Source organism: Poecilia reticulata, chromosome 2 (assembly GCF_904066995.2).
Source record: "Poecilia reticulata chromosome 2, P_reticulata-male-v2, whole genome shotgun sequence".
Classification (NCBI taxonomy): domain Eukaryota; kingdom Metazoa; phylum Chordata; class Actinopteri; order Cyprinodontiformes; family Poeciliidae; genus Poecilia; species Poecilia reticulata.
Window position 1 is genome coordinate 35,266,579 of NC_088831.1, and position 281,217 is coordinate 35,547,795.

The window sequence follows — 281,217 nt, forward strand, 5'->3', positions numbered from 1 at the left end:
TTTTTAGCCTTCTACATATTCTCATGGACTTGTATTCGCTCATCAGCTGGAAATATTGCCCCACCCCTAAATTTGATCAATGCTAAATTTAACATGAAAAAGTTCTATAGATTACTGATTGGAGCCAATCGAAACATTTGAATACGTAAGTGAATTGTTTCTTTTTAAAGTAAGCAATAGAGAAGCCAGGTTTCTTCCTGTTGAAGTTTGAAATGAGAAAGAAAAACAGGTTTAACTTTCCATTATCCTCTGAAAACTTTAGGGGGAGGAAAAAAAAAACATAACTACAAGCCTTATCACCAAAGGAGACAACAGCTCTTATAAGCACAAACACACAAACAAGCACACGCAGTCCCAGGGATAAACTGAGTGTGCTCCCCTCATAATGCCCTGAAGTTGTTATCTTAAAGTGGCATCCTGGAGCTTGGGGTAGGGAAGCTGCGTGACTTGTGGAGCAGATTTAGAGAGTCAACAAATGTTGTGTTGCACAGCAGCATGCTCACACACAAACAGTGAGCTCAGAAACACAGGTGAACCCAAAAGACTCGGGACATAAAGTTTATTGCAAGTGCTGGTACAGAGAGATGCATAAACAGTCACATAGACACACATAAATATCCTCACACATAGCCATGAGTCGTACATTTTAATTACTGTGCCATAATTAAAAGATTCTCCTGAGATTACATGTTTTTATCAGTTTGGCTTTTTATCTTTTCTCCAGCAGGAAAATGACTATGAGCTAGTCGGATTAAATTCATAAATACATATATCCTTTTTTAAATAAGGTTGTTTGTATGCGTGCGTGTGTGTGTGTGTGTGTGTGTGTGTGTGTGTGTGTGTGTGTGTGTGTGTGTGTGCGTGTGCGCGCGTGTAAGTGTGTGTGCGTTTTAACTTACTTGTGCTTGTTTACCTCCAGTTATTCTGACAACATCCTCAAGGATGGAGGCCAAAAACTGTCAACATTTAAAAAAATAATACAGAAAAAAATTGTTGCAGTGTAGTAAACAATTTGCAAAAAATGCACAAAAAAAGATAAAAAAGAAGAGGTTATAAAATTTAACAATATTTTTTTAAGATGTTTCTTATTTCCTTAATTATTTTATATTTAAGACTTTTAATTCTGTACAGTTTTCCCTCCACTTGTGCTAAATCTTTCTTTCTCTAAAATTATTTGATGTTTTGTTTGTTGAAATCTTGTTCATTATTTCTATTTATTTTCACCTATTTATTCTTAGATTAATTCGGAATAATAGCATACACCTAACTTAAAAATAATACAAACATTTATTTATGTGACATTGTATAGTGTAATCATTGTTTAAAGCCCTTTATATCTTGGGGCGTATTTTGTTCCCATTTCTTTATTTCTGTATTTAACCGTAATATTGGCAGGTTTGGTCCTTCATAATAAAGTATCAAGGGAGAATAAAATCCCACCTTTGGGATCACAGTTATCTGCACCTTATACCACCATTCTGTTTTGTGTTGTATATGTGTGGAGATGGGGAGACGTCTTTTGTCAGATTCGAGGTGGATAAGAGAAGTAAAAAGGTTGTCCCCTGTTCTCTTTTCTCTTTAGAGCTCTCCAGGTTCCTAGAAGCATCCATAAAACCCACTCAGGTTGAACACTAGCCTAGCACAATAATAGCCTCATGAGATGAAGCAGTAAATAGAACTGAAAAGTAGAGTGGGAGAGGACAAATGTATGCACAGTTCTCTGCTGAAGTGGAAAACGTTGACCTGGGTCTAAATCATTGAAGAAAAGTGGGGGGAACTTACTTAAAGGAAGAGTCTCTCCCATTCCGCCTCTGATTTTCAAGAATTTTCAAGGAGAATCGCTGCAGAGAGGTGGCACATAAAGTACTTCTGCTTCCCCTGTCATAAAAAACATTCCCCCTCGCAGAGATATTAAAAGCAGAAGAAAAACTGTGCACATTTCTAATGTTCCGTTTTGCTTTAAAATGCAAAACAGTAAGGATGCCACCCAGGGAAATTCTATCAACTTTCAATGGGATTAAGTGGAAACAAACTTGAAAAAATTGTGATACAATAATGATTAAATTAAAATTCAAACAAATACTCAATGCTGTTTACTATTTATCATTTTCCTCCCAGAATCCACCCTCCATGTAATTTTCTATTCCAATATTTTACCCAAAACCTTTTCTTTGCCTTATCTGGTTTCTGTTGCAGAATTTCTTGCTAAGCCTACAGCAGTGAATTAAAAAAAGGTTCATTGACGAGGATACACCTAGTTATGGTACTGAGGTTTTTTTTTTTCCCTTCTAGATAAGAAAGTAACTTTTATAACTGAAAATATTCATATTTCATAAAGATATTTTTGAGCAAATGAGAAGGCTTTTCGTTCAGCTTTCCCATCAATAAAGAAAAAAATAAAAAACATTATTTGAAAACTGCATTTTGCAGTTACTCGGTGTCTTTTTGCGGCATTTAATTGCAATCTGAAACATGCAAGTGTGGACCAGAGGAAAAAAGGCAGAAAGATCTGTAAAGGATGAGAGCTTTTTCACCAAAGTGTTGTCTTATGCTTCCAAATGGTGAAAATCTTAGAGTAAGAACTTTTTGAAGTGAGTGTATAACTGTGACAAAAAGAGCTGTAAATTTAGGGTTGAAAATGATTATGTCGTACTGTCGTCCCATGGTGTTCGAGCACAAGGTACAAGTTGACCACCATGAAATAATGTCGGCAACATTATACTTCCACAGTCATTTATTTCCCTTAATTAAGCAGATTCTGTATGTGTCCACACGGATTTGAGATCAGTTTTAACTTCTAGCTCTCTGAAGTCTGATTAATTCGCAGCTCAGAGTAAAAAAGAAATAGTAGAATGTATTACAGGGCAGAGTGCGAATGACTGAGAAAAAATACGAGTTAAACAAAAATGATCAGTGGTAAGGTAGTCATTTGAAGGAAAAAATCTTTTAGTAATGATGGTTTTAGACAGCCTATAATGATCTTTTCTCAGCTGCAAAAGGCAGTGGTTGATATAATGGAAACTCATTTTGTCATGGCTTTTTTCTGCAAAAATAAAAGACATTTTGGTATCAACGCATGTAAAAAGAAACCATGTTATTAAACACTCGTGAGAAATCTAAAAATGCCTATCAGATTCAGTCTTTCCATTCACAACCGGTGTCGCTCAATACATTTTGTAAAGGGTGCTGCGCCACGTCTGAGTTGGAGCACAATGAGGGGCGACGTTTTGAGAGAAAAGGACGATGCAGCGAACAAAACTGACTCACAAAGTAGAGTGGCAGCGAAATTCAAGATCCCACCCCACCTCTATTGTGGAGAAGATTCATTAAGTCATGTCCATTTTCACAAAGAACACAACACAAAGACAGCTGTGTGAGGAACAGCACAGAATGAGGATCAGACGCTGCCTCGGTGTTGCATGATAAGAATTGGTAATATAGAAATTATTTGATCTTTTCAGTAGCATCGGCAGAGCAGTGTGAAATTCTGATGGGACCTCATCTATTAAAATAGGATTATGCTTGTTAATTGACAGTAACAGGATATGAAATCTCACGATATTGATACGTCACCATATTTCTCATCAAAGTGCGTCTCGTGAAGGAAACTCTTGGTAATTTTTTTTTTTAATCCAAGCTATTATTAAGAATCTGGACATGAAGATAAGTGCTTTGAAATTTACCACGAAGTAGTTCTGGAGTTGTTTTACTGATGTAGAGGAAGTGAATTCAGACAGATTTCTCTTTTGGCTTTCCAATATCACAAACTCTGCTGGAACTAAATCTGGTTAACCTCCTCTTACTTATAAACATGTCTTTCTGATTTTCCACATTAATCACATTCATAGTATGCAACGTGTCCTTTTGTCTCACAGCAGGATTGAACCTGCTGTTTGGCCACATACTCTCTGTCTGGAGTCGGCATGTTTCCTCTTTGTTTGCATGTCAAAAGATGTGGGTGGTGGTTTATTATAAATTGGCCGTCGGTGTGAGCGTGCAAGGCTCTCTGTCTCTTTGCATTAGCCCTGTGTACCTCACCTCTCACCCAATGTCTGCTGGGACATGGTGCAGCCCTCGGGGTTCTTTGGGACTGAAGCGGATATCGCTAATGGAGAGTGACACAATAACAGGCAGAGAAGGAAGGTGTAAATTTAAAACAAAAGCTACAATCTCCTTTGAAAAGTTAATGTATTTTTAATCCCTTTTTTTCGTCCACAGTGGGAGATGCTTGCTGATTTTGCAGAGGCAACATTAGCTTAGCATTATTTAGTAATCTGGAACTCCAAGAGAGGAGGTTACAGAATAAATCAAGTCATACACACTTGAACTCTTTCTTGATCACTGTGTTCCTGTCAGTGATGTATTCTGGTATCGCCTTCACCCTGCGTATGGCAGTCAGACTGCTTTTACTTGCCGTTTCACAAGTGTTGATCAAGCTGTCTCAGAACAGGGTTTAACTCCATGACTTTAAGAGTCTCTTGAAGACTTTGGAGAAGATTTTCCTGAACACTTATAGCCTGCACTTACAGGTAGGTATTTACTTACCCACTCTGCTCAATTCTCATTATATCGTCATCCTTGGGGGTGCTATGGACCTTACCACACGGGCCGCGTTTCATTGGCTAATGCCCATTTTACGTCACAGCAGCTACCACGTGCGTGACCGTCTCACAAACACAAGCTACAGTAGTAAACACATGCTAATGTACATTGTGGACTAGCAGAGCGACAGAAAGGTTTTGCGTCAGGACTCGAAAAAGAATGGTTCTCCACCGTCAGTGGGGTATCTGTACAGGCGATGTCAGGTATCCTGATTGTATTTGTGGAACTAAAATTCACAGATTTCCAAAATCTGAAACGGAAAGCCTTGCTTGGATCAAAGCTTGTGCACGACCGCATTTGCAGCTCAACTGTCGTAGGATCAATAAGAACAAAGTGTCTGCTGGCGTAAGTATTATTGCTTTGCTTTCTTTGTGTTTAGTGAATGAAAAAAAAATCAATAATGAACACATCCATTATGAAAACCTTTTAGCCAAGTACAGCATAATGGCAGTACTGATACAACTTCTACATCCTGAAGTCTGTCTGTTACAGCTTAACGTTAGCTGAACAGATCAATATGCAATGTGTACCGTATCTGACATACATTAAAGATTTTATTTGACCTGAAAAGGCTTTTTACTAAACTATAATTGTGTTAGCCACGCTAGCACCGAGTACAGTGTATAAGGCCTAGGCACACTCAAACATTTGCCAAAAAAAATCACTGGTTTCAAAGGTAACCCTAAAAACCACGAATGCCCGACTTACCCAGCCTTACAAGAACAATAGCCATCAGTGATCTTGTCCACAGCTATATTTATGCCGAGGGTCTGAGGATCTGCTGTTTTGCTCATCGACCAGTAGCATTTCGCTGTGACTAAATGTTGGAGGCATCGTGTGGCTAAAACACCTTGATGTCGTCCAAAAAAGATGACATTAACTTGTTGGCTCCCCTGTCCATTGTGGTGGCTGATATTATGTGAAAATCCGGCAGAAATGCAAAATTAATCGACTCAGAAATACTCTGCAGAGTCAGTCGAAATGAAAGACCCCATGTTTACATATAAACTAAGCTCCGCGAGGCTTTGTTTGTGAGACATGCAGCCACGTGGGATTTTAGAGGGCGTTTCTGGGCGGAGCTTGGTAAGGTCCATTGCAATTCATTCTGAAGACACAGAGTTGTGCCTCACAAAAAGATTATTTAATATAAGCAAAATACGGTACATTTTAAATGTAATTCGTCCAAGATAATCCTTTGATGTCTGAGGATTTATTTTGTTTTTTTTATTGTACAATTGTGCTTTCCCCAGGATTATGATGGAGATAAATGAGCACAAGCCGAGGTATGCATGTGATTGAATAATGATATTTCCTTCTCTAATCATTATTTTAAAGTTGTGGTGGGTGGTGAACGGAGGCAGGGCTGAAACGTCTTAAAATATTACTAACTTCTTCTGCAGCCTGCTTACACAGGTTTCTTGAAGAAGATAGACAGAATATTAGGAAAACCTTTGATAATGTTGCCTGGCAACAGGAGTGACTTTGGCTCTTCCCTAATCCAAACTCTATCCCAAAGTATATCCTTGAGATTATTTCTCATTCAGCCGTAATACTTTGTCAGTTAAAGTTGGCATGAAGGTGTTGGGATTTTCTCATTTGTATTTTCTTCCCACCAATTTTCTCTGTATAATAAATGGATATTTTATGTGAGCACATAAACCTGTCGTCTTCACATTTTATTCTAAACAAATGGAATAAAATGATAAAACCTATCCATTACTTAAAGATGTACCATCCAGTCGTTTCTATTTCACCTTTGTTTTCACGTTTGTTTAGCTTTTTGTCAAACAATTGTTTTTTTGCAGTAAAACTCAAAGCAGGGGTTGAAGGCCGTTTCTTTTCACTTGTGTTAAGATGTGTATTGCACAACTATGATAATGGTAAACCACAGTTGTAAACTGTAAATAATTGGACCACTTCATGGAAGACAGGTAGTTTGCAAAATGACGTTGCTGTATTTTGTCTATCTTCTTTACAGCAAACAAGATTGGAGCTTATTATGTTATAAAGGTCACCTTTTTCTCACTTTTACACTGGCGATACAATTTACATTAATACATTTTCTTTGAAACAACTGAAGACAGCATTTTATATATGCTTAAATTTGTATGCTTACAAATAACAAAATTTTTTTTTCACATTCACGTAGTAATTTTGAATCATTTTAGAAACAGCTGCTCGTCTCAGCCAGGACAAAGACAACACTGCATCTCAAAGGAAACTGTATGCATTTTAAAAACAAATATAGATTTTTTTTTTTCCTTCTTTACACACTGGCCCTTTATTGTACTACACACACGGTAGCATCATTTTTCTTCATCTCTCATGTCTCTTTGTGACCCAGAACGGCATCATAGATTTTTCCAGTGAGGCGGTGCTGGATGTTGGTGAAGCCGCTGGCAGCCAGCAGGGCAGCATACTGAGCACCTGTCCTCTCTCTGCCCTCCGTCTGCACCAGCATGTTCAGGGAGTAGAGCTGTGCCGTCAGTGGACCAGACCCGTCTTCATTTAGCAGCGCCTCCACCAGCAGCACGGCACCTCCTGCATCTCAAACAACAAAAATATGCTTATTTAATGGGTCATGATCAGGTTTAATTTTGCCACTTCTACTGAATATCTTCATGCTGCTGTTTGTTCAGTAATAAAGGTTCTCTAATTAATTCTGATCTAATCAACTCCGTTTACTCTTTTAGGTGCGTTCTTAATCTAATTGTTTAGAAGGAGCATCAGAATAAAGGGAGGTGACTAGAAAAACATGCCACGATTTTAGATTTGTTTTCATTTATTTATTACAAATCAAATGTCTTTTTAATGTTTTTGATTATTGATGTTGCTAAACTATTAATATGGGTAAATTTAGAGGATGAGATCATGATCTTGACTCACAATTTACCACTGATCACTCGTATAAATCAACTAAACGATGGTGCTTGGCTGTTTTAATAGAAATAACTCCTTAATGCAATGTGCTGTTTAGACAAAGAATATACCTGTTCTTTTTTTATCTACTGTCTCTCCCCTCCTTTATGCACCATTCCCTTATTTTGTCTAATTTTTGTCTGCAGTCTGACTTTGATCAAAGCCAGAAGGACAGGCTTTTCTGGGATCAGCTGCATTATGGGGTACAATCTGCAATCTCATTTCTCGCAAAAGAAGAAGAAGAAAAAAAAAACACTCATCCCTTTCACACCCAGACACACACACAGACCTGGTTTACAGGCCTTATAGATTCTGCAGAGGAGCTCTATGCAGCGCTCGTCTGTCCAGTCATGGAGGATTCTGGCAAGAATATAGAGATCTGCGACTGGCAGAGAGTCCTTGAAGAAATCACCTTTAGAAAGAGACACAAACACTTCATATTTATCGAAAGCTGAATGAATATATAATATTTTCATGCATGGTGTGAGATTTGCATGCATGGTGGTTATAGAAAAGCAACAATTCCAACAAGTTCTCCCTCAGACTCCTCCAGGTAACACTGCAGTGACATTGATGCTGGTCATATCAGAATCAGCAGTAGAGGGATGGGTGCAATATTTAGTGTGAGCAGTTTGTTAAAGAGGGTGATGCTGAGGACTCAAACTGGGCTGCCCTAAGTGGTTCACAGGCTTCACTTTTATCAGATTTAATTATTTTGTGTAATTATTAATTCTGTTGACAAGCCTGCATAATACTGATGTGACTTGATTAGTGATTTACATGCTTAAATATAATTGCTGCAAATTGGTTGATGTCTGCTGTAATTTAATTGTTCTAAATGCTTTTGACCCAGATTGATTAAGTCAAATTTCCGCCCTCTATCCAACATTCACTTGTAGTTGATTTCTCTTCTGCGTGCAGCTTGCTTAGAGAGTCTATCATTTCCTTTCAGTACTTCTTGCGATGTCTATTTTTATTTAAATTCATGACGTTGAAATAAAATAAATTTAGAGGCCTCATGCAGCAGCACCCGTCACATGGCTGCGTGAACAGCAGGACAGGAAGGGATTGACTTTCTCCTCAGGTTTTTGAGGTAATCTGCTGCTGAGACTTTCAGCTGCTGCTGCAGTGGAGGAGCAACGAAACAAAGAAAGTGTGAGGCACAAATTGATAGTTTTGTACACAATGATTTCACTCTTAACAGAAGTCAGTCAAGAGGATAATGAGGTTAATAGCTGCCAATATCAATGATGTCTTTTTGTGTTTTAAGCTACGGTCGTACTCAATTTTTAACTTTGGGGAGCGAGGTTTGAATAAGAAGTGATGGGTTATGACTATATTGCGTAAAAGAGAGAATAGTTTTCCGTTGCAATTACTCTTATGTAAAATATATGGCCAGGTTATTTCTAAATATATTAGCTGGAGTTTGCATTCATTCTATGCAAAGTAACGGCTTAAAACGAGAGGCTCCAGTGCAGCTTTCATCACTGACATTCAAAACTTTTTTTCCTCAGTAGTTCTGCATGATGTATTCAGTTCCCTTCAGCACAAAAGAGATCAGTGCTGCAGCTGTTTTTGTCAAGATGTTCTGCCCTTTCACAGAGTCCCTGTTTGAGTGAAAGCAAACATGCATGATCAGACCTTTCCCCGTATATTACATTAATAATAACAGTAAATACAATTCTAAATGATTTGTCCGGGTGTTTTATGCTAGCCGGTTTATTTCGTTTTTTAATTTTCTCATGGTTGTTTATGAATGATAGATGAAGCAAAGACATGCAGAGTAGAGGCATCTTTAAACTCTCTGACCATCCTATGGGTAACTGAACACCAGAAATGAATCTAACTTTTATGACTGAAGATTTTGTCAATTATGTAACTGAAATAGAGTCAACATTGTATTAAAGGGTAACATGGTGGTGGTTTGACTTTCTCGTGACCAAATTTATTGATCTAAATTTATTTGGAAAATGATTTATATTATAGTTTAGGAGGAAGACATGCAGCAAAGGTCGACTGGGCCGGGACTCGAACCCTCAACAGCCGCATCAAGGACCGAGGCCACCTTATGTATGTCGCACACTATACTCGAGTGGATCGCTCAAAATTTAAGGACACAAAATATATATTTTTGATGATATCCTCATTTATTAGACCCCGCCTTCACAAGCTCACTTAAGGCTTGATCGCATTCTATTTGAACAGAAAAACAATGGCATATGCCTCCGTCTTATAAATTAAACATTTATCTTAATTCTGTATTAATTCACTTTCACCGTCCTGATGTGTGCAAGGTGCTTGATTACATCTAATGAGTGTAAGAATGCTTATCTGCGCTACATTTAACCACAAAAGGTCAAATAAATCAGTCAAAGATGAATCAATAGCAAATATAACAGGCTTTATAGAGATTTGAAAAACCAACATCTCTTCTGTGTGTCTGTGTTGTCACTTATGAATGTTGCACTTAGAGCAGAATTGTAATGATGTTACCCTCACGGAAGCTGATCCTCTGGTCAGCCTCGGTGACAAAGTGTTCCCCTGACACACGTACTACCTTGGGGAGGTCAAAGATTGTCACAGTGCATTCTGGGTAGGCCAACGTGCACTGCTTGGCTAATGCTCCACTGCAGCCTGAAGAGAAGGATAGAATTGCATTTAGTTACGGAACAGTAAACAAATAGCCTTCATTGAAAACAAAGTGGATCTTCACTACGCACAAACCTGCTTTCAGCTCACCATTACACAAGGGCTTGTGATGCTTTCAGGTACACCACATTATTTATAATCTTGATTTGTATTCATTTTGCTGCTTTGGGGAGGAGGTTTATGTAACATTAATACTTTAATTCCAGAGACAGATTAACATAATGTAGAAGGAAGAGGCTACTCTATGTAACATAAGTAGATGTTTGGAGTAAATTTGTATTTTTAAACTGATGCTAATCGCATTTCTTTTTTTTTTTTTCAAGGTTTTGTTGGCTCTAGTGGCCTTTGGCAGGAATTGAGCCTGCAACCACCGGCATGAGGACTAAGGCCTCAATACATGGGTTGTGCTTTGCCCCTGCGCCACCACAGCACCCTGCTAATAGCATTTAATTGTTTGCCCTTAATCTGAAACGTATAATTTTTAAGTCTATTTTGATTGCCATGTTAGTGTCATGCACAACAGTCCCCTCAGGGTTTGGTCATGTTTGAAAGTAGCAACGTGAGCTTGGAAAGGAAAGATATAATCAGTGAAGACATGTAAAGCAAGTTAAAACCAATATTAAAATTAGCCAAATGAGATTTGATTTTGTAAAAGTTAGCCTTGACTGAGAACATTGGTTTAAAAATGGCTAAAAAAATAGCATAGAAAGAAAGAAAGAAAAAAAAGAATCCTTAGCCCTTTTTCTTTTTTTAAGAAATCTACGTTTCTTATTAGCTTTCAAAACAAAGCTTTAGGTTAGAAACTTTTGCAAGCCTGGGAGCACCATCCCAGTTGTGAAGCATTGGAGTAAGGTAATTTTATTTATACAGCACATTTTCAGCAATCGTGTTGTGGGGCTGTTTGGCTGCCGGAGGAACTGGTGCACTTCATAAAATAAATATCACCACAAGGACAGAAAATTATGTGGAAATAGTGTTGCAAGTTCTAAAGACAAATAAATCTCACTAATTACACATCAACAGAAGTTTCATAATACAAAGCAACAGGTGTTTTTGTGAGATTTATCAAATCTACTAAGGGTTAAATGCACAGCTGAACCTTGTTAGAAGCACAGTGCCAGTGGACAGTTTGCTACGTACCATGATCTCATGTGGAGAGGTTTTTGTGTTGAGAAAGAGAAAATTAAAGACAAGTTTTATGCAAACATTTAGTGAAACTGATGTTGGATTGTCACAGTAATGACACAGAGATCATGCTCTATGTGACAAGGACCTTCACCAAATAGAAGCATCTTTATTCTGTCCTGAACTTCTATCTTTCCTGCAAAATATCATATTAGAACGACTTGAAGAAAAAAAAAAAAGGTTGAAGGTGTTGCCTTCATTTGTTCTTTTAAAACCTAAAGTTCACACTTACTGGTATTATCTCTAATTCAGCAGCAGTATTGGCATAATTGTTGCCGTCAACCATTTTGTTTTATTTTGAGTTTTTAGGTTGTTCTACATGAGAACCAAAACCAAACTAAGGCCTTCTTAAGATGCCCAAGGCCAGTTGGGAGAGATGAGGGAATGACTTCATGCAGATTATAGATGATAAAACCTCAGAGTTGTTTATCATGATCGAGCCTGTTTTCTAAGTAGCACTTTTTAAAAAAATTATAATTTCTTTCATTTGATTTAAATACATTTTATTGAGGAAGTTGATCCTTGAGTTAGATCTGATTCGGAAATATAAGTACATATACAGTAAATGTAAATATAGCAAAAAAAACAAATAAATAAAAAAGGAAGTAGCTGGTTCATATTAGCTCATGCAACACCATAACCAAAACCTACACTACAATTTGAGAGCAGTGCACAGAACTTAAAGGAAAAATGAATAAGTACAACACTATTTCACAGTAAAAAAAAAAAAAAAACACAGCATAGTCTGACATATCTCCATCATATTCTCCTGCATCAGCTATATTTTCTTCCAGGAAGTCCTCTCTGTACCACATGCATCTACCACATAATGCATGGTACATGCATTATGTATCACATAATGCATGTACCACATGTGGTACATGCATTAATCTGCATGCACCACATGCAGATTAATGCAGTCTGGGCTGCATTAATAAGCCCAGACTGCATATCACTCTGCCACTAATTTACCAGTTGTCATTCATTGAGCCACTTAAATACTAACTACTGCACAACAGGGGCTCTGAGGTTGAACAATCACCCTGTCACATGCTCAGACCTTAACTCTCATTTTTCCACTTCTACAGCTGGAAACCTCAATGGGTGACATTTCACTTCCTGTACAAAATGTCCAAGCTCCAACAGAAGTCACTATATTCAATGTGATTTTTTTTTTCTAATTATGATTTATGAGTGATTGTAAAGTTGCACGCTACTTGTGCTTGATATGCAAGTTCCATGGAGGTAAATCTTGGAGGTTACACAAGTGGGATTTGGAAACGGAAGTGAGCAGCACACACACACACACACACGCACGCGCACACACACACACACACACACACACACACACACACACACGCACGCACGATCATAAGAGAAAACAGAAATATAATGTGAAAATGGGATTCTTTCAGTTAGATGCTTTAGCAGCATTATTTAAATTCTCCACGCCTTACAAAGAAAGGTGAATGCAAAATAGACAATGTAAGAAAAAGTGGAAGACAACAATAGAGTCAGAGACTGGAGGGGGGGGAGAAAAGAGAAAGCCTGAGTGTCGCAGTGAGACGCAATACAGCTTCAAAGGATGTCACTTTGACAAACCTATGAAACCCAGTCAGATGAGCCACTGTGTGTTTGTCTGTGTGCGTGTGTGTGTGTGTGTGTGTGCATACACGGCGAGATTTCCTCCCAGCTATCCTCTAACATGACCTGCTTCCACCATATCAGCTCTGCCTTTTCTGCACACAGAGATGCTAGGTAGCTCTCACATCAAACAGGGGTCAGCACAGGAGGAGAATCAAAGAGCCACGATGAAGAGAGAAATCAGACACACAGCACACTGTTTGGCTAACCCGGGCCGGCAGTCTCAAAGAGTCACATCCAACACTGTCTGGTTTTCATCTTTATCTCGTAGCTAGATTTAGCCTTTGCTCATATGCAGGATTGAACTGTTCCTGATTTAGTTACAACTAAATATTTGTATTTGTTTTATTTGTTTTATAATAATTCCCCTACCAGAGCTGAGGATCTCATCAGTTCCTCTGGAGGTACTGTGGGTATCTTGTTCTGATTATTGCTTTTCTTTGCCTGGCCTCTGAGTTTAGGTGGATGGACATGTTTTGGTTGGTTTGCTGTTGTGCTATACACTTAAGAGTATCATTTTACAACCCGACTCTTATTTAAACCGCTCCAGAAATCATCCCTGACTCAAGGGAGGTGAATATTTTTATTTTAGTCACAGTATCTTGGAAAATGTATTGAAAATGTTCCAAGGAATCAATCCAAACTTATTCTGTTGTGACTCACAAGTGCACTTCACTGATTTCTCTGCAGAGAGGCCATGAGAAATAAATTCAAACAGAGAAAAAAAAATCCTTTCAACCTTGGGCACTTCTCGCTGCATATGATCATTCCACCATGGACGCATGGATGCCATATTCACCGCAGAGAGTCAATCATCGGCCGGGTCTAGCAGACAAAGAGACGAGTCTTGAGCAGCAGGTGCGCACGGATTCAACAGATGCTATGTGAGAGACGCGATGGCCTATATGGGACACTGCAGTGCTGCCCTTCACCCTCCTGATGCTCAGATGCTCACACTTTTTGGATATGCAGCTTCATGCATAAGCATGAACAGACAACCTCATGCGAAGAAAGTCACACAGGAGCCGGAAAAGACCAGGATCGATGCGAGGTGCCTTTTGTGGCTCCACAGCTCCCCTGTGTGGTCAGCTGAGGTAGCACATGCTACACGTGGCCCACCTGTGGACAATTTCAGACTCCAGAAATGGCATGAGCGGGAGGTGAGACATCTTCATCACAAAGGGACTCTTGTGTGGATTGTTATTCGTGTTAATGCTGAACCATAGGCCATATTTGAGTAAGTGAACAAAGCTGCATATTAAACATTCACAACTGGAGACATTTGTTCTGAAATACCTATATTTTTCTTTTACACCTTTTATGATCCTGTCTGAACATGACTGGAGTCAATGTTCATCTGTTAAATTCACTTGAAATAAAAAGAATGGAATAAAAAGGAAAAGCCCATTATCTTTTTTCACAAAGGCTATTCTCAGTTTCATAACATCCTTCATTCTTCAACTGTGCCTCTGCAGCTCATTAGAAGCTTTTGCCTCCATCATTTATGTCATGTCTGTTTAATCTTTGCTCTCCCAGCACTTTTTCATCTTTGTGCCATTTGCTTGTCATGTAAAGCAACTCTTAAAAGACGCTTTTAGAGATAAATCTGACTTGACAAAGGAGCAGAGACAAGTGAACAAAGCCCTCCATTTTACTTAACAATCAAGTTTCATTTCACTAAGAGCTGTGGTTCATGTAATTGGTCCAAAGTTCTCCTCTGATAATGAAGGAATAAAATCTGATGCTGTATCTGAATAAACTATCAATGAACAATGTGAAGTGTAATTGATTTTATCATTTTCTGGGGAGAAATGAAAATGCAATAATTTTCCTCAAGGTTTTATTCTTGAAGAAAATTCAAGAATATGTTAAATCTCAGAATTTAACATATTCAAAAGCCAGCAAATCTTTAAATACTGAACTATAAAATATAAATAGAACAGAACTGACCTTTCTATTGTCCTCAATGGGCTTTTTAAAACAACTTCTCCAAAGCTTTTGAGTCTCAGCCACAAAAAAAAAAAAAAAAAAAAAACAGGAAGTACTTCCATATATAAACGATGACATCAAATCTGTGTTAGCCCCAATCACATGTTACTTTCTCTGCCTTTAGACAGATACTGGATTGTTTTCTCCATTTTCTTTTCAACAACAACATGATAAATGGATATATGGTGGCTTGCCGGCAACAGCAGAGAGCAAATGAAGTTTGTGAGCATAATGTGCATTGTGTAAAAATATCTTCTTTTATACCAGGTTTTTTTTTTTATATGTCGAGGAGTTTTAGCCAAGATCTCTCTGAAAGATACCAGAATATTTTTGTTTTTGAATTGTAGTTTCTTTCACAAGCATCCCTGTTCTTGAGCTTGAGAGTCCATCAGGTGGACATTGAATTGTCTTATGGTAACTTTTTGTCAATTCTCACCTGTTTGTTGCCTTGTGCTTCCTTTGTTCTTACTATTAAAATGCATTACTGGTATAAAGTTTTCCCGGGAGTTTAGTCAGGTTGCAGAAACATTTGAATTGCAGCTCTAAAAGGAGAACACTGGAACTAACTAATTTATATTTTGCCTTAACAAGTGATCCTCGCCAACTAAATAATTTAGTTATAATGCTTAATATTGATGAAGCTTTTGGGCTCATTTGGTAGCAAACTTCTTGCTTGTTAAAACCACTGGATGAATAGTGAGTTGGCTTTAATTTCTGCTGACAAAAAAACAAGCAATGGTAATTTCAGGTCTGGTTTGGGTTAAAATAAGGACAATGGCATAAATAAAACAAAATACCTATTCATGGTTCAGTATTCACAGATTCACCTATTTAGATTTAAAACTACTCGCAAAAAACTTTTCACAAATTTTAAAAAAATATTTGAAATAGAATGCAGTTTCAGAAGCTTAAATACTTAAGCACAATGCTACTTACACTATTCACCTCTGTACAGGAAAGGTGGGAATGAACTCATTTAATATTCAAATACAAAATCAGTGTTCCCATTCAACTGTTTCACAGGAATAAACGTAAGCTTCCTCTGAGATATTTTGAGGTAGAGGAAAACCTTGCTAAAAGCTGTCTTTCCTTTACCAGGCTACTCATTCAGCAGAAACAAAACACTATGTATATTGTTCTTTTATCTTGTTGTTTACCTTTTGCAAAACATACAATATTCCATGTTCAAAGAGAGTGCAACAGAGAACTTTCACACAATAGAGTACCTTTAAACTCATATTTATCCTAATAAGGTTGATATTGTTGCCATCATAACATCTTGGGTTCATTTATCAAATCCAGCCTTTACTTTAGATTTTATCAGTCAGAATCATTATTTTCCAGTTACAAACTGATGTGGTTGGAAATGTCTCCAGAGACTAAACAGATTTTGTTTACAGCTTGGAGCGTACAAGAAGTTCATTCCCAGTGGTTTATTCTTAGATGGCAAAACTGGCCGTTTCATCCACAGACATATGTGGGAATAGTTTGTTTCAACTGGAAAAGCCAGGAAAACTTACCTCCCAGGTCACAGATGACCTTAAAAGGCGTAAGATCGAAGGCCGTGACCACGTCTCTGCCACAGATGTTCCAGATGGAGTTCATCAAGTGCATGAATTTCACCATTTCCTCATCAGACCTGAACAGACAACCACAAAGAGAGAAAAGTTATTTTTATTAGTCCTTTTTTTCTCTCATGTCTCCCTTCATGGAAGCATAAGCCTCTTTATCATCTTCTCTAAACTGTCACCCAAGGGCTGAAGTGCAAACAGACGCACATTCCTCATTTAGAAAGTTTCTCCCAGCGGCCGCTCTAGTGTGTGTGCGCGTGTGTGTGCATGTGTGTGTGTGTGTGTCTGTGTGAGGCAGACAGGGTGCGGCAGAACAGAAGAGCCTGTGGTGAGTGCTGCTGCTCTGAGAAATCTCCACCTCATCAAGCAGCACCACAATGAGGCCCCCACACACACACACACTCACATACACATCCTCTTTCTTCTGTGATGCTGCTTTCCACTCATCCAAACTTCTCTAGCAAAGTACTCATCCATCTAATACTCAAAGCAACTTTGTATGACACAATGACATCCAGAAGAAGTTGGGCCATTGTTGGCCTCAGACTCTGACGGCAGATGATGTGAAAAGACAAAAAAAAAGACTCTGAGGCCAAACAGAAGACTGTCATCTATAATCTGAAAGCATCAAGGGCAAAAGATCCTATAAGCCCTGCAACGACAATTTCAAGAATAACGCAGTACAGTAAAAAAATAAATAAAAATTTGCCTTCTATGACAACCAATCTAAGTTTTTGTGAGATAGCCTTGTTACCTGATAATTATTTGTATACTATAGCTTATTAGAATTTATAACTGATTGATTCTGTTTACAGTTTTCAACATCCATTCACTCATTCATTGGAAATGCCTTTTTTATTTTATTATTTTCAATGCTGAATTACACTAAAACTGAAGTTTATTCATTTCAACCCACATATTATTTGCTTAGTACTCTATGATATGTTTTCTTTTTTTCAACCACTCTGTGGCCACCCTGAAATTACACATTTTGGTCATTTTAAGAATTTTTTTGGATTTGTTCACAATATTGAAAGACTTTGAAAGCATCTCAGTGTCTTTTCATCTACAGATGAGGAGAAGGTTATCTGTCCCACCTTTTCAGATCAATACTCCTCTGCAGATGAATCCTCATGAGTTAAAAATTAGGGGGAAAAAAATCAGGATATACATTTTAAGAAAAAATAAATACGTATAAAGTACTTTTGTTGTTTGGAAATCCTCCTTTTTTTATTTTAAAAATTGCTCTCAATTTTAGGAAAATAGCAAAAGGTTAAATAACATTTCTCAGAATTTCCGCTGACTGTACCTTAAATTTAGATTTTCATATTTTGAACATCTTTTCCAATTAGGTAAAAATCTCCACAAATATTAAAAAGTTGTACTAAAGTCTTATGTAAATGCTGTATCTTTATGAATTCCACATCCTTTGCCTGGTTTCTTCTCCCCTTTCCGACTCCTACCCGATTCCTCAAGGTTAAGAAGTGGAGCTGAAAAAAGGGCCTTGGCTGTAAATTATTCAGGTGCAGTACATGACTGGTTAAATGGAGACGGGTAAACAGGAGTCTGAGTCATCCAGCCAGCTTCCAATCCTCCTGCTCCCGCTGTAGAGAGAACGCGTTGAATGACTTCAGCATTTGTTTTCCCTTGCTAATTTCTCCGCCGTATTCACAGGGGAAATCAGCAGGAGCCAACAAATGCTTCTCCGTATCAAATCAGCTGAGCACAGGTGCTGAGACTGTTCTTTGTTCGGCAAATTAATTTCGACGCATTGATGCTGATTTGCAAATGCATCTGAACGCTGTCATGCTACAGTTTGTTTGCATGGTTCACGGCTGGGTTATTCTTGCTCTGCATTCATCTAAAGCAGCGATGCAGCTTCTATTAAAGTTGTCAGCTGCTTTCGGAATGTGGGGATGACTAAAAGGATTTCCATCTGCAAGAAACAAAAACCAACGTCTACTTCAGGAGTCTAAACAAACAGCAGCAGGAAAAAAGGGAAAGCCAAACAGGGCTCCAATTCTCATTCCTAAAAGGTTTAGAAAACAAAATAAGAAAAACAATATTTCTATTTTCAGACTTTGTCCATCCATCAGTTTCTCCAGTTGTTTCAGGTTTGATGAAAAGTACTGCCCAGGAAAAAAAATGGCTGCTAGGAAGTGTATAAAGTACAATTATAATGTGGTTTTCACAAATGTTTATAAGCTTAAGACTGAGTAATTCATAACAGCAGACAGTGTAATATTTTAGTCCCTCTGACGTAGAATGATATTGAAACCTGAGGTGCATTTAAGGCCCACGTTGGTGAGAAGAAGGAGGTTTTTGTGCTTTATTCCTCTGCTTGTCTCACTCTGGATGAATTCTCGACCTCTGGATCTGCTGGTGTTAATGTAACAGGCCCTCAGGCGGCCTGATCAAAATCTTTTAGCTACCAAATCGTGTTGTGTGTGTGATGACCCCTGAAAATTGCTGACCAGCAGATCAGTGATGCGTTAAAACTGTGGGCACTGGATGCTATAAACACATCAGACCTCTAGGATAATGGTATCTTTTTTTTTCTCGTCTCTCTAGCTCTGGCTTTCTTACCTCACTGGTCATGCCCTCTCACTGTTTCCCACTTTCTCATTTAATTTCACATTTCCTGCATCTCAATGAATCCAACAAGTCCGATTTTTTTCTAGGGAAATCGCTGGATGTTGGAAATGGGCTTAAAGCAAACAGAAGGTGACAGAATGTAAAATGAGACAGTTCATCTGTTTGATTTGTATGTTTGTTCAGCTGAACTCTCAACACCAAGAAAGCTTTTTACCTGTACAGAGCTTGAAACAGGTCCTTTGAGCTGACTCCAAAAGCCTTTTCATACTGATTTCTTCCCTCTCTGAGAAAATGCAAAGCAAAACAAAATGTGAATCAATAACAGGTAGCCAAAAAAAAGACATTTGTATCATCTGTCATGGTATTGTTTTTTTTTTTTAATCTTTTTTTTCTCTCTCAGACTTCACTGGTCAGCCACAGTGAGGGAGCTGCTGGCTGCTGGCTCTCAGAACATCAAAAGACAGAGTTCAAACAGGAGAAGGTGACTCAAGTCTGCACAGTGTAAGCTGCCAGCTGAACCTGCAACTCTCACAGCTCATCACTGCCCACCTGTGGCTGACTTCATGACATCCACATTGATAAAATGTTCAGTTTTACAAGACGTAACCTTTATTTTTGCTCATAAAAGCACTACAGAGCATTTTCAAAATGTCTCACTTACACCAACCTGAAATCTCAATGTGTTGAATAATGATTTTATTGGATGGACAACACGAAGCAATGTGCAATGAAGTGAAGTCAAATAAAAAAGGATAGATGATGTTTATTTAATTTTAATTATTTTTTTATTTGTTTTTGGGGGGTTATTTTTACAAAAAAACATGAAGAGGGTGGATTTAGGTCTGGACTTTCATTTATCCTAAGTCTCTTCATTCATGCTGCTGCCACAGCTTGTGGCAAATCTGACTTTTAACCATAGCATTCTTCTGGCAGCTGTCCACCAAGGCCAGATTTCTATTGTGTGCTGCTATTACGTGCAGCATTTTTAAAATATCGCCTCACATTGCATTATTTAAACCGGAGGACTAGAGCGAAGTTTCTCTTTGTTTCGGTCCCTGTCCTGATTATTAATTTAGGAAGATTGCTGTATGTTTACCTGCAGTGCTTGAAAATTAACTGTTAATAAAACTGGTTTTAGTTTTTGTTGTACTTGTTTTCTGAGTTCTGTCCGGTTCTTGTTTCTCCTACAGTCACAGCCCCAGCCCTCTAATTCTCCCCATACCAAAGCCTACAAACTCGTTCTTACTCCTAACCCAACACGAGCTGACATTTATGAGGACTCCCAAAAGTGCAACATTTAAAGGCCTGGTATAATTTTTCATATTGGACAGCACATTGCCAAATTATTCATTCTCTGAGAACGTTTATAAGTTAGGTAACTATGACATCAACTCCTGGAAATAGATTTGGAAGTAGCCTGATGGAAATCCAATGAAACAGAACCACAGCGTCCTGCGCACTGACCATAACACTGAGGAGTTCCTGACCTGATATGATTTTTTCTTGTTAGACTTAATGCAAAGCGTAGTTGACATCTTGACTTTTGAGTGCTTGAATGCAATTTTGACAGGCATGCTCCGCTGCACATTAAATATTTACTTGTTGGGGGGGAAAAAAACAAAAAAACATCCAAGCTGCTCATATACAAGCAAATGTTACTCTGTTTACTGACCTAACAGCATCTGTGAGGTAATGCCAGCAGAGGTAGATGGTCCTGGAGCTGTACTGGATGGACTGGCAGAGGGACAAAGGACTGGAACGTGTGAGGAAGACTCTGGACTGTTCTGTGTTGCTATAAAAAACTGAAGAGGAAGGAGAAACATGGAAAAGAATGAATTAATAAAAGATTGCAGGTCGATATGTTGTCCTTTCATTTGTGTTTCAGACAGACACATGACAGATGTAAAATGGAAGTGGATGTAGTTGAGGCAGTTAAAAGTAAATGTCAACTAGACAAAGAAAACCCAAGTTAAAAGTATTTCTGAACTCTAATAGTCTGTGTGGAAGATATAAGAGAATAAAGTCATAAGAAGTTATGTTAAAGGTTTTCCAGAAGCCATGCAGGGGGCAGATCAAATAAGATGCTGTGCTTAGATTGAAAAACAGAACTTTTTGGTATGCATGACAACTCTAAATGTGGTATAAAAATAACACTAGAATTAATTCTGAACATTTCCATCCACTTCACAAAAGGTTGCCAAAGCAATACTATAAAGTTTGTGATTGTAACGTCACATAATGTGTAAAAGTTCAAAACATATGACTACTTCTGTCCATTTATTGTAAATCAACATCAAGCATACACTCAAATGCAAAACCCAAATTTATAGTAAAAAACTCAGAACTAGAACTCACTATGAGTCATTGTTTAGTGTCTCCTGACCTTGCCCGTTGTCCCAGTGTGTGTTGAGAAGCTGCAGGCCTGCGCAGGCAGCCAGCAGCCGCTGCGTCCCGTCCAGACTGGCTCCAACCGTCTGACTGATCTCCTCTGCCGGCAGCGGACGCTCTGCAGCCAGCAACACATCAAACACGCCCAGTTCGCAGGATGTGAACACCGTCTAGGTCAGAGAGGAGAAACAGACAAGACACTGGTGTAATTCATCAATTTCATTTACATCAGGAGAAATAAGGGGACATTGCTAGTTGTATGTGACTTTCTGAAATGTGCTGACAATCTTACATTGTTGACAATCGTGCAAGCTTGCTGTTCAACTATTGTGGAGGTGAAAAGGTCATTTTGTTGGGTTCTGCAGGGGAGTGTTTTCTCTACTTTCTCAGGCTGATGGGATCCAGCTGGTGCTCATCATCTCCAATCAGCAAGGGCCTTAAATAGGAGTGGCTTCCTGGAAGAAGATGCCAGATGGTTCCGCTTCTACAGTGGTACACTCTAGCTCTTAGTGCTGTGTTCCAAGTGTTTTACTTGTTCCTGATGCCTCTTCCATCTCTTCCTTCCTCCTAGAACCAGCTCTGACCTCTCTCTGAGAGTCTGATCCACCTGGACCACCTGATCCTTGCTGTTCTGCTCGGCCTAGCCCCTGGATTCCTCCACAACCACCACCCTGCTGCTGCCTGTCCACCCTGAGTTACCTGCTGGAACTCCTCCACCTGGAAACCCCCTCACTGCCCCAACTGCTGTACCCTCCTCCGCTCATCTGAACCCTCCAACCGTAAGCCTTCACCAGGTCACACCTTCACTCCTGTCATTATTCCTCTGTCTAACCACTCACCCATTTCTCAGTTCCTCCTCTGGCCTGGTTCCTCCCTGCTGCCGCTGGTCTACACCTCTCCATCCTTCCCCCCCATTATTCAATAAATCTGTTAAACTGAGTTTGGTGTCTGTAGTTGTTGCTTGCCTTCGAGTCCTGGTACTTCACATTATGACAGTTATTGTCATGTGATTGCTTAAAATCCGAGGACACAATTTGTGAGATCATGCATGTGTAAAACATTTTCACTTTTTTCTTCCACTTCACAGTTAAATTGTAGTATTTTACAGAGTCCTCAAATAATACCAGTAAGTTGCATTTGTATTGTAACAAAAATGAAAAAACTTCAAGCGATATATATATATATATATATATATATAGCAAATATTTCAGAGCAACATGCATTTAAGATAGTGAGCATTAGTGACAAAATAAATATGAAAATAAAAACCCATTGTGTTCAATCAGTAGTACAAGTAACATAGATACATTACAGCTTAACAAGGTTTTCAAGTTGAGCCATATAATAGTGAGTCTGCACAAGCATTGGACTGAAAACAAGAAAATTATATCTAAAAGTTGCAACATGACTGTTACCTTGGAGATAAGAAAGCCTTCCATGTACTCCAGTATTTTTCTAGGGTACACATCTGTAGCTGGTGTTGTTGGTGCCCCTTTGGTGGGACCTGCATCTGGAAGCTCAGCCATCCCCCCAGGTAGACGGAGTGCTTTATGTCTCTGCAGGTGAGCTGATCTCCACTGTTCAGTCAGCTTGCTAGATGTTTGTAGATGACAGAAGCGGACTGAAAGCAAAGTGCCCACCCTACAGCAGCAGCAGTGAGTAGCAGTGGGCTAAGCTGATTACAGCCAGATAACCCAGATTAGACCATGGGCTCAGTCTGGTAGACAAAGAAACAACTCTGTGAAAACACTGCTCTCTTGTTCATAATCACTCACCCACTGTAGTCACATGCCAAAGCCACTTTTTACTGAGCTTATATAACCCCAAGTGAGACCATGCCGGTGGTCTCACCATGTCTTTAAAAAATATATATGCTCCCCTGAATATGTTTAATAGCAATCCTGCCAAATCGTACTCCCTGACAAATGTTCTATGAATTATTAAGCAAGGCATCCCACTGAGAGCAATGATTAGAGAATATATACATACACACAAAATTATTACTTTTTCACAAAAGAAAGCCAAGAAATACATAAATCTTATTTGGAACTATAGGAAAAAAAGGTAGACTGGTAAGATGAGAACAGACCAGGCCTTTTTGGCCTACATGCAGTGGTGGAGAAAGTACTCAAAAAATTTACTTAAAAGTACAAATGCACAGACAAATATTTGCTCAAGTAAAAGTAAAACTACCACATTAACATTTCCATCCATCCATTTTCTTACACCCTTATCCCTTGGTGGGGTTGGGAGGGTTGCTGGTGCCTATCTCCAGCTAGCATGCCAGGTGAGAGGCATGCTAGCACAGAGACACACAGGACACACAACCATGCACACACACTCACACCTAGGGGCAATTTGGAGAGGCCAATTAACCTAGTCATGTTTTTGGACTGTGGGAGGAAACCGGAGTACCCGGAGAAAACCCACGCATGCACAGGGAGAACATGCAAACTCCATGCAGAAAGACCGGGGCCAGGGATCGAACCCAGAACCTTCTTGCTACAAGGCAACAGCTCTACCAACTGTGCCACTGTGCAGCCCCATTAACATTTGTACTTAAGTAAAAGTAAAAAAGTACTAGCTTTTAAAAATACTTAAGTATTAAAAGTAAAAGTACTTGCTTAATGGATTACCTAATCACTAATATCATTAAGTGAACTGATCGTATTTAATTTTAATAAATTAGAAATGTGCCATTTTAATTAACAATGCCACAAATAAAGCATGTTGTGTTTACTCTGTAACATAGTTTAGACTTAGATATGTGATTCTATGCATCATAATTCCACAGATGGAAACATCTGGTCTCCTATCCTAACACACCATGAATTTCACTTTTTTGCCACTAGTGGCCTTTATTTTGAAAGAAATCCAACAGAAAGGGGAAAGAAGGTGGGTGGGGGAGGACATGGAACCAAGGAGCCACGTAGCAGAGTTGTAGTCAAGACCACCAACCCAAGACCAAGTCAAGACCAGCACAAAAATGACACAAACATTTTTTTGTGTCACTATGTGACACAAAAGAAAATATTTTTACCTATCAAAATTACTTCTCAAATTGATCTGAAAGATTTACCTTCCCATAAAAAAATCTAGATATTAAATACTTAGAGCTGAAATCAATTTAATCAGTAAAGATCCGTCCAGAAGAATCGCATCGTTCCTGAATGTCATATCAATGCAGACTTTGGTACCAGCGTTGTCCCATATTTGCGACACCTCAGTCAAAACCTCCACACAATAATTCAGCTCATGAGTGACAACTGTTTTTCATCGCAGATGCAACATGTGTCTCTGTACAGCTAGCTTAGCTAGCATCACATCCACAGATTTTACCTTTCTTTAAGCTTTCCTTTTAAAGTGACGCTAAAAGTTGGACGAAGTCCCACCGTCTGTGAAAGCGAAGCGCTGCTGATTTTACATGTCGCCATATCAATTTCGACATGTAAAACATGTAGCGACATGTAGAAGCTGTCTAATGGAAGTTGACATTGTCAGAAGCTGACATTAGACAGACAGCTTCTCCCCTCAGAGAAGGAAAAAAACACTGCTTACTTTTGTAACTTGGAAAAAAGAAGACAACACAATTCTATCAACTCCTTAATAGTAGATAATGTTGAAACCAATGACACAAACTTAATATCAACAGAGGTTTTTAAATTCTATAACAACTTGTATACCTCCAAATTTTCAGAACAAAAATCTCTTACCTTTTTTAAAAAAATTGAAACATTTATCCCTAAAATAGAAGATAATTTCAAACAAACTTGTGACAACAATATTACAATAGAAGAACTTGATAAGGCTGTTAATCGCTTATCATTAAACAAAGCACCAGGTCCAGATGGACTCACAGGGAACTTTTATAAACACTTTTGGGAAGACATAAAATCTTTACTACATCAAGTTTTTACAGATATTTTTAAAAATCATACTATACCTACTACAATGAAACAAGGACTTATTATATGTATCCCCAAACCAGACAAGGACCCAAGATTGATTGAGAATAGAAGACCAATTACACTCAGAAATTCAGATTATAAATTACTAACATACATATTTACCATGCGTCTCCAAACAGGAATCTCAAACATTATTGCTGAATCACAGTCTGGCTTCTTAAAAGGAAGATCAATCCACAACAACATTAGACTGGTAAAGGACCTGATTGAATATAGAGACATGATTAAAGATGATGGCTTTATCCTTTTCCTTGACTTTTATAAGGCCTTTGACTCGGTGGAACACCAATTCTTATTCTCAGTTCTTGAGCATCTAGGCTTTGGAGCAAACTTTATTAACTTAATTAAAGACCTATATCAAAACATTAAAAATGAGAAAAACAGCATAAAGTGAAAACTGGATGAAAGGGGAAAGACAGATATTTCAATATTTAATTTCAGATATTTAAAACAAATAAACTCGTCAATAATTATCGGCTGGTGTGACACGTTTACACGGCGGTGTTATGCCCAGAAAAGCCCGCCTGCCCAAATTTGCATCCCCTGTCGCGGGAGCGCGCATCGCTCTAAGCTCTCGCATATTGACGAGGAAACGGATAAAAATATGACCGAAGAGGTAATTTTAAAGATATTTGTAACATTATCACGTTTCCTAACCATGTAATCCCTAATACGGTGGGTTTTATTTCGCAAAGTATTTGAAATAAATACGGTTTTTACACTTTTATTGACACAATGAGTCGAACTTTTTTTCAGTCCGTGTCTGTTGTAAACGTTCTCCGCAAATGGTTTGAAATTCTCTGCTTTGTCTTTTGATATCATAATAGCTCAAAAGCATTACAACAGAGACCCATTATGTAGAACATTTTATATCATGCTTCACTTCTAGTCTGTTAATGTAGGAGGAAATGCAACTTAATTTATGAGCCTGAAAATATTTGCATCCGTCTTGTTGATAGGAAACTTATAGCATTAGCTCAGAGAACAAGTGTCATTACGTAGAAGAGATTAAATCATTTCAGCTCTTTATTTCCCCCAATTAGCACAGGGATGCATGTTTTGGCAATATAGATTTTGAGCCTGCCACAATATGCATCCCTTATCTATTCCCCTCAAATATTATCCTATCGATATAAAACTTATACCAGCAGTTCTTGGAACTACTCAGATTATGTAGAAAAAGTTATTTCACTATTAACTCTTGAATTCTTTAAATTAGCACAGGGATGCGTTTTTGGGCAATATGGATGGCCTGCCAAAATACGCATCCCCTGTCTATTCTCCTTAAATATTATTATAGTGATTTAAAACTTATACCATCAGTTCTTGGAGCTACTCTCATTATGTATAAATAGTTATTTTACTTTTAACTCTTTATTTCTCAAAGTTGGCACAGGGATGCATTTTTGGGCAATATGGATTTCCAGCCTGCTAAAATATGCATCCCTTATAAATTCCCCTCAAATATTATCCTATTGATTTAAAACTTATACCAGCAGTTCTTGGAGCTACTCTCATTATGTAGAAATAGTTATTTTACTTTTAACTCTTTATTTCTCAAAGTTAGCACAGGGATGCATTTTTGGGCAATATGGATCCCAGTGCTAATTTGAAGAATTGAAGAGTTAAGAGTGAAATAACTTTTTCTACATAATTAGAGTAGCTCCAAGAACTGCTCTTATAAGTTTTAAATCAATTGGATAATATTTGAGGGGAATAGAGAGGGGTGCATATTTTGGCAGGCTGGAAATCCATATTGCCCAAAAATGCATCCCTGTGCTAATTTGAAGAATTAGAGAGTTAAGAGTGAAATAACTTTTTCTACATAATGAGAGTAGCTCCAAGAACTGCTCTTATAAGTTTTAAATCAATTGGATAATATTTGAGGGGAATAGAGAGGGGTGCATATTTTGGCAGGCTGGAAATCCATATTGCCCAAAAAAGCATCCCTGTGCTAATTTAAAGAATTCAAGAGTTAATAGTGAAATAATTTATTCTACATAATCTGAGTAGTTCCAAGAACTGCTGGTATATGTTTTATATCGATAGGATAATATTTGAGGGGAATAGATAAGGGATGCATATTGTGGCAGGCTCAAAATCTATATTGCCAAAACATGCATCCCTGTGCTAATTGGGGGAAATAAAGAGCTGAAATGATTTAATCTCTTCTACGTAATGACACTTGTTCTCTGAGCTAATGCTATAAGTTTCCTATCAACAAGACGGATGCAAATATTTTCAGGCTCATAAATTAAGTTGCATTTCCTCCTACATTAACAGACTAGAAGTGAAGCATGATATAAAATGTTCTACATAATGGGTCTCTGTTGTAATGCTTTTGAGCTATTATGATATCAAAAGACAAAGCAGAGAATTTCAAACCATTTGCGGAGAACGTTTACAACAGACACGGACTGAAAAAAAGTTCGACTCATTGTGTCAATAAAAGTGTAAAAACCGTATTTATTTCAAATAATTTGCGAAATAAAACCCACCGTATTAGGGATTACATGGTTAGGAAACGTGATAATGTTACAAATATCTTTAAAATTACCTCTTCGGTCATATTTTTATCCGTTTCCTCGTCAATATGCGAGAGCTTAGAGCGATGCGCGCTCCCGCGACAGGGGATGCAAATTTGGGCAGGCGGGCTTTTCTGGGCATAACACCGGCAATAAAATGGCTAATAAACATTTAATATATGAACTGATTTTCCATAATTTCGCTTATGTAAATAATGTACAGTGTTTTTTGTCTCTAACTGCGTGTGTATCGTGTTTTGTGTGCGGAGGAGCGATAAGAAATGGCAGAGAACAGACTGGAGGTGAGGCAGGCAGTTCTCTTGCCTCACCGCTGGGGGCGCTCATGTTCCCAGATATAGTGACTGCACAACTGCAGAGTAAGACACGGTGAGCTAGCCATGGAGCTAGCCACACAGTAAATAAGTAAAGTACAGCAATATATTTGTTTTCTTCTCTCTTCCGACGCCAACATGAAAGACTACATTTCTAAACTTAAACAGTTTTCTAAAGTGGATTTTTAATTGAAGCAGGAGATAATAACTAAAGGAAAACCAACACCGGAGCTGAAAGTTTTACTTCCAGACAGTTTGATTCTCAAACGGAGTAGAAAAGACATGCCGAGGATAAACTTGGCTTTGGATAAACGGATATTCCTGTGCAGAATTAGCGGCGCATGGATTTCATTGACACGTAAAGGTAAGACAGCAATAAGATGTTTTAGTTTAGTTTTTTTATTTAAATGTGCGTTTTGTGGGCTACAGTTAATGTTTAAATAATTCAGTAAAGTAGAAGCCGATAATCTACCACAGCAATTATTTATTAATAAAACATGAAGCCTAAAACATACAACAACAAACTAAATGTTCTGTTCTGTGTGAAAAATTCTTGAATGTTTTTTGGTGTTAAATCCTAAAACTCAAGTGGCATTGTTGTCAGTTGCTATGGCAACGAGTCTGCGTAGCTTGGAGAATACAGATCAATTTGCTGTGGATCATAGCACGAAATTAATACCTACATTTATATGTTTCACTAAGTTAACGCGGCTATGGATGACACGTAAAAGATTAGTCTTTTACGTTATATATATACGTTATATATATATATATATATATATATATATATATATATATATATATTATATAGGTATGTATATATATATATAATTTCATTTATACATGTCGGATATATATTTCTTTTATTTATATATTTATCTTTTATTATGTTGTGTGTATACATATATTTTTGATAAGAAATAAAAGCATAAATACATATTTTGATAAGAAATATATTATTCTTTATATATTTATTTTATTTTTTACAAATTCTCCATCACCATCCCCAGCCATTCTGCCAGCCTCAGTATCTCTGCTCATGGTTTCCAAGCAGTTTGACTGTCTCTGGTCTGTCTTCTCGTCTCCATCCGCCGCAGTCTTCTCGCCTCCTGCCGCCGCAGTCTTCTCTCCTCCATCCGCCGCAGTCTCCTCGACTCCGTCCGCCGCAGTCTCCTCGTCCCCGTCCGCCGCAGTCTTCTCGCCTCCGTCCGCCGCAGTCTTCTCGCCTCCTGCCGCCGCAGTCTTCTCGCCTCCGTCCGCCGCAGTCTTCTCGTCTCCGTCCGCAGCAGTCTTCTCGTCTCCGTCCGCCGCAGTCTTCTCGTCTCCGTCCGCCGCAGTCTTCTCGCCTCCTGCTGCCGCAGTCTCCTCGCCTCCGTCCGCCGCAGTCTCCTCGTCTCCGTCCGCCGCAGTCTCCTCGACCCCGTCCGCCGCAGTCTTCTCGCCTCTGTCCGCCGCAGTCTCCTCGTCTCCGTCCGCCGCAGTCTCCTCGTCTCCGTCCGCCGCAGTCTCCTCGTCTCCGTCCGCCGCAGTCTCCTCGTCCCCGTCCGCCGCAGTCTTCTCGCCTCCGTCCGCCGCAGTCTTCTCGCCTCCGTCCGCCGCAGTCTTCTCGTCTCCGTCCGCCGCAGTCTTCTCGTCTCCGTCCGCCGCAGTCTTCTCGTCTCCGTCCGCCGCAGTCTTCTCGCCTCCGTCCGCCGCAGTCTTCTCGCCTCCGTCCGCCACAGTCTTCTCGCCTCCGTCCGCCGCAGTCTTCTCGCCTCCTGTCGCCGCAGTCTTCTCGCCTCTGTGCTGCCTGGACTTGGTGTATTTGTCATCGGTCCACTATGTCAACCTCATGACCTTCAAACCGCAATTTATGATGATCTGTCCAAGTCATTCTCCATGGGCTCTGGGAACTTCCTCTACACCCGAGTTTCTCCCTTAGCGACCACCCGAGCTGCATGCTAGTTGGACTGCCAGTATCTATCAGCTGCTTCCAGGGAGTCGGTCCAAAAAGTCCTGATAGTTCTCTATCTTTGGTTTGAGAGCATCCCTCCCTTCTGGTGCCTACGAGCTGATTTTAGGGTTGTCCCCAAAACAGGCACAGAAAATCTTGTGGCCTCATCTCCGATAAGCCGCATTGACAATGGAGTTGGGGGCGATGTTCTATCCACTTTCTCCAAAATGTGTTCAAGTTCTTCCAGAGGTGAAATTTGAAGCTCTGTTTCACAGATGACTCTGCCAGGATCCTCACAACACTTTTGGGCCTCTCTGGTTTGACTGGAAGTTGACTGATGATTGGGGAGGATACCAACCAGGGAGTGGTCAGTGGACAGCTCTGCCTGTCTTCACCCAAGAGTCCAAGACATACAGCCACAGATCAGATGGGAAACAACAAAGTCTACCATAGAACTGTGGCCATAGTGTCCTTGTGCTATGAGCACATATGGACACCTGTATGCTTGAAAAAGGTGTACATTATGGACAGTCCATGACGAGCACAGAAGTCACATAACAGTACACTACTCGGGTTTAGATCAGGGTGGCCGATCCTCTCAACCACAAGCCTCCAGGTCTCACTGTGAGTGCCCATGTGAGTGTTGAAATCCCCCAGCAGAACAAGGAAGTCTCTTGGAGGGACACTCTCCAGCACCCCTCCAACAGCTCCACAAAAGGTGCCCAATGCGAACTGCTACTTGCTGGCTTTTCTCCTTGGTAGGAGATTAGCCAACCTACTGCCTTGCTCACGAAGCCACTTGGAAACACGTGATCTTAAATGTCCGGCATTTCTGCTTTCAGAAGGGACTTCGTCAATGGAAACATCCACTTCTTCAACATCATTGCTTTCATGATGTTGTGGCTCAATTTGAACATGTTCTGAGCTTTCTTCAGAATCCAATTCTTCTGATGTTGAACACTCAGAAATTCTCTCTAAAGGTGGCACGTAATTCTCCAAATTTAAATATCCCCGGATGGATGATCTCCTAAAGGAAATAACCCTCCTGTAATAATTTTTGAAGAATTCAATGTCATCTTCTGTGAGAATTTCTGAAGAAGATGGTTTTTCTGAAGAATGCTCAGAAACTTCTTCAAAATGTGCCACAACATTATCAGCAGCTGTGTCAGAAGAAGGGATTTCCTTTGAGGCGACGTCCGTATCTGCAGCGTCCATGCCATCAAAATGGTCTGCGTAATTCTGAACTCCGTCTTCTGAGTTTCCATCAACAGAAGAAGCCTCTTCTACCAATGGATCCTCATAGACTGGTTCTAAATTTATCGCATCTTCCTGGCCGTCACAGCTCGTTTCAACGGCCAGGTCCATTTTATCAAGGGGAACATCGACACTTGTACAGACATCAGTGTCTGCGTCCCCTGGACAAGTTTCCAAATGGAGTCCACAGATGCTTTCCAAAGCCACAGGATCTTCATCCGTAAAAGTTGCCAAACTTGTCAAGACACCCGAAGTGCCACTAACAAGGTTGGCAGAAGCGTCCATGTCACTTTGGTCTTCATCTGCGTCCTCAGGGCGTGTTTCTAAGTCCAGTTCACATCTGGACACCGTGGCAAGATCCACGGTGTCTTCAGGGGTAAAATCAGGTAAAGGTGTCAATACCCCTGAAGCGGCACTGACAAGGTTGGTGGAAGCGTCCATGTCATCTTTTTCTTCATCTGTGTCCTCAGAGCAAGTGTCCCAATTCATTGCACAGATGGTCTCCAAAGCCACGGCGTCTTCAGGGGTGAAACTTGTTAATCTCGTCACAACACCTGAAATGCCACTGGCGATGTTGGCGGAAACGTCCACGTGGCTTTGGTCCTCTGGAATTAACTCCTCAAACCCAAAATATCTCCACCTGATATCCTCGTCTCGGTCTTCGGCAACTTCTTCTTTATGATGACCAAGAAGTTTCTCCACTCCTTTTGAGGCTAAGTAGCCCATCCCCCAACCGATTGTTAGCATCATTTTGAAAGGGTGTGAAATTCTCTGTACGTGGATCCAAAGGCAGCTGAAGGGCAAACTGAAAATTCTTGTATTCCAAATGATGATAATAATCTTTTGAACCTTTATGACATCATAGATGAGAACATTGGTGGCATGATGATGTCAAACAACCTGTGTCAGGTTCTTGTTTGTTTTAGTTGTTATGGAAACAAGGAGTTATGTGTAAGGTGGGACTACTGTCAATTAAACAATGCATGGTAGACATTTAAATCTGTGAATGCAAGTCAATAAATGTGCATAAATTTAAGTTTTGTATTTGTCCTGTTTTTCAACTCATACATACGTGTAAAAATAAAAGATTTTACCTATGACAATACCCATAAACAAACAAATTAGTACAAGTGTTTATAGGGTATTTTTTCAGAAGTTAAACACATCAGTCACATTTATAAACTGTCTCTAAGCCTCTGCTGGATCTATTTTGAACAGTCACTGAGGAGGATCCCCTTAAACATATCATATCTTGCCTTAATTGCTCGTTTTGTTCATAAGGAAAATATTTAACATCTAGCAATTAAGATTTTTTTTTTTACATTTGAATCAGTGACAAGGATGATGCACCAAGCAGAAGAGCCAAATAATTTTTTATGTTTAATCTCACCTTCTTATTTATTTTTGTACCTTTTCTCATTCTCTAACATCTCAGCCTCTTCACTGTTTGTTTATGAATCGCCCCTTTGCGAGATCTCCTGTTTACTCTTAGCACCGCAGCATAAAGTGACTTGCAGGTTCTGGTTCTGCTCTGCATGCAGAACCAGAACAAAACGAGGAGAAGCAGAATTCAGTTTCTACGCACCACAAATCTGGAACAAACTTCCAGAAAACTGTAAAACAGCTGAAACACTGGGTGCCTTTAAATCTCAACTTGTTTAAGTTGCTTATGGCTAAATTAGGGTTAGAGTGCGGGTTTTGAGGTTTTTGATGTTTTTAATGTTTTTACCTTTACTTTTTATCTATTTATTCATTTCTTTTTATTTCTCTTTCTCACTGTTTACGTTTTAATGATGTAAAGCCCCCCGGAGAGTTCCAGTTGACTGCGTTCAACTAAAAGCCTAGAGTTTGGAGTCTTTGTCAAACTGTGTTTTTGACTAAAGTCCCAAAGGGTTAGAGTCCCAGTTAAACAACGTTTAACTAAAAACCTAGAGGTGGAGTCCTTGTCAAACAGTGTTTTTGACTAAAGTCCCAAAGGGTTAGAGTCCCAGTTAAACAACGTTTAACTAAAAACCTAGAGGTTGGAGTCCTTGTCAAACAGTGTTTTTGACTAAAGTCCCAAAGGGTTAGAGTCCCAGTTAAACAACGTTTAACTAAAAACCTAGAGGTTGGAGTCCTTGTCAAACAGCGTTTTTGACTAAAGTCCCAAAGGGTTAGAGTCCCAGTTAAACAACGTTTAACTAAAAACCTAGAGGTTGGAGTCCTTGTCAAACAGTGTTTTTGACTAAAGTCCCAGAGGGTTAGAGTCCCAGTTAAACAACGTTTAACTGAAGGCCTAAAAGGGGTTTTAATGTTTTTATCGTTTTTAATCTAAATGTCTTTCTCTTTCTCACTGTTTGTTCAATGTCCCATGCTGTTTTTATTTTAATTATATAAAGCACTTTGAAATGCCTTGCTGCTGAAATGTGCAATACAAATAAAATTTGATTGATTGATTGATTGGGAGAAACTTTAATTTTTGAGGGGAAAACATGGAAAGACCGGGTGAATGATCCCAGAGTGGCTTGAAATCCGCCGGATGGAGGATGAGAGGACGCTTCGTCCTGTGGTGGTGACCTCCGGTTGATGAGCTGCCAGTCAGACGTCAGCTCTGACAGCAGAGGATCAGATTTCTGCCTCAGGACGACTTTCTGTGGAAAAACAGGAAGAAAGGGAGAAGCTAGGTTAACATCCACCATGTCCGGCTAACGGTATAAATCTGTACCACAAATTAAACGATGCAGCATAGATACAGGCTGGCATTGGTAAAGGTACAGTGAAAGATTAACAGTAATGTGGTTTATTTGGCCTGTAATTACAGTCATATTTTCACCACGTTATTCAGGCAATTATATATGTCACAGTTTCAAACTAAAAAAAAGTTTGGCTCCAAACTACTTTAGCAAACTAAATATAGTTTAGAAATTAAATATTTAGCTACAAATTAATAATTAGTTTTATGCAAAACATTTATTTAGCTTGCTTATTAATTTTAGTAATATTTAGTTTTCAAATTGAATATTTAGCTTCACACTAAATAACTAGAAAATGAAGTATTTACCTCTAATCTAAATATTTAGTAAGTAAGCCAAATATTTAATTTACAAATTAAATATTCATCTAGGAAACTAAATATTTAGCTAATAGAGGGCAAGCTAAATTTATAGCTTAAAACTAAATATATATAGTTTGCAAGACCAATATTTAGATCAAATTTAAATAGTTAGCAAACTAACCAAAACACTTTCTTAGTTTTCAAGTTTAATAGTTGTGTAATACTGCCTCAGGGCACCACAGCTAGATTTAACATTGATGTTGGAATTCCTCAAGGGTGTCCCATTTCCCCATTTCTCTTTAATTTAGTTGCAGAAATGTTAGCGATCTATCTTAAAAACTGTGAAGACATTGAGAAATTAGATGTTTTCGGTACAGAATTAATCATTAGCCAGTTAGCAGATGACACCACCGTTTTCTTAAAAAATTACAAGCAAGTTCCAATTGTAACTGATAAAATTAAATCCTTTTCAGAGGCTTCAGGTCTAATGTTGAACGTAAAGAAATGTGAGCTTATAGCTATTGATGACACTTCCCTAAAAGAAATATCTAGCATTCCAGTTAAATCTGAAATTAAATACTTGGGTACTGTAATAACCAAAAACCAAGAATCAACCGTAACTAATGAAAAAAAGATCAAAGAATGTAAATCCAGACTAAACTTATGGCTCCAACGAGACCTTTCTATTTTAGGCCGGATTTACTTATCAAAAATGGAAAGTTTATCAAGATTAATTTATTCAACTTGTAGCACTGCTGTCCCAAATAGTTTAACTAAAACTATTAATCAAATGAACATGAACTTTATTTGGAGAAACGGGCCACACTACCTACGGAAAGGTCACATGATCAAAGAAATCAAAGATGGCGGTCTGAAAGTAATTGACTTTGAATGTCTTAACGGTACTCTTAAGATTCTGGATTAAAAATTCTCAACTATTTTGGTATTGTGTCCCTAATTATATTTTTAACAAAATAGGTGGTTTAAAACTTGTACTTCTAGCTGATTTCAATATACATAAATTGCCCATTAAACTATCAGAGTTCCATAAACAAGTATTACTATACTGGAAGATGCTCTATGTACACAACTACTCGCCACACGGCTCTATCATATGGAATAACAGATTCATCCTGCATCGAAACAAATCCTTATTTTACAAAGATTGGATGGAAAAGAATATTTGGTCTATTATACACTTAATGGATGTTAATGGTTGCATGCTAAACTACGTACAATTCTGTGCAAAATATCAATTCTTTCCCCCAAAAGTTGAGTTTATGAAATTATATAATGCCTTACCAAAACAATTTATTAATCAGTTAAAAAATATAATAACATATAATCTGATGACCCCACAACTACCCAATTTATTAATTAATGGAATATCACTCACTGATCCAAAATTCAATAACCACACAATTAGAAACTGTTTAAATGAGACTTTATTCCCTGGGAAAATAAATAAAAATAACATTCTTTCCAAGTTTGATAAAATAACAATTGAAAGGTTGAGAACTCTTTATATTAAACTCCCCATTCAACCAAAAGCTAAAGAAACACATTTTAAAATTTTAAATGCAATTTACCCCTCAAAAGAGCTACTAAGAATTCGCTTTAATATTGATGGCAATAAATGCTCATTTTGTGAAAGTGATGTTGAAACAATAGACCACGTCTTCTATGACTGCAATCACACCAAAATATTTTGGAATTGTTTAGAAAAGTGGATCAAATCAAAAATTGCACTTCCTGAATTTATTTCGAGAGATATGGTAACCTTTGGAGTGTTATTGGAAAACGAAAAAATGGAAATATGTTGTAACCTAATATTTTGTTTGGCCAAATTTTTTATTCATAAACAAAGAATGCTGAGATCATCTCCAATTTTTAAACAGTTTTTATCTGAATTCCAGTTATATTTGAAATCTCTGAAATGTATTGGATCATTTGAAGACCTGACTGAATTATTAATGGAATTGCCCGTCAATCTATCCTAACATATAAATCCCCTTGTTGCTATTTCAGTTATTGTTTCATTAATTTCATTATTATTATTATTGTCATAATGATATGTTATCATTTTTCTCCTTAGCAATCTCTGTATTTTCACTCTGAAATCTGCCTCTATTATGCCTTCTACAGAGTTCCACTGTTATATTTGCCTTTCTTGTTTGTACTTACCTTGTTTAAATAAAGTTAAAAAAAAATAAATAAATAAAAAAGCTTCTCCCCTCAGAGGAAACCACTGCGCATGTCTGGAGCTCCGCGTGTGAGTAAAGGTGGAGCCGATGGGTGACAACAGACACGTAAGTCACGTTATTGCTTGGATTTTACGGCGCCACCTTAAATCCCTGAACTTCACATTTTAACGGACAAAAAGCGCAATGCGACTTGGATGTAACGAGTAACGCGACAGTTTTGTAGAAATGTAGTGAAGTAGAAAGTACAGATACTTACTGTAAAATGTAGAGGAGTAAATGTAGAAAGTACCCATTATTAAATCTACTTAAGTAAAGTACAGATACACGAAAATTGTACTTAAGTACAGTAACGAAGTACTTATACTTCGTTACTTTCTCAGATCTGGCAACTTGTATTTATTGTGTTGAATTTATTCACTTTTAGTAAATGCATGTGCCCAAGTCTTTGGATGTTTTGGCCCACTTATGTTAAAATGAAAGCAAATGTTCTTGTACTTTTCTTTTACCATTTACCTCCTAGTAAAGAAAAACAACTTTCATTGAAGTTTGTCAAATTCAAATCTTTATTATTACCACTTCCAGTGTGTGCAAGACATGTTCAGGGTGAGCCACAAGCACATACAGAACTCTTTTCCATGACAGCAATGTCAACAAAACAAACATCCAGTTTCTTCAAGTTCAGCTGAAAGACCAGTTTAGAAATGTATCTAACACAATGTTTATAGGTCAAAGAAAGAAATCACTTTTCGCTCTGCATTTGTTCATTTTAAATTTCAGAAGGCAGCCACTCATTTTAATCATCTGTTGCTTTTGTAGTGGATTCGTCCCCAGCAAAACTAATGAACTTGTTTTAATTTGGACAAGAACTAAAGTCACCTGAATGAGACTTTTCTAAAAAAAAAAAAAAAATCACTTAAATCTTGTAATGATAAAAGATGCAGAATCTTTCTCTTAAGTGTGACATTCATTGTAGCAGCAGTCTGCATTAGTTTTCTGTTCATTTTAGGCTCACACCATTAAGAAAACGGTCATGCTCTACTTTAACACAAAAGCTGATGTCGGACACATTTTAAAATATAAGCTTGCCATTTCTGAAACATTTTTTTGCAGCAGAGCAGAAGGAAACTTATAATCCACCTGAAGGAGGAAAACATGTAGAGGAAGGAGCCAACTGTATAAACTGATTTAAATAAGAATTTAAAACAGAGTCTTATGAATCCATTGGTTTATTTTCCACAGTTCGGCAATAAGGAAAAAAGAAACACTTGAGAAATTAAATAAAGTGATTTGGAGACCAGTTTCAGCAAAAAAAGAAAGAAAAAAAGAATCTTGTATATAATTTATGTCATTGTCACAGACCAGATTATAATACTCTGCTAGGTTTTCTTAGTTGAAAATTTTGTCAAGAAATCTTAAGCCAACAAAACAAACAGACATGTAAAAAATTAAAAACGGTGAATCAACAACAAAGACTTATTTGAACAGCTGGTAACATTTTGGTGATGAAGTTTCAAGTTTTTCCCTATGAAATTAAACTATTTTCTGTACATATTCTAAGCTCTTGAGCTCCAGCTGAAGCTTGCTGAACTTCAGGCTCGTGCAGAGAAACGGGAGACGTGAGTGAAGCTGCTACGCTGCATTCAGTGTCCTCTGGAGTGGCTCCGACCCCTGCTGTCGCTGTGCCTTTGGTATCGCCGGCTGTGGTGACTGTGGCTCCTGTAGTCCTTACTCCTTCGTCTGCTGTACCTGCGGTGACTACGCCCTTGGCTCCTCCCCCTGCTATGGCTCCTCCCACTGCTGCTTAGGCTCCTCCCCCTGCTGGAGCTCCTGCTGCTACTGCGCCTCCTTCCCCGGTGATGGCCGTCGCTTGTCCTGTGACTCCTCCTTTGCCGGCTCGAGCTCCGCTTCTTCCTACTGGAACTTTGGGGACGCTTCCTTCCCCCTCGACTGTGCGAGCCTCGTTCCCCGCTGTGCGCGCTTCGAACAAACTCTTCCTTCTTTTCATCCCTCCCTCGTCTCTCCTTTGATTGGGTTTTCTCCAGAAGTTCAGATTGCACGAATCTAGACACTTGTTTTTCTTTGCCTTCATCTGTCTTCACCCCATTGACCCGACCCAGGACCCCGAGCATCACATCGCTAAGATCGGGAGCCGCTGCTTTTGCCGGGGGGCCGGCCAGGTCGTGTGGATCTGCAGCCGCTGTGCTTTTCTTGATAAGGTTGCAAAGCAGCCTCTCCCTCAGCTCATTCTCCTTCCGCTGGAGCTCCAGCGCCCGATGCTTCTCCACCTCCACCCGCCGTAGCTCCTGCTCCTGCCTTCGCCGACAGGCCTCCAGCTGCTGGAGACGGGCCAGCTCCTCCTTCTGACGCGCTTGCTCCAGCTTCTCCTGCTCTTTGCGTTCAGCCATCTCCTTCTCCTGCTGCTGCTGCTTCAGGATCTGGGGAAAAAAATCAATCACAAACACAGTGAAATCAGAAACAGGAATGTGAAAGTTTATCATGTGTGAATATTTATGCAAGACGTAAAGCATCACCAAGCTGTTGGCCACAGTAAAACCTTGCAGCTCTAATTGTACTGTGGAACTGCATCCTTAAAGATGAACCTATGTAATAGAGTAGGTCTGAATCAATTAATTAATCATGGTTAATTATCAAAATTATCGTCGGCTAATTTAGTAACCGATTAATTAATCGTTAACTGGAGTTCCAAAAAGAAGACAATTTGATGAAAGAAAAAAACAGAACAGTAATTAAGCCAAAACCTTACAAAAAATATATACATTTTGCTTTTGAGATGAAGAAAATATAATTCTATAAATATGTTCTATTCAGAACATCTCAAGTGGGAGACTTAGCCTCACCTGGTTAACATTCTGTACAAAAAAAAACTATTAAGTACCTTTTTCTATTCAGAAATTAATTAGTTCATCGAAAAAATTGTGAACAGATCAGCCACACACTGTACTGATGCTTAGTCGAGCAGAAAGGGCTGAGCTTTTCACATGTTGATTTTAGAACTATTTTTTAGCCGCAGGCACATCATTGGCTAACAATGATCAAGCGTTCACTAAAGGAATGCTACATTATTATATCTCAGGCAATAAAATATTTATTTTTTTGTATAAAAAAAGGAATTGAATCATTTGTTTATTTGCATTTTTTATGTATTTCTAATATAAAAAAGCTTAAGCGGTTAAATAAAAAATCTGCAGAAGGTGCACCATAAATTGTACTAGATTCCTAGAATAATCGTTACTGCAGCCATACAATACAGCAGTATATAATGTGTCCATTTATTACTCCAGTAGTTCTGAGCATTAAAACATGAACTCTTTGTCCTTTCTAGGGTTAATTACAATGTTCCACACTTCAGCAGCTGCAGTGTAACCATGTGGACAGTAATTGAGAGCTGTGCTGCGTTCATTTAGTACCTTGGCTCGGGCGAGCAGCTCAGCAATGAGCCGTATTGATTCCAGGTTTCGCTGAGCCAGCAGCAGCCTTCTCTCCTCCATGGCGATCTTCACCTGCAGCTTCTTCTGCTCCTGCTCCTGTTGCCTCTTCACCTTCTTCAGATTCCTCCGCTCCTCCTTCTCCCGCAGCTTCTGCTCTCGCTTCCGGATCCTCTCCTCCTTCTTCCTCTCCTTCTCCTCCTCTTCCATTTCCCTCTGTTTCCTGGACAGATGATCAAATGTCTATGTTTTCAATGGAAAATAATCTCAGCTGGAAGTATTTTTTAGCTGTGACTCAAAGGCAAATAAATACACTCACGAACAATAAAACTGCTCTTCATAATAAACGATTTAGAAAAAAAGATTTTCTGTAGTCCTGTCAATGTCAAAAATTGTAAAACAATTTTTACCAGCATCTCTGAAACCGAATAAATAATTTTGTGGGTCTTTTTTTTCCCTTTGGAGTTCTTATTCTTGATGAATTTCCTCATTTATTTCCGTCATACCGCTCTTCCTCCTTCCGCCGTTCCTCCTCTTCTTTCTCCCTTCGTTTCTGTTCCTCCCTCTGTCTCTCCAGCTCCTGCAGCTTCAGCCTCTCCTGGTTTCTTCTCTTGATGGATGTGTCGCTCAGGTGCTTGCTAGTGTCAAATATAACCTAATTAAAAAAAAAAAAAAAAAAAAGAAAACAAGAAAGCTTCATCAGCTAAATCTATTTTCCCAGCTGAAATGCAGCAATGATATCTAAATGCATCTTGCCCAGCTAGTTTATGCTGCTCTTAAATACTTTTACTCAATAATCTATAATCAGTAAGGAGCTACTGTTGGACACAAAGACTAATAAAATCATTAGCAGGGCTCTCCTGCTTTGTCCTCATCCTTCTTTAGATTATGGATTAGAAGACTTGCTTAATCTGATGTTCATTAACTTGGAAATACTGATGATGCAGCTTCACGTCTCATTGCCTTAAAAGGTCTCAAAGCTACTTTGTGCCTGACTAGCACAATCACATTTCTAAACCCCTATTTGGCTGTAATGTTGCTACAGCAATTCAGAAACAGTTTATGGAATGCAAAAAGACAAGAAAGTCACATTTATGACCTTGAAGGAGATTGCTGTTGATGAAAAATACATTCACAATGCTCTCGCTTTCTTAAGGATGACTGAGATGAGGAAGAAAGAGCAAACTAATTGTCAGGATTTGAAATAAGCCATGCAGACAAAATAGCTTACAGAGATTTTTATGATTTAAACCACCAGATGTAGATGTGCCTAAAGATGAAATTCTTTAATATAGAAAGGTGCAAAACTGATTTTAAAAATGCTAACGCCACAATTATCTTTATTTGCTTTAAAAGAAAGTGTCATCCTTGCTTTAATGGCATCTCACACAGTGCGACTTTTGACATAAATGACTGCTAATCGTAAGAAGGGTAAAAATACACCCACTGTTATTCTTATGTTTCAGCTTTTAAAGAAAGATTGTAATCAGCAGCTCAACTGACTACCAAATTATCATTGGATCTCTTCCAGTACCTTAATGTTGCAGGCCACAGCTTTTCCGTCGTCTCCTTTCAGCATCAGCTTCATGCCTCGCAGAGAGTCCATAGCCTTGGTGAAACCGCAGTATTCCTGATACTGAACGTAAGCCTCAAAGTTCAGGTGACCCCCGAAGCTGAAAGTACTGAAGTTCTTGTCCAGCATCTCCTCCCTGTACGGATCCAGCATGGGGATGTCGACATGCCGAACCTAAAAACGACATTGACAGGTATATTGTCTTAATAGAACTTGATAAAATGTTTCATTTGACAATGCTTTTAGTTCAGAACTGAAACGATCTCCACCTTTCCAAACGCCTGGAATACAGCAGTGAGGACCGCTTCAGACGGCCGGTCCGGGAACTGGCTGTTTCTCTGGCTGAACCAGCGACATGGGAGCCCTTCCAAGTGGATGGTATCCGGCCTTTCTCCAGGCAGAGTCTCGTTCATATCCTTGGCGTCACGGAAAAAGGAGTCCCAGTCATGACGTGTGGGGAAATCCATCTTATTTTCTACTGCACGAACCTGAGCAGAGAAAGAGAGGCAGAAACAGACATCAAGAAATACTGGTGTAAGAGCAGCATCATAGCTTCACATGAATTCCAAAAGTGTTAGGAAATATATATTTAAAAAAGGTAGATAGATCAATGGATTGATAAATGAATGGATAAACAGATGAAAGTAAGTTTTGAAATGCCTGTCGTGATTTATGGCAGTGGGCTGCACAGTGGCGCAATTGGTAGAGCTGTTGCCTTGCAGCAAGAAGGTTCTGGGTTCGATTCCCGGTCTTTCTGCATGGAGTTTGCATGTTCTCCCTGTGCATGCGTGGGTTTTCTCCGGGTACTCCGGCTTCCTCCCACAGTCCAAAAACATGACCGTCAGGTTAATTGGCCTCTCCAAATTGTCCCTAGGTGTGTGTGCATGGTTGTGTGTCATGTGTGTCTCTGTGTTGCCTTGCGACAGACTGGCGACCTGTCCATGGTGAACCCCGCCTCTCGCCTGAAACGTAAGCTGGAGATAGGCACCAGCAACCCCTCCCGACCCCACTAAGGGATAGGGTGCAAGAAAATGGATGGATGGATTTAGGGCAGTAAGTAAAGAGATAAAACTTTATTTAGCACTATGAAAGACAGATCACAAAGTGCTGCAAAAGAGTAAAACTAAAAACATTAAACCTCAGTAGCCGTTACTGTGGGTTTAGCAAAATATCACGTTTTCCATTTTTCACTATTGCAAACAGAACATCAGCTTTATGAGCAAATGTAGAGAACACTGAGCAAAAGCAACATAAAAGGCCTTTATTGAGGCAAAAAGTGTCAGCCTTACCTTGAGAACATCAGTAAACCCGCTGAGTTTTATGGTTTTTCCATCCAGACGGGTCAACAGGCTCTTTACCACGGTTTTGTTTTCCACCTCCCCCTCAAAGCGGATGTAGTCCAGGGTGCTCTTGGAGATCCGCAGGGCTGAAAACTGCTCGGGAGCCACCATGGCCTTCACTCTCTCCATCACCTCCCAGTTGGAGATGCTCTTGCCCGGCAGCTTGAGGTGCGGCAGAGCCACGCTGATGGTCATTTTGGCGATGGGCTTCAGGTACAGGTTGTGCTCGGCAGACAGGCACACCGCCTCCGTGGTGTCATGCACGATGGTGGTGGTCATTGCTGCGGACAGCTGCAAATGTTGAGTTTCAGGGTTAAATGCAAAAGGCTCTAAACTACTAAAAAATATATGCAGTTTAACGAGTAAACATGGGTCAAACGCAGAGCAGGAAAATCGAGCGAGCTTCCATTTTTATATCAAATATAAAAACCTAACTTGCCGAACAATATTAGCTAAAATGTAGCGTTAGCTAATCCAAACAAACTCGAGGTTTGAAAATGTAAGCAACTACGTCTCTTATTCGAAAAGTTCATAAAACATTTAAGTATTTAAAAATATTTTTGAGTTAGCTGTGAAGACGGTTAGTGTTTCAACAAAAGGAGTTGGCACTTGCTGACACCGGAGCTAGTTAGCTTCTTTTTTTTTATAGCTAGCTTTAGAACTCTCGGTTTATTTTTATATTACAGTGTATAACGTTAGCTGTAACTATTTAAAAGTACAACCTACCAAACATCAGCTACACTCCTGCTAAAACAGTGGCGATGTTACTGTAATGCAACACGGCGAGCCAAACACCGCAGAACAGAAATCACCCATAGAGACTAAAACACAGCACCAAAATGAATGCAGTGCACTTTAACCTTCCGCCTAAACAACGTCTAACAGCGCTGCCACGGCGACTGCGTTTACGAACAGCGACACCACCTGGTATGGCGCAACAGAAATGGCTAAACATTTACTAGACCGCACATTCTGTCCTCTGTCCTTTGTGTCATGAAGGGGGACAAAAACTACGTTAAAGAAGGAGAAGTGGGTGATGCTGTGACAAATCACAAATTAAAATAATGTAAAATAAAATATAACACATGCAGATTTATTTACGAATTATAGCACTTTTTTTGGAATTTGAGGTATTGCATTTTTTTAGACAGTTCTCTCTGGATTTGGATGCTTTGCAGGTGCTTTTACTTCTTGCTTTTAATTGTTTAATTTCAGACAGTTTTTGATGGCACTGGTTGTTCCTATGTGTAACAATGGCAACAGTCAGGATTTTTTTTATATAGTAGTGAGCTTCTGATAAGAATCTTAAAAGCTCTAACGCTTAATTTCTCTTTGGGATAAAAAGAATTATGTTTTAATTCAAATTTATATTCAGACAACTGACTCAATACTTTTTTCTACATCCTAAAACAGTGTTTTGCCCATTCTTTAATGTAAAAATGCTTAAGCTCAGTCAGACGAGACAGTGAACATCAGTGAACAAATCTTCAAATATTGCTTCTCTTTGTAGGTTTGCAGTTGTGCCATACTTTTTCTAATTTTGGACAGTGGTTTGAACAGTTCTCCAGGAGATGGTCAAAAGACTGTAAGAGTAGTGCGCAGAGTGGATTTTTACGTTTAAAAAAAACCTTCCTTGGCTCAAACTTTTCTCTGGCTTTCTGGTATATGTGTTATATTATGTTGCTCTGTCACATAAAAACCTGATAAAAACAATGATAAAATGTAAAACCGTTTAAGGTGCATGAAGATATTTGAATATCAAAAATATGTTCTTGTGTGTCTCATTATAATTAATCTGAATAATCTTTTTAAATTGTTTTCATGAATCCCTAATTATCTTTTTTACAGCAGTGTAGGTCATGTGACAAACGAAAGCCTAAGTGAGCGTTTGTCTCACTAACGACCATTCACTCATTAAGCTTTGGATAATGTCATGATCACTGTGGTGGCTTGTTCAGCCAAAAACCAGAGAGGAGTGTATGTGCCGGACATGGATTAGTCCTAAAAAACCCGTAGGCAAAAAAGTTGGCACAGTTTCCCTGAAAAGATGGCAGAGGAATTTACATAACAGGCATTACTCCCCTTCAGTGTGTGTATATAGGTCAGTAGCTGCAGTCAGACAGCCTCTCTGTTCTGCCCCAATCAGCAGTCATCATTGAACAGATAGGCTGCCCAGGGATACACTGGATTCCACAGGCTCTTTTTCATGATCCCTGGAAGGCTTTTCTGGATTTGGCGTACAAAAACCAAACAACATCCCTTCAGTCTCATGCTGTTTAAAACAGAATACAGCATTATTTTTAAAAACAGAACAACAGACGGATGTAAACACTCTAAAAAGGCAGAGTAAAAGATTGCTGTGAAAATATCTGCTGCTGTGCAGCTCACAGACAGGAAGCTGTGGATTTACTGTATGTGCAACTCCAAAGCTGACCCAGGGGGTCATCAGATCATCAATTCTTCAGCACCACAACACAAACACAATCAGTGGCAGCCAGCAGTCAAAGCAGATAAAATGGGTCATTCTTTTGGAAATGTAGGGCTTTTCCATGCCACATCTCTGACCACTTGCAGACCATTCCTCTCTCTCAGTCTCCCTATCTGATCTGTACATGGCAAATATCTTATTCAACATTGTTGGCTGTAGTGACAACAACGGAATATGTTTCATAATGACTCCAAACCCGTGTATTAATGTAAACAAATATTGCTTTATTTCACATTTACCAGTCAAACACAAACAGAATGACAGAGTGGCTCTTTAACAATGATCACACATCACTGAAGAACTTCACAGTATATCACCAACAACACTGACAACTATTCACTATTGAAAAAGGAGCGAGCAGCACTTAAAACGTCATGCAGTCGAGAACATATAGTTTATGCATTTCTAAATGAAAAAAAAGACAACAACACAGAGTCCTATGATTTTAGTACAAATGCTACAAAATACAAAGAAAACATTCAAGAAATATGGGTTGCGTCACTGAGCAATTAGGGTTCACATATTTGGGAAACCAATCAGGAGGTTTTCTCAGTGCTACTCATAAATACACAGCAAATAAATACATAATCAATTGCGTAAATGCAAGGTTGCATTGCTAAGGGATAGAAGACGATAGCCCCGTTTCTGTATGAAGCCTCTTACACGAATCACTTATCTGCTCTAGAGCCAGAATCATCTAAATAGTCATTCTGCAAAATTGATTGATTGATTGATTGAACAAGAAGCTGCAAATATGTGGCATAACAGAATTGTAAACTTTGAACATATGAAGAGCTGAAGGTCCAAAAAATATCTCTTAATGGTGACCATTTGTACCCAAAAACTTAAATAGCCATTAAGACACAACTGAAAACGTCACTAAAGAAAAAGGGAACCAATATCAGTGAATGTGAGATACATAATTGTCAGAAGAAAATAGGCAAATTCTGTGCTCTGTGCATTTCCACACTGGAACCATACAGCAATAGCCTTTTCTTTTATTTGTGTTAAAAGAAAAGGAATGTCAATCTCTGTTTGCTTTTTTTTATTTGGTAGAAACTATTACTACTATAATTAACTTAAAGTGAAGATAAATGAGAAAAGTTATATAATCAGATGGATCCAGTGGGATAGAGGTATTATTTAAATTTAAAGACTTAAAACCTGAAACACATTTCAGGTATTTCAGCTTGTCCTAAAAAAAAACCCTAATAACTTCAAAGTGACAAGTGCAAACAAGGTGTCTGTAAAAGGTTGAATATTAAAATCTGCTACGTTAAAAACATTATAGAACTATACAAAAAAAAACTTGAGCACCATCCAGTTACATGGAGTTGGAATGTAGAAACTCCACCCTAAAAATATATTACTTTGAAAACGGAGATATAGTTTTAGAGAATACAGTGGAGTCAATCCAAACGGCTTTTATTTCTCTACATTTTGAGCCGTTTTGAGATAAACCTGCTGGAAAGTAATTTCAGTATAAAATGTCGACTTGTGTGATGCGCCTTAGCTGGTCCTAAACAGTCCTTTAAAAAAAAGGTGAAAAACAAAAACAGTTAGTTTTTAGTTAAAGTATTGCCAAGTGCAATAAAACGCTACATGTTCTGTGCTCTGCCACAATAGTGCTCAACAGAAACCACTGCATTATGAACAAAATTAACTCATTCAAGACAAGATACTTTTATTATTTCTGTTAATTTGTGCAATATAAACAAAAAATATTCTGTCTTATTATTTTGAGATCTGACCTGTCAGATTTTAAATGTAAGTATAAACCTTAGAATGAAGCTCAGTCTGTATTGCTGGTAGAACTTTATCCAAACAGGTTGGACAGTGGTCTGGCTCTCAGAGGACTCCTGGGCAGCTCTTCTCCTCTTCCTACCTCCCCGGTGTCCCTGAAGGAGGCACTGTGGATGATCTGGGCTCGGTGGCGCCCACGATGCAGCCGGGCATTCAGCCGGCTCAGGGATGACTTCCTCTGCAAGCCCCCCTTGGTCTTCTCTGACTCCTCCGACGTCTCTGGCGGTGAGGTCAGCAGTCGCAGTGATTTCAGGTTGCCCTGGAGGACTTTGGGCAACCTCCAGCCTCGCGTTCTGCTGCTGCCACCATTGGCGTTTTCGGTATCTGACTCCGGTCCAGGTGAGGTTACCAACCCCTCCCTTTCTAGGTCAGCAGCCAGCAGAGGGGAGAGGTACTGGATGGCTCGCCTCCCGCTGTAATCCCGAGCTTCAGGGTTTGCTTCATAGTCGGATATCAGCACACGAACCACCTGCCAGTAAAACATCTTCATTAGTCCTTGTAAAAGTATTCCAACCACTTGCCATTTTTTCAAACATTTTCACATCAGAATCCTAAAATTTCAGTGCATGTCAAAGGGATAGACCAACACATATAACTGAACTAGGGAAAAATAGATGCATGTCTTTTTTTTCTTTCCACAAATTAAAAATGATAAATAATGCCATGTATTTGTATTCAGTCAACTTCAATGAAGTCTGGTAACTCCAGAATTCACCCATCTTAGTAAATTGAGTCCACTTCTTTATAACTAATGCTAGAGAAAATTGGTCTCATGAAGACCAAAGAACACATTTGACAGATCAGCCGGAGTTGAGTTCAAAGCAAAGTCATGGTAAAAACAACACCCTCCTGTTGTCCTCGGGTCAAAATGACCAATATTTGTATGTGTTTTCCCTATACACAGAAAATGAGGACAACAGGAGGGTTAAACAACATTTGGACAGTCTTCAAATCCATCATTCAAAATTGTAAAGAGTACAGCCCCAAATGCAGCTTTACCAAGATATGATTGTCCAGCTAGGCCAGGCAAGAAGAAGATTAATCAGAAAATGGCCAAGAGTCACATGGTAACTCTACAGGAAAGATTCGTAGTATCTTAGAGGTGGCAAGAAGAAACCCATTGCTGAAAGAAAGCCATTACAAGTGCTGTTTGGACTTACAAGCCAAGGCACTAATTCTAACTGAGCAGATAGCAGTTGGTAATTATGTGCAGCTGCACTTAGCTACACTAAGGCAGTGCAACACATGATACCCCTCTCCCTGCTACCCACCTGTGTGTGTCCATGCATGGCAGCCAGGTGTAGCGGCGTGTAGCCAGCACTTGATCTTGCGTTCACATTTACAGGGATAGTGTTCTCCTTGGCAAAGTCCAGCAGCTGGGAGAGCAGCTCAGCCTTGCCGTGCTTCGCGGCCCAGTGGAGGCAGGTGAAGCCGGTCACAAAATCTCTTTTGGCAACCAGACTCGGTTCGACAGCCAACAGGGGTTGCAAGCTCTCCCACAGGCCATCTGAAGCGCAGAGCATCCATTCGTGCTCAAGGGGGTCCAGGGTGAGAGAAGAGCTGTCCTCGTCTGTGGCCGAGGAGAGGACAGACGATGAGTCGCCGTCGCTCCGCACAGAGTCTCGGATGCGTGAGCCACGGTTGATCAGAGACCTCCGAACCTGCCACGTACGGGAAGTTCTCTTTAGACGCTTTCATTTCAGACATACAAATACAGTGAATGCAACACCAGTAAAACGTTAACAATATTTCTGCATGTCTCACATGAGGTGAACTACTCATCATCAGCTCTATGAAGTTCCTGCGGCTTCCTTTCGGTGTTTGTATTTCCCCCACAGACTCCAGCCCCTCCAGTGCGCTGTCTTCAGACAGGCAGCTGATCAGCATGGCTCGCTGGGATCCTTTAGACACCCGACGTGTCCCTCTTGCCACATGGTTGTGGGAGCCAGCAGCATGGGCCTGGTCTAGGTCGTGTGTCCCGATAGCTGGCGCAGACTCTCGCCTCCTCCTGTCCCTCAGCCTCACCTCTCCTCCTCCAGCAGTGGTAGGAGTACCTGATTCGGTGCTACCTTGGGCCTGTGCTGCAGGTTGCTCATTGCCATTTGACTGATGGTCATTGTCCAGACAGGTTGAGGTTGATGCTTCTGTAGGATAATCACAATGTGTTATTAAGCTGAGAAAAAAACAATGGCTTGCACACTTTTTTTGTGTGCATTTTGTCACATTACAACCACAACCTCATGCACTTAATTGTGAACTTGTTATTGTAAGTTTACATCTGTACTATATTCTGTTTTGGATGATGTACCGCTGAAAAAAGGAATGCTATATAAAATGAAAGATATATTTGACAGCCTTGAGCATCCTCTTTATGATACAGCAAAGCAACGACAGTGTCTGCAGTCAGAAGCTTCTTCTGTATCGTTGTAGCACAGACTACTACAGGAGATTCTTTAATGTACAAAGTCATCAACAATACTTAATCTCCCTCGGATTAATAATGTATTTTAAATATAACAGAAGAAATTCAAAGCATTTATACTTATCTTCGCTGGACTTTACAAATTAAGTTTAAATATTCAACAATCCAAATGGATTTGTTTGTACTATGTTTTTAGGGACGTCAAGGAAAATTCACACAACACTTTTAAGAATTTTATTTGTGAAACCATAACCTTCCAATTTATATTGTTTGCCCCACATTGTAATGCTCCATCACATTAGATCCCAATGAGAGACGTTTTAGTTTATGGTCATAAATGTAAAAAAGGTACAGTAGTGATATTGCTTTTTCAGCTCATTGAGAATAAATTTAATGAGATTCTTATTCTTTGAATGATTCCTTTAATTTCTTTGCAAGGTTTTTATTGATCGAGAAAATATTAATTCATTTTAAATATTCAACAAATGCTTTACATTTTCCTGAGCTTAGAACAATAATAACTCTAAGTTAAATAAGCAATCACCCAGGCATTTAGAGGTCATGTACAACAAAAATAAATAAATAATAGGCGCATTTAAATAATGTCGCGTCCCCCTCACCTGCTGGTTCTCCGTCCTCATCAGGGTTGCAGTTCACTTGTTTGTTGTCCAGCGTCTCCAGGATGTTCCCGTTGCACTCCGCATCAACGTGGCCGTCTGCGTCCTTACGCATCACCGACTCCTCGCAGCCATCGCCATTTAAGCACACAAATTTCACCCCGTTTTCCACTTCCACGAAAGCCACGCTGTCAACAATGCCGCTCAGCAACTCCCATCCCGCCCCTTCTTTCTGCTGGTCATTACAGCCACAAGGAGCCGTGAAATGATCGATCAGCTCCATCTGTCGGACCCTCCCTCCTTTCTCCAACAGGAACTCGTGCACGGCTTGCATCGTGCACTGCTGGGACGCCATCGTCCTCATGAACGTCTCCGAGTGACCGCAGTTACAAATGGATTAGCGGCATAACAGATTTTCCAAATACACCCATGGTCTTTCTAATTTTGTCGATTCAGCCACAGCGGATGACAGCATCTCCTCCTCCTTCTCATTTCAATTGATAGGACCTGTATGCCAAACTCTGGTCAATAGAGGGCGCGCTTGGACATACATGGAGAACGCTGCGTTTGCGTGCTCAGGCTTCCAGCAAATAGGAAAGTTCTGTCTGCTGTTGCATTTTTTTTTTATTTTTTATATATAAATGCAAAGAAGGGCAGACGGTACATTAGCTTCCTTGCCGAGTAGAAAGAACACCGAACTACGTTCAACTAATTTTGATTAATAATTTTTTGCATACAAAAATAACAAGAAAACATGACAAAAACAAAAAGAAGAGATCAAATTAACAATTTTAACAGGATCAAAGGCCAAAGAGAAAAGTTGAAAAATGGTCAGTTGAAAATTTATTTAAACGCACCTTCAGTCCGAAAATTTACCAAACAGCATGATTGCGCCATTATTATTTTACTATTTTGTTTTAAAACACACACACACACACACACACACACACACACACACACACACACACACACACATTTCGTGAGGTGGGTGTTAAATCTGTTTTCTTGCTTGTTTGTTGTTTTCTTTTTTAAATTCTTTGCTTTTTTATATCAACAATAATATCTATTAAAAAGTTATTTTTGCTATTGTTATTGTCATTGTTCAGCTAACTGTTTTTATATAGACTATTATATATTATTTTCTCAACATCGCACAGGAACAGGGAGCGCCTGGGAAAATTAAGCTGGGCTGTACCACTTTACAAGAAGGGGTGCATGAGTTTGATTTCATAAAGTAATTTCACATTTCTGGCGCATAATTATATTTAGATCTAATTTAAATATCATCTTAAAGTAGATTATAGCAATGAATTGGAAATATTTCAGCAAAGCTGTATTTTATGAAACAACTGTACACACAACAAAACATAATCAAATCCCCTCATTGTTTTGATTGGTCTCGTCTGTCTAGTTGTCGAGTGTAGTCGGTCCTGGAAAAGAATCTGAGGGGTTGAAAAGTTGCTTTGTTTTAGTTTTGTTGAAATAATTGTGAGTTTGCTCAGGCTGTTTAAGTTCTGCTAAAATTATGGCTTCCTCGGACGTAGCTCGACAGCTGGTGAGCATTCATTTACTTTGCGTTTTAAAGATTGTTCTTGACAGTTGAGCAGGGAGTGTCCTGCGGCTATCATTAAGTTAGCTAAAGCTAACATTACAACGTTCCTGAAGTTTTTGAAAGTTCAATGTGATATTGGCCAGTGTAGTTATACTACATTTAAACATATATAGTGTTCATTGAACTATTTATTTATTTTTATTTATTTTATAACAAAGTTGTTGTCGCTTTTTCCTTTTTTTAACAAGGAAAGAGCTAGCTAGTTAGCATAACACTGAATTGTAAGCAAATGGCTAATACTGATGTTCCGAGATATTGACTAATATGCATTTAGTGCGAGGTATTACAGTTAATGATACAAAAATCAACTAAACTTTACATTTGCAAACTTTTTAAAAAGTTATCTTAGTCACCGTGTGTGTATAAGCAGTAGAACTGTGTAAAGGAAGAGTTGTGAATGACATTTGTCATGGAGGAGTCTCAGGCCAAAGACAACTGTTTAAGGAAACCAAAGTTTTCAAGCTGCCAACATTTTGAAATACATTTTATAAACATAAAAATAATATGGTGGATGTTCTCTTATGTTAAAAGGGGTCTTAAAAACTGCAACATACCTTAAATGTAATAAGGTATGCACAAACCTTAATATGACCATTTATGTTCCTGTGACCTGTAATTTATTTCATTTTAACTCTATATGCCTCAAATTAACTAATTTGACTTGAACAACTCAAAATTGTAATGTCTGTGACTTCAAAAATTATTCCACTCTTTACTTTTTTTACTTGATAACATTATCAGTTGATGGGTTGCTGTAGGTTATGTCACATTCAATAATGTTTTGACATCAAACTCTTAAACGCTTTGCTAACTTGCCAGTTTTTAGCGGAATGTATTGATTCTTGTGTTTTTTTTTATATTGTCTTTTGACATTTTGCTGCAAGCCAGAAATGAATTTTCTTTTCATTTACTTAAATGTCAGCGGCAACGCAGTTTGACTTTATGATAACTGTTTTGTTATGTCTTAGAGACATCCATATTAAATATTGATCATCTGATGTAGATTAGATGTTGTACTTGCCTTTTTTGTCTTTTAGTTTTCATATTGTACATTACTAATGGATTTGACAATTATTTAGCTACAAATGACCTTTTTTATATGTCAAGTTTTTATCTTTGGCATTTGTCACAGATGCAAGAGCAGATATGGACTCAAATTGTGACTTTGCAGCAGGCGGCAATTACCAGACTATATGTGTAAATATAATTTTTGAGATGACATAGTTGTATGAGCTTTTTATTGATCTTTTGCTGTGTAATTTTTTTCTTCAGGATAAAGGAGCCCGGCCCTTGTCCCTAGCTGGCCATGTCGGCTTTGACAGTCTCCCAGATCAGCTTGTCAACAAGTCCATCAGTCAGGGCTTCTGCTTCAATATTCTCTGCATCGGTACTTTATCATATTTATCTACTTTAGTCATACATTTACCAGTAATTGTTTAATTTCCAGGGCTGCACAGTGGCGCAGTTGGTAGAGCTGTTGCCTTGCAGCAAGAAGGTTCTGGGTTCGATTCCCGGCCCCGGTCTTTCTGCATGGAGTTTGCATGTTCTCCCTGTGCATGCGTGGGTTTTCTCCGGGTACTCCGGTTTCCTCCCACGGCCCAAAAAAAACATGACTGTCAGGTTAATTGGTCTGTCTAAATTGCCCCTAGGTGTGAGTGTGTGTGTGCATGGTTGTGTGTCCTGTGTGTCTCTGTGTTGCCCTGCGACAGACTGGCGACCTGTCCAGGGTGACCCCGCCTCTCGCCCGAAACGTTAGCTGGAGATGGGCACCAGCAACCCTCCCGACCCCACTAAGGGACAAGGGTGCAAGAAAATGGATGGATGGATGTTTAATTTTCTAATTTAATGATATAAATTGTTGAGAATACATATCATAGTAAAAAAAACAACAATCATCAATTTTAAAAAGTGAAAAATCTTTTTTTTTTTTCTCCAGGTGAGACTGGTATCGGCAAGTCGACACTGATGGACACACTGTTTAACACCAACTTTGAGAACTTTGAGTCGTCCCACTTTGAACCTCAGGTGAAGCTGCGGGCTCAGACCTACGACCTCCAGGAGAGCAACGTCAGGCTCCGTCTCACTGTGGTCAACACCGTCGGCTTTGGGGACCAAATGAACAAACAAGAAAGGTCTGACTAAGAACTGTTTGTAGGTCTCAACTAAGATGTTTGTCACTCAAGGATTATAACTTCACTTAAATGTAATAACAGTAGGATTGAGCTTGTGTATGCAGACTGTCACTGATGTTTGTTGTTTTGTCCTGCAGCTATCAGCCGGTGGTGGATTACATTGATAAACAATTTGAGACTTACCTTCAGGAGGAGCTGAAAATCAAGCGCTCTTTGCACAACTACCATGACTCACGAGTGCATGCCTGCCTGTACTTCATCTCCCCCTCTGGTCATTCGCTCAAATCCCTGGATCTCGTTACAATGAAGAAGCTGGACAGCAAGGTAGGACATAAAGTACAGAAATTGGCTTTAGGGAAAGCTTAATCTTGAGGTTATTTCTGTTAAAGTACAAACCTTACAGTAATTAAGATTGGACATTTCTTTCATTCACCACAGGCAGTAGCTTGGATATGAATTATTGGAAATTAGGCGTTAGAAAGGTTTAAATCTAGAGGAGTCTAGCAGGAGATGTAGTATTATGTTTTTTTATTTCATCCAACTCAAAGCCAAAATGAGAAAATAAGTGTTGCAAAGGAAAGGAGCAACATTTAGAGATACTATCTTTATACTATATTAAATTGGCATCAAAAAAGAATCAAGAACTAAGTTGATCAGCTGGAATTAGTAAATAGAACACAAATTAGGGAATTTAATCAAAAAGGAAAACAAGAGAAAAGAAGACACCCATTATCTAGGAGTGTTGATGGCACACAGAAGTCATGTTTGTTTTGTGTACTTTGGTTTCAGTCACGGTTCGGTACATTCTCCGTTTGCTTCAGTCAAGAGAAGATAATAAAAAGTGATCTGTATAGAACTGACTTGAGATTTACTTTTAAATGAACAAATACAAAAAAAAAACAACACCGTTGTGTTCTGTAGCTAACAAACTGTAAGAAGAGAGTTTGATGCACAGAAAAGCTTAGCCAGTATCCATCCATCCATCCATTTTCTTTCACCCTTGTCCCTCAGTGGGGTCGGGAGGGCTGCTGGTGCCCATCTCCAGCTAACGTTCCGGGCGAGAGGCGGGGTTCACCCTGGACAGGTCGCCAGTCTGTCGCAGGGCAACACAGAGGACACACAACCATACACACACACACTCACACCTAGGGGCAATTTAGAGAGGCCAATTAACCTAACAGTCATGTTTTTGGACTGTGGGAGGAAACCGGAGTACCCGGAGAAAACCCACGCATGCACAGGGAGAACATGCAAACTCCATGCAGAAAGACCGGGGACGGGAATCGAACCCAGAGCCTTCGTGCTGCAAGGCAACAGCTCTACCAACTGCGCCACTGTGCAGCCCCTGCTTAGCCAGTATCTCCAAACAAAATCGATGAAAACAACCAAATTTTATGCGTCTAACATTTTGGACTTTAAATTTTGAATTTTGACAAATAAAATCCAGAAATAAGGTTTAATATCTCATTATCTCATTATATGTCATTATCAGAAAGTCTAAAAATGTAGAACTTTGAAAGTAAATGTATGTAGAAATCTGAAATGTTTTCCAGGAAGTGTTTAGTGCCTAATCTGTGGTCACTCCTGTAAAACCACATCTCAGGCTACAGAGATGGAATGAAGTATTTTTTATCTCCTGTTGCCTAGGGTCTGTTTTTCCAGCAGATTAAATTACACAAACATGTTGCGGTGATTGAAGGCGACCATTAACCAGTGATTGTTTAGCCAGGGGGGCCATAATGAACGCCATCTGAAAAGATGAGAGCATCATATCACCTGTCATTCAGTAATTCATAGTTTCGGCTTCAGAACACTAAGAGCAGGAGGGATAATTAATATTGAAGCTACAGGCGAATGCAGCCTTGTGTTTGTTTTTTTGTTTGTTTTTTTTTTATCCTCTAGTGTTAGTAATAATAGGACAGACAGTTGGTTTTGCTTTAGCAGAAAGTGAGATAGAAATGCATTGATAAACATGAATTAGTTAAACTGTCAGTGAAATAATCTATTTAACTACACGTTTTATATATTTAAAAAAAAAAAGATGATTAGGAGTAATAAAATTCAAAACTCTGGAGGAAAGTAATAAATGAAAAGGCTTTAAATGAAAGCTGAAACAGTTGTTGAACTTGATTTAAGTAAATCCATCTGGAGCCCTGTATTTGTTTTAATCAGTGAGCAGTTTAACAGCAAATTTTCTGGCGAACAAATATTTCCGTCCGTCCGTCCATCCATTTTCTTTCACCCTTGTCCCTCAGTGGGGTCGGGAGGGCTGCTGGTGCCTATCTCCAGCTAACGTTCCGGGCGAGAGGCGGGGTCACCCTGGACAGGTCGCCAGTCTGTCGAATATTTTCTGTAGATAAATAAACCTAAACCTTTTTTTATAAAGATTTAAATTGTAATATAATGCTTCCTGAGGACTTGTGTTGCACCAATGTGCCTCAGAGAAAAGAGGAAATGGTTTCAGAAGAAACTATGCTGTGGTGGTTTTATTGTGTGAATGTTGGGAGAGCTTCACTATCAGCCTTTCTATCCCTCCCCATCCCTCTTTAAGTGGTCAGAAACTTTCCCATGCTCTCGCTCACTCCCCCCCCCTCTCTCCATCTGTGTGTGTGTGTGTGTGTGTGTGTGTGTGTGTGTGTGTGTGTGTGTGTGTGTGTGTGTAGCTACGTCTGTGAGTTTTTGTGTGGTTTCGTTGCTCCGGAGTTGCAGTAACTCTGGATTTGCGTGTGAAAGGAATAGAAAGAGCGAGGGGGAATGCTGGAACCACGTCACGCACACACACTCGAGTTGTCCTTTTGTGTCACTGTACGGATACACACAGAGCCAATTGTTGAGTCTGCTGCAGTGACAGTCAGTCAGTCACTCAGACAGCTGTTGGAACAGATCTAGCATCGTTTTGTTTTCTCTGGGAGCAGTGTGTGTGTTCTGTGTGTGTGTGTGTGTGTGTGTGTGTGTGTGTGTGTGTACGGCTGTGTGGTCTGACCCAGAAGCTCGCCCAGTGGCAGAAACCCATTCCAAGCCCCTCTATGGGACGGTGAGATGACAGAGAGGAATGTGGGGTGATTGAGCGGGTGGACCTGAAATAACATGTAAAACATGGTTTATATTACACACATCTTAAAACAGATTCAGAAAGAAACATGAATTCTTTTTTTTTTAGGTTTTGTTTAAACTCGAGCCATGAATAAGGTAGTTTGTTTGCATGTAGTTAAAGTGGTTTACTTATAAGTTGGATATTAACTCATTACTCATCGCATTGAGATGAGAACATTTAGAACATACTGTGACATTTTTTTCCTTTTATTTATCTATGCCAGGGTTCTGCAGCCTTTTGTAAATGAAAGACAATTTGCCTTCAGTCCAGCTAAATAAGGTGTGTTTAGGGATGCAAACGTCACACAACCACTTGAAATAAGAACAGTTTATAATTTTTGATAAATATCTACTACAGAAAATTTGTTCTTGCATTTAAATAACCATCATTTATGTCTGTCTTTAGATTTTAAAACAAATTAAAAAAAAATACCAACATCTTTTCAATGACATGGGTGAATATTTGTAGAAAATCCTGTACAAAATATTTTTTTTCCTCTATGGTTTATATATTAGAACCAGTAATATCCAAGAGAATATTACTGGTACATTTAGAATCATTCTTTTGTGGATATTTATTGCAATTAGTCTATTGCAATAGAGTAAACTGCTAATGAATTGCTTACCTGCATTTGTTATTAAATCTTCATTTAAATACATTAGCAGGCTCTTTATCACATCTTGCCACTGCAGATGGTCCAAAGAGCCACTTGTGACTCCTGATGCAGTGGGACAGATGAATTTTTCTGAGTTGGGTTTACTTATGACTCCAACAGAGTTTCTATGTAGACAAAACAGAATAAAACTAAATCTGATTTTTTTTTTTTTTTTTTTACAGACCTTTTTTTCTCTTCAGTTTTCTTAAGAACAAAAATCTAATACTCCTCAATAAATTCAGTGGTTTTAACATTATTTAAATGCTATCATTTAACTTTGATTTACTCTGGCTCCCTGATTTTAACCCATAACTGATCAGCATGTTGGACTCTGCTGTGACGTGTTGCTTTGATTCCGATTTCTGTGACGTTTTTTGACTGTCTGGAATGACTTGTTCAGAAATTGTAAATATTGCAAAACATAAAGAAAGTAAGAATATTTTTTGTCGATGTTGTTGCGCTAATCCACAATGGCTCCCTCTCTTGCTTTAGGTGAACATAATTCCAGTCATTGCCAAGGCGGACACTATCAGTAAGAGCGAGCTGCACAAGTTCAAGATCAAAATCATGAGCGAACTGGTCAGCAACGGAGTTCAGATCTACCAGTTCCCGCTTGACGATGAGACCGTGGCAAAGGTCAACACCACTATGAACGTAAGTCAGTACATTTGTGAGTAATTTACCTGGACCCAAATGTTCTTATGCAAGTGTTTTGCAGGTTGCGTTAATTTATTAAGGCACAAGTTTGTTCAGTTTGTTGTTTTCGAATAATTCATTGAATGTATTGCGTTCTTTCAGGGCCATCTCCCATTTGCTGTCGTGGGCAGCACAGAGGAAGTGTGTGTTGGCAATAAGATGGTGAAAGCTCGCCAGTATCCATGGGGCGTTGTTCAAGGTAGAATCAGTGTGGATTTGTATTTCAGCCACAACGACACAAGACTGTGTCATTCCACCCGCGTTCTGTTCTAATCCGGCTCAAACGAAAGTAATTTCATTTTTCTCCTAGTGGAAAACGAGCACCATTGTGACTTTGTGAAACTGAGGGAGATGCTCATTTGTGTAAACATGGAAGACTTGAGGGAGCAAACCCACACACGCCATTATGAGCTTTACCGGCGCTGCAAATTAGAGGAGATGGGATTTAAGGACACGGACCCGGAGTGCAAACCTGTCAGGTGAGCGGCCCACACGCTCCAGAACGCCTCCACCTGCTTGCAGCGGCCGGCTCGTCGATTGAGCCTAAAGTCCAAACACATTTTGTTTTTCACAGTTTACAGCAGACGTATGAGGTCAAGCGTCAGGAGTTCCTGGCTGAGCTGCAGAAGAGGGAGGACGAGATGAGGCAAGTTTTTGTGCAGAGGGTGAAGGAGAAGGAAGCGGAGCTGAAGGAGGCTGAGAGGCAGGTATGTAAAAATACGGTACCTGGCAAAATGTCTTTAATGTTTCGTGACTGCCCATTCATATAATTCCATCTATCTGTTATTTACCTTTTGAGTTTAAGTTGTAACCAAATATTTTGTCATCAATATTACATAAATGTGGGGCTTTTAATGACCCGTTTAGACTGTTTTTGCAGAATCAAATGATTTTTCAATAGGCAACTTTGATAAATAATAGGAAAACATTAGGTCCATAGGCTTAACTTTAATACAGTTTGTCCAGCATGTATATGTATACATACACTCCATTTTGTATTTGTATGAATGTCAAACAAAACAGATTGAGCTGTTTGGAGGAGTCAAGAAGAAAATATGTTACTGTCCAGTACGGAAGTGGTAGCATCATTCTGTTGGGTGTTTTTGCTGCAAGTGATACTGATTCATCGAACAGAGTGGGTGGAGTAAAGAAGGAGGATTACCTTTACTTTGTATAACTTCAGCACAGCTTAAATGCTAAATGGTTGAATCATGGACACAAGTAGTTTCTTCAGAACCGAGTTGTGAAATGAAATGATAAAGAAAGCTGACATGAAGTATGTTGGTCAGCCTGTTTGCAACTCTGTCAAAAATGTCTGGGTTACTTTTAAAAGCTGATTGTGTTTTAGGAAAACAACCAATTCAAAAGACTTGCACAATTTCTGATAATAATGTTTAAACAAAAATCATAACACAAGCCAAACAATGATGCTAGATTGTTTAGATTAAGAAAAAGTGTCATAAGCCGACCGGAAATGTGTTCCTGATGAATCGGCTTATAAAATTAAGCTTCTTTTTGCTTTTTCAATCAAGAACAAAAAAAAACAACAAAAAAACAATTTTACTTTTGTTCCATTTACATATTTCTAATGTTTCTAAAATGTGTATTCTGAAGTTTTTATTGCATTTTAGCTGCAGGGTCGTTTTGAGCAGCTGAAGAGTCGGCATGCGGAGGAGAAAGCAGCTCTCGAGGAGAAGAAGCGTCTTCTGGACAACGACCTGACTTCTTTCGGGAATAGAAAAACTGCGGCTGCGCTGCTTCAGCCCCCGGGCTTCACGGTCAACGGGAAGAAGGACAAGGACCGGAAGAAGTGGGTGAAACTCTTCTGCTTATGCTTTACGGCTCAGCATTCGTCGGCACTTATGGCGAATTTTGAGCTGTTTTTTTTTTTTATCTTAATCCATCTTTTTTATTCTGTCTTTCAGTTCTGGCTTCATGTGAAGACGTAAGGGGTCCGAAGTGCACATCATTATGACCAGTGTAACCAGTGGCCTTTTGTCCACATTCTTTTAAGCCAGTCCACGACACTAATGAGAAAAACACAGCACCCACAGCTGTACCATGTATTAGCTTGAGCTGCCAAAGTTTAAACACAGTTTCCAAAAACCTATGTACACTATCTTCTGAGGTATTTGTAATCTCTTTTAAGTTTCTTCTGGGGGGGTGGGGAGGGGTTGTTTGTATTGTTTTGTTTTTGTATTTATCCTCTTTTTTTTTTTTTTTTTGGCCAGGCTAAATAAAAACCATTTCAAATGCTGTTTACAAATCACTTAGACTGGTACAAAAATTCATTTTTGGTATTTTTTTTCTACTTAAGTTGCTTATTTTCCCTCTTTTGTCCCTTTGTGTCCTTTTCAGACTTTCTAGAGTTCTTCCCTTGTCAGTACGTTAACACTCCAGCTAACAGGTCATTTTTCTTTGTTTTTGATTTTTTTTTTTTTTTATATGTATGCAACAATTTTAATGTAAGCTGGAAACATCATACATGTCTTGCTGAATTAGATTTCCCCATAATCTTTGAAATATGTCTTTAAATAGTTTAAACTTCGATACCTTTTCTCAGATATTTTACTACATTCATCTTTAAAAATGAGGTCAAAGGGCATTCATTATGTTTGTTTGTTTTTTCCTTTGAGTTTTTTGTTTGTCCTCCTGTAGTTGTTTCCAAAGGGAAATGGTTGCTCCTGACTTTTCTCCATTTCTGTGCATTTAGAGATACTAAGATTTTCTGAAACTAGGATTGCTAAAGTTTATTTTTTGATTTGGAATATATTACAGGATCTATTTATGAACATATTTCTTTCACTCCCTTTTTTCACTGCCACAAACAGTGGATTTTTGCTGCAAATCATGAGTAAACTATGCATTATATTGTATCAATGTTAAGGGAGCAAACCTAATAGAAGGAATGCGCTTTTCCTTTTTATCCATATTTTCATTTTACGTTGTACTGTAAATCTAAAACGGAACACTGTGGTGCTGGTTTGACTCACTTTTACTGACACCTTTTCTGACAATTGTACTTACAAATATTAGTGCCTTAAGTGTATGAAACTTAGACGTACACTACCCACACACTGCCACAAACATCAGTTTACTACATTTGTTTTTACGGAGTAAACGGTATTATTTGGAATCTTTTTTGCTTTTTAAATAAATCCTTGTATTTTTGTCATGACGTATTGTGTTTGCCTATTTTTTTCCACCTTGGCAGACGTTTGGGTAAATCTATGCCAACTTTAATTGAGGGTATTAAAAGAAGTAATTTACAACAAAATATATTTGATGTGTGTAGAAATGATTAATGGATCCAACATTCTGGGATGGTATTGTATTTACATACAAGATGTTGAATTATTTACAATGTCTATAAAAAGTGTTCACCCCCTTCTGTGTTTTACCCTTTTTATTGTTTGTACAAAACAGGTATTAGGCTTTTTGACAAATAATTTGCCAAAAAAAGACCCTTGGATTTCAAATCGAAAACTAGTAATTAAAATAAAATAAAATATGTGATTGGACAAATAATCTATTGGGTGTAGGTCTATTCCGGTCTTGAAATCTTTAAAAACAGAAGAGATGATTAGTCCAGAATCCAAAAAGAAATCCATCAATCTGACACTTGACCACAATCCCAACTCAGATCCTAACTTCCATGTCATGTTTTCTTGACAGATGAAACCCAATAAAACCCAATAACGGCACTAAAAGGTCAATGTTTTATCCCAAATCTTACATAAATGTCAGGGGAAAAAAATACTGCAGACATACATAAAATGGAGTCTACAATTGTGTTGGTTTTTGAAATAAAAACAAGATTACTAATCAGTTATATGGTATTTATCCCTAAGGATAAAAAGCATCATTCTGATAGAAAATGAGTTATTTCAAAAGCTGACATGCCCCGCATGTGTCAGGAGGATTCTTGGTTTCCCTTTTGCTGTAAAGGGCTAAAGAAGCTTTCCCTTTCCCACCTCTTCACTTTTTTATAAGCACACACATTTACAGAAGGATTATCTTGTTTTGTGCGTGAGGGTTTTGTAACGCTGCAGTGTCTCACCCTCCGGCTCCGTTGCCCTTCAAATGACTTAAATGCCAGCAAGCAGACAGGTGGACAGACGGGCTTGGCGTAAAAGCTGAGGAACGCTGATTGATTCCCTGCAGGAGCCTGTGGCAACCCCGCTATTATCGTTAGGCAGAGACGAGGACACCCAGAGGAGAGAGAAGCTTTTCTCTGAGCCAAAAGCACAGCAAAGGCCTGTTTGTGAGCAAGAGCGCAAGGTTTATTCCAGGAGAAGGCGAACACTATCTCGGCTCTGCGGAAAATCTAAATTAGCCGCCCGCTCACCTCAAATATAAAATATCTGCGTTGAAAGTCAAAGTTTTTCCTGAATGAGCATAAATCCAGGCGCGCGCGCACACACACACACACACACACACGCACACACACACACACACACACACACACACACACACGCGCACACACACACACACACACACACACACACACACACACACACACACACACACACACACACACACACACACACACGTACCCCCGGCAACCTTTTTGCCAGTCACTCTAAATGCAAATGGAGGTGATGATCGAAGACGGCCTCGACTTGTAGGTAGATGAGGTTGTCATGTCACGAGGGGGGGTTGTGCTGGAGATGCTCTGAAATTGCCAATTTACACACCTCATCCATGTCAGTGTTTGGTTGGAGAAGAAGAAGAGGGGCGCGATAAGACAAGGGGAGGATATAGACGAGAGAAGACGGGAGGGGGGTGGAGGAGAGAGAGGCCAAAACAGGCATCCATCACCGGCATGTCTGCACTGATGAGGACAATAACGCTCTGTGAGACAACTATACCTGCAGCGTTGCTCGTAACGAGCTCACTGTGTGTGGAGATGGTTCTAATTAGAGCAGGAGATGATTCTCAGGATGAATCCTCAGAGGGGCCAAACTCAAACGGCGCAATACAGGTAATGTGTTTGTTTTTATATCAGAGCACACAAATGAGGGTTGCTTCAAATCATACTGCGTTTTAAAGAGCTGCAGGCGGTTAAAATGGCAGCGAAACAAAACAAACACAAGGGGAATAAATGTGAAAACAAAGGCATTTATTGCGAAAAATGCACTTGACATGAAAAAAACAAACAAAAACAATCATATCAACCACGGGTCATCGGTACAAGACGATGTATAATGATCACATGGTAGAAAGCGCTGGACGGTGTCAGTCCAGAGCATGACTGCAATGGCACAAAAGGCCTATAAATATTCTGGACAATATAGAATCATATATCTATATATAATCTTTTTTTTTGTTGTTCTCTCTGTTTCACCCACAGTACCAACAGTTTTCACCACGAGTCAGTCCTGAAGAGGCATGAGTGTCCGTGTTGCACCACGCTTTGTCATAGAGTTTCTTTTTAGTGTAAAGAGCTACATACAGAAGCCTCCGTCCTCCCGCTTTGCATTCACACACACACACACACACACACACGCACACACACACGCACGCACACACGCACGCACACACGCACAGGCTCTCTCAAGTATCTGTAAGAACAAATATGGCGTTTAATACAAAATGGCAGATCGGGAACTCAAGCTTCCTGGTAGATAACTTGACAGCGTCACAAAAAGCGTTTGGGCTCAAAAATGGTTATCAGAAAACCCATTCAGGTTCCCACAACCACAAACACTTCCGTTTCTTATTGGGATTTTTTTTTTTTTTTGTGATACACCGAAGACAAAATCGGACATAATTATGAAGTTGAGGGCTAATGATAAATGTTTTTTTTTACAAATATAAATCAGAAATGTGTTGCAGCTGTAATTATAGCCAACAGTGACTCTACAAGAATAAGGATTCATAGGCTTTTGGCAAATACAAATCAGCAGAATGTGCCATGATACCTTGATCCATCACATCAAATCTCAATAAAATACATTGTTTGAGTTTTCAGGGCTGTGAATAGTGCTCCAAGACAACTGAGTGCTAGTATTGTGCCTCAGTCAATCCAAATAATGCTTACACCTCGAAAGAATGACCCAAATTTTTAATTTCTGAAGCCCTCACTGCAATTTTTCAGCTAGTTCATTTATGCAACCAGGAAGCTGTGAGGCGAATGACAACCTTAGATCACATAATTAAAAATACAAACACACACAAAAACTTTTGAAAAACTGGCGCTTCAAGTTATATCTAAAGTGACCACTGTGCAGTGGTTTTATTCCTGACATTTTGACAGCTGTAAACGTTTTTTTTTCTCCCCCCCCAAAGAAAAGCGACCCCCAAGGGAAATAAAAATAAAACACACACTTCTGAGATTCAATAATCTCCAACACAAATAAGAGGCTGTTTTTTTTTTTGTTCTTTTAAATTGGAAACAATATATATTTGAGTTCTTGAGTCAGCAAGCCCACAAAGAGACAAAGAAAAGCTCACGTGAGACCAGTGCAGAGCTGTTTTGGGATCTGCTGGTTGCTGTAATCGGGCCCAACAAAACAGAGAGGACTACAAATGAACCCGCAGGCTTGCCTTACTGACACTTGTATACAAAGAAGCATGGAAAGAGGGCACTGGTCTGACTAGAATAAACACCATGTATTTGTGTGACATTTGTAGGCACTAAGGTTTGACTGACAGGTTTCAAAGGCCAATGGAGATATGCTAAGTCCGACTTTTCCAAGAACTTATACCCAAAAGTTTCATAGTGACTCCCTCTTTTGCTAATTTCTGGAGATAAATACGCACCTTTTTACTCACTGAACAAAGAAGCCCTAGCGACACTCATACAGATAACAAATTTGAGCTTGCGCAATAAAAAAAACAAAAACACATTAAAGTTAATTTAACAGTGGATAAATTCAATGCCGAATCTAAAAAGTTGAATGCAGTCCGGATACATGCGAGCTGGGACCTGCTGCACACGGGGATGAGCCGGTACCAGGTTCTCACAATACCAAACCTTCAGTAACAATACTGCAATGTTAGCACACAACAAACACGAATGTCTCAACATGGTCGAGTGGCTTTTCTTTGTAACCTAGAAAACAAACGTTCTTACTGCTGTTATTGTAGTATTATTAAAGTAACAGTAAACATATAATACTGTTTATTTATTGAGAATGTCAACTGGACAGAATATGTGTTTTTGAAATCGTGCACTTCATTTAAATTTGCTGGTAAATTAGTCAGGCTATCTGATCAGGCCTTGTGGACTGCTAGTACGCCACTCCTAGCTTACCAAGAGTAAAACAGGGTGCAGCTCTTTGAGTTTCCATACCATGACTGTTCGTGATTCTGGGACAAGAAATATTTCAAGAAATGAAGAATTTGCGTTTCTTGTAAGTGACGGAAAACTGTATGAGTCTGCATTCCTCTGTGCTCCATACAGCCAGAGGAAACTTTGCCCCCTTCAAAGCATTTTCTGGCACCTTATTAACATAGCTTTGCACCAAAGGAACATTTAATATGCTTTAAAAAAAAAAAAGGTTTCTTGTTCTTAAATGATGGCAGGATGGGTTGTAAGAGAGACAGACAGATTTTGGCCTCATGAGCAGTAATGCTGGCAATGCTGTGGTCTGATGGGTTGGAGAAATCACTGAGTCAAACAGGGAAGCGCTCAGACTGTTTGTGCTCCCCATTGTCATGAGAGGTGAATCACGACCGACAGAAAGAGATTCTAGACAGAAGCAGCTGAAATGATCTTCCTGTGATTAAGTGACTAAACTCAAGCTTACAGACAGGGTGAGAAAGTTCTATCAGGACAGACGCTGGTCCTCTGCATTGAAAGCAGTCAGCTCAGGTGGCTTGATTATCGTACCATGATGTCTCCTGGGTGTCTCTGTTTGGAGGTTTTTAAAGACAACCCACTGGGATCTGTAATGGGTCCCCAGAGCACAACCCAAACTCGCTGGACGGACTACGTACCCTACATATTTCCTGGGCTGGAAATGCCTTGGGGTCCCAGGAGGGGCCTGGAGAGTGTCTGTAGGTCCAGAGATGTCTGGATTTCCCTTGTGGACCTGTTACCTGTGCGACCTGATCTTCGCTAAGCGGAATATAATGGATAGATGCGTGAATAAAATTTTATGAACGTTTTTATCCTTTTTGAAAACATTGGCATACCTTGACCATAAACAGCCCACGCCTAGTTGGAAGAAAATAATTTCATCTTAAGAATAATTCTGTTTTCCTCTGAGGATTCCCTGCATGGGAACATCCAGATGAATCATTTTCTTGTGGATTCCAATCAATTATCTTTCATTTAAAAAAAAACTGTTCTTTTAGCTTAGGGGTTTTCTTTGTCTGTGCTGTTTTTGCTTTGTGCTTGCTTTTGCAAGGCTTGTCCATGTCCTGTTGGTTGGTTTCAGCATTTATGAATTTGTTCGATACAAAGTCAGAGCTGTGCTTACATGTGCACCAAACAATTAGCCACAAGCATCACCATCGGCAACATTTAGGTGCACCCAAAATGTTTCACGAATCCTCCACAAACAATAAAAGTCACGTTGTCATGTCTCATGCAGGGTAACAGTAATAAGAATTTAATATTGCGAGAAACTTTACCGTGATTATTATGTGTAGATTTTAACACACAGCTTGTAGGGTATTTTCATTAACTTTATGTGACAAGATAAGAACGCAGGTTTAAGGCTCTTATTGTGAAGATTTGAAGGACGCTGTGTTTTAGTTTACCTGCTCTTTTCTGGAAAAAAAAATACAAATATTCCTCGGAAGGTTTTGGACGAAAAGTTAAAATTAAAATTTTTGGATGTGATGAAGCCTGTAAGCAGTCCTGACAATAATTTAACTGATGTAATACATTTGTTAAATCTGTTTACAAGTGAAACAGATAAATAAGGTGACTAACGATCACATACATATGAGGCTTAAAGTTAACTTACTAGAAATGATCTATAGATAAAGCGAGTGGAAGCAACAGCATAAACGGAGGACTCAAGTTGAAATATGTGCTTTGAAAAAAAATTATAAATAAAAAAAAAATACAACAAAAAAGTCTTTAAAGTTTGGTCAGCTCTACATTTCACAAATAACACACAAAACACTTAAACTATCCTAAAAATGCAGGAAAATGTATATAAAAAACAACAACAGCCAAAGGTCACTTTCTTTCAGCTTTTCTATGCGATGTAAACCAATCTGTTGATCTGGATAGTGTCAGTTAGACCCTTGTGTGCTTGTCAGAGAAAGAGATTTCTACTTGTGCACTTGTCTGATAGCTGTTTGTGCTTCGGCTGAAATTAAAAAAAAATCCAACAATTTGGCTGCTGACCTGTTGTTCACAGTCACAGTCAGAGCTTTGCTGTGCTTTTTCAGGAAGAAAAAGATTAATATGAATAAAACGGAAACTAGACAAGATCCAGGTTCTCCTCTCTTGTGTTGGAACAATGTTGCTGCAGTCAGATTAAAAACGTTACCAGGTTTTCAAGAAAAAGTCTGTTCTATGGATGAATTTCAATAAATTAGAGAATCGTTAATATTACTGAGGTAAAATTCATATTATATGGATTCATGTCAGATAAAATGACATCTAAATTATTTTGTTTCACTTTAATTTCCATTATTATGGCTTAAAACTAATTAAAAAAAAACCTAATTAGGTTTATTAGAAAATTGAATATTACACAAGACCAATGACAGATATTCACTGACACCCTCCACAGGGAGTTAAAGCCACAAAAGCTCCTTCCTAAAGAAAATGAGTGTTCACAGAATGCTTCATCCAAACATCTAAATAGAAAAGGTTGAGTGGAAGGACCTGACCTGAGCTTCATAAATAATGTTTGTGCTGTTGGTGAGAGCTTTTTTAACAACTTAGCAGAAGAACAGTCTCATCAAATCCAGGACACAACACAGTAATTAATGCAGAAGTGTGTCCGACCAGGTATCGACTCTTACTGTACGGTGTATGAACATTCATCATAGAATAAGGCTTACATTTGTGTGTTAATCATTTCTAATATAAAAAGCAACTTTTATGAGAATCTGGGCTTTAGAATTTGATTTTCTATTTTCTGTTTTTTTTCTTCCACTCTACTTTTCTTTACTATGCCTGGAGACAGCACTATGTGAACTGCTAGCCCTCTTTAGAAAGAAGCTTTTGTGGCTCTTTGTGGAAGGTGTTAATGACTGTCTGACGGAAAAGGGTGAAGTCACCTCCAAGTATTTTGAAAATTGAACTTATTTAAACCTTTTTATTGTACCGAACTACTTTGTGCCTGCTTGTAGAAAAATCTTGCTTAAAAAGACAAGCAGAAGTAAAAAATAAAATAAAATCCCTTGATGTGCTCAAATACTGTATATGCAAGTATGGAGGCAAGTTGTAACAAATATCACCAAGTGCATTTCTTCTGTGTCTATTCTCATACCAAAGTTCAAAAACAACTCTATAAAACAGTCTGTAGAAGCATTTTGTTGTGACTTCCTGTTTCTTTTTACATTCAACAAGCCAGTCAGTTCAAATTAAATTGAAGTTTGAGAGCCAAAAAGTAATAAAAGTTCAATATTTTCTCAGTCATGTAAGACATATAAATAGAAAAATGGATGTCCTAATTCTGCCATTTTTTTTTCTTCTTTAAATAAAATGTTGTGACAGATCATCACAGCAGGACAACACAAACACCTATTACAACATATAAAAAGAAACATAATAATGCTACATGCATTGTCAACATATACTGGGCTGAAACCAAACGTGTGTTTGCTGTCACAGAGTAGACGAGAAGATCCTGGAGTGCAGGCTTGCGCACTTCCCTCACCGCCTGCCTGTAAATGTTTACTCCTCAAATGAAGAAAGCACCCGGATTCAAGTTCTGAGGTCTCAGTGGAAAAACAGAGCTAATAAATTTTGTGCTAATGTTTGCTGGTGGACAACGCCAAACAGGAGATCTGGGAGGCATGGCTCATCGTTCTGTGCTCTTAGAGTCTGTGCCTTCAGTAGCTTCGGAGCACGAGTTGTAGGTAAACTCCATCTGGGAGGCTGGGCTGGTTTAAAGCCATGTCCTACAGTTGACCTCCACAATTATTGGCAGCCCTCGTAAATAAGTGTAGTAAGCCTTTAAATGAATGTATCTTTTGTTGCAGTAGGATCATCTCACAATTAAAAAGCCAACTTTTAGATTGGGTAGATATTTTTTTTAGAGTAAAATAAAAACCTATCTGGCCTGGAGATGGGGATAGCAAGAAAAAGAGTGGCTAACTATTTCTGTGTTGATTTAGAAATATATGGTATACTATCTTTTTAAACTGTTCAGAGGTGACATTTTAAGTTTTCTGAACAGGTACCGAGGTTAAACTGTTTTTCAGCAAAGATCTAGCCAACAACCATCAAGAAACATTGGGGACAGTATTGTACAAACTATCTGTAGATGTGGTTGTTGCACACGGTGTGATCAGTAAACCGAATGAATGTGCTCTAATTCAGGTACATTTTTCAGTGTGAGATTATGCTTCTGCAGTAAAAGAATAGATTCATTTTAAGACTTTCTACATGTTATACCAGGGGTCCTAATAATTGTGTAAGGGGCTGCATGTGCTTAGTGAAGTGTGTGTGAATTGGTTGGACTAATCTGGATTTCAGAAAGTTGTAGACAACAGTTGTGATCTGTGGCTGCTTCAAACCACAATTAATTTAAAACTTGTATATTGCTCGATATGTTTAAAAACAGAACATTTTGAAATTATTTTTCCTTCCACTGTTGAAGAGCTAGTTTCTTAAGGCAGGTTAGAAAATGAAACATAAAATTTCATGAATTTTGATCCAGTAAAGAAATAAAAGAATCTGTGAAACCAATATCAGCCCAACCTCCGTGTAGATGCTGCTTGTGTTTGTGTGAAATATTTTTGTGTGTGTGACTCAGAGGCGGGGTTAAACTCTTTTGTCCCGTTCTTGGAGCTTAGAAGCTCTCGACGAAGCTGCCGGGAAACAAGCCGGTCTGTCCCGTCCTCTGCAGGGTGCCTTTGTACCACCCGTCTTCCCTCTTCTTGTGAACAAACACCACGTCTCCTTCCCGCAGTTCAATCTCCGCCTCACTCTGAGGCGGGTAAGGAACGACCACACGATACCTGCCAAGACAAAACAAAACAAAACTTTTTTTTTTTTTTTTTACTACATTTAGAATGTTTTAGCTAGTTCTGGTAAAATATTCCCACCAAAGTATTTTCTGATATTTGACTTTGATTACCAAATATGCTAAATGTTTGTACGCACTCCTTCCATTATACAGCAGGCATTCTCTCCTGAGAAAAGCAACCATTCAGCTCTTTCTACAGTAGCCTGCTGCTGACAGTAATGATATATTCTACTATTAAATGCCTCATTCCTCCCCAATGTAATGTGACATAAGTCCCTGCAATTGTGTGTTTCTCTAGAGGCAAAAAAGCCTCTGTGTGTAAGATTATGTGTTTTAGAGAACAGGTTTGGTAAAAGTAAAGGACATATGCTTTATGTTAGCATTGCATGTTATCTTGGTCAGTTCTAGAAATTTTACAACTACAAAGACGGAAGTAGTACGCGTATCATGCAACACAAAGTAGAGAATAACTGTGAAGTGGAGGGAAAGAGAGACACATTTCTTGCGTTTTTTATTTTACAGAGAACAAGTGTGGCATGTTTTTGAATTCAGTACTCTCTGGTTGCAGAAATAAAATTTTTTACAACCAAATTCTTTCAGATGTAACCAAAATATGAAATTAGGTGCTCTTGTGTAATTTAAATGCTACAGAGGCTTGTTAGAGAACAATAGTAAGCAAACAGCACCATGAAGGACACAGCAGCCAAGAGCTCATTAATTACAGAAGCAGCTATAGTGACCATGGTAACAATGGAGGAGCTGCAGGGAATCTGTTGACAGGATATACCTGTTTGTGCATCTTGTATTTATATAAGAATTGAATGAAAAAAAGCTATTGTTGAAAACTAAAAGCAATTAGAAAGTAACATCCACCACAGACCATATAACACACAAAAACTTGTGAAAAAGACCAAAATGTAACTTTCTGTAACAGCACTCTCTATGTATGGTGAACTACTGTGAAATAGGATAATGTTTAAGGTAGGATTTTCTTGAGCAGGAACAGTAAAGCTTGTTAGGAAGGATGTAGAGATGAATGAAGTTAAACACTATCCAATCGGAAGACACCATGTTGAGGTTCATTTTCTACAAGGACAAAGCATGATGATGATTTACATCAAAGCATATTCATATCAGGGTGAGTCTGTGGATGTGCAAAACTGGAAAAAACAAAAGACTTGCAGCTGTGCTTTCAATCAAAGGTTGTGTAACAAAGTATTGAGTGATTTTTCACTTCACAACTTGATTGTCACCTTACAATTATGCACTTTTTTGTGTTTGTGCATAACCAAAAAAGATACCATAAAAATACATAGAACTTTTGAAAACTTGACAAAAATAAAAAATCCAAGGAGAAGAAATGCATTTCCAAGGCAATTTAAAACTGTCTCATCCATAAAACCTTAGTCATATTTTTAATCTAGACAGAAGAGAGTTATTGGTCCCAGAAATGCCTCTGGGTGGCTCAGATTGTTTTCAGAGTCACTGCTCATGCTTTAGTGATTACTCACTCTCTCAGGACTACTTTACATCCTGCTGCCAAAATCCTCCATCCAAAAATTCTACAACACTTTCAGAAAATACTTCCTATTGTTTGCAGATGTGGCCTAATAAGCAAGTTTTTAAAAGCTGGTGGTATCTGCTCTTGCCTGCACCTATAGAGGCACAGTTTTCCCAGACCTACCTCTCTCTTGACAAAGGTTTGGGCTCAGGTCGGAGGACCATTAGGGCGCTGCCAGCACGTGTTGCTGGGGGCGACATGGGGAAGTTGGTATCCAGGGAACCGGACTTCCTGTGCAGCGGCTCCAGCCCTATTGCCCCTGGCATATCACTCTCGATTGGGCACGAGCCGGCTCGGCCCTGAGACGCCATCGGACAGGAACCCGAGCGGCCGTGGTGGTGAAGGTGGTGAGGGTGGTGGGTTGGCTCTGTGGCCCCGGCCCCCTGGCCTGCCTGCGAGGGGTCGTGTGTGGGTGGAGAGGACGGCGGTGAGCGTGGTTTCTTTTTGGCCGCAGCCCCTGACAAGAGCTTTAGCAAGCCTGCTGCTTTTCTCTCCTTCTGAGGATGGACAGATAAGGACAGAGAGAGGGAAATGTACAGTAAGAGGTGGAAGCTTTACACAAAGATCCGCAATATAAGGCGCACCAGATTATAAGGCGCACCTTCAATGAATGGCCTATTTTAAAACTTTTTCCATATATAAGGTGCACCGCATTATAAGGTGTACAGAATAGGCGCTTCAGTTTGGGTTGCCAATTTGTTCCGTACTCTATTATTACACATCCACATTTGTAAAGAAGTGGTCCCCGAGTACTTTATATAGTAGGCTGCCCCAGTTGTTGTTTCACTCACGGTGTTGGTGTTGCGATATTGTGCCCAACTGCTTTCTGTGTAACACAGACCAACTGACACGCTGCCGCCGCAGTCTCTCTCTTTCCCCACCCTCCCCCCTGGCTTTAAATGTATTATCAAACTTTATTAACAAACCAGCGTTCTGACAACTATCCCAGCATGCACCGCGCACTTCTTCTTCTACGGGGAAAAATGAAGTCGGCGGCTGCTTACCGTAGTTGCTAGAGCTGTTGTGGCTCAATATTGGCCCATATATAAGGCGCACCGGATTATAAGGCGCACTGTCGGCTTTTGATGAAATTGAAGGTTTTTAGGTGCGCCTTATAGTGCGGAAAATACGGTATGTAAACTTCTGATATTGAAGACATCAATAAATACGTTTCTGACAGATTCTCTCTCTTATTATTGTGGCATTTAGTAAGTAGAAATAATCTTGGTCATTTTAACTGACCTTAAACAAAAGGAGTTTGGTTTGATGTAATTTCAGGCAGCGAGAAAAGAAAGTCTATGTCTTTTTATTTGATGTATGCAAACTTCTGGTTTCAACTGTATATGTTAATTCTTTTGAGCTTTTATTTAGCATTATGGCAGATACTGGATTTAGAAATGCTGATTTCCGTCCTTTTATAAATGTAAGATCTGTGTTTTGTAAGAAATACACAGGGTAATTCTGGTTGCTAATAGTGCCAGTTTATATTGACTTCTCAAAATAATTTGGTCTTTTGAGTTACAATATTAAAACCATGTCTTAAAGTTAAGAGGGCATGGGAATAGGATAAAAACAGAGCCAGCATGTCAAAGCTTTTCAGAAACATCAGGAATGCATGGAAAGGAATGCCTCTCTAGTCTGGATTCATTCTTTCCTAAAAACAGTAAGACAGGAAACTATACGATACGAAACGCGTCTACAAGCACAAATAGGTTTATTGTTGCTGGCTGGTGACCAGAGTGACCAGAGGGGGAAATTTTTTGCAGAAATATTTTAGCTTGATGGTCTCCCAAGCAATATTTTACAGATCATTTCTTTGACTGACATTCATTACACAGTCATGGTAACAATTGTTGAAGCAAAATTAGCTGATACATTCATCTGTCAGACACAGAACAAACAGCCATATCAACTACTCTGATGTCAGGACTTGGCATTCTCCCCAAGTTCCTGTTAAAACAACCCACACAGCAAGGCTGAAGAAAACCAAAACAAAAAGCATCACTGCAAACAAGCCACATTCCTCAAGTGCAGCCTTAGCACAGAGGAGGGATGGCACAGAAACAAGCGCTCAACAAAGCACTAAGAGAGAGTGTGAAAACATTTAGACTCAGCAGGATTACTACCAAAAGCCAACTGCATCCCCTGCTCTCCAAAGATAGCTTTCTCTGCTATCTTTGAAGAGCATTCCCTCCGAAAATATGTGCTTTTCTCCAAATATGGACATCTTAGTGTCTCCTACCTTTAGTCTCTTTATCAAACATAAATCTTTTATAGATCACAGTTGGAATAATGAGCAGCTGTTAAGAGTGTGGCAAGGTAGTAAAACATGCGTGCGCACGCACGCACGCACGCACGCACGCACGCACGCACGCACACACACACACACACACACACGCACACACACACACACCAAAAAAAACAAAAAACAAAAAAAACCGCTCAGAGCTTTGGTAGCACACATTATCCTCCTGCAAAAATAACAGACTGAATGCTAATTTCAGAGATGGAGGACAGGATAGTGAAATAAACAACACTAAACAAGGAGAAAATGGTAAGATGGGAGCTGGATTTAATAATGAAAGAGGGATTTTCAAGGCAAGAAAGGAGACGAGCAGAAGGGAAAAGAAAAAGAAGGGAGGTAGATTGAAATGGCACAAAATGTGAATAATCACTCCCTCTCTTCTTTCATCTGCTGGCTTAAAGGCTTAATCTGCCTCTTGTGATTCAGTGCGCTTCTCTATAAATGTCTGTTTATGGACATATATTTATAGAGAGCACACACCATGGCCGCTGTTTCCAAATAAACCACCAGAGAGCAGCATTAATTCACATGTAACTTATCCCACCATCATTCAGCTTCAGCCGTTTGTTCCTGTGCTTTTTCTTTCATGCATAAAGCAAGGCACACATTTTGACATGTGGCTAAAAGCAGTGCCCTAGGAAATCGTTTGTATTTTTCACTGAATAAGATGAAGTCTCACCTTAGTGTTTGGGAATCTAGAGCAAACAGCTCAGGGTTGATACAATTAGCGGAGCGGATGCTGGATAACGACAGGAAATCCAAGTAAAATCCAGGAATACAATGGAATAAAATCTGAAGAACTGATCCGTTTCAGTGGATTATGATATCCTCGTGTCTTAACACGTCTCAAGATCAAGATGGTGGCATTTCACAACTATTTTCGAGTTAATTTGGAGAAAACTAAAAAGTTGAAGGGGGAAACATATGTTCTACACAGTTCTGTTTAAATGGAAACGAAGGCCAGTAATATCTAAACCATCTCCAACATGTTTCTTGGCATGTCCTGTACTTTTCGGGACCTGAAATCCTCTGAGCACTCTCGACAGCTTTTTTCCTTGGCAGCTGCCCTGTGAGTACAGTCTTTTTGGAAACTAGTGTACAGCATCCAGACCGATATGGTCTGTAGTGGCAGCTGTGCTCCAGACAGCGTGTCAAGCACAGATTTAACCTAAACTGTGTCGGCATAGCTGCTTTGTCATTTTCTCACGAGTGAAATATGACTTCAGACCTGGTTATATCTGTCTTGTCCTGTTCAAACTAGCAAAAATATGAACTGGACTGTAAGAGTTTGACTTGCACACCTGTTACTCTTATAATTATAGCATGCTTGGGGAGATTTGGTGGAGGCAAAATTCAGATTTCAAGTTTGAATTCAAGACTTTTTAAAAAAAGGGCTGCACAGTGGTGCATGTTGTTGCACTGCTGACTGGATAAAGAAGGTCCTGGGATGGACAGATGGATGGACAGACAAATGATTAGACAGATGAGCAAACAATGGGTGGAGGGAACTCTGGATGGGTGGATATAGCTTTTTGACAGTGAAACAAGTAGTAAAGTCTTGAAACACTAATCCTTCTTCTTCCAAATGTTTACAGAAAAAATACTTAAATTCCAGACCTTTCCTGATTCAAGTGGGAGGATTAAAGAATTGCCAACATATTTTATTATTAGTTTCTTTTTTTTACATGATCAAAATGTGGGACAAAACTCTGAGTCGAGCTTTTACAAGAAGATTCCAGGCCATCTCTGATGTAAACAAAGCCTCTGCATGCTGTTCCACAGTCAATGAGCTGTTTGTCAGGCAGCCATGTAGTTAGATTAGCTGTCCCAGCGCGTGAAGCCAACAGTGAAACAAATGGAGCCGAGACAAATGCAAGCTTTCGGCGGCATCCTTCACTGCTGGTGCACAAGGGTCCGCTGAGCAGTTGTACCAAAGCCCTGGGCAAATGACACTAAGCAAGTCTGCACACGCAGTGCATACACACATGCAGATGTAGAACCTGTACAATACAGACCTACAAAAACAAGGAGGATAAGGAGACATTTTTCAAAATCCTTTTCTAATTTGACTTTGGCAAGTTAATTAAATCACAAGAGGCAGAATATACAGGAGGAACACAATCCTGTATATTCAAGAAAAGTCACATTAGCAGAAGGTGTTGCCTTTTTAAATACTGTTCTTTTTCTACATCCTCATTAGTGGACATTCATGCCAGTAATGAATGAATGTAGGTTAAAAAAAGGAATAAACAATTTCAGAGTTTGACATTTTTTTCAAAAACATCAATATTTAATAATCTTTCCCTTAGCTGCTGGCAAAAAGAAAAATCAATAACTTATAATTCTGAGAAGTTGCCCTTTAATTGCAAGCGGGCAGAAGTCCTACCTTCTCCACTTTGGGTGCTAGAGCACCCTGGGTGGGAGCGTGGGAGGGACCAGGAGAAGGCGGCTGCAGCGGACTGGCCGGCTCACCGTTGAGAAACACAGCAGAGACGTTGGGAGGTGTGAGACAAGAGAGAGGGGAGGAGAGGGGGAGGATGGGCCGTGAAGCCGGGGAGGAGAGCGGGGAGGGGCCTAAGCTGGGTCCTGGAGACACCATGGAGAGGGGACGACCCGACTGGCCAGCACAGCGTGAGGGAGAGGAGTTCTGAGGACGCAGTGGGGAGATGGACACAGTGGGGCGCTCTGGACTTCCAGCAGGTGGACTATGGACTAAATAAAACAAAAACAAATGCAAGGGTTACACTAAGATTCACTGAAATCAGGAAAGTAATGTGTAAAATAGCATAATCATGTTTTAATGATCTGACTAGCAATCTGCTGATACAATCATTATGAATGTATTACCTTTACATCAACACTACTTAATTCTATGGACATTTGCTGTGCATTCAGGTAAGAGGTGTTGCAGTGACCAACAATAGCAGGAAAACAAAAATAAGGTTTCAATTATATAGTCAAGAAAGGAAAAAAGAAAGAAAAAAATTAACTACCTCTAAAGCTAAGCAAATTTAGTTCAAAATATGTCAGAGGAATAAAACCTTAGCATCATTCTACTGACATCATGGTTAAAAGCTGGTACAGTGCTTACGGTGCATTTTTTTGGTTTTTTAGTTCATATTTAAAGAAATCCAAACAAATGTGCAAACAGGACAACAAAGAACTACCAAAGAATTACAAAAGAGTCTCAGAAGCTGAACCAACTGGCCGAAAGTCAGTTTCCTAGTCAAATTCCCTTATTATTGACATTCTTACTAACATATTTGATTTAAAAGACAAATCTAAACCCTTAAATTGTAAAATCTTAAGTAGGTCACTCAATAATAAAAATCCATATAAAGATAATGGCAAAAACAGTTGAGTTTTCCAGCCACCTGCTCTGCTATACTGCAGCAGGCTACTAAAAAAAAAAAAAATCCTTCAGAGAGGTGAGCTGGTCATGTGATGAAACCACTAAATGCCAGAACTATGCACATACTAAATTTTGTAATCGAGACCAGATGCGTGTCCATGTGTGTGTGTGAGGGAGAGAGAGAGAGAAAGACACAAAGCAACAAGAGAAAAGGGAGGAAAAAAACTGGAAAAAAAATGGGGAGAAAAAAACGAGGAGCTCTGTCATTACGCCTCCATAAAACAAAAAGCACAGTGATGTCATTCGGCTATGTGCTTGTCAGTTTGTGAGTTCACTTGTGTGTGTGTATGAACGTGGGTGTGCACATGTCTGCGTGTGTGTGTGCGTGCTAATCTTGGCAGTGCTCTCTGAGTGTGTACTCTTCAGCCTTCCCAAAGAGACCTTCAGCATTATTTTCTCAGAGGGAGAAAGAAACGACACAAAGAGAAGGAGAGAAAGGGGTATTGAAAAGATGAATAGACTCCGAGTGGAAAGCAAGGTTGATATGATCTAGACCTTGTACTAGTGCAACAGTGTGAGTGTGTGTGTGCATGTATATGTGAGTGTGATTGCTTGTAGCAGAAATAGTAACACCGAAAGATCAGAGCACAGTGTTTTAGTGTTTTTCACATGTGGGGTTAGCTTGCATGTTTACTTGGATAGAGTAACGCTGGAGTGTTGCTAAATCATCCTGTGCAGCAGCGTGTTTCTCAAACATATTTTAAACAGATCGAGTCATATTAGTGTTCTAAATGGTTCTCAGTGCATAAACGAGGGGGAAAACCTAAACTCAGTGTCTCCAATAAGTGCTAAAACTTAAACAAATGTCCTGCCTTGTATTAACAAAGTATAGTTTAGTTTCCCTAACTCTTTTGGTGTCAAAGCACAACAAAAAAGCTAGGCTCAGTGGAAGTAATTAATCATATCACCTAATCATAACTAAATAATATGTTTCCTATGCATAAAATGAACTACTGAGTTTGGCTTATTGATTTGGTTTTGCCACAAGAACTGTTTATCCATGTTTTTCCTAAACATAAAAATGTACACTTCTTGACAAATCTTAACACTAAAGTTTAGTTTTCTTAAAAGGATCTTTGTCGTTTAATTTCCTGTTAGCCTGGCTATTTACACATTCCTATTTGTGTAAATACAGCTGAAATGATAAACTTAGTGCAACCAGAAACTTCACCTAAACCTAAACAAGAAGCTTTGCACACTACGTTTAACTTTAACAAATAATTATTTGAATAATTTAGTTTTCTATCGCTAATTTAAAGCCAACAAACGAGCAAATCTCGCCACCTTACGGGCACAAACAAAATCTAAATAGTAAATTATCTAAAAAAAAAAAGCAGTTTCATTAATGGGCTGTTGAGAATCTGAATAGCAAACAACCTAGATTTATTCTTAAAACCTAAACTATCTCCACTGTCCAACCTTAAGAGTAATTTAATTTTCTTAGTTTGGGGCATTTACAACTGAGCATGAACGTAATTTCAGGGAAACAAAAAGCATTTATTGCCTAAAGCCAAACAAGAATCCTCGATGCCTGAACTCAGTAAAGTTGCTTGGTTTCCTGGCATTGGTTGGAGTTTAAACCGAACAAATAAGCCACTCAGATTAGGGATGCACAATATACTGCAATCACCAGTCTTGGCTATTGTTAGTCATTTTTTAGCAAATTGGTTTCAGTCTCAAAAAGCAAAACCAGGCCAATATCAATAATCACTGTTTGTCTTTATCTTGTTATTGCCTGAGTGTTTTGGGAGGCAGTGTGGTTGTCCATGTGGTATTTGTTTGGGCATGTGACAGAGATAATGAATCAGTGCAGGAATGTCAGTGGTGTGGTCATTTCTTCATGGTGTCACAACGGTAGGGGATAATAATTACAGATACAAACACGCAGAAATATTTATGTTATAAAAACATACTGCTTATCAGCCATAACAGCAATATTTATATCGAACATCAATATCAGCTCAAGTTTTTATGTTGCTGCATTCCTAAAGCAGGCTTGCTGCCCAACTCTGGGTAAGTAGCTTTCTTCTCTTTGCAAGTCAGTACATAAAGTCATCCATTTATTGAAGCAAAATGCTCACAATCACTGTTATACAGATTACAGCGTGTTTTGAAGCAAGCCTCTGTAAAATAAACAAGCATATGTTGAGTGAAAAGCACTGGAATTGTTATTTTCTATTACAAATCCAAAATATCTACATTTTAAAAGAAAAAATGAGTTAAAACTAAAAGATAACATGTACTTTTTTGTTCCTTGTTAATTTCTTGCAACATTAATACGATTTGTGTTGTTCACCAGTTTTCACATTTGCAGAAGTTTAATCTTAATTGCACACTGGATTGCAGATCCAGTCCATTTTATTGTTACATGACACTCATTTCTATTTGATTAGCGACTGTAAAAATGTGAAACATTAAAAAAACAAAAAACAAAAAAAAAAAACAAGACAAATGTACAAGAGAAAGACAATTAAAGAAAGAGGACGCGAACTGGACCTGTGCCTGCTATTGTAGGTACCTGGATTAATGACTGTTCGATATTCCATTATTTTCTAATCAAGAACAAAAGGGGGTAAAATGCTCCAAGGTCCTAAATGATAAGGACTCTGCTGCGTGGAGTCAGTAGCCTGAGCTGAAACTGTGCAAACAGCATTAAAAAAAGATACATCTATAATTAATCTCTTTTATTTCTATCAATTTGTTAATTAAATATTCAGCGGGAAGAATCCCTCCCTCTATTATATCTTTTCAGGAAATTTAATTATGCTGCAAATACACAAGTTGTTGTTCAGTTTATGAATGAAAAATGTTGAATTTCTATCATTTCAATGTGTCCAAATGAATCATGTGAATTAGATCCATCTAAAAACAGCTTTTACACACTCAAACTGAAATTTGTTGCTCTAACACAAAAATACACAGTCTACGTGTACGTGTTTCTGCTTACCCAGCTGCATTGAAGTGCGGGCCTGATTGGCCACATGCTGGCTGGAACGCAGGCAGTTCTTCAGCTGGGCGGCGGCAGTTTGCGGCGAGGATGCGGGGCTGACACTGTTGACGCAGTTTGCTGATGTCACGAGCGGCGTGGCGGGACGAGACGACGAGGGGCCAGGAGACCCGGGGGATGAAGGGTCTGAGATTTTACCCGCCGCTTGACTGCACCCACTTCCCCCTCCTCCAACTGGACTGGACAAACTCGAACCTCGAGGTGATGCAAGTCCAAATGGAGCCCTTTGAAAAAGAGACAGGAGAAACAAGTCAATTTATCAGTTTACCAAATGGTCTGTGTTTTTTGGATTTTTGTGTTCATTATGCTTTTAAAATCACATTCAAAATACATTTGTTTTACTTCAGCTACATATAAAATGTGCCCACCAAAATAAAATAAGTAAAATTAACATAATTGGATCTTCATATAGTATTTACTTAACTTGCGTGTCATCATGAAAATGGTAATTGTACCACCTGAAGTGGCATTGAAGCAACCTACCAACCACAAATGTGAGATGGTGATTTGAACAGGAAAATCATTGCTACATTATTTTACAATACATTTCTTTTTACAAAGTTAAGAATAAACAACCATTTTTAAAAAATATTAAATCTTGAACTTGAATATTTAACCAAGTCTAGAGACGAGGTAAATTTGATCCTGTGTTGGTAACAGAGCTGGTGTGATTCCTGAGGTAAATGCAGCACATATTTAAACTGATTTTAAACTGGATGTTAGCCAAAAACTTTCCTATATACTGAAATAATATTTATGGTATTCTCATACATTGTATATAAACAAATATGTTTTTAGATTTGACAGATTGCATAAACTTCACAGAAATGGATAAAACCTCTAACGAAAGGCCAACGATAATAAACGCTTTTTTATACAGTTTTAAAAAATGTGGTTTTCATATGCTCCTGGCTTTGATTAAAAAGCTTTTTAGTGCACCATTTCTCAACTTTCTATTTACACAAATGGATATTACTCAGCTCATGAATAATGATGAGCGTTAACCGGAGACAAAAAATAGGGAGGGATTTTTTCGTTTTACATACATTTGCACTAGAGTACAGCTAAAGAGTTTACAACAGTTTTAGATTCTGAACTTCACTATGTCCCCCTGGTCTGTGTGACATGTAATTGTAGCCAATCTTATTTCAATATTAATCAGAAACAATACAACCTTATGTTGTATTACTACTATGTAGCTGCCGCCTAGTTCTTATAGATATTCAGTACTAAAGGTATGGCCAGATATTGCAGAAGTATAGGCATTGTCTTAGTATTTCATGTCCGCTTACAACACCAGGACAAAAACAACACTTCTGAGTAAAAGTGCCTCCAACCGAGACAAATGTTACATAGAATCACATTAAAAACATGTAGTGGAAGCAGAGTTTTTCTTCCCTTTTTTGTTCCTGTTCTACCAGCACTTTTTCTACTCGTGTCTCATATCTCATCATGAAATCATAGTGCCAGATTCACCACCAGGCACTCCTACCTCGAATAGCTCCTCGCTATTTTTTGCCATCTTATCAATTCATTCTTTGTTTTATTGCTGCTGAATGTGGATGCTGTGAAGAATAGCCAGAAATTGTTTTTTTGGCACCAGCAATCCGTGCTTAAGAAATGCATTCACTGACATCAAGAGAGAAATGATCCAAGACTGAGTGCATGAGGAAAACATGCTGATTTGAAACAAAAAGGTTCCCTTAAAAAAAAAAAAAAGAGAAAGAACTGAAGAGAGCTATTCTCATCTGATATTAAAATTTAGCTCAAAGCGCCAAATTTTGCTGCAAGCATTGCCATAGGTACTCTCCTGCTTGTTGGGCACAAAATATTAACACTGATGCAGGTTTTAGTTCATGATAGCAGTCTAGATGCCGCAAACAGTACTAGTAAGCTCTGCCAGAGTGAGTAATGTCACTATTATTGTCTGACTGGTGGATCAGCACGATGTAGTGTCCTGCTGCATCATATATGCTGCTGCAGACTGCTCATGTTTCTGTCTGCAGAGTGCTGAATGGCAGAACAGTGAACTGAACATTATTGACGCAGCGGTATTCACACTCTTATGGCTTCCCATCGACTTCCCGCCAGACACATACAGAGTTATGGCTTTCTACGTGTGTGCATGTGAGTGTGTGTGTTTCAAACAAAAGACACAACCGAGTTATTCCCAGATTATTTGATTTCAGGTTCTGTATGGATATCAAGTAGTCACTACATGCATCTGATTCTTCTGCATGCTTGGCACAGAATGCTTCCAAAGGTCCCTTCAGATGCTTTAACTCCAGTTTGTGACCATAAAGATGATGATAAATGTCTGCGGAAGACTGTGGTTTCCAGTAGTTCAAAACCATTCATGTGTCCTTTTATGAAATCAGGCTGCCATACACACAAATTTGCGCTTAAGTCTTTTTCTGTGTGTGAGCAATTTTGAAAGCCTCTCATTATCATACAGAGAAATTTCTGAGCTGCACTGCAGACAAAGGAGGGGGTAGTAAGGAGGGAGGTGTGGGAGGAGGAGAAGAGAGTATGCTTGCGTAAAAAATAACAAATTGCCTCTCATTTGATTATGCGTTCATCTTGCCTCGCTCTCTTTCTTTCTCTCTCTGAGATTGCATAAGCGCCGAATATGAAGCAACCATTCATACGCACTTGAGAAGTAAACCTGCTGTTCTGGCTGCAGTTTTCTCTCTTCGTATGATTGTTTTGTTTTTTACTTCTTATTCTCCAAGATGTATTGTTTTCTCTTTCAGTCATCTCCAATTTTACACTTTACAACCACATTTTATCTATCTCTACATCTATCCCTTTTCCCTGCGTTTTTCCTATTTACAACGACTACCTTTAAAAGTATTGCCTTTAAATAAAACACCTGAACTGTTCTTTAAGCTTGGATGTGTCATAATTCCTTGCAAAAGACAAGTCCTTACATTTTGAGAGGTTTCAATATAAAACTTCAATGGATTTTATTCTAATTTCTTGTGAATTGATCAAACTGGTCCAAGAACATCAGTAAACAGCAATTTTCAAGTCTTGCCAAAGACTGGGTTTTAAGTTGGACTTAGATTTTGCCATTCTAACTCAAGGACATACTTTGATCCAGCATACAGCCAGAGCTACATTCCAGGTTAGCTCTGGCTGCATGTTTGGCATCCTTATTTCTGGAGAGTGAACCTCTTCCCAGGGTCAAGCAGTCTATGACAGGCTTTCTTCTAGTACTGCTCCATATTTAGTTCCATCTATCTTTTCATTAGTGAGTCATGCAGTTTTCTGACCAAAACACCTTCGTCACCCTTATTTTTCCAACAGTAGCTGTCTTTTTTTACCACTATTACAGATAGTGTGCTTTTATAGTGCAAGATTGAGAGTTGTTCTTTGAACAGATTTTCCCTCAGCTGTGGATCTTTGTAGCGCCACAAGGGTGTCTCTTGATTACTGCTTTCCTAATCTTGCCTATCAGTTTAGAAGAATGGCCATTTCTCGGTAGTTGTGGCATCTCTGTCCATTTCTACTGGATTTTATTTACACGTATCACATGCAAATTGGCATTTCAGATTTCAACTGCGAATAATTCAAAACTCTTGAGTTATTTTCTTTCTAATTTACAAATATTTATCACTTTGTGTGAGCCAATCATGTATAAATCAAGCAAATTACATTAAAGTTTGTGGTTGTACCGTAGCAACTTTTATTTTGTACAATTCAGTTTTAAGTGGAATTAAAACTGAATTGTTTTAGAAGTGGAATTACAACAAATATGAAAAAAAGCAATAAGGAAAATTTTTTGTCCAAGGCAAATAATTTTTTTCTTTTTTCTTAAATTCTTTTCAGCAGATCGTTCCCACTCGAGATGGCCAAAATAATAAGAAATACTGAACATTAGGCATCAATTATCAAAGCTATTTCTGTTTTATCTCTATGTCATAAAGACAAAATATCACTGCTGTTTTGTCTAACCTCCACTAACCTGGACACGGGAGTGACGTAGTTTCCTGGAAAGACTCCAGAAGCGGCAGTTCTTAGTGAGGTGCCTTTGAACCATCCATCCTGACACTTCTCTGTCACTCGGTACATCTCCCCCTTCCTTAGCTCCAGCTCGTCAGCTTTCTGGGGCTTGTAGGCGTATAGAGCTAAATATCTGGACAAGAAAGGCAGTAGGACGTAAATTTATTGTAAAATTGAGTAAAAACGTTGAAGGATACATCAATGTTCAATCTCTTAGCGGGCATCTGAAATCATGCATGTATATCTAATGATCTGATTAAAATCTAATTGCCAGAATTAGGAAAAACACATGCAAGCTTAAGCAGTTTGTGGTATCATCAGGATGGCTCAAAGAAAACAGGAACATAATCTCAAAAAGAAAAAAAGAAGTCGCTATTTTTGCCAACATCCAAAATAAGATAGGAAGCATTTGTTAATGAGTAAGTAATAATGTGAGCAAGGCTGAGCAACTAATTAACCTAATTCAACTAAATCAACTAATTTTAATTCAGATTTTTGGCTAAAAAAAAATAAAATAAAAAATAAAATCACAAAAACGCTGAGGGATAATACAAAAACGCACAACCGGGGTGTGAAACCAGGCCGGGCTGGCAGTGCAAATCTTCGGTAGCCTCGGGGCTTGGTTGGGGTTAATTACATAATTAGACATTTTTAAAGTGAAGGCCTACATTATCAAATATGAAATTCAAAAAATTATAAATATAAAAACAAAGTTTGGAGAAAATTTACAATTATCCCTTATAAGCACAAGAAATGCAATGCATTTCTAAGCTTAGAAAATTTTAAAAAAATTAATTTTCAGGATTTCAATCATGACCAAAATTATCATGACAGTAATTATTTTAGAAATCTTGCAGCTTCACAAGTACATTATTATCAATAGTTCACTGTAGAGTTCAAAGTCAAGCAATACAAGCTCAGATACAACTAAGCGCCACTGATTGTCTGTCTCTCCTGAATGACTTCGCCTTTGTGATGCTCACAAAGACATTCTCAGACACAACTGGATCTTTGTCAGCATACAAAGACAAACATTTTGGTTTGAACCTCCCACCAATTATTGTTCATTGTGATGAAATATTTCCTGTCTGTTGCTCAGATGTTCATGTGTGTTTTAAAAAAAAATTTTTTTTATGTATATTTCTTTTTGTTAGAAAAGATAAAAATCAATTCTCAATGAATATACTTGACAAATATGCTGGGGAAATAACTATATTTGGACTACTGTTGCATCTAAAAATCCATATTTAAAGAACAACAGCAGAGGGTCATATTCTTTAACTTAGGTTAGGAGTGCAAGCTGTCAGTCTCCACTTAAAAATAACAAACCAATCCAGCATTCAGGACATGTCTGTGTGTGTGATCACTTGAGGCTGACTGAATGGTTTTGCTTCCTGAATGGGAAGGCTTGCTATAAATGCATGCCTGATCAATAAGTGCTTGTTTACCGGTTCAGAAGATAAATGTAGTTCATATATATATATTTATATTTATATACTTTTGTTCTTGGATGGATATGACGAAGTCAGTAATTGCCCCCTGTGTAAACATATAAATGAGCTCATGGACCTGTCTCCGGGAGACATTTATAGTCCATAGCGCCAGGCTGGATGAGATCGCAGAGTAAACAAGCCATATATGTGCTACCTCCTCGTTACCATGGCAACAGATGTGGGGACTGTCTCCCGACTCCCCTTGGCAACAGGAATAGTTGCCAGGTCAAGATGAAAACGTAGGACCTCATCAGTGGGACAAAGCCATTCTGTTTTGGTATGTGTGTGTGCAGGTGTGTGCGTGTGTGTACTTGTGTGTGTGTGCTTGTGTTCCTATTAAGCTACTGGGAAGGTGATATTATTAAAGCCGACAATGCTGCTGGATTTGACTCACATCCCGTCCGAACGATGGTGATAATGTTGTAGACTCACAGATCTCAGAGTTTGGGCTTTTATGTGTTCAGTGAAACAAACCCTGAAGCTAAATCTAAAAAAAAACACCTTTGTTTATGATCATGAGAAGAGTTTGCAAGTGCTTGGTAAAAGTGTCTAATCAGTAAATGATATTTAAATAGTATGACCTGATTTTTTTTTGTGTGTGATAATTTCTTACTCCCAGTTAAATCGGTTTTCAATTTAATAAATTAAATTACAAAAAATGGGTTTGAAGTTATGGGTTTATTAATCAAGAGAAATACCCAAACCAAGCTGACTATATTTAAGTTTAAAGTCACAACAATTGTGAAGAAATCACTTAAATAGAGAAGGTTAAAAGATCTTGAAACGCAAAACATCATGCAATGATCTAAACAAACTCAAGAAGAGAATAAATTTGTTTCTGATTTTTCCCCAAATTATTGCTGAAGCCCAAGATTTAAAGAAAGAAATTCTGATGAAATATAAGTTGTATTCTTTAAAAGTTGTGCACTTCTAAAGCATACTTCTGGTGTAAAACTAGCAGCACTACAGAAAAAGAAAGTCATCTCAAGATAATATGGCAGATGGCAGTGGCCTAGTCAAAGTCTGGACTTAAATCTCACTGAAATCCATTAACAGAACAACAGCAGAGGGTCATATTCTTCAACTAGGCTATTGTGCTTGAAAACCCCAAATTGTGGCAGAATTAACACAATTCTGCAAAGTTAAGGGGGACAACATTCCTTCACAGTGCAGTAATAAACTCATTACTTGATATTGGAAATGCCTGACAGCAGGTGGGTCTGACAAGGACAGCACTATAATAATTACATCTACAGTGGGCTGATAGATTTTCCAATAGAGCCAGGCTAGTTTACATTTCTTTCCTCTTAAAATGCTTTTGGCATTTACTTAGCTTCTCTTTGTCTGATAATAAATTTAGTTTGACAATCTGAAATATCTAAATGGTGAATGACAAAAAAATATCTATGAACGGACAGGTACGTTTTCACAGCAATGTATATAGGTCCGGACTTAAATTACAGAAACAAGATTACTTTTCAATTTTATTAAGATGCGCCTAATTTTGTCCGGTGTGTCATTTCTTATCTCCACACTACTCCAAAAGTCTGCCAGCAACACTAGAAAAAAAACATGAACAGCCCTCTGTCAGAGTTCTTGGTGTCTTAATTTTTAGAAATGGTAAAGCTTGTTAAAAATCCAAGCCACACACGGCTTAGTGAACTGTGTTTTTCCTCTCTGAAGAGGGATTTTATCCTTGACCGGTGAAGGAGTAAATGTGGTTGCAGAGGTGGTGGAACATGGCCAATAGCTCTGGGCACAACAGAGTCAACATTTCTAACAATGTCAGGAAGTAGTTTGTGAAATCTTGCTTGTACATCTGGCACATATACAACGGGCAAGTGAGAAGAAGCCTTAAGAACTCACATGTTGAGCGGCAGCTGCACCTTGGCATGAGCCAACAGCTCAGAGGTAAGAGACGCCACTTTGGGGGGAAGCGGTATCCCCACTGAGGATGGAGAGGGACCTGGAGGAGATGCATCCTACAGGAAGATACAGCACACAGAAAAACATCGGTTTAATGTAAACTGTTACCTAAAAAATGTGCTTGTAGGCTTTTAAGCATCCTGGGAACTATTTACAAACAGCAAAAGCACTTTGAACTCAGTGAGAAATGCAGCCAGAAGCCATAACAGTAAAAGCGACATGACTCCAAACAGAAGCCTTCAAAGTGAGAAATGATTTTTTTTTATTTTTTGGTTGAGACTAGTAGGTGACAGGGGACTCATTGCAAAATGCAGAGCAGCAGAGGAACTGATATACTTTAGAAATGGTAATTTGCCCTTAGTTACAGTCTCTTTATCTTATCTTTCTGTTTTTATACTTATTACCTTTGTTTGAATGTGCATGCTTGTATTTACCTTTAGCGTACAGCTGGTATGCATGAATGTTCCCACTGTGGGACAACAAAGGATATTTCTGTTCTATTCTATTCTATTCTATTCTATTCTATTCTATTCTATTCTATTCTATTCTATTCTATTCTATTCTAAAATTTTAAACCACCTACTCCTTGGTATCCTTAGTTTTTTTTATATTGAGAAACTATATATATTACAGTAAAACAAACTATATTTAAAAGCATAATGTCATAATGCCAATAAATGTCCCTGCCTTACACAGTGCCTTCCATAAGTGTTCACACCTTGTCAACAGTTTTATAATCTTTATGTTTCCTCTAATACCTAAAATCAAAGGCAACCAATGGCCATGTTCAGAAAAGTTCAGCTTGCTGCTTTTGTCAAATCCGTGCAGGAGACACAGCAAACAGATAGCAGGTCAGATGGGTCTAGTGAGATCAAAAGTGGATATTTTGGCCTTCATGTAAAACTGCTGTGTGGCAGAAAGATAACACTGCACACAACCTTGCTCACTGTGAAACATGGCGGGGGCAGTATTATACTTTGATCCCAGTTTTGATTTCACTAGATCCATTTGATCCTGCTTTTTTCTCCAGTGGACAGAGGCAAGCTGGTTAGTTAATTATAGATAATACTGGAAGAAAACCTGTTGGAGACTGAGGAGTTACAATGAAATGGTTTGCATCAAAGTGTATTGAGAGTTGAAATCAGAGATTTACATACATACTAATAAAGACACATAAACATTTTTTTTCTCTCATTTTCTGAAGTTAAATCAGAATAAGTCTGTATAAACTTTTGAATTTGAAGGTTAAAACAAATCTCTCAAAAATGTTCTTATTATGTTTTCTGGCATTTAGCAAATACAAATAATGTTGGTTATTCAAACTGACCTAAAACCAGATAAGTTTGGTTGGACTTAACTTCAGACAGCAAGAAAAAAAAGTGTGTTTTTTTTCATTTGATGTATATAAATATCTGGTTTCAGCTGTATACCCTAGTTGTGTTCCCTTAGCTAATGTTTTGTGCACATCCCAGTATGTGGAGATACCTGAATGCGAGCAGCTGCTCTGGGGTCAGAGGAGCTGATGAGGACCGGGTGTGAGATCTCCATGCTGTGTCTGTTGTTCAGCTGGGCAGCCCTCTGGCTGACAGAGAGTGCGGAAAAAGAATGGCGCTTCTTTGCGTTTTTCTTCCCTTCACCTCTCCTGTGGCCGGAGCCATTTCCATTAGACGGCGAGGCACTGGGGGAGGGACCGGGAGTGCAGGGACCCAGGGGGGCTGGCTCAGAGCTGGGACCTGGTGCATTCACTGGCATAGGTTTGTCAATCTCCATCAGCTGCTTCGCCGTTTCATTTAACTGAGAAGAGAAAAGGGCAGATGGGGATAAGAAACGGGGGGAGGGTTAAGCAGCTCAGATGTTAGGTGTCAGACCTGAGTGGTTCGTGCACATCTCCAACATACACAATAGTATTAATCTGACCTTTACTGGCTTGTTCTTGTTGGCAGCTGTTAAATCTTACAACATAATAATCATTTGCCATGACTAGCCTTGGCTGCTGTGGTGTAGCATCCTTACACATAGGTCAAAATCAATTCCCACATTTTAGAAGAAATTATTTGCACAGGCAAAATGTGTTTAAATGAAATAATCTTGCAGTGCGATTTGCTAATGTTTACAGCAGCCAGGTTACAGCAAATACATATGAAACAAAATGCAGACGGAGAAGCCACCTGTATGAAGGAGGAGAAAGGGGTAAAATTTAACAATCTACCATTTGCCCGGAATTCATGAGAGGCTGCTATTAACTGCTGAAGGAAATCAGAGCATAAACAAATAAAACCAGATAAAATAGAGGAAGATGAAACGGGATCTTCACAACACCTGAAGCAGTGAAACATCTTGCTGCTTCTCAAATTTCACACTCTTTTGTTCTGTTTCTGCCCACATAGGCTTCCCGAGGTTATGAGCAGGAAGTGTAAGCATGCAGATATGTTTTCCAAGTGGCCAGAAGGCTCTCAAAGATCTCGCATATAGGCCTAAGCCCTAGAGAGATGTTTGTTCACATGACTTCATTTTCTGCAACAGAAGCATTTTTTTTTAAGTTGGAGACTGAGAAAAAGAGATCAAATGTTATAGGTGCACACATAGATCTATCTTCAATATATCATTATATGCATATTGTAACACTATTTTTACTAACTCACATCAACTGGCACACAGTTGAATCTCAATAAATTAGAATCTATTTGAAGATGTCTTATGCGTTTGTTTCTATTAGTTTGACTTTTTAACAGCTAAATAAAACCCAGTGTGTAAGAAAATTACAATACTGTGTAAAACCAATTAAAAAGGTTTTTAATTCAAAAATGTCAAATCATTGGAAAATATGCTCTTGCACTTCACAGCAGAGAGGACCGTCTGTATATCGCAGGTGTTGGGGGTCAGAGCCGCCTTCAAGCAACTTGTATTGTGTGATTCCCTACAGTTAGATAGTGGCTCACGAAATAGGGGGTAAAAATAACTGCCAATTTCAATAGTAAAACATGGCTATAATTAGCTGTGTTTCAACAGCGATGCATAGTTAAAATAGCTTCAGCAAGTTGGGATTTTTATTTAATGTTGAAGTTTTTTCTAACATACATGCTATTTATTCAAAGAGGTGATTGCAACAACATCTCATTAGTTCTCTGACAGTTTTTAAAACACCTTCAAGCTGAAGTGCACTCTGAAGTGCAAGGTGCTATATGAACTAAATTGGTACACAAGAGTTATCAATTTTGTCACTAGTATGACGTTTTCAACACTTATTACCAATGTAGACTATGTATGTATATCAAGTCACACCTAACGTATGCGCGAGCTATATCCGTACTTGAAGTTAATATTCAGCTTAAGTGTGACCTTTCAGATGTCTTACTCTTATATTAAGTTTATTTCACATAGGCTCACTGAGAATTTAAGCTATAAATAACGAGCCAGCGAAAAGAACTTTAGCACCACAACAACTTTACATTCCAATCATGTCTGCTTACCAGTCTTTAAACCCCTGAACAATCCCTTGAGAGAAAGTCAAGAGTTTCCTTCAATTTTTATTATCAGGTGTGTGTGCGCGTGTTTGTGTGCGCGCGCATGCGTGTGTGTGTGTGCTTGTACGTACGAGTAAGAGGCAGTGTAAAAGGCTGTCTCGTCTGGGTTCAGTGTTGGCGATGTTGCATTTCCATATTAATAGAAATGCTAATCAAAGCCAAATCATATGGTAATGAGCATGATGGATTGACGTTGCAGATATAACTGAGATGTAACTCTCATGAGGCTAACACAAATACACACACACACGCATGCATGTAAACCACATCAGACACACACACACACACACACACACACACACACACACACACGCACACGCACACACACACACACGCGCGCGCACGCGCGCTCACGCGCGCTCACGCACACAAAGGTCAATAAGGCCACACGTGATCTTTTAGAGTAACTTACAATCCAGTTTGAATCCCCCAATGCATCCAGTAAGTATGTTTCAAACACACATGGGCCCTTGCATTTCCCCTCACACACGCACACACAGAAATCACTGATGTGTCAGTCTTTCTCTAGCTACTGATGTGCCTGTTATGGTGCAAAGCACATGAAGGAGTATGTGTGAGAGAGAGATTTTTACATGGCTCTTCCTGCTGAATAAATAATCCAAGGTAATCCGTTTCTATGTGTTGAGCAAGCTGCACCGATTTTTGTGTTGAGTGTTATCTCAACGTAATACTGTGATGAGCCGATGAGCTGATAGCTACGCTAAGAAAAGGAAAATCCGGCAACAAACACGCACGCTTTTGCAAACAATCCCCTTCCTGAACAGATCCAGTGCCTTGAAAAAAGTATTGATACCACTTGAACTGTGTATTTTAATCGCAGTATACATCCAGCAGCTCTGTGACAACCTCAGATGTTTATTCGAAGACCAATCAAACAGGTCAAGGATAAAGCTATAAAGAGGTCTGAAATAAGATTAGGATATTAAACAATATCCCAAGGTTTGAACATCTCAAAGAGCACTGTTGAGTTTAGCGAAAAAGTATGGCGCAAATGCAGATCTTCCAACTCCATGAATCAGGTCTTTCTAAGAGACGGGCAAGAAATCTAATATCGAAAAAAAAAGTGATAAGTCTTGTTCACAGTTTGCCAAACAAGACTTATAAGGGGAAACGTGTTGAACATGTCATCCTGAAAACATAATTCCCACAATAAAACCTGGTGGTGGTATTATCATTCTTTGAGATCGCATTTCATCAGTAGGAAAAAAGAAAACTAGATCAAACGTTAAAGAAGGATAAACCTCAGCATACAGTCTGAGCTGCAGCAGATTTAATATAAAGCAATCAATAGCTAGAATGTCCCAGTCAAAGTCCAGATTTCCAATCCTATTCAGAGCATGTGGAGAGACTTGAATAGTTAACTCTGAACATGTGTAAAGCTGATCAACATAGCCCAAATGAACAACAATTCTAACTACAAGAAATGTTGACTTAAGCAAATTTATGGTAAAACTTTACAATTTTTAGTTGTTAAAAAACCCCCATCTAAACTAGATATCCTTCCACCTCAAAGTTCTACACTAATTTATGTCCATCACATAAGACCCAATCTCCCTAAAATTCCACAGTTGCAACACGACGCAACTTGGAAAAAATATAAATATTTTTACAGGCTATTGCACAAAGAACTAAGACCTGAGTTCATGCAATAGGAGTCCACATCAAAGGGAAAACAAAACCAAGCAAGCATGTCCCAAGCTAATTTCCAGTCAGGATGAATCAGCCGAAAAGCCACAGCCCCTGAACACAAACCCACCTACGCTAACCTTGCTTCTTTTACAGATCTCCTAAACTTATACAACAGGATCCAACCCACTCACTACACCTACCCAAACACCAGGTCCAGTAGACGCAGCTATACCTTTACACGTGCATTAACAAACTGGGACACCCTGAACTCAAACCAAGTTCACACTCAATATATCCACCTACTCTCATAACTAAATCAAAGTAATCTCAAATTCAATTGTACAAAGCCTGCAGCTAGATAATTTAATTCATTACTGTCCTTTCCTCCTTATCCCTTTGTGTTTGTATCTACAGGTAAGATAAGACACAGGGCTACCTACTATTACAGAAGCTTTCAATGTGTCTTCATGCAGTAATTATTTTTACAGTATGATCTCTTACCAGAAATAATAAAGGATAATTCCGACACCGTCTACATGCATCGTTTAGTCCACGTTAGACATGCTCACAGCTTTGCAGCTGTTATGGACATCTCATGTTTCAAATAGCTTTGGTTCATTTGAAGATGGTTACTGGCACTGCATCTAATTTCAATGCAACCTTTGCACTGTCAAATGAGGTAACCTAATGCAGAGGATTACCACAAGAACCACAACAAAAACCATCAGTCGTCCATGTGTGGCTGGGCTGGTCAACAGAATACACATAAATAAGCTGCGAGCTATTATAGAAGAAAACAAGGGTCACATTTCTGCAATTAAACAACCATTTGTGTAAGAACAAAAAGGCTCTATGTGGTATAGCAATTGAGGCCTTTCATCAGTTTTAGCAAAATTTGTTGAGGCAACTGAGGCTTAATGTAGACAATTAAAAAATGTCAGCATACTTTCCTGTGAACAGCTTGCTGTATTGCAGTTTGTGCAAACTATTATGTTGATCCCCAATCTGGGTTACAACTGACAATTTCAGTGCTTGTCCCACTTTATAATGATGACCACAATAAAAAAGCAGTGTATTGGCACCTGGCAACAGTTCCCTTTAAGTATTTGAGTATAGCCCAAGGTCTTCCTCAAAAAGCTGTGCATACTTTAGTATTTATATTCATATATATACATATATATCCGTGCTGTAACTTGATAAAAGAAGACAGGTAGATCTTCTTTTGCAGCCCACGTTTATTTTACAAGTTCCAAAACAATTCAGTGAGCATTTTTCTTTTGCTTTGGTTAAAGTGGGTTAAGGCAAAATTCATAATCAGTTATTGGTGAAGCTTTGTTAAATAAGGTAATAAACATATAAAGGCAAAATAAGAAAAAATCTACCACAGACGGCACAGATCTTTAAAAGCATGTTAATTTAAGAACATTAGTTTTTCTATTAAACTCTAGTAATTGTATATATTAATCTTATCACTCAATTTATTTTAGATGTTTAAAATAACTATTTGTGAATCAAATTAACAAAAAAAAAAAAAAAAAAAGAAAAAAAAACTGTTAAGTTTGTATTAAAAACTTTTGAGACGCTGTCACTGTTTCCAACTGGAGTACAGCTACAGAGACAAAACTTAGGATGTTTTGCTATATTTTCTTTGTGTGCCTGGTGAAGAGAAAACCATTGCAATTATTTCCCATGCAGCGTTGAATATTGTTGTGTCCTGGTTTGGCATATCACCATCCAGTTTTAGAAGCATTTCTCTGACAGACAACCCTTTGCTTTTTCTCTCCCAGTTTTACTGCATCTCAGGATAATGTTCCCAAATTGCCAGCCATAACACAAACTTATCCTGTTATTTTGGCAAGTGTATAAAATATTAACACAGATAATAACATGATACATTGCATCTACACGCACGCGCAGATGCACGCGCATGCAGATTAGGAGAGGTTCCAGCTGAGCTTCCTCATTAGCTTCTCACTGCATACACACACGAATCCTAACACAGACCCCTGCACCCCTGCTGTGTCACAGTGATGAAGAGGTCTAAATTATTGATGCATCTCCATTTAATGGGATCCCTTGTGTGTTTGCGTGAGTTAGTCCCAACCTTGCTCCGACCACAGCTTAATACCTGAGAGAGTAGTTTGGTCAATCAGCTAATTTTGGGATACTTGATTGGGTGGTCCAGATCCTAAATCAGAGTCAGCAGCAATCCAAGAAAGATTAAGAAGTTTGTGCAAAGGACTGTGACATTTAAGAGCTCAAAACTGGGATTTTCTTTGCATCTTCATTACACTGTAATTTAAAGTGAGACTTTCTTGCTGAAAGTACTGGTGAAGGAATAGAAGGGTCTTTTGGCTGAATATGTTATAATGCAATAATAATTTAATTTCACTTTAGTCCCAGCAACAAATTTATCAATCTCTTGGTTCTCTTTCAATGAGTTACCTCTTGTTTTCTTTGTTGCTGAGTTTTGAAAGATGTATTTCAGACTATTGGTGGAACACAGTATGTATTTGTAAAATATATAACTTTCTAAAGTAAAAACATGAATCTAAAATTTTATATCTCCACAGTTATGTTTCAGTATGAATTTCTCACTAGAGAATGTTGACGGCTTTTTTGAAATGCAAGGGTTTAGGGAAGGTTCTACATTTGTTAGGGGATAGTTTCTCAAAATCGGCAGTCCAATCTGGATCTGGAACAAACAGCAAGCACTCCAGAACCGGTGGGAAGGAAATATTCAGTTAAAGTTAAACCAACAGTGGTGTGGTAGAGATCCGAACATAGTATAGTGCTCAGCCAACACTAGCGATATGTGGCTACAAGTCATATCAAAACAAACAGAAAGAAAGTTAATGTTAGCCTAGAGTCTTGATGAACAAGTCTCTGTGCAAAGATCCTCAGTAGACTAAGATGCATGCTTGCTATTTGTAGTAGTATATCAATTTTTTTTATCAAATTATAAAAAATGTACTACTGTGACTCTTTGGAAAAGAAGTTGTCTTGGAATTGCAAGATTTTAGGTTCGCCTTAAGTTCCCCCTGTCACATGTCGATGTGCCCCTGGGCAAAGGCACTGAACCCCATATTGCTTACTGATCAAGTATACATGTAACAAAGTTTATCAAGTTTACACTTGTAATTTTGATTGGCATCTGGACCAGCCAATAAAAGTGCATAGCAGATTTTAATGCACATACAGGCAACACTTCTAGTCTTTTCCACACCAGTGGTGGGACTCTTTTTTTTTTTTAATCATAAATAAAGAATCCATCTACAGCTGAGGTGGCATCAATACACACTTTCAAATAGTTTTTTTTTCTATTTAAAAAAAAAGCTTCAATACAGAATTACTACTTTATTAGATTTTACAAAAATACTGCTTTATGCATCAGTTTCACTGGAAATGACCCCCAGACACTAGATAGAAATCAAACATACTAAAACATTTTTCCCTTTGACTGTATTGTCATTCAGTTCTGAAGCTTCCATTACTTCCTTTTGACAGGGTTGGGAAAAGTCAGCATTTTTCCTCATTTGTGTTGAAGGGGAGAGAAAAGAAGAAAACACATTTTTCACCAGCGTCTTTTTAATACTGCTTAAGAGCCTTAAATGAGATCCGGCTTCAAACCGTGAATGATATTTCTTCAGTTGCTCATGGATTAACGTAAACTATATTTCTCTCTTGACAGGCATGGGGTGAAGAGAGAAGGTAAAATGCTTTCGGGTTTTACAAGTTTTTTTTATCCATTTACAGTGAAGACATCCTTTTAGGAGAAGCTCTATAACTGCAAAATGTCAGACAGCATTTGCTAATGCTATTTGCATTTTTTGGACTAATTGCATTTGGTTGTATTTAGATTACGGTTTAGTTTTAGATGCCTCAATTTAACATTCTGACTAAGAAGCATACATTAACACATTTCTTAGCGCATGCAGTGACAGTAATTTACATACACTCATCGTCGGCATGAATGTCATATCAATTCGAGGCTTTTAATGATGCATTCTTTTTCCAAGATGGATGAATTATAAAACATTCCATTTTAATTGGCTGCACAAGTTTTAATTTAATGCTAGTTTTATCCTATTTACACATGGTCTAAATTGAGCATACATGCTCAAATATGTACATAGACCCCCACGAAACTTTGGATAAATGTCCCTTAGGAAATTGTAAAGAAACCATTCTATATTTAGCCATCAACATGCCCTGTGGTAATTATAACTTTTTGACCACTGTTTTGTCAATTAGCTGGTTTCCTGACATGGATCTGGCTTTTCAGCAGAGTCATTACATTTTCAATAGGTTGCCAAAAGCAAACCGGTTGCTATGTGCTTGGGGACACCGTCTTTTTGTGCATGATTCACTTTTACCTCAGTGGTAAAGATTGGTAAGAGTGACCTAGGAATCATAAAGATTTGTCTGTTACAAACTGGAAGATGATAAATCACCAGAGAGACTGTCCATAGATGTGTGAGTGTAACACCTTTGAGATTAAGCTCTGAGTTTACCCAGCTGAAGAAAGTAAATGCCTTCTGAAGAAAGATTTTATGGTTGGACCAGACAAACATGGAACTATTTGAGCAAAATGACAAAAAAACATGTCTGGAGGAGTCATGATGAGGCTCCTAAACCTAAAAATACCGTAGCTATGGAGCATGGTGGAGCCAGCATGATACTGTGCATCTTGAAATTCTTTATCTTAAATCGACAACCAAAAGCTTAGACTCAATTGAGCATTCTAACTCAACAACAATCCACAAGGCACATGAGAACCGGTTTTGGCCCAGCTAGAGCCAGCTAGCATTTAGCTGGAAGAGCATTGACCCGACCTCTATAGAATATGCATAGGCTGGGTTTAAAAGTTAAATATGTAGGAGTAAAGTGATCTATCTAACTGAAGTCTAAAATTTGTAATAAGAAAAGTTATGAAGCAAAATTCCTAAGCAAAATTAATTGGGAGGCTGTGTGTTTACATATTTAAGTCTCTGTGTATAATTTTGGCCCTATGTGGAGTAAAGAGAATCCACAATAACATTAAACTAGAGCTCCTATCTAATTATATCACATGGAAAAATGCATAATTAAAAGTCTTTCATTAATACATAAACTACATGTTGATTGTGTATGCAAACTTCTGACCAGCACTGCCGTCATTAAACAGTCTGAGTGAAATTACTCTGTTCATATTGTGTTATCTTTCATATCAAGGGGTAACATAAGAGTTTTAGAATCGGATGCATTTGCCTTAATGAGGTTGTTAGAAATAAGTTTAGTTTTCAATACTCATCATCATGATGATTCCTTTGCCAAATCCTCTTGTTTTTGATCAATCTGAACCATTAGGATTCCACTTTTCTAAATTTAGCAGAAAACCAAACACAGCTGATACATCCCACCTGAGGCCATTTCGTTTTGGCGATCAAAGATTACAGGAGAAATGTGTCTTTTTTTAGCAGACAGATAAATGATGATAAATACAGAGTGGAACAGGTGTGCTGCTGCAGTGTTACTGTTGCTTTCACAGCTCCTTTGTGAGTCAGTTTACCTCGACATAAAGAATGGGGAAGATGCCAATCTTGTCTCCCAGCATGCCTTCTGCCCAGTTCTCATCTACGCGTCTGATTACTGTCAGAACCTCGTCCTGGAGGGAAAGGAAAAGAGTGATAGCATACAAACATGCACAGTGAATACTGGGAACGCACCATGATTGAGCCAACAATATATGTTTCAGAATAGGTCTCATCTGGTCTGACTTTTACAAAATTATTAATTATACAAGAATGAATGTATTAGAAATTCAACATTTGCATTAAATGGTAGAAAAAAAGTCACATGTTAAATGCAGTAGATGTTTTTATTATATGCCATCTCTTGTGCTATAACAGTTTTGTTTGTTTGTTTGTTTTGGCATGGACAAGGAACTGGTTATATCAGATCATCTTCAATTAAATAATATGCAATTTCAATTTCAGGCAATCAAAAGCTTAAACACAACTATTGATGGTGTGAATGAATGTCAAAATTAATTTTGAAGCTTAGCTGTTCTTTTCCAGAGTAGAATAATTTTGTACTAAATTTTAGTGTTCTTTTCTGAAGTGTCTCTTTCTGGCATAGGTTGGCAGAAAAGATGGTGACAGATGAATTCACACTTAACTCTTTTACCCGCAGTATGACTGACATTTAACAATGTTCAAACAATGAGAGCCTTCACTGCTTTCCTCACAGCCAGTGGGAAATGTCCAGCAATTTTTTTTCAAAGCAAATAGAAATTTTGTTGGATTTGAAGCAGAAGAGAAAGTCCAAAAAAAATGGTCACGGTCTAAAGAAAGAAAGAGGGACTTCTGAACAAAGACAGGTAAGGAGGCCTTCAACTCGCTTCCCATTTTAAAGAAGATACTCATGAAATTTGCTTTGCATTTCTTCGGATGGCTGCATAATGCTGCAGTTGGTAGCACTGTTGCCTAGCAGCGAGAAGATCCTGCACTTGAATCCTGACCTATAGTCTTTATGCATGAAGTTTGCATGTTCTCCATGCATGTGTGGGTTCTCTCTAGGTATTCTGGGTTCCTCTCATCACCCAAAAACATGACTGCTAGGTGCACTGGGCTCAATAAATTGCCCTTAGGTACGAGAGTGCAATCTGTTCTGTGTGTCTCTGTGTTGATGCATGATGAACTAGAAGACTGCCCAGTGATTGCGGGAGATGGCAGCAGTCCTCTAACAACTCTGCAGGGATATGTGGGTAAGTATGTGAAAACAGAAAAATTCAGTGTTGTGCTGTTTAGAAGGAAGTCCCAGAATGTGTTGTTGTCTTGGATTATAGACGCGTCATCCATGTGCGAATTAGCTTAAAGTCATAAACTGATAACCAGACATTCACCTTCAGGAATTTCTGGCAGAGAGCACAATGTAGAGTTCTGTCAGGAAATTGTTTGGATCCTGAAGCAGCAAATAGTCCTAGACCATCATGAAGCCACCAAAGAGCTTGACTGTTAGTACTCGAAGTGTAGTGGGGTGCACAATTTCCACAATGCACCACTTTTTGCCAGTTCACAGAAAATTTACCCAAAAGTCTCGAAGATAATCATAGCATGCATAAAGAGCAGGCGACTCCTCATTCAGTATTTTCTCCTTCTTTTTCAAAGCAGCTCAAACAAAAAGAGGTATTTATTCACAAATCTTGCCAGCTAAGACAATGACACATATTGTTTTTATCAAGTCAAGATATCAATCACTTCTTTTGTACACAGTGTGGAAACTGTCAGATCTCAACCTGTAAGGTTTCGATTAGCTTTCCTTTACGCTTACTTAATCTCAGGAATAGATTACATTCATTGCTTCCCAACACACGCCCACATAGTGCTGCTTTCTCTCCTAACGTCAAGGCCTTGGTAAGGCCATTACAGGGTGGCAGTGATAATGCTGTTAAATGGCTGTATATTAGTCATTCTGAGTAATTACCTCTCACACTGAGAAAACAATATCACACTCAATGGTTCTGCATGACAACACAAATATAGCACACCATGTGTCTCTGAGTGAGTTTATGGGCTTAATGTAATATTCAGTCATAAACTTGTTGATTAGCTTAACCCTAAAATGAGAAATGGTGTGAACTATTGATGGCTCATTGTTATCGCTTAATCTGGATAGGAATTGTCTCAATTCAACTGCACAGGAGTCAATAAATGCTATAATTTATTAACCTGTTTCTTCTCATCAATCTCTAAAATGTGGAAAACGGAGAGCACAAAGCTTGTTCACAGAACAGGAAGCATTCATATTATGTTATACTTTCCAAGAACCTTATTCAACAAAATACTATTGAAGGACTGCACATCTCTTACCAATCCCTTTTCTTATTATTTTATTTTATTCCTTCTCAAGATTTACTTTCCCAATGTCAGATTTGTTGGATAACTTAGACGGAATAAATGTCACGTTATGTTTGGGGAAAAAAAGCAAAAATAACAATGTAAACATCTGAAAGCCACTAATCACCGTTTGGTTGAATTTTCCTTGATACAATTTCAATAAAAAACAGTTGTTTGTTGCAGCTTCTGTCTAAATAATAAATGCTAAAACTGTATAAGGAAGAGTCAAAATTCACAAAATTATATGCAGTAGTTATTATTTATTCCAGTGAATAGACCAAAAAAATTGGACAGGGCAAAATATTTTTCCATATTTTTAAGTCTTATTATGAGGCTGGTAGAGTTTTGGCATGTAGACATAAACTATTTAAATATGAGCACAGAGTAAATCAGCTGCCAGAATCTCCCTCCAAAACATCAAAGTCTGTCTTAAAATCAGCTTCAGCCAAATCCTTTTGGAGCGTGGCGAAGAGCAGCTGCCTCCTTAGTGATTTTTTTCTTCACATATCGAACACTTCACGGCAAACGTATCACTGTAAAATTCTGTCTACTACTAGTTACAATAATATTGAAACTTTTTTAAAACTTTGACAAAAATATATTTTTTTATAATTATCAAACCTAACAGATTAATAAGCAGAGTTATAAGGCATAGGTTGACTCCGAAGGACCTACAGAGATCTGCTTCAGGTGGCACAGTCTTTCAAAAGGACAACTATTATTTGTGCACTTCTTATTTCTGTTTGCATTTTGCGACACACAACGTGAGGGGAACAGCAAACATATGGAAAAAGATCCTCGAGTCAGAAAAAAAAACAAAGCAGAATTTCCTGGCCTACATAGAGGCTATATAGCCTGTATATGAGTAACCCTACACATCACCCTGAACATATCATACCCACAATAAAACAAGGTAATTACAACATAATGCATAGCATGGAATGTCTCTCTTTAATAACGGCAGGAAAGCACAGTAGATAATGGGTTGGATGGAGCTAAAAATGGGCCGTTCCTTACAGAGGTAATATTATGAGTTTTCTGGACACATAGTGTCGTTTTATGACACAATCAACCTGAGTAACTGTGTCTCCTCAGGTTGATAAAAAAAAATGCTATATATCAAGCATGACTTAAACGAAATTTGAATCTGTAATTTGACACCTTGAAATTGAGTATTTTGCAAAGAAGAATAGCCAAAAGTGTCAGTTCAACATGCTACAGGGATGAGGACTTACCACAAAATATTTAAAGCTGCAACTGCAGCAAGAGGCAGTTAACAAAATACTGTCTCAGCAGAGCTAAATACAAATCCAAACTACACTTCAGAGACTTGAATGTGTAGAAAGAAATTAGAGGTGTCTAAATGCACACAACGTTGTGGCTTTAGTGTGACACAATCTGGGAAAGTTCGAGGTCTATGTATACATTTACAAGGTTGTTTTACAGTTTAATAATCTACAATGTATGAATTGCAATTGCTAGCCAGCAAATCGGGTTCTTTCACTCTGAAGAGGCTTCTGAAACACAGAGTCATATCTAATAAATTATTCATCAAACAAACAATCAACCAGCCTGGTTAAACTCTTCAGGTAAATGTTTGCTTCTATAATCTTGCACATCATTCCCTAACATGTCCTCTTTGATTTATCAGTCTAAGCCACATATATTCATCTGGTTGTCTCATGAAATACCGTCGCCCTACAGGTGGATGTGTCAAGTGTGCGTATGTGTGTTACCTTGCTGAAGGCCAGGCAGTCTTTATCCTGGTCTTTGTCTTTGACCTCAAAGTCATACAAAGCTTTGCCTTGAGGTGGGGTTTGACTCAGGGGACGCAGCAGCTGGATGTAGCTAGCTGGCAAGAAGCCATGGCAACCATTAAGCTCCCCGTGGTACCAGTTGTCATCCACCTTGCGCCGCAGGATGATAATATCACCCTTGGAAAACTGTAAGTCGCCTGGTTCCTTGCCTTCATATGAATAGAGTGCTTTACCGCAAGGCAGTGCTGGGATATTCTGTGAAATATAAACACATAAACACACCTTTCATTCAAACAACCTCTTGAACACACATCAAAACCAGACAGTAAATGTGCTTTTACTACTTTATTGTATTGATGGTCAACATGTTCATAGTGTTAAAAGTGTTTTGTAGTGGCCTGGAGACAGATTGAAATCCAAACTTTTCAGGTTAGAGTGAGAAGTTGATTGTTTTAGACAAATCACTTAAAGGAAAAAAAACAACATATTTTAGTATCAGAAAACCTATGAATCTGTACATTATGACAGATAAACAAAACAGCCATTTAACTCCTGCATTCTAAAACAGAAGAGCTTTCATGCAAGGATGAGAACATCCTGTCTTTTCTAACACCATCATCAAACAGAGAGAACATTTGCTACAAAGATCAGCTAAGCAGGAAATGTAAATGAGCTACATGGAGGTAAGCAGGTGAACAGGTCGGATTTCTCTGCTGGAAATCCCTTCTGTCCCTGGATTATCTTACAACTTGAATCTTTAAGCCAAGAGGAGAGAAGAAGGCAGTCCACATTGATTTCACAGCTACTACAGTTCGCCCGAGTGGGGAGTGACCAGCCAGATTACCAAGGTGACTGCTGGTGTTGTGAACTTAATATTTATCTGGTTACAAAATATGTGCTTTTCAAAAGTCTCAACTTGTTATGTGTTGCCTATGAATGCAAAATACCTGATATTGTTTGTGGACCACCTTAAAAAGCTAATCACAAAGCTCTCGCTGCTCATTCCTTGTGTTTATTCATAAAAATTATTTGCAGAAGCGACTCATTTTCCTTTTGTCCGAGCACAGACGAATAGAACATCTGACTACAGATACCATCTGACTATTTAAACCAGTGGTCCCCAAACTACGGCCCGCATCCGGCCTGCCTCCACATTTGGTCAATCTGAACAATACAAAATTCAGATTTTTTTTTATATCCGGTTTGTATGTGGATTTTTCTTCAACCACCAGGGGGCTCTGTAGCAGGAAGTGTGTCCTGTAAACTGTGGGTGTTTTGTTTTACATGGCGCATTGTTGTCATCTGTTGGACTTTTAGGGAACTGCTTGACTTTTATGTTATTTAATCAGTACGGTTGTTTGCTAGCAGTAGAGCAGATGAACACACGTTTGTTATGAACGCCGCATTCCAGGTCGAATTCTTCGAAGCAATGCCTGTAAGTAGCAACTTATACTTCAAAACTTGCCTTTATGTTAACATATGAGGAATTCATATGTTAAAGTTACTTTCCCTCAATGGAATATATACTAGTCAGTCCCAGTGACCGTTTCACTAACGGTTTTTACCCATGTGCTTTCTGGGTAAAAATCAATCGAGAAACACGTGCCCCCCTCGTCAACAATTTCTGGCAGCGCAGGTGATAAACGTGTAACACATTTTCTGTTACAAACTGAGTCCGGCCCCCCACCAGAGAAGGGAAAAGTTATGTGGCCCTCACAGGAAAAAGTTTAAACCATTCTTTCAACGACTACATGTGTAGCATTGACATTAAGGAACCCTTTAAAACAAAACATGTTATGAAAAAAAGTAAATGTAGGTAGTTTAAAGAAATAGAGAGGTACGAGAGACAAGATTTTGATACATTTCCACATGACTGACAAGCTTTCTTATATTGTTGCCTTTTCTGTAAATCTGTTTTTATAATTTCTATGTATTGATAAGTACAGCATACTACGCTATCTCCTGAGGAGATGAAAGTTCAACCACTTCAGCTATCATTATTTAATTTCTATTACGTAAGTACAGTAATGGGACGGGATGGTTATAGCGCTCAAGAGGAGTGCTGCAAATTTCAGTTGGACAGCAGGGAAGTGAGGAGGGGGGCTGTCCCGTCAGACGATCAGTTTCCAATAGCACACACACACACACGCACACACACACATCCACACACGCACACACAAAACTCTAGTAAAAGCGCACACCGGGTCAGTGCGACCCCACCACACCAAGCAGAGAGTAAAAAAAATAAAAAATTGTGGGGTTTAAATGACCCCATCTCTTAAGACTGTGAGAAGGTTGCAAATAGCACCACAGATTTATCACACCATATTTTATCAAACAAAGATGAAGCCAAACTAAATATATTCTCCAAAAGTATTCCCTATAACCAGGGATACATAGAAAATGCATGTGGAGAAAAGTAAAACCTGCAAGTCTGCAAGTCACTGCATGGTATTTCTGGTGACCGTTGTCTGAAAAAATAGGAGTTCTGACACCTATACAAATCAGACTAACAGTGATGATCTGGAACCAGAACAGAAAAAAAACAAAACATGAATGTAACAGTTTCAAATTAATAGTTTTATGAATTACAGCAGTGGTCCCCAATCCTCTGTCCATGGACCGGTACCGGTCCGGGGACCAATTGGTACCGGGCCGCGCAAGAAATAGTGAAATATTTACGTTTTATGTATTATTTGAGTCTGGAGGATCTTTTATTTTGAAAATCCTTTAACCGGATTCTCTCGGTTACTTGCGCGCCAACACTGAGCCCACAAGCAGCAAAATGAGTAAGAAACAGATCAGATGTCTTTGTAAAGTTTCTTTGCAAAGGGGAAAAGGCCCAGAGAAGAGACAGGAGCTTTAAGCTGTTTCACCAGGGAGAGACCAAGCAGGCTGTGGATATAAGCAACACTTCGGGTGTTGTTGTCTCCCAGGGCCATGCAGAGACCACTAAGGGGGCAGGTGCTCAACAAAAAAGGGCACATCTAACCGCATTCTAGGACAGAATATTAACAAAGCCTCTCAGCTTTCAGAGTTTAATAAACAATGATAAATTACAAAAATGTGACATATACAATGAATAATAATAATAATAATAATAATACCAAAAAAAATAATAAAAATTTGACCAAAAGGGCACTTGGGGGCAAAGAGCAAAAAGGGCAGGTGCTCAAACACCCCCAGCTCCCCCCTCTGCATGTGCCTGGGTTTAGTTAATATTCACCCAGTTGAATCGTGTATCCAGATCCCATCACACATAAAGCAGATAAATGCATCTAACTTTTTTCTCCGTAGTCACAAAAACCACTGACTATGGCCCCAATAACTTATAATAAATGAAATTACAACTCCACTTAAATTACCAACACTTCACCTGCTGTGGTCTGATCGCAGATTTACAAATTCCTCCTGGTTGTATCTTCAGAGAAATCTGCGCTGGTTCATCGGGCAGTTGGATCTGCCTGATCCAAACCGATCCATTGAACTTTATTTTTTACCCTGTGCGGCCCGGGCGTGCGAGGATTTTTTAAAAATTATTATTATTGTTTTTGCTGGTTTCACTCCCCGAAACAGACAGATGTTATGTCTACCGCGCTTCTGAGCGCCGCTCACTTCAGCTCCATTAATTAAAGCCACTGGGTGAGTTAAGTTTAATTCTTTGCAGCGGCAAAGCCGCGTCCGCTTTGGTTGTGCAACCGCAGCGCACTGTGCATGTTACGATCTAATTAACTTGCGCACCTTCATTTATTTCCTCAAGATAAACTGCCGGCTCCTCTGTTTAGACTATAAATGGATTCAACATTGCATTCTCTTTAGTTTTCTCTGTTCTGTATGTAATGGAGACTGAAATTAAACGCGCTATTTCTACCAAAGTTGTTGAATGGGCTTCCTAACCAGACGCTCCAAAGCGTCCGGTCCATAACTCTTCAACACGCCGCCAGCTCCCGGTCAGAAAGACGCATTTAGTTCAGTATCCATGAGATGATATTCAGAAAGGATTCTTTTATTGATTGATTTTAATTGGCTCTGCGATTAACTCTTTGTGTAAAGTGTGTAAAGAGGGTGCTAATTATAAGCTGTCAAATGACCGACGGGCTTTAAATGTTTCTGTCGTTTAAAAAAAAACCAAAAACGGTCAAAACGGGAAATATTCCGCTAACGCGACCTCTGGGCCGCATGTAACGAAGCACAGCACGTGGCGCTACACCGTCCGCCACCAGGAGGCGGCACCCTGCTACAGAGCCAAGTTAGGCCGGTGGAAACACGGTCACTCCGAAATAGAGCCGAGCCGATTAGTTGAAGTAGAGCCGGTGGAAAAGGGGCAATAAAAAGTCACCAAGCAAATCAGAACAGCGGAGAGGACTTTACAGAATGTCGCCAGTTAAAGTCCATGAGTAGGAGGAACAAAATAAGACCAGCAGAGGGCGGTGTTGTCACTTAGAACAGAATGGAATGGGTCAAACACGTCACAGGGTCCGAGCTGCGTCACGTGTTCCCTCATGACGTAATTATTCTAAGACTTAAAAGAATTAATTGGTCGTTAGTAGAGCTGTTGCCTTGCAGTCAGAAGGTTGTGGGTTCGATTCCCAGTACCGGTCTCTCTGCATGGAGTTTGCATGTTCTCCCCGTGCATGCGTGGGTTCTCCAGCTTCCTCCCACAGTCCAAAAACATGACTATCAGGTTAATTGGGTTCCCTCTAAATTCTCAGGTGTGAGTGTGTGTGCCTGGTTGTTTGTCCTGTCTGTCTCTATATGTTCCCCCTGTGACACGCTGGCGACCTGTCCAGGGGTGTATACCCGCTCGCTCCCGAGATGTTCAACTGGCGAACGATTCGGAGTAACGTTTCGGCCGAAACGTTACCCCCTGTGGGGACACCCCACGGGGGAATTAAGGGAAAACTGGATGAATGTGGATGAATGAATGTTTTACCTCACATTCAAAAAATAACATTTTTCAGATAAAAATATTTACGATTGTTTTTTATACAGTAAATTCCATTTCTGAATTCCAGTCCTGACACTATGAAAAACAAAATATGACTGTGGAATCAAAAATAAAATATAAGTAAGAGTGAAGTAAAGTAGACTATAAGTAATAAGAGGGCCATGCAGAGACCACTAAAGGGGCAGGTGCTCAAAATAAAAGGGCACATCTAACCGCATTCTAGGACAGAATATTAACAAAGCCTCTCAGCTTTCAGAGTTCAATAAACAATGATAAATTACAAAATTGTGAGATATACAATCAAAGCTAAGGGAAATCTCTATACAGAGCATACAACTATGCATATGTAAGATATTTTATTAGTAATTTCTTTCTGCAGGTCTATTTTGTTATAGGAAAGTATTGCAATATTCAAACCCGCAATTTAGCAAGATATGTAAATCAGTGCTGGACCAGACATATTTTGGCTTTACAGAATTACACTATTAAAAATATAAACAAGGGCACAATGCAACCTTTTAGTGGACTGTAATCTATATAAAAAGAGCTGCCTGTTTGCTGCAGTGGAGATGAAGACGGTCGATTCAGGAAAGCAGAGCTGCATCAAACTTTAAGGTGGAACTGCAGAAAAACGAAAAAACAAAACAAAAACAAAAGCAAACATTGACTTGTTAATGCATGTCACCATGAGAAAAGCCTACTGAGTTTTGCTTAAAAAAACTTTTTTAAACATTTAAATCCAGTGGTGGAGAAAGTACTCAAAAAATGTACTTAAGTAAAAGTACAAATACACAGTCAAAAATGTACTCAAGTAAAAGTGAAAGTACCACAATAACATTTTACTTAAGTAAAAGTAAAAAAGTACTGGCTTTTAAAAATACTTAAGTATTAAAAGTAAAAGTACTTGTTGAATGCATTACCTAATCGCTAATATCATTAAGTGTGCCTATCGTATTTAATTTTAATACATCAGAAATGTGCCATTTTAATTAACACTACCACAGATTAAACTTGTTCTTATTGTGTTTACTCTCTGTAACAGTTTAGACTTAGATATGTGATTCTATGGATCATAATTTCAGGGATGGAAACATCTTGTCTCCTGTCCTGACATAGCATGAACTTCATTAGTGATATTTATTTAGAAAGAAATCCAACTGAAAGGGGATTTAAAGAAGGTGAGGGGAGGCAACCAAGGAGCCATGTAGCAGAGTTGTAGTCAAGACCACCGAACCCGAGACCAAGACCAGTGCCCCGTGCTAAATGACACAATAAAATTAAGTTTACCTATCAAAATTGGTTCTCAGATTGATCTGAAAGATCCACATTCCCATAAAAACACCTAGATATTAAATACTTAGAGCTGAAATATATTTAACCAGTATCAATTAAAACTCACTTCATTCTGTTTTGCTTTCATCGCTGTGCTACAATCCGCATAGGTCTCCTGCCATCCCTAGAAAAATAACGCCCTGGGAGGTTGCCCATATTGCACATGTCAGAAACCACAACTGAAACATTGCAATTAACGGTAAATATCGTTCAACTATGAACACTGTCCAACGGCGCAACAAGTAACTAAAGCAGAATGAGCACCGTGACTGTTCTCACCCTCCCTCCCACTGCGATGTTTGCCACCATGACAGGAGACGAAATCAATCAATGAGCAATGAGCATGCTCTGTGTTCATACGTTCAACTTTTACTTATTCAGCGATTAAATAAATTTGTGTATATATATATATATATATATATATATATATATATATATATATATATATATATATATATATATTATATATGTCTACTGCAGTGTACACAAGAACAAAGAACGGCTCTAAGTGCTCTAAGTGAAGCTTCAGTCCTTAGGACTTAGTAAAGATCCGTCCAGAAGAATCGGATCGTTCCTGAATGTCATATCACTATATTGCAGACTTTGGTCACAGTGTTGTCCCATATATGCGACACCTCAGTCAACACACAATAATTCAGCGCATGAGTGACAACTTTTTTTCATCGTAGATGCAACATGTGTCTCTGTACAGCTAGCTTTGTTAGCATCACGTCCACAGCGCTTACCTTTCTTTAAGCTTTCCTTCGAAGTGACGCTAAAAGTTGGACGAAGTCCCCACCGTCTGTGAAAGCGAAGCGCTGCTGATTGTACATGTCGCCATATCTATGATTTATGCAGCGCTATTATATTACTGACGATTAGACAGACATCTCCTCCCGCTCAGAGGAAACTACTGTGCATGTCTGGAGCTCCGCGTGCGAGTAAAGGGGGAGCCGATGGGTGACAACCAGTGGTGGGAAGTAACGAAGTACAAGTACGTCGTTACTGTACTTAAGTACAATTTTCGTGTATCTGTACTTTACTTAAATAGATTTAATAATGGGTACTTTCTACTTTTACTCCACTACATTTTACAGTAAATATCTGTACTTTCTACTTCACTACATTTCTACAAAACTGTCGCGTTACTCGTTACATCCAAGTCACATTGTGTTTTTTTTCCCCGTTAAAATGTGAAGTTCAGGGACTTAAGGTGGCGCCGTAAAATCCAAGCAATAACGTGACTTAGTGTCTGTTGTCACCCATCGGCTCCCCCTTTACTCGCACGCGGAGCTCCAGACATGCGCAGTGGTTTCCTCTGAGCGCCAGTAATATAATAGTACAGAAGCGCTGCATAAATCATAAGATATGGCGACATGTAAAATCAGCAGCGCTTCGCTTTCACAGATGGTGGGACTTTGTCCAATTTTTAACGTCACTTGGAAGGAAAGCTTTAAGAAAGGTAAGCTCCGTGGACGTGATGCTAGCAAAGCTAGCTGTATTGACTGAGACACATGTTGCATCTGCGATGACTGACATGTCGCAGATATGGGACAACGCTGTGACCAAAGTGCAATATGGTAATATGACATTCATGGACGATCCGATTCTTCTGGACGGATCTTGACTAAGTCCTATAGTACTGAAGCCTCAGTGAGAGCCATTCTTTGTTCTTGTAATGCTCTGTGTACACTGCAGTAGCTATTTTATTTCATTAAAATATATTTATATTTAATTGGTGAATAAATAAAACAAGAACGTAGGAACACAGAGCATGCTCATTGCTCTTTGTTTTCATCACCTGTCATGGTGGCAGACGTTGCAGCAGGAGGGAGGATGAGAACAGTCACGGTGCTCCTCCTGCTTGGTTACTTCTTGCTTATTGGGCCTTGGACAGTGTTCATAGTTGAGCGTTGTTAATTGCTATGTTTAATGGTGCAGACAATTATTATTTCTGACATTGGCAATATGGGCAACCGCAAAGGGCGTTATTTTCTTAGGGATGGCAGGAGACCTGTGTATTGTGGCACAGAGATGAAAGCAAAACAGAATGAAGAAGAGTTTGAATTGATACTGGTTAAATTTATTTCAGCTCTAAGTATTTAATATCTAGGTGGGAAAGTAAATCTTTCAGATCAATTTGAGAAGCAGTTTTGATAGGTGCACAAAATTTTATTGTCATGTAGCATGGGGTGCTGGTTTTGATTTGGTCTTGGGTTTGGTGGTCTAGACTACAGCTCTGCTATGTGGCTCCTTGGTTCCATGTCCTCCTCTGCCAGTTGAATTTCTTTCAAAATAAATGTGTGGCAAAAAAAGTGAAGTTCATGCTATGTTAGGACAGGAGACGAGATGTTTCCATCCCTGAAATTATGATGCATAGAATCATATATCTAAGTCTAAACTATGTTACAGAGTAAACGCAATAAAAACATGCTTTATCTGTGGCATATCAGTACACTTAATAATATTAGTGATTAGGCAATGCATTCAGCAAGTACTTTTACTTTTAATACTTAAGTATTTTTAAAAACCAGTACTTTTTTACTTTTACTTAAGTAAAATGTTAATGTGGTACTTTGACTTTTACTTGAGTACATTTTTGTCTGTGTATTTGTACTTTTACTTAAGTACATTTTTTGAGTACTTTCTCCACCACTGGTGACAACAGACACTAAGTCACGATATTGCTCGGATTTTACGGCGCCACCTTAAATCCCTGAACTTCACATTTTAACGGAAAAAAAGAGCAACGCGACTTGGATGTAACGAGTAACGCGACAGTTTTGTAGAAATGTAGTGAAGTAGAAAGTACAGATACTTACTGTAAAATGTAGTGGAGTAAAAGTAGAAAGTCCCCATTATTAAATCTACTTAAGTAAAGTACAGATACACGAAAACTGTACTTAAGTACAGTAACGAAGTACTTGTACTTCGTTACTTCCCACCACTGTTTAAATCACACATTTGTCTCATGAAGTAAATTTTTTTTGTAAAACAAACTTATTTGTGCATGTCAGAAATTTTTTCTTATTATTCTTGTTCACAAGACAAAAATTAGTTATTTAATTTAAAAAAGATTTTTTAAACAAAACGATTTGTTTTTTAAAAAAGGAATCATTACAATTCCAAAAGTTTTGATTACAATTTTATTTTACTTAACTGAGGTTAGTTTTTTCCCCCATTGAATAATTGGGAAAAAAAATTTAACTGCATACTCTGCGAACCTTAAATTTATCTTTAAATTGTCTTACAATAAATGACATATTTCCCCAGTAACAATTAGGAGTAAATCATTTGTAGGGAGCTCCACAAATATTATACAACTCAACTCAACACAACTTAAAGTCTGGGTTGAGTTTTTTCCCCTTCATTAATGACAAACTTTTATTACATTCATTATATCTATCATGGTAATTCACGCGAGTTATTTTTAATACTAAATGAATATCCTTGTTGGACTTATATTTAAGTGTTATTCTCCTTTAAGATACGTTTACCTAACGTCAGAATAAATGTAATGTACATTATGCAGCAAAGGAAATTAGAAGATCGGACATATATTCATTATGGAGATGATCGGTTTTGGACGGGCAATGTGCCTCGTATTGCATAAGTGATACTGAAGAATGACTGATATCATTAACGATACAGGGAAGGAGCTTTTAGTTATCTAGCTTTGCTAGCAAAGTCGTTAGCTAGCAGCTAATAGCACAACAACAGCCTAATGTCTGTATGATAAAAATAGTGAATCGATAGATAAGAACAGTTTCTCCTCACCTGGCTGTCTCCTCCCGCTCAGTAGTTCTTCAGAGAAAGGCAGACGCAGAGGCCTGTCAGTGTCTGTTGTATTTCATTACCTCTCTGCTTAAACCACGACTCCGAGCTGAAGCAGAAACGATACTTCAACGTTTTCTGTCATCTGACAAGTAGCAAGTCTACTCCACTTTATTCACCAAAAACGTTTATTTATTTATTTTTTTATTCACCAAAAACTGTTCTGTAATCTGGAACGTTCGCTACGTTGAGCTCCAGTTAGCCGCCTTATCGCACTGCGCAAGAGGCAACTGCGTCATGCGTCACGGGCAAAAGGTCAAAGGTAACAAGGTGACCGGAGGGCTTATTATGTTGTACAAAAATAAATAAATAAATAAATAAATAAATAAATAAATAAATAAATAAATAAACAAATAAATAATAATTTTAGTACATGTTATGTGTCAGAAGAGGGCTTAGAAAATAATAATACAAAAAAATAAAAATTGACCAAAAGGGCACTTGGGGGCAAGGAGCAAAAAGGGCAGGTGCTCAAGCATCCCCAGCCCCCCCCCCCCTGCACGTGCCTGTTGTCTCCCATCACTCCCAGATGGGACCGTCTTGTTGCAGAGAAACAAGCTCAGGGCTCCCGTTTGTCATTATTGTGAGTTAAAATTTTCATAAAAGTAAAATGTTCGTTTTTGTGGCACATCTGTATCTTATTTTGAAGGGGTATATGTTACCATGTTACTCTGGTCGCGACCAGAGTCGGCGTTTGGGCAATGGTCGAGAACAGATGAGTAGAGCTTGTGAGTCTTAAGTCTGGTTTAGACGGAAAGATTTAAGAATTTTCGGCCGATTCTCCAAATCTTTGTGACCACAGAGCTGATAAAAGTACAACAGGTTCGATCGGTTCGTGTGTCCAAGGCAGGAGCAACACGAACCGATTCCAGTCACGAACATCCCGATTCCAGAGGATAATCCAGTAAAACCCCCAACATAGAGGGAATTTAGAATAACCAAACACGGATGGCGATGTAGAAGCAATAGTGATAGTTTGTGGACTCATTTTAAGAGATAAAAGACGTAACAAAAAGAAAAGGCGGTGGATAAAAGACGACGGGAGCAGCCGCTCTATTTGCTGCACTATTATTTGGAGGTGAATATGTTTTTTTATAGTCAACATTTTTAACTGAATAAACATAATAATGACCTTTAGATTTGATAATAAACATTTCCACATATCATCTCCGATATCCATCGGACTCAGTTGCGCGATATGTCAGCTGTTTGGGATTCCCCTCTGTTCTTACGTCACCGCGCTTTCTGATTGGCTATCTCACATTCAGCAGGTTGTATTCTAGTTCCCAGACAGGAAAAACCCCACAGGTTGCGTTAAAAACTCCATGACAACCCAAATTGGGTATATTCAGGATTTAGCGGGAACACCAACACTGCCGCCCCGCCCCCCCATTCCCCTCTGGGCCGCAGCAAAATTTTCCAAGTCTTGACTGGTCCGCGGTAATAAAAAGGTTGGGGACCACTGAATTACAGTGTCTAGTCATTAATCACTGTGATGAATAACAGACAGACAGGAGTCATAGCAGAAAACTTTTATATCCCTCATTTGGGCATCAATTTGTTAGAAATTCAATCTATTGCTCCCTGACAACTTCTTCCCACACTTCCCTCCCCGCACTAGATAATGTTCTATAACTTTTAACTCTATGAATTCCAATTCTAGATGCAGACTTTGCCTTCACTACTTTTCTCTTGATTACCGATTGTTTTCTGCATTGATAGCCAAGTTCTCTGTTCCAAAGCTAGCAACATCGTTGTTTGACAGCCTAGCCCTCATCATTGATGCTTTCACTTTTTTTTGTTTGAGTGATTGAAATGAATATAATTGAAACTAAAAAGTTGGAAAATATTCCTGTTTTCAATGTTGAGGTAGCGTATTGTGACTAGTTTTCAACCTGAAAGGGGTTGTTGCTTTTTAGTGCTTCTGTCTGACATAGTTATTAATTAAGAGCGCCAGGTGACAGGTGTGCCTTTGACATAAAAGTGTTGCTTAAAGCAGCGCTGGGCCCATTTTGATAGCTCTGCAGATAATTAAAAGCTTTGATGTCTGTAATTAGTGCCATTGGTTTAACATCATGAGTGGTAATTACCTGTCACAAAGGCTGTAATGTGGTTTATTAGATATGAGATTTTGGGTCTTTGCATCACTGTGAAACTGAGAACATACAGTTTACATACAGATAACCCCTTCATCTGTAAATTAGACCAAAAAACAACAAAAAGCCTGGCAGCAAACAGGTTTGGGGGAACGGAAAACAGTGGCAAATGCAATGTGTTTTAAAGTGTTGGCCCTGGAGACTAATTTGTAGAGCATGGATAGTTGGATATTCCCCTCAGTAGCGAGTGAGATATGACTGGTTATTAAAATGTTTGCCAGGTAATTGCTGCTCCCACCTTGGGCCAAACATAGTAATTTTGAAAATGCCAAAGCTGGGTGAAGCATGACTCTCTGGAGTTTCATCAAAATGAGGTCTGCGGTGTGTCACTTATCACATGTCCTGGACTGACAGACACCGCTCCATTCTCTCCCCCCAACCCCCAACCCCCCTCTCCCCTAACAGATATCTCACATTATAAATGAAAAAAATGGAGACAAAGTGAATTTGAGTTGAAATTCTACTTATCCAATGAACACTAAAGTCATTGTCTGTGTAACAGTTGTCTAATGGCTCAATAAAGTCACAATGGAATGCACCAGTTTATTCCTATAAGACACAATGTGGGACACACTCAACCAGCGGGCACAGCATACACACAGGCAGATCCCAGAAGCACAGCTAGGCAGCTTCTCCTGTGTATATTGACAACAAATGGAATAAAGAACAATAAAATTGTGTACAAATCAGCATCAAGAAAATATATTAATGCATAATGCAAAATAATGTTAATAAAAACCAAAAATATAATAGAAAACTCAAAGTTCCTGCTTTATGTAAAATACTGCATAAAGAACCTATTCTAAAACACACTCCTTAAATAAAAAGATATAGAACCACAACATGTAACTGTGTGTATTCAGCACATACCTATAAGACACAGTGTGGGACACACTCAACCAGCGGGCATAGCATCCCTGCGGCCCAAAAAACACATTTTGGAGGGAAAGTTTCAGACAAATTTTATAAGAGTAACAGTTTAATTCTAACCAAACCCAAAGTCTTTAAAACACTTAAAAACAACTAACATTATACTTTTATGGAGCACAAAAACTGTGAGAACTATTTTTAACGTTATAAACATTACAGAGAGAGAGAGAAATAGCATTAGCATAAGCCTTACCAGCAGCGCCGGTGGGCAGCTTCTGCCGGACTGCTACAGTTACGTCACAGAATCGTGCCTAGCGCAACACCAATAACCATCCTCCCAGTACAATAGTTAGGAACCAAAAATAAAACAGTAATAAACAGAAATATCCCTTTGCTGTAGTGCAAAGGCGATACTAGACAATTCAACAAAAAGGTGTTTTGAGAAGGTTGATCAACTATGAAAAAAATCCAAAATAAATTAATTAAATTAACTCTGCTGCATCTGCATGTCCAATTTATATACAAAAGAAACTAAACACAAAGTGCTGAGTATCAGTTACAGAAAAAAAAAAACATTAAAAAGTATTTTTACAAATAGCTCAACAAGTCTGGTACTATTTAGGCATGACAACCTTGGGTAAAAACACATCAATAATCATAAAAATGAATACGATTGTTTGTCCTCTGTGTCTGTGTTGCTTTGTGATGGCCTGGTCCTCTTAATTCCCCAGACTATAAAATAATTTCAAGGAATATTTTCAACAGTTGTCTTTCAAGTAACTAACTGTGGTTCAGTGGGTAGAATATCATCTTGTAATCAGAAGTTGTTCTATCCTTCTCTCTTTAAGGTACAAAATCGGTCTGTTGTACTCACTATATAAAAATAAAAACAGAAAATTATTTAATACAGACAAGCTTTAATGCATTAATGGAGAAGTTACTGTAATTTAAATTATTCAGAACTACCATATTTAGCAAAGAACCTGCAGCGCATTTCTATATTTACTGCACTGTCATCTTAACAAAAATAACTGCTAAAGATCATGTTTAGTGGGTCAAAATTTAAAGACAAATCTGAGCCTGGTATAAGGCAAGAAGAGTATGATTAGGGCATTGCTAAGAAATACTAAAAATGTTATTACAGACATTAAAAAAATGGAAGATTCTGAAAAAAGTGATATTTTTTTTATTTTAAGTGCAAGAAGAATATTTTGATAGAAATTGAGTTTATGTTTCAGAATCTGTTCAATAGGCAGATCCCATGTATGATGTAAGCAACCTTATAAACACAACTGAGGGAACTAATTTGTGTCTGTTGTAATTAATCACAACAGACACAAAGATCCCAACCATGCTTAGCTAGAATTGGCTGCCTAACTGTCTGTATCTCATCTATGTGAGATCTAGCTCTGTGGAGGCTAGAATACAGTGACAGCAGCCATTGCACAAATGTTGTTTGTTTTCTGGCTAATAGAACAACTGGTAAGCATTAAAATGGCCTTCCTGAAACAGACAGCTTTGAAATTATAAGCTTGCTTTTGTGTACATCTGTGCAAAATCACGGCGCTATTCTCTAAAAAAAAACATGTTGAGTTTGTGCGGCAAGCCTGCTGTTGTCTCTGCTCAACATATGTGACACACAAAGAAGGGGAATCATGAGAAAAGCAATAAATTCATTAACAACATGAGTTCACTAGTTGGTATTTAGAATTTTCCATCAAAAGGGGATGTAGTCACACAAACTTTCTACCACTATTCTCCGGAATAGAAGAGGCTGTTTGTTGTTCTAAGCTGAGATAAAAGCTAAAGAAACAGTGACATAAAGAATCTCATCACAGTACACCTCACTCACCGCCACAAACACATGGCTCAGCACACACTCTATATACCCAACATGTTCTTAAAGGCAACTAGTGCAGAAAGGTGGGTTATCTTAAACAAGGTTCGGGTATACAAACAACAGAGTGCAACAAAAAGGACAAGAAAAACAATTGATCTTCTCTTAGAGAAAATAAATACAACACACAATGTACACACACACACGCACGCACACCCACACCCACACACACACGTAGACGCTTCCTCATTTCATAGCCATATACAGGTTGATACTCCCTTGATGCTGCACTGAAGAGAACAACCTGAGGATTCAATGCCTGAATAAGATCTGTGTTGACGCAATGAGAAGAAATAGTCAAAAAAAAAAAGAGAAAACACAGATTTATAATGTTTTTGATGTTACCAACACCGACTATAATGTGTCTGTCGCATGAGAACTGCACACACTGCACCACAAAAATCTAAAGAATTAGCTCTGCATGTCCAAGAACCTATCCCTCTGCACATTAGTTCCCAACTTCAGCTGTTTTGCTTTGCATTTAAGGCTGTCAAAAACATTTTGATGTCTGGAGCCATTCTCGGTTGATAAGTGCCAACCTGTCCAAAAAGTTCACACTGTTTAATTTGAGGGCCTTATAGAGACACTTCAAGTTCTTCCAAAAACAAAAAAAGAAAACAAAACATTTCTGTAGAGATATCTCTTTGTGTACAAGGGCTTTCATGTTGTCACAAGAAAGAGATGTTCTAGAGCTGTGAAGTGCTGTGAGCAGGCGCTGCTCCATCTGTGCCTACGCAGGGTGCATTTAGGTACATTAGATCTACGACACCTGTGTTTGGGAAGAGTAGTGACAAGCATGCACAAAAAACCAGACATTATGCAAAGTAAACGCAAAAAGGAGACCAAAAATGTGTAAAAAAAGTTATATTTTTAATAGGGAATGTACCTACTTTGTAGGTTCAAGTGAGTAGTTATTGGTTTAGAATACCAGAAGTAGATTACCTCTCCTCAGCCACCGTAGATCTCCCCTCTCAGCCTTTTTGGGCAGGTCGTTAGTGGTTGTTTGAGGAAAACCAACACGGTTTTTTCTTATTGTCCCACAACAGCCGATGTATTTTACACTCAGATCTGTAAAAAGTGTGGGGCTGGTGTAGAAATTGTCTACATACAGCGTATACCCTCTTCCAAGCAAAGAGAACGGAAGGAGGTCCATCACTGAAGTGTAGCTCAGGCCCTGCCCTGTGGTGGAAACATTTTTACCAGTATAAATAAAAAAATTCCAGGTGTAGCCAGTGGTGGAATCTGCCAAAACAAAAAGCTTGAAGCCCCACTTTGTTGGCTTGTCCTTCTGGTACTGTTTCATGCTGTTGCGGGCTTTGGACGCAACCATCCGTTCGTCAATGGAGATTTTCTGTTGTGGCTGGAAGTAGGTCTGGCAGGCGGTCACAATATCTGTGTATAACGGCTTGACCTTGAAAAGCCTGTCATACTCTGCCGTGTTCTTCTTTTTTTCATTCTCCTCATCTTCCTGAGGGTTACTAAGATGAAGAGACCACAAGATGGCTTCAAAACGACATCTTGTCATCTTATCTCCAGGGAAGGAGAAGTTATATGGCCACGACTTTCTCCAGTAGTCTGATGTACGATGCAAACTCACAAGACTGGTGAAAATGACGATGGCCATAAAAATGTAAAAATCTTTCACTGTCAGCTCCTTCCAGATGAACTTTTTTCCAGCCCTTAGTCTTCTCGCAGCATTGGCATTGGTGTTGTCAATAACTGCACGGACTACAGAAGGACTAAAAAAAAGCTGGAAGAGGCTCAGTGGAGACCAAGAAAATGTGGTATCAAAAGTGGGCCCGGGCATCCTGGCTGGCACAAACCTGAATGGTTGTGGCTTTTGGTCTTCATCTTCTCTACTGTGCCATTTTTCCTCTGATAGAGAATCACCCCATCCCCGCTTTGGATGCACAGATTTGTGGGGGGCTTTTTTTTTTTTTTTCTGTGCATCTCCAACCTGATAAAGGTCTGGATGTGGCTCTGCAGGGGAAGCGAAAAAACATGGCCCTACTCGGGATGTACTGGAGGATGCTTGTCCAGATGGCAGTTGATTGTCATCCTCCTCCTCACCATCATCACTATAAAATCACGTGGAAAAGAAATAAAAATTCAGGGATTCAAAGATTTTTTTTTTTTTTGTCATACATTTGCTCGTTTGTGGCACAAAATTTGCCTTTGGGTCCCAGATTAACAAATTAACACAAATAAAAACATAAATAATTAAGAAATTTATGTGATATAAAAATATGTTTGCTCATAAAAATTCTAACACATTTTTTTTATCATGTGATTTTGGTTTCTCATTTGAAGTAGTATTCATTTTCAGTTGTAATAGTAAAATTTGATAAATTATAATTTACTTATATCATGTTGTAATCTCCCAGTTTTACCCCACAAAAAGAGTTTGATAGGCATACCACATATACTATGAACTGCACAAAAATAAACATGGATATAGCAAAATTAATTACAAACCTCGCTGATGTTGGAATTTCATAATCTGGATCACTTGTATTTCCATCTTGATGAATTAAATCTTCCTCATCAGAGGAAGAGTCGATAGGAAAAAGATCAGCACCGCTATCAGTGGTCAATATATCCAGCACCTCCTCAGCTGTGAAAGCCTTCTTCATTTTGTTGGCCATTATTCTCTCAGATGTAAAAAAAAATTGAGAGAAAATGCCACAAAATCGTCTGAAAAAAATAATCCTTTATGGACTTTGTGATGACAAAAAAGTCAAAAACACCGCGAAAAAACCCTCCTGGAATCTGTCTGCACTCTGCGCTCTGTGCGTAAAATCAACCAGTTCTGCATTCAGAAATTCAAAAGTACGCGGGGCAGTTTCTCGGGAACCCATTGGCCAATTTTGATGATTGACATGTCGTTCGAACCGTTAGAGCCAATAGAATCCGAGGCCGTTGACTTCAATACGAAACATAAAAGAATTCAAAAATGACAGCGCGGAAAATGTATATGACGTACATTGAAGCAGTTGGCCTCTAGATTTTGTTTATGGTAGCAAGGAGACAGAAAAGGCTCTGGACCGAGCCTAGAACAATGCGAAAAGGACGCAGGGAACACGGATCATCGGACAAAGTGGAAATATTTACTCTAATATGGATTATGACCACGAAACAGCAAAGGTAGGACTGGATTTCTGCTTGAGCTATTTCTTTTTTTCTTCGTTAGCTGCTGCTTCAGTGAGTTTTGCACGTAGCTTGGTGATTCTGGTATTGTTGGAAACGACAGAGCTTCGGCTTTACTCTGATGGATTGTTTGAGGGCATTGAGCCTCCTTCCTTTTTCATCGTTGCTTTTACCGGGTGTGCCTCGTTAGCCTCTAATTGCGTTTCTTTTTTTTTATCAATCTGCTTAGTGTTCAAGCTGGGTGTTGTCGAGGTAGAAAATATTGGTTCTATCATTTAGAAGAGCTTATTCCCTTTACGTGGATATGCAATATACCTATATTGATAAATGTATAGCATGTGTTTTTAATTCATCTTGTTGCGGCAAGCGCTGGTCCTCTAGCGACAGAGACGTTAACCTCTTCGACTCCAGGCCTCCTTTTGAGCAATATGGCTGAAAATAACATGCCCAAAATGAATTGAATGTATCTCAAGAACTACAGAGTTTATTTTAATTGTTTTGGTATCAAAACAAAGGCAAGACCCTAGAGAACATGTTACAGCTCTAAAAACCACCCTGCCTGTTACTGAGGAAAGTGTATTAATATGATAAACAGCAGAAATTAATAAAAGTTTGTTCTGTAAACCTGTACTACATGTAAAGTGTTATCTGTAAACCAAGCTTTCAATCCCTTTAAAATGTGCCTGGCTGGGTAATAATAGTTTGTTCACATGGAGAGAATGTATGATTTCAAAGATTTCAAAGGCAAAAACCACACGGCATGTGAGTGGAGGGTTTGATTTGTGCTGGGGATGAAACCATCCAATGTTTTGTCGTAGCTATTGGTACGAGGTGGTGGGCTGATCACAGCATTTCTTTTCTTATTAACTCGAAATGGTGCCAGGGGAGTAAATGACAACCTCTGGTGTTTATGGGAATTTTGTTGTCTTTTGGAAATCTCAGAAGAGGGAATTAAGGGAGATTAGCCCTGGTTTTGTGGTGTCAGCAATTCTAACGCTGCTTACTTAATTCAAAATTCTAAAATTGATTGTAAATTTTTACCTCCAAAGCATTTAAATTGTTTTAAGATAATAGTAAACCCCTATTTTACGGCATCCTCTTAGTCCTAATGAGATTTAAGAAACAGCTAAAATCTGTATTGCCAGGTAACTGCTTTGGGATATAAACTTCTAATCAGTGCACCTCTATATAAAAAAAATATGGACTCCAGTCCACAGAACACGAGAATCCAAAACAGCAGGATACCTTTAGAAACACGCCTTCCAAATGTCTATAATTACACAGAAGATGAAAAACATGTGTGTATGAAATGTATGAAAAACAAAACCATTAAACCTAAATATTTACAACAGATTTTAGGTTTTATGCTTGCACATGTGCACAGTTTTCTGTGCATTTATACCTTTAGCCTCCATTTTGTCTTTTCATCATTCTTTTCCCTCCTCCTTCTGTTACCTTTATGTCTCTTTGTTCTGTCTTTATTTCTGCTCCCCTAGCTAACAAAGTGGGGTGGTAGAGGCTCCTCGAGGGTCTCATCAGGGAACTTCTCTGTTGGCTGCTTGGCGCTGGGAGAAAGGAGGTTGCAGTGTTCTCTCTCGGCTGAGGGGATCATCTAAAACTACAGGAAGGCTGCTGGGTTTTTCCTCTCAGAGCCTGAAGCAGCAGAAGAGTTACGCTACATGTATTAGTTCCAGATTTTGAAACCAGAAAAATCCAACCTGAGTTTAAAGAATGTTTTGGCTGTCTAGCATGCGGTAATATCATTGTTATTCTTACTCAGTGTGTGTCTTAAAGATTGCAAAAACTTCTAGTTGTCACATTTAATAAGCAAACTGTCTGGAAGCACAAGTTTAACACCTATTAACTTGCTGTAGCGTCTGCAAATAAAATGTGTATTTGATTCATAAATATTGAAGAAACTGACTCTGTAATACTCTATATGAATTATGTGCTGTATGTTTAATCTACTGTAATCAGATTGGAAGTCTGATTACCATATGAGTCAGTTTAGGATTCAGTATCTTACCTAAAAATAGTCTGACACTGTTAGCTTGTTTATTATTACATTTCAAAAACATGGTCATTCTTTTAAGTTTAAGATCATTTACCCGGGTACCTCTAAAAGGTAACAAACCACAGACAACAATTTTAGCTCAACGGCAAACACGTCTGTAACCGTTAAATATTGTCCAGTGACATCCTGAATCTGACGGACTTACTGCAGTTGTCAAGATGTTTTTGTATTTTTCAGTATGTTACTGTAAATTGACTCTGCTTGCTCGTAAGGCCCATGTGGCTTCTGTGGCCATAAGGTGAAGTAATTATGGCAGCTTAGCAAAGAAAGTAAAACCTTGAATTTCTGTAATGTAAAGCATTTATAACCGTTTTCATTTATATTGCAGTGCATTTACTGAAACTTTATTCTTTTCACTAAAATCAACATTGGTTTTTGACAAGAATTTTATGGCAGTTTTATGTTTTGCAAGACATAAGTAAGTCAGTTTTTACAGAACCATGTAGAAACTATTGAACGTTCAAATTACAGTATGTTTTTGAGCTTTCACAGTGCTGTTGCTGTGCTTTGTACTGTAACCTTTAAAGATCAACAATCCTTTCTTTTTTCTTATGTGAAGATCTTTTCCACCTCTTCTCTAACTCATTTGTGCTACATGCTGTCTGACTGTTAGAGCTGAACCATTCTGGTGTATTTCTTAGTGTCTCTGCAGTGCTATAAAAGTCATCTGGCACATAAAGTGCATTGTATAAATAGGTTTAATCATTTTCGAAGTCTAGGAAGCATTTTTAACTCAGCCTTTACTGCTCAACAGAGAACATAAAACATTTAAACAAGCATCTTGACTTCTGTCATCAAAAAGAGGTAATTATCTGAATACTGAGCATAAAAACAGCATTGTGATCATTTTTAAATGCCCAAAACTTTATGGTAATTTATTCTTCAATTTACAGCATGGAAATTTAGAAAAACTAAAATTGTGAACAAAGAGGTACTGCAAAAACATAACATAATATTAAGAGCTGGGTAGAGAAAGCAAATCTTGAAATCACTCCTGAAGCTTGTTGTGAGAGAAGAATGTAACCTTCCTGCAACATTCACACAATTATAATAGAAAAAAAAAATTCTAAGTTGTCACTCATTTCATGCGTGGAAAAACCAGAACAGTGTGATGATAAAAGCCATGGCATAATTCATGGATCTGAGGCCTTACACCTCTTAGGTGTGAGAAGATTTTTTTTCCCCCTCCACAGCATTATCATTAGTCAAAGCTCTCACACACACAAACACACTTCTTCTATCCATTACATAAATCAACGAACAGTAATTACTGCACCGTAGGGGTGGGAGAGTGTTCTCTGTGTGAGAGCTGCCCTTAGGGATATAATATAAATGCAAGTGTCCCTCCATCACCAACTGCTGAGAGGCCCATCTGTCAAGTCTCTCAGAGTGTCTTCTGTAGCCATAAGATGCAAAGAGGTAACTGGTCCAACATGGGACCAACTGCCTCATTCAGCCAGGTCCCCGTCGGACAAAAACAGATACAAGTGTATTCACAGCAGCGCAACATGTGGATCAATGGGTGTGCTTTTCATTACTTGAAAACAAATCTAATAACTGAATTTTGTTCTGTTTCTATAATAATAATTAAAAACAAAACAGTCAAATGTAATTAATAAAATAATGGTAAAAATTTTTTCTGGACTATGAGCAAAAGAATTAAATAATTTTAAATGCTACACATTAGAAGCCCAAAGTTCTATGAGCAAAATTATGGTTGCTATATAGTTTATGTAAACTAAGACGACATTCACTCCCGCCCTGTTTAGTTAACTTTAATCAAGTTCCCGTTTGCTTGCCTAAAAAGTGTGAATGCACAATCGAACTCTGATGTGGATCAAAAAAAGCAAACCGTGGTCTCAGAAGAATACCTTAAGCAAAGGGCATTCTGGGAAAAATACAACCAAAACACATGGGTGAGATCAATTCTTGGGAGCAAAATAGGAATAATCTGAAATTAGAATCAATAGGCCAGACAAAGGTACACAAATTGAAAACAGAACATAGCTTTCAGTTGATATGCCTTGGTCAGTTTACACCTTACTACATTCCAGTACTTCTTTTTTGAGCGTTGCTGTTTTAGGTGAGCACTTTGGGGTTGTACTGCGAGTATCAAATCTGCTACACAAAAGAAGCTGAGCTGTGTTCACCCTGCTTACACTTGGTATTATTTAAATGATCAAATTAATTCAGCTTTGTATGAAATCAACAGGGAGTCAATTGATTTGCTTCAACAATAGAATGCTCTCGTCCTTCAAACGATTTCATTGACTTGATTTATGCAAATATTATAACAAAAGGTCAGTAAACACAAGGAAACTTGACAGTGAATAAAGATCACATTTATTGACTTCAAATGTAATGTTGTGCATACAAGTACCAAGAGTGTCTTATAAAGGAAACCCCACAACAATAAATGTGAGTGTTCTGCCTAAAATACATTTTGAATCAGACAAGGTGAAATATAAAGCAAATAAAGATATTCTCATAAACAAATTAATGTAAAGACATAAAAAGCTCTTTAAAAAAGATATTAATTTGAGTCGTGGATATTAATGAGCTGTTGGGATTAATATTCTGAAGTAGGAACAGAACTAGATTAGAAGGAAGAGAAAAGAAAAACAAAATGTGATGCAAGCATTTCTCATTCCTCTGTAACACGTCCCCACAGAGCTGGTGTGTTTCTGTACATCTGCATAAATCAAACACATTCAAATTTATTTCATGTTTAAAGGATCTGAACTAAGGATTTGTGATCTGCAACATATTTTGCCGTTTACACGAGACAAATATTTTGTTTTTCATGACATCTGCAGCTGCATAACTAACAACATTACAATTAGAACCTTTAAAGAATTCATCTATGTAATGCTATAACAGTATTAACCAGAGAAAAAGCCAAGACATCCATAGTAACTCTGGAGGAGCTACAGTCATACATTGCTCAGGTGGGAGAATTTGACGTCTTGACAACTTTTTGTTATTGTGCAAAACGACTTGCTCTGAATGGAGCCATCACAACTGCTGTCCGTAGTTTTTTTCATAAACCCATTTTGCTCTGAGGCCAACCAAAAAAAGAAAAAAAGGATTGTTTACAGCAGCATTTCCACTTTAGGATCAAGTATTTTTGAATTTAATAACACATTTAGATAAACATGTACTTTAGAAAATGTATTGCAATTCTTAAAGACCCACCATTTTATTTCTATTTTTAGGATTTATAATAATAAACACTGGATAGTTTTTTTTTCTGTAGGATGGAAAATCATAAAATAAACAGAGCACATATATTCCTGTTGATGTCATTCTGTGTGGAAATATTGCAGGGAAAAAAAACAAGAACTGTTAAAAACTTGAATTTCTTATCTATATATAAAACATGACCTTGTTCTTTTTTGGCTAACGTTATTAAGAGCCATTTTGGATGGATGAAAGAGCTGCTTGCGGCTCTGGATCAGCAGGTTGCAGAGCCGTTATAGACACAGAAAACTTGGAAGGAGGCACTCAGGGCAGAAATGACTAAAACATAACCTTTAGGCCTACATGCAAGCATCATGCTGTAATGATGCTTGCATTCAGTGGAGACAGGGAAGCTAGTCAGAGTTAATTAGAAGACGAATAGAGCTACAGGGCAGACCTCAAAGAAAACCATCTCAGAGGCTGTAAAAGACTTGAGACTGGTGACAGGTTTACCTTTGTGCAAGCCAGCAACCCAAGCCAGAGCTGCGACTTTAATCCAAATGTGAATCTGTGGCAATACTAAAAAAATCTCTGTAAATAGATTCTCTTCCGTAAATAGATTCTCTTCCTCCAAACTGACTGAGCTTGAGCTCTTTGCAAAATGTTAATCTTTGACTGTGTCAATGGATCATATTCAGATAAAAGATTTGAATCTGTAATTGCAGCAAAGAGAAAAAGTTTTGACTTCTCCTTTTCAGAATTTCTGCTGTAAAAAAGCTGAAAATCCTCAATAATTTCCTTTCCACTACATAGTTTTGCACTACAGTGTGTTGGTCTGTCACAACAAAGACATTCAAGATTGTGGTCGTAATTTTACAGAAATAATTAATAAGAAGAAAATCTGTGTGTTGCTGCACTTTTGCAATGACAAGTAGACAGATGTGAGAATAGCAATACATAAAATGTGATACAACTGCATCAAGTTATAAATTTCACATTAGCAGACGCAGATTGCTGGCACTGGACTGCACTTTGGAGAGAGTTAATGTCACACATGAGAGCCACAATTTTTATGTAGCTTCCAGATCTCTAACACTTCCCATGGGAGGCTCATTATAAACACAATAACTTTGATGTATGCATTTTGTTTACAGTATCTAACTGTTATTTATCTATTTCTTCTCCGAAAACGCGCTGGTTAAATGTCAGTTCCCAGTCAGCTGTGTGAATAACAATGCAACATTTACATATTTTGGGTCTCTTGAGGGCTCTTCTCTTGGCTGAATGAATGTGTGAGAAGATTTAAATAACTGGCGGATTTTGGTAAATTTAACTCAGTGACACAGGGTTGCACAGCATATTCAACACAGAAAACATTTTCTTAGCAGGAACAATTGCAGGGGATGCACTGCATTTTGGACAGAGTTAATAAAAGCCTGTGATGTTGCCACAAGGCTTATGCAGCATACCAGATCATCTACACTTTAAAAATACACTCACATAATACTCAACCTGATATAAAACATGGATATACCAAAAGAAGGATAGGATTACACATTTCAGAACCTGGATCCTTGACAAATGTGGCTAAAAACAAAAACAACCAGCCACCATCTCAAGCGGAGCAGCAGACAGACTGCACAGCAGGGAGCAGCTGGCTTCAGAGATTATGATGGATCATCTTTGTCATTTTCTTGTTGCAGCTGCCAACTGGAAGATGCAGAGGAGACATCCAAAAGCTGATGTTACTGTTTTTTGCCTCAATGACGCATCCATAGAGGAGCACCTTGCAACCTATTCCTGCAGGACTTCCACATGCCAAACGTTAGACGTCATGGGTTTTTGATCTGCAACTGTATCTGCAAATCCACAGTATATCACACACAACATAATGTTTTTAGTTATCAAATGCTGCTATTGCTGGTCCTCACCTTCTCTTTATGCCACCGTTACTTGAGCTGACTTTTCAAAACATGACCTTAACAACACACTGTTACAGGCTTAAACGTTCCTCTTTCTGGGTATATATACACTGCAGTCAAGATTGATGTTTTGACATAGGGAAGATGGGAGGAGTGAAAGATGCAAGCACTGCCTCTAAGAAACAATATAGCACATTACAGGTTAACCAGTTACCAAGCAAGTTGTACTTGTTAGCCTTTGCTAAAGAAGAGTAAATGTTTTAAAGTATTTAGTTGCCTCCACTACGCTTCAGCAGGGTGGAACCAGACACAAGCTTGTTACCAGCAAACAAGCAAAAAGAGACACCAGCCAAAAGTTTCTCCACTAGAGTTAAGAGACACATATTCTGGGAAACAAAGTAGCAACATTTAGATCCAACCTTAAAAAGGTGTAGAATCATGTTCTGCAGACGACACAAAATATGCTTGCAAAGTGGCATATTGCAAAATAATTTTAAAATAACACTTATTTAAAGATTACCTTGTTTTTGTGTTCATCTGGAGCAAACACAAGTCAATGACTAAAAAAACAAACAAAAAAAAAACATGCAGACTTGTTTTGATGCTACATAAAGTGTAACTATGTTGTTTTAACATTGCCTTTGTATGTTTCCTGTGCTGTAACACAGATAATATGATCACCAGCTAAGCCAAGCTGCCACTGATTTCAAATGTAGCAAAGATCTGATGACGGTATTTACAGTATGCTACACTATGCAGTATGAACTGATGAAGATTTAGTCGCTTGGCTTGTTGAATCGTTGGAGAGGCTGAGATGGTGGTGGGCTTGGCTCTTGGTTTTTTTTAGAGAAATTAAACTTGTAAGTCACATTAATTCACCAACATTACCTAATACTTCATGTCTTTGATAATATTGTGCAACCCTGGTACAAAGAATGAAACTTTCGGCCCAAACTGGAAAATGAGACACTGACATCATGTCAAAACATAACTAGTACACAACTTTTACACTCTTTAGCCCAAGCTAAAGCAATAAAAGCCAACATGTCACTTCAACATATACACCTCGACTCACTTTGCAATTTAGAACTGCTTGTATTTTTTTAAGAATTGGATTCAACAAGCTATTGGAAACGCCTCACTGGAGATTTTGGTCCACATCAAGTGTGATGCAGTTGTAGCGTATTTGTATACTGCACAGTTATGTTGTAAATCTCCCATTGCATCACATATCAAAGGTGTTCTAACAAATACAAATCTGGTTATTGCAGAGGCTGATGAACTTATTGTTGCCTTAAAGAAATCTTAATCATTTAAGATGATTTGAGCTTTGTGACATGGTGCATTATGTTTGAGCTACCCAGATTAAAAAAAACAAAAAAACACCACAACACAACACAAAGCACCTCTATCCATTTCTGTTCTGCCTCTCTTTATTAAATTTAAAATACAGAGAAAGGGAACAACAGCATCTATATTGTAACCACTGAAAGGTGGTTACAATATTACATCCGGTAACCTGAACCATGAAATAGTGTACTGAAAACCACAGTGCAATTGCCTCTAGAGGGGTGTCAGCAGTTAGTGGAGTGCCCTGCTTTTAACAAGCATCTGACTTCTAAAACTGGAAACTGCCTCATCGCTGGTGCCGGTCCCCAGAGGAAAAGAGATACATATCTGACGAGAGATGAAGCTGGTGCAGTGAACCAGATGAACTTGAACTTGTAGACTGTATTACACACCTCGGTTACTTCACAAGTAGTTACTTACTGCTTATATTGTGAGTAAAACACTTTTCAGGAAGACATTTTCTGGCTGTGGTCCAAAAGGTTTTAGTACCTCACTGCACCTTTGGAACTATTGAGTAAAGAGAGAGAATATGAAAACCTCATTAACATAAAATCAGCAAAGTGACCGCTGACACAGGCATGTTAGCATCAGCACAAGTGGAAGTCTCTCTCAGTGGATTTCAAGAGTGGCATGAACTAACACCATTATTAGGTCATCAATTATGGGATGCCACAGTTAAGGTGGTGAACTGAAAGCCTAGAACTGCCTTCCTCTGAACACACAATGGAGTTCACAGTAGAAATCACACTGCCTACTTTGGCAATTAGATAACCTCCACTTAGGAGGTTATCTAATTGCTTCTACAGTGATGATCCAGCAAGCTGCAAATGATGGTCTTCTGTTGCTATAAACTGCGCAGTAAAGCGTTTCTCGACTGACGTATCATTTCCTAAAACCTGACCGTAAACTATTGTTCTAGTTCATGGCCTTTAGGAAAATCATTGTGAAAGAAATGTAAAATAAGTTTGTAACAATCCATACACCTGGGATCTGGTCAGATAACTCCAAATGACATGACTGGACTGCGTATTATCACATACAAACATGAGTGAGAACCTTATTCACAATATTCAGTGGCAATGACAGCCTTGCTTGCCCTTCTATGACACATTAACTTGTTTTGGATTCCAATCTGGTTTTTATGAGAAAACTAATGGCCCAGGAAAATGCAGAGCAGCAGATGCAAACCTCCAGGAGACTAATATGTTTTCCAAGAAAGTTGTTGAGGTACAGTTTGTTACGACGACGACAGCAACTGAATTTGCGATCACAGGGGTTCAAAGCTGGTCAATCCAGCTGTAATAAACGGGGGAAAAAAAGCAAATTATAGATAATACTCAGGTGTTACGTTATCAGTATTATAGCTGAGATTCTTAGCTCAACAGCCTTATAGAAATCTGGCATTTTTTCAATTAATGAGAACAGAATACATCCAAAATATGCTGTACTATTCTTTTAGATTTTTTTTTTAAAGTCTAATATGAAGAGTTCATCCATTCATCTATCCTTCACTTAATGAGAGGTTGGGTCGCAGACGCGGATCCCGCGGGGGAACCTAATTTCAGCCGCTTGCATCTGTAATCTAATTCTTGCAGCCAGTACCCAGAACTCGTGACCACAGATAAAGGTAGAGGTAGATCAGCATTTCGGCTCAGTTCTCTCTTCCCTACATTGACCAGTACAGCACCAGACCAATCTGCCACTTGATCTTCTGCTCCACTTTTGTCCTCATTTGTGAACAAGATATTTAAAACCTCATGCCAGGCACTCAACCCTTTCCCAAATCATTGTGCTGAGCACCCTGACTGCTTTAAAAAAAAAAAAAAGTCTGTCTGCTCATAAAACGTTATCTTAAGAAGTGTGTCTTACATTATAAAATATACGTGGATAAAAAAAAAAAAATTCAGAACTTACCTTTCAGTGCATTGCATGGCTACTAGAATGATGCATACTCTGTGAGTACTAAGAACTGAGAATCTATTTTGATGTTTCACTTTAGTAGGAACATTTACATACTGAGCTTGCAGAGAGGTTTTAGGTTAAGGAGACTGTGAGGATAATAAAAAAGTGCAATGGAATAAGTGCCATTGTTTGGACTCTGGGGACATATTCTGCATTCTGGATTCACTCATCTGTCTCCTCCTCATTGCTCAGCAGCACTAACTTTCCCACGCCGAGCCAGCGTGTGAAGGATTGTATATGGGACAGGATGTTCCACTCTACTCATAACCTCATCCATTTTTCCAGCACCAAACCATTCTGCGTCCCCCCATAGTGCATTCATTCACTTCCCTAAAGACACGCACACACTCTTTAACTGTGATTACTCTGCCCAGTCCTCTCCCGCTCACCAGTCCTTGGAGAAGCACAGGGCCATTACAATTTGTTTTTCCCCCCATACTCTGTGAGCGTGCGTGTGCATGTCTGTGTGTTGGTGTAGGAGAAATTGTGTAGGTGTGTGTGGTAACGTCACAGTAAATCTGCAGAGGTGTTTCCCCCCCTCCCCTCCCTCTGCTGTGAGGGCAACATTCTGTCTTGGAACACAGTTTTATTGGTGCACAACACAAACACACACTCATGCATTGATGAAAAAGGATTGCCTTTTGGTTTAAATGTTCTTTGTAGGGGGAAAAAAGACCAGCATCATATACATTTAAGGTCTTAATTCACCCAGACAACTGTAAAAAAAAATGTTGCTGCTGAATCCAAAGGCAGATATTTTTTGCACTTTTATGTAAAAAAAATTAGGGTAGATTGAGTCAACACACAGCTACATTTGTGTAAATGCAAATTCACTCAGAAACAAACCTACACAAACACAGTTCACAGTAGTTCAGTGCACTATTGATTCAATTTCTATTTATAATTCATGAAAGAGCACACACCTCAGTTTAAGAAGATACACTCGTACAAACCGGCAGTTTCTGAAAATAAAGAGAAGAAAAACAACGCTGCTCTCTGCGATTGAACTTTCGCACAGCAGCAAAAAAACACAAAGGTGGAAAAAAAAAAGCCGGTTAAAAACGTGATATACAGTATGGTTTTCCCAGAAGGAGCAGCTTAATCATTCATACCTTTCCCTTACCTTCCCGCTACACTTTTATTCCAGGACGCCACTAAGATCCTGTGCCACACCTCCTTTACCCTTTCATTCATCCTCCACTTTGTCCTCTCTCTCTCTTTTTATCTGCAGGAAACCATCTCTGTCTGAGATGAAAAGTCCATAACTTTAATCCAATCTCACAAAATGACATTTATCAAACTCCCCCCCCCCCCCCTGCCCCCATCACAGAGGAGTTCATTAATGACCGTTAGATGGGTGAGATGGATAGATGCATTGGACGCCTCGTCTGCACCATTGTGGGTGCTTCTCTCGTCTGCCACAGTGATGGAAGAGCTGGGCTGAAAGGTAAAGCTCTATTTTTACTGGTACATCTTACTTTCCGGTCCTCACCGGTAATCAGTAGTTGTGACCAAAAGAATAAGATCCCAGATACCATTGCTGGAAACAGGCGTCCACTGTAAGGTAGTTGGACCCGGCCTTAAAGACAGGATGAGGAGCTCAGTCAGGCTGGGCCATGTCATGGCTTCATTCAAACTGAAAACAAATCTTCGTATGGCTTTCTTTCAACAAAAGGTTTCTGCTTGCCACTCTTCTTTAAATGCCCATCTAGTGTAGGGAATGAACTGAACATTTCTTTCCAACAGATAGTCTTACCTCTCTAGATCCTCCAAAGTTACCATCTAATTGCCTCTAAGAATAAATGAGGCAATTAGATGGTCATCGTTGTCTATTTAAGACAACAATAACCATTAATTTTACCCGATACCAATGAAACATTACATATGTTTATTTTTGTTGACTTGTACGTTTTGCATATCCAAGAATTTGTAATTACTTTTTCTCTAGTACTAATATTTAATGTCAGGGCAGAGCCCGAGATGAGCCCTCTGCCATTATCAAATGAAACGTGACATTTGTCAGGTCTGCATTGTTTAGTCTTTAATGATCTCACAAGAGACTACTGTCATGCATCCGACTACTGCATGCTCTCATCACTAGAATGAGAGCATGTTTAGTGATGGGAGACTGACGGACAGATGGTATCCAACAAAAACAATAGGCAGCTCTGCCACAGACAAACCCCTAAAGATTTGCAGTGAGAGGTGGTTCTACTACTCTGCCAAACTATTGACTCAGTAGAACTGAAAAGAACTGAATACCATGCTTTACAGATTTCCCTATATTTGAAAGCAGTACATAATTTTTCCTTTCATTTCTACAGTTGTTACTTTATGTTGGCCTGTTTCATGAAATCCTAACAACATAATTGTTGTTGTATGCAATGTGACAAGATGAGATAAAAATGAGGGGGTACGAGTTCCTTTGAACGCACTACATATTTTTTGACTATTTTTGTAAGATTTGCTACTGCTAGACACCCAACTAGTTCTCTCAAAGAGCAGAAAGAGCCTGAAAAAAAAAGAAACTAAATCTGATGCTACTCTTAATGCTGCTCCTATGTAACACCTCTTACCAGGGTCCAGACAAGATGTAGCTTTTCTGTGATAAAAGCAATATCTGGTTTTTAGGAACTACCTACACACCCAAGTTTAAAATAAAATTAAAAAAAAGGTGATTTGTTGGAAAGAAATCCATAACATACTGTTGAAGATTATCACCCCCTTTCATTAATGATAGACGACCGGATTTAACTAGGTGGTGAATTTCCACTCTCAGTACTTCTATTTATCAACCAGTTATTAAAGTCCCTCAAAACAGAACATTATCCTAAAATAATCAACCCACACTCAAAAAATCTGAAACTGTCAAACCCTTTATAGAGATAAACCACTGTTCAAGTATATTCAGAAATCTCTATGCCTAGTTGTCTCCATTCTGCCTTGAGACATTTGTACAATGTCATAGAAACTTTCATCTTCTCATTGAATATTCCCTAAGAATGTCATTGATGACTTCAAGTCAGGCTCCTACATGGAGGTTATTTGACTGAGTGAACGACTAATAAAGAAGCAGTGACAGAAAAAAAAGAAACAGAGCTGAAGATATGAAGCAGAAGAGACAGTAAGGTTTAGTGCAAAGAGCTCAAGGACTGCATGCATATTCATAAGGCTCATTTCCATCTGAGCTGTGAGAGAAAAAGACCCTGTCTAAAAGAACACATACACTCACAGCAGAACCTTTTAACTATGCAAGCTGCGCAGTGGAGATGCGAAGTGGACGGATGTCTTACCTGATAAAGAATCCGGAGTGTCGAAGCCAGAGATGTCATGGAGGGGTAGCATGGGAGTCAAAACAGAGAAGAGAGACAAATCAGTTTTTATACTTTTCAGACCAAATTAACTTCAACATTCGATGAACTGGCAGAAATCAGATCAAAAGCTTCCAACATGACAACTACGCACATACATGCACTCAAGAAAAAAAGTTAGAAAATTTCACTCAGCTGCCAGAAATGCTATCAGTGCCTCCCGTGTAAATAAAGAAACTTTTTCATTTGATATAGCCTCATCTCAAGATCAACTAATTAGGTGGGAAGAAAAGTATGTCTCTTAATTCCTCCTAAAATCAAAAATGTTTTGTTTATTTTTTGAGATCATCATCTGTGCATTTATTTTTAATTTTTTGGGAAAAATAGCAACAACCCCCTCCCCGCCTAGAACCCCCCCCCCAAAAAAAAAAAACACATAATCTAATCTAAAGATACAGCCTAATCATTAATGTCATTACTTTTGTTACTGATGTGATTGGTGAAAACCTAAAAAATGTGTTCCTGCTTTGCTATGAATTTTCTCCACCTCACCTCCCGTAGTTAGCAATGTCACCTTGTCATCTCCGGTGCCTGTAAATTGGCTGTGGTATTTGTCCTTTCAATAAAACAAAGTTGAGCCCACTGGGTCAGAGGTGTAGCAGGAATATGTGGTTAACAACCTTGTTAGTGTCCTTTATCATTAGCACTAGGGTCTCCTGTTGTGCTTTAATAATGAAGCTGCTCTTTTCCGCAGCTTACTGCTGGGAATCAAGTAGCTACCCTCATTTTCAGCATTGTTCGAGTGCCGACTCACCCATTCAGAGCTGGAACATCCACAGCAAATGCGTTTTCTCTGAGATAAATTTTTTTGGAGAGCCATTAACACCAAACTAGCCCTAAATGAAGCTAACCTGAAACAGTAACAAAAGAGGAGAGTAAGATAAGCCAGTGGAAAGTAAAGTTGCTCGAAGTGATGGGCTGTCATGGAGGTGCCCATTGTATCGCCCCGTTCCTTCTTCCCGTTACTGTGGCGACAGGAGGCGATGAGTGACAGATGGTTGCTGAGGCGTGTCACCGGTTGTTAGGAAGACTAAATGTGTCAATCACAGTCACAGATACAGAGGCTTCAAGGATACAGCACTGGCCAAGAAAACCAAAACCACAGTGAGAAAGTGCTTTGATTACAAAAAAAAAGGTAATCGTCAGTAGATTTTGGAGAAAAATGAGCAACATTTACAATTATTATGGCAGCTATCTTAGCAAAGAATTAAATGATAACTACAATGCATAAAGGGGCATTTTTCTGTTATCTAAAACAGAGTTGTGCCTGGAAGTCCTTGAAAATCCAAAGCAAAAGAAATGTTTAGACAGCTACAAGAATGACCAGGAAGAGTGATTAAAGTCCCTGCTTGAAAGGAACAGACTGTAAACATTGTTGGAAGTGAAAAATTCAGTAAAGTCAGTTATGCAATGATGGGAATATCTCATTCTCAACCTTTGGTGGAACAAATCTGCCCTGACACTGTGCAGCAACCAAACAATCCATGCTGCTTCCAAGAACAGAATATGATGGGAAATAAAAAAGAAAGGGAAAAAAAACAGATGTCTGAAAGGGGGTTTTATTGGGAGGAGAAGTTTAGACAGTAACTGAAATGAAGTAGACACGTGGAAAATTACAACTTCTTTCCGTTCTAGCATTTTAGAGAACTTAATAAAAACGCTAGTATTTATCTTGATTAATAATATGTAAAGCTAGCCACATGTGTAAGAAAAAAAGTCATCCATGCTGCTATGATTTATTAAACAAACAAAGCATTTTGATTTTATAACTTGCATTCTGTACTTCAACATCCAAGGCTGACTTTCAAAAAGGAGGATGCTGAAGATTTACTAGTCTTTGCAATCCAAACACCCGAACACTTTGCAGATAGAGCTTTTAAAAAAAGCACACACAAATAACTAAAAGACTTACATTTTATTAGACAACAAGAAGAAACAATATTTGAGAGATACAAATTACTCCCATAAGGTTCCTCCTAACCAAAGCCATATTCCATGTTGGTGTGAAAAAACTCACAGAATAAAGTTGATTCTATTTTGCTGGGTTTTTTATGAATAAAGTGATATTTACATTACCTTTAATTAATATTTTACAGCAATAGTTTTCCCTCTACCATACATTGAAACATTTACAGAAACAAATCTGTATTGTTACTGCACCCAGATGCTATAAGATGGTAAAGACAGCTGAACACCAGCAGCATAACAATTTTGTCTTTGTTTTTGCCTCTGCTAATAAAAATGATTCATGACAGCTCATGGCATGTATTTTCATACCAGAGAACTAAAAGAAAAACTAGCATTGGCTTAAATTGGCTCGGGCATGTCGGAAATGAGAAATTCTCATTTGTTCATCTTTACTTTATAGAAAAACAAAAAAACCATACAAATCTTGGATAAAGATGAGAGAAGCATAAAAGAGGTATAAAACTGAGGTTTGCTGTCAGATATGCAAGTGTGATTTAGAGATCTGCATGTTAATGGACACAAAAATACACCAACGCAACCAAGACAGCACAATGAATGCAAGTTCACGAAAACAAAAGGCTAACACTTTACTTCTTACCTATAAAGAGAGCATTTGAACCACGTTTTTCAATTTTGCAAAAACAAACTCATATGTGTACAGCATACTAAAAAATAACATTTTTTTCCTAAAGCTTATTGCTGCTTTCTTGCTGAAGAGAGAACCCCCCCCCCTCACACACGCCATTCGTAGATGCACGCCTCTGTCTAACAGCAGAATGTCTCTACCATTATATCCAAAAAATTCCTTACATTTCCACCAGGTAGTCGGTCCTGTCACATGTCACATCTTTTCATCCTCCTGTCTCTGGCTGTCTCTGCTAATCTGATCTCGATCTTGCCGTTCGGGCTTCCTGGCTCAGGAACTCCCTTGCTCATATTGTCAGACGTGTACTCTCAAAACGGACTTATCAAAAAGCCTTGCAAATTTTACTGTGTAGAAACAAGGTAGCCTATATACCGTATTTTCCGCACTATAAGGCGCACCTAAAAACCTTTAATTTCCTCAAAAGCCGACAGTGCGCCTTATATATGGACCAATATTGAGCCACAACAGGTCTAGCAACTACGGTAAGCAGCCGCCGACTTCATTTTCCCCCATAGTAGAAGAAGTGCGCGGTGCATGCTGGGATAGTTGTCAGAACGCTGGTATGTTAATAAAGTTTGATAATACATTTACAGCCATGGGGGGAAGGCGGGGGAAGAGAGACAGAGACTGCGGCAGCAGCGTGTCGGTTGGTCTGTCGGTTACCCTGAAAGCAGTTGGGCACAATATCACAACACCAACACCGTGAGTGAAACAATGACTGGGGCAGCCTACTATAAAATACTCGGGGACCACTTCTTTATAAATGTGGATGTGTAATAATAGAGTAAGAAACAAATTGGCAACCCCAACTGAAGCATCTATGCTATGCGTCTTATATATGGAAAAAGTTTTAAAATAGGCCATTCATTGAAGGTGCGCCTTATAGTGCAGAAAATACGGTATATACTTTTCAAAAATCTCGATTTCTGACCAAAATTCTTAATATTGTTTGGTAGATTATAAAAGACTCTTTTCAGAGCTCTAATTAAATACAATATTTATATCCAATGCCAGACAGTAGGAGACACAATGAATGTCTTGGCACTACGGGGATCAAGCCAAGATCCTTTATGAAAAAAACTGCATGGGCTTAATTGTTAGCAATTTTTCTACAGATCTTTTTGAAAAAGACTGCTGTTAAATTTATTGTCTGTAAAATGAGAATTTAACAATACCACACAATGTCTACTTGCTCAAACATTAGTGCCAAGAAGCTCCAAATCTGACTAAAAAACATCTAGATTTGCTTGATAATACATACATTTAATATTTATGAGTTCAAATCTCTAGCGCATTTCTTTTTCCTTTGTGATGTTACTCGCAGCACACATTTGTTTTAAATGAGAGCCAACCACACACAGGTGGAATCCATTTACAAATATTTTGACTTCAAAAGGAATAAAAAATGATTTAATTAGTTTTGACTGGCTGGATACAAATTCCAACCACATTTTTTTTAATATGCAAAGTAAAACTGAAAACCATGCATCCGATTCAGTTATGCACTACTTTGTGTTGATCTGTCACATTAAGTCCCCCAAAAAATACATTGATGTTTGTGGTTGCGATATGAAAGTGTGACAATACTGAAAGGTAAAGAAACTTTTGCAGCGAACAGTATGCTGCCATATAAGAAGGCAACCTCACAAGGCAGAACGCTTGTTTAGAAGAACCAACAGAGATGTCTTCAAGGCACAGAAAAGGCAGGTCATGTCAAATGATATTCAACAGCTGATTGGATGAAGCACCTGTCCATCACTGTCAAACGTGAACTTAAGCTAAATAGATAAACCAAGTTAAACCAAACATACTCAGGCAGTGAAAATGAGCCGTCAGTGTGGATTGGTGTCACAGCTAAAATCTGCCCCAGTGTCCCAGTGAGACATTGAGTCATAACTTTCATGCTTTGGATACAAACTGACAACCTAAAAAATTGAAGACGCAATTTGCCCCCTTTCTGATCTCCTAAAATGGATGAAAAACAAATCCAGCTGCTTTGCAAGGTAGCACGCTGGTTTTCATAGCCCGCTGTCTACGGTGTTGGAAAACAAACGTTCATTCAATAAATCACCCAGCAGGGTAAGGTAGATAGCTACCCGCCCCTCAGAGTGTTTTTGCTGGAGGTCTCTTAGAAGGAGGCTTTCTTCCCTCTGTGCTGGATCAAGAGGAATTTTTATTTTTCTCTCAGTGTGAAAAAGGAATTACTTTTGATAAAATGTTCTGTTATTATGTGGTAAAATTTCCTTTGCAAGAAATTCAGACCATGCACTCAAGCAAACAGCTAGTCAGAGTAGAGCCAATTGCAGTCACTAAGTGCAGGTAAGATACTAATTATTCATAATCACAGAGAAATAACCCAAAACATATAAAATCTCTCTTTAAAGATGACTGTGAAAAAATGTCCATAGGAAAAGAAACAGCAATACTACTGCTATTTCTATGATCAATACACTTTTAGCTTTTCAAACAGGATTTGAAAAGCTAAAAGATTTCTCAATACATTTTTCCTCGATACGTTTTCTGACTGCAGGACTGAAAGGTAAAAATAAAGTCTGCTAATTTTCATCCACACATAATTACTAGTAGATGCATTGAACAATGTCTGGAGTTGAACTTCATTTTAAATACGAACTGAATGTGCTAATGTTAATCTAGAACTTTAACAGCAAACAGCTTGTCAACAAGCTGTATTGAGTCGGATATCTTAACAGCTGAATGATAATTCTAAGTGATTTTAAGTCAAAACATTTTGCATATATTTTAATTGACTTAACCTGTGTTGAAAAAGCATGTAAAAAATATCTGTTTCTTTGGGAAATACAGCCTCAAAAATAAGTGAGCAAGAAAGGTAGGAAAGGGTTGTCCCTCAGGTGACTTTTTCTTTTTTTTATTATTAGTAACTGGACAGGAAGAGAGAGTAGTAGATGCAGTAGATGACCCAGGGCCGGGAATCGAACCAGGGAAAGCTACCATACATCTGCCCTTGTATGGTATGCCTGCTCTAACACAGAGTTAAAAATATTTCTGACTAATATGTTTTTGTTAGATATGCACATGACAGCAGCAGTTTAAACAAAAGACATTGTAACTGAACTCACACCACATTATGCAGTTCCAATGCAAGGCCAGTTCCTTAAAATATTCAGGAACATATCGGTACAGTTCATGTAACAAAAAAAAAAACATGTTCATTAACTACTATTTTCAGCTTTGAATTTTAAGCAGAAAGAGACGCTCCTGATGCAACATCTGTCATGTCGAAAGAAATTCCACAATATGAAAATGAGTGTGACTATGAGTTGCCTGCATAACAAATGAAATCACCAGAAGTTCTGTATGCAAAGCATCAGTTTCACTCAGCTCTTGCTGTTGTCGCTTCCAAATTGTTATTTTGCAAAACTGTATGCAACATGTTGCAGATGAAGTCATCAACAAATGCCAGTTTCTGCTGCCCTGGCATCCACTCTATCCACAACAAAACACCTGTCAGGTTTTTGAACTGGTTTGAACCAAACCAGGTGTCATTTAAAGTTATATCTAATGTTTAATACTGTTAATGTTCTGCTGATATTACTGGAACCTGTTGCATGCAAAATCCCATTTATACGTCTACCTGTGCCAGTCAGAAATATACATAAACAGATCAAGGACACAATGTTTTAAATCTGGGTTTTCAATCATTTGAGTCATTCAATGATTGAAAACCCAGGATGAACGATTGATTACAGGATGAACAACTTCCTCCTAAAACATTATTTTCACTGTGTCCAAAAACTTGAGTTTTTGTCACCTCTAGCCACTACGCTGTTCTCAGAAGGCTTTTGGCTTGTCCATCTGCTGCACATTTCAGTCATGCTTGACTTTGTCAATTTGGGAACACTCACTTCTTGCTTGATTAGCAGCCAAGCTAACCAAGTTCATGATGATTTACACCTTCTTCACTGTGGACAAAGAACATGGTGTTCCAGCATTTTTTTAATTTTTGATATGTTTGAGCCTTTATAGTTCATGTGTTGTTTCTGGTCATTCTAAACACCTTCAGCAGGTGAGGTTTGGGGTTTTAGATTAATAAAACCATGACACATTTATGTGTTCTTACTGCACAATGATCCAAGCAAACTTTAAAAGAAAACAGGTTAGCGTCCAATGGACTTGCCCTGAACTGCTCAATTTTCTACCAGAATCATGCTAGCACCAAGCTGATGCTTATAAAAAGTGTGTGGCTTCTCTAATCCTTGCAGAGGGACATGGACTACATTTTAGGCACACTCATAAAACAGGTTCTAAATTTCCAGTCTAATTCTAAACCACTTGGAATTGGATGATTTTATTACCATTTATCGTACTTAAAATAACTGGCTAAAAAACTATTTATTAATATGTAACAATTGAGAAGGTCCCGGCTGCAGACCGCTGTAAGAGACGGGGTTGGATGCCAACTTCACTCTCAAACCGCTTTGATTGGATAATGTTTTTCCTTCCCTTTATTTCGGGCTTCATAGCAGCTGGAAGTTTTTTTGCTTAAACAGGAAGATGATGTGCCAACTTTTGTTTTTAAGTAAAAACAAAACAAACTATTCATGTTCATTTGTTGAAAATCAGTTAATTTGTTCAGTGAGCGTGTACTGGATTTTGTGAAGTACATGCCAAAAATGCTACTTATTGTTAAAACTGTGCTGCATTTAAATGCTTTTACAGCACCAAGAGTTAAAATTGTGCTGTGCTTGGTGACTGGCAGTGTTTTCTCTGTACATAGAGTTAACACAACTGCCTTCTAGAAGTTCTGAGCAGTCGCTGAAGTGCAAGTAAAGTCAAAGTGTGTTGACATTCAATCCCACATGGCTTGCAGCTATTACAAATAATTGATTCGGAAACATTGATTTTGGAAAGGAGATAATGAATTTCATTAGATCAATGAATATGTATCACACATAGCTGAGTAAAATACTTTGAGTTATGGAAACATTAATGTATCTAATTAAAACTGCATTAGATAAAATTGAGTTGCTCAAACTCAAATACGTTATGTGCGATCAATGGATAATGTTTAATTCACACCACCATAGAAAAATTACATTGCATTTATTTCAATTGTAGAAACACGTTGATTAAATGGGAAACCTGCAAAAAAATGTAATTGAGTTCATACAAGTAGTCACTTTTATGAGTGCAGTGTTTGTATATTTGAGGTCTGCCAGGACAATTTTGATTTTCAGATTCTTGTTTTAAAAATAATCCATGCAGTTGAGGTTGAATAATAAAATTACAATCTCCCTAAAAAAAAAAAAAAATCCAAATGCTTCACTTTAACCCCCAAACCAATATTAATTTATTCATTTGATAAAGGAGGTGGTGCAGTTGGTAGAGCTGTTGCCTTGCAGCAAGAAGGTTCTGGGTTCGATTCCCAGCACCAGTCTTTCTGCATGGAGTTTGTATGTTCTCCCTGTGCATGTGTGGGTTTTCTCCAGGTACTCCGGTTTCCTCCCACGGCCCAAAAAAAACATGACTGTCAGGTTAATTGGCCTCTCCAAATTGCCCCTAGATGTGTGTGCTTGCATGATTGTTTGTCCCGTGTTACCCTGCGACAGACTGGCGACCTGTCCAGGGTGACCCCGTCTCTCACCCGGAACGTTAGCTGGAGATAGGCACCAGCAACCCTCCTGACCCCACTAAGGGACAAGAGTGTAAAGAAAATGGATGGATGGATGATAAAGGAGACATGTTCTTGTATTTGATGTGATTTCCTCTGTGGAGGAGGAAAACGAGCCAATTTGTTTGATAATCCCTTGATTTGACATGAGAGACACCTGGATTTTTGTGAGATTGACAAAACAAAAAATAAGATACATGACGGATTTGAAAAATATTCTAGACAATTCAAATGCTGTTGAGTTAAATAAGTCAGCCACAGCATTTACTCCATCTCAAAAGCAGCTAAAGAGTTTTACCCATGAAAAACTGGTTATTGTTAAAAAAAACTCTATAGTATGATTTTCAAACCCAGTCATACATCAGCAGATCAAAGTGTGACAGCAAATGCGTAGTAGTGAATTTTTATTAGGTTCCACTGTCAATATTTATTTGACATTAGAACTTAAAAGGCATAGCTGACAGACACAACAGTGTCAACCTCAACCTTGTCTGACTGAGTCTGATGTGTCAGACTTTGAAAATTCTCACTAGAATAACAAAGCAGCAAAAAAAAAAAAAAAAGTATATATATATATATATATAAATTAAATAAAATAAATCTGCTGACAGAGAACACAATGCATCCAATCTAAAATAAATTATGGAACTAGTATCTCACTTGAAATGTATTCAGAAAGTTTTAGTAAATGTATCTTCATTCATAGCAATACACTGCTACCTAATTAAATTATTCGAGTAGAGCTGCTACATTTGAAGAGACTTTTGCTTCCAAAAATGAACGTTTACAATCCAGCAACATAAACTGCAGCATACTTATATCTACTACCAAACAGGAAAAGTTGTGAGACCCCAAACCAATTTTGTTTTTGCCCCTTGGGTTTAACAAAAACTCCTAAAAAATGAAGAGAAAAGCCCATCTACATTTTTAGATTCGAAGTAAGGTGAAATTGAAAAGGAAATTTTTAATGCAAATGAAAACAAATGCTGCCAATCAACAGGACCTAACTACAAACCACATTACGATCAGTTCTCCTCCCGTGTGAATCAGTGGGTGTGTGGTAGAAATGAGAAACTCCATTTCCAATCTTTGCAGAAAACAGTATTTTCCTCTTTCTTCTTCAAATTTCCATTTCAAAGTGCACAAAAAAGCATAATTTTGTGACTCCTTGCACCTTGCTACTTTGAAATGCTAATGATAGTTGTAGCTCACTTATGCAGAGGTGGTGTGATTGTATGAGTGTGTGTGGTTCACATACAGATGTTGAATGAATGCATTTTTCAGTTCTCACTTATTCCATTTGCTACATGTACAAAACTACAGTGCTGATGAAAAGCTTACATACAATTAACAGAATTAATGTTTTGTTAGTTTTGTCCCTTAGAAATGATACCAAAAAAATAGGCAGTTTGTAGCCATCAACAACCTTCTGGCATAATTTCAGAAAAAATATTTAACCTTTTCTTTATTAAAACAAAAAGTTTAATCTGATGGGTTTCCTGGCGCAGACCTGGTTTTTAAGCTGTCAACAAATGTTTATTAATGTTCAAACCATTCCAGGAGCTTGATGTTGCTCCTTGAGTTTAGCGAAAACTCCATCCATTCCAAAAGAGTTTTGATTTGTTTGCAATCAATGTCCAGTTAGAACGACCAATTGTGTCCAGGTTTAAAATATTAAAATATGTTGACTTGACGTAAGGTTGAGGAACTTGGACCAAGTCATCTGTATTCATAATTTTACCTTCTGCGATGCACAACGCCAACATCAGCTAAATATGCCCTCGGCGTGATAATGCCACAACCTGTAGGTTTAAAAGTCTCACTTTGTCTCGTCCAAATATTTGTATTTTTTTGGCCAAAGAGGTCAGCGTTTTTCTTGTCCAACTATAAAAAATGTTTTTAAAGATGGCATTGTAAAAGAGTAAAATGACTCTTTCAGGACAGTGACGAAGGTTTTTCAGACTCATCTAGTTTATGGTCAGTTTTTGTGATTTCTTTCGTTTGAGGAAGATGGCTTGAGTCAGAGTCGAAACTGGGACACAGTTGAATGTTTCTGAACACATCAAAACTGGTTTTGAGATGAATAAAAGAGGCCAATACTGATCTTATGAAATGGCTTGCAAAACGACCATATATAAAATGTGTGAAATATGTCTAAAAGTGTTGAATGGACCTAATGAGCTGCTTTGCAATACTGCAATAAATTAACAGTCAAGCACCAAATCCTCCTTGACATTTAATGAAATATTAGCAAGATTGTTCTACCATGACAACAAAAACACAAACAAATGTTTGTGAATCTTCACAGGAGCAAAAACATTCAGGTCTTTGGTGAGCATAAACAATGTAAGTAACCCCTCACCCCAAACACATACATACAGTGGCTACTTAAAAAAAAAAAAAAAAGGCCATGACCCATGCAGGCTACATCAAACATGCATGAGTGCCACAAAGTGGCGTCTTCACATTTAACAAGGGGCGGGGATTGACCTTTGAAAGGCAGTGCTTTTGTGGGGTGTTAGATCATCCTTTCAGTAAGTGGTGATATATATTACAAGTAAAAAGAGTGCATGTTTCGGAAAGTCCTGATGGAAATGAAGGAAACCAATCAAATTAGGTAGCTTGAAGCAACCTTTGAATTTTGACCTTAAGTAACAAAGACATTTTACTATTCTGCCCACTTCAGCTAGTCACAAAATGGGTACTTGTCTTTGCAGCATTTTAAAAATTTAAATGCTGTTAGTTAGTTACCCAAAACAATGAATGTTTTTTTGGTCTTCCGATCTGCTGCTTATAAGAAAATCACCCTTATTGTGACTCAGGTCATTGTTTTCTGCAGTATTTCTGTGGTAGATGCCATAAGGGAGATCTAAATTTGGCAATACGTCATTTCCTCCCTCACCAACTTATTGCTGTAGTTACACCAAGTTATCCACTTCTGACTATACTGATCAGTTTCTCCTGACAACTCCTATCCCAAAGGGTTTTGGTGCAGAGAGGCTGTGCTGCATTGGAAGACACAGACAAAGAAGCGGCCGAGAGGCTCGACTGACCTTTGCAGGCTGCGGATTCACTAGATGTACAGCAGGTAGTTGATGTTTGTTTTACATCCTCAGGCCATTACTGCTTTTTACATCTCAAATGTGTTTAAATCTTCTAAAAACGTTTGTAAGCAATTGTTCTGGTTCTGAATCAAAAAGCAAGAAATCTCCAGGTGCAAAAGACAAGACTGCATGTGGTTTATCTTAAAAGCCATCTTCTGACTTGTCCAAGCATCTTTTCGTTCCCAAGCAGATTTCACCATCACCAAAAAGATGTCACTATCATTAAGATTAAGTAGGCAGTGAATGATCCAGGAAACAAGAAATGGCAATGAATACGAACCGAAAGAAATGGACAAGCCAGAGGAGAATAGTGAAACCGTGGTGCTTGAATACACTGAGGAGGATGTGGAAATGAAGGAGGAGCTAAAACTGCTAATTACAGGTGACTGGATGCAGCCGGGGAAAGAGCAATAGGGGAAAACAAGGAAATGATTAACAGCTGGAAAAGGGGAGCAGAATTACAGACTGAAGGTGAGGTGAAAGATAAGCAAGTAAGATTTATGAAAAGTGAAAGAGTCCTGAATTTGATATAAACAATAAACATAACAAAACACTAATCTAAGAGACAAATTCATAGCATAAAGAATGAGCCTAAACGAACTGACACAAGGGGCAAATCAAAATGGTAAGATAAAAGAAACAAACAATAAAGATTGAAACACAAATGAAACAAAGAGTTCATACAACCTAAGATTATGACAAACATTGGAAAAAGTATAACCATTCAAAAACCTTAGTCTGTTATGAGTCAAGATGGTAGCTTGATAAAAGAAATAAAAAAAACAAGAAGTTGTAGAGAAAATATCAGCCAAGGTGTGTGGAAAAGCAGCTCAATCCGCTTAGCTGTGAAGGTCAGACTTCATCCATACTCTGCACCCAACTTGATTGATGTGAAAAACAGATCCTTACAACAGATGCTGACCTGAATATACAGTTCTATGAAAATAAATGCTGTGGGATGATGCAACATATCATAAAGAGAGCACATGTCAAATGAATAGAGCAGGTAGTTGAAACCCATTTTGGAGAACTAGAGTCACCGCTCTTAACAGTCAGTCTGTGAACTGACCTGGTATGGTCAACCCCATGACATCTCTCCCTTTTTAAAGCCATCTGACAGGGAAAGGTAAATGAAAATCAAATAAGATGAAAAGCAGGATGGTTAACATCAAGGAGGGGACTGGTTACATCTTGCTTAACTGCAAACAGATCGAGAGCACTGTAGATCTCTGACTCCGTAAGCATCCAACATGACACCCCTATATCCCTTTTCCCTGGTTCCTGAATGAATGAACAGAATTAATTTTAATCTCTTCTCCTAAATTAAATACATCATGAAAGTCTGATCCTTAAAATAAATTTTCTCTTGGCATTTGAGAGTCAAACAGATTCTTGATCATTTCTGAGTCTTTAACCAGCTTTAGTTGAATTAGGCAATGTTCTTTCTATTAACTCTTCCATGGTAAACAATGCTTTTAAGTATATCTGTTTGTCTTATAGACTAGATGTTCAACTCTTTAAGTTTTCTTCATGTTTTAGTTAATCTATAGTAGGCAGATGAACAATCTAATTTTAATTGATCAAAATTAGATTGTTCAAAATTAGACCCCTTTTTTACTCTATGATTTTAATAAACCATTAGTTTTCAGTATTGACTCTTTCAATGAGTATTAATGCTTAACGTATGAGCTGATCTTTGCTTATAGGTCAAATTTATTTCTTTTTTTTAAGTTATGAGTCTAATAGACTAAAGACTACAGTCTTAAGTCTATTAGCCTCTGGGAATGTAACGTTCCCAAATTTTCAGTGCAGCCAGATCATATCTATGTAATGAATGAAAGATATCCAAGCTGAAACTTCCCATTTCACTTGACTTGAATGCAGATACATTTTACAAATCAAACAAGCATCCAAATTGTTCCTCGAATGATAACTGATCTGCTCTGTGTTCTCTTTTCATAACAAGGTCTCGCCTTCTTTTGGTCTCTCTGAGTGATTTAACACCTCCTGAGAAAGCACTCGAGTACAAACTCTATTTCACTGACGACTTTGTTACCACTGTGCCCTATTTTTCCCTTTCTGTATTGACACCGTATCAGCGTTTATCCATTCAGTTTGAGGACTTTTCCATGCTGCGTGTGCGGTTGTGTTACTGCGTGTTCTGGGCCCCTCTTGGCAGTCAGATGAAGGGGAAGCGCCACAGGAGATGACAGTGAATAGTAAAAGAGAGGAGGGAGGATGGATGTGGCAGTTGGGAAAACAAGAAGGTTTACAGAATATGCATCCTTGGGGGAAGAGATAGTAAAGTTGTAGAATCAAAATCTGATTGAAGTGCTCAACAAAGTGCTGCATTAAGTCATATGGCTAAAAGTAGAACCAAGGAGAAATGGAAAGCATTTTTTTTAAAAAAGCATTCCACATTTTTCACCTAGGGAGCTAATTAAGAAAACACTTTCTGTACACTAAAAATGCATATTATTCCACTTCCTTTGCAGAAGTAGGGACCTTAACATCCTTTCAAAGAACTTGAATGTGACTTGGTCACAGAAAATAGATGGTATATGAAAATGAAATGTTATTGAATTTTCTGCTACAGTTCACTTCCATTTATATTAAATTACTGTAATAATTACATTCACTCTGGCCTGTTCAGTGTTTTCTTTTTTTATTCTGACATTGTATGAAATGACATGACGCTAATGGAGCAGACCATACATAGAACAGCACAGTCCTTCCTTTCTATGTTCCTACTGAACCTTAAATAATACTTTGACAATGTAAGAGCACTACAGAACCATTATTTCTATTAACAAACTTAATTTTTTTGGCCTTGATAAAGAAGACCATTCTGACTGACAGTGTAAACACAGCTGGCAATTTACACTAACCTGCAGGTAGAATATTTGAACGGCGTTGCTTGGCAACTCCCATTATCCTGTAACAAAATTTACACAAGCTCCTGCAGAGAAAGACAGTCAGCACAAACAGTTGTTCTGCTATTTGTGCATGTAATTTTCATAAACCAGGTAGGAAAAGTGTTGTGATGCAGCAGTAAAATATGTAAAAACAAAACTCAACACATAACTGAGAGGGTTTTCAGAGCGAGTGGAACAAACTCTCCTGTGAAAAAATGTACCCCTTAAAGAAGACTTTTGTTATAGAATTGTTATTATGAAATCTGACTGACAACTTAAAGCAGGGTAAAAGATTGGGCAGCATATGATGTAACTCTGATGCATTATGAATATTCATAGTGTAACCTCTTTTCTTGTGACACTGTTTGCATCTCAAAATGGTTTTAAACTGATAAATTTGCGACCATGTAGACTACAGAATTAAATAAACAGACATAATTTGTTGCACCATTTCTAGTCATATATATATCAGTGACGTGCGGTCAGGGGAGGTAGGCGAGGCAGAGCCTCACCTGTCATCATGGATAAATAATATATAATAATAAAATCATTTATATTGCTATTTTCACCATGTGGTTAATACTATAAAGTATCTATTTTTTACTTAGCTTAACCACGTCTGATAATTTTTTCTTGAAAATTGCTGAATTTTTGCATTTTCCCATTCAAATGCTCAGAAGCGAAGTCGGTGAGGCAGCAGCGAGCTGAGCCTCACCTGGGATTGCGCAACCTCTCGCTAACTGCACTGGCTACCATTCTATGAGAGCATGTTCGTCTTGTTTGTACGCCGTCAATAAAATGACTAAAAACATTTAATATATGGTTTTATTTTCCATAATTTAGCTTATGTTTATAATGTACAGTGTTTTTTGTCACCAAGTGTGTGTGTATCGTGTTTTGTGTGCGGAGGAGCAATAAGAAACGGCACAGAACAGATTCGAGGTGAGGCAGGCAGTTCTCTTGCCTCATGGCAGGGGGTGCTCATGTTCCCAGATATTGTGACTGCACAACTGCAGAGTAAGACACAGTGAGCTAGCCATGGAGCTAGCCACACAGTAAATAAGTAAAGTACAGCGATATATTTGTTTTCTCCTCTATTCTGACGTAAACATGAAAGACTACATTTCTACACTTAAACAGTTTTCTAAAGTGGATTTTCAATTGAAGCAGGAGATGATAACTAAAGGAAGATCAACACTGGAGCTGAAAGTTTTACTTCAAGACAGTTTGATGATTCTCAAACGGAGTAGAAAAGACATGCCGAGGATAGACTTGGCTTTGGATGAACGGATATTTTTGTGCAGAATTAGCAGTGCATGGATTTCATTGATAAGTAAAGGTAAGACAGCAATGAGATGGTTTTGTTTATTTTTTTTTATGAAATGTGCGTTTTGTGGACTACAGTTTATGTCTAAATAATTCAGTAAAGTAGAAGCGGTAGCTAATCTACCAAAGCAATTATTAATAAAACATTAAGCCTAAAACATACTACACAGACTAACAATGTTTTGTTCTGTGTGCAAAATTCTTGAATGTTTTTTGGTGTTAAATCCTAAAACATGAAGTGGCATTGTTGTCAGTTGCTATGGCAACGAGTCTGCGTAGCTTCGAGAATACAGATCACTTTGCTGTGGATCATAGCATGAAATTAATGCTTACATTTATAAGTTTCACTGAGTTAACGCGGCTATGGATGACATGTAAAAGATTAGTCTTTTTGTCCCCCAGCGTTGTATGCCTACGCGAAATTTCCGTACGTCCAATAACATGCATGGTGTCTAAGTCACAAGTCAGTGCCTCACCAGCAATGAACCTCACCGCACGTCACTGATATATATATATATATATATATATATATATATATATATATATATATATATATATATATAAGATGGTAATGGTATATATATATAAGATGGTAATGGCGAACCAACCGGACATTGTGGTGGTGGATAAAGAACAGAGGAAAGCCGTTGTGGTGGATGTAGCAATACCAAGTGACTACAACATCAGGAAAAAGGAGCATGAGAAATTGGAGAAATACCAGGGCCTCAGGGAGGAACTGGAAAAGACCTGGAAGGTGAAGACCACAGTGGTGCCTGTAGTCATCGGGGCCCTCGGGGCAGTCACCCCCAAACTGGAGCAGTGGCTCAAACAGATCCCAGGAACAACATCAGACATCTCAGTCCAGAAATGTGCAGTTCTAGGCACATGCAAGATACTGCGCAGAACCCTCAAGCTCCCAGGCTTCTGGTAGAGGACCCAAGCTCAGAGAATGTAAGAAACCACTCGCGGAGGGTGAGAAGGGAATTTTTTTAATATATATAACTGGTTGCCTTGATACTATTCTGTAGAGGTTGAATAGACTTTCAATTTTTTCTTTACAGCACATACCAGTAAAATGATACAGCATTTTCTAAGTGTGTTTGTTTTTATGTATTGTTACCATCTAGAAAGCAATTACAGTAAATAAGCCACATAACCTGCAGTTATAACAGAGATCATTGTTAAAAGTGTGTTTGATTTATCAACCGAGGACATTTGAAGACCATTTGCTGTTATTGGTTCATAACAACCTGTTCATGTTCATAGTAGCATCATAATGATGACCACACATTTGTCCTTCAAATAGAACACTGAAAGATCTCGCTCTCTCACTGCTGAACTAGAGTCAGTACAAGGAAAAAGCACCTGCTTTTTTCCGTTAGGAAATTCAGCAATAATTGGCGTTAATCTATTTTCACTAGTTTAATACGAATATTTTTTCCGACAACTGTCATGCCTTATTAATTTTTCTACAAATTTTAAGCAGAGATTATATTAACATTTACAAAACATTTTCTGATTGGTAAAACATTTAATCTGTTTGTGAAAGCAAAAAGAAGGTACTAATAAAACATGGAGTAAATTATGTCATAAAGATCACAAAAATATTTTGTGAAACATAATTTTTTTTTGAAAAAGAAAAACAATACAACGATTCTCAGTTACAACCTTGTCTTGTGTTGCTCTTGTGAGCCATATATTGTACATCAGCTTATCCTGTGAGCTCAGTGTCCTCCTAGGATCTTTTTCACTATGCCAACACCCCCCCAAAAATACGTGAAAGACCCAAAATTTACTATATACTATATACTATATCCCACACCCATTTAAACAATTACACCAAAACACTTACTGACAAAAAAACCCCCAAAAAACAGTGGGATTTTGGTTTGACCTTTGCATCACCTTCTTATGACAGTTTATCATTGGTGTGGACAATAATTGAAGCCATATTAACTCATCACATGTGTGTGTTTGCTTGTGCTTGGTGGGCCTGCACAGCTTTGAGACTCCAGAGAGCTCAGAGGGAGGCATTGAGGGATTGGGTAGCATTGTGTAATGACTTTGGGGGGTCCGGGTGCTCTGGATCAGGTGGCATATTAGGTGGGTGGGCTAGTGGTCTGCTGTGAGCACACATGCATACATGTACACACTCTAGTCCAGTACAGACAGTTGTCACAGTTGCACTACGCACAGCAAAGCCATAATGTGATACAGGCAAGAAGAGACTTCAGGTTTTCTGTCACTCAAACACACCCTGAAAGTAAAGACGATTTTAAATGTGCGTAAAGATGTTTTTCCGTATGACCTTCTGTTGCTCCATCTGGATCTGACCTTAACCATTAGCAGACCATATCTTTGTGCATGCACAGTCTTATTCTCAGCTGCTTTGCTTGTTAAGTTTTTGCTGGCTGACTGACCTTACAGCTTCACTTCAGCATCACTCCATCAATCAGCCTAGAGGTCATTCACTCGCACTGACCAACTCCAGTTTGTTCAACTTTTCATGTTCTTATTAAATAATGTTTCTCCTCTCTGCCAATAAGAGGTGTGGAAGGCAAGGCAAGGCTTACAGCGAAATATATGATTGATGATTATCAGACTGATGAGTCCGAGACGCTCATCCTCCGGCAAAAAAAAAAAAAAAAATCACACATATACACACACGCAGTACAGGCTGTCACTGAGATGAAACAGCAGGCTATCAGTAACAAAGACAAGTATCCACAAAATCCCACCAGACCATGAATAATTCATCACATAGGGATTTGAATTATATATATTAATCATCAAATATTTAGAGTATTTGCCTTTTCAAGAACAGGAGCTGGATGACTCTTTTTCAGCACTGGCTCAATGAGATGAAGAAAAAAAAATAAGAGACAGGGTTTTAGTTTCACAGGGATTCACTGCATGAAACTACAAAAACAAGATTGAGTTTGATGCTTTCCTCTATCCTCAATTCATAAATAAATCTTCAAATCATGCTGCAACATGCTGATCTACATAATTTGTATGTTTTAATTTTCTATCTTGCAGGAAGTTTTCTGAAAAAAAGAGAGAGAAGAAACAAGAGAACAGTTGGGATTAATCAACAGTGCTGTGAGAAAGTATTTACCTCCTTACTGATTTCCTGTAAGGCTTAAAAAAACTTGGCTAGCAGAATCCAGAAATCACTTAATCAAGACCAGTCTGACAACATGAAGCAGGCTAAAAGATAATAGATGGGCAACAACTCATATCCTGAAAGTAGGGGGAATTAAAAAACAGATGGAAGAAAGTAAGGGTTAAAAAACCAAATCTGTTGGACTGAATTAGCCACAGTGACTTATTATGCACAAGTCAAGAAAACATGAAAAAAATGGTGAACCAACAAGCCTACCAAAACTGCTTTGACAACTTGCTGTAATGTATGGATGGGAGCATAATTCTGCTCTCTTATCGGAAAATTCAGTGAGGAAATTACCAGTGTGTGACCTTTAACTAAAATTTCCATGGATTATGCAGCAGGACAGTGATCTAAAGCACACCAACAACCCTGACCGGCAAAAAAACTAAACAAAATCAATCATGCCAAGGGATGTTAAAACAAACAAAACTGCAGATGATCCTGCTCTGCATTACTGTAAATAAGATGTAAAAATATATTCATTCCTATTGCATAATGTTTTTTTTTTTTTGCTTGTTTGTTTTTACTGAAACTGATGAACCAAAATAAATACCTGCATTTTATTCACTTTTATTCATTCTTTTAATGGACTTTCAATGCAACTTTTAGAGCAACTTTTCATTAAAAGTGTCATTATTTACCGAATGACACTTCACGACAACAGTCATAAACATTCATAAAGACTTCTTTATGTTCAGGACAGGTGTTATGTCATGTTTTTGACTGTGTCATGTCAGTCTTATTCACACCCCTTCAAATAAAGTGTTACCATTTTTTTTTTATATATATTTTTGTAGTATCAGACTCAGACTTATGCATTCATTTGTCATTCCTTGTAGATGAGAAGCAAACAGAGCTTTTTGATCCATTCTGATTGCCAACCAAAAGCTGAAAAGAAATTAACTGCAGAACGCAGCATGTATTTCAGTCCAAAACAGGCCTTACATCATTTTTCACAGACTACAACAATCTTATGAGACAATATCTTTAGTTTAGCTGGTCTTAGCTAAAATTGCCCAAATGATTGGTAGATTAATTTCTCTCAAATAGATGGATTTTGTGAAGATAAGATGCAGATTACCTCTACGTGCATGTGTCTGTGCCTGGGTTAGAATTCTCTATAAAGGAGATTAAGCCTCTAATTTGGCAAACATCTTACTCAGAAATGATCCGTCTTACATACACACACATGTGCTGCAGGAAAGTGGGATTGGGAAGTGGGCCACGTGGGAGGGATGGAGGAATGACAACCACCATGGAGAATGGGCAAATGGGACAGATGTAACAAGCCATAGTGGGTCAGATAATGCATCAGGGATGGAGAAAGAGACAAAAACAAAAACAGCCGTCTGAAGCGCCAGCCTTGGAATCAGATCGATATATTACAACTTGTGACTCAAGAAGAACTCGGTATTTTAAACGTTTCTTGTTTTTTATTAAGCAAGAAAGAATGTTAACAAAAACAAGTAAACACTTATTGTCTGCACAGGAATTAGAAGAGCAATTAGCAGTCAACTGCTTCTAATCAAATGCTATGATAAACCGATCATCAAAAAGTGTTCATGATTAAAGCAGATGTTCTAGAAGTTCACTGCTCTCAGTCATTAGGATACTGTCAATGCTGATTGGGCCCATTTTGTGTCTTCAGTGTAATGTTATGATATTAAAAAATATCAGATATTTGTATATATTTATATATGGTAGGTTGGCGTTAAAGGTTGCATTGACGTTATTTTGAAATGAAATATGCTTTTTTTTTATTACACAAATGAATGTTTTTAGCTCCCTCCCACTCTTCATTGGAGTCACTGAATTTCCCAGTCAAGCTTGCAGCTGTCAGCCGTCCTCTGGCAGGGCAGCAACACAAAACCCCTCCATCACAGGGGAAACCACCCCGTGCATTAGGGGTGCATATTCACTTCATCGTGTTCAGAGCCAGTCAGTTCTTGCTCTATTTCCACATTTTTCACAGTTTGTAACTCCATGTAGCCCCAGAGGGCCAAATATCATTGGTGGGAGCAACTTTACCAGTGTAGTCAATAATTCCAGCTCAAGTGGAGCTTGTAAAATCTGTAACAGAGCCGGTACATAGAAAAGACAGACGCACATGTGATGGAGCTTTAACAGCAGGGCCCGAACCCTGGGGGCAGTAGGCTACAGAACTGTGATATTTGGAATCTTTCATTTTCTATGGAAGAAATCAGTGATACTAGGAAGAAGATAAGAGTCATGGTTAATTAAATCAATTAGATAAGAATTTATAATAAAGAAAAAAAAACTGGATTCAGACGGAAGTAGATAAGAAGCATTCAACTGCGTGAGAAACAATAAGATTAAAGGAGTGACGGGTGGATTCAGCTGCTGCCATGGTAATTTAGGATGCAACACAATGGCCTTGCACTGAATGAATGACACCCACATTGCACATCTCAAGCTCAAACCTATTACTAATAGACACAGTGTCAAATGATCTTAGCTGTTAGAAATGAATGGATTTGATCATAAATGCTATATTGTGTTCAGAAATTCATATCAAAACCAACTGACAGAGATAACATTATCACTAGATCGCTGAGCCTAGTGTCAAGTTTGTTTTTGTGAATATGTTAATGATGCCATTACACTGTTTTCATACAGTGCATAAAGTGTGCTCTGTATCTATTGGCATCTGTGGTGAAAATGTTTGCAAAAGCTCTAAATGATGTTATTGCTGTTATGATAAACAGACTGAACTCATGCAGAGCTTTTCTATTCACGCTGACCACTCAAAGCACTTTTACCCTACAGTGGCAATCACATCACTCACACACAAATACGTAGGCTGGTGGGCAATTTGAAGTTAAGTGCCTTGCCCAAGGGCACATAAAGATTTGGTGTGTGTAGATGAATGTAGGGCTGCTCAACTATTATGTTGTTTTTTTAAGTAAATATTGAAGTCAAAATAGTTTAAAAAATGAATCAATTTAAAAAAAAGAAGAAAGAATCTATTCCATTGCAAAGCATTGAATTACCGTGAAATGCAAACCTTAGGTCCAGTTAGAAACATTCAAGTTACAGTATTCTTTGTTTTGTTGTTTTCTACATATGGCACTCGAAACTGTTGCCCATCAAGGTGAGGCGCAGCAGGTTTACTTTCACAAACAAGCAGTCGCCATGATAACAAATAAAAGAAGATGCCGTAAATAAATAAATATATGTTTTACTGTAACTTTTTTATGTTTCTCATTGGACACAAGGCTTAAAAAGTTTGTATTCCGTTGTAATTCAATGCTTTATGATGGAATAGATACTTTCTTTTTTTTAAATTATTGACTCATCATTTTGAACAATTTTGACTTAATTATTTACTTGACTTAATGCAACATTTATTTAGTGGCAACCGCAGTCCTTCATCTCAATATAAAGAGATATTGGGCTGCACAATACAGAGGGGGCCATTGAGTGTAAATGAAAACACCTGAGTTTAAACACCTGCGTGTGTGTGGTTGTGTGTGTGCCTGTCTGTATAAGGTTTTTCCATAGGAGTGTTCAATAATAGGTGTGGGGAGCCACAGACCTAAATCCTTTTAATGAACTTTAATTTTGTCTAAAGTTTCATTGGCAGCCATTTATAAACACTGCGCCTCATTAATTATATCACAGTGATTTAGGCATAAACCTAATACCAAAATCATTGACTCTTTGTTCTCATTGCAAGCTGATAACCAATTATAAAACAAGACATTATTAGGATTAAAATATAAAAACTGCTTGCTTTGTATATAAGATGTTTTGTCAAGACCCTAATAAAGTTGTCAGAGAAAGTAAAAGGGAAAAAAATGTGAAGTTAACTGAAATATTCTTGTCTTAGAGCAACACAAACTCAGTGTGATTGTTCCTTTTCTGACTTTTCCTGCTTCATAGAAAAAAAGACATACACTGAGGCTCAGAACCTCTTTCACCCTTCATTACCTCAGTAATGGTCAAAAATGAGCTAATGAGAAAATGTTCTTCTCCATGGGAAACTAAAAATAAGTGCATCTGGTATGGAATAGAGGCAACAAAGAAAAACACCCCAGAATGTATTTCAACTGTAGGGCAATGTAGAAAGGATCTGATAGAGAAGAGATCACTGCAGGAGGGAGGAAGTTTGGTTATAAAGAGAAGGCCGTGAGTTAGCTACATTAGTGAAAAATAAAGTTGATTAAAATGGAAAGAACCAAGCTGTGATGTCAGATGGAAAGGCAGATGGTAAGAGGGTGGAGTTCCAATCAGTCTTGGTGTAGGACTGGATCTTCAAAGTTTAATTTCAGAAAAACACACACACCCCTTGAACGATCAAAGAGCTACAGTACCCTCTCCTCATTCTCCACACTCGTCAAAGTCGATTGGTCTCCAAAAGAAACTGGTACCACTACTGTTTTTATTTGCTTTGCGCATCTGAGTCTCCATGTGTTTCTTCATTTTTTCCATGTAGTTGTCAGTCCAGTTGTCAAGTAAATCTGATGTAAGTCTCTGAAATGTCCTTAACAGATTTGTTTTCATTACCTTGTTTGAATCCAAAATAATGGGAAAAAGTGGTTACAATGTATTGGAAACCAATAAATTGGTGAAATCTAGCTTTAAGAAACAATTAAGATGATAACATGAAATATTTTATGTTAAAACATGGTAGAAAACAAAGATAAAAATCTAAGCACTTTGAGTAGCTAAACATTAACATGTGCCTGCTTATTAAGTTTATTTTAAAATATTTCTGCTGCAATTTTAGACACAAATCTGTAGCCAAATTTCAAAGCATATGATGTAATATTCCTCATACTTTTGATGCCTTATGACTTTTTTGAAACTCACAACTTGATCTCAAGCAGATCAAACAGAAACTTTGCATTATTCACAAGGAAAGCAATTGGATTGCACGTTTAGTGAGCAATATGACAAGAACTGAGATACTGATTCAAACCAGTTTCCCAAATCCATGGTTTCACTTTGATTGAGGTGAAATTATCACTGAAATCACAAGAACAGCTGTGAATCTGCTGACATAGGTTTTTACTTAGGAAGTCTTCAACATGTGGGCCTGGTTATTATAGTTATTACAAGAAATTGTTGGCAGATGATGTACTTTGATGAAGTTCAAGGGAGAAAATGGCACAGCCCATGTGGTCTAAAAAAGAATGCTAAGAGGATGAAAGGGAAAAGAAATATTAGACACTTGATTTGGTAGAGCAGATCATTCAGCATGCATGTTTACATGCATGGAAAACTTTGTAGTTAGCGCAACTATTTTTACCTGGTGAACTAAAAATAAACAAAGCTCCAATGACAATAATCAGCATTTTGTTTGGGAGAGAAAAGCTTCTGCAAACTGAAACACTTTAAACACAAACTTTCTTATAGAAAACAATCAGAATATTTCCTCTTCTGTTTATTACGTATGCTTTATTGGCAATACATACTGTATATGCCACAAAAACAACCTTCTGCTGCAAGTACAGCTGTAGGTCTTTGGACATTTCTGTCTTGCTTTGAACAAGTAGAAACAGACATTTTTTCCCTTTTTCTTCACCAAATACCTCAATCTAAGTCTGCATGACTGGAGCGCATCTGCGAAATCGTCCAAAAAGGCCAGATATGTGGAGAAATGATTAATAGTTATTCCGTTGATAGATTCTTCCACCTGAGCTTTGCAAAATACAAAATAAAATCTGTGAATGAAGTAATATTCCTTAAAATAAAGTAGGTGAAGTATCTTAGTTTTCATGCATCTTTGACAGATCTCAATAGCTGAATAACCAGCAAAAAGGTCAACATAACTGGAAATTAAATTCGGATCCCTTAGTTTTCCATGGAGACTAAAATAATGTCCACATACCGCTCTTCTATCTGTTAGCCTACAACAACTTGTTGCAATTACCCAACAAAACATGACTGGTAAATATGCATGAGTGTGTGTCAGTGGGTGTGGGTGTCCCTCTTGGACGGTCAGGGTGGGTTGTCAGTATCGTTACTTAACTGCAGCTGCTTATTGACATCATTGCACACAGGACAGCGAAGAGCAGCTGCAAGGCTCCGGAGACAGAGTGAAGTTTAGGTCGTCAAACCAAGCTGTCAAGTCTGTCTCAGTCAGTTTCATCTCCCTGTTTTGCCTTGAATCTCTCTGTAGTCCCCACAACTGCTGAATGAGATAACTGCAATACAAATTCTGAATCAAACTTTAACAGTATTGCACACTTTTAGTATAAATTGCCACTTTGCGAGCAAATAGTCCAAATAATTTGGGTTTACTCATTCCAAGGTGCACTCAGATTGTGAATGTTACTTTATCTTGATTGAACACATGGATAAAGGCAATGAGGAATAAAAGCATTAGCATTTAACAAATCCCATAATAGATTTCAGCGCAAAGACGTGGTTTTAAATTTGAGTATGATCAGATTCAATTTAAGGCAACGGTGGTGTGTGTGTGGTTTTGTGCATACGCAGTGCCTGCATATGTGTAAGTGTGATGTCGGCGGAGGGAAGATGTCTGGCCAAATCTACAAGGCCAGAGGAAGCTACTGCTGGTACAGACAGACTCATGCGGACACAGACAAACCCGTCTCCATCTGTCCACTTTATGGGTCAATCGTAACAGCCTTCCCGCAGAGAAAGATGGAGATGCAGGATCAAGTCGCTAACCGCGACTAAAAACAAATTCACTCTCAGTGTGAACTGAGCTGCTCAAGACCTGATAATACCAGATTGAAATGGGATTACACTATACTGAACTGGATCATGTGGGTCTAAAACTGCTTATGTTGAATTAGTAGGTTATTGGAAACTGGATTTAACTAAACAGATAAAGAGTACAGAGGGGGGAACAGGGGAGAATCTTGGTGAATTAAAGTAGATAAAATCAGATTTCACTAAACCAAATCTTATTTGAATGTCTTGTCTAAGTAATGAGGGAGATGCTGGGCTACAAACCCTAAAAATTGGGTTTTAATTATTTGGAGCACATCACTTCCGATATCTCCTCAGGTAGCTATAAGTTTGATATATAACGGATTGCTTGCAAAGCAGTTGCCCTAACAGAAGACAACAGAGTTCATATTAAAATGAACAGTTCAAAATGTGCAGCCAAAAGAAACACTTCTTTCCCATGTCACTACTGAACCGGTTTGGAGAAAAGCCAACTTCAGGAAATCGAGGCAAATCCACAGCTAAACACAAAACATGTCAGACTTTCCAAACTCTCCGTTTTAGATGACACGGTCGAAAGAGAGGATGAAAATAAAGAGTTTCCTTATTCTCTTGGAGAACTTTATCAACACTTAGTTCTTTATAGCTTACACTGAGAACCCTGCTGGGCTCAGAGGTAAATTCCTTACTCCACAACCAGTTTATTTAAATTTTTTTATGGTGCACATTGCAAAAAGGTGGAATCTTCAATATAAGCTGCTAACAGTTAAGCTTCACCTAGAAAGCTGCAGTGGAATCACAAATGATGATCCATTTGTCTCATCTGAAAACCAACACCATCCTTAATAGAGACAGAGGAGAAACTTAATGTGTGGTGAAATTTGTGATAACACGTTACCATCCAGAGAGCAATGTGGGACTTATAAATGAGTTTCCACATGATAAGTCCCTTTAAGGTTAGTGGAGAACATTTTGATAGATATATTGTGTCTGTTGGTTGTACAGTACAGATCAAAGTCATACATAAACTGAACTTTGACCATAGAGGAACCAGTTCGGGACTTGAAGTTCATACTGCAATGGGCCACTACACTTTAGCTCACTTGAAGCTGCAGAACAGTAAAACAACTCAATGCAAATTAATGTGTTTCATAAGTTTTGAATGTAGTGTGAAACATTACTGGTATGGAATCAAATCTTTGTCCTAAGTTGTGCAATTTTTGGAATGTTTCCTGTTACATCATAGTCAATTTGTGGCAATCTGTCAGCAGAACATAGGTACGCCCTAAATATATGGGTGTACCTTGGCCTTTGCTTTTGCCTGACTTCATACAGAATTAAAACATGATCACTCAGCCACAGGCTTACTATCTCAAACGGGGACCTCATCTTTGAAATAATTCAAACATGAGATCATGAACTGCAACATGGCTATACACTAAAAGTCTAATATCCCTCTAACAACAATTAAATATAGATTCAAAACATGAGACTGTTTGCTTTATTGACAATTTTTGGAGTTACAAATACACCCATTTGGAGTCATCTCTGTTTGCAGGAGTCCAGGGGCAGGATCATTAACCACAGCTTTGTTTCCTTCTCTGACCTCTGAAGAACTCACAAGTTCCCCACAGGGATAAACAAAGCAGCTAATTATTATCTCACATTAATTAGTTCAGTGCATTACGCTCTACTGTGCTCTTTTAGCACAATTCCGTGAAATTCCTCATTCAGACGGAAGGTCAAAGATAACCAAAGCAGCAAACATAGAGGCACACATGGGCACACTCTCGATCACACACATGGGACTCAGATACCAAATATAGGGAAGGCTGAGCCCTTCTGGCTCACAGCACACCGGCTCCAAACGTCTCTCACTGCAACACACTCAGGCGCACAGATGTCTGTGCACCACCAGTGAGGCATCAGACTGCCCCACCTGCCCACTGACAGACCACCAGCGGCTAATGGATCAGTGTCTCTCAGAGCATACTGAAACACGAATACACTGTGGAAATAAATACATATCTGTATGTGTGTGTGTGTGTGTGTGTGTGTGTGTGCGTGCGTGTGTGGGTGTGTGTGTGTGAGGGAGCAAGTGTTTCTCTGTCCCATGAGCCATTCACATCATAAGATTCAATTAAGAAAAACAAGAGATCTTTATTCACAAATGACAAAAGCTTCACGCACACAAACATCTGCGGGGTTTAGAGCCATCTGTTACCGACTGCTCAATCCGCCTGATGTGTGCGAGTGTGAATGTCACATACCTTCAGATTAAGTCATCGTCATCCCATTGTGTGTGTGTGTGTGTGTGTGTGAGACGTGTGTGCAGTTATGTGGCAACACATTTAGTCAGTCAGGCAGAAGATGTTCTTGAAATGTGCAGAGTGTTAAAAACCCAAATACCGTTGGAAAACTTTAATTAATTTGGAAAAAGTTAAGAAGAGCTCGGAGAGCGCTGTGAAGCTCCGGGTCTTCTTTGTCACTCAGTCGATGACAGCTGGGACGGCCTCCAGCCCCCACAGCCCTCAAACAGGACGTTTAGGCGTTTAGGTGGGGAGCTTGATAGCAAGGCAGTTTTCAGGGCTGCTGTGATATTTGCAATCATTAAATATTACGTAGCAGACACATACATGATATGGATTTATCATTCATTTCTTGTCATTAGTCAGCCTTCCACTTTCAAAATAACCACAGTGGGCGAGACGTCAGTTAAAGCAGGTGGTTGTATAAGTCACAGGGGACAAAAATGGTAAGTTTGGACACAAAGTTGATGAAAAAGTTGATTCCCGCCTGTTTTAAACAGGTAGGCAATGTAGATATTTCAACGAATTACATTTAGTCCAACCTCACAAATGACACACAGCAAATACAATATAAAATATAATAAAACAATGAATATGTACAGTATTTTCTTCTTAGTTCTGTTTTATATATTTGCATCTTTGCATAAACTTCATACTTTGAGGTTCGAAGTTTTGCTACAAAACATGTGCCAGCTGGTTTTGCTGGTGTCCTTTGCTGGTACACCATTAGTGCTTCCACTGACAAAAATCATTCAAAAGCAAAACTATGTGTGAAATTTAATACAGTATTTATCTTAAATAATGAATAGGTCATACATTAAAAACAGTAACAACACAAAGTGCACTATTTATCTCTTTGAAACAGTCTTTTTCTTCTTTTAAAATAGGAAAAGACACTTTGAAAGAAGTGAAACACTAACTATTAACAATTACCCAACAAACAGTCTTAATGGTGTGCCTTCATGAGGGTGTCTTAGCCTCCATGCACTGAGGGACATGAGTGACTTATCTGGGACAGGGACATCACAGGAAACAACAGCGATAGAAATTCAATTTTCTGGTGGTGATAGAAAAGGAAGTGAGAGCGCGACTAAATAGGTGTGACTGCAGAGGTTTCCTTTTAATACATCCAAGATCATACAATACACAGAAGAGCAGGCCGCCAGGAAAATCCTTCCTGCTGACATTGTTTTATGTCTTAAAACGGGTGTGATTGTGTGTGTGCGCGCGTGCACACATGAACGTGTAGAGCTGCAGCAGCTGAATTCAGCAGATATGAAAGGAAGACTGTAGTGTCACTCAAAACCTGAGGGAAAGAGGATACTGAGCAAAGACGTGCAGAGAAGAAAGAGGACAAAAAAAAGGAAGAAAGAAGAAATAAATCAAAGGGGGATTAACACAAGCAAAGTCATTCACAAAGTTTTTTTTTTTTTATTCATTTGTATTCTTCTAGTATTAATCTTGCATAAAGGCACCAAACTGTTGCTGGACTGCCCGTTAATAAGTACAACTGTAGATGTAGCATCACTAATTATAGACACAAGCTTTACTTGAAGCTCACAGTCCTATCAAGACAGTCGTATCTGGATGCAGGCGGCAGACCTGCCACTCACAGCTCAAAGTAGCCTGAGTGGAAATTTATGAGTGAATTATGTAAAGTCAAATATGACAGCTGTATGGCATGTTTCCAGCCCCTGTTTTTGATATGCTAACTCGGTGCCAAAAAGTGAAATGAACAGTGCCTGTAAAATATATATTCACGGCAAATTAACTTTTTTTTTTTTTTTTTACATTTTGTCATGTCATAACTACAAAGTCTACAATATTTTATAATAATTTTATGTGTGATAGACCGACACAAAGTATTGCAAAATTGTGAAGTGTATGAAAAAGAAAGCATAGTTTACAAAACTACATTTAAAAATATAGAAGGTGTTTTACGCATATTGAATCAAGCTGATACTTTGCAGAACAACCGACAGCTGCAGTTACAGCTGCAAGTGTGCTATGCTTTATTTCAACTAGCTTTCAACATCTAGAGAACAATATTTGTGCCAACATTTCTTTGCAAAATAAGTAATAAGGTTGTGCTCCAGGGTCCTGCTAAAAGGTGAACCTCCAACCCAGCCAAAAAGCGTTTGGGGCGCTAACAGGTTTTCCTTCAGTGCTGCCCGGTATTCAGCTCAATTAACGGACCAGCTTTTCTGTTCCGGCTGAAAAACAGCATCCCCACATCATGACATCAACATAGGGATACGTCGTGTTCATGGTCTGGTTTTGTATGTAAACATGAAAAAGTTATTTTGATCAGAGTGCTTTCTTACAAGTGTTGACCGTGCTGGCACACTGCAAAAAATATTTCTTGAGTTCTTTTAACATCACTCTCTTCTTTGCAGCTCTTCCATATAGGAATGATTTGTAATTTATATTTTAATAGTGGTTTTCATATTTATTCCACGTTTTTTTTGTACAAACCTCCTGATGTGTGACTGTTAGGAGCAGAGCAGTATGTGAACGTTAGTTGTGCAGTGTGCTGTGGTTGTTGGTCTATTTAACCTATGGACATTTTCTTCTTTCCTCAGCCGTGTAAATGACACCTCTATTTAGACTATAAGAATATAGCTTTATATTGAGTGTCCTAGTTTAGTTTTCTCTGTGCTATATCTTCCGCAGGGTTATTAAAAACGTGCCACAGAAGCCCAAGTCTAACCCAACCAGACCATGAAGCATATAATTTTGGCCAGACCTGGTCTGAGTTTTGGGTCGAGCTATAAATTTTACCTTGTGTTCATCTGTCACATAAAACTTAAATAAAAGGCATTGGAATTGGAGGTTTCAATATGACAAAATGGCATAATTGTCAATATAAACGCCTGCAGTATCTAGAACAGAATAGTATGATGGTCTAATTTAAGCTTTTTTGAGTTGTTGATAAATTTTGAACATGATCTTCAAACTGTGGGAAAAATTTTGTCTCAAGAGTTTTCATCGGATGTTATTGTGGTTTAGTTGCATTTACTACAGACCACAGACAGAGCTGTTACAAGTCACTAGCCAGTGATTTAGATGGACAGCTGGACATGTTAGCCCACAAAGCATTTCCAGGATAGATGCCAGAAGGTGAGACTCGCCTCTCTAGGGGCTTGGACATAGCATCACTGATGACACAGATGCGAGTACAGTGTTGCTTTTTAAGAAGAGCTGAACAAAGGACATGAAAACCAGGACATTCTCCAAGAGAATGGAAAGGGACATTTTTGACCTTGACACATAAGATGATAAACCCAAGAAAACTGTCAAAATCAATACATCTTGCTTAAGAATTTAGAAATTCTGACATTTTGTTTTACTTGCTGTGCGCTACCCAACGATTGCTGTAGCAGCTGTCAGTGGGCAAGAAACAGGGAACACCCTGGACAGTTTACACAGATGGACAGCCAACCTTCCACACTGCACTCAGACCAGTTTATTAGGTACAGCTTTGCTGGTATTGAATTAGACCCCATTTATTGATTACTTCCTGGCATAAACTAAAACAAGGTGTTTTTTTTTTTTTTTTAAGAAAAATGCTGCTAGTAGAGGGAGGGAAAACGTGCAACAACGTTCTCAAGTTGGAGAATTGAACCACATCGAAGACCAATTTCTGTTTATGGGGCATCTGCTTTACCACCATCAAATTTTGGCTATCGTATCTGAATGCTGCAGCTGAAAATGAGAACCATCAGACCAGGAAACTATTTCCCAATCTGCTATTGTCCAGTTTTTAGTGACCCTTTGTTAACTGTAGCCTCAGATTCCTGTTCCAAGTTAATTATTTTTAATCCCTATTTGGGTAAAAAAGAAAATTACCGCGTGTATCTAATAAAGTGGCCAGTACATTAATAATTAAAAGCCGATTTAGAATCACTAACCAATCAAGTATGCGTGTTTTTGGAGTAACTAGGCAAAATCCAAGCTTGCACAGGGAGATCATTCAAACTCTCCAATGTAAACAGCCGACAAAGCCAAGATTCAAACGAGACCTTCGTGCTGCAAGGCGACAGTGCAAACCATTACATCGCCCTGTAGCCTAAATCACTATGTACAAGACCAACAATTGTTCACTGTGTTAAACTACCACAAAATATACACTTGCCACTTTTAACATCCACAAAATGTTTTTAAGGAAGCACAGAGTTCCACTAGCAGCATAAATCCCTAAAAGCAGATTTCAATTCCCCTCTCCAAACCAATTTGCACCCCTAATGAAACTACCTCCTAACCATGCCCAGTTCCTGTGCGTTACAGTAGAAATATAGCATAATTATACCAGGCCTGCCCTCAAATGTAATTCCAGCATTTGTAATTTATTTGGCAATAGGCAAGCTTTATTTCCACGAGTGTGTGATATGGTATTTTAGTGGCTTCATCTGACTTAACAGGGTACCATATCTCTCCCTATGATGCCTATAATTTGTTAATAAAATAGAAATTTTATTAAGATTTGATCATATTTTATAATGCACTGTCATTTTGCATTATCGTGTTGAATTGTCTTCCAGCATGTAATCTTCCAGCTAATTACTTGTATAAATTGCCTCTGCTGCTTACATCTTCTGTTTTTTAAATCCTTTCCAAGGGGTTTGCCAATATAATGTGCAATTAACACTTCAACGGCAGTGACGTTACCAAGCAGCACTGTTGAGCCGAGACGAGCTGAGCTGCGGCACAGGGAGCGCTGGAGAAATGATGGAAAACAGAAATTCAAAAGATGGTGTGAAAGAAAGGCAGGGAGTGTTGATGAGGAGCGAAATGGGGTTAATGTATGAGAGAATGTGTTTTTATGGAAGAAAAGGGGAAAGCTATGGCTGCGGGGTCTAATACTGTCCCAGTTTTTTGCACTGCCTCTATCTCCTGTGGCTGGTGGGCACACTTTCACCCAGTTGATTAATGCCACCATCACAACCATTGCAAGTCTCTTTGAAGACGCGGAGGAGAAAATGCATAGTAGTTAGGATGATCCACAAACAATTTCTGTCCATCATTGCTCCCAGTTTTTCCCTAGTTTTAGTCTTGATTGCCTGAGATAAAAGGTTCTGGGACACAATGGCACTTGGTGGTTCCAGGGCATTATTCAGCATAGACCGCCAGAAAATTGCTTCAGAGTATACCAGGAATAACAAACTGTTACAAATGGTTTCCTAATAGCTCTTGTCATTTTATTTTGCAAAAAAAAAAAGAAAAACAAAAATCTGATTTTTTTTGTAAATTGTCTGTCCTTCTCAGTCAATTCTGATGAGAACATTTTGTTTTAAAGACGGGTTTTTAACTCGCAGTTTGTAGTGCTACATGAGTGTGTCATTTGCTACACCTTTGAAACCAGTACTTAGTGAAAAATACAGTTTTCACTTTATTAAAAGGATAGTAGATTAGTTTGGAGCTTGGAATCCTTAATATCATATAAGTATTAAACATAACGTTTCAGTTTATTACTAGGTATATGTAAATTTAAAACACATTTTCCTGGCCCAAAACAAACTACCACACTCTCAGCTGCAATCTGATGGGAAAGCAGTGTTTATTTCTTTAGGACATCATAAAGTTTTGAGGATAAACAATGTAAGACAATATTGCCCTGTACATTTTTTTTTAAAATAAATCCCTGAAGCTCAGTGAAATTCAACAGATGATATAAATATGTAAAGAAAAATTTGATTTGCACAAATGTTGCATGTCTTACTAATATAATGTAGGTGATTCTAGATTGAAAGCAATTTGTGTGTATAAGAGTAACAATGCTGGTCAGAACAGGAGCACAAACACTGAAACATACTAGCAGCATCTTGGTGTTAGCTACTATTTTATTGCTATTGTTAGCTAAAACCTTGAACAGAAACGAAAAGTATAAGTTGTAAAAATATTTTTCTTCACAAAAAAAGTTGATATATGCCCTTTGACTTTACAAATTTTAAACTCTTTGGTAACACTTTATTTGAAGGAGTGTGCATAGAACTAACATGACACTGTCATAAACATGACATAACATCTGTCATGAACAAAAAGAAGTCTTTATGACTGTTTATGACAGTTGTCATGAAGTGTCATTCGGTAAATAATGACACTTTTAATGCCAAGTTGATCTAAAAGTTGCATTGAAAGTCCATTAAAAATGGCAACTTTGCATTAAATTATCATAATTTACAAAATTATGCAAAGTTGGCACTTTTAATGGACTTTTAATGCAACTTTTAGAGCAACTTTGCATTAAAAGTGTCATTATTTACTGAATTGACACTTCATGACAACTGTCAAAAACATTCATAAAGACTTCTTTATGTTCATGGCAGATGTTATGTCATGTTTATGACAGTGTCATGTCAGTCTTATGCAAACCCCTTCAAATTAAGTGTTACCAACTCTTTTGTGGCTTTGTAAACCTTTAGCTTTTAAGGGCTGTAAAAGACACTACTTTAATAAAAACGAATCCAGTTTTCTAATGATTCAACTTCCAGGTTTCTGACAATGAACTTCTGATAAAACTACAACCCATGCAGAGCTATAATAAACGGGTAAAGCAGAGCAATGCAGCAATATATACGTTATAGTAGAACAACAAATGAGGTCACAGTCAAGATGAGACATGGCTCCAAATAATAATCATAAAAACAAAACTTTACCAGTGCAGTAATGGCCTAACAAAAAAAAAAAACAGAAGCAGAAATTCTATTAAAATTAAATTTAAAATTAAAAAATATCTATTTCATACTACTAAATAGTCCCATTACAAGATTGTTTTATCAACACAGGGGTGATACATTACAAACTAATTGATTCTCTATTCATAGCAATGTGCAACTTTTGCCAGAGAACCACATGATGACCTACAGTGTTTTAATAGAGCTGGCACGACTGGGCAAAGGGAGCCAGAAATGAGACTGTGCTGCGGCCAAACTCTCAGAGGAAGGCTGAAAGGAATGAATGGTGAGATGAGTGGAGAAGTGGCTGCAATCATTCTGAGGAAGTCCCTCTCCAAGTGGACAAACATCAGTCAAAGGCAACGATTAGAGAAATGATAAAGTGAGCTCAGGAAAATAGAAAAGAAAGCACCAGAGATGTGACAGTGATAAACCGGGACAGAGCCATGCTTCAGCAAGCAGAGAAAGTAATAACTTTCAATTTAAAGGATGTCAATATTCGTCCCAATGTGACAAATTATCACTATACGGATGTTAAGATTTAATGGAAAATCAGTGCGTCTTACAAAATTAGCATCTACTTATAAAGGGCGCTACTGGACACATGCACACTTTGTGCAGTTGGGTTTATAAATAATTCAGCATATAAGGTGCTTCACTGACAATATTTCACTTGCCAAGTACTTTGTGACTAATTAATTACTAAGCTATTTATTCAAGTTCCTCTTCAGGCAATGATAGTCCTAGTTCTGTCCAACAGTGTGCTCTTGTAGAGATTTACAGCGGCGCTAAAAGGACAAAATGATCAGAATGTGGCCACATGAAAGGCAAAGGAGGAAAAACTTAATTGTTCTCTCATCTAAAAAAGATAAAAGAAAGATTTATCTGTAACAGCCAGAATATGATTTCCTTCTTAATATCTTCATAGTCAGAATTGCTACTATATTTTAAAACAATGAAGAAAATCCTAAATGATTATGTCATGACTTAAGCAGACTTGTAGATATGTTTAAGGTTATATCTTCAACACACTGCTTTCTTATTTGACACAAAGAGAAAGTCAAACTAAATCAGACAAGACATCAGGAAGAGAGTTGGGGGAATTGTTCATGTCTGGATGACCCTTGGGGACAATTTCTAAATGCTTGAAGGTACTGTGTTCATCTATTTAAAAAGTCATATAGACTTTGTAAACAAGCTGGCTGGAGCTAGAAAGAAGTGACATTTTCCACAGTGAAACATCTCCTATTCTGTTGTGACCTGAAAGGTCACTCAGCAAGGAGGAAGCCATCACTCCAAATAAAATAAAATAAAATAAAAAATGGGTGGGCAGCATCATATTGTGGGCTGTTTTGCTACAGGAGGATCTGGTAGACTTCATAAAAGAGATTCCATCAAGAGGAAAGAACATGCAGAAAAATATTAGCAACATCTAAAAACGTTAGCCAGGAAGTTGAATCTTGCGCATAAATAGGTATTCCAATTGGCAATAACACTAAACCTACAACCAAAAATGTTACAAAGTAGCTCATATGCGAGCGACCCAGATTAAAAAAATTTACTCAGTTACACTAGTTCTATCAGGAGGAATGGCTGGAACTCCAGCAAACAATTGTGAGAAGCTTGTGGGAGGATATCCAAAACTTTTGACCCAAGTCAGTTCAAAGGCAATGCTACCAAATACCCCAGGGGTATTTGTGGCAGGGCAGTTGGCTCTGTCTTCTAAAAACGTTCTGGTGAACAACTACTTCAACCCTGTTATGTTGAAATATGGGCAGCATGAACATAAACCGCATAACCGCTTCCAACTCCCCATATAATGCAACGTTTTGCATTTCTCACCACTATATCAGGTCAGGAATAAAATTAGCATCCAAACTGATGCCACCTTTTCCTAATCCTCCACTCAATTCATCCATATACCCGCCGTCTTCCACCTATCCAATATCAGGTTGCGGGGGCTGATCAGTTACAATACAAAAGCACAAAATAGAAGCCAGCATTCGACATGATGAAGTCTGAGTCACCTCCAGCCAAGAGCGATATTATAAATGTTCTTTGTTTTTAAGACCAGCACCAATAAAAATCAGCCGCAGGACCACAGCCAGTGTTCAGTTGTGCTGTTCATAATGCCCACACATAATAACTTAAGTGTTTCCAGCAGGTGGACTTGATGAATGAGTCACTGTAAGAGCCAGATAAATACACCTTGCCCTCACCCTGTACTATTTTTCAGAGCTGCCCATTGAGAACTTATAGATTTTTTTTTTTACCTTGATAACATTAGAAACTCGTGGACACTTGGCAGAAAATTATGCAAAACTGTCTCTGAAGACAGAAGGCCATTAAAACTGTTACAATATGGGCCTTAGTTCCAAATTAGTAGATGTATTAATGAATGCTTTTTTATTCTTATTTGGAGAATATTTAATCTTGTTCTCCAGTATAATCTTAATTGCAAGCTGCAATTTCAAAAATACTTAGTTATATACTACTAACTAAAGAAGAACCATTAAGATGTTTTTCTAAAGAATAAATTAGTGCTAAATAAAAATAATACTGGTGTACTTCAATAAATTACAAACCAAAATATAATTTAGAATTAAATAAATTAAAACCCAACTGAAAAAACCCACAATCCACACAGTTATGAATGGGCTTGGCTATCTTTTCAAATCCACACATGTCCCAGTTGCTTGTGCATCTTTTTCTACCACATTTCTTCCTTCAACTCAACTTTCCATTAATACGTTTAGGTACACCACTGACAGTATCAAGTACATGTACTTAGAGGTCATGGACTTTTAAATAGGCCAGCATTTCTGTGTTAAAAATCTTATTTTGACAAACTGGATATTGGGTTTTCATTAGCTTCAAGTCGGAATCATCAAAATTCACAGATAAAAACATTTGGGATCTCTGCAATCACTCTAGACAATATAAATGTAATTACTGAAATCCATGTTTTTTTTAAATCATATTCTATTTCTTGTCCTTTCTCTTTTCCTCTTCTTCTATTTCTATTTAATAAAGTGATGCTTAATAAGCAAGATACCTGTCAGATCTATGGGGCTGAGAAAAAACAGAGGCCTCTCTACTGGCTGGAAAAACAGCAGTCAGCCGAGAGTCTCTGGAGAGTGTAAGGTTTTTTTTTTTTTAATTTAAGGAGCAGAGGAGTTTGTTCATACCCTTGCTCCCATTGTTCCCAGTCTAAACAGAGCGCAGCCATAGGGAGGATGGTGTTTGACCTCACTTCTCTCTGCTTACATAATCCGTATCCTGAAGGGAGAAAACTGCCAGATCCCTCTAACACAGAAACACACACCCATAGCAAAGCCGGAGCCAAAAAATTCACCACATAAAAACAAGCGCGCTTTCATCCTTTCCTTCTCCGGAAATTTATGTTTTTATGATTTTAGCCACATGGATTCATGGTTCTAAAAGTCAGGAAAATTCACACAGCCTTGCACACAAGCATTTATACACATCCTCTTTTGTGCACAGACATGCGACCACTAAACCACCAAACACTACATATGCATGCACATACATGCCAGTGAAAATATGCACGTGTAACATTTATGCATACACAAAAACATACAGAAATGTTGGAAAGGAGGGAAACCGATCACAGCTGTGCTGCAGACACAAAACACTGTGGGACATTGTCCTAAAATAACTGCATATGTTTGTACGCAAGCTCCAGGTAATTTTTATGAATGCAGTAAACATTTGAGAAGAGTATCACCATTTAATCACTGAAAAAATGTTTAAATACTACCCTAGTCTTGCACAGGACTAATCTTGCAGCACACTTGACTGATTCACTTTGTGAATAATTACATGATTTATTCAATATTTGTGTACCTTATATTTAAAATTTTGATTTCATCAGTTTAAGATTTCATCACTTCACTTTTTTACAACAATATGGTTACATTTTTTTAAAAAAGGAGCAACAATTGATGTGCTTGTAAAAACAAAACTTCATGAACTGAAGTTTAGATTTATGAGTGTGAAAAGCAGGTTTATGAAACAGAAGACCTGTGTTTGTTGCCATGTTGTAATTTTCTTCATATGTGTGTGTGGGAGTGTGTGTGTGTGTGCGTGCGTGCGTGCGCGCACAGTGATATCTCTACTCAGTTCTAGCCAAGAGTCTGTCTCCTGCCAAATCTAAAGTGGGCGCATTTCAACATCTCTCCATAGCACAGAAAGATGAGGAGGAGGTGGAAGAGACACTTCTTCCATATGAGAGAAAGGAATTGAAATACATTACCAGGGAGAGGTACGACTGCACAAACGCGCACACACACATACTGCTGCGCTGTGTGACACCAGGAGAAACACCTTGAGTTTCTGCGACACCTCTCTCCCGAGAGAACCGTTCCACTTCTTCGAGCGCTGCACTAGTGGAACTTCATCTGTTGTTACGCACACATTTCGCTGCATGGTGCTTTAGGAGTTGCAAGAGCCTTTACAGAATGGAAAAAAGTACTGTGGTCACAAAGGATGTCTCGTAACACCTTTCCCATGTAGTAACAGACTGTTTTCAGACCAACTGGGGTAATTTTACAGTGTGACAGCTTCCAATGGCAGCAGGAAGAACTTTGCCCCTGTGGTTAACAGCTTTGTGTTCCAAAAATCATTTAACCTGTACTTTTTGACCAAGACAGAAGTGTCTTGGTCAGACCTGGTGCTGCAATTAATTATGCAATGCACAATAAGACTCACAAGAAAAGCTTTCTCCTGTTTCTCATGTATGTGACTATGTTTTTTCATTGGCACGCACAAAGGTCGTTGGTCATCCATCTAATCTCTTAAATTAAGGAGTTATATTTACTTACATGGATACGAGATTATAAAGTCCAGCACCTTAGCATGGAAGCTGCCTCCGAAAACATTAATGAAATAAGGGGATGCTCTTAGAGGTCCAGTTAATGCCCACATAGTACCATGATTAGATGCCATCTGTGCAATGCTAGTGGTATTATAACAAAGTGGAAGCAATGGGGAACGAAAGCAGCTCAGCCTCAAATTGGGAAGCCATATAAGATCTCAGAGGGGTGTTAGCAGATCATAAGGTCGACAGTGGGAATCATTGAATGGGTTTTTATGGTGAAGCAGCTGTATCTATTACCTAATTTATGAAATTGAATAATAAGCAGTGTTCACCGGTGTACTGCCCTTTCTACGTCCATATTGCCCACTAATGGGAACTGTTTGGGGACGGCCCCTTCATGTTCCAACAATACAGCGCACAGTCAATAGATATGGATAAGTAGGTTTGTTGTTTAAGAATGGCCTAGGATGGCCATCCAGGTAGAACATAATTAACATACAGAGACTGTGAGTGAGGCCTGCAAGTCCAACAACAGTTTCTAACCTCACAAAATTGCAGTAGCTAACATTTATAATCTTTCTCGCTCCTGCTCTTGGGGGTACAGCCAATCAGTGCCTAGGAAATTAATGACAGTCCTAAACTGTTTTCTCTGCAAACACCAGCAGATACCATGTCAAGTAACATTGCACTCAGGTATTTCAGCATCCCAAGGTGCACTTTCTTTTGAATATTTTATAAAAAAAAAAAAAAAAAAAAGAGTTTCCATAGAAATATTTGCAAATAGGTGAATAGTTTAAGGATCACAAATTGAATGTCACTCATCAAAAGAAAATGGTCAGGATTTCTTTTTTTTTTTTACAACAGCTGTACAATTATATGAAGAACGAAAGTACAAATAAATGCTGAATTTTTAATGCAGGATTTCCCAAGAATGATAAATAGGTGAATAGATGTTAATATGCCTCTTCATATGAGCATCCAAGTAGCCAGATATAATGGTAAACTAATGGTAAACACCTAAACTTTGACTTCTATCATAAGACATTTTTTTGTTTCAATGTATGCAAAATATTAAATTATAAAAATGCTATAAAATCTGTTTCATCGCCTTTTAACAATACAAAAATGACAAAATGAGACCTTCAAATCTGCCAGTAAAAGTCTGTTTGGTGTATCTCTAATCATGACATGTTTTGTCTGTCAAATATTGGTTCAACTACTGACCAGTGACTTCTCACCTCTATCTCCACAGTAACCAAAAGACCGGGAGTGAAGGCTGGGGGGTTGTTAACCCCTAACCTAATGTGTTTGTGTGTGGTCATGTGTGTATTTGTGCAACTGGGTACTCCCGTGGGAATAGCAGTCAAGCTTGAAAGCTTGTTTAGATTTTAACACCTATTGTACACCAACCCCCAAGACTAGACACACAAAATCATTACACCTTCTTCTTGCCTACAGAGCTGTCTTTATCCAGCGCCCTGCCGCCTACCTAATCCACCTCTGTCCAGTTTCACACCAACATTAATTAGGTGATTTAGACACAAACAAACTGAACAAACCTCATGCCACAAAACGACAGACGCATCTAAAAGTTGCAGGACACCAGCCCCTGAGGGTCTATATTTTTGTCGGACCCTGGTTTAACCAGTCTTAAATTTTACTAAAATCATGTCATAGTGGTTTTCTCTATGGAGGTTAATTGCAGCAGTATCATCTGTTTTTTAAGCTGATCAGTGATGAGGTCACTGGACAGAAAATTGTATCTTTTTCTATTCAGTGAATGCACTAACTAGTAAAAGTCTGTTTTACTTTTACTAATATCCTATGTTATTAGAGTAGGATCACTCTAATAACGATCCTACTGAAGGAAGAAGACTCCTAAGTTACCGTAGCTATTTTTAGATCAATTAGGTTGTTAGAAATTGAGTCAGACAAAGAAAATAAGGCATGAAAGTAAACTGATTCCTCTACGCCGTCATGTTGTCTTTTATTTCACCCTGTATTTTGGTTCTGGTCATTTTGTTTCTTTTTCTTTTTGTACATTTGGAGCTTTTCAGTCATTTTGAACCCCACTTTTTCAGAGCAATCTTCCACAGTTTGTGGATTTTTGTCCACCTGGAGAAATTTAGGCACCATTTTTAATAGGACATATTGATCCACGTCCAACAAAGGCTGCATGTATGACAGCAGAGATACTCAGCTTTATGTTTTGTAAAGCTCAACCTCAGTCTGTTATGGAACATCTTGATACATTAAAATGTTGGGAACCTTTTGGAAATCTTACAGTTAAAGCAAGAGTCTACATTCTCTATAAAACACACAAGAAGGCAAATGTTTAATAATACTCTATATGCTAACCATGCTAAATGCGTTGACCATGCTAATCTCTGAGGTAAGATGTTAAGAACGGTCCAGAAAGGAAAAAAAAAGTTTTAAAACCAGTTATTGGACATATTGGAATTGACAGCAATCTGTATTGGCAGCACAAAGCTTTATAACAACATTTACATAGGACATCGGCTCCATTATTTCAAAGGAAATTTCTCTAAACTAGTTATTCTTGTATATTTTTTTTCATAAAGCAGAAGCTAAATATTGTTCCTGCTTCATAATGAAACATTTAAAACACAAAAGCACAGGACTGGGAAGCAAATGTACGAGCATGGAAGGGAAGGAATTTTTACTAGAACACCAACACTTACAGATTTTACAGATGCACATAAAAGAAAACAACATCGATGTCCCAAAACACAATTTTTAAATGGCAGCAAACACATAATCATGCGTGTGACTGAAAGTGACTGAGGAAGATGTGTGTTGGAGGAGATCATTATGTGGTCACACTAAAATTAAAAACATTCCTGCACTTGGAAAGAGAAAGATGATGTGTAAAGTAAGCGAAAAGCATGAGTTTACGAAAGTACGTGCTTGTTTGTAACCATCTGTGTTGGAGTGAATACACACACACACGCAGCAAACACACGCAGCAAAACAAACGAGTGAAAAGACAAAATAAACGTGTGTGTCTGTTTATTTGGGTCCGTGTCCAAGGTGTGAAATATTCATAAAGTGAGCAAATAGTGCAAAGGTGGTGACAAGAAAAAATACTGAGTTGTTTACTGGAGAGATCTACAGATTGTGACACTAATGAAGGTGAATGAATGTGCAAGCAGATTTCAAATGAGAATCCGTGTCTATGTCGATAAAGAAGGAGAAAAATGCTTGTGGTAGCACAGATTGTGTTGAGGACGTTGATATTTAATGAAAACAACTTATGCTCACGAGGATGTAGTTAATCACGAGTTGAGGTAAGGCTTTGTGTCTCCTGTATTGTGTCTAAACTACAATACACCAGGTTCAAAGGATTATTACAGGGATCTGAAGCAGACGATGTCCACTTTACAACCCCCGCCTAATCACTGGGAATGACAGTGCAAAGCCATGTCTCACTCTGGAGATGAAAGCAGGTGGCGTCACTGCTGCTGTGGCTACCTCGGGCGTTGCCATGTCAACCTCAGGTAAATGCAGGTATGGGAGAAGATCAAGGGGAAGAGCTGGGATCCCTGTGACAAACCGCTGTATTGCAAAATGAACAGAAAAACAGGTTGAACACTTTACAATGATACTTTGTCTCTGACATTGATTGGTTGACAAAAGAGTGTTTGCGTCTCAGGAATCAATCCCTTTATCTTCCTCACTGATACTGAGACTGGGGCTGACATGACTGCTTTAAGATGGAAGAGTTACAAATTTCTACTTGTGGATGCCAACGAAGAGATCTAAAAATGCAGATTTTTTTTTCTGTCACTGTAGAAAAGGTACATTAAGGTGATCTGGATCTGGTCTGTCACATTAGCTGCTAAAATTATAAAATGTTTAACACTATGAAACAAAGTGAAAGATTTCTTCCAATGCAAAATTGTTGAATCTAAGAATTTTGCAAAATATACATCTGTCACTAGGCTTTAAACATGCAACAACCATTTTGAAGTTTGAAGTTAAATTTGATGTGAAACTCTACGTTTCTCCGCTCAGATCACGACAGTACGTTCAGTTCATTTTTCCGGTATTCCCCTTCCAAATAAAAAATTTACGGTTTAACTCCTGAGAAAAATTTTTTATTTCCTTTTCTCCCAAAATCATGGGAGAAAAGGATTGCAGTATATCTGTTTTAAATTATCTGTCAACATCGTAGTACTTGAAAACCTTTTTTTATTTACTGAAATAGTTGTTTTAAAAACTCCAAGAGTCTCTGTCCAACAGGGATCTGTTACACTCATATTGGTATAAAAGATGTATTATGTAAACCTTAGGCCTCTCACTCAACAGACTCCACAGGGCCAAATACTTGCAAAGCAAGTAAAAAACCAAACCAAGCTTTATCAGGGGAGTGTTATTATTGTCTGCTGATTTTGTTAGTAGCACTGTGGGATAAGAAGAATTTCAACACATTGTTCAAAAATAAACTCTACCCCATCACAGTACAGGGAAAAAGTTAGATCATGACAGTGTACACTGATTCTATAAATACACTGCACAGTATTTTTTCCATTCATCAGAGGCCAGCCAATGACAGCGTTTCTCCAAACAAATCCACAAACCGGAAAGTGCTTTGAAAGTATCCACCTCTGTTGAAAGTTATTGGTCTTGAAATGTGTTATGTCAGTGCTAAATATTTCACATTTTGTCGACAGAAACCATGTGAGCAGCAGACACAGAGGACAGTGATATCAGAAAAAAAAGGCAGACAAATGCTGAAACATGCTCCACCTAAAATAACTTCATCACAAGATTGTGGGTTAATACCTAATCAAATTTTACTGAAATCCAGTAACAGGTTTTCAGGCTTGACAGCTAAGACACAAACAAACATACCCCCAGGCTGTCAGAAATAAAAACAATGAACTGCTGGCATCAGAATAAAATAAAGCCCCATCTGTTAACAAAAACTAAGTGTTGCCCCTAGGAATACTGAGATTGACAAAATACCTTGTGCTGAATAGAACTGAGCAAAGTCTTTTTTTTTTTTGGAAAAGACAAGCAGATGATGTTGCCGCCATGCATCTTGAAAAAGCATCCATAATTCCTGAAATTGTTCACACTCTCTCACTTCAACTACAAACTTTAATGTACTTTAGTGAGATTCTATATGATAGAACATCAAAAAAGTACTTCATAATTCTTAAAAAATTATAAATATTAACTACATAAGTACAATGCATTTTTTTTCTCTGCATGACAAAAGTGGTAAACGATTTTATTTGTCTTTATTGGTAAGATTGAACTTTTTTTTTTCAATTAAGCCTATTATTTTTTTAACCCTCCCCCCATTGTTAGGTCTACATTTGTAATAAAGTGCAATACAAATTTGTGTATTTTTATTCCAAGACATACTGTCATTGCAACACAATGACCTTATGGCACATTTTGTCTCAAATCCTGTTCATGTGTTAGAACGGCTCAGTCAAAGATCATATTCATTCTAAATAAATTGAGAATGTTTGTCCATATTAGAAAATTGCTACTCCATTCAGGCACGCTGAGCTTAAGTAAGTTTGCAAATTAGTATGGACAAAGGTTCACAATTATGCAGCACTGTGTGTTGGTACTTAATACATACTCAATAGACCACATTCAGGTTTGTGTTTGTAACCTGACAAAATGGGAATATATGCATGAATGCATTTGTAGGGCAACAGTAAATATTTATTCAGGTAACTATCCAGGCAAAGCCACTTACTTAAGCGTTTGATCTTTGCTACAAGATACCCTAGAAATAAAGCCAAACCTGAGTTAATCAGAAGTGTATAACTCTTGATTGGAATCTTGACTGTCCAGTAGATCTGCTCTGATGTCTGTCTCATTTAGCTCAAAGCTGATTTTCTGAGCTGCATTAGCAGCTTCTGTGATTGCTTTCTGCATAGCATTGCTCTGTGACCCCTGCTACACACAGGAGCCTTGAAAGTGGAATGAAACCACAGGATCCCACTTACACTGGATGCACTTTGAATTTTTTTGCCTCCTGCCTTACACTTGTAAGGTTGGTGTGTTAAGGTCCTTTTTCACTCACATACCTCATACACTCAATCCTCTCAGGGGGACAAGCATCTGACAACTCTGCTTAGCGCCACAGCGACTTTTTTCTTTGCTCTCTTGCTTGTATAAAATGTTGTCTGCATAAAAAGTTAAATATATTCTCTGGACTTGTAGACCATAAATGCAATATATTAGAACTCTGATCATTGACCCATTCACATTAAAATTAGAGAAAAGCTCACACGCAATGTCAATATTAGTAATTGAAAAAGGTACTGAAGGTATTTTAATGGTCATGTAAGACTACAAACTTGACTTAGCAAAGCACAAATGACTTTAATATACAAGTGAACATACTAACTGACATTAAAAAAGACTAGATTAAATTCAAAATCAACCATGTAAAATTGGTATTTTTATTTCAGCTGCTTTGATAGACTTTAACTGGTCAAAGCACAGCGTCTGCAGTAGAGGGTAAAAGAGCACAGCTGGAGGAATTGCTGCTCACGCTGCTGACTCAGCATGCCTTTCCTCTGCTTCCCTTTCCATGGCAACACATCCATTCTCATCTATAAACATTCATACTTGATTCAGAGTGCTCTGTTTTTCACCTGTCTGACTCCTTCACGAACTATGTCTGTATACGCAGCCATATTAGATGAGTGTTTCACACAACAACAGAGTCAACGCCTATAAAAAGATCCCTGCTCTTTGTGGGATCTACAAAGCAGAATGCATGGGCACACACACTCCGCACTTAAGGGGAGAATAATTTACACTTTTATCCTGAAGCTTTGGTCCTGAGAGTGCCTGGAGGAGACTTGGGGAAAAGGGACTGCAGGCCTTTGCAGAGGGGTTACTGGGTTATATGCATGTGTGTTCACTTGTGAGTGAGGCAATAAAATCCAAGTCCACACCAGAGTGCTTCCCAAAGAGGCCCTGAAGTAAGAACAGGCCAACGAAGACATCAATCTGCATTACTTACATGTATGATCAGGATAGTTTACAGTTGTTGAAGTGGGGTTATGTTTAAAGGTTATAAGTAGCTACTATCTTACATACAGTAAATAACTCCCATATTATCTTCCTAATATAAACCCAGATCCAACAGTACCAGAGGCTGAAGCTACCAGCTAACTGTACTTCTACCATCTTACAACAGCTCAAGTCTCAAATACATTGTAACAGTTAAACACTATTTTATTAACCTTTTTTACTGCTGTCAAGTTTTCAGTGTTGGGAATGACACAGAAGCAGATAATTGATCACACAAGAAAGTGAGGTTGGAAATAAACATGTGAAGCAATTTAGCAATTAACGGGGCAATTAGAAGAAATCTGCAAAGTTGACTTGTGATTACATTTGCTGTAATTTATTTAATAACATTTAACTGTATATTCAATGTGCTTGGAACTCAAAAGAAGTGCGCATCAACAGCTAAAACCTTTTCAAATATTGTTTTTCGGTCTTCATTTTTCTTTTATGAGTAAAACTAAAATTCCGTTTGGATTTTTGTCCATGAATGACTCTTACTGCTTCAGTCAATGACTGGCATGCCTGATAAGACTACTACAGAGCAGGAGTCGGAGGTAAGACAGCTAGAGACAATGCCTTCACTTGGCAAACACTTCATTTCCCACTCACTGGATCACAACAAAACTTAGTGGGCTTTCTGGAATGCTATTTATCTAATGATTTTTTGTTGTTGCTGTTGTTAAAAAAACAGCAAAAAACCTGACCTGCACAGGTCAGGTTTTTTCTGGGCTTCCTGTTTTCTTCAAATCAAATTTTCATGCCAACTTAGGTTTTCACTGGTTCATTTTTTCAACGCAAAAAGATTAAAACAGACAAACAAAAACATGTTATATAAGTTCTTTGGCACAGTAAGTACTCCAATATTAACCTAACATATGATTCAAAAATATATATTGCATAGCTTTTGGCTTTTAAGAGATTTATATTGAAATAAAAAAATAATAATAATAACCAAAGTACACACTATTGCATGTACAGTCTGAAAATTATGTGACTTTTTGGCACTAAAAAAAAATCAGATTTTCTGGATTTGATCTGGTGATCTTCAACGATGGGAAAAATTGGACAATTCAATTGATCAGTGAATCACTATTTACAATTTGCAAAGCCCCCACTGTTGGAGTGAGAAATTAATCATCTTCTGCTCCTTTTAGCTTTATGTCAGAGGCCTTTAGTGTCACTGACAAATACAATCAATGACCAGAAGTATTTCTACCTCGTCACAAGAACCTGACTTGTTCTTAAAGATAAAAGTAGCAATCAACATTTTTGCAGTTCAATGCCGCTCACATCACACTGTGCCGTCTCATTGCCACATTGCAGCCACATTCTTCAACATGCCACATTTTCCAATACGCCACAGCCACAAGACAATGCGCTGGCTGCACTGCACAGGAAGTAAACATGACTCCCACTCCACTCTGTCTGAGTGTGGGAAATAAAACCTCACACTGACACTGACCTTTTCAGTCCGTCCTTACAGAAAAGCCTTATTCTCATTTTCAGGTTAGTTCAGTTTCATCCAGGCAAAAATAATGTTATAATGCAAAGTGGAAGAAAACATGCTTTTCTGTTTTTTATTTATTTTTTTAAATAAATATTTTTTTTTAAATGTGTCATTTCCAGTCAGCCTTCACAAGTCAATACATTTACGCAATTACAGCTGAAGGTATTTTGTGTTATGTCTTTACCCGCTTTGCGTTTCAAAAATTGAAATTTTGTACCATTCTTTGTAAGATAGCTTAAGCCCAAAAAGACTGGGTGTAAGGGATCTGTGAACAGCAATCCTCAAAGTCATGCTGTAAATTCCCAAATGGATGTAGATCTGGACTTTGAATGGACCATTAACATCTTAATGCGATTTCCACTAATCTTTTGTTTTTCTCTGGCCAGCACTTTGTGATCTTTATCTTAAAAGCTGCAACATAAATAAATATTTACTTAATTACATTTGGACGTGTCCCTGCTTAAACGAATCGGAATTGAATAATGAGGTAATTAATACATGCTAAGGAGACCAATATGCTGTTTCACTCAGTTTTGTGATGGACCTGGAATACATCTAAACGTTGCAGGACACTGACCCTCGAGGCCTGGATTTTGACAGTCTTCATCTGAAACTTCCTATTGAACCTCTGGATGTATATTTTTTGCTTCTTTGTTAGTTTTTTCTAAGCAGTTTCTAGTGTTTTGTAGCCTCTAATGGATTTTGTTCCAGTGTTTCCCTGCATCGTCCATCATCCTATTGGCTGTGATCAGCTTCTCTGTCTCCGTTTTCGTTAAAAGCATCCCCTCAGCATGATGCTGCCAACACCATGCCTTACTGATGTATTCAGGGAGATGTGTAGCATAAGTTTCCCTCTCAACATGATAATTTTCTCATATTTAAATCAAAAAAGTATGTATCCTTTTCCTTACACTTCACAGCTAAGCATGATCCACTACATAAAATCACAATGGCACACACCAAATGTTTGTGAATGTAGCAGCATATGAACAATCTACGATGTATTTCGCAAGACTATGGGTTTTCCATCATTCCAACAGTCACTGTTTTTCAAGTTGAAGCCTCTCATGAACTTCTGTTTCTCAACATCCTACTTGAGAGAGACACTCTGCAGCAGTTGCTGCTTAGAACAGTGACGGCTTTGCTTGTTCCAAAAGTTTGTTCAACCGAATTCTGCTGCTAAGGTGTGAAGTCCATGAAGTTGGGATTCGTATTTTATGTTGTGCAAAGGATTAAAAGTACAAGATATCCGGCTTTCGTCAAACCAGCAGATTTCGTGCATGAACGGAAAGTGACCAACCTTGACAGGGGAGCTCCTGGTGGCCACGGGCAGCTCTCTAAGTGCAGTTCCCGGAGGGGAGGCGGATATCCCGGCTGCGTACCCCTGCAGCGAACCTCCGGCTAGAGACTGCCTGCCACCTCCTCGTCCTCCTCCTGCGCTCCCTCTCTGCGGCCGCTGCTTGATCCCGTCCAGGAGGCGAACCAGAAGGATGTTGGCCGGCAGGTCGTCCACCCCGCAGTCCACCAGGATGCGGCACTCCGGGCAGCGGAGCTCGTTCCTGGAGCTGACGATGTTCTCCAGGCAACGGCGGCAGAAGGTGTGCTGGCACGGCAGCACCTTGGCCGTGGTGTCCAGGCGCTCCAGGCACACCGAGCACTCCAGCAGATCCAGTAGCGACGAAGAGTCGTCCATGTCGGCGGAGAGGGTGAGCATCTGGGCTTCAGTGTGCGTGGATGCGCCGCAGGGACTTTTTCTGGGGAAAACAGAACATTCTGGGAGGTGAACCCGGGAGGTGTGGAAGGTGCCCACGGACGCACCTCGATGTTGTCCAGTCCCCCACCACCCCCCTTTTTTCTTTTTCTTTTTTTTTTTTTTTTTTTTTTTTGCCAATACGCAGCTCCTGGTGTGTTTTGAGTGCTCTCCGCTGTTCTGGGTCTCCGTCTGTTTCCCTCAGCGTGTTTCTGTTTCTCACTGCCTCCTCCTCCTCTTCTCTCCAGCAGCTGTGCAGAAAGCGGTGAGGTCACGCTCTCATCATCATTTTCCGCGCGCCCATCAACAATTGCGGCGTGCGCGCTCATGCACCCGTGGCAAAAAGCCCTAAAACCATCACTCGCATGCATGCGGCGGGCAGATCCACAGCCCATCAGTGATTGACGCCAATTGATGTTTCTGCGCACGAACTGTCCAAAAAGACGAGTCTGGTGTCACACCAGTCTCACCTGCTCACAGTCGCAATCTGACCCTTAACACATGCAAGTCTTCAGATATTTGCAGTAAAACGTAAATAAAATGTGCAGCTTTTGCCCAGTTTGGTTTTGTTTTCATTAAACAGCACCGAGCGCGATGCACAATGTTTATTAACATAAGTAACATTAAAGGATTTAGTTTCAATTACGGTTTAAGCCTTCTTCCTTTTTGCTGTGTGACAGACGATGACATCCTATTGATTACCTTAGTAACCAAAACCAACTGACGACTTCGGCGAAAAGAGTGGTTTGTTGCGCCACCTGGCGGGCATCCCTCACGATCCCTGGGCATTTTCTTCATCCCCAAATTTTTCTTTTCCACAGTCATCCTTTCAGATTTTAGAGGCTCTTTTATGCCATTTTGAGGTGGAATTACAAGACTAGTACACAGTGAAAGTATAGTGAATATTTCTGCAGTGGTCAGAATCAAAATATGAAAAGGGGATGGGTGGAAAATATAACTATGTACACTATTTCTATTCTTTCATAATAGAAATATTCTCCTAGTTTGAATTGCCATTTCAAATTAAACACTGTATCTATATTTAAAAAAAAAACATGATCAGAACAATAACTTAATCTCCATTCAATGACTGCAAGTCTGTCTAAGGATTATTAGAGCAAAACGTCGAGTGTCAATAAAACATCGTCATCCCTGATAAAGATCCGTTAAAAGTGTTAAAAAGATGAATCACTTATTATTCATCTATTAAAGTTGTATAATCATTATCATTTCTGTATGAAGGTCAGTTTAAAATACTTTTTTTTTCTTTTAACAAAAGTTCTGTTGTTAAATGTGTTAGCACCCCTAACAAAAATCCTGTTAATGTAACCTTACTGAGCTGAGATGACACTTACAGAGGGCACTTTCTTTTATCTACTCCTTGAAATGAGAAAGGCGGCAAAAAAAACTGCACAACAATGCTGGGTATATGTTGAACCTCATAAGTCAGAAAATAGTTATAGGAAATAACAATTATCCTAAACTTCCCCATATCTATAGAAAGTATTATCAAGGAAATAATGAATAGTAAAACAAAGATTGGCAAGTTCGAGGTCCCAAAATCTACACAAAAACAAAATATTTCAAGGCTTTTCAAAACTTTAATATGATGATTGGTATTTATTGTGGAGGCTACTATAGTTGTGAAATATACTAAGTTAAACTATTGTTTTCTCCCATGTTGTCTCATTTTATTCTTCAGTGTTTTTATTTATTTTTCATAAGCCACACCTTAAGGCATTCATATACACGTGTTGACGTTTTGGGTCACAATAATCCCCCCCCCAAAAAATAAATAAATTACTCTTTCATTAGACACAATGAAAGATGACAAGCTTGACAAACCCAGTTTAAATGATGACGCTTAAAGATTTCAGGGGACGTTTACAATAAAAACTAGACATACTAAAAAAAATAAATCACTGCCAATTCAGAAGTATTAATAATGTAAAGCTTTACATTTCACAATATAATTGTGTTGCTGCTAAAGTTAAGAAAGCATTGTTGGCAGATGATGAGAGTGATATTAAGTTGAAGAAATGCACTCTAATGTGTTGGGAAGAAGACAGTGTGTGGTTGGTTGGCTTACAGTCACGACTATATCCCTGCTTTGCTCGTCCACCTGTTCAGACTTGCAACGCTCCCATATTTAGGAGGGGTAGGGACTAATCAGGGCAAATGTCTGTCTGTGTATATGTGTGTCTGCGTGTGTTTGTGTGTGAGAGAGAGAGAAAGAGACTTATAAAGACGCCTTCCTGGTTGAGGGGTGGGCCCGCTATTTACCACCCACGATGAAAGTCCATGGGTGGACTGCTTTAGTCATACAGTGAGAAGGGAGCTTGTCTGTTGATTACTCACTGGAGCTTATGTATACAGAAGAGGCGACTGTCTACACTAAAGCCAAGTGTTTTTAAAGTTTTGCTGATTGATGCTGTGATGACACTTTTTACTATTACATTACGGTGAAAAAGTGTTTTTACCCTCATGGGTTTCTTCTCTTTTTCTCTGTTGTCACATGTAAATGTTTCAAATCCTCGAACTTATTAAAAAAAAACAAACAAACAAACAAACAAAAAAACAGCTTTTCAAATTATGACTGAATTTTTTTAAGGAACATTAGCTATCCAACCCAACTTGTCCCAGTGTGAAAATATAACATAATTCACCCTTTATTAAACCGTGAATTACCTGCTGTTTGCACATTCCTATGATTAAGTTTGGCTGACCACACCTAGGCTTAATTATTGCCTGACTCACAGAATAAAATCACTTGAACAAAACCTACCTGACAAATTGAAGTAGATTAAAATGCTGAAAGATCTCAACAAGAAATGACAAACAAGGTCTTTGGTATCTATCAGTCTGGAAATTGTTACAAAGCCATAAAACTAGACCAAACTTGGATTATGCAGCAAAATGATGATCCACAAGCATACCAGAACACCCATCTCTGAAAGGCTTAAAGAAAAGAATGTTTTCAAGTACCTTACTCAAAGTCTGTAATTCGGTGTGATTGAGGCGCCTTAGCACATGCTCAACACCTTTTCAGATACTTGTTTTACCTTTATTTCAGTTCTGAACTTGAATAACCAAAGTTCTCAGCAATGCTGAGGCATAATTACAGAACAGCCATGCAGGGACTGGACTAACAAATGTATTACAGTCCTAGAGCCAGTGGACGTAGTGGGGACTTAAATACTCCTTGAACTTTTCCATCTCACCTGGAAGAAGATCACCTCTCTTATTTGATCTGCAGAAACCCAAGTAATTTTTTGGGGGGGAGGATTTTGTTTTGTTTTTGGCTGCATAACATAGTACCATGACAACAGATCAACCATTAAAAGCATGTGAGTTACTGTTGTCAGCGCTCGCTGACGAACGCTCACTGCTGCAGCGGCCCACGAGCGCTGGCAGCAGGCCCACACTCACGGTGCGCGTCGCTCTCCTCTGTTCGCTCTCTCTATCATTCCCACTCATGTCTTTTGCACTCGCCGTGTTTCATCTGCCTAGTACAATTCTCCACAGCCAGTGATTCAGAATTAGAGTGCAGCTATGATGAGAGGTGCACAACAAAAAATATTACTGGATGAAAATTCCCTGTAGTTCATTTCAGCAAAGGTAAGCAAAAGGATTCCAGTAAAGCGATGCGTACTGTTTAACTGGCACGCATGTTGAGTTTGGACCAACATTTAATGCACTTATTATGATTTAATGGTACAGAACATGCACTGAACATAATGTTCTATAACAAAGAATTTTTAAACATTTTATCACAATAAATCAACACAGCGCTGGATAAATAGGAAGTGGAGGGATTCCTGTTTTCCCCCAAAAATCTGAAACAACTAAGCAAAATTCAGACTGACAGAAACAAGGCTGTCATATTGCAGCAACTCCAGCAGGCGAGGTCAGCAAAGTGTCTTGCCCAGCAGAGGCAGATAGAGCAGGAGCCAAACCAGCGACCCACCAGTTTCCAGGCGAACTCCTTGAAACTCGCCATTGCCAGTCAAAACAATACAGGAGTATCACTCTTGTTGCTGAAAGGGCTAAAATGTTTCCAGCTTAATTTTTGTAGTGTGATTATTGAGTGCTGCACATAGTCCTCCACTGATAATAAAGTTGTAGTCTCATGAGTTTTAAGACTTCTGTTCCAAATTGTGTTGCTTAATGGACTGAAATGGTATCATTGTTTGTACAACTGCTCATTACTCGTCAGATGCCAGGTTTCCTTTGGGAAATACTTGTTGGAGAAAATGATCAAGAATATCTGATGCTATTCGTCAGTTTTCTCAGGCAAAGCAACGCAGCTTCAGTTGTACTGAATGTTTTGTTCAAAAGTTAATGCAGAGTAAAAATTATAAACACCAAGAAATATGCTACGGGAAAAAAATAATAGAAATGTATGCATATAAAAAGAGAAGAAGTAAAAGCTCTCTTTTCCTAAAAGTACACTTTTTATGTCTGTCTGTCTGTCTTAGTCTTTATGCATACAAATTTTTTATAACCCCACATCATTCTCATTGCAAAGAGTTTTGGAAAAATTAAATGCATAACAAATTAATATAATGTGCATGTGTGTGTGTGTGATAGCTACGAAAGGGCAGGGATGGGAGGGGTTCCGTTTTCAGGTGCCAAAACCACACACCTCCTCTCTTTCATTCGCCAATGTCTTTCGTTTATGCAAAAGTAGGTTAGGTGACACGACAGTTTCCATGGCAACCACTTTTTTGCTTCCACTTTGAAGGGTAGTTAGAGGCTGTACGCGTGTGTGTGTGTGTGCGTGCGTGTGTGTGTGCATGTGCGTGCGTGTGTGCATGTGTGTGTGTGTGTGTGTTCTCACAGACAGTGTCTCTGTGTGGCCTGGTCTTAAACAGGGTAATAACAAGGTCACAGAGTCTGTGGAAGACTGGCTGAGGGATGCTCTTCTTATTGTGTTTTCTGACACAACAAGAAAAGCATCTTGTTGTGTCAGGCAAATATAAAAAATATATATGTTTTATTAACAGGTAGACCACATTTACCACAGACTTTTGTTAATGTTGACCTGTAGCACCCATTCAAAAGCAGTTGCTATGTTCCTTGTGAAAAACTTTGATGTTCTGTGTAAATCCTGTGGATAAATAAAATTCAAAGTATGACAATATTTTATTAAAATTTATAAAACAGGCTACAGTGTCATTACTGTATTGTTTTTACATCTGGATTAAATATTATAAACTCTATTGTTACAACTAATCCCGGATTCCCTTAATAATAATAATAATAATAAAAAAATCTCAGCAACTTAGAAAATTGGAAAAAGGTGAAGACGGCTGAAAAGGATCTACAAACCAATGGGAAAATACCAACGCAGATCTAGGAGAAATTAATCCTGTAGAACATAAATTAGCAAATGGGGGAAATTATCAAAACACAAACAAGAATTAAAACCAAAACCCAAACACCTGCGGATCATGACAAGAACACAAAGCACGGGTTTTCAAAATTATTCACATAGAGAACTGGGAAATTTTGACACAGATTTGTATTTTTCCCTATGACTGTGATGAATAACAAAGAAAAACCATCCAACTGCCTTAAGAAGTCATCCAATACTCAAATATAATCTTTTACATATTTGTAAGAGAACCTTGGTGAACAAACATAATTATGAAGTTCAAGGAAAGCATGATTAAGTTTTAAAACAATACCCCAAGCTTTGGTTATCTGACAAAAAACTGTTAAATTCAAAACTAGTGTGAAAGTATATCTATGCGTTGGAATGACACAGTCAAAATTTAAACCTAATTTCACTTGAAAATATGTGTAGCAAGCCTATATTGAAAAGGAAAAATGGGCAAACAAGTAATAAAGCAAAACAACATACCAAGGGCTTGAAGCAGTAATTGAAACAGAAGTTGCAAAGTCTCGGTTCAAAGGGCTGAATGCAAATCCATGCCACACCTTTTCAGAATTTTTGTGTAATCCCTTTAAAACTTTAAGCCCTTTTCCTTCCATTACACAGACTGTTTGTTGCAGTTTTTATTGACCTGTCACATAAATCCGCATAAAATCTGTTCGCGTATGTGGTCGTAACATTACGAAATTTAAAAATATCTCAAAAGCCACGCATGCTTTCATAAGGCAGCGCACAATAGTGTCTCTGGCGGTCAGTGCTGAAAAGGTGCAGCAGGAGGAATGCAGAAGGCAGGATGTTGGAGGATGGTGAAGGATCAGTGTGGCCCAACTGTAAACAGGATCAAAACTGGTGCAAGTCTTTAATTGTATCCCTTTCATTGTTGTTTGTGAACTGTATCACTTGGTCTCCATACAAACTCCTTCTTTCACATTCTTTTACGAAGCCTAATATTGGCGTTGAGATACCATCAATCATCGTTATTAAAGTTTATACATGTTAATGTGTGTTTTTGTCCAGCTTTCAGACACCCTGTTCCCAAGAGGAACTCATCTCTCGTGTCATCCTCCGCTCATCCTCTCTTTTCATCTCGTCTTGGCTTCTCTCATCGTTTTCAGTAAGGAAGCTTGGGATTGACTTCAATAGGGCTCAAAAGGAGGGGGAAGAGAGAAAGATGGAGAAAAGTTGGAGGAGAGAAGATTGAAACTGAGAGTGGGGTATCGTCAGTAAAAAAAAAAAAATAATTTGAGTAGAGGGAGGCAAAAATGAAAAACAAAAAAGTCAGAGCAAAAGGAAAGAAGGTGACTGACACACAAAGAGAAAGAGTATGTAATTACAGGACTCCCAGTGCTTTCAAAGCCCTCCTTTTATCTAATTCTTCCTGTGGATGAGAAAAGAGGAAGTGGTGTGAAGGATGAGGAGGAGGAGGAAGAGTAAAGTCCAAGCTTTAGTCCAATTCAAACACCAGGCACCGGGTCGGCAGCATCAAAGACTCACTCAAACTAATTGATGCCTTCTGTTTCAAAGACATTCATCATCTGAAGGTGAGTCTTTAAGTGGATGGGAAGGTGATTCACGTAAAGCACTTAAATGGCGATAATGCATGAGAAATGTTGTGATTATTGTTTATCCTGCGACACACAGCTGGGGTGTTGTTTGGCTCTTGTCATGCCGCGCTGTGTATAAACAGCAATAACCTCAGGATGCAGCATTACTGTTGGAGCAAAATAAAGCAGCTGAGACTCAACTGAACCATAGTTGTTATTAAATTACAGCAAATGAAACTAACTGTTAGAATGAAGCTTCTGGTCTTCCTGGAAGATCTACTGAAATTTGTGCCTGCGAAATATGTAATGATGACTCAATACCATGTTTTAAAAGACATGATTTGTCCATGAGGTTGATAGCTGTACATATAACAAAATCTATTTGTATTACGTCCATAATGACTGTTACCTGCTCATAGATTGTTGTATCTAACACAAAATGTGTTTCCCTGAATTTAACTCCTTCCAATTTAAAAGAAAAGCCAGTTCAGTCAAACGAACACTAGATGGCAGAGTCGAATCGTAACCCGCGCCATGTTAATTGACAGTCTACCTGGCACACGTTAATCGGTTTCTCTTTCAAGGGCGGAGAAAACAAATCACAAACTCTGTTTTTTTTTCCTTTTTTCTGTCTTGCTCACCAAGGAGGAGCTTGAAGACACGCCGACATGCGCCAAAGTGGAGGCTGAGACGCTGCATTGTCGCTGCACGGAGTTTAACTCCTATGAACGCAACCAGTCGGTCGGCGATGCTCACCCGACGCCACTCAGGAGATTAAACGCCGATCATCACGTCCGCTGATAGCGCAGAGCAGCAGGAGAAACCACGCCGGTGCCCCGAAAGACACGCAGCTCCAGGTAAGAACTCCACTCTGAGGAATGCACGGACAGATTGCTGCAAGACTTCGGGGAAATTCCTGAGCAACACTTTTTTTTTAAATGCCAGATAAACATGTGCTTTACTGTAATATGACCTAAGAGAAAACAAATACATTAGAGCAAACTAATAGGAGTCGTTCAGAATGCTGATCAACACTGATAAAACAGCAACAACCTCAAAAGGACAATTGATTCAATTACGTAAAGGTCTGGTTCTGTCTGTTTGTAAATGTGAAGTAAAATATGAAGAACCTTTGTTGTGAAGTCAATACAGAAATTAAATTCCAGTGTTTTTCTTTGCACAACATCAGTGAATCTTTTGAAAAGTGTGAAGCAAGCATCCTAAACACTTCTGAAGCATGTGGAGGGTGCATGTTGGTACAAAAGTTTTAGCCCAAGGAGGTAGAATAATTTTCACATCACTTGTTGTATAGTTTATAGGCCTCATTGACTTTGTGACAAGGTTGTGATTTAAGATCCTAAAATATAGAGCTTGATGTTATCTTTGTTTCTTGGTTTGTTAGAAAGCGATTTTAATGAGCTCTTTTTTTTTTTTTGGTATACATGAGGTTGTAACTGTTTTATTAGAGTTTCTTTTTTTTTTTTTTTTTTTTTTACTTTTTTGAGATTATGCATTTGAGCCGGTTGCACAGCTTTCTGCTCTGTCTACATAATTGTTTTCTTGGTGCCGCCTGACTGTCCCGGGCCCCGGGCCCCCCGGGGGAAGTCCTGCCCGCAGACAGGCAGCTCAAGCCGGCTGGGGGACATGTCAGGTCCTGCTGCACTTCTGAAGTCTGCTCGCTTGCTTGGCTTTGAACTGGAGCTCCTGGAGGAGGAAATCAATCCGTCTCTATCCACACTGCCTCTCTGACTCCCCCTGGAGCTCCCCCAGCGCAGCCCGTCACTGCTGCCACAATGATCTTTCAAGTTCACGAGTAGAAAGTCAAAAGGAGACAGAGGAAAGGGAAAAAAAAACAGGAGGGAGTGTAACTCATCTTCAAAAGACGTTAATATGGTTTCTGGGGATTAAAGGGATGAAGGGAGGACAGCTAACAAAGCCGGTGCCTGTAGTCATGATCATCCAATACCAGACAGAAGTGAACTGATAATGTGTTTACTTACTTGCCACTCCATCACTAAACGCTGCTCAGTGTTGGAATTCACACAATAGCTCTATTTATTTTGGAGTGTTTTTTCTTGTGAAAGTGAATGTTGAGATTTATGTTGGATCGCAGCTGATTTCAATCCAAGTCAGTGTGTTCATTTACCCCATGGAAAAAAAAAAAAATGGATCTCTGGGGGCTGCTGGGGTTAAATATTTTTATAATGCTTGACATGTCTCAGAGGAAGTTTCCGCTTAACACATCATACAACGTTTACTTATGGAGGTAAAGTTGTTTTAGTTCAGTTGAGACATTTATTGCCTCTAATGCTACTTGATTGGAGCTTGTGCCCAAATGGTGTCAACTACATGAAGATCGTTTTGTGGATAATCCTGACAGGTTACATTAATGTTCAGGATTAGCTGTGGTGGCTTGTAAAAATATGCTGTATTTTTTGTCATGCTACAATCTCAATTTTCAGGCCTTCCCTCCTGCTGTAAACAAATGAGGGTGGCAGTGGAGTTGCCATTGCTTCCCTGGTCCCAACATGGTGGCATTGCTGAAGATGTCCTGCATTTAGCTCTCGCCTTTTCCTCATAATCTCAGTTCCTGCTAACAGACAGCATCTCTATAGCATGATACTGCCACCATCATATTTCATTGGTTGAGTGTGTTCAGAGTGTTTTGCAGAGTTAATTCTTCTCTGAACTTATTTTTCTTTCTATTTAGGCAAAAAGACTTACATTTGAACATTCTTCTGCATCCTTACAATTTAGCTAGTGACAAACGGGATGTTTTTTTTTTTCCCCTTATATTTTTAGGAAAGAGTATCTGACCTTCACTCTTCCATGAAGGCCAGATTGATGGAGATTATTGACAAAATTCACACTGTCCACAGAGTTTCCCAACTGAGTTATTAATCTCTGCAGTTCCTCCAGAGTCACCATCGGTCTCTTGGCTGCTTCATTGATATATGCTTTCCTTGTACATGAATGACTATCTCTTTCTTGCTTTTCAGTTTTATAACACATTTTTTGATGAACAGTGGTTTTTGATGATGCTTGTGAAAGAGTTTTATAAACCGACCCTGCTCCTCTACAACTTTATTCCTGACCAGTCTGGTCTGTCTCTTGGTCTTCATAATGTAGGTTGTTCACTAATGTACTCTAACAGATCTCTGAGGCCTAGCTTCAATTAAAGTGCCGGGTTGACCCTATTTACTGTTTAAGTGACTGCTGAAAACTATTGGTTGAATTTTATTTTGGGGTATCACAGTAAAGGTACTGCACACAAATGCACAGGACAGTATTTTCAGGTTTTATTTTTAGAAAAAAAAAAATTGGAAAGCAAATTTAATTTACCTTCCTTTATACAGTAATGTACATTATTTATAACATAAAACACCACTAATATATACTGAAGTTTATGTTTGCAAAGTGACAATCAAAGTTCAGTTAATATGAATAGTTTTGCAAGGTACTACTTGCATTCTAGAGTTTCATCTGCAAATTACAGAGAATAAATGAACAAATAGGCATTAATAAATGACATGCTATCAAACACAGGACAAAATGCACAAACACATTTCTGAAAAGAAATTACTTTCAGTTTGTGAAAATTTGGATGTGTGCTTAGAATATCAGATGAAAATCAGCACAAACCACATTTCTAATCAAAAGTAATTAAAATTAAAGACAGGTGTTTTAAAAACCAATTAGCCTTATTTATTTGGGCCTGAACAGTCATCAGTGTGGAAGTCAGTTCAGGCTTTGTCCTCACTTCTCATCTGGCTGCACTTAACCCACTCTCCTCTGCAGTCTTTACGCTTAAGTTGTTAGCAATCAGATAATAATGTGTTGTTGCTGTTAATTTGTATCCGATTGCAAGTTCTGACGAGCCTCACCCTGTGGAGCGGAGGGATTGGTTTGTTGAACATAAAACTTTGGGATTCTGAATCTGAGTCTCTCACAATGACCTATAGGATCAGGGTGGGTGGTTAAAACATTGATTTTCCCTAAGCAGCTTCTTTAGGTATTAGCTGTTTGGATATTCCAAAAGAAAGGAGAAGTTTGACATTTCCTGACTGCTGAATGTCTGAAAATCTGCTTAGAAGTTGCAGGTATAATTTAACATTGTCAGAATTGTGATTTGGGCTGCTGTGTGAAACTTAATTGTTAGTTGAGAGATTGGCTATTGGCTATTACTTTTGTTTTTCCTTGACACAATGTTATTTATTATTATTTAATTTATTGTCTGCTAGTTTTTTGAATGAGTGATGAAAACCACTTGGTTAGCAACAAAGTTTTGAATTAAGCACTTATTTATTTCAAACTAAGTTTCTCACATATCATCACACACTTGATTTGTTAGTGCGTTTCTTTTGTGACTGGAATAAAACAACCCTTTCATTTCATTTATATTTTTTTTTTATTGTTTGAATATACTACGATATCAATGCATGTTTAGCTAAAGCTGTCAAAAACCCACATAGATGTGTTTTGTTTCGTTGGCTGGGTCTAAACTCTCATTATTCCCAGTCTCCAGTTGGTAACAGCTCCAGAAAGAGCAGTGATTCTTCATTGAGCTCCCTCTGGGGCTTCCAGGAAGTCTCATGAAAACATGGGGGATAGCTGCATTTCATTAATTTCTGATTTATGTTTCGTGATTCCAGCAATGCTTTATACAGCAAAGCTTCCTAAACTGCAATGCTGGTAGTAGTCACTGTGCATTAGCTTGAAAACATCCTAGTGTTTGCTAACTTTTATGCAGATAATACAGAGGACCTGCAACTGTCAGCAGAAGCCTACATTAACATATGGTGGGTAGCTGTTTCTCTATAAATGTAAAGCAGGAGGGAGGTCGTAGCGCTGTGATATTTTCATTTGAGATTTTCTCTGTAGGTAAGCCAATTCATCAATTTCTGAGAAGATTTACTTATCATGTCACCCATGAAATGTGCAGAACATTGGTGCTGTAGGCCAGGATTTGTTGCTTTTTATGTCCCATAATCAAATGCGTCACACTTAAAGCATGACTAGCAGTGGGAGTCATTCGGAATATATTTATAGATTTACTAAAAAAATAAAAATGACCAGAATTTTCTGGTTTTCAGCCTGACCACACCTGATAGGTTGGAATCTCCAAAATGTATAATTTTTCTGATCAGCAAAAACACTAAATGTAAGCACTGCCAAGTTACAGTGACAGTAGAAGTTGTTAGTGAAGAGAGAAGATTCACTGAGGTATTATCAGAACAAGTAAGGTGTTCATAAATATATTTAGAGGAAGTTCAAAATATACCGAAAAGAAGTTTGTATTTGCAATGGAGACACAAAGGCTGTTCATTCAGGCTGCCCGTTAGAGAGCTGGATTTCAGCTGGATCGTTTTATTTAATTGAAGTTTAGATCATCGGCCAATAGATGTCAACTCGTGCTCATGAAGTTCTGTCAAACTGGTGACAATGACAATCGAGCAACTTCCACAAGTACAAGAAAAACTCAATGCATTACATCTGTGGCTTTATCTATACTAACCCACATTTTTTGTGAAACGAATAGTTTACGAGTTGTTTGCCCCTCTGTTTGGGTAAAGAACAGCTGGATACCTTGTGATTATAAAACCTGATTCCACATTGGCCAGTTTTGCATGTGTGCAGTGTTTATGTGTGCATTTTGTGCTGCAAATCTCAACAACAGTGAAGCAGTTTCTAATGGATTGGTCCATCTGTTCTTACTCTGTAACATGAAATGTGAGCTAAAGAAGTTAATGACTGACAAGGAAGCGTAAACACGGTCTAATAAAGCAGGAGTTTTGGGAGATTATCTAGTCCAGCGCTGCTTTAATCGTGCACAGGGTTTTCTTCAGTTGAATTTCAATATCAACTTTACCACCATCTGTTGGTGCAGGGAATTCACAGTGATTTAATTTGAAATGCAACATGTAGATTTTCTTTACCGAAAAAAAAAAAAAAAAAAATCTGTTGAAAAATACCTCTACCTGTTACAGGACATGCTTGATTTGGACATTTTTGACACCTTTTTGAGAATACCAGAGTGAGTGTTTGACTGATGTTTTCCATAATGGTAACAGGACTAATATGGCTTACTCACCAGTATAAGATCCTAAAGACATCCAAAACATTCACTCTGTAATAAATATGTCTTTGGTTACAGATACCAGTAAATCCCTGTTTTACAGTCACTGCTCAAAAAAATAAAAATAAAAATTATAGAGGTTTTTAATAATGGAGAGATAAGTAACTTCAGAGCTTTCGACAAGGTTAAATCGATCATGCGGTGAGACAGTTAGTGGGTTTGGAAACAATCAAGGGATACAGTTACTGTTGCTCCCAGATGAGGGATATGCACAGATGTAGAATCTGGTCTCAGAATAATGAGTTTCAGATCTCTGCAGTTAAGCTCCTGGTGGCAGGTTAAACAATACAGTTGATGCTTTTAATGGTTTTCTACTTAAACTCTTTAAAGTCTCTGCTTTTTAATGGATTGACTTAGAGTTTAGCTTTGAAGATTCTCCTTCCTTTGCATGTACGTCCATCCATCATGACCGCTTAAGGGACTTAAATTATACCCTCCAATGACAAGCAATTGGAAGACCTTCGGGGCTGTTAGAGGAGGTGTGAAACTGCACACCTGTGGTGTACCATGATGAATATGTCCAGTGCAAACAAGCAGAAGCAAACAATGCACATTTCAAGCTGGTTAATTGTGTGTACCACCATTAAAAAGTTGCTTTCTTTGAATGTGTTTAAGGGAACATCATGAAGGATATATGACCCGCAACGTAATTGCTTTGGCTGAAAGATCTGCATTATTTCTCCATTTGCTGTACTGTAGGCGTGAGCTGGAGAAAAGGAATCATAAATCCAGATGAATTCCAGGTTACAGTTTAGGCTTCCCACCTACAGTTAGCGCAAAACAAACAGAGACAGACGAGGAGACAAGGAGAGAGACGTTCTGCCCCAGCTGAGGTAAAGAGAGAAACAAGGGATCAAGGAGAGGAGACGATGAAAGACTGATCACCAGCAGGCAGAGAATCAAAGAGACCGCTGACTGGAACTGCCATAGGTGTGCGATATGAGACAGAATGAGAGGCAGTCTGCGTAGGCACTGGCTTTTTCTTTTCATGCTCCTTAAGGGTTTGTTTTTTTCCTGAGCACTGAGTGAAAAGATGACAGTAAGTCTGTAATTAAAGCAATTAAAAGATAAAAAGAGAACAAAAAAACATCACTCACAGTCTCGTGCAAAAACATTTGTTTCATTTAGGGCATGGAAATTATTATGCGTGGTGTTTTTCTCTCATAAGAAAAAAAATACGTTTTTAGAGAAAGAGCTGATAAAGTGCAAAAACTATGAAAAGTTGAGGTGGAATGGAAATAACGTCTGCTATGATAAAGTAGACGTTTAAGACGTAGAAGCCCTCATTACTGATTTTTACGTAGAGCTGTTTTCACCAGAATTTTGTGTAGATTTCCATTTTTTTTGTAAAGCTTCAATATCTTTAGTTTAACAAGATATAAAAACAGTGCTGAAAATATTTTTGCTTGGCCTTTCTGTTTTGAACTTGTCATTATATACTTATGCTGGGAGTAAGGGTCAGACATGTCAGCTACTCCTAAGCTTTAAACAGGTTTCAGCCATATTATGTCTTCAGGTCAGGACTAATAGAAAACCTTTGACTTCATCTGTTTTGAATTGCAACTTCAGGGGATCTTTCTGTTTAATTGCAAACAAAAACTTTGAAATTGTACTTAGCAAAAACTGTTCCAGCTGCACAGTTTTTTTTTTTCTCTCTCTTTTTTTCAAAATGTGCGACATTCTGGTGGAAATAGGAAGTCTTAGTATTTCCTGAAGTGGCACTTTAAAAAAAAAAAAGCTTGTTCCAGAATGATTTGTTTGGACAAATTCAAGAATAATCAATGCATCATTTATTTCCTTGGAGAGTTGAGCTCGGTCTTATAAAGCCTTGTGATGCATCTGGGTGGTATGGGAGTAAATTGATATTTGTCAAGGAGACGAGGGCCAGCTGCTGTCTGAGGTTTGGCTCTGTCTCCAGCCATGGAAGTCACCTTTAATTGTGGGTTTATTTTCACATTAAACATCATGCAGCAAATCAGATATATTTATTTACAGCTCATTAAGCTCCTTGTAAGTGAACCATGGTGGCTACTTTGACTTCCTGTGGGTCTTTTAAAAACAGAGGATGGCTTTTCTGAAACATACACAGCCCTGTCCCTTCTTAGATGTTTTCTCCCAATCAGTAAACTCTGCTTGAGGAGGCTTTGAGACGTGCACGTAGTTTGACTCAACTGAAGGTGAAAGCGGTTGGTGTGATTTGACTGACAGGCCCGCCACCCCACCAACCCTTCATTTGCAATCCAACTGACTCCAAATCATAGTAGAGAGACAGAGAGCCTGCAGCACATTCCTCCTTTACCTGCCTCACATCAAAAGACAGCAAGGGCAGTTAGAATGAGATTGGACTGGCTATATTCTTACACTCAGTCATAATGTGGATAATGTTTGGAGCATTATTAGTAATTAGGAAGATGGGGAGATGATTATAACCATTACAGAGGTAATAACACGGTATTAAACTGGATAGAGTAGTGAAATTTTTGTCTGTTAAACCTTTAAAATACCATTGGTGGTACTTGGGCTGCGGAAATATTTTATTAAGAATTTAAAATACAAACAAAAATCCCTGGCAATGTAGATCTATTAGACGCCAACAGTTAATTGTTCTCAAAGGAGAAGCAGGAGAAGAAATTACAAAGAACTGCAAGTTATTGACTGTGCCATCATACAGCCCACGTAATAAACTACGCTAAAGAAACACAACAATCTTAATAACTGGTCTATAGTGATATTATATTAAAATACTATTTTGGTAAGCCGGCTGCTAAGTCTCTTTCAAGACATGTGTAGAAGACTCCCTTTTTTCATGCATCACACAGAAAGCAAGGTCTGCAATTAAATAGATAAATAGTTTTTTTTCTACCTTTCCTGATGTGTTGTTTCCCAGAACCAGGTTTAGATGACAGACTACAACAACTCGATGGAGGGGAAATCCATAAAGTTTGTGGCTTCTTTCCTTTTTAGCTCCAAACCCACTTCATTGAAGTTTTATTGCCGGTGAAAATTCAGATAATTAACCTGCATAATATTTCACAACTACAGTTTATACTGAGCGCTCTTACAACACCGTGCGGGGTTTAACTAGACTGAAGTGGGATTTAGTTGAATAAACATACACTGAATCATGAATACTATGAAAATGTTTTCCTAGACGTGTTGAGAGGTGATGGTGACATTTCGTCTTTTGTCACCAGCTCAGACTTATTGCTTTTTGTAGTGTTGTGCATGCACAGAAAAACAGGCAGGGCTTAAGCGTTGTCAAACTGCTTAACATCTGTTTGAGATCTTGTGCAGATTTGGCAGGTTGAGTCCTAGTCTGTAAAGGGATAAAGTAATTGCCTTTTTAGGGTTTGAGCTCCTTATCAGTGCACTGATTAACTTCAGGACCCATGTACGGCTGGAATGGATTATGTTTGCATGTGTGTGAGATTGTGTTTATGACAGGGTAGACTCATGTTGATCTGGTGAGGTAGAAAGACCAGTGGTCGTTGGGTGAGCTGAATTCAGTGACCGATCTAAATGGGCATTGTAAATTTGTAAAATCTCACTTATGTAGAAAACTGTTAATGTATTTTAAAGCTTTTCTCAGTTTAGGTCTGTGGCATGTTAATTTAGGCCTGTCGTGAATTTTCAGTTGCTGCATGTTGCAAGTTCTGTTATTTTTAAGGTCTGGTTTAATTGTCATGTGTGATAGCAAGAATGGAGAACAATGGGAAGGAAAAAAAACAGACGAAAAGCAAGAAAGCATAGTTGATAAGAAACAGACATTTCTCTTCAAACACACCAAAATCCAAAATGATTAAAAAGCTGTGAGTCTGTACTCTGCTAATAGAATTATCATCAAAAATTAAGTGCTTCATGTGCGCTCACAAAACATCCTCTAACCACATTTTTGCTGTATTGTTTCTTGGATGGCTTCTCAGGCCACTAATTGGCCTAATACCTATTCAAGTCATCATTTTTGGCTCTGTAATAAAGACCCTTTATACAATTAAGCAATGATGGGGAAAAGCCATTTCCCACACAACTCATCTGAAACAATTGTTAATGGTAGGTAGTGAGATGTAGAGAATTTTTTTTCCCCACAAGAACTGATGAAGTGAATTACAACTGAGAGCCTGGGAGGATGAAACTTAAACATGGAAAAGTTACAGTGCTAGCCTGAACAAGCAGACCTCTTAAATTATTTGCTATATTCTGATATTAGTGTGGGACCAATGAAGCTTGTGGCAAAAAAAAGTAACTGGAAAAGTCTTTAAAAAGATATTTAGCTTTGTATTGTTTAATCAGATACCGAGTAAACAGTGTACAAAAACGTGTATTTAACTTGAAGACATCTGCAAGAAGATGCCTGTTGATATTTGATTGGAAAGGTTTTAGTGAGCAATGGCTTCTTAATTAAATATTATTTTAAAATTTTTAATATTGGCATTTAATGACATTGACTCCCAACCTGAGTGTACACAAAATCAATGTGCACTCACTACCCGCTTTATTAATCACATCTGTTCATTGGCTTATTAAATACAGAACCAATCAGATCTCCACACCTGGTTATCTAGATGAGAAATAAAATTATTTAATCAATCAAATTTTATTTGTATAGCACATTTCAGCTGCAAGGCATTTCAAGTTGCTTTACATAATTAAAAAACAAAATAAAAACAGTATGTGACAGGCGCTTCAAAAAATTGAAGCGCGTGTCGTCGCCGGACTCCGCCGTCCGTTTAACACGGGTATTATCCAGGCCCCGTCGCCTAACAGGACAAGGTCTCCAACCTTGCAGCACCAGGCTCCGTCCACCTGTCACGCGAATTTTTGCGCTAGGACTTTACTGTCCTACACAGATTTTTGTGTACTATTATAAAAACAGAACTGTGAATTAGGATGGGAGAGAAAAGTGGACTTAAGTGACTCTGAACATGGTTTTAGTTGTTGCTGCTCTGAGTATTTGAGAAACTGCAGATTTCCAGGGATAAACAGGGAAACTAAGGCTCCAATTCACACGGCTCATCACAGTTGGATAACAACAGGTTATAATAAATGTTGCTTGGTATGATGAGTCTTGTTTTCAGCTACAACATTTACATGGTAGAAACAGAAATGATGTAAAAGAACCAATATAAAACGTGAACAAGAGACAAATCTACAGCAACTGCCTATTTAAATTCATTAATTTTCTGAGACATTGTTGAACATAAAACCTTTTTCAGATCATAGTTTGGAACTCCACATTATCAACCTGTTTTTTTTCCCACAACATTCTGATCATTATGCGGCAATCATGATCCCTGTGTGCTTTCAGAGCATACAGCCGAGATTACTAAACCAGATGGGTGTAGCTTTGCTACTTGCAGCATTCACTTGGGCAGTAAGGGTAAGACGTGGGAGGAATTTCCCCACAGGGCAAAGCTCTGTTTACTGATCCTTATAAAGACTGTCCAATTGCATTTCGTGATTTAATTACAAGAAGTTGTTGCACATCATCCTTAACATGTTTTTATCTGCATAATATTTTGCAGATTAAAGTACTTCTCAGACTCCAGCTGCTACTGAAACAGTCTTTTGTATCGTAGCGTCACGTTGCACTTCTTTCCTCTATTCCACATCAAGCCTTATCAATCAAATGTTTTGTAAAGCACATTTCAGCATCACATTAGTTCAAAGTGCTTTACATCATAAAAAGACATCATAAACACATCATATAATCAACAGTTGTTAAAGCCAATAACAGACATTATACTTTGTCAAGTGCTGTCATTAAAAACATCAGTACGCATCAAATGTTTTGGTCAATGTTCCATTTAGTGTGGTTAAAAAACAACTCTAAACAGGTGGGTTTGCAGTCTTGATTTAACTGAACTTTTGTGTTTCCGCTTTCTGGTAGTTTTGTAACTCCAGATTTTTGGTGCATAAAAGCTGAATGCTGCTTCTCTCTGTGTAGTTCTGGTTCTGGTTCTAGGGATGCGGAGCAGAACCAGAAGACCTGATACAACAACAAATCTTTCAACAATTTAGCTAACAGAAGTATTTTTCAAATCTATTCTCTAAGCTAAATAGAGCCGGTGTAAGTCAGTGTAAACCAGTTCAAAGTGGTTTGTGACACAATCAGGGAAACACTGTTGGCAGATTGGCTTCGATTGGGTTGTGCTATACTTTTTATTTAGAATTCTTGCATAAATACTTAAAAATAGCTGTATCTCTGCACAAATTATGAGACGGGAATCATGAGATGAGTTTAAGTAAAAGCTCAAATATAAACGAATTAAACAATGACTTGATCAAATTGGGAGCAGATAGGAATATCCAAGTTTATAGAATAAACTTGCAGTATATAAATATAAGCTGCTTATTTGTGTTCTTACGTATTTAGGGATCAATAGTTTGCCTGTATTGCAGATTAATTATGCATTAAATAATTTTTTATACTCATTTGTCATGTCTTCTGCTATTTGTTTACTGTCCTCACATCCATCCAGTTAAAATGCCAATATATGGCAGATTCGTACATTGTAACACGTTAAGTCAAAGACGATTTTAAGCCTTTTTTATAGGATTTTTATTTATTTATTTATTTTTTACTGCTTAAATATTTGTGGTCTATAAGCTTTTCCTGTGTATTTTTTGTGAGTCAAAGAGTAAATTGTCACTCCATTGCTATGCGCCATTTCATTCTGGATTTATTCTGCTGTAATTAAACCCAAGCAAATTAAAAACACATTCGAAACCACAGCTAATGAAGAGATGGGGGGTTCCAAAGATGTCTCCGATGTGATTCAGTCTAGCAATTGTAAAGTGAAAACAGAATCCTAAAATAAACAAACTACCACGCTGCGAACTGTGCAGTACGCTTGCTCGAATGACACACACACACACACACACACACACACACAAACCTGTTAAGGGCACAGCTAAAAACAGACAGGTTATTTATTGGAGATTATACAATCGTTAGAAGATTAATACCCCTTGGGAGGCTAAAAAGGCTCAGGCTGACTTTCATCTCAAACCTGCCCCAACAGAGAGAGCTGAGGTTAGAGAGACAGGGTTGAAAGAAGTAAGCAGACTGTCAGAAGACACAGATCGTCTTCAAACGCAGTTAAGTGGTGTGTGTGTGTGTTTGTGTGCGCACGAGTTTGTGTGTTCATCACTTTAACCCCATAATGAGTAGCCTTGAGGGGGTCCATAGCCATTTGGCAGCTCTTCATTTCCTGATTTAAGAAAAAACAAAACATAATCAAGTCTTTTATCTCTTCAGCAGTGACACAAAAATACATACACAGGCACGCACTCACACAGTACATACCGGTTGTGGTCTTACCACAAGGTTTTGCACAATTAAGCTTATTTTGCCCTCAGAAGTTAATGCTGCTTACATTTACAGTCAGACTATGTGTTAATATGCGTGTGCTTGAGTTTGTGTGTGTGTGCGTGTGTGTGTGTGTGTGTGTGTGTGCGTGTGTGCATGTGTGTGTGTGTGTGCGTGTGTGTGCGTGTGTGTGCGTGTGTGTTTGAGATACAAAAGGGAGAAAGCCGCAATTATTTCCAATCTGAGGTCAAAATCTGTCTGGCTCCAGACCTCGGATTTCACTCTTCCATGTCGGAAACTTCAGATCTTCCCTTATGGCTAATTCTCCAACTCTAGTGGTTTGATCTTGCTTAATTGCAGCACACACACACACACACACACGCACACACACGCACACACACACACACACACACGCACGCACACACACACACACACACACACACACACACACACGCATGCATGCACCCCATGCACACGTACATGTTCAACCTAACTTGGGATGGATTTAGAGTTGCACTGTCGATGTGAGATAATTTTACCTAACGATACATCCATAAAACTATTGACGGTTTTATACCATTATATCAGCCTTTGTAAACCCAGATGTTCTGAATTTGGCTGAAAAAAAAAAACTTTTTCTTGATGGTTAGGAAGAGATTGGATAGCTTTCCCAAACATACATGCCAAACATACATACAAAGTATCTAGCTAGTAACCTAGCTAGATACTTTGACACTTAAAAACAAAACAAACAAAACAAACACTTGGAACAATGTGATTTGAATTTAGTCATAGATCTGAAGGACACCGCAAACCTCAGCTTACTTCTAAAAACATTTCACTGGAACCTTTCAAACTAAAATACTATAGCACTTTAATTTTCCCCAGTAGAATTACACAATTAGGGTATCACCATTTGTTTTAATATGCTTTATAAAAATTGTATTAGAGATTTTTATAAAAAGAAAAAGAAAAAAAAACATTGTATGATAAAATTAGGTGAACGCACCTGGGGTTTTAAACTGCACTGTACGCCATAGCCAGCAGGGGGCAACACGTTGCAAACATTTTGTTTTTTTCCTGTAAGTCAATGAGAAATAAGTCATAATATCAATTTATGCACAGTTGCAATATGCCAATAATATAATTTCCTTAATGCTTGAATGAACTTAATGAGCTCTCAGTGGTGCACAGGTGTACAGTGCCATATATAGCAGTTGTTCAGATTATTTTGAAGTGGGTTTTGTTAAGAGGTTATGTCTAGGCTATAGCATACACAACATACGTTGCACTACATGGAAAACAGTTGAAGTTCATCTGGAGGAATCCAGCTCACTGGGAGAAATCCCAGACAGCGCATGAAGGGAGATGAGAGTCAAGAGGAATTGAGTAGGAAGGCAATAGTGAGGCTACTACTTAATGTACCTTCACATTATCGTCTTGTTTGGATTTGACAGATCTTGGTATGTTCCACACTGTGAGCCCCTACCAGCCTTTTAGATGTTCCGGCAGAGAGGATTAGAAAATTTTTAATTAAAAAATGAATCAGATTTACTTCTGAAAGCAAATCTGAATGGGTTTTTTGTCACGAAAAAAATAGTGTTTTATCTTGAAGTTAACTACTGTCTGTGTCTCTTTGGTTACCTCCACTATCACCTACCTGTGTATTGACTCATGCTAATAATTTTACCCAATTGCTAACCTTTGCCCGTGACGTATGTTATGTGCCAGTTTGACGCTATGGAGCTTACGGGAAATTGCCTGCGCCGTAAACAACCATCCTCCACTGCAAAGAGAGGTGGCTGTTAATGTTAATTCAATATTTGGAAGTGTGGCCAACATGGACAGAACTGCTTTGTTCACTTACTCTGCTGCCATTGCTAAAACTAAAGGCAGACTACAACTCCAAAACAACGCAGAAACCATCAACACCATCGTCTACAACTTCTCCTTCTGTGATGAAAGACCAGAGACAATCTGTAAACAAGCAGAATTGTACAGGAAGGCAATGGCAATACTAATGATTACATCACTTTTATGTCACAATCTATTGTTATGTATCAATCAGTCAATCAGTCAAATTTCATTTGTATAGCACATTTCAGCAGCAAGGCATTTCAAGGTACTTTACATAATTAATTTTAATGTAGATTAAAAATAGCTTTCAAGCAACTCATCTTCTTTTTTTCTTTCTTTTTTTTAAAAATATGCATATCTAAAAATAGACATTCATAACCAAGGTCAACCATATAACACATTGTTGACTAATCAGGTATTTTTAAATGCTGCTAAATGATATGACCTGCATTTATACTGACGTATACCAAAGATTGGCCAGAGGTGATATTTGCTCATAGTTATGACTCAGAAGTTTGCCATAGGTTGTTCTACTGCTATTACTTGTTTATTGGCAGTGACGTGATGCTAGTGAGCCATTCACAGCGTTTGGCCACACACATGCACAACATTCCCGCTGACAACGCTCCTGTCGGATGCGATGTTTCAATTCATGACTTGACTGATTGATAATAGCAGTTAAAGTGCAGGGAAGCTGCAGGCGGAAAAAAAAGTTCATTAAAAGTTTATGAAGAAAAATGAGCATTTGCTGTCATTTCATGCATTTCTCCTGTCTTTCAGGGATTAGACACAAAATGTCACAGAGCAGAGGTCAGAAGAAGTTTGTCTTCCTCTCGTTAATATTGGTAAGTCTGTTCCCCCCCTCCCCCAGCACTTGAACGTGCATTTAATCACCTTTCCTACTCCTCCCACTGTTATTCTTGTATCCTGTGCTCTGATGTTCACTCCCACCTTACATTCTCCTCTTGCCTTGTCAGGCTTTGGGCGGTAGAAACGCTTGTTTGATCATACCTAAAGTTGATTCCACAGTTAGCACTTTATCGTCCAGACTTTGTGGCATTTTTGTTCCAACAACATGCATAACTCTTAGACACTTGTAAGCAGTTAGTTAATCCTTGACTTTTGTAAGGAGCGACTGTCTTTTGTAAGGAACTGACTGTCTTCTTTGATGCTCTACTTGTTTCAATGTTGAAATCCATTGGCAGGACTCCCAACAGGCCCCTTGGATTCACACACTCCCTTCTTCCCTGCTCTAGTATCCTCTTGTTTGCAGAAAAACACCATAAAGTCTGAACCACAGGATGTGTTACTTATGTACAGAAATATAGTTTGTTTTTGTTGCCTAAATGAATATATTCCAGAACTTCTGACACGTGCAAAGATGACAAGAAGACAGAAATTTCCAACTTTGAAAAAGTTTGAAGAAGAAGTTTAGGCATGCAAGGTAAAAGAAAGCAATGTATGCAAAGAGACTTCCAGCAACAGCTTGCTGAAGTCTAAAATGACCCTACATGGTGTTAAAATGACAGAAAGTAGTAATGGGAGTAATATTAGAGAATGTGTTGGCAGCACTTGCTTTTGGTAAGTCTTCACTCTCTTCAAAATGGAGTAAAGCATGAAAAAAATGAATAAAGTATTACAAAACCCCACACATTTTATTGCAGTAGAAAGTACTAATTATGAAACACATTTTTAGGGAAAGTTAATGCAACAAAAATTGCAGCAAAAATGTAGTGTTAAGCAACTGGTTGTTACTGTATCAGTTGTTTTAGCATAAGTGTGTTGTTGAACTAGAAAGAAGACATTGCAGTGAGATTATAGTAACTTCATTCCAAAAGGCAACATTTTTTAGCCTCCACTACTGCTTTTCCTTTTGCTGTAATTGGTCTTTATCATAATATTTGTCCTGAGAGAGATTATAATTGACTAGAAAAAAAAACATAATGAGAGGAGATTCAGCTTTCCTAAACCTTGGCTCTAGATTAAGTAGTGGCTGGCACCCTCAGTTGTGTTGCGATCAAATCTGCCTTAGAACTAATTCACAACAAAAAGTGGGAAAAGTTAAATTATTTTTTTTTTTTTTGCTTTGACATGCTTTGCTTTCTACTTTCTAGCTCTTTTTACATGTCGCAATTATCGAATTTTATCACAATTTATAGACGGAGACTTATGGGGAGACGAGGTACTTTCATCCAGCCGCAATCTGCTGCAGCGCCACCAGATGCCACCAATTCTCACTTTATTGTTTTATTGCTCATGAAGCTGTATTTACACCAACTGCACTCCAGGCATGTAAACAATGGGTCAATCTGTTCTGGATTTGGTTTATATTATTATCAGGTTATCTGGCCAGAGAGGAATGGACTCATATACATAAATGAGCACTTGTTCAAACAGGTCTTCAGCTCACTGACAGGATATGGTTGGGAGGAACAGCCGAGAAAGAGGGAGATGTTATTAAAACAACAGAGAAAAAGACGGAGAGTCTTAGTCATGGACTCATTTATTTTCCCTCTATCATTTTCTGGACAGCAGATGATTGTTAAAAGTCAGTTAGTTTGTTTGGAAAAGGACAAAGTATGCTGGAAAAGCTATAAATACCAGCTGCTACTTATTACATTGAGCCACAATGACACAATACCACACGTCTTTCACACACACACACACACGCACACACGCGCACACACACGCACACACACACACACACACACACACACACATACACACACACACACACACACACACACACACACACACACACACACACACACACACACACACACACACACACACACACACACACGCCCCCCCACACACACACACACACTTTCAGTCACATTTCCATTACTGCAGGGGACATTTCATTAACTTAAATTTTCAGAAAATGTACCCCAACTCTAACCAAAGCCACAACTTGCATAAACCTATTGTGACCACAACCTTAACCCCAAAACCCAACCTTTATCATCCGATCTTCACAAGGAAGTTAACGATTATTGTTTTTGGGGACGTTTTGCCTCCAAATGTTATATTATTCCCACCATACAACAGCGTGAAAACATCCATTTCTCCATGACGGGACCCCACAAAGTGTGTTCACACACAAAAAAATGATGCTATTGCACAATCTTGTCATTTAGAAGTCACAAAGCAGACATTTAAATTGATCTTTACAAAAGTAAATATCACATCGGGATATCATTTTATTGTTTTTTATTTTCTTTGCTACTTAAATTTTATGCCATTTAAGTTTTTTTTTTTTATTAAAGCTCCAGTTCTACTGGATATTAAATAATTCATCCTGTGCTTTTAGTTCTGCTCATATGCCAGTCCACGTAATATTCAACTTATCTTAGAGACAACTCTATACACTAATATATATTTTTTTATTCATGATGAAATGACACAAAATCAAAAATAGTAGTTAGCATAAAATGTATCGTCATTTTGTGCACAGATAAGCTTCATAATTTGAGATGCAACACATGTGCCATTTAATGTTGTGTTTCAGATATTGGCTATCCAGATTAAATTGGTAAATCATGCTGAATCTAGTGAAAAATGTTTCTTTGTTATGCTTATTTTCTAAACGTTGAAGTTTGAAAAAGCAAATGTGTTGCATGACATCTACAGAGAACTTTGGTATTAGCCAGTGATGTTACACAGTTCTCTGACTTTCTCAATGGTTATTAAACAAAAAAAAAAAACGTGCAAAGAAGAACATGCTGATGGTTAATGCATTTATACACCGTAGGTAACAGGTGTTGTCCGTTGTGATAGATTTAAATAATATGGGGAGGGGACACACATTTTTAAATAAAGTTATTTTTACACATCTGTGGAATAGAATAGAAATAGCTTTTATTATTCCACAATAGGAAAACATAGGTGTAACAGCAGCAAGTTAAGGCAAGTGGGAACATGCATATTTACACAAAGGTAAAAATAAAAAATCAGAAAAAGAGACTGAACAGTATGCAGAAAATTATGTGAATAAGAAACAAGAGGTTAATTACAAGAATTGGAAAAAAAATGTACAAAGAACTGGGATGTGCAAATAGTAAGAGTGTCAGTAAGGTTTAAAGAGAACCATAAAAAAACAAACCTTTTGAGATCAAATAAATATTTGCAGAACATATGATACAACATATAATTTAATCTTTTTTTTATTTATATAATGAACAAGTAGTGCGTTTATTCAGTTTAGTAGAGCACATCAATATACAATGAACAGGATCTAAAACCACCTCACAAAATCAGATTCAGTTTAAGTCTAATTGATCGCAATAGTAGATAATAATGCCAGGTATGGACATTCCCCATTATGCACTGACATATTTTTGTACATTCAAAATGATGTGATCACACGCTTTGTAACTACTTGGATTATCTCATGTAGATAAAAAAAAAATTAACTTATAGCAGGTTAACTGAGCCACTACTGAAGATCTACCAACCTTAGGTGGTGCAGTTCTTGTCAGTTATTATTCTGTCAGTGTGACCGCATTAATAGGAATGTCTCATTTGTGTCTTCACAAGCTCTGTTTTGCAGTTTCCACATTTGTCTTCACTTACCCTGCTCTTCACCTGCCTGTCTCTGCGTCCCCCCCAGGTGTCTCGTCTGTTTGTCAGTGCCGAGTACTCCAGCTGCGGAGAGTACGAGTTCTTCAACCAGACCAGCAACAGCTGCCAGGCCTGTCCTCAGTGCCAGCCAGGGCAAGAACCGCATATGGTGAGGGCATTCTCAAACACACATATATAATTTAGGGAATCATTTTCTGGCCTGTTTTTACTGTGTTCCATTTATTTATTTATTTATTATTATTATTTTTTCATGTGTTTAGACTCTCCGGTTTAAACCCAAAGTATTTCTGTAAGGTGGGGACACGAAGCTGGAAAGATTACCAAAATTTAAACTCATAAATACCAGAAATATGGAAATTATGACCCCAGCATTTGTCAGCTTCGCTCAGACCACCCACAATAGACACACAGATGAACACACATTCTTAGCTGCACAGTGAAGGGTGCTTTAATTCGAATGCACAATTTCCTTATGGTTTATTGCTCCCATTTACTCCGATGTGAAGGCATGCATTACGCTGAATGATTTGCAGTAGTCGCACAGTGATTTAGGGCTCGTCAGTCAGTCTGCAGACTGCCAAAGTAAACACAGAGCAGGTAAATGCTTCGTTGGGAACCCCAGGGTGCCACACCCTTCTCAAAGAGATAGTCAAGAGTGAACATAGAGATGTGCAATTATTTGGACACTTCAAATTTTTCATAATTTCTTTCATTTCAGATGTTTTATGTATTTGTGTCTTTCTAAACTGAATCTAATGTGAGGAGGCAAGTAGCTCCAGGGTGTAGGTACTTTAAGATTGTCTAGTTAAATAACCCAATATCACTTATGGAATCATATAAATTGGCACCTACAAAATGAAACTACTTAATTTGAAAAAAATAAATGATGGACATTTTTCAAAAGTTGGAATATTGGTAAAGTGCACATGCCTATGCAGGCTGTCTTGCTGCATAACATGCGTGGCACCTTTAAAGAAAAAACATGAAAGAATGTATTTATCTTCTTAGAGACATCCAGTAACAAACAATGACAGGTTTGGCTCAATTTTTACCATTATAAAAAACATAATGTATAAATGTTCTTAATTGTGTTTGACAATTACATTGGCAGATCAGACGTATTCTCTCTCCAAAGAATGTCAATCAAAAGCATAAATGTGAAAGTAAGTTATTAAACAAATATTATGAAAATAAACTTGAACTTGCCACATGTTGTTAAATTTACTGTCCCCTCTAACTCCTCTTCGTCCTTGTATCCTCATGTCTCTATTGACTCTTGCCGGCTAATCAAGTACTGGCACAGAAATAAACACCATCAAGTTTTATGGATGTTGAATGTTTGTAACTTAACTCATGAAGTGGTTCTCAGATTTGCACACATCGTTTCCATACCTCAAAGTGGACTTCAGTTTTATTTTTTTGTTGGCTTTTCCAACGGTGGAAAAATGTGTTGCTTTTTGAACCTCAATTTCCCTTTTCCTTCAACCATGCAGTCCTACATCAATCATGCATAAACATGTGTTTTTTTCTTCTTCCTCTCTTGTTTTTTTCTTGTATACTTATATTTAGTTTCCCTCAACAACGTGATGAGTTCCAACATAAAGATCCACTTGTCTCTTTGTAGAAATGTGTTAAGCAGAGAACCCTTTGATAAAGAGTAATGTAGCCATTTGCAAGTGAAATCTTCCTTTAAAAAGCTAAATCATGAGAGCCCTCTCCCCCCCTCCCTCACACTTTCTCCTGCGCCGTTCTGGTCCCCCGGGTGGAACAGTCTGTAATTCACATGTTCTTTCATTTCCCTGAGGTTTCCTTGCATGTGGGTGAGAGTGTGTTTTGACATGCTTTTAATCAAGAAATCAAGAAACAACCATCCTCACAGCAGAAACTTCACAAAGAACATGCCCCCACACACTTAGACAGATACATCACGCAGTGACAAAGCCACTGAAGTCCCCCTTTCAAAGGGTCGCTTGCATCCACCTTTTGGTGTTTGTTTGCTTGGATGAATGCATATTTCATGGCAACATGTCCTCTTCTCTTATTTGAGTTAGTGACAAATGTCAGCTGACACTCAACATCAGAGCTGCAGTACCTTTCAAAGTATTCCCATTATCTTACACGTTTGGTCAAATTACAACCACAAACCTCAGTGTATTTTATTGGGCGCATAACTGTGTAGATAGATGTCTTTTCACATTTATTTACAAACAAATATAAAAAGTTGGATCAAACGGTCCATAGTAAACACGTTTAGAAATGTCACTCGTTGCAGTTTTGGGATTTGTCGCCTGCAGTTTTGCACATCGAGATTGCACTTTGATTCCACATTGCAAAATACCTCAAGCTCAGCCAGATGTGTGAATAACCTTTTTTAAGTTTTGCTCCAGATTAATTAGTTTTAGGGGTTGTTGTCCTGCAACCTTTAGATGTCTCTCTGCTTCAGCACATCTGCCTCTAATATTAGCCCATTAGCAGAGTTTTGTAGAGCTTGACTGCATGCCAGTGAGGCAGCTTTGCCATTTAGTTCAAGTATGTGGACAAGGCACACATATAGAGCTTACAGGACTCTGACCCTCAAAGAATGCAGTTTAAGGCCACTGATCTAAACTGTACTTCCCACAGCATGACGTTTCTGCCTCCGTGTTTCATCATTGGGATAATACGTTCAAGCTGATTTGAACATATTATACCCTCTATACCCACTCGATGTCTATAAGTGGGTATAGACAATGATGTGTCTGTTTATCATTGTCTATACCCACTTACCTGATGATTACTTTTCTAAGTCTCTGCCTGTCTCCCTTGTTACCTGAAAGTTTTAGCTGCACTGCACCTTTTCTTCGATTCCACCTGTGATCTTTCTTACAAGTTCTCAGTCATGTCCCTCATATTGATTTTATGTTATGTTCCCTCAAGGCCAACGTTGAAAACATATGTAAGAGTTTCACAAAGGGATTTGCTTGTTGGGTTTTGCCCTTCTCCCAAGCTCAAAGAAGCATTCCAAATGCCCTCAAATTTGCTTTGAAAAGAAGAAGGCTTTCAATCACCCTGGAACTGCTTTAAGGCAATGAACAGGAGCAGAGTCACAGCAAGCCTGCAGACAAAAGATCCAAGTTTAGCTTTAACCCAAACCGACACAATCCTGCTGATAGCTCGGTGAACTTTTCCATTAAACAATCACGCTCAAAGTAGCGGATGTCAAACAGAAAGGGCGAGAATATTGAATTTCTTTTACAGCCACCCTACTGTAGCCTAGATCTAGGAGGCACATGCCTGTTTAATAGACAGATGAAAGTAAGAGGGAAATTAAAGATGAAAGAGGGGGCAAAGAAGAGAGAAAGAGTATGTTTTTGTAAATGCGAGCATGTGTGATTTTGTGTGTGGGCCATCCTGCCTCCCCACAGAGAGGAAGCACCATTTGAAGAAGATGGATGCAAGAAAACAATAAGATGACTTGGTCATCTTAAGCACTACCATGCATGGAAAACTGTACACACACACACACACACGCGCACACACACTGAGGACCTCTGTGACCAATCAGATTTCTCTCCTGTCATCTCAGAAGAGCAAAGCCAGATTTGTGCTAAAGACAGTTCTGGAAACAGATGGGTGTTTTTAAGTGTTTACAGTGTGCAACCGAATTTGTGTGTCCACATCACAGTAATGAATAATTCCATTGAAGGGAAAAGCACATTTAGAATGATGTAGAAATTCATTTTTATTACTAAATGATTTAGGATGTCTGTGTGTATTTAAAATACGGATGTGTTTTGCAGAACTGTGGTTACGGTATGAAGGATGAGGACTTTGCCTGCATACCGTGTGCACAAGGGAAATACTCCAAAGGAAAGTACGAGATCTGCAGGCGCCACAAGGACTGCGACGCTCTCTACAAAGCCACTGTCCGTGTAGCAGGAACTGCTGAAAGTGACGCTGAGTGTGGACCATGTTTACCAGGGTGAGGCATGCAAGTTGCTCTGCAGATTGCAACGATTTCGATATCCATGTGAAGTGTTTGTTCACTTTTATTTTAGATTTGGGACAATCGACAAAGAAGCTCTAGGTTTAACATGAGGAAACTCACCTATCGGGCTTTTCCTGGCACATACTAATTTACAGATTTCATTGAGTTCTGAGCGTCAAAATCTGATTTCAACAAGTTACAAGCACCATAGAAGAAGAGCTACAAGTGTGGTAGTAGTTTTGAATTCAACAGAAAATGAAAGAATTACATTAATATTACAATTTATACATCAAAGCATGTCCCTAACTGTTATATTCATTTCATTAAACTTAAAAATTGTATTAAAGTACCTGCTGTTGATTGGTGCATTTATGGACATAAACAAATTGGAGTTCTTAGTTTTGATGAATTCAATGAACGGAAAAAAATATTCAGATTTTACAATATTTGATTGATCAACTACCAATCAGAATCAGTTATGGGATAACATACCGTAAGGTCTATTCAGGGGTCCTGGAGAGGAGGGTCCGTCGGATAGTCGAACCTCGGATTCAGGAAGAGCAGTGTGGTTTTCGTCCTGGTCGTGGAACACTGGACCAGCTCTACACCCTCAGCAGGGTCCTGGAGGGTGCACGGGAGTTCGCCCAACCAGTCTACATGTGTTTTGTGGACTTGGAGAACGCGTTCGACCGTGTCCCTCGGGGGGCCCTGTGGGGAGTTCTCTGGGAGCATGGGGTACCGGGCCCTTTGATACGGGCTGTCAGGTTCCTGTATGACTGGTGTCAGAGTCTGGTCTGCATTGCCGGCAGTAAGTAGGGCTTGTTTCCGGTGAGAGTGGGACTCCGCCAAGGCTGCCCTTTGTCACCGATTCTGGTCATTACTTTTATGGACAGAATTTCTAGGTGCAGCCGAGATGTTGAAGGGATCCGTTTTGGTGGCCTTAGGATCGCATCTCTGCTTTTTGCGGATGATGTGGTCCTGTTGGCTTCATCGGAACGTGATCTGCAGCTCTCACTGGAGCGGTTCGCAGCCAAGTGTGAAGCGGCCGGGATGAGGCTCAGTGCCTTCAAATCCGAGGCCATGGTCTTGAGCTGGAAAAGGGTAGAGTGCCTTCTCCGGGTCAGGGGGGTCGTCCTGCCTCAAGTGGAGGAGTTTAAGTATCTGGGGATCTTGTTCACGAATGAGGGAAGAAGGGAGCGGGAGATCGACAGGCGGATTGGGGCAGCGTCTGCCATGAAGCGGGCGCTGTACCGGTCCGTCGTGGTGAAAAGAGAGCTGAGTCAAAAAGCGAAGCTCTCGATTTACCAGTCGATCTACGTTCCCACCCTCATCTATGGTCATGAGCTTTGGGTCATGACCGAAAGAACGAGATCACGGATACAAGCGGCCGAAATGGGTTTCCTCCGCAGGGTGGCTGGGCTCTCCCTTAGATATAGGGCGAGAAGCTCGGTCATCCGGGAGGGACTCAGAGTAGAGCCACTGCTCCTCCACGTCGAGAGGAGCCAGTTAAGGTGGCTCGGGCATCTGCTCAAGATGCCTCCTGGACGCCTCCCTGGTGAGGTGTTCCAGACACGTCCCACCGGGAGGAGGCCTAGGGGAAGACCCAGGACACGCTGGAGGGACTATGTCTCTCGGCTGGCCTGGGAACGCCTTGGGGTTCCCCCGGAGGAGCTGGAAGAAGTGGCTGGGGAGAGGGAAGTCTGGGCCTCCCTTCTGAAGCTGCTGCCCCGCGACCCGACCCCAGATAAGCGGCAGAAAATGGATGGATGGATGGAGTTGCGGGAGCAGTAGCCTAAGTAGGAAAACCCAGATTCTGATCTTTGTTCAAGTAACTGGTGCAATGCTATTTAAAAATTAGTTATTATTTCAGCTCTAAAATTTATGTTCCTGTAACTGTAAAAGTGAATAAAAGCTTCTTACATGTATTTTTCCACTGTTAAAGAAAACAAAACGACGCCAAATGTCTGAAAAATTCACCTGGTAAAGTCTGGAACGTTGTCATCCAACTACAAATTTGTTTCTTGCTTTGTTTTCTTTTGCTTTTATTCCCACTCAAACTTTAAGATTTGTGAGCTATGTAGCGTGTTATTTTCTTTAAAAAGCCTCCTGTAGTTTTGCCCCATATTCTTTGTACTCAGGCGTTTGCTGTATATCTTTAACTGTGAATTTTTGTATTTTTCAAACCATTTCTTCCACCAACATTAACATTTTCAGTGCTCTGCTAGGAGCAATATATTACCCAGGCACAATCCATATACTTCTTTACTTTTCGTCATATTTGAAATCTATTTTCTCTACAAAACAATCCCATTTCTAAATTGAACTTTTATGTGGCAGATTCAGGTAAAGGAAATATGTATAATTTCTCCCATGTAGTTCATGGTTATTCATATATTGCTTCACAGGAGACAGGTATTTTATGATCCTAACATCTGTAAAAAGTTGCTTTCCAAACCCAAAGCCAACTCTTTTCAAAAGTTGTTTATGTCCTCTGCTGGTCCTGCCAGCTGTTATTTCCTTTACTTCAGATGAAAAAAGTAGCTAGTTGACAAACATTTTTCATAGCTTCTGCTTGCTTTGCAGGGACTATATTTTATATTTTGAGTCTCTGTGACTTTAGGATTTTAAAACATGGTCAGAGAAGAACTGAGACAAAAAATGGTACAGGTTAAACCTTGTAAATACCCAAAAAATGTGACCTAAAGTTGCTGTATGCAAATTGGGATCCAGATAAAAATGCAGCCATAAAACCTTTAAACTATCTAACCATTGTGGTTTTAGATGGCTAATTGTGTTGCCATTTTATTTACATTGGGTTTCAAAGCAACCTGCATACGTAAAAGAATGTTGATATAATGCAGCAGCACACTAGTAATAATGGATGGATCTGTTTATGGATCAATTTTAAAGTTATTAACTAACAGTAATGTCACAAAAAAAGCACTACTGACTGCAACCTCTGTAGAGAAGCTGGTTTGATCAGACCAGGAGTGATGGGATTATGATATGATGTGCTTCACTGATACAGATTTTTTTAAAATAATTTCATATTTATACATTTCAGATATTGTTTTTTGACCAGACTTACAATGCGTGGTACCGTCATCATCATCAGAATTAACATGCAAACTTCACCTCGATGATATAAAATGTGACATGAGCATTCAGACTGCAGGCGCTTTGAAAACAATCAGATATGCATCAGATTTAGCACCACACTATGGAAGTGGCTCACTTAGCATTTTTTGGAGGGGTGGGTGGGTGAAAAGATCAGAATTGGGCCGTTTGGACAGCCAAGAAAAAGTCAGATATGGGTCAAACATGGGCAAAAAAACAAAAACAAAACATTTCGATTGCTGTGTGAACATAGCCTTACTTGCTCTTTGGGTCATGGCACACTGGTGCCATCTGTAGGGCATCATTGAGTCATAGTCATTTAATCACCCACTCATAAATAAAATCACTCCTTAGCAGCAACAGTCACCTAAGAGTTTAAACTTTAAAAGCGCCCTGGCATTACTTTCCTTTTTCGTGACTTGTCCTGATTACACGCTTTAAAGAAGTTATTAACAGGATGTGCTCTGACCTGCTCGCCAACAACTAATTCAGGATGAGTTATGGCACTGATGCAGAATCGCCTTGAAATCTCAGGATTACAATTAGCGTGTTAGAGGACGCCTTACGAATGAATTGTAGATTTGATGAGGAGGCCAACACAGATTCCATATGATTTAGATTTATCTTTTTTTGTTACATTATATCCCAGAGGTATTTATACCCCTTAAACTTTTAAAGTATTGCCATTTTTCACACTTCAAATCGTATGGGGGTCAGTGTGATAAACCAACCCAAAGTAGCCTACAATTGTGGAGTAGAAAAAAAATACATAGTTTTCAAACACTGTCTTAACTTCAAAACTTAAGCTTAACCGGAGAATCCCATGAGGCTCATGTTGATTATGGTGCGGTAAAAATCCTTGCATAATACCAAGACCCCATGATAATCATCTGGACTGATCTAAGAACTCTCATTTTGTTTTACTTGCAGCCTTTTACCTTTGTCCATTCTTTTTCTTTTGAACAAGATTTAAATGGAGATTCATGCACTGTAAATCTGACAGACTGAAAACATATGGATTCTTCTTTCTTGCATGGAGTTTTAGTTGAAAATCAGCATAGATTTTTTTTTATGTGCCAAAACTTTCTTTCTGGATGACTTATATGGACTGTATCCATCTGCATGGCTCCATCATTTTCTTATGTGGAAAATTATTCCCAGAGGGACAGAAAAATGTGATTATCGGACTTCAAAGTGGCTTCATGAAAACTGGTGTGCAAAAGAAACTTGCAACTCAAGTTAAAAGTCAGGATTCCAAGTAACACAAATAGAAGTGGGAGGGGCCCTGCCTCTAAAATTATATGGTGGTCTGTTCACAGTTTGCATATTCTGCTCAATAATCAGCTGGCGAATGGTTTTTATATTGAATCTGTATTATTCAATTTATTCAATTTTTTTATCAGACTGGATGGAGAATTTGAGCTTCATGGCTGATGTACAAAGAACAAAATGCTTCAACGTTCAGCATAACATTGACTGACATAACATGGATGGTTGATGAAAGCGCATTCTTTAACATCCATCTATTCTGATTAGACGGCTTCCAGATCACGTTCGGTCTGAATTCGGCCAAGAATGTCTGGTAAAACATTACCTGATAAATGATTTCTGGTCTTCAGAGCTCTGACAGAGAAGTTATATTCCAGGATCATCATAATTACGAAAGAAAACGGCAAAACTCACTAAATATTTGCCAATTAGGGAGAAAGATGTCTCTTATCTTGCCAACTTTATAGTTTGATAAACGTAACAGGACACCTTGGGGATAGTTTAGGGAGAATGGAACTAACACAGCCTAATTCTCAATGCCAAAGAGATCTAGAGTCACATCAGAAGTAAAGGTCCGCCTTTTTCATGTAGAAGAAAACACTTGCAAAAACATTCTTGCCTCTGAGACATTTATTTTTTATTTTTTTATTTACTTTGTTACCCTAGTATGTTTCTAGTGAATTGTACTGATCTTAATGAAGGGGTATCAGAATAAAGGAGAGTGGGATTAAAATGTATGCAGAATATTTTAGATTTTTCTTTGCAATTGTAATTTAAGCAACTTGTATGTTGTACTGTATATTGACATTAGCCACAGTCTGCTCTCACAGTTGGTTGATCCAAATGTTTTAAGCTGTTTTATGATACAGGTGATTAGTTTTGATTTATTAATGTCATATTGCACTGAGATGTGCTTCTGTTATATGGGGCACCTGCAGCTAACTTCAGATTACCTTCAGGCTGTACGCCTGCTGTGTACAAACTGAAAAGCTGTTCTCATGGCCCTGAGCATAAAAAGATTCAATAATGTTCATCTGTTCGGTGCGTTGGCATCTTTTTTACCTCCCTTACTTCTTCTTTTTTCTCCTGTGCAGCGTGATCTTTCTATGACTGATGGCAGTATCTGCACTAAGCCATTTTCTCAGTGCCTGCAGGGCGTCAATTATGTGCACTTCTTCACAAAGTCAAATTTTTCACCTTAGTAGCTTCTCCACGCTTTTGCACTAAGTGCAGAATGTTGGGAGGTCATTTCGGCTCCGTGTACTTATTGATAGTTTTAGAAAGTTTATTTTTTCATCTCTACATTATTTTTTAATGGTAAAAAAAAAAAGAATAAATGAAATAAAAATAAAAAAATAAACCGTTGATGTGATTTCATGTTTATCTTTTATAGGTATTATATGTTGGACAACAAACCCAGGAACGCTTATGGGATGGTCTGCCATTCCTGCCAAAATGCCCCGAGCAACACAAAAGAATGTAAGATTTACCATTCTTTGCATTATTTTCTCGATTTCTTTTTTGTCGTTTAAATTCTCCTGCTACCATTGTCCTCTGGTTGGAATTGTCTAGCTTAATGCACTAAATGCAACAGCTTAGCTGATATTACAAAACACAAATTTGGCTTCCTCTTCTTTAGAAGCTACTCAGTCAGTGTGACGCTTTTCTGCCACATGGAATGGAAATAAAACAGGACAGGTTAGGTGGAAGCAGATGCTGGACTAAGTTTTGTGAAACAGAAACAGCCGGAGGTCGCAGGTTGTGCTGAGTTTTTCCAGACACTGGAGTCACTGCTCTACCATGTGGGCAAGTTTGACTTGCAGTAACAAGAGTGTACACACCACTTCCCTGCTGGTGCTGCTGTTTTTCTAGTTCCTCTTGAGTGTTTGGCAGCTCATCGATAACATCACTGTCTCACTAATCATCCTGCATACCTCCACACTATCTGCACATGAATCTGTGTGTATGCGCATGAGTGCAAATCCCGCTCAATTGTTCTTACAGGTTTTTTAAAGAGTTGCACCAACTTGCTAAAGCTTCTAAAATGCATACTGGTGTAATTGTCTTGATTTGTGGACACGTTTTGTATTTCCAGTGCCATGTTATGACATTTGTGTACTCACAAAAAATGCCTATTAATTCACTACAGTTTGACAACGCCAAACGCAGGGCATGTTGCATGTATAAACCTTTTAAAATTATATTTAATTCTGATATAATGTTCCACATAAAACATGCTTCAAACTTGGAAATAATGGGGCTGAAAAAAAATTCCCAAATACTTTTAAGAATTTTATTCGTAAAGTATTTAGAAATGCAGATGTCATTTTCCTTTCACGCCGTAATTATGTTCGTCTTGTTTTTCCAAATAAATTCTTGGGAAAATACAATTAAATTTGTGTGAAATGACAAAAGAAATAAAAACAATTTGAGGGGTTGCCTTGTTTCTCTGTGTTCTCTGTTTGTTGTCCAGATTTTTTTTTAACTTAAATGCATTTGCCAAATTGAGCAAATGACATTTTCTCACTCTCATTTCTCATTGATTGTTGTGGCAACAATATTTATGGACCTGCAGCTGCTCAAAATCCCCTTGCTGTGTAATTAAATAATCCGGAAACAAACGTTATTGTTCCTCTGTCATATTTAATGTGTGTGTTTTGAAAGAAGTTAACCCCAAAAAGTGGTCTGGGCCTGTAAGAAGGAAGAGGAATCAACTATGCAACAGCATTACTACATACTGTCTATATATAATATTTTAATTGCATGCCATCTCCACAGCTTACCGTTGACTTCACAAGGCAGGTGAAACACAATTATTACTTGTTTGTTTTAATGAATATTATAATTAACACCTCAAACGTTCTTGTTAAATCCAAGAGAGGACTACCTGTTTACTTCCACACTTAAATCCTCTTAACAAGAAAGCCAAGGTCGATTCCCCTAAAAAAAAAAAAAAAAAAAGAAAAAAACACAAAATTACAAAATTGTCTGAGGTCTGAGTTTTATTTGCTTTGGGTGATGGCAGGCTGACACTTGCCATGTAATCTGTAAATTACCCTGGCTCCTGCCTAGTGGTGCTTGTGTGATAATTAAAATTTCGGCGGGTATGAGAAAGACGGATGATTAGCATGTTTTTACTTGCCTTGATGCTACTCTTTGGCAGGTTGTGATAAAAAGCTGTAGGCCGTGCTAATTTTCTCCTTTTTCCCTGTGTTTTCTATGGCCTTCAACGTCCAAATTTGTACCTGAATACACAAAGGCAATTCACCGTCAATACTCTATGTTAGCGGTTCTCAACGTGGGCGGTACCGCCCCCCAGGGGGCGTTCAGAGGACGGCAGGGGACGCTGGCTGACATTTTTACAAAAGGGGGGCGCTGGGATGCCTTTGGGGGGCGTTTGGTCGAAGGTAAACTTTACACCTTAAATCCACAACAATACCAGTTTAGACTTTGAGCAATTTGGTAAAACTGTATTGTGTAACATTAAATCATGCTTGGCTTCAACTGTATCGATGACAGCTCTTCTTCTATTCAGTGTTTGTAGCTTCATTGCGCAGCTCCGCTCCGCATCAGTTCAGCGTTACACCGGCTAATGACGCTGCTGTGATTCACTTTGTCTGGTATTTATTTAGGCTACATATGTTTTGGCAGTTCTGTGATCATGTCAAAGCAGCAATTTATATTAAAAAGTTTTTTATTTCCGTTTGAAAGCTGCCCGCTTCCATGGAAGGACAGCAGAAAATCGCTGTTATAAAAAATGTAATTACTAAAATCACGACTTTGTATCCCTCTGAAAAATGAACCCATTTAAATAAAGAAATAAAGAAATCCCTCCATGGGTGATATCACGATACAGAGCGTTCATTTTATAGCGTTAACACCGGTGCTGTAAGCGGTCCGGTATGAAACGGGGGTGATAGAACAACACAGCACTTTTAAATATCAATAATCAGAATGCAGAAATTGTTTTCGTTGTTTTAAGAGGTTTGTGTCAGACTGCCTTTCCCCCATCGATGTTTCTCGACCGCCCTGCACCTTAGGGAGTTAAAAAAAACAAAAACAAAAAAAACGCTGCGCATTGAGCAAAACTCTGAAACATGAGTAGCGGGCAAAACGGAGCGACGAACTAAATGTGAATTATGGCATAAAAACAGAGAATCCGACGCTGAACAGTGAAAAATCAACACATGATGTGAAACACATGACGATTAGGAGGCGCAGCAGGTGATGAGTGAAGATTACTGATGGTCAATAAACGATAAAATAAATCTAGCAACAGGAAAGAAACTAAAGTGGACATAGCAATAAACCAGGAGAGGATAATACTAATCAAATGAAACTAAATGGAAATGAATGAAGAACAAAATGCAAGAATAAACTAAGAAACTAAAGTAAATACAGAGGAATAAACTTATATGGCAAGACGTTTGGAGCAATAATTAATACAGAGACTGTGTGGCAAGAATAAACTGACACTATTTCCAGATAAAAGATAAAATAATATTGCCACCTCCAGACGCCGATACGTTTAAGGCAAAACTCGCTACATTTACCCCGTTATGTGCGCGAGGTGAAGGAGCGTAAGGCGCGCTGAAGTGTACGGGAAAACATAATCAGTGCGCCGATTCAAAACATCTACAATAATGATAGTAACATTAATGATAAAATAATGGTCAGTGCAAAGTAGTATACAAATTCTTTGGTGGGGGGCGGTGAGGGACCTGGATTAGGGTTAGGGGGGCGCTGGCCCGAAAAAGGTTGAGAAACACTGGTCTATATCATCTTATTCTACAAAGTCAACTCTTGTTTTTTACTATCAAAAAAAGAAATCTCATCTTTTCTGAAAAAAGCATACATAGTAATTTATTATAATGTTTCTATTTGAATTGTGTTTGTGCTTGTAGCTCATAAAAGTTGAATATTTGTATGCCTGATAATCTGTAATACAATGGCAAACACAAAGAAGTCAAGGATACTCCAGAAAATACCATCATTATGTTTTAAATGCCAATTTAGGTCTTCAGCATAAAACAATATGTCCAACTAGGACAAAGTAATAATAGCACAGTCTAATGCTTAAGCTTGAGTTCATAAAATCAAGGTTTACGGTTGATTTTTCCAGTGACGAGTAGGAAGGCAGGAGAAATGCTATCTGCAAGCAGCAGCTTGGGGACCTAACAAGCTGGCATCCTAATGGTGTATTATAAAGCCAATCTATAACAATGTCAGTAAAAATATAAACATAATTTGAAATACTAAAATACTTGCACCATTCAGGCAGATGTTGCAGTTCCTGCTCCTGTTCTGACCAACATTGTCACTCTTGGCCACTGGTACCAGCTCACCCATTTCTTCAATCATCTCGTGTCACCAGAACACGTCGTATTTCAGGGTCGCACAGTGATTGTGCATATAATGAGTCTGTGTTTTATTTGTGAAGACAAAACTGCAATACATTAATGTAAGTTGCTGTCAAAACGTTAAATCATAGAAACTTCTGTTGCACCACTCTATCACTCCGTCTGCAGTTGCACTTTATCTACAATAACACGTAGTTTGACCTTAAAATGTTTCTTTAAAGTAATTCTACATGTGTGTTGGATGGAAAAGAAGTTTGCAGCTGCAGTAAAAATGTTCTTCCTATAATATGGCTTATAGAAAACATATGATAAAAAGCATGATAAAAGGAAGCATTCCAAACATGAGAACCTTTATCATGTTTGGATAAAGTGTTGTTTCATTTATTTGTCTGATCACTGGGTATATTATATTTGTAGGAATGTGAGGCCACCAGTAGGTAACTAGACAGTCATTCAACATATTCATATTGAAAAAAAAGAGTTTAGAGACAGGCTTCAAGATGGCGTTGTGATGTAACGTTTGTATATGAAAGTGACTTATTTGTTTTGAAGATTGTGATTTGTTTTACATTTAATGTTGTCAAAATTTTTTGGTATTCTTGCTCCAAATGATATTTTGCCTTTAAGTGTTTCTTTTTTTTAGCCCTACACTTGAGTGCTACTTAGTTTCTTTCAGGTTGTTTTGATTGGCTTACCTGTATTGCCTGGCAGACTTAGCATTTTGCAGTTCTTTTTCAGCCCGAGAGAACATGATTAAGAGATTTAACCACAAAGTCCTAACAGAATTTCAGTTCAGACTCATGTCCTCATTCAAAAAAGTGTAAACACATACCCCGAGTTGATGCCTTCAACCGCATGGCGCTGGTGTATACATTTGTATGTGCGTGCGCGGTTACACAAAGCCCTGAAAGTATGGGAAGTGGTGAGGCACATGCCAAGAGGCCAACAGTATATCAACTTGGTGAAATGAAAGACTTATTAAAAGGCGTGATTTATAAGCTGCTGGGAGTTTACGGCTCTATTAGGAAAGAGGCAGGAGCTGAGCTGATGAAAACTCCAGAAGGGCAACAATAAGGGAGGACTGGGAGCAATATATTGACAGATGGAGTAGTGAGGTCTGCATTTTATCCACACTGCCCAATAAAAAATTTCGTGTTCTGCAATGGGAGAATGTATCACAATGAAAAATCAACTTTAACTGCTGCCAATGCCAATGATTTGCTTCTGTGAAGTGTTATTGGTTGTGAAATAATGTCAGGCAGCGGTATTTAGAAGAAAAAAAAAGTCAATTAAATGCAGTGCCAAAGCTAACATACCATCGTTAGGGAATTCTGGCATGTGAACTCGGGAACATTGTGGGTTAAATATCTTTCTTATATTAATGTCACTGTCAGATCTATTGCCTGTCTCTGTAAAAACAACATGTTTTCAACTAAATTGGTTTTAGTAAAGACTTATAAGCCAGAGCCTACTGATGAAACAGATTCTCAAGAGCAAGCAAATCTTTTTTTTTTTTTACTTTTGTAGAACCTGTAGCTGAACCTACTAATACCTCCATGTCATATAAGCTTGAAAATGCATTTAAAACAAAGGTTGGGACTTTTTCTCTTAGTTACTTTCTTCATCCCCTTTGTTCTTGTTGTGGCAGTGATTCAGTTTGTTCTAGCGGTTTATATTTCTGAGTTTACTTGTTGAGCTAACTTTATCATTAATACTTCTCAAAACCTTGCAGCATCAGTCACTGTTTGCTAAACCCATATGCAAAAAGTTGTCCGCTTTGCAATCATTGGAAACCCTGACAAAGTTGTACGAAAAGATTAGCAGCATGTTGCATAAGCAAATCAGGGTTATTAAAATATCAGAAAAAATATATGAATCTGGGAGAAATTACATTGTAATAGATGGAATTAGTTAGAATTTTTAGGTGCTTGATAGGTAAATTCTGAAAAATTAAGGTTGTCCAGTAAAATTCAACATTGGAAGCAACATTACGTTTTACTCCCTAATCCTACTTTAGAATGAACAGCATTGGAAAACAAATTTTGCTTATAAACACAACCTGAAAATGCATTGGTGAACAGGACAGCAAGGCATCAACAAATGCTGTGGTGACTGAATCAATTGGCAGAGAAATTAGTTTATCAGAGTAGTGAATTGTGAAAACTACAGCTTATCCACATAAACTATTGCAACATTCAGGAATGATTTTGAACACACTATACACAGAAGTACATAGAGTCTGGATAAAACTACCCCAACAGACGAGGTTAGTATAGCTTAATCTTTCTATTGAAAATTATATGACAAGAGAAAACTGACGCTGAGGTATGTAGTATAATCAACTTGGAAGAACAAACGATAAAGAAGCAGAGTAAAGTCAACAAGATACAAGTTCTCCGAAACTTACTTTATGCAGGATTTAAAAGTGTAGCAAATGAGATCAGTGTTTGTAAATTTCATTTCCAATTCTGACTGCAGTTTATATACACCACTATGAACATATTTTGTTAATGTCATTCCAAACAGGCTTCATGAGTGCCAGCTGTTAGCACTGAAACATTGTGTATTGTGTCTCAATGCAGTCGCAAATGTTCGTAAACACAGCTGCAAATTGAAGGCATAACTTGAAGGCGGGTGTGCTCTGACCCATGATTTCTGGCCACCAAGAGGCCTGAGGCCCTCTTCCCACATCCTTCTCTCAGTTCACATTCTTCATGATCCCCGATCTGGCCATAAAGACATTTCTGCCACTAATGCATTTGTCTGATTGTCAGTGAAATTATACACAATCTTCTGAAGTGCATTGTAGAGAAAGGGGGATTAAGGTCAAAGAGGAACTTATAGAAATAGAGAATTGCCCTAGGATTTGACTGCAGGGACGTTTATTTTATTTTCACAAGTACACAATTGTTTGCTTAAAAAGAAATGAATCTTTGTTTAAGCTCTGATTATAACATGAAGGGTTTTGTTAATGGATAGCTTTAATATAGTGTGTTTTCATTGCAGATGTAGTAGCAATGAAAGCATGTGAAATTACACACTCCCTTTGGCTCTTCCCCTTTCTGCCACGCATATAAATGCAGGTATATAATAATAAAAAGCTTGCCTGAGGTAGTCTAACTCTAAAGGATTGGGTATACCTTAGTGCCACAACTGTCTCGAGATAATCCTTATGCCAACAATGCCCCTTTGAAGTTTATATCTTTGCCTGAGGCACATAACATTCACTGTAGTTATATTTTAAAATCTACCTGCATTCAACGGTTGGTAGCATAAGAAGAGTCTGCAGCTCTTTTTTGTTTCACTACAAAGTTGCTAAAACACTGGAACAGGGTTCACATTACTGCAGATGAGGTCACAATCTGTCGAGCTCCTTACTATCAGCGTGACTCATTCAGAAGAGCAGTCATGTGGTAATTGGAAGGCGTCCATTCTCCACATGTCAATGTGTCCTGGGACAAGACAACTTAACCCAAATTGTCAAACAATGTGAATCTATTCATACACTGAATAGGTATGAATCTATTAATGTTTTGAGTGGGGTCTATATAATTTAACATATTACCGTCAGTCACGAGGAAGACGCCAAGAGACTGGGACTCCTCCATTTGAGACAGAAACTGACTCTGCGCTTAGAAAGTGTAATACAGCTTTTCCCATGTCAGAACCACATCCAGGTTGAGTTACGATCAGCTACAAACTGCTGTATGCCAGAGGTGATGCCTTGAAGAGGCCGAAGGAACCACATCAACTTCAAATATCAAGTAATAACCTGAGGTTTAAAAAAACAGACACCCTCCTCTTCACGACTATGCAAAAAGATTCTGTCCCTGAAAACAGTCACAAGAAGAAAAAAAAAAAAAGAAAAAGCCCAATTTTCAACACCCTGGTGTATACTTTCTATGAGAAGCTATGAAGTGTGACCCTTGATAGTTGGAACCTCTTTCCTGCCCCCTTTCTTATAAATTAGGACGAATGTTATCCGTTACACAGGTGTAGTCCCAGCCTTCTCGGCAGCCAAATGGCTCCTGAAACATTTCAAATACTTCATAAACGGTCAAATACCAGGGAATGTAACATGAATCTGTGTGGACATGTATTTTACAGGCATGCAAATCAGCAAACCCAAAGAAAAAACACCAATTAACCCTGGGAGCACTACAGTCTTCCCTCACCGAATTAAAGGTAAGCACAAGCTCACTTTGACAAAATCTCTCTCCATTTGTTTGTTTTCCGATCCGTCTATGTTTTCGTTGTTTCATTCCATTTATGTGTATTTTGCATTGCTCCCTTCTTCATGACTGCCTTCTTTAGAATCACCTGGACAGGGTCATTTAGCCACAGCGCTTATTATCGCCATGTCAACCATTTTCATCATGGCTATCGCCATCGTTCTCATCATCATGTTTTATATCCTGAAGGCCAAGCCGGGTGGCCATGGTGAGTTAAGCGCAAAAACAGATTTGCACAGTTTAACATCTAAGGCTTTTGTGTTTTATGCCATTTGCTCTCCTTCTCCCTCTCGCTCTGTGTGTGTGTGCAGCATGTTGCTCTGGCCAGGTTGTGAAAGCTGTGGAGGCTCAAACCATCAAACAGGATGACAAGAAAGATGTCCCTGGTGAGACAGGCTACACAAACATCCCCATGAATGAATGGCAGACTGTGTTTTTACTCTTTTATTGTTTTTCTTTTGCCTTGATCGGAAGTCTTCAGTTGTAAAAAGAAAAGAAAAAGCTTGTCTACATGAAAACTTCTATTGTGGTTATAAACCTCATCCTGGCTTTTATTATCCTTTGCCATACTTACATGAAAAAAGAGTAATCCTATTATATACAAGTGTTCATGATTTTAACCTTTTCCACATTTTTGCCCACATGACCAATTTTGTACTCATTAACATCATTAAGTCTGGCTTGATCTGCTTTGATGTGTTTTCTAAAAGTACCTTTCATTGGTTTGAGTGACAGAATCGTCATTTGAATTTGATCTTTCATTGTTTTTAATATGATCACATGTTAATTTGGCCTTGTTCACTCATGACGGTGTCTCCACTGATGACTTTTTATAAGCTTAACTTTTATTGGTCCTTTTAGTGCATACAGATAAAGTCTATTATTTCATGTATTAGAAAAAATCTAAAGGGCAATCCACCCATCTAACACTTTCCAATGTTGGTTAACATAATTTTAATGAATTTAAAATTATGTTAACTAACATTGGAAACTGTAACATTTTACAGTTTGTTAAATTTTAGACAAATTCAAATGTCTAAAAGTCTAAATTTAAAAATAATTAAAATTCAATTCAATTTAACTTTAAAAGAATGTAAAAATTGAATAAATAATTTTTTTAGAATTTAAAATATCTTAATGCTATGTGCAGCTATAATATATTCACATGTTTTTGTCATTTTACAACCAGTGTGTTTTGCCCATATGATTATGTGATCTCTTACTTGTGAGTATCTAAATTATTTTTGTGAGCCTGGATAGTTTTGGTTATGCTGCCATAGTAATTCAGGTTTCAGCTTGGACACTAGTAGAGTAACTTTGTGTCCATCAATATTTTGTAAAATGAAAATAAAAGCAGAGGGATATTTACCCAATTAAGGAATAAGAAAAAAAAACTCAGTTCATCTTTTAATATTAAATAACTGGTTGACAAGTGAAAAATCCCCATTTGTGGATAAGAGAAGAAAAAAAAGACAAGCAACAAATTTGGCTTTGATTTCTGGAAAGACCACCCATGAATTATTTTCCTTTTAATTTTGATGTCAAGGGATAACAAAAGAGAATAATGACAAAAAAAAAGATGATATATCCTTTTCAAACTTACTACCCAGCTCATTTATTGAAATCCAGCAGATCACATACATCAGAAACAATTTTTGCAGTTTAAAATGCTGCACCTTCAAAATAATGAAAACTGATGTGATTTAAACACATCAGTCAATTGAATATAAAATATAGAAACAAGCAGAAACAAGACAAACTGTAATGAATATCATAAATCTGTTTACAAATAAATAGCTTTCTTCTTTCAATGAAACACTTAAAAGGTTTTACAGAGCTGATGTACTCATGAATAATTTAGTATCTGAAAACATATTAACAAAGGCCTCAGGGTTAAGCAGCTCCTTTTTCTAGTACCTTCGAGATTGGCAGTGCTGCTGTTGCTAAACTAGTAAAAGGAGAATCTAAACTGAGAGTCTTGCTTCAATACAAACACTTAACTGTAAGTTTGGGTTTTACACTGTTACTGAGTTAATGCTGTTATATCAGCCTCATTAGTATCTGCTGGACAGTAAGCCTGATGAACAAGCACAAAGGCTGAGTTGAACATCATTGTAACTTAATGTCTGATCAAATCATTCAGGTAGAATTAAGCAGCAAAATAAAGCGTTATTGAGCTCTACATCCACTAACTAAACTGCTTGAACCATATAGTTGCATGGACTTTAGTCATTTTAATGGCTAAAGTTAAATAGCCTCCAAAATTGTTTTTCATTGTGTTTTTATTGGTATATTCTCTCACAATGTTTGCAAATGCCTGTGTGTGGGAATTGCACTTTTCATTATGCATGCATGTGTGCGTGTATGCGTGTGTGCTGCATCCTGACAGACATGATGAGTGTATCGTGATGGAATGTGAAGTTTCCAAAGCTAAAGCCATATGTTGCTTTAGGCGCCATTTCTCCTCACAATGATGCTCTGTTCAATTTCACTCGCAGACTGACTGACTAACCACTTGCATGTGGTGTGAAGGAAAACACACACACACACACACACACACATGCTAATTAATGTAGCTACAAACTTAACGTAACTCAAAAATGGAAGAGAAAAAGTAATGCAATGTTGTGGGTCGTTTCTTAGCTTTGTTATTGATGGCTAGATGTTTGTATTATTTGCAAGCATTGCTCCAAATAGCTATCTGCATGTGTGTGTGTGTGTGTGTGCGTGTGTGTTTGTGAATCCACTTTGGTGTGTGTAAGTGGGAGCATAGCCCATTGCTGGGAGCTCTACCGGAGCTAGCTGTCATTCACGTAGACACTGACATAATCAGTCTTTGAGATGAAAGACAGAGACGTTTGAACTCAAACTACACACACACACTAACACACACACACACACACACACACACACACACCCTTTACTTCTTCTCATTTCCATTCATTGGGCTGTCTGCCCCTATCAGTAGCCATTATGTCAGTGCAATTTATCATAATACTCGCCTTAATTGTTTCATACATTGATCCTGCTGATGCTATTTAGTGTAAAAATGGTTTAGCCTGAGGAGTGAATCCTTTTCATCTTTAAACTCATCCTAATAATTAGTTGAAGTTTAATATGATGGGTGTGTTTCATTCAAAATAGTGCTACTTTTTGTTCACGTCTTTCTACTTTGAATTCAAAAGTTCTTTTGTTTCTGTTTCTGCTCACAGATAATGTGGTGATTTTCTCTGAGAAAGATGAGTATGACAAATTGAAAGCAGCTCCTCAGAAGACGGTGAAAAGGTGAGGAAAACGTCCGACGTGCTACCATGCAGAGATTATGTTTCAGTGGCCATGGGAAATAAAAAAAACCCCCTGAAATCTACCAAATTAATCAAACTTTTAACATCTTATTGGGTTAAACACACATTCAGGTACCTACTGACGGAGGATATGTTCAGATTATTATTATACTGTTGAAACCACATACTTTGATACTGTGTATAAAAAGACATTTACCGTATTTTCCGCACTATAAGGCGCACCTAAAAACATTAAATTTCCTCAAAAGCCGACAGTGCGTCTTATAATCCGGTGCGCCTTATATATGGACCAATATTGAGCCACAACAGGTCTAGCAACTACGGTAAGCAGCCGCCGACTTCATTTTCGCCCGTAGAAGAAGAAACGCGCGGTGCATGCTGGGATAGTTGTCAGAACGCTGGTTTGTTAATAAAGTTTGACTGACCTATCTACCTACCGACCTGATAACCAGGTCTCTGCAGGTCATTTAGCACCACATTCTCCACGAACATGCTGTGCACGAACGGAGAAGGGTGACCATCGTCCGGCCACGCCCTGGCCCAGTCACGGAAGGCTCTCTTCGCCGACCGGAGTCGGACTGTTTTGTTGACATTCTTTATGTCAACAAAGTGGCTTTAGATATTCATCCGGGGTGCTTCGACTAGGGTAACCAAGGGACCAGCCCCTATACAATTAAAGCTGTGGGCGGGGGAAGAGAGACAGAGACTGCGGTGGCAGCGTGTCGGTTGGTCTGTGTTACCCAGAAAGCAGTTGGGCACAATATCGCAACACCAACACCGTGAGTGAAACAATGACTGGGGCAGCCTACTATATAAAGTACTCGGGGACCACTTCTTTATTATTACACATCCATATTTGTAGGGAATGAAACAAATCATGTCTCGTATAGGTTCAATACAGGACGGGTGGCAGCCCTAACAGAAGCGTCTATTCTATGCACCTTATAATACCTTATACATGAAAAAAGTTTTAAAATAGGCCATTCATTGAAGGTGCGCCTTATAGTGCGGAAAATACGGCAGGTTACTTTTTTGCTGTGAGTCACAGAAGAACTATAAACCTTTTTTCTCATAGCATGTCAACCAACAATCAAGCTACAAATTCTATAGATGTATATAGTTTTTCTATTCTGATTTTTAAAGTTCTTACATTTTTAAATACAGGTTATAGCAAATTAAATCTAAGTGCGTTTTCTGATCCTGCACATTCTAACTTAATGAGTATATCTGGATACAAAGACTCAGCACAACATAATTTATCCCAATCTGCCCATAATTAAGCTGCCACAAAATCAGCCTTTGCAGTAGTTGTGTTCTTGCCCTCTGGGCATCTCTTCTTGTGTCTGCGAGTACGTACAGTATGTGTAAAATAATATGACCTGAGTTTTTTTTTTAAATTAAGTAATAAAGCAGACAGGCCCAATTATGTGGCTTTAGTGCAGGCTATGAGGTAAGGCAGCACATTTGAGCCCTGAAGCATAAGAAATGCTGAGAAAAGGCGTTAGTTGTCACGGTGCACAGTGGTATTTATTCCAATCTTCACATAAAACCACAGTCAGGGGAAAGCATGTCTTCCCAGACAACAAAAGAGTGAAGGTTTTCTCTCCTTCCTCTCTGCATACCCCTCAAACCTCACGAGAGGACAATCATGTTTTATCGGCACTGACGAGTGCACAGAGAGAAGTGTTGAAACGTGAAGACTTTTTATGTATGTATACCAATCTGTTTAATTACTCAAATGATTTTTGTATGCATGCTTTCATTTGCTGTCTTTTAATAGTAATGGAAGAACGGCAAATTAAAGAAGAGATGATACACACAGATACTCTACAACCATGCACATGGAACACACACACACACACACACACATTTGCATCAACAGCAGTCAACAACACATTGAAGCTGGATGCCAGAGGATGTGCTAACTCACTGCATCAGTTGCCAGAAAGGGTGTTGGATATCTGGGAAACAATGGCATCTTGTGTGTAGGTGTGTGTTTGGGAAGAAAGAGCATAGGACATGAAAACAATAGCATTCAGTGTGCATCTCTGTCAACAAGGTGCTTTTGCAAGAAAATCCAGAGGAGATGGAAAGAGAGAGGATCATTGATAAAATTATAATATATGGGATTGTGTTGTAAAAGGCAGTGTTGTTTCAGGAACTGCTTAAAAACATCAGGAGATGTGGAGACAAGATAGCAACTTCCTGTGATTTACAGTCATAAAGGTTAGAGATGCACTGATACCCAGGCTGTTTTCTGACTGTTCAATTTTATAAATCTCATGCTTGCTAGTGTTGATTCCTGTTAATTTTAACAACTATAAATGCTATATACAACTACAAAGAATAAGGCACCAGGCTTCAATCAGTATAAAAACACTGATGTGCTTTTCTTGTGACATTATTTTCAAGAAGAGTAATAGACTCATTTATTATAAACTTGATTTCATAGTTAAAGTTAAAGTCAGTGATAACAGCTATTTTATTTACGTTAACTGTGGTCTTTAGCTCAATGATATTTAGTTCTCTTTAAATTTCTATCTTGGATTTTTTTAAATCAAAAACAAAGATTTTGCCTTTTTAACATTGATTTGGTGCCAGTTCTGACTAAATGTTTTCTTTACTTTTGTGCACCTTTTCTCTAAAAAATATAAAAGTTCACAAAATCAATAGACTCAATTTTATTTTATTTTTTTAAATAAAGATTCATTCAAAAATAAATAGCAGCTGGAATAAAAAGCAATAGCCGAGAGAACAAAACTGATTTATTGTCAACAGATGGTAAATTATTTATTCATTTATTATGACTAAGAGACCCCACTGGGCAGCCTGTCTGTCATGATCAGTCATTATTTGTATTAGCATGGATGATATCATACCTTGTGTAAGAGTGCAGTCATTGTTACGCAGTTTTGTGGTTGAACAGACTTTCACTACTATTTCGAACAAAGATAAAATGATAACAAATGATTTTAATCCGTCTTTAGCATCTTATAGTAGCAATATATGAGCTCAATTAGACTAATCGGTACAGGTAGCATTAATAACTGTAAACAACAGCCGTTTTAAAGGGTTGACAATGGCAAAATTCATAAAAACTTCCACAACTTCCTTTACTTTTTGTTGGCGACTTGTCGAACGTTTGCTTAACGTTTATATATATATATATATATATATATATATATATATATATATATATATATATATATATATATATATATATATATAACTGAAATATTAATAAATATAAGTATATCAAGTGTTATTTTGTTTGTATATGCAGTGAAAATGATGCATCATCTGAGAATGAGCAGCTGTTGAGCCGCAGCATCGACAGCGACGAGGAGCCGTCGTCTGACAAGCAGGGGTCTGTCGAGAGCGCGTCCCCCAACCCCAACTTGTGCCTCGTGGACCTGGGCAACAAACCCGACCTCTCTCTGCTCTCTTTGGGACTCCTGGACCGCGGCCGCACATCCAATGGTGCCCCCATAGTTGCAGCCAGCCACACCATTAACATCCAGAGTCCCAACCACATCAACAGTGTCAACCACATTGCCTCCAGCAACCACATCAGCAGCATGAACGGGATCAACAACAATAAAACCCCAGGGGTAGGAAGACAGAGCTTTTTAAGGACTGTACTGAAGTCAGAATATTATTATGAACAGATTTATAACTTAGGATCCTTTTATAATCTCATAAAGATGTTTCTTTTTTTCTTCAATACCACACAGATGCTACAGAGTCGAAGGAAAAAAATACTAGAGCTGTATGCTAGGACCTGCAATGTTACCGAAGGTAAGTCAATCAGAAGAGAAAAGTTTTGTAATTGATGTTTTCATTGTTTTTACAAGCATGAACGATCATCTGAGAATGATGACCACTTTGGTGTTTATTTCCTCATATTTTGTCAGGTTACAATTACAAAATTTTATGTTTTTTATTGAGATTTTATGTGACGGACCAACACAAAATTTTGCATAATGAAACTCTCAAGTGTGATGTGCCTTTGGATTCATATTCCCTGAATTATCTTCTGTAGTACCGCCTTTGGTTAAAAACAAAACTGTCTTTTAAAGAAGCAGTATTATGTAAAAAATGACATTTTTTGGAGGGGAAATCCTTTAATCTCCTCTTTGGAGCTGCAGTTTCCACACCACACAGAGCAGCCTTCCCCCACGAATCCCCCACTCAGCTCCTTCAGCAGTTCACAAACACCTGGTGGAACTACGCATCTGCTGAGCTCATTATACAAGCTGCTTGTCAATCAAATGAAATGCTTTTTAAAGGGACAGAGTCCCGTTTTTTCAAGTTGTTAAATTACAAAAACACATTTAAGTCATTTTCATATATTTAACATTTTATGATAACTGAAGTTGACATAGTTCTTGATTATGTTATGAAATGCCACTTTGTAACTGAAAAATACATAATGCTGCCACTTTAAAGCCTTTTGGTGGGGCAGTGTGTGGGGTAACGTGGTTGGCCCATATGCAAAGGAATTAGCTGACCTTGCATGAGGTCATTGCTGCTTGCCTTCTATTCTGACTCTGCGTGCACTTTTAGCCTTTGTGAGTAAAGGCTAAAAGTGCATGCTACCTGTTTAAAAATTTTACACATCTCCGATATATTTATTTATTTATTTATTTTTTTTACCATTTTTGGAGAGTGTTTATAAGCAGCAATTTTCAAATATTGCTACAGATTATCAAAGGCATTAAGGTTTGGATCTTGACTTAGCAATTCTAATGCAATATCCAATGTACTAAAAAACATAAAGTTTTTTTAATGTGACAAGCCACTTTTTTATTTTACGTTTCTTACTGTTTAACATGATAATCTGACATTTTATCTTTAAATCCGTGTCACCTCCTCAGGCCTAAGCCCTACAGAGCTTCCCTTCGACTGCCTGGAGAAGGCCAGCCGCATGCTGAGTTCCTCCTACAGCAGCGAGGCGGCTGTTGTGAAGACATGGAGGCACCTGGCAGAGAGTTTCGGCCTGAAGCGTGATGAGATCGGCGGCATGAGCGACGGCCTACAGCTCTTTGAGAGAGTGAGCACGGCCGGCTACAGCATCCCTGACCTCCTCACTCGGCTGGTGCAGATCGAGAGGCTGGACGCTGTAGAGTCACTGTGTGTGGATGTGCTGGGAACCAGCGAGGTGGTGGCAGTGGCTGGACGACAGAGTATCAACAGCTTCCACAGCCAGCTGGTGTGTCCGTCCCAGTGCACCTCTCCCTCCCAGCGCTGTGCCAGTGTCTGAATATTCAGGAGGTCTTTAAGTACACATTTATGCAGGGACAGCGTTTGCTCTGACAAGTAGGACATTATGTGTACAAAATTACCCCATCACATGAAGAATGCCAGTGGGCGTCTTGTCCACATTTGTTTATATTTTAAGAAGCTAAACTCCAAATACCAAAAAAAAAAAAAAAAAAAAAAACGATTGCTTTTCTGTGTTTTTGCTGCAAAGTGTGAGAGGGAAAAAAAGATGTATTTTTTTTTAGAAAACAAGTTGCTAAATCTCCAATTTCACTTTGGTTCTGCTCTGCAATAATGTAATCATCTAATTTGCTTTCTGATTTTTAATCATCATGTTGTGTTCCACAAAATAATTGCATTGCATGACACTCAAATACCCAGAAATCCTTTGCGCTGGACGCAACGTGACATTTCCATTTTTAAAAGTTAAGGAATGAAATTAATTTTTTATACAGGTGCATCTCTCTAAATTAGTATATCAACAAAAAGTTAATTTATTTCAGTAAGTAACTTCAAAGAAGTAAATACAGTGTAAACCTGTACGCTGTAAAAATTAATGACACTCAAAGAAATTTGTTCAAAGCATTAAATTTAGGAGGTTTTAATAAAAAATGATCAGTCTTTTGAAAGTGTATCCATGGTATATGTAGTCAGTACTAGGTCAGGGCTCCTTTTGCTTGAATTTCTGATTCAATGCAGCAGAACATAGAGGTGTTAATACTCTTGAAGAACAACAGTCTGTTTCTTTTGCAATGACTGATCATCATATTTCAACTGTGTCTTAGGATTTCAAGGGCTTTAAACCATAATAATCAAAATTGACACAAACTTGAAATATATCTCCAATAAATCTATAAGGTACATGGGTTTTATTTTGCTAAAATGCATTAACTTTTTGATGATTTACAAGTTTAAGATGCACCTACTGTTTTTTTTTCTTTACCCCTGGTTCTCCACCAGCCACCAATGTCTTTTTCTGAGGGTTTTTCATTCATTAAAGGACATCGCAATAATAATATTGATATTTGGAACTGACCATAGGTGTCCTTTGCTAAAAGCTTTTGAATTTGTGCACAGACCTCGTGCTTCATCCGGCAATTCATGAAGCTAGATGCTTTTGTCCATAAAGAAAGCGACCCAGTTTGACCGCAGCCTTAGTTCCAATTCTTAACTGCTCCATTGATCATACTGTCATCACACAAAGAGAGCAGCAAACATGGCTTTCCTTCTTCCCATCACTGGGACCAGATGGAAATGCTAAAACATCACTCAGCTCAGCTTTTGCTTGATACATTTGCTTTGGGCATCTGTTGACGCCAAGGTGTCTGTTGCTGAATTTTACTTGCAACAAAAACCCAAAAAGAAAAAGCAAAAGCAGAAACCACCAACAGTGCAATTAGATATTTTCAGCTTTAAGACCTTGCAAGGACTTTGGGATGATGTTTACGTTAAAGCAATTGTGGATTTATCCACTGATTAACATACAATACGTCTGGTAAGCGTGGAGGCGCTGATGACACGCAGATGTAGCGGATGGAAAAGTTCAACCGACCTCCTCATAACAAAGGAAAGAAAACCTCAAAACACACGGACACATTTTTAGGTGGAGAGTTTAACGTTTTAAGTGTCCTGGATGAACACAGCATTCTGCCTGGGACCACATGTCTACAATCCTAACGCACATTCACACACTCTCCTACTACACCTACTTCCTGCACAGTGACCCTGGCTGTGACCCTCTCCCCCTCACTCCCCCTAACTGCCTGTTAGTCTACTTATAGCCCAATTTTGCGGTCTAGCATTGCCGCCATCCCTAATTATTTGGCGTGTGGCTCACCATGCCCCTAATAACCTGATGTGTTGTGGTTTACAGAGCGGGTGCAAAGTGCCTGTGACTTCCAGCACCTAATTAAACATTTAGGGCCACTTAACTGTTAAACACCCAAGAGAGCAGCTATAAAATTCCTGCAAAGCAATGCCAGGACAGCTGAGTGGCCTCACTGGCCCCAGGGTTGCTGCGTTCAGAGGTAGAAGTAGCGTTACATTTGTCCATGCCTGTCTCCTCTCATTCGGCTTTAGTGTCTGGCCCAGTCATGCTCAGACAGGATTTTAGCTCCCCTCTATTGGTCCCCTATGGGACCAATAGACTAAACAAGAACAATATGCAATTGTGTGAATTCTGAGAAGCAGCTGAAGCTGGTTAGGTGTTGTATGAACGTTCCAGGAACTGCTTCTGATAAGCATCAGACCAGACGTTAGTGCTCGTTCTAAAACTTACCAGCCCGCCATTAAGAAAGCTGCCAATCATGAATACTAATTTATTCAGCAGTTTTGTGTCAAAAACCAAGCAAACTGTTCCAAAGTCCAGGCAGTGCCAAAAGTTGCTTTGATCTCAGTTTGTTGAAATGGAAGTGATCTTAATCTGATCCATGTTGTTGCCTGCATAATGTCCCTTTTACTGCTCTGCACAGAGGTTTTCTTTTTCTGCATCTGTATCTTCCATTACAATCTGGGGCTGGACTCCTGTACGTATTGCTGCACATGGACATCGACTACATAGGTTTTTGTCTCTGATCTAAAGCTCCAGTTGAAATATTCTGCTCCATCAGGACAGCATTTTGGTTTTATCTCTTAATGTTTTGCACATATTTGTGAAAAACATTGCCTGCTAGAGCTTATTCTCATAAATTTTGCCTGACATATTTTATGCTGATATATTATACAGAAGCCATTCCTGAATATCTTACCTCAGTAGCACTTAAAGCATAGTACAATGTGTAGAAACACACAAAATTGTCACAGAACCAAATTGTAACTGTGTATATATAAGTTATTATTGTATATAAAGTATACCTTATTAAAGATGTATGGTGGAATGTGTATTGTTTCAATTCGATTTATTTTTATTTATACTGCGCCATCAGTTGCTGCTCCCAGGAAGGATCCACGGTTAAACACAGAAGCAATGAATCAGGGGTGCTTTCTGTGCGAAAGAAAAATGAAGAATACGGAGTTAAAGACAGCAAGCTCCGTCTAAGATTGTTTTTCTAGAAGTGTTGGCGGTTTGTCCAGGAAAAAGAGCAAAACACAATGGTATCAAATCAGAAATGTTTTCTATCTGAAAGAAAAAACAGAGAACAGAATACTTTGAGTAATACAAAAATATGACGCAGGAATAGCTCCAACAACGACTCTTCCAAGAACAAGACTAAACACAGAAAGAATAAGCCTAGCGTAAATTGTTATGTAAAAGAAAAACCAGAGCGTACACCTGGTTACTGGAAGCAAAAGTTCAATTAATAGATTTAAGTAAATATCCTCAGATAAAACAGCCCATGGAGAAAGGTGTGATTTCTATGTCACTGAAAATCAACAATATCTTTGTATGAGAAAGAGAAACAGAGAACACTGTTCACTTCAATGTCTTTGTCCAGGAAAGAGGCACAGCTAAACACAGAGTCACTAGTTCATGATGACTTTCACTTAAAGAAAACAAAACAATGCAAAAAGAACAAATTAAATAAAGTCCATTATGAAACTACTATTGCCACCTGCGTCAAAAATAGGATCAATTTGTATCCTCTAGTTTTTGGCTGCTCTTGATTTGAGGTGGTTAGTGAACACAAATGCTTATGTTCTAAGTACTCTTTTTCTTGACTTGGTTTGCTTGGTTTCTTGCTAAATTCAATTGCATGTCAGCAATTAACATCACACAAATCTAATAAGCAAGTAATTGGATACGACCAAATATTAAATATGTTCATGATGCAATTAAACGGCAGCACATGCACAGTTTAAGAGGGACAAGCCTTTATAGTATCTCCAGATGGTAAATTCAGGCTTTCATCACTGACATTTGACCACCATTACTGCTGGCACAGATAGTACTAATGGCTAGATAATCTCTACTCTATCAAACATTTAATTAAATGCTGTTAAATGTGACATTTTAATCATTATAGTTTGCTAGATTGAAGATGACTTCATAGGAAAAAAGGTACACAGCAAGATTAGAAGACTACAATTTATTTTACCCATTATATTTTCCCGTCAAACACACTTTGATCTCTTTCGCGAACTTGCTACTACATGACACGAAACCAAACCGCTTTTTTTTTTATTTCACTGCCTTACTTGTACAAAGTTTCCAGTACAGATAAAAAATGAAAAGTAGTTGTATGATCTACTGTTTCGACGTAAAGAAAAGAAAGATAATTCTGCAGATTTTGTTCTGATTCCGGAAGAATCTTTCTGATTTTGTGAGGTATTCCTCTAAACTCACTAATCTTTTTACTAATGGCTCCTCCAGTGGCAGATGTCACCTTTGACAGATTCTAGTCATTCAGCTTTCACACTCTGCAGGGTGTGTGCTATAATTGTGCCAGAATTCCCAAAGCATTAACTAAACAATGAAGTGTGTGAGCAGTGGCTGGGGATAATAAAGTTACTTCAGAAAGCTCTTTGTGCTAAAGAAAACATTTGCCAATGCTGGGAGGCATCAAATCAGCATTGATGATCATCAAATTTCAAACACTAAAGATTGCCCACAAGAAATTCTTCTCCCTTGAACTGTTTTGTCAGTCCTGGCAAGCACGCTCGCAAAGCACACACGTCTTCAGGGTCCGCTTTTTGCTTCATGAGAATCTGGCATGGTGCTCTTTTATACAATTAGGATAAAGTTACGTTCTGTTTGGGGCAAGGAGCGTCAACCTGGAAAAGAAAAAAGCAACTGCCAGGTTGCAACGCATACATCCACACAGCCTTTCCTGTCAGTAAGCCCAGAAAAGGCTGATTTTATGTGCTGCCTGGAAACTTTAATCAGATATTTGTCTATGTGGTGAGACAACAGTTAAGTCAAATCAAGTTTATAGAACAGCTTCAGCAACAAGGCAGTTGTGCTTGACATCATAAAACACCAATTATGAAATAAGCAATAAACATTACATTGTGTCAGGTATCAAAATCATCAAGCAAATACACATCAAATATGTTGATCAATGTTGGTTTTAGTCCTAATCAAAGGCAACTCTAATAAACAGGTGGGGTTTTAGTCTAGATTTAAAAGAACTCAGTGCTTCAGCTGTTCTGCAGGTTTCTGGAAGATAGTTTTTTTTTTTTTTTGTGGTGCACAGAAGCTGAGTTCTGCTTCTCCATGTTTGACTCTGTGGACCTGAGTAGAGTGGAAGATTTATACAACAAAAAGTTGTTCATATATGTTGGTGCTAAGCTGTTCATTGATTGATAAACTAGCTAAATTATTTTAAAGTCTGTTCTCTGAGCCAGGGTAAAGACTTTAGTGCTGGGGTGATGTGCTCCATCTTTCTGGTTTTAATGAGAATGCGTTTTGGAACAGCTGCAGCTGTCTGACTCTCTTGGCAGACCTTTGAAGATGCTATTGTAGTAATCACTGCAACCAAAGACAAACGCATGGATGAGTTTCTCTAGATCTTGCTTGAACAGTAGTTCTTTAACACTGGAAATGTTAAAGGACTCTGGGTGGTAGACTCTACGAGTCTCTGAAGGTTCAGGTCCGAGTCCATCACAACACCCAGATTTCAGATCTGATTGCTACTTTCTGGCTGTTGTTTCTTTCAGTTATGTGAGATTGCTAGTTACTTTCAAAGTTATTAGGTCAAGGAACATATTTGATAATAGCTTTCCCCAAATCATATTTTTTTGCATTTACTTTATCTGCTTGTCTGACTAAAGACCAATGCACTTGTCAGCTGTAACTGAGGAATAACACTACTTTGTGTTGGGCTGTTACATAAAAACAAAAGACATTAAGGTATTTTTTCATGACAAAATGTGTAAGTTTATTGGTTATGAAGACCTTAAAGGGTCCTTTGTTTGATTGGATGTTAATGCTACTGATTGAACTTTTTAATTTTTTTTGACGAACCACAAATAAAATCAATTTGTTCCAACTAGTTCCAGTCACAGACTGACATTGTTGGAAAAGAGAAAAATATAATTCCTATATAACTTGAAATTTGAGGATCAAGTAGGGTATATTATGAAGAAAGTACCCTGGTTAAAATCAAGACTGACACTTTGATTTAACAATTTCCAACCAGGAAAAAAAACTGGTAAAATGGAGTGAAAACATACTTGTAGACAGAAACTGTTGAATTTCCCGGCCTCTCTACCCTATAAAACCACTAACAGCTGGTTCCACTCAGCTCCATCACAGAATTATTCATATACAACCAGGTATTTTAACAGACCCTCTCCATGCTTATTGCATTACTCAAAAGGCATATTTATCCCTATTGCGGCTGGTGAAAATAATATACATTTGGTGGTCTGCCATATGGGATTGCTGATTGACTTGACTTTATGGTTTCACTAAACTGGAAGCGTTAATGTTTCCAGTCGTCAGACCGCTCCCAACTACCTAATAACATTTTAATAGGGTACCAGTTAGACCAAAACGAGGGGACTCTTTAGAGTAATTTTCAGAATATCTGGTCGACTCAGGAAACCCAAGCAAGAAGTCAACATCAGCATATTCCACTGTGTTGCGACGCTGTCCAGAATACTCTGGCAGATTTAACCCAATTAAAAACCACAGACCAGACACGTTCATGCAGGCTTCAGTCTGGACACAACTTAACCAATGAAAGTAAATAAATCAACTGATTTCATTTCCTGCAGCAGACACATCGGCAACAACGCCTCATTTAGATGACACAATACAGACAAGTCTGTTTCAAAGGCCTACTGTGCAAAATGAAACTAGAAGGTGGTGGAGACGTGATGGTCACTTCATCAAGTGCATTTGATTTGTGATGGACGTCAACCCATTCAGAGTAGAACAGAGCCTTGTAGAAGAGTTTGTCACTTTTTATTATTTAGATTTTGCTAAAGAAAAAACAACACAGCAATAAGATACATGCTATATCTGAGGTTCTGCTCATTTTAAGAGCTGTAAGGACTATAGAGTGGGAGGACAAGCAAATCTAGAGCCAATTTGGCCTTTTTAAAGTTTAAAAAGCAAACTGGTGTTATTTTAGGTTAGAGTAACAAATTACCAGAAAAAGTATGAAACCTAAATAAATCACAATTGGTGTTTTTATTATCTTATAGCATAAAATTTAGAATGCACTTTTCTAACTCTAGACTTTCAAAAGACTGTATAAAGCACAATCAACATTATCACATTTGGATAGCAATATGGCATAAACTAAATATCTCTGTCAATAATGAATGGAGTCACCAGTCAGGCTGCAGCGGCGACCATTGCTGCTGTTTGAAAGCAAAAAGTCTCTAAAGTAAGAAAAATATGGATCAAAGTGAAAACTATCACCTCATAGTTAAATTTTTAAGTGTTTTCTGTCACAACAAAACATCTGCCATATACAAAACATCTGTTGACATCCACAACAAGTTATCATTTTTTAAATTTTTTTGTTACAATGTTTTTCCCCATGGGACCTTTTATTTATGGCCATGAAGAACCAAAACTGAAGTATTACATAAACATAATTTTTAGAATTATTCTTTTACATATTTGTGCATCTCTTGCACAACAGAAGAGAATACAAGCCGAGTGATTTGGGGTAGAAATAAATATCAACCAAACAAAGAGTGTGCAGCAGCTTATTTTTGTTTAGTTTGATGATCTGAAACATATAACAAGTTTCCATTTTTATCCAAAGCAACTTTTATTTTCATATGCAAACAGTTTGAAAGAATATGGCTTCACTTTGTAAGTGAAATATTTAAAGCAGGTTCTTTTATTTACTTTGGCTGAACTTTCGCGGCAGATCTTTAACTACATACATCAAAGCCTCCAGACCAAGATAAAAAAAAAAAAGTTCTAGATTTATTACACATAACTTACTCTGGAAAAGTTAATCTGATTCTAAAAACATCCCGGAATAGTGAACATGTGATGAAGAAATAAGAAACCATACTCTTCTGTAACATAGATGCCTTTTGGGGGGTTTAGACTCCAAAAACAAGCAAGTTATTGCAATAAAATTCCCCTAATTAGTCAATTGTGTTCTCTACTTTGTATTAAAAACCTTAACACGGCACGATAAGATCTATCATTTTTCAGCATCAATCATAAGTGATCATTTAATGGTATAGGCAAATAAATATGCATGCCAGAACTGAAAGGAAATAAACTTGTCATGGATCTTATGCTCTGTCATCAAAGATCCCAGCTCATGCAATTTTTTGGTGTATATATTTTGGCTTTGGGCTTGATGCATTCTGTGTAAAAATTTTGACTTCATACAGTAAAAGATTACAATTTCCACCATCTCTACATAAAAAAGTTTCAAAATAAATAAAATTTTTGAAAAATCACTTTCTTTGCTGATAATTATATTTTTTTTATCTTTGATGGCACAACTATTGTAACGCTTGCCAGTTAAGCATTTTCAAATAGATCATATAAATAAATATATATTTATAAATAAATATCACTTTACATCATCGACTGCAATGTGTCAGCTCACCACAGCTCAAGTCTGCGAGATGGCCATGGAAGAAGGTTGGTTTCAATGTTTCATCTGATACATTTTTCTGGTTTCTGGCCGAGACTAGCATAATTTTATTTAAAAATATCTTGATATTTTGAAGACCGCATGAGGTAATGCACACTAACAAGGCTACCACAGCCTTTGGAGGATAAACAGACCAGTGCATCACAAATCCTCCATTTTACTCATCAGAGGACTTGAGGTGCTTTTCCCCACATACAGTACTTAACAAAGGTTTTTGTTGCAGAAAATCCCAGTCTTAATCTTACCTGACCAAACTGCAAGACTCCAGTTAAAAGATCCAGCAGAGCTTAGAGAAATAGGCATTTACATTTTTAATGGTAGGTCAGAAAATATCTTCTTTTTTTCTGACATCACTCATAAGCAGCCTATTAGCATTCAGATAGCATCTGGTAGTTGTGAACGCTTTGGAATTTTTGTTTTCGTATTTCTTATTTCTTACCCTTACAATTTCCCTCAGGGCAAAATGGTGTGATGACAAGATAAATTTGATCCAACTAAATGGCTAGGGGGTAATGCAAATAGGCATAATGGGGTTTATTTATTCCTCAAGGAAACAAAAAAATTATGAGCTACTAATTTAAAGCTCTTTAAAAACTGCAATAACCTTAAAAAAGTACAATTTTAAATGCTTCAAATGAGATTTTTTACTATTACAAATAACATCACAGACTAAAATTTTCTGAATTAAAGATTGTGAATGTAGAATATTCTGAGACTATGAAGTTTAATCAGATATTGAAATGAAAAAGTTGTTTACTGTTGACATGACAACCCAGCAAAAGCAATGTTTATTACAGCACAGAGCATTCTTTAATTACAATATCAAACTATTTGTGGTTTCATATGCTATTGATTTTAGAAAAAAATCTATGTGCATGTAATAAGTTCCCATAATTAAAAGAAAAAGCTTAAAAAGGTTTAACAATTTAAAAATCCGTTAAAAACCAGGCTGTTTTATTGAACTTTAAACCAAAAAGTTCTTATAAACTGTCATCGTTCTCAGACTTCTCTGACCAGATTCTTACTTATGTGTTCAGTTTGCCAATTTACTTGTTGCTGTAACCTTAAAAAAACCTGAATGCATCCTTTTCAAAAGTATGCCAACCGAGAACAAGCTGAGTGGTTTTCAATAAGTACATTTTAAATATCTACTGTATTTACTCCAGGCCCTCTAATCTCGTTCGCCAACCAGCAGCGTGTCTCAGATTGAGATGATTACTGCCACACACCAAGCTTTGGAAGAAATAAATAAGAAACCTTTTATTTATAAAAAAAACATATGTTTTTCAACACTTGACATGCCATCCAGCCTTAAGATCTTTAGATTTTTGCCATAAAAAAGTTTCACAATCACAACTGCTTGTGGAACAAATCTAACATTTTAAGCATTTTAATCAGTGAAATCAGTGTTTAAACAACAAATGGTTTTGCTCAGGAAAAGACATACAACCAGTCACACATTTAGGTTTGTAAAAATTTGAAGTAGGATATTCAATATTCAGTTTTAGACTGTGTCCATAAAATTATGAATAGTTCAAATTCAAACCATGTAATATTTTACTGTATTAGCAAACTTAAATATTGGAAATGTATACTGGAAAGAATGAATGTATCAATTCACTAGAGGAAAACATAGACATCTATGAACCAACCAGCTGTTTGAGAGCCTTTTATTCTACAAACATTAAATGGATTTAACTTTTTCCAATCATCACGACCACTCAAAGCCCTTTACACTAGAGTCACATTCACCCATTTGCTCTCACAAACACACATCACTGATTGCAGTTAAATGCCTTGCCCAGGAGCACATGGACATGTGGTAAGAGGAATCGAACCTACAACCTTGTGATCAAAAGGCAACTCCTCTATCCACAGAGCCACAGTCACCCTATTACAAAGCGTGATGCATAACGTTTGCAAAATTTAACTGGAGCAGTGTGCTTTGATCAAATGAGACTAAGGCTACATTTTTCAGTCATGGTTCAACCATTTGTAGAAAATGATATTTTTAGACAGATGTTTCAGACAAACTGAGCAAAAGGAGTGTCACAGATGGTCAGATCAGTGTTGCAATAATTGGACTTGGATGTTTTTCCACAATTCTAACTTTGACCTTCCTATCTACAAATCCTAAGCCCAAAAACACGCTTTCATAGGAACAAAAATAGAGGGACATCATTCCACACAGATGGTAAATGCATTTCTCAAATCAGTCGCAGCAAAAGTGGAGGTTATGAACCCTATAAAGTTAGTTACTCATAAACAAACATTTGTTTCTGCTAAAGTCACATTCCTGCTCCTTTAAGAAATAAATTACTCCTGCTCCAAACCAGGCCTGTCAGGGATAAAATACACTCAGAAGAACAGAGGGTGACTTTTTGGTCTGGTAAAGCAGCTTGGTCAGCACCAAATCACAACAGATGACTGGAAAGGGGAGAACATGTTGAAAAAGGACAAAATGATAAAGGATCGAAAATAGTTTAGTCACTCCTTTTCCTTATAGAGTAGCAACATTCTCTTTATTTTAAATCCGTGGAAATTAACAATCATTCATATAAATTAAAACAAATTTACTACAATTTAAAACGCTGAAGGTTGGCCCATTAACAAAGATTATAAAAATAATGTGGGGCATATATTTTTCTTGAACAAAACAAATAGCCTTATGCCATTCCTGAGTATAAGGGTATTGAGGTCACCCCCCACCAACACAGAGCATTCGTCCATCACCTGATGGTTTCACTGGACTATTGCAATCACTCATTTGACAGAGGGGACACAATCAAGTGAAATAAGTTTAGATTATATTTTTGCCTTTTTCTTAATTTAGTCACATTATTTTGCATGTCTATGTTTTTGATAAAATAAAATTTTTAGATTCATGCTTGGATATATATAAAAAAGAGTAAACCAAGCATATCGAAGGAATTGTCTGTAGATCTCAAAGATGGAAATTTAAAAGAATCAAATTTGGGTAAGAATGCAAATCTAATTTGACAACATTACCAATCCTAACAAACAGCACTGTCTTCAGTATTTGGAAACAGTAATCTCAAAAGATTTTTGCTACCAGAGCCAACTGAGCAATCAGGAAAGAATGGGCATTGGTCAGAAAGGAAACCAAGGGCTGAATAGTAACTAAGGGACAATTTCAGTATTTGTTGAGACTGAAGAATGACTCAGGTCAACCAATGCTAAGGGAGTCCACAAACCCACCGTGTTCATCTGGAGTCCCAAAATGAGCATGACAGCTTGCCATTTATCATGCAACATTTAACACGATAAAGATAGTTAGAGGAGGGGAAAATAAACTCTGTTGAACTCAAGACTTAAGATGAAACTGTGGGTAGGTTTTTCTGCATCAGTAACTGGTTGAGCAATCAACTTAGATGGCAGGATGACAATCTGCCAAAGCAACTGTTCTAGAAGATCTGCAACAGAGAGCCTCAAATTGGACAGACCATCCAACCTGAACCTTAAGCTTCAGCTGTGGATAAGGATGGAAATACCCCAGAACAATTATGCCAAGCTAATAGAAACATACCAGGAATGAAGTGATGTTAATACTTGTACTATATCACTATAAAATTAAGATATCTTTGCAGTGCCAACCATACATTGCTTTGATGACTAATAAAGTGTAAAAAGAGTGAGAAAAAGATTCAATTTATCCAAAATATGTACCCAAAATGTCCTTCAATCTTTGCAGAAATTTCTTTTGCAGCTATATTGTGGTGGTCAGCAGTGCTCACACCCTGGTTGGCCCTTAAATTCTTCCCGTTCAAGGCAATGTGGATGTGACCAATGTACACACACACACACAAACAAGCAACAATAGGATGTTGTGGGACTCATCAAAAATAAAACAAAAAGTTAGAAAGCCTGATATGATCAATTCAGGGAGGTCTGCACCATAATTATAACAAACCAAAGATGTTTCTACTGTTGCAAGCCAGGAAAGAATGCAAACAAACACACACACACACAGGCCAGTTTCATTGACCCCAGCAGTCAAATCTACAGCAGGAAGCAGTTTCACAGTTAGGGGAGGTATTGTTGACCAAGAATCAATCAAAACTGCTAGGACACTATATTAGCCTGGGTTGTCCACTGCTTTTTTCCATGTTAAAATGTAGAATTTACAAGAAATGTGTTATAGCTGACACTTTCTAAAAATAGTTTTAGACTTATTTTGAGTTCGGTTGAGCTGGAAGCCTTTAGGTGTTAGTCTCTGTCCCCTTGCTACTCAACCATTTCCAATTTCCCATTCATTACTACTGGCAAAACATAATAATTACCACAGCTCTTTATTAGATTTCACTTTTAAACACACAAACACACAGCTTAAGCTCCAGTCGCTTCTGGCATATGGTTGTGATTTGCATTAACATATAGCTGTTAAAATGATACGGTTAATAATCCTCCAGATCTCTAACTTGCATGAAAACAAACTGCAGATGTTATCTAGACCTCATTCACCTCCATCAAGCCTTCGCATGAAACAGGCAGAAAGAGGGAAAAGTTCAAGGTTTAAAGGCACTAACTTCCAAATCTTCTTGCCTGACCAGCGCTTATGATTGATGCGAGTTCGAATGAAACCTTACTTATCACATGTGGTTTTCATGTGGGGACGATACAGAGTGAAACAGTAAAGGGGCTGGGATTGATTGAAGTAAATAGTGATAGTCAGGACACTCTATAAATCTGACGTGCAATAGGGAACACATTGGCGATGTCACTCACACACAATTTCCCCACGGAAAATGAAGCACACAATTTGAGGGAATCTAAGTGGGAGAACTGTGGCAGATCTGCATAAGACTGGATCTTTCTCAGCGGTCGCACTGTTTCTGTAGCCGTTTTAGCATGGCTACAATTTTCATTTACAAACAAGCCAGGTTTTCTTAGACAAACAGTAACTGTGTTTACTTGGTTATGTGTCCAAAGCAGCTGACACTGATTTGCAAAACTACTCATAGTTACCCTTTCACATTTTGTCACATTACACTGCCTTGCATTTGCTATTTTTGCTGCTTATATTCTCTTATAGCAATTCTCAAATTTGAGAACACATGAAAGACAAAAATCTCTACTCCAATCTAAATTTTGCTTATTATGCCCCAAGAAAATGTACAGCATTTTACAGTTTGAGAAAATGTACATTTTAGAATAATTTTCAGCTCTTTCTTAGTAAAGACCTTTTTTAATACTGTCATTTAACTCCATCCAATTTTGAATCTGTGTTTTACTCAGATTCGAGAAAGGCATATTTTTGTTTAGTGGGTTTTTGCAGCAAATTGAGAGCTAATTTCTCTGCTGAATATCTCACATATCAGGTCTTTTGCGTTCCACTGAATATTCCTAAATGAAATGCTAACTATTAGTAGAACAAAATAGTCTTACAAGATTGCTCAGTGGGTTGAATAAAGATAACTTGTGCTTGACGTCTTCAGGATTAGACAAAGTCCTTCTGAAATGAATGAGCAGACCTTGACTCTCATCACATCTGTTTGAAGATTGTCAATTGCTTTGGACAATACATCAGCCACAAAAAGGGAAAAATGATATGCTAAAATATTTTTTTTGGGATCTGTCTTGGACCCAAGTATGTCAATTAATCTGGTTTAAAATTTTAATTAAAATCCAAAAATATGGCTTGAGATAAGTTCTAATAAAACAAGAAAGCTAGAAACTGAGTCAGCGACCTCAAAGTTAGAGATGTTTAATCAATTTCTTAAGCTAATAAAAACAGCCTTTCTGTGAACTAGACCGAGTTGCATTTTCTCTTTGGGAGTTATAAGATCTTTCTGCTTTTAGTTACCAGCTTTTTATTAGGTAAACAAGTGACATCTGAGAGAGTTTTGTTAGATTCTAGTTTTAAAGCTGAGATAAAATGACTAAGGAACTTTTATTTTAAACTGACTTTAGCGTTGTTGCCGTGGATAGAATTACAAAACCAGCGGAGCTGGTAGAGTATTCCCAGGACAATGTAGATTCTAACCATAATGATGTTCAATAGCAGACTGAGGGTGAATGATCAAAGGATTAATGTAAATGTGCTGTTCTCCTCCCACTCCTTAAGTTATCTGCTGAAATCTCACTCGCTCAGGCTGGGCAGCAGAAATTGTTAAAGGGCAGTGCTGCCAAACAACATGTCTCTTTCTTTTTTTCGTTTTCATATAGCTCTCTGTTGTAGACCTCTACCTCTACAACGAAGAGCACCAGTACACCTGGACCTCCAAGAGAGCCGTTAGGTGAAATTTATGCGAGCACAGAGCAGTGCTTCCAAATCCCTTGTCTCTGGTACTCATCCACTAATCCACATGATATGTCATCTCTCTCCTTCGCACTCTGCCTCTTATGGCTGCCATTTCCCTACGGTCTCCTATTTGAATTAAAATCTTATCCTGTTTCGTATGAATCAGAATATCTCAAATATCCAGAAGAGCTTGATTTATGTATATGACAAGTAATAAAGCAAAGCTTCACTTCGTGTTTTGCATTTTGGTCTGAACTGGGGCTTCATCTTGAAATTATACCTGGCATTAATTTAAGAAAGTCAGCTTGTAAGAAGTGCAACCATCTCCAAATTAGACCCCATTCAGTTAGTTGTCAATCAAGGAGGACAGCAGAGCAACCTGAAAAGTAGCCTGAGGAAAAGAAAAGTCCATATAGACATATCAAGCGAGGTATTAAAAGCATATGGAAGATTACTTCAGCAGAGGGCTCTATAAAATATGTCAGGATGTGTAGGGTGAATCACAGGGGTCTATTGAGATTTATAATGCAGGCAGTCATGGAGCAGAAAGGAATCTTTTTTTAACATTTCACAATTGAATAAGGCTTGAAATCTAAATGCATGCAAGCTGCTGAATAAGGCTTTTAGCCTGGTCGTGAATAAAACCCTTCCATCTATTCATTGTATATGCATGAGTATGGATTGCATTGAATGGATGGTCTGGTACTTATTTCGCCCTGGACAGATCGCCGGTCCATGATAACAGAGATACACAGGAGATCAATCATGCACACACACAAGCACACACACAGGGATAACTTAGGGACAACAAGCAACTTAAATACTTTTTGGACCTGGGGGAGATTATTGTAGTACCTGTGGAGAGGTCATGCACAGGGAAAACATGCAAACTCCCTGCAGAGAGACCCCAGGTCAACATTTGAACCCAGAACCTTTTTGCTGCAAGACATCAATACTATGTGCTGTCAACTGCACCAATGTGTAGCCCTGTCAATAAAACCCCTGGATGCCAATTCCATTTCGTATTACTAACCTTTTTTTGAAGGTTTTCCTCTGTCCAAACCATAATCAATATTGGCAGTTGTGGGATGTCTTTCTTGGGCTAGTAAGTTTCCAAACTTTAATTTTGATGATCCATAGTGAGTGTGTAAACACTGTGGTGGTACGACAGTGGGTGTTCCAATATGCTCCAAATTACAGTGTCAGCATGTTGATGTTTAACATGTGTGTTTATCATGGTCATGGTCTTAGTTAGGCTTTGTTTAGTAACCTGTCTGTAGAAATTTTATGACAAACATTTCTGTCTGGACCTTCCAACAAAATGACTAACAGAACCACACAATAGTTGAGGCATACAGAATTAAATGTAGGCAATGATAAGCTGTGTATATTAACATTAGTCAAGACATACAGAAGCAAAATGCAACAGATGAAAAGAGCAATTGTCTTTGCAAAACTGCCTTTTCAGATTTAATTGGCTCTGTTTCAGTTTTTTTCAAAGGACAATTCAAGTCCTTAGCATTACTAGGGTACTATCTTTTATTGTCTAATCTTCATATCATTCTACATTCTTTTTAAAGACAACAAACAGTTTAACAAATTATTCAGTTTTTTAAGATACAATACTTCTCTTTACACATGTATCTTTATTTGAGAATAAACATTCTTTGTACACAATAACTATTCAAATTGGCACTATTTGTTTAGATAAAGTAAGCATAAAACAAGCACTGAAGAGATATAAATATCAGTATCTATCTATCTATCTATCTATCTATCTATCTATCTATCTATCTATCTATCTATCTATCTATCTATCTATCTATCTAAGGAGCATTATCAACAATGCTCTTCAGTGTGGAAGTTGTTACTGCAAGAAAACTACTCTGGTGTGAAGTTAAAGGAAGCAGGAGTGATGTAAGAAGCTATTTTGCATGAAACCGTATTGTCTGCAACATTTTCTACAACATCTCTGGAGGTCAACAATTCTTCATTCAAACCAGGAGAGAGAGAGTGATACTTTTAACAGGAAGTCATAACAAAGTACAGTAAAGTTACTCTGTTTTATCATTTGGCCTTTCAACCTGTTATGGAACAATGAGAACATCGAGTTCCTGGTAACCTTTTGGGAATGTCAGTTTCAGAAAGCTCCAACACATATTAAACATTATGTCTAACAAAGTTTTTGAATGTATTTTATTTACTTATTATTAGAGTGAGATGCTGAAAAGAGGATAAAGGAAAGAAACCAGCAGTAAAAGTGCTTATGGTTGGCATTAGAGACATATTACACAACTTTGACAATCTAAAAAACAGGCTGTCTGAAAATGACTTAATATTGCTAAATGACTGCTGAAAACTGCTCAAACACCTACTTTTACTGAAGTATGCACACCTGCTGATGAATTGTAAATTAAGTGCATCTGATTAAGAGGACCTGGCTGGTACTTAACATATGGAAGTAAAAATGGGGTACTTGGTTTTGCAGGAAAAAATTTTCCAATTTGTTTTATTAATTATGATTACCAGGAATTTGTTGAATGTTTTAGTTTGGATTGAAATTATTTTGCAACTTGGCAAAGAGCAGATAATTTGCATTAAGTCTCGAAATCTAAAAAAACCAAATATGATTTACAACGTTTACTTTTGTTTTACATATTTTTGTGAGGAAAAACCAAATACTCCTATTACTTAAATGACCAAAGTTCTTAAATATCCAGAACTCTATAAGTAGCAATCCAGCTCAATTTTGCAACACTCTATAGCCAACAACCACTGCAGTCACCAATACCACAGCTGAAGTCCTGTGATATTCAACACGTAGCTCTACTTAGATTAGAGCTTTTATAAATTGAAATGTTTGCTCCAAAGTTTCCTTCCGTGAATGTGTAAGGAAAAATTAGATTGGAAAGAATACGTGATCATGACACCCACTCTGGGAACGGTCTAAAGGATTTAATTGCTGGACTGCAGCAATGCTAGCTTTACTGTAGGAGTAAATAATTCTTCTCCAATATGACACAGAGTGGCAGAATGCAATATGGGATGTCAGAAATGCATGGGAAACAAAAACCAAATGCAATATCTGGGAAAGGGCTTCTAAGCTCTGTTTCTTTTGCTATAAACTGTAAAAAATATCAAGGCCATTTCAAAAATCATCAAATACCTCCACTCGGACTACAAGTTTACCTGAGAGGAAGCCAACAAAAGACTTCGACAGACTGTCAAAGCTAATAAAACAATGCACTGAACCACAGCTACTATCAAAGAGATCTGAATTTCCAAAGCAATGCGGCGCTGGTGGTTTGGAGATAAACAAGATTCCACTTTTCATCTTCCATTTCCTTTCCCCCAGCTGGTTCCCAAAAGCCCTTTGACCTAAAATCATCTTCCTTATTCCATTTACGCATTTTGGCCTGGTGCTGGTTGGCTTTTATCACTAAAAGGAACACAAATTGCAGCAACAAGGAAGCAAATAACTTCGAGTTTAACCTCAAGCCTTGGGAGAAATGTCATAACTTGAAAAACAACCTCCAGATTGCAGAAGGGGACTAAACAGCGGTTGAGGCCTGGGGCAGCAGGAGAAATCTGGACACTAATCCATGACAGAGACTGGAACAATGAAAAACAAGTGCAGCATGGGGGTTATAGACTAAATGCTAACATTTGGTCCTCACTTCAGCAATAGAAACTACAATGTAGCCTTAATTATATAATTAGGAAGCAATTGTAAAACATAACCTCCTCAATCAACAAATGCTGAAGTACGGTGGTCACATGGATGGACAAAGGAGGGTGCAATTCCCCAACAAAACCATCAGGAATGGGAAACAAGAAAAAGGGATGCTGTCATCAAAAGACAAAACAATTTTCAACCAGATCACTTATAAAATGATCTAAGTGGGTTTCATATTTTAGGAGTACAATTTTCAGTAGTAAACTATGAACTTTAGATGATGCATATTGTTGCCACTTCAGTAATTACCATAATGGACTGACACAACTTTAGTGATTTTAAAATGACCAAAATGTGTCATAAAAATACATTAATTATGTTTTTTGTTTAAATGCACAAATGCCAGCTTATATCTTCCACTGTCATTGGTTATTGTTACAGTAAATCCTTGTAGCACAAATCAACAGAATTTGAATAACTGTCTAATTTTTTTAATCAGTTTTTCCCAGTGCAGCTGTGGCTAAAATAGCTTACCACCATCTGTGTGTGAATGTGTGTATGCAGGGGTGAATGACAATAGAGTCTAAATCAATTTGGAGTCCTTATAGTTGATAAAGTGCTACATAAATACATACCGTTTACCATTTAAAATATACAGATATACAGTTATATACAGAAATGCTTTCTTTACCTGACAGTTACTGTTCGAAGATCTCAAAGCCTATAAATGAGGTGGAAAATGTGGAGGAGGTCAGGTTGTGACAGAGGTACATGATGAGACTGACCAGCTAATAAAGGCAACACTCAAAGAAACAATTGAAAGTCATGGACATAATCTCAATTTTGTGTCTCGTTATTTGTTGCTCTTGTTCGGGAAATTGTGACATCAACAAAAGACTTCAGAGAACTTTATATTGGAACAGCTTTGCAATACAGGCTCAAAATTGAATCAATAACTGCACTGAACAAACCACCTTGAGGCATCTTTCGCTGAATTGAACCTCTGGAGGCAAACACATTTCCTGGTATGAGAGGGCCTTCAAGTATTCATTTTAACAGGAGGTCCAGGAGCTTTATTTGGACGGGAAATGAGCTGCCCTGAAAACAAAGGGGTGAACTGAAAAAACGTCCAACAATATTACTGATGTCAGCCTTTGGAGTAAAACAGGAAGCCTTGTAAGCCGTGGACTTTAGCCCGCTTGTAATATCTGGACGACATGAAAATGATAAATGAATAAAACATTTATAGATGAAACCAGATATTGACTTAGATGTTACAAATATATACAAACCCTTTTTGCACACTGTCTGACATTAAATCAGACTAGATTTTTCCTGCTTAGGGTCAGATAAGATCCTTTCCATTTGCTAACTTCCAGAATCATGAGAGCTAATCTTTTTATTACATGCATGAAAATTACTATGCATTCAAACAATTTTGAAAATTCAGACAATGTAGAATTCTGAGAAAAAACAGCTCTTTGTTCTACACTTTGCAGTTCACAAGAGTCTGGACCCTTGGAAATTGAGAAATGATTGCTTGCTGAAAGCATGGACTCTGTTAAGGTTTTCTATTTTACTCAATAGCTAATGCTTTATGGAGTATGGAGAGCCGTTTTATAGCTAAAACGGCTCTCCATAATGCTTGACTATAACGCATGTAATGCGCCAGTTCGACACTATGAAGCTTACAGGAAATAGTGTGTTCTGTAAACATCTATCATCCACTGCGAAGAGTCAAGAGCCAGGTTGAACAAGATGGCTGCTAATATTAATGCAATATTTGGAAGTGACATTTATGGCTAACATGGACTAAATGGCTTCATTCAAAACTTGCCAAACTACAACCTCGTTTAGTTAAACAACAAATTCTAAAACGGCACACAAAATGTGAGTCATCATTCATAACTTTCCATGTTCGCTGATGGGCCTGGTTGACATTCAACTGGAGTAATCAAGCTTAATGGGAGAAATCCGAGATGGAGCACTGACGGGAAATGAGAATCGTATGGAATTGTGTGGGAAGGCAATGGCCAGACTAGCAATTGGGGACAGTTTGGTAACACTTTATTTGACGGGGTGTGAATAAGACTGACATGACACTGTCATAAACATGACATAACACCTGTCCTGAACATGAACAAGTCTTTATGAAGGTCTATGACTGTTGTCATGAAGTGTCATTCGGTAAATAATGACACTTTTAATGCAAAGTTGCTCTAAAAGTTGCATTGAAAGTCCATTAAAAGTGCCAATGTTGCATTAAATTGTCATTATTTACAAATTCATGCAAAGTTGGCACTTTTAATGGACTTTTAATGAAACTTCTAAAGCAACTTTGCATTAAAAGTGTCATTTTTTACCGAATGACACTTCATGACAACAGTCATAGACATTCATAAGGACTTGTTCATGTTCATGACAGACGTTATGTCATGATTATGACAGTGTCATGTCAGTCTTGTGCACACACCTTCAAATAAAGTGTTACCGACAGTTTTTATACTTGACATGCTCACTTCATAACATCTGCATTAGAGGTAGACATACCTGTTGATGTATAATTAAAACAAACCCTGAATACTGTTTTTTGTGTGAACAACAATTTTACTTTTTGAGAAGTCCTTACACAGAATTGATCACAGGTTGTTTGAAACCAGTTGTCAGATGGAAGAGACTAAATTTCAGCAAACTGTTGAAAAGGTTGGCATTCAAAAGTGATTATCGTTGTTGATAATAGTGTAACTAAAAGCAATGTTTATTGCTTGTTTCACAATTGGTTACTGTATCATGTTTTTATCATGTAAATCACTTTGAACTACCTTGTTGCTGAAATGTGATATACAAATGAACCCAACTTGACATAATGAGTCTGAAAATGTTCGAATTTGAAGAAAATTTAAATATTTTAAAGAATTCTCTCATTTTGTTATTTAGCAAACAAAAAATAATTTCTCAGCTCAGTATATTCATCTTCATCAACAGCCGTAGTGATAGCCTAACCAAGTCCCAAACTGTGATTTATCATGTCACTTGGCGCTGCGAGTGTGGTTTGTGGAGAGGCGCTGTTGTACACTCTCCAGTCTCGATGTGTAAATCAGTGTGTTAGTGTTTCTCTGGCCACGTTAAATGAGCTGTTCCTCAGTAAAGACTTTAATGGTAAAATAATACCGGGTCTGTAATTAGAGCGAATCTTGAAATCCTGTTGACGGGTGGTTCATTTGAATGGAAAACAAACACACATCAGAACTGCTGCAGTACCTCATTACTGATTTTTCCACTGGTTGTAGCTTTCTCCTTAATCGAAGGTTTAATGCATTCTGTACTGTTAATGTTCCCTGTCTGACAGCCTCTTGCTGATTAACAAAACTTATTACAAAAGACATCAGATGAATAAGTAATTCAATATATGACTTAATAAAGAACAATTATGTGATTTATCATGATGTATCCATAAAATATTGACACCAGTTTTTTTCCACATTATTTATTTATTTAGTTTTCAAAAACAGCCCATAGCAAAAGTGAAAATATATTTTCTGACATTTCTTTTACATTTCTAAAAATAAGTTTACACGCTTTCTGTGGATTTCCTCTGATTGTCCTTGAGATGCTTCTGCAACTTTATTGGAATCGTCCTGAATGTACTGAACATGATTTGGTTTAGATGACACTTGTCTATATGAGGAGTCACTGTAGACACTGTACATCTCAGAGCAGAGATCACAAGTCCAGTTATAGACCTCAGAGTGGACTGGGTCAAGGCACAGGAGGGATACAAAATATTTGCAAAGGATGAACAATTGATTACCAGTATATATCATAATTATGGGCTGCTCTGTGTGGATTTCTTATAAAAAAATACACAATAAAATATTAAATTATTAAATTAGGAATGAGTTTGCACCATAAAAAATAAGAAATGTCGAGTTGCGTTCTTTTTTTTCCATTGATTTGAGTTAACTATTGATTGAAAAAACAGACAACGCCAATCCACAAAGCAAAAAAAAAAAAAAAAAAAATCAAAATATTATTTTGTCATTTTTTTCTTTGGAGTTCGTCTTTTAAAACTAAAACAGATTAATTGGTAATAAGTTTAAACACATAAAATCCCATCATAAATAAATATAAAAAGCAAATGGAGTTTAATGATGGGATTCAGAGTATGTAGAAACGTTTTGAAAGCTGTGCAAAAGTTTATTTCTACACTCTAAATAAATTGTTATTAAGCCTTTTCTTTTAAATCTCCTGCACTGTCATAAAAAAGGAACGGAGCAAAAGAGCAGTCCATAAAGTTTATTAAAATCCCCTTCCAGTAAATCCTTCATTCTGGATAAGAAAGAAATAACCCTAACCACAAGGTGATGGCAGATTAAACTGTGTTTTTATGTGGCTTGGACTTCAAAAGCTCATCTTTGAACAAAAAAATGGAGAAGAGAGCATTTTTTTAAAGTCATCTTTAAAGTATATATTTTTTTACAATGAATCCCCTTTAAAATGAGTAAAAACATCTTCACAGTTGGAATATTTTATCTCCTTTTGGTGAAAAATAAAAAGATATATGGAAGCAATTTCATACATCATCCTTGAGCCTGTTGTAAATTGGTTTAAAGATACGTCTACAATGTAAGACTGGACTCCTTCATATGCAGTGAAAACTGTTGTAGCTCCCTGTTTGACATATTTTCAACTCTGGATTCGAGTTTGGGCATGATACATGATTTAGAAAACAATGCCTGCTTGTTGCTGTCATTACAGTCAGGGAACGTGTCTGCTGGGAAGATCATTTTATTCAAAACTGCAACCCTCTGCAGTTTGCATCATAGTTGCAGTATATAATAGTGAGCATAATCACTTACTTTACTGTAGTGCTTGTTTTTAAGCAATTTTTTAAAATGCACAATTACCTGCCAAAGGTAGTTCTATACATGAAACAGACAGAGATACATTCTTTCTATAGAATATGTCGGTTTTTTTTATTATTTCACTTTCCAAATAGATTTAAAAAAAAAAACTATTGTAGCGGAGGTCAATTATATTAAATGTGTCTAGTAATTGTCAAGAAAACCATTTTAATTTAGTAATTCAGAGCATCAAACTAAAGGCAATTTTAAATACACCTTTCATAAGAAACCGGACACAATGAGATCTAATGTCAGGTTTGCTAGAGAAATAACGATAATGCAGCAATCAAAAAAAAGAAGGAAAAAAATAAAAGAAAACATAAAAGCGTGTGCATGATTCTAGCATAAAGCCTCACTTTAAATCCAGCTGAAGAGAACACTTTCCAGGGTAAAAAGGTGCAGAGCACTGCAATGTGGAAATCCAGCAGGATTGTGTTGCAGTTTGCAGTGCCCTCCTATGGAGCGATGTGCTACTGCTTACTTCCAGAGCCCAAGATGCAGGGGAAACTGTGTATGACACATTTTTACTTTGAAATTCAAATCCACATCTTGATATAATTCACAACATGATCCTTCACCATTCTCCCGTATCTGGATAATGCAGTCTGATTTCATAAAGATAATCTGAAATTATAAGATGAGATATAAAGTAGACAATTATCTTAACCTTCCCACCTGTTTTCTTATCTTGTCATGTTGCTTTAGGATGTCAAAGGTGCAACTGGGCATTTTATTCTCTTTTCCTTTCTCTAAAATATATATTTAACTTACTTAAATATATTAATGCAAATAGTATTATTAATATATACTGAATTAGGGTGATATTCAAAATTCTACAATAATTGATCTATGGAAAAATCAATAAAACTCATTTTGTAGTTTCTGCAACTGAAGGCGACACCTGAAAGACACACTTTTCATTTTAGGGGAAAATTCTTTCAGTTAAAAAATAAAAAAGGAAAAAAAAAGTATACTGCTAAAGAAACCCACAAACATTTCTAACTTTTCATTGGCACGTTTTACATTTTGTTAACATGGTTACTCTGAAAATGTAATGATATTTTTAGAGTTAACAATCACACAAATGAAAATCAGACAAAAAAAATATCAAATTCCATTTTACCAAGCTGTCACTACTTCCAGTTTATAGCATTGTCACAAAACTATTTATCATTCGGCAAGTGAACGTAAATAAAGCTCATTTTCTGTGATATACAGGTCCATCTCAAAAAATTAGCATATTGTGATAAAGTTTATTATGTTCCATAATGTAATGATACAAATTAAACTGTCATATATTTTTGATTCATTGCACACCAACTGAAATATTTCAGGTCTTTTATTGTTTTAATACTGATGATTTTGGCAAACAGCTCATGAAAACCCACAATTCCTGTCTCAAAAAATTAGCATATTTCATCCGACCAATAAAATAAGTGTTTTAATACCAAAAAAAGTCAACCTTCAAGTAATTATGTTCAGTTATGCACTCAATACTTGGTCGGGAATCCTTTTGCAGAAATAACTGCTTCAATGTGGCGTGGCATGGAAGCAATCAGCCTGTGGCTCTGCTGAGGTGTTATGGAGGCCCAGGATGCTTCGATGGCCTTAAGCTCATCCAAAGTTTTGGATCTTGCGTCTCTCAACTTTCTCTTTACAATATCCCACAGATTTTCTATGGGGTTCAGGTCAGGATAGTTGGCAGGCCAATTGAGCACAGTTATACCATGGTCAGTAAACCAGTGGTTTTGGCACTGTGAGCAGGTGACAGGAAGTATTGAAAAATGAAATCTTCATCTCCATAAAGCTTTTCTGAGATGGAAGCATGAAGTGCTCCAAAACCTCCTGATAGCTGCTGCATTGACCCTGCCCTTGATAAAACACAGTGGACCAACACCAGCAGCTGACATGGCTCCCCAGACCATCCCTGACTGTGGGTACTTGACACTGGACTTCTGGCCTTTTGGCATTTCCTTCTCCCCAGTCTTCCTCCAGATTCTGGCACCTTGATTTCCGAATGACATGCAAAATTTGCTTTCATCCGAAAAAAGTACTTTGGACCACTGAGCAACAGTCCAGTGCTGCTTCTCTGTAGCCCGCTTCTGCTGCTGTTTCTGGTTCAAAAGTGGCTTGACTTGGGGAATGTGGCACCTGTAGCCCCTTTCCTGCCACGCCTGTGCACGGTGGCTATGGATGTTTCTACACCAGACTCAGTCCACTGCTTCCACAGGTACCCCAAGGTCTGGAATCGGTCACCTCTTCTCGTTGTGCAGCGTTTTCTGCCATACTTTTTCCTTCCCACTGAGGTTACCTTGATGCAGCACTCTGGGAACAGCCTATTCGTTCAAAAATGTATTTCTGTGTCTTACCCTCTTGCTTGAGGGCATCAATGATGGCCTTCTGGACAGCAGTCAGGTCAGCAGTCTTACCCATGATTGTGGTTTTGAGTAATGAACCAGGCTGGGAGTTTTTAAAAGCCTCAGGAATCTTTTGCAGGTGTTTAGAGTTACTTCGTTGATTCAGATGATTAGGTTAACTGCTCGTTCAGAGAACCTTTTCATGATATGCTAATTTTTTGAGATAGGGATTTTGGGTTTTCATGAGCTGTATGCCAAAATCATCAGTATTAAAACAATAAAAGACCTGAAATACTTGGTGTGCAATTAATCTAAAATAGATGACAGTTTAATTTTTATCATTACATCATGGAAAATATTGAACTTTATCACAATATGCTAATTTTTTGAGAAGGACCTGTATATGTATTTTTCAAAAATAAACGCTGTTTTCAAACAATGTCCAACCTATGAATAGGCTGCAGATAAATACTCTGAGAAAATAATATGCTTTTAAAATTATTTCTTTAGTCTTAAATCTAAAATAAACAATAAGCATCCATGTTATCACACTTATCACTTATACTGAATTTGAAGAGGAAAAACAATTCAAACTTGGCGGAACTATTATTAAGCTGTTTTTTTTTCTTTAACCAGCAGCGCCCTCTGTCGGAACAAGTCAACACCAACCTCTTGATCCTTCTGATCATACAATTCTGCAGCGAACATTTTCAGACAAAGCCCAAACAAGGGCCCTCTATAAAACTTGATTTGAACAAATCAGGTTTATTACACTCAATAAACAAACCTAACTGTAGGATGAGGTCATTGGAAATTAGACACCTTCTCTGTCTGTTTTTAAAATCCTTTCAAAAAATAAATCTTTTCACTTCAGAGGATTGCATTTGAGGAAAAAGTGGTAATAGTAGCTAAAATTCAAAAATCTAAAAAAATAACCTCAAAGAATAAATATTATAACTATTTAGTACTGTTGCTCTTCACTGTTAACCATTTAAAGTCAGATGGGCTGGTCTGAGGTATTTCAGAAACTGTTGTGCTGCCGATTTTGCTATTGTTGTAATTATCGTTTTTCAGGTTTACAGAGAATGGTAAAAAATAATATCAATGCTGTGTGGGCAATGATGCCTTGTTGCTGTTGCAGGTCACAGGAGAATTAGCAAATAATGAAATTTCACATAATAAAGAAAGACAACACCGATTCAAATATCCACTCAAAATTATACATTAAATTCAACTTCTTTGTCATAGGGATTTATATTTAAATACTCACTTCTGTATCATGATATATTGAAACAAATGTGAGACTTGGAAATTGTCTGGTGTTGCGCTTTTCATCCACAGTGTAATTACACCAATGTACCACTTGACGGCAGTGTTTCATGGAAGACCACAACAGCCTCTGAGCTCCATTCACAAGGTTCTTTACGACCTTACCTAAAAGACATAGATTCTGTGAACAAATGTATTATATGAACAGCATCTCCACAATTTAGTCAGTAAACTAATGTTGATACATTTTCATAAATATACCGATAACCAAATTGTCATGCTGAATTAAAAATTTTAATGATTAAAAAATTCCAGTACCACAATGTCACTACAAAAGTTCATATAAGTGGTTGTAAGCTAGGTTCTTTGAGGTGCCATAAACAAAGACTTTATCAAATTTATCAAAAGATTAACCTTGTGCAATCTGACGTCTCCTATAACTCAGATGTTTTTCACCATCAGCTTTGGCGTAGAGAGCCAGGTTTGCTATATACTTGGATAGTTCACAACTAGCATTGAAGATTAATGTTCTCTGTCCCCAGTTGGATAATTAGCCACTATTGCCATTAATATACATTTGCAAGATTCGATCACTTTGTCCCTGCAGGCTTTTGCTTGACACCGAGAGAAATTAGCCACCAAGCATAATAACACAGATGATCTTTATATGACTTTTTTTATTCTGTCCATTTTGTCGGGAAAATTTCACTTTGGCTTGTTAAGTGATCATTCAAAGGCAATCTAAAGTCAAAAAAGAGACCATCTCTACTCTGTATGCATTGTGATTTGGTAGGTTCAGTGTTCAGGTTTCTGATGATATCAGATAATAAATGGTAAGACAACTTCCCTTCTGAATTATATTGCAAATACATTTTTTTTTTAGTTTTCAGAGTACTCAAACAGGCACAAATTCATAAATAAAACATTGTATTCTTGGGATGTATAATGTCTGTTTTTCCACTTTGTAATTTCACAAAAGCAATTCAAGCAAGAGGAGATAATTGAGTCTGATCGTCGCTAAACAGTGGGACATTTATGTGAAGTGCAATTCAGTTTTTTTATTGTTCCAGACTTTATGGGCCCTTAAGGCTATTGTTTTAGCATGCAGCTCAACTAATTATTGCTTTGCACAGTTGTCATTGCACTCTATGCCTACTGTACTGTGTGTGTTTGCTTCTGAGAGAAGAAGAAAAAAAATGCTAATAGATAAAGCAGAATTGTTCTAAAGGAGGGGGGCGCAGTTATTGTCTTCACATTCTGTTTTCTGACAAACAGCACAAACACATGTGCCTGCCCATGGGACACAAGAAGACAATAGTAATCAGGCCCTATCATGGAAATAACAGCATATTGCCATGTTGCATTGCACAACCAATTATCTCCTGTCTCATGACACAAAGCCATGCACTAACACATTCAAGTACTCTTACACTCAATTAACATGGCAGTGGCAGAGCTCCGCTGTGAAAATGATTGCTTTTCAATTGGCATGACTCCTTGAATCCACAGAGCAGTATTATGTATGCTAATGCAAGCTGTAAAGACGGCTCTGCAGTTCAGTGGGGGCAACCTTAAACTATTACTATGCCTCTGAGACTAGCAAAGAATACGAATGCAAGGCGATTTAATGAGCGCGTACATATTAAAAATATATTTTAACATCTTTGTTCTACAAAAAAACTAAAATGATATCTTGGGTAATATTGACACATAGGCAGCTGTATTTGCTTGTTGCTATGACTTAGTCAGTACACTCTTGTTTTAACTGCTTAATTGTTTCTGGGGGACTGCTTCAGAAGACACCTGAAGCCAAATTGCTGCTTTCTATTTTGTTCAGAATCTGTTTCCTGTTGGAAAACCTGGCAAAATTGTGCAACAGTGCAGTAACTTCTACCAATGCTGCTGAGCTGACAATCTAATAATATACTCAAGTTCCAGAGTTTGCTTTCCACTTGTATTGCATCTTAGTTATTTGTCTAAGTGTAAGGTGCATGTGAGGTCAATATAGAATACTTATTATAAATTCTGCATTATTGTTTTTTTTGTTTTTTTTTAGAAAAATAAATATTAGTACATAAAGCAATTAGTAGATTGATCTCCTATTTTGCCTCTCATCAACAAGTCTGTCCAAACACTGGCAGTAGGTTTGATTGCAGCAGAAACCTTTTTTCATGGTAGCAATCAAGTGATGCCAGACTAGAAAAAAATTGCAGCATTATCTACGATAATTACTTCCCTAAATGCTTGCCACAGGGCAGAAATGCACAATTGGATCATGAATAATCCCACAAATGCGTTCCCTACATTCCAACTTCCTGTCATGTCTAGCTGTGCTGGATTGCTCATGTATGTCAGCATGTCTTTTTTGCTGCTTATTGCTTAAGGTTACTTTTAAGACAAACATTAAACCTTATATTTCAGAAGTAAGTTTATTTGAGTAACTTTCTTGGTGTCTAAAATTCCTGTCCTCTTGATCCCAGATGGTTACCCATGGCTACTCACAGTGTTTTTTCTGCTGGACTTTTCTTCCTTCTGAAAAGCGGAGTCCATTCTATCCACTGTCACTACTCAGTAATTTACAACAAGGGACAGATGCAAAGACCTGAGGCTGTCTGGCGGCTTCCATATTAAGAAAACTGATTTACAAACTGGCAATCTATAATCTGATGAAAATAATTCTAATATGTTATAATTGGCCTGATTTGGACCAATATTAAATTTAATTTACAGCACCTTAGATAGAAATTTAGAGTAGATTGAATTATATCAAATTTGTTATAAATCGAAAAGGATTATGATTTAAAGATTAGGGGAAATTTCTGGTGCCTCAAGGCAACAAAAACCGATGGTAGCTTGCAAAAAAAACCAGTTTGAAAACCAATATATTTGTTATTCAAGATAATTAAAAGGTTTAAAAGGTTGATTAAAAATTCATTGGAACCTGTCATCTGTAGACAATTGGATGCATTAAAAATCTAAAGACTTAAAAATGTGCCTGTCAAATAAATGACACAATGAAACTAAAATGAGCCATCTGTACCACAAGTTGTATCACCTCAGTGTTTCAAACTGCCATACCAAAATCAAAGTCTGCCAGTACAGGCCTAAAAGATTTATCCTAATAATAACTCTTACTATGCAAGACCTTGTAATAGGTTTGCCACATTATTAGATTGATTTCCTCAGATTTAATTGATACATGAATATTTTAATATTTAGCCCCTATCCACTGTAAAAAAGCCTTTGCACTCAGGGAATCTGCTTGGAGAGTAAAAATGGTAAATTAACTTCAGGGGAAGCCACTTTTGTGGTAATAAAACGGATAAAAAATATTTTAATTATTCAGTGGATTCATGGATAATTTAAACGTTTAGATTTGTCTAATTTTTATGTGCCTGAAAAAAAAGAAGATTTATTGATCATTGCAAAGTAGGTAGGAATAATTCTGGCTGCAGGACGAGCGTTGAGCACTAAAGACGAATAACGGTTCTCCTGGTAATTGGTCTGAGAAGGCAGAAGGCTTAATTCGTCTACCTCTCTTTTTGGAAAATCTTCTTGACCCCAAAAAGTTGATTTCTATTTTCCAGAATATTGCCCAATTTCACATTTGTCGGTAAAATAGATATGTTAATGTGTGTGAATTTAGATGTTCATTAAATTCAATGGTTATAAGTCTAACCAAGTCTACTTTTCCATCTATTCTTTCACATATGTGCTTTGGGGTCAGGTTGGCAACTTTGCCTTTACATAATGCAATGCTGGCACAACGTCAAGAACTAAAATTGATATCTGAATTTGAAAAGACCAAAATGAAAAGAACTAAAATTGATGTATGTATGAACACCAATTAAAAGAAAACTAAATTACCTTTTTTTTAATGACCACAAGTGAAGGTTCAAAAACAAATGGCAAAAGTTCTTAAATATACTTTTGAAATACAAATGAGGTTTTATGTATTTCTTCCCTTAAAAATATTTATTCTGTGCCTTTGTGTGTTTCAGATCATGAAACACACAAAGTAAAAACGTAGTTCATCAGTAAAAACGTAGTTCGATTAAGTATTTGGTCACAAACTTTATTGATTTTTCAGCACTTTGCACTAACAACTGCCTTCACTCACTTTGGCCCACTCTTCTATGTATAGTTGTGTAAATTCAGGCACATGGCAGGGTTTTAAGTGTGAAAAGTTTGTTCAAGATCAAGCCACAGTACATAATTAAATGTATGCAAACTTTGACTAGGATACCTAGCCCAAGTAAAGTTGAACTTATTCGGTCACAAAATAATATTGTCCTTTTTGCCAGAAAGTATAATTCAAGCCTTCATTAATTATGTCAAGTTGTCCAAAATCTTAAGTTTTAAAATATAGTACCAACATTGGGCAGTGTATCTAACTGAACCAACTAAGGCCTTGGTTAGCTTTATATGTTTCTTCTGTGACCTTCTGGGCAAGTCCTTGAGGGACTTTTGGAATCATTTTAGTTGGTTGGGCACTCGTGCGAAGGTTTGCCACTCTTCTTGAAACTCTGGTTTAATACATTAAAATCTTAAAGCCTTACCAGTGGACTTGTAACTGCTTGCTTGTCTCCCACCTGCAACAAGAGGGCACAACAGGAATATTCTATTCTTGTCCCACAGTGGGGAAATTCAGGTGTAACAGCAGCAAGTCATAGATAATTGTGAATATGCAGAGTCAAACAAATTTTAAAAAGTACCAGATGTGCATTTATATGATTATGTGTGCATATGGTCTGCATAGTTTTGGTGTGGATTGCTCCATAGAGGTTGGGCAGGTCATCAGACTGTGCTTCAAGCAGAGAAACTCAAGTGTCTCGATGTTTTCTTGTTCATGAATGAGAGAAGCAGTAGATAGATCCTCCATCTACTGTAATAGTATTTTGTTGTTTCAACCTCATCACAATCACATATGACTAATAGGATGTTTAAACTCATATTTAGATAGACTAAGAAGTTCCATCGCCTTGATGTAGCTTGAAGCAGAACTTTGTATCAAAAGGGGAGCGTTGAGGTGGTTCTTGTCATGATATTCATGGGGTTTTCCCACAGGAAGGCGACCCCTGAGTCAGGCCAGATTTTGCTGGTGGATCTAAATATCTCCTATGGGCTAGCAATACTTAGGGATCCCTCAGATTGTCAGGAGAGAAAACTGATATCTGGGTTTCCTTCCTGAATGTGCTGTACTCCATAAATGAAAGATCTATGTCATGTCTTATATGTAACACAATTTATATGATAAAAAACCCCCCATCTAATTCCGTTTCTGTGTTATGTTTATTGATGGGGTTCTAGCAGCTTCCTCTGTTGTTAGAGCTTTCTTATATGCTACTCTGAATGAACTTCTCCACAAAATGAAATTGGCACAGTTGTGCTTGGAACCTCTGGACGTCACCATTTTTGAAATGGTCACTGGTGTTGCGTCAAGGTCCCTCTCCCTTCTTTTCAATGAAAGTGACCCCATTTGGAGGCAGAATGAATCAGGCCACTGTTGAACAGATAGCCCGTTTAGGCAGCCCCTTCACAGTTGAATACATTGATAAAAGCCACCATAGTGAAGCTTGACCTCAACTCCCACTCAGAAAACACACAACATTCTTCCTGCATGTGTGCTTGTGGCTATGAGTGCGATTGAGAACCATTCAGCATTTTTCATAACTCAACAATACACCAAAATATCATATGCTAATGAAGACGACTTTGGGATACGTTTCTTCTTTTTTGTTAATATAGAACAGACTTACATAGGCTTCTTTGTCAATTAAATGGCTAGTGTCGGCCCTATAGGTGCTCCTCTGCTTTAAAATACTTTTTTTTCATTGGTCCCAATCCTATTCCATATAAATTGCATCTCTTCTTTCAGTCTTAAAGTGTTCATACACTTGTTCACTTTAAAGTCTTGCATTACTCTATTTTAGCATCAGAGCTGAGCTGCAAGTTGACCTATTGCCAAGCAAAAAGGTCAATGTAGTGATTTTTCTATGTTATTATTATACCTTGGCTCAGTTCCATTATTAAATAAGCATTGTCTGAAGGCAATCGTAAAGCAAAGACAGAAGGACAGAAATGCCAAGATACAAGAAAATATATTCATGGCGAAGGACTGTATCTCTGAGAGGACCTTCATCAGCAACCCTGGCGGTGCTGTAATTCCTGCACAGTAGAGTCATGTGGGATGTTTCTGGGTAGTCTCAGGGCCCAGCAAGCCTTTTTTGGGAATGTCATGTTTTAACAACTCCAATGCCTTTTAATTCCTGCTTCTAAAAGTCTGTCTGGAAGTAATGGAATGTGTGTGAGGCAGCAGGCCAGACGCTAGTATTTGGAAATAAACTGTCTGTCCAATCTTGTTGGCCTCATTTCCAGGGACATGGGAGCAGCAAGACTGCCAGTATGCAACACACCCACTCATTCACATATGCATGCACAAACAAGGAGGGGGCATGCTTCCAAACACACCTTACAGAAGCATTCCCATTTGCCTTAGCAGCCTAAGAGAAGCGCACTGAGGGCCATTTGTAAGCACAGAGAGATACAGTTATAGTAGATGCATAGGAAGTAACAGCAGGAAGTACTTCTCTGACATAAACTACAGGTAGCCACAGGCTACACAATGAAAGTACAGACAAATAAATACTTTTATTTTTCTCATTTTTATTCTGCATGTGCCAAGGTGAATGAAAGAAAGAGACAGAGGCTCACAGAGGAGCTAATTCTCTGGTGACAATGTTATTCCCACAGCAGTGATGATGAGTCTGATGGAATGACTGCAAGTGAACTGAAGGAAGATCCTAGGAAACTGGAAGAATTAATGAACCATGTGTGTTCATATTATTAACTTTGTATGTGTGTGTTTTTATATATTTAGTCTCAGAGGGAGGAGCCGCAGAGGAGTGAGTGTGATGAAACAAGCCTCCAAAATAAAACAAGACAAAAGAAATAAGATAGAAAAGAAGTCAATTATTCCCCCAAGGCATAGTGTTTGGAAATTGGCAGCGATAACAAAGCCTCCCACATCCAAGGGGGCAACACTAGTGGGGATTGAAAGACTGAGCTTGACTGAGGTTTAGTGGTGTTTTCAGATTTGACAGAACTGAGGAGAGGTATTGCTGAGAACAATGCCTCTTGAAGAATAATGTATTCTAAAATGACTTATCCATAAGAGAAGGTACACAATATACAAAAAAAATCAGATTGTTTTAGTATTATACCTAAAAGTAACAACACCAAGCAAGCAAGTTTACAGGTGTCCTGATGTGGTGGTGCTGCTGAACTGCATCAGATCTTGTACAAAGACTCTACATATGAAAACCTATCCTATCACTGAAAGCACACATCTTGATGTGGCCTGGGTGGGATTTTGCTTTACAATTGAGCAGGTAATTTTATACAGGTGGGCGCCATATTTCACTTGGGATAAAGGTTTCTTCTAACTACTAATGTTAGCGTCAGAGCTGGACGGTGGGAGGCAGGTTAATCGGCAGCTGTAAGTGGTAACTGTAAATTGTGACTGGAGGTGAGTCTGTGCTTGCATGATTGTTTTTCTTGTGTGCCTCAGTGTCGCCCTGTGATAAGGCCTGGAAACCTGTCCATGGAATATAATGCCTCCTGTCCTGTCACCGCTGGAGACAGGTGCGAGCCCCCCTGAAATCCTGCAAAGATTGAATTGGTATTGAATGGATGCATATAATGGATGCCTGTCCCTTATACAGTTTCAGGATTACTCTGAAACTGTAAAATGCATCAGCATTGGCTTGGTACAATGCTGATGCATTTTATTATTATTTTTTTGCATTTCTGGAAAATAAGTCAGAATTGTCATTTCTAATTTATTGCCATCATCAAAATTTTGCGGTCAAATTGTCCTGCTTGTGGCAGAATATGAACCCTAACAGAGAAACCGTTTTACCCTCACGGCGTTTTAAGTCTTCCCTTGGTGTTAGCTGCTCTGCATCATAAACTTTTTCTCTCTGGCTCACATACACACACATGCACACGCAGATGAGGGGTGTGCGTGGGCCGACAGAAAGCAGAGGAATCCCTGATAAGCTGGTGGCCTGGCGGACGACACAGAGAGAGGAATGGCAGCTATGTCGGGCATTCACAACACTGTGTGGTGTCACCAAACAAAGCCTTCCCTTCTCCCGCCTGTCAAAGACACCATTGTGTCATGAGGAGAGAGCCTTTATATCACATACACATTCCACACACACTCATCTCCAACATCTTCACACACACACTGACACACACCCTCTAGAAAACTCTATAACATCAATTCACATGTCATACATAACACGTATAAATTTGTATTTATATGTTTCTATACAAATGCAATATAGCAAATCAGAATACAATGTGAATTTATTACAATAACTCATTTGAAAAAGTGAAACTTGCGCACAGAAGAGATTCATTCCAGACAGACAGAAATATTTAAATATTTACAGTAGATTATAACCTTAAATTTATCATCTCTATATTATGCAAGACAAAAAAAAAGGTATTTATACTTTGAAAATGTTATCGCTATGTTATGCCATACACAGTGATTTAAAAAAAGACTGCTGACTAGGCAGCTGACACTGTGCCACTTACATTAATCAGAACAATCATTAGCTGCAAAAAAAGGTTTAAAGAATCATTTAATGGTGTGTCAAAGCGTAATAATTGAAATTTTGGTGCAAGGCTGAAGGAAAGAGGGATTAAGGAACATAGATAAACACAGCCTTGAAAAGATTATGAACTGAAGACCATTCAAGAGTTTAAGAGAGATACACAACGTCTGGACTGCAGCTAGAATCAGCACTTTAAGAACCAGCACACACACAAATAGCCAGGAAACAGGCAAAGAAATGTCACATTCTCTGTGTTAAGCCACCCCAACATCAGTAACTACAACAGGGCTAAAGATGAAAAAGGACTGAACTGTTGTTCAGCAGTTCATTGTCACGCTCTCAGACAAAGCATAGTTTTAGTGCATTCACTAATCAAGGTCCCAGAGTCTGGAAGAAGAGCAGAGATGCACAGAGCTGCAGCTACGGACCATTGACAAGAAGAAGATGAGATTTTTGTAACTTGGGCTTCCTACCATGCTTCTCTGCATGAATGAGGTAATTCCCGAGTTTAAAAGGAGCCCCAACCAAGTGTTGAATGATGCAGAACAGCAGGTGGACATACTTAATATGTCTTTGTTAAAACATTTTTTTTATTAGTATGGAAAATGAATGTTTATTTTAGTTGTAGATAAGAAAACTCAAACTTCAAGTAATAAGTTTCAGTTTTTATCACTTAGCCTAATAAACCTTTTGAGAATATTCAAATTTGTTAAAGATAACATGTTTTTGGGGACTTTAAGCCCTAAACATCTGTGTTGGCAGGAGGGATACTCCTTGCAGAGAGGCAGGCTTTCCCAGTGTCAAACCCCCAGTGAGAATCACCTGCAAGGGGGTGGGTACTAGGGAATCTGCCTCGGCATCTCTGGAAGTGTGGTAAGTTAATGACAGCTGACGGACTCTCGGGGGGGTACTGACAGTGAGAGTGTTCAAGGTTTGTTTCTGTAATTCTGTGTTAGTCTCTTCCTGTTGCTCTGACAAGCTCCTCGCTGCTCCTGCCACCTCCACCTCAGCCACAAAGGACCCCATGTGAAGGTGGACGTGACAGGAGGGTGGGCCTTCCATATGCCCCATGTCTGAATATCTGGCGACTCTGCAAATGCCTGTCAATCAATGTCAGGGAGGAATGAGGGCTACAGTACAGATGAAATTACTCTCTTTGCTTGGCTCAGATAGCAGACAAAAAAAAAGTGGTTGAGAAGCTGAAATCATGGACGATTTAGGGTTTGGAGGTAATACAGTGTGCCATGTCAGAGACAAAGGAAAACAAACAGAATTTTGTTCAATGAAATATTTACACTATCAGGCAAATAAAAGCATCCTAATCTAAAAAAGACAACGTGCAGTAAAGGCAGTGGGTTATTCAAGTATTTCCGTATTATTTCATGTTGTTAATGTGACAAAAGTTCTGCTGATAACCTGCTGAAACTGGTCTGTTGTCAGCCACGTGGAAGGCCTCCCAGCATGGGGGGTCACCATCGCAGAGGAAGCTTCCAACTTCACTTCCCCAGCTTACAGTGACATGGCACCCTGGGTCTCTGAGCCTGGACAAGAGGTCCCACTGAGTGGCTCTTTGACAAAAAGAGGGGTCTGGTCAGAGTTGTAGATAAGACCCAGACAGAGGTAGTAACCAAGCACAGGGACAATGCAGCAACAGCGAACGGTCAGCAGGAGGTAAGAGAATTACCTGCCAATTAGGCAAAATTAATGTGAAGACTGATGGGTGTCAACCTGTCAGAACCCGGGGAGGTGAGGGATCAGATGGATAAGCTTCATGTTATCCCTCAGATTACACTCTCCGCTGACATGATCACACTCACACTCACGGGCTCACACTCATCACCAGTCAGCGCAAAAAGATATAATTTTTTTTAGCAAGTTATATGGTTGATTCTATGGTTAATAATAAAAAAACTTAACTGAATGTGGCATTCGATTTGTAGATTCGATCAGCTCTGGTCTGAAATACAAAATACTTTGATGGGTCAAATCTGAGAATATTTTCACTAAACAAGATTTACTGAAACTAGAGATTTATAAAGCCTTTATTATTGTGAAATCACACAATAAGGCTACATACAAACAGATGTTTTTATTGCATTAGAGCCACACTAAATTTAAAAAATCAGCATTAAAATATTAGTGTACCGACAGATTGTATCTGGAGTGAAATATACAATGATTACAGATGGTTTAAAACATAACTTAGATTTGTGAAATTTAAATGGTATTATTCCTTTTGCAACAACAACAACAAAAATTGCAACAGGGAAAGAAAAATATTCTTTCCCTGTTGAAAGATGTAGCCCCAAACAAGTGGGGCTACATCTTGTTTGAATATTGCAAACATTTAGAACTTTGATATTTTGGGTTGTTTTGGCTTTTCAAGAACAAGGTTTTGACTTATTCTCTCTTTATTCCCTTAGAAAAAAACAGAGATCAGAAGGATAAACCTTAGAACCGTTTGCCTGTAAAGACGTATGAGACTAAATTCAGATGAGATTGAAAAGAATTTAGCTCACATACAGTACATTGCTCTTCTCCAGGAGTTTCTGCCACTTAAACAAATATGGAAAAGGTTTTTATGTGACACATCACAGTTTGTGATTTTGCATCCTCCTCAGGGAACCATCTGGTATTTGTTTCGTTTGAAGGTAAAAAAACAGATTTCTGTGACAGCTATGAAACCTGAGAACAATCTGGGTCAATGGGCCTGCCCCTCAATGGCTCTGGTATGTATGGTATGATCTTTACTGGGAGCAACAGACAGTAGCAGCAGGTAGGGTCACATTTCAGAGACCATGATGATTGACAAGCAGGTGGCTGGGTAAGGAATCCCTTAAAGCTAAGTGTTTTTAGCTTCTATTTTAAAAAAAATATCACCCAAAAGGTCAGACTACAAGCATTAAAACTCTCCCCATTTAGGTACTTTTATAGTTTTAATGCATTTTTAGCTACCTTTATTGCATTTGGCAATAAAGTTGTTTTTTTTCTGGCTTTGAAACACCCAAATATAAATACTTTAATTGGTAACTTAGCGGACTTTGGGAAGAAGCTGCGGACATGAAAACTTCTCCACCTGGGATTCAAACCTGGGGTCTTCAAACTGTAAGGCAACAGCGAAAACCAGCAGCACAAGATGCAGCAGATCCTCACTTTAAAACAGCTTTTTGTATTTTGATGGATACATGCAGCTAATTACTCTCTTACAGCAGATTTAGCAAAATGTCACCACAACAGGATTATTTTAGTTGTTTGGAAGAGAAGCTTTTCTCTGGTGAATGTGGCTCAGTGGTTGAATTAGTTGTAATGCAACTGGAAGGTTGTAGGTTTGATTCCAGCTTCCTTTTGTCACATGTTGATGTAGCCCTGGGCAAGGCACTTTAGCCCAAATTACTTACCAATCTGTGCATTTATATTTATTAGTTCAAGAGTAAATGTGACTGTAGTGTGAAGTGTTTGGTCAATATTACTTGAAAGGTGAAAGATAAGTTGAGGCCATTTATGTAGTTGGAGCAAACAAATCTAATTATGATTTGGGGTTGGAGACAGCACTCACAAAAGTTACATTTTCTTCATGGATTGCCCTCCATCTACTCTTTTGTCACGTGGCTTTTCAACCAACTGTCACCGTACATCATCATCATATTAGCAACATTTTAAGGAAAGCCAGAACCAAATATTACAGTATTAACTGACCTGTTTATTCTGTAAAGGTACTACATCAATAAACATAAATATTTTACTCCCGAAATGCCCTGTATGGCATTTGTACAATACTTTGCTCATTGACATTTGCTGTTTCATTCATTCAAATAATTCAAAAATATGAGCCATCAGCAGTCCCTTCACACAGCAAAAAAATAAAATAAAATTCCACAAGCATGGTAACATTCTTGTGGAAACTGGGAAAAACATTGTCAAAATTTCTGGCAGCAACATGTTACTCCCACATCTCATGGGAGTAGCAAAGAAAGATGTACCATGTTTCTTTCCTTTTCCAAACAGCTTGCTGCTACGCTGATTGATCATACAATAAGTGCTAGCAGCACAAATGGCATAAATACTATAAAATATATTGGTGGCTGAATCATTGCTCCTTTTGATCCAAGCAGAGCTGTGGAGAAGCAGCCCACAGTAAAGAATGAGCAGGGGAAACAGGTGTTGGCTGCTAAATTTGCTTTCACTGAGCAAAGGAATGACAGCTATGCACTGGTTTCCACTGTAGTTACTGGCACCCAGGCTGAGTCCGACAGAAACAACCCATTACTCCTGCTACTGATGATACAAACCTTCATGAATGGGTGGTCTCTAACAAAATAGGAATATCATTTTTATTTTATTCACTCAGCTAATAAATAATTAATTCTATCACACTTTTCTTTCAGTACATTGATTTGACAATAAAAGTTGGCACTGTTGCTAATCTTAGGAGGACGTCCTGCAGTCTGAGTTTTTAGTATTTAAGGCCACTTGCTTTAGTTTTTTTTGCCAACACTTGCCACTTGATGTAATAGACTAAAAAGGGAAGGCATGATGTTTTCTGGCTGCTCTGCATGTGGGCAAGCAGTGGAATGTGACTGGCCTGTGTTATGGGTGGGTGTTCTTGCTGCACATTGTAAACAGTGAAAATGTTGATCTTTTCCTGTGGGGCAGCTGTGTATTGGTTTTTAATTTAAGTGTCTCGCCTTCACAGTCAAAGCTCCAGCAAGCCTCATGGATGCCATTCACTCCTCATTCCATGTGAGACCGCAAACATAAACACCAGCGTCGAAGCTGAAGTGCCTGCATTTTGCATTGCACCCTCAAAACATCCCAAAATAATAAAAGGGAAGCCATGATCAAAGAACTGCTCGAAGTATTTCGGCTAGCCCTGCAACACTAACAGACACATGTCTTTGTGTGGGAAAATGATCTACAAATTAAAGTTGCATCGTAAGGGATTCAGTTCAGTTTATTTTTTACCACTTCAGTTCACAACAAATGCCACCTCAAGGCAGGTCTAATTTATATGAATATAGAAATATGCAATCATATGAACAATGTAAGAATGTAAGGCTCAAGTGTGCACATTAGAAAACTTAAAATTAGTTAGAGCTCCTTTTGATTTAATTGCAGCATTCAGTCTTCTTCAATAGGTCTCCGTCAGAATCTCACATCTTGATTTGGCAAAGCTGACTCTACCTTGTAAAAGTTCTCCAGTTCTATGAGAATGTGGACACCTCTTGTCCACAGCCGTCTTTAGGTTTTCAGTATTTTTAGTTTTCTTTCCGGAAGAGCCGCTATTGTGGTGATTCAGTTTTGTGCTCGCATGTACAAAATAAGTAAAATCTCTCATCAACTTCACTTTTCCCAGGAGACACGGGAAGGTCAAAAATTACTGGCATTTTCAACTATTCTTGATTTTGTCTGCCTTGACAAAAAGTCTATTTGTAGCAGCGGAGAAGGGTATTCCTGTGCTAAAGTTACGTTTCAAAATAGTGCCCAAAATTTCAATTTAGGTTTCGTTAGATCATCATTGCACGAAGTTTTAGAGCATTTTCTCCAGGCCTACATGTTTAGTAATTAGAATGAAATGGCACTTGTCTTTCAACCACAGGGTTGAGTTGTAGGTTTAATCTGGCAACTAATGGTATGAGTATAGTCAGCACATTTAGAAGATAAATTTGTGCCCAACTTTTATTTCGTGGATGATGTCTTAAGATATTATTTCAATATTTCCATCTAATATTGTCACCTCAAAATTTCTGCTAGTTTGCAAAGGGCGTCAGTCCCTCCTGCAGCAAAACACTTACTCGATGTAATGCTGCCACTTTCATACTTTACACTATGATGGACCCCTTTATGTCTTTGACCGTGAAAGAATTTGCAAACTGTAACTTAATTGTGTAGTGTACATAACGTATGTATACATTTTACTTCGCTGTATATTTTGAAGAGAATAAAAACAAAAAAAAAAACATATTTGCATTTTCACAGTGTTGTTCAAATGTACAGTGAACTTCTTTTTCCATACAGTTATTGTAGGTGAACCCTTAGCAAACACATAAATAAAACTGTAACAAACTAATGTACATTATGTTTAAACATTCATTAGACATTTTATCCACTGGATTCACCGCATTAAGGAAATATTAAGCAATCTATAAGGAAGAACTTGTATATATATGTGTGTGTTATCTCACCAAACTCCCTGGGTGTGCTCATTCTGTTGATTTAGGAGGAATCAGGTATCCTTGAAAAGCACAGGAGATTTGGAGAATCACACACAATCAGCAAAGCAAGTATTCTGTGACAGTCCCTGCACGCTTCATTAGTCTGCCCCGTTGACACAAACACAGTGTTGAAAGCTGAGCCGTTCACTAATACCCCTAACACCCTCAATACATGTACAACGAGGGTAAATTTGTGCTAATTACCCCAGTGATTTGTAAGTAAGCTTGCAGGAGTTGGGAAGAATACCATTGAATGGAAATGGCTGCCATATGCATTTCTTACTTATCTTTATCTTTTCCTTCATCCAGATCTCTGTATATATAAAGATTTTTGTTCAGACAGCTGGAGTTGTGCTGCTGATTGTTCAACTAATCATCCGCTCAATTACTCTGGAATGTGAGGCTGTGCCTTGTTATGACTGATCAGCTTTCTTTCTCTCACTCTTGCTTTTCATCCTTTTTTTTCTGAACTCTGACTTTGTTTGGCTGGCCAAAACATCTGTTTTCTATAACTTTCATTCTGTGTCTTATTTCTTCAGCCTTCAGTTCAGCTCGGTTTGTGGCAATTCTTTTGCATTCAATTAATTTTGTTTCAGTTGATTTAGTTTTTGCTAGTTGTAACACTGAAAACTTGCAGTGCAGTTTATTTGATTATAATCTGGTCAGACATTACATTTGAGAGATTTAAAACATTATCATCACACTACATTTACTCAGAGTGCCTGAATTTTACTGCAAAGAGTGCCTTGAAGTAATATTCAAACTCTTGAATCTATATAATTTCAATACACTAACATTATATATATAATTAGTTGAAGTCACAAAAACAAACATTGTTGAAATGTATTGGTATTTTATGCCATAGACCAACAGAAAGTAACAGGTAAACGATACTTTTCCTCAATTTCCTGATTCTACAAAAATCTAAATTGCGTGTCATTGATTTATAATTACCCCATTTTGTTATGACGTGTCTATATAAAATCCAGTGCAACCAAATGTCTTCAGAAGTTACCTAATCGGCAATTGTGACTCACTTGTGTAAAAATAAATCCTGTTATAAATACCTATGTGAGGTCCCTGGGTTTGTGGGAATATTAATGCACAAACAGCATC

At 38.2% G+C, this 281,217-nt stretch overlaps 6 protein-coding genes across 14 annotated transcripts; 2 read left to right on the plus strand and 4 right to left on the minus strand.

The window, feature by feature from the left end:
• Positions 1-6,534: 6,534 nt before the first annotated feature.
• On the minus strand, positions 6,535-23,399 carry asmt (acetylserotonin O-methyltransferase). 2 transcript variants are annotated; one of them, XM_008403756.2, is made up of 8 exons: positions 22,958-23,378; positions 21,538-21,712; positions 20,827-20,956; positions 19,369-19,437; positions 16,509-16,627; positions 10,015-10,155; positions 7,811-7,933; positions 6,535-7,143 (listed from the first exon to the last, which is right to left on the minus strand). In XM_008403756.2, exons 1-8 carry the CDS (start codon positions 23,066-23,068, stop codon positions 6,926-6,928), a joined length of 1,086 nt encoding a protein of 361 aa, XP_008401978.1. In that variant the 5' UTR covers positions 23,069-23,378; the 3' UTR covers positions 6,535-6,925. The 2 variants fall into 2 exon arrangements, with proteins under 2 accessions (XP_008401978.1, XP_017164080.1); XM_017308591.2 differs by lacking the exon at positions 10,015-10,155 and having other exon boundaries at positions 22,958-23,399.
• A 13,938-nt stretch (positions 23,400-37,337) lies between these two features.
• akap17a (A kinase (PRKA) anchor protein 17A) lies at positions 37,338-44,037 on the minus strand. Of its 2 annotated transcripts, none has more exons than XM_081604501.1 (7): positions 43,878-44,037; positions 43,101-43,442; positions 42,081-42,299; positions 41,773-41,985; positions 40,745-40,893; positions 40,221-40,461; positions 37,338-39,227 (listed from the first exon to the last, which is right to left on the minus strand). In XM_081604501.1, exons 2-7 carry the CDS (start codon positions 43,428-43,430, stop codon positions 38,433-38,435), a joined length of 1,947 nt encoding a protein of 648 aa, XP_081460627.1. In that variant the 5' UTR covers positions 43,431-43,442; positions 43,878-44,037; the 3' UTR covers positions 37,338-38,432. The 2 variants fall into 2 exon arrangements, with proteins under 2 accessions (XP_081460627.1, XP_008401966.1); XM_008403744.3 differs by having other exon boundaries at positions 43,101-43,432; positions 43,878-44,035.
• Positions 44,038-45,842: 1,805 nt separating this feature from the next.
• Positions 45,843-51,051, minus strand: sowahca (sosondowah ankyrin repeat domain family Ca). Of its 2 annotated transcripts, XM_081604503.1 has the most exons (5): positions 50,485-51,051; positions 49,207-49,586; positions 48,714-49,103; positions 47,419-47,911; positions 45,843-47,168 (listed from the first exon to the last, which is right to left on the minus strand). In XM_081604503.1, the coding sequence occupies exons 1-4, from the start codon at positions 50,843-50,845 to the stop codon at positions 47,456-47,458; spliced, it is 1,587 nt and encodes a 528-aa protein (XP_081460629.1). In that variant the 5' UTR covers positions 50,846-51,051; the 3' UTR covers positions 45,843-47,168; positions 47,419-47,455. The 2 variants fall into 2 exon arrangements, with proteins under 2 accessions (XP_081460629.1, XP_008401953.1); XM_008403731.3 differs by having other exon boundaries at positions 45,843-47,911; positions 50,485-51,050.
• Positions 51,052-51,866: 815 nt separating this feature from the next.
• Positions 51,867-61,848, plus strand: septin10 (septin 10). Its single transcript, XM_008403724.3, has 10 exons — positions 51,867-52,036; positions 53,366-53,480; positions 54,030-54,225; positions 54,363-54,549; positions 58,467-58,628; positions 58,773-58,869; positions 58,981-59,149; positions 59,245-59,377; positions 60,302-60,480; positions 60,596-61,848. The coding sequence occupies exons 1-10, from the start codon at positions 52,007-52,009 to the stop codon at positions 60,609-60,611; spliced, it is 1,284 nt and encodes a 427-aa protein (XP_008401946.1). The 5' UTR covers positions 51,867-52,006; the 3' UTR covers positions 60,612-61,848.
• Positions 61,849-63,771: 1,923 nt separating this feature from the next.
• Positions 63,772-185,315, minus strand: LOC103461410 (E3 ubiquitin-protein ligase SH3RF3). 3 transcript variants are annotated; one of them, XM_008403713.3, is made up of 10 exons: positions 184,486-185,315; positions 103,280-103,555; positions 99,215-99,310; positions 89,975-90,283; positions 88,430-88,545; positions 85,033-85,203; positions 81,006-81,289; positions 77,033-77,358; positions 72,465-72,838; positions 63,772-70,772 (listed from the first exon to the last, which is right to left on the minus strand). In XM_008403713.3, exons 1-10 carry the CDS (start codon positions 184,897-184,899, stop codon positions 70,604-70,606), a joined length of 2,535 nt encoding a protein of 844 aa, XP_008401935.2. In that variant the 5' UTR covers positions 184,900-185,315; the 3' UTR covers positions 63,772-70,603. The 3 variants fall into 3 exon arrangements, with proteins under 3 accessions (XP_008401935.2, XP_008401938.2, XP_017158150.2); XM_008403716.3 differs by lacking the exon at positions 85,033-85,203; XM_017302661.2 differs by lacking the exons at positions 99,215-99,310; positions 103,280-103,555.
• edar (ectodysplasin A receptor) lies at positions 184,803-241,155 on the plus strand. 4 transcript variants are annotated; one of them, XM_081604508.1, is made up of 13 exons: positions 184,803-184,891; positions 192,523-192,734; positions 207,960-208,024; positions 211,792-211,911; positions 215,543-215,724; positions 221,510-221,595; positions 229,584-229,661; positions 229,791-229,916; positions 230,020-230,094; positions 232,921-232,993; positions 236,297-236,624; positions 236,748-236,811; positions 237,891-241,155. In XM_081604508.1, the coding sequence occupies exons 3-13, from the start codon at positions 207,974-207,976 to the stop codon at positions 238,274-238,276; spliced, it is 1,569 nt and encodes a 522-aa protein (XP_081460634.1). In that variant the 5' UTR covers positions 184,803-184,891; positions 192,523-192,734; positions 207,960-207,973; the 3' UTR covers positions 238,277-241,155. The 4 variants fall into 4 exon arrangements, with proteins under 4 accessions (XP_081460634.1, XP_081460632.1, XP_081460635.1 ...); XM_081604506.1 differs by lacking the exon at positions 184,803-184,891 and adding an exon at positions 191,084-191,874; XM_081604509.1 differs by lacking the exons at positions 184,803-184,891; positions 229,791-229,916 and adding an exon at positions 191,084-191,874.
• Positions 241,156-281,217: the final 40,062 nt, after the last annotated feature.

What these genes read in the sequence shown, in the direction of transcription:
- asmt (XM_008403756.2), bottom strand. Translation starts at nt 23,068, where the DNA reads ATGGCTGAGCTTCCAGATGCAGGTCCCACCAAAGGGGCACCAACAACA. An exon ending in ACACTGGGACAACGGGCAAG is followed by an intron (nt 20,957 to 21,537) that starts GTCAGGAGACAC and finishes CTTCCTCTTCAG; the next exon opens with TTTTTTATAGCAACACAGAA. An exon ending in CTGTTTCAAGCTCTGTACAG is followed by an intron (nt 16,628 to 19,368) that starts GTAAAAAGCTTT and finishes TTGTCTGTTCAG; the next exon opens with GTCTGATGAGGAAATGGTGA.
- akap17a (XM_008403744.3), bottom strand. An exon ending in CGGCGGAAGGAGGAAGAGCG is followed by an intron (nt 40,462 to 40,744) that starts GTATGACGGAAA and finishes TCATCTGTCCAG; the next exon opens with GAAACAGAGGGAAATGGAAG. An exon ending in AGCTGCTCGCCCGAGCCAAG is followed by an intron (nt 39,228 to 40,220) that starts GTACTAAATGAA and finishes TTTTTTCCCCAG; the next exon opens with ATCCTGAAGCAGCAGCAGCA.
- sowahca (XM_081604503.1), bottom strand. Translation starts at nt 50,845, where the DNA reads ATGAGGACGATGGCGTCCCAGCAGTGCACGATGCAAGCCGTGCACGAG. An exon ending in TGATGAGTAGTTCACCTCAT is followed by an intron (nt 49,104 to 49,206) that starts GTGAGACATGCA and finishes CGTACGTGGCAG; the next exon opens with GTTCGGAGGTCTCTGATCAA. An exon ending in CCATGCATGGACACACACAG is followed by an intron (nt 47,912 to 48,713) that starts GTGGGTAGCAGG and finishes TTTTACTGGCAG; the next exon opens with GTGGTTCGTGTGCTGATATC.
- septin10 (XM_008403724.3), top strand. Translation starts at nt 52,007, where the DNA reads ATGGCTTCCTCGGACGTAGCTCGACAGCTG. An exon ending in CTTCAATATTCTCTGCATCG is followed by an intron (nt 53,481 to 54,029) that starts GTACTTTATCAT and finishes TTTTTTCTCCAG; the next exon opens with GTGAGACTGGTATCGGCAAG. An exon ending in TGAAGGAGGCTGAGAGGCAG is followed by an intron (nt 59,378 to 60,301) that starts GTATGTAAAAAT and finishes ATTGCATTTTAG; the next exon opens with CTGCAGGGTCGTTTTGAGCA.
- LOC103461410 (XM_008403713.3), bottom strand. Translation starts at nt 184,899, where the DNA reads ATGCTCACCCTCTCCGCCGACATGGACGACTCTTCGTCGCTACTGGAT. An exon ending in TCCCCATTCTTTATGTCGAG is followed by an intron (nt 90,284 to 99,214) that starts GTAAACTGACTC and finishes TTCTCTTCTCAG; the next exon opens with TTAAATGAAACGGCGAAGCA. An exon ending in TACGTCACTCCCGTGTCCAG is followed by an intron (nt 81,290 to 85,032) that starts GTTAGTGGAGGT and finishes TCTTTTTCAAAG; the next exon opens with GGCTCCATTTGGACTTGCAT.
- edar (XM_081604508.1), top strand. Translation starts at nt 207,974, where the DNA reads ATGTCACAGAGCAGAGGTCAGAAGAAGTTTGTCTTCCTCTCGTTAATA. An exon ending in CCCGAGCAACACAAAAGAAT is followed by an intron (nt 221,596 to 229,583) that starts GTAAGATTTACC and finishes TGTATTTTACAG; the next exon opens with GCATGCAAATCAGCAAACCC. An exon ending in GGCCAAGCCGGGTGGCCATG is followed by an intron (nt 229,917 to 230,019) that starts GTGAGTTAAGCG and finishes GTGTGTGTGCAG; the next exon opens with CATGTTGCTCTGGCCAGGTT.